Source organism: Mesoplodon bidens (assembly GCF_964165515.1).
Source record: "Mesoplodon bidens genome assembly, chromosome: 3".
Classification (NCBI taxonomy): domain Eukaryota; kingdom Metazoa; phylum Chordata; class Mammalia; order Artiodactyla; family Ziphiidae; genus Mesoplodon; species Mesoplodon bidens.
The window spans coordinates 169,216,376-169,504,733 of record NC_138178.1 but is presented as its reverse complement, the minus strand read 5'-3'; the positions used below and the strand labels follow the sequence as shown (position 1 = coordinate 169,504,733).

The 288,358-nt window shown below is 46.4% G+C and overlaps 2 protein-coding genes across 10 annotated transcripts; both read left to right on the top strand.

Annotated features, from left to right (window-relative positions):
- The first annotated feature begins 58,774 nt into the window (after window positions 1-58,774).
- Window positions 58,775-183,702, top strand: CLMN (calmin). Of its 2 annotated transcripts, XM_081227570.1 has the most exons (14): window positions 58,775-58,863; window positions 138,520-138,581; window positions 142,053-142,148; window positions 144,855-144,938; window positions 150,755-150,847; window positions 152,593-152,783; window positions 154,802-154,995; window positions 156,981-157,063; window positions 162,109-163,722; window positions 166,621-166,811; window positions 171,303-171,363; window positions 171,972-172,042; window positions 172,455-172,551; window positions 174,043-183,702. In XM_081227570.1, the coding sequence occupies exons 1-14, from the start codon at window positions 58,782-58,784 to the stop codon at window positions 174,223-174,225; spliced, it is 3,102 nt and encodes a 1,033-aa protein (XP_081083696.1). In that variant the 5' UTR covers window positions 58,775-58,781; the 3' UTR covers window positions 174,226-183,702. The 2 variants fall into 2 exon arrangements, with proteins under 2 accessions (XP_081083696.1, XP_081083695.1); XM_081227569.1 differs by lacking the exon at window positions 172,455-172,551.
- Window positions 183,703-210,829: 27,127 nt separating this feature from the next.
- Window positions 210,830-281,992, top strand: DICER1 (dicer 1, ribonuclease III). 8 transcript variants are annotated; one of them, XM_081229137.1, is made up of 29 exons: window positions 210,830-213,576; window positions 232,580-232,643; window positions 233,941-234,041; window positions 237,943-238,131; window positions 238,780-238,942; window positions 239,896-240,026; window positions 240,971-241,105; window positions 241,559-241,719; window positions 243,811-243,979; window positions 245,244-245,716; window positions 251,446-251,578; window positions 252,816-253,058; window positions 253,638-253,792; window positions 256,387-256,519; window positions 257,506-257,581; window positions 258,253-258,392; window positions 260,093-260,272; window positions 260,501-260,714; window positions 260,919-261,072; window positions 262,059-262,241; window positions 262,520-262,625; window positions 263,062-263,237; window positions 264,201-264,981; window positions 267,776-267,931; window positions 270,967-271,852; window positions 273,819-274,087; window positions 276,793-276,955; window positions 277,047-277,122; window positions 277,476-281,992. In XM_081229137.1, exons 4-29 carry the CDS (start codon window positions 237,988-237,990, stop codon window positions 277,639-277,641), a joined length of 5,766 nt encoding a protein of 1,921 aa, XP_081085263.1. In that variant the 5' UTR covers window positions 210,830-213,576; window positions 232,580-232,643; window positions 233,941-234,041; window positions 237,943-237,987; the 3' UTR covers window positions 277,642-281,992. The 8 variants fall into 8 exon arrangements, 7 of the variants coding, with proteins under 7 accessions (XP_081085263.1, XP_081085260.1, XP_081085259.1 ...); XM_081229134.1 differs by having other exon boundaries at window positions 210,830-213,737; XM_081229133.1 differs by having other exon boundaries at window positions 210,830-214,306.
- The last annotated feature ends 6,366 nt before the right edge of the window (window positions 281,993-288,358 follow it).

Here is a 288,358-nt window from a genome sequence, read left to right as displayed (position 1 = left end):
CTTGGGTCCACGGCCAGTGCCTCCCTAACTGAAGGCAGCTGTGCCCTCCCTCCAAGACTGGCTTCCCAATCCGCCCTGAAGAGAAGAAGCCTTTTACTGTCTTATCCTCACCTACGGTGCTTCCAGGTGATGAGAAGTGCCAGGTACCTGTCTACAGCCTTCTGACACCACCAATGGCCCCGAGGTTAAAACTCCCACCTCTTTGCTATGAAAGACCCTTCGAGAAAACAGCCCCCGCTGCCTGAGGTGAGAGACGCTGGTGGCACGGTTTCCTCCTGTCATGGGCTTCTCCTCATCGCTCCCCAAACAGCAAGTTTCCGGGAATACTGTGAACTGTTCTCTCCATCACTTAGAAACTTCTGCCTGGATTTTCCCTCTTCTCAGTTCAGGGGAGAAGAGAGGCAGCCACCTTGCACGACACCCATCTCTGCCCGACACAGGAGGGCTGCGTCTTGCCCACCTGGGATGTTTTTCCTGACCTGCCCATGAAATGGTTGTAGGCGACACATCATTTCTCAGGAAAGCTCTCTAGCGTTTAACACTCAACCCCTCCTCTGAGGACTATTTCTGGGGAACCTGCTATTTCAAGGGGCCTGTCTCCTGCATCTAAACACTTGAAAGACAGCAACAGAACCGTGAAACAAATTCCGTGGGAGTTTCTTCAGCTGAGTGGAAATTTGAAATGGTTTAGCCTTTGAGAGACGGGAAGTTGCCTTGGGGTGGCTGGGGTTTTGGGGGCAAGAAGATGACAAGACATAGAAATGGAAAGAAAGACAATGGCCAGGTCACGAATAGGGAGGTGACAAACAGAAACCAACAGCAGTAATAGAAGAGCTAATTCTTTCATTGTGCTCACCATATGTCAGGTTATGTGTATTAACTCAATCAATCCCCACAATGCCTCTGGGAGGCAGGCACTGGTACTATTCCCATTATACAGATCACAAAACTGAGGCTGGGGCTTCCCTGGTGGCGCAGTGGTTGGGAGTCCACCTGCCGATGCAGGGGACACGGGTTCGTGCCGTGGTCTGGGAAGATCCCACATGCCGTGGAGCGGCTGGGTCCATGAGCCATGGCCGCTGAGCCTGCGCGTCCGGAGCCTGTGCTCCGCAACGGGAGAGGCCACAACAGTGAGAGGCCCTCGTACCAAAAATAAAAAAAATAAAAAAAGTAGTAAAAAACTGAGGCTGCCTTGGTTCCTGCCCATTTCTAAGCTAGATCTTCTAGCCTTTTCTTATTTTTAAGGACCGTTCCTCCACCTGTACTCTATCCCTCCTCTATGTTGCCTTTTGGGGGAATGTTAGCCAGAATTGACTTCTGTCGTTTGCCACCAGAGGTCCTAACCAGTGTGGGGCAAGCTGAGGAGCTGCCACTTGTTCCAATAACTGGATCTGTGTTGACTCTGCAGCATCTGGGTCTGCCCCCCCGATCCCAAACCTGTTCAGTCTCCAGGTCCCCTGAGCCTCAACCAGGGACAATTTTGCCCCTCCCGGCCCTGGGAGCATTTGGCGATATCCGTCTAGAGACATTTTTAGTTGTCACAACTGGGGCCACTGTATGATGGACTATTATGGGCATCTAGTGCGTGGAGGGCAGGGATGCTGCTAAACACTCTGCCATGCACAGGACGGCGGCCCACAACAAAGAATGATCCAGCCTTGAACGTTAACAGTGCCAAGGGCGTGGAACTCTTCTCCTGCCTGACCCATCTCGGTCCCCAGTGGACAGTCATTAGACCCCTGAGAGCTCTTTTCCTGCCTCCACTCATGGCCACCTGCTCCCCGTCACCCTCATCGCACGCCATGGATCACGTGCATATCCTCTCACCACCCACAGTGGGTCCCCTCCCAGGCCACCTGCCCTCCTCCAGTGCCAGCCTTGCCGCACGGGCCTGACTGCTCCCAGGTCTTGGCAAGACCAGCTGCAGTCACCAGGCTCTGCCCAGACGCAAAAAAAGACCCCCCACCAGGAAGGGGTCTTCTCCCTCCAGGACACAGTGTCTGGTTCAAGACAGAGCGACCACCCACCCTGCACGCTGCTGCAGCCACTCGCTTCCCAGGCATCCAGGGGCCCAGTTCCCTGGAGTTCTGGTGCGGGGGCGAAGCCGGCAGGAGAATGAAAAGACTCGGTGACCCATGCCTAAAAATAAAAATATTATTCAGTTGTCATGTCTGACAGACAGAGCGCCTGACGCAGAAGGCAAACACCCATGGCAACGGGATAAACACACTGGAAACCTTTTCTCTCGGGGGAATTAGAATAGATCTCAGCTCGGCCTAATGGAGATGGAGCCCGAACTGGCCGCTCTACAGCTCTCTAGTTTCTGGGCTTGGGTGGGGTTACGGTGGGAACGGGGGAAGGAGAGGGCAATGGGCCCCCTCGGCTGGCCCCATTTGTTGGGGATTCCAGTGCTTTTGGGTGGAAAGCAGCTTCGGAAGTGGATTTCCATTAGAACAGGGAGGACCTGGAGGGTCAACACGGACACTCCATTCTCATCCCCATTAAAGATACCCTCTTCCCTTTTTCTTTCCTTTTTTTTTTTTTTTTTTTTGCGGTACGCGGGCCTCTCACTGTTGCGGCCTCTCCCGTTGCGGAGCACAGGCTCCGGACGCGCAGGCTCAGCGGCCATGGCTCACAGGCCCAGCCACTCCGCGGCATGTGGGATCTTCCCGGGCGGGGGCACGCACCCGTGTCCCCTGCATCGGCAGGCGGACTCTTAACCACTGCGCCATCAGGGAAGCCCCCCTCTTCCCTTTTATACTCATGGGAATGTTTGGGCCCTGGACTAGCCAGGCAGAGGTCCCCCTTTGTTCTCCCCAAATACTCTCCTGCCTTTAGGTCTTGCTTCTGCTCATTGCCTTGTCCAAAACATCCTTCTCTGCCATCTCTGCACAGTGGAATCTGACCCATTCTCTGGACCCAGTTAAAATGTCAGTTCCTCCAGGAAGGATTTCAAGATATTTTCCCTCTGCCAGCCCCACCACAACCATCTGCAGATGGCCGAGGCCTTTATCCATCCAGGCTTCCCAGGGCACCTTACAAATCTTTATACGGTGCCCGTTATCTCAGCGGGTGGAGCCAGGCCAGTGAGCTCAAATCACAACTCTGCTCCTAAGAAGCTGTGTGACCTGGGACATTTAGCCTCTCCATGGCTTAACTTCCTCACCTGGAAGATGGACCCATGCCTACCTGGTAGGGCTGCTGTGATTTTAAAATGGCAAAAGGTAAGGAATCACCTACACAGAGCAGCACCCTGAAAATGCCAGCTGTCATTCTGAGCACCTTCAGGCCGAAAGAGCATGTGCTCTGCGGTCAGACCTGGGTTTGAGGCTGGCTTCCCTACTCAGTGGGTTTTAGGAGTTAAATCATGCCACCCCCTAAAATACACGTTGAAGTCCTAACCCTCCGTACCTCAGAATGTGACCTTTGTTTGGAAATGGGGTTTTGGCAGATGTAGTTAGTTAAGACGCATTCACGATGCGGGAGGATGTGTTCTTAAGCCAGCGTGCCTGGTGTCTATAAGAAGACGATGTGAGAACACACAAGAAGACGGCCATTGATGATGGAGGCAGAGGTTGGAGTCGGGCATCTACAAGCTGAGGGACGCCAAGGGATGCTGGAAACTCCCAGAAGCTTGGAGAGAGGCAGAGAACGGATTCTGCCTCACGGCCCTCTGCAGAAACCAGCCCTGCCAACATGCTGATTTTGAACTTCTGGCCTTCTGAACTCTACGAGAATATATTTCTGTTCTTTTAATCCACCCCCACGTGTGGTACTCTGTGACGGCAGCCCCAGGACACTAAGACAACGGCAGTCACCTCCCAGCCTTGTTCCCTCTGCTATACGCAGGGCCCTTTAGGTGTGAAAGCTCTGGGCGTCTAGTAGGTGCTGAATTAATATTTACGGAATCTGGACTCCACCACCTTCAGAAAAAGGAAAACAGAGGTGGGGAGATGTGTGTGTTCCCAGCCCAGACTAAAGGGAGGCCATGTGGACCCCAAGTGAGAAATCCAATCAGCAATGTCTGCTATTGCACTTCTCCGTGTATTTATACTCTGGCACCTTTCATGGCGATACCAGAACACTCACCGGACAATAAGATAGATAAAGAACCTGCCAGATAAAGTACAGCTAGACTAGAAAGATGAGGAGGGGGAATAAATACCTCTGAAAACCCAGGAGTCCTGCCAACCTCCACCCACAGAAGAGGTGGCGAGGAGGTCAGCTGCTATTTTTATTCGCCCAGCATCCCTTCCCACGTCTTCTTTTTTTGAAAATTTATTTATTTAATTTATTTATTTTTGGCTGCATTGGGTCTTCCTTGCTGCACGCAGGCTTTCTCTAGTTGTGGTGAGCAGGGGCTACTCTTTGTTGCGGTGCACGGGCTTCTCATTGTGGTGGCTTCTCTTGTTGTGGAGCACGGGCTCTAGGCGCACAGGCTTCAGTAGTTGTGGCACGTGGGCTCAGTAGTTGTGGCTTGCGGACTCTAGAGTGCAGGCTCAGTAGTTGTGGCGCACGGGCTTAATTGCTCCGTGGCATGTGGGACCTTCCCAGACCAGGCCTCGAACTCACGTCCCCTGCATTGGCAGGTGGATTCTTAATCACTGAGTCACCAGGGAAGCCCCCTCCCACCCCACGTCTTCTTAGAATAGGATCATCCTTCTTTGAACTGCTCTGTCCTCCAGGCATGTGATTCTAGTACAGCTGCCAACCAGCTCCTGGTGGGCACGTGACCCAGGCCTGGGCAATCTGTGCCTCCCATCTCTCTGGCCCTCCTGGGGTAATGCTACAAGAAATGCAGGAGACCCAGTTTGACCAGTCCCCAGCTGGGATTCTCCATACAAAGGCTGGGAGGGAAAAGGCCTCCTTTCCCTCGAGATGGCCGATGGCCGAGCTGGGATGCCTCCCACCCGGAGCTTTCTGCAGCCACGACCCGTTCCTCCTACTGGGCGGAGCAGCTCACCTGGAGCGGACAAACTAGGTTCCATACGAGGAGAAGCACACAGGTGTGCGTGTGTGTGTGCGCATGTGTGTGTCCCAAAGAGAGAGACAGAGGGAAATGGAGGCCCGATGAAGGGACATTATTTTAGCCCCTAGGCCAGCCCCGTTCATGGACTCTGTCACACAAGCCAATACGTCTTCATCTTTCCTTTAAGCCGTTTGAGCTGACGTTCTGCCGTCCAGCGTGACAAAGTCCTGCTCAACCCAGTGGGGCTGGTAGACAGGAAGGATGTCCATCAGGGAGGTCTCTAGGCCCAGGGCACCCCCGGAGGTCTAAGGAAGAAGGGTTGGGTGCCCCAGGGGGGCTGCGGGGTTGGGCTTGCCCGGGGGCGTTTGGTGTAAATCTCAGGAAGGGGAGCTTTTCAAAAAACGCCTGCTGGTCAACTAGTGAGGCCTCCCACTCTACCGTCCTTCCCAGAGCCGCCGCCTCCCCTCCCCTGCCGGGCTTTTGCCCGCACTGCCATCTTAGGTACCGTGGAGCAGAGATGCTGGCTGATTTGCTTTCTGGGGACAGATCCAGAGCACAGAGGGGGAGATTGGCCCCAGAATAGAAGAGGGAGGTCTCTTCTGCTAAGGCAGGTGAGTGGGCAGGTGGGGGTCAAGGGACCACGGCTAGACGAGACGTGGGCTGTAGATGTGCAGAGGCCCGGGCGGGATGGAGTGGGAAAGGGATCGTAGCTTAGCAGACGTGAGGAAGAGCAGAAAGGTGGGACTTGGGGCCCTGTGTCCCCAGCCCCCCAGGCGCATGCCCTCTCCTCCCTCAGGCCTCTGCCCCACTGTCCCCTTGTCCTAGCAGCCTTTCCGCCACCCCTTCTCAAGTAGCACCCCACCCTCACACAGCAGACCCCCGACGTGCTGGGGTTTTCTTTTTTTTTTTTTTCTTTTTTTTTGCGGTACGCGGGCCTCTCACTGCTGTGGCCTCTCCCGTTGCGGAGCACAGGCTCCGGACGCGCAGGCTCAGCGGCCATGGCTCACGGGCCCAGCTGCTCCGCGGCATGTGGGATCTCCCCAGACTGGGGCACGAACCCACGTCCCCTGCATCGGCAGGTGGACTCTCAATCACTGCGCCACCAGGGAAGCCCTGGGGTTTTCTTTATTGCTCCCGTCACCCCCTGCCCTACAGGTTCGTCTGATGCTACTTGTATCTTCCCGCTACACTGTAAGCCCCCCGGGAAGACAGGGACTTGGTTCTATTCGGTGGTGATAGCTCAGAGCCTTGCACAGTGCCTGTCATGGGACGGGCCTCCAGGATTTGTTCTTGGCAAGGCTGGCGGGAGGTGGCACGGGGCCTCGTAGGCCACAGGGAGCGGCCTGGGCGGATTCCACACGCCAGGCCTGAGCCAGTTCAGGGGTTTGACAAGGTCCCCATGGCTGCTGTTGGGGAGGGAGAGTTGGAGGGGCAAGATGGGAAACAGCGGGGGTGGAGGGGGGCCCTGTTAGGAGGTTATTCCCACAACCCAAGTGAGAGAGGAGCGGGCTGAGTTCGGACTCTGAAGGCACAGGGCCAGACTCGCAGTCTGGCTGGAGGGGACACTGGCGCTCCTGGCACACACTCTCCTACCTCCTGGCACACACTCTCTTCCCTCCTGGCACACACACCGGCCCAGGGCAGGGCCGGACTTACTGTGGGAGAGGCACAGGATGGAGACACAGAGCCTGGCTCTGAAACGCCCAGGCCTGGGGATAGAGGCGGGTGGAGGCAGAGAAGGGAAACTGAGTCCTGCTCCCCGGTGCTTTAAAAGCAGCAGATTGCCCTCTGCCTTTTGCTACAGGGCAATCCATGCTTGCTGCCAGGTCAAGACTCTTTCTTGTGCCTCCCCAGCCTTCAATCTGTTCAATCATATGAAAACTGGGGGATGGCTCAGACTCCTAAAAGCAGCAGATGACCTGCTGTGAGATGTTCCCTTCCCCCAGCGCTTTCACATACAACTGGGACTGAACGTGAGGCTTCCACTACCCCTGCCTACCTCTTTTCTATGTGGGAGCCATGGACACAAGAAGAACTGGCCCGGTCCTATCTTGACTCCGTTTGATCTTGCACAACCCCTTGGGGCTCCCAGTCCCTCACCTGTGATCCCCCTTGGGGTTGCTGTAAAGACAAACTGAAGCCCTGGGCCAGGTCCAGAGAAAGTGACCAGTACATGTTAGTTTACCCTTCCCCCTCGGCCTGCTTTTAAAAGCTGGGACTGTCTTGGCTCAGGAGAATGCAGCCTGGTCCCCAGTCCAGGGATGGAGCTGAATGATGCTGGGTGAATTGAATTGACTCAGGACACAAACCACCCAGAGAACACAATTTGATAAATTGATCCTATTTTGGAGGCTTCTGCTTCCCTAATTGTAGGGAAACCAAAGATATTACACTTTGATGACCCTCTTCTCTTCCCCAAGAGTTGTAAATCCTGCCAGCAAGTGCTCAGATAATAAATGTTTTCTTTGTGAAGTTTTAGCCTTCCCTTGAACAATAAAGGTGACCCTTTGGCCTCACTTATCACATTTCATGATAGAGTCAGGCCTCACTGATGGGCCAGTTTGGAGATCATAGAAACATCTGTTCGAAAGCAGAAGATGATACCCCCTCATCACAAGGGCTTCAAACGGGAGAGTTCCATGCAATAGAAAATCCCCACTTCACTTCCACCACCGATAAAACTTCCTTAGAAACTCCAATCTGATTTGGGCCCCAAAGGAGAAAATTAAAACCAGAAACTGAGACATGAGTACCATATTCTGTTCTGTTGGTTTGGGTTTTGTATGTGCATTTTAGAAGAAAGCAATGCAAATATCCTCCTGTTAGGATTCTACTTTCAGCAAGGTTAAACTCATGAGTCATTATTCCCAATAGCAAACATGTGAGTTTAGAGGCTAGGAAATATTTTACAGAGGTGCATAAAGTTTTAATTTTATGAATAGGAGGACAGTGCTCACTTGAACAGACACCATCTGTCTTGTTTGTCCCTGGATTCCCCAGCCCCCAGAACAAGGCTTGCCCACAGTAGAGGCTCACCCAGTATTTGCCCACTAAATGAATTAAGCCACAATCATAAATATCATAACCAGGTTGGCCACCATTTTAGACTCACAGTGCACTTCGCTTGCTATGTCCATGGAAAGCCCTAAACAATTCAAGTCCAGTACGTCTGGGCTTCAGAACAGACATTCACCCAAAGGAAAGTACTTGGAGTTGTTCATTTCCTATGAGAGCCCAAGTCAAACTCTGGCTCTCCCATATCTAGGCTAAACTTGCTCCCTACTGTGGGTTAGTTGTCTTTTCATTTTTCATATGAGGAACATCACACACACAGGGAAGCCGCTGCCTTCAGTTTGTTCTTTGTCAGCTACATGTAGGCATCTCACCTTCAGAAATACTCTATGAAATTCCTTGGAAAAGTTCAAAGTAAGGGATCTGTTCATTTCTAGTTGTGTATGAGAAAAAGCACAGGATTGGGATCTGCACTGAGAAGAAATTGCTAGAAGGGGAATCAAAACAGTAATATTGGAACAATCAGAGTGATGGAAAGAGAAAGACAGATAAACGTTGGGGGAGGAAAGTCAGAAAATTCAGACAGATGGATACCACATTTTTTTAAAATTAATTTATTTTTTTTGGCTGTGTTGGGTCTTCGTTGCTGCACGTGGGCTTTCTCTAGTTGCAGTGAGCAGGGGCTACTCTTTGTTGTGGTGCGCAGGCTCCTCATTGAAGTGGCTTCTCTTGTTGTGGAGCAGGGGCTCTAGGCGCATGGGCTTCAGTAGTAGTGGCACACGGGCTCAGTAGTTGTGGCTCGCAGGCTTAGTTGCTCCGCGGCATGTGGGATCTTCCCAGACCAGGGCCCGAACCCGTGTCCCCTAGCATTGGCAGGTGGATTCTTAACCACTGAGCCACCAGGGAAGCCCTGATACCACATTTTTAAATATTACATGAAAACAACAGAAGAAGAAGGTCTGCAAATTGAGAAGAGTTATCTGAACCATAGCCCCTTGAAAAAGTTCATGGAAACTAAATTAACATTAAAATGAGGAATCAAAAATTATCTTGGAAAATCCTATACCAAGTTAATATAAGAAGAAAGAATAAGGAGAACAATATACCTACAAACAATGAAGCATACAAGAAAGACATGCTCAGAAAAGAGGTCAAAACTGAAACCTACTATTATTTTTAAAAATAAAGGTCATTAATAATATGATACAAGACAAAAAATATATATAAATTATATTTCAAAAACCAAAAAGAAAAAAAAGAGACAGAACTCAAGAATTGGAAATAGAAGGAAAAACCATTTTAGAAATGAAGACAAAAATGGAAGAAACCACAGCAAACAACATAACAGAACGTGCCTTAAGAGAAATAGAAGATAAAATGCAGATAAATTTTTAAAATATGAAAAAGAAGAAAGAGGCAAAGAAAATTTGATAGGAGGTGAAATACTGGAAATAGGCAAAGAAAATACAGTATATGGATAATGGGACACCCTACAAAAGAAAACCAAAGCAAGAAAATAGAAGAAATACTAAAAACTATAATTCAAGACCACTTTCCTGAGAAAAAAAAGATTGAAAGCTTCATACTGAAAGAGCACACTGTGTACCTAAGAACATTGACCAAGAACAACCAACACCAAGACACAGTCTATTAACACTTTAAGGGGCTTCCCTGGTGGTGCAGTGGTTGAGATTCCTTCCTAAGAAATCTGCTAGAGAATGAGCTCAGATGACCAAAATAATAGAGAGACAACAGCAGATGGACAGTGGTGAGCCTTAAATACATACTTATTTGTAGATGTATTGGCCATATGTTCTCCATGCGTACAATGAAGATACAGTAAAACAACAACAAAACAATGGGAAGAGAAAAGGGAAGCATATGTAGAAAGATTTTCAACTGTTTTCAATAATCGTAATTGGTGGTGGTTGCATGAATATTATTATCATGACTATTGAGTGTATGACATAATGCAGATGAGTAATAATGGGATATTTTTATTCTAACATCCCCTGTGTCCTTGATAAGTAAGGTGTTCATTTTGGAAGGAAGAAGATAGGGATATGATAGAAAAGTTCAGTCGAGTAAAACAAAACAAATCCCTGTAGTCCTGATTTGATTTGGAAACATCAATGTGAACTGAAGGGGCCTTTTTTGCATATTATAGATATTCTAGCTCTGCCCACTGAAAAGGTCAAGAAGCAGTACCCATCTCCACATGCAAGCATTAACTCAGATATATCGTAGCCCTAAATGTAAGAGCTAAAAGCATGAAACTCCTAAAAAAAAAACACAGAAGAATATATTTCTGACCTTGGGGCAAGAAAAGATTTCTTAGGATACAGTATAAAAAGTGTTGACCATCAAAGAAAAAAAAAACTGATCAGATTTTACTAAGTTTAAATCTTCTGCTTTTAAAAAGACACTCCTGGGGCACGTTGGTTAAGGGAAATTTCTGGGCCACATTCTCAATTTAGCTGTGAACCTGAAACTGCTCTAAAAAATAAAGTCTATTTAAAAAATCTTTTCAGACAAAGAGGGGGCCAAAGCCATGCATAATTTTCTATAAAAACTTTATTGTTACAATTTTTTGTTAAAACTGTAGTGACATTTGAAGTGCTGACAGAAAGAGTTGATGGGAACCATCAGTTAATGAGATGTTTGTGGTCCCTCTAGTGAGGGGCCCCATCTCACTGAAGAGATGTTTGCTTTCAACCAAGGTAGGTTTTATAATATTTTGGCTCACAAAAATGGTACAAGGATATAGTGTTTTTCCTAAAGTTGTCTAGCTAACATAGTCTCTCCTACCACTCACACTGTCAGCTACTCTCCTATTTATTTTATTTACTATTTGGAAGTTCAGAATAATTTTTGTGCCTAAAATTAACAACTTTCACCCTCATAGTTATTGGAGCACATTTATACAATAATACACGTTTTTTACTTCAGCTGACTGATAGAATTTCAACATATAAACACAAAAGAGATTCTCACACCAAGAAATCTTGTTTATATTTCGAGATGGATGTTCAGTGATGAATAAATCTGAATGTCATGCTTTGTTCATATCACTGCTGCTGTTATGATGATTAGATGCGATGCTACCACATGATTGTTGGCCACACACAAGTTCAGCGATGCCAGAAATGATACTGAAGTTGGCATCAACTATTTGACTTTCCAAAGGCCAAGCCAAAGCTGAAGACAAATATCATATTTTGGCCACTACCGAAAGGCTGAAGGTGAACCTGGGTGCATCTCTAACTTATTTTTGTCTACACCATTTGTGGTTAAGAAGCATATATTTCTTATATGATTTTGAACAAATATTTCTCTTGAAATCACACATTAAAAAACTAGCAATCCTCCACTCCCCTGGAAAAAAAAAAAGTATCGGTAAGAACATTGGATTGAATCTCTAAATAGTTTCCATCCTTTCTGAAGAGTGAAAGGAAAAAAAAAACCCACACACCATTTATGTGCACCAAAACCAAGTGAATTTTATGGTATGTAAATTATACCTCAATAAAGCTGTTAAAAACTTTAAAACATGCTCAATATTCTGTAATAACCTATATGGGTAAAGAATCTGAAAAAGAATGAATATATCTATAACTGAATCACTTTGTTGTACATCTGAAACTAACACAATGTTATAAATCAACTATACGCCAATAAAATTTAATAAATTTAAAAACAAAAGGCAAAAAAAAAAAAAAAGAAAATAGAGCTTTTAAAAAACATTTATTTATTTATTTATTGGCTGTGCTGGGTCTTCATTGCTGCACCGGGCTTTGTCTAGTTGAGGTGAGCGGGGGCTACTCTTCGTTGCGATGCGCGGGCTTCTCATTGAGGTGGCTTCTCTTGTTGCGCAGCATGGGCTCTAGGCATGCGGGCTTCAGTAGTTGTGGGTCGTGGGCTCTAGAGTGCAGGCTCAGTAGTTGTGGCACTCGGGCTTAGTTGCTCTGTGGCATGTGAGATCTTCCCAGACCAGGGATCGAATCCGTGTCCCCTGCGTTGGCAGGCGGATTCTTAACCACTGCGCCACCAGGGAAGCCGTTTTTCTCTTAATTGTAAAACAACAACGACAATGAAGACTCCATGAAAGAATTGAAAAGGCAAAGCACAGACTGGGAGAAAATATTTGCAATCCATCCACCTGATAAAGGACTTGTATCCACAAAATATAGAGGACTCTTACAACATAAAGAAACAAACAACCTAATTTTAAAAACAGGCAAAAGATTTGAGCAGCCATTTCACAAAAGAAGATACGAGGGCTTCCCTGGTGGCGCAGTGGTTGAGAGTCCGCCTGCCGATGCAGGGGACACGGGTTCGTGCCCCGGTCCGGGAAGATCCCACATGCAGCGGAGAGGCTGGGCCCGTGAGCCATGGCCACTGAGCCTGTGCGTCCGGAGCCTGTGCTCCACAATGGGAGAGGCCACAACAGTGAGAGGCCCGAGTACCGCAAAAAAAAAAAAAAGAAGAAGATACGAATGTACAGTAGAGATGAGATACCACTACATGTCCAAGAGAGCAGCTAAAATTTTAAATTCTGAAAACACCAAGGGCTGGAGATGACAAGGAGGAACCGGAATGCCCATGGGGGGCTGGGAGTGTAAAATTGACCAACCCCTTTGGAAATCAGTTTGGGAATTTCTCGTAAAGTTAAACATAAACCTACCATATGTCTCATCAGTTCTACTCCTAGGTATTTACCCAAGAGAAACGAAACATGACTTCATAAAGTCCTCTACAATAGAATACACCTCGGTGGTAAAAAGGAAAGGACACTTGTGAGAGAAGAGGGCACTCTATATGCTTCCACGCACATGAGCCTGCAATGTAGGCAAAACTATTCGAGAGAGATCGAAATCGATCAGAAGTTGCCTGGCTGGGGTGGGTGTGAACGTTTGACTGAGGTAGGGTAGAGGGGAATTTTCTAGGATGATGGAACTATTCTCCGTCATGAGTGGGGTCATGATCACTCAGGTACCTACTTTGTCAAAACTCGTCAAACTGTATATTTGATTGCATGAAAAGGATATTTCAGTAAAATTGATTTAAAGTAACAAAGTAAAGGCAAAGGAAGGATTGGGAGTTTGGGATTAGCAAATGCAAACTATTATATACAGGATAGATGAACAACAAGGTCCTACTGTATAGCACAGGGGACTATAGTCAATATCTTGAAGACTTGATAGGAGGTGAAATACTGGAAATCATTATGGTGATAAACCATAATGGAAAAGAATATGAGAAAGAATATATATGTGTATAACTGAGTCACTTTGCTGTACAGCAGAAATGAACATAACACTGTAAATCAACTATGTCAATAAAATTTAAAAAAACAAAGTAAAAAGATAGTCATATTCATATAAATATTGGGGTTTTGGGAAATGCCAATTAATCATACCTCTTTTCTCTTTTTTTTTTTTTTTTGCGGTATGCGGGCCTCTCACTGTTGTGGCCTCTCCCGTTGCGGAGCACAGGCCCCGGACGCGCAGGCTCAGTGGCCGTGGCTCACGGGCCTAGCCGCTCCGCGGCATGTGGGATCTTCCCGGACTGGGGCACGAACCCGTGTCCCCTGCATCGGCAGGCGGACTCTCAACCACTGCGCCACCAGGGAAGCCCTACCTCTTTTCTCTTTGTGTTCAGAAACAATTGAGAAATAGATCCAGGAACCAGACAGACGGAGTTTTTTTAAAAACCAGGTTTATTACTGAAATGGCCAGATTAAAGAAGGCAGCTAAGCCACGTGACCACAGCTGGGGTTCCCTAATCCCCTGCCTAAACTGGCAAAGCAGGTACACTCGAATCATACCATACATCCATCACACCCCAGCACTGGGCACAGAGGGATGGGGTCTTAATTTGGAATCTCTGATGGCAGACCTTGAGACCCAGACTTAGGTCAAGGCAGTTTACTTGGGGGGTGGTCCAGGGAAGCAGGGATGAGGAGACGGTGGGGAAAGTGAGGCAGGATGGAGGAGGGGCCTAAACAAGGGAGCCCTGTCCCGGTGGCTGCTATAGGTGTGCGGGCCCAGTTCCAGGGGCCCCTCTGAGAGGCATCTGTACGTAACACCCCACAGAACTCTGCCTGAAGGAAGCAAAGCTGGAACTTTTACCCGCCGGCTCCCCGCCCCCGACATGGGACCCTCGTGGCCACTGAATTGGCAGTGCAGCTCTAGGCTTTCAGAAGGCAGAGTGGTTTGGGCTGGGATGGCTGATATTTGCAGAGCAAGGGGGGCAAAGCTGGCTCTCGCCATCAGACTGGGAACTCCTCAAAGGGCAGAGACCCCGAGCTAATCTCTTAGTGTCCCCTGCCATCTTGCTGGGCACAAAGCAGGCACTCAGTGTCCACTGCATAGTAAGTGCTCAATAGATATAGGAGGGAGGGAGGGAAAAGCTGTGTCCCTATGAGAGGCTGAACCTGGAGAAACTTCACAGCCTCAGGGCGACACCAAGTGTCACACAGGGCTGGTGAGTGATGTTGGGGGGGGGGGTCACTCACCCTCCAGAAGTGCGAGGGTCCTCAGCCTAAGAGGGGACTCCTGTCCAAGAGGGAGAGTGTCCTGTAGTGTCCAGGGGTGTCCTGGAGAGACCTGATGTCGACAGATCCAAGGGCCCAGTGTGGAACCAAGAAGGTCCAGGGTGAGGCTGGTTCTGAGGGATCAGAAACAGGTCATAGGGAGGAACACGGAGACGTGAGGACTAGGAGACCTGGGACTTTGTTCTGAGCAGTGTGAGCAGAGGCCCTAGGGTCAGTGAGATCACGGGGGACTGAGGGAATGCAGAGGTCGATGAGCAGAGGCCGTTGGTGTCCCACCCATCATTCAGTCCCCCTGGGAAGACATATCCTGCCCCCCGTGGTCTCCTGCATCTCTGGCCTGACCACCTTCTCCAGCAGCTGGAGTAACCCTGGGGTAGATACACAGGGGTCCACAAATGAGGGGCAGGATGGCTGGAAAAACACCCCAGCTTCCTGCACCTTGCTGGGACGGTTCTGAGGGGCACTCCAAATAGCATCTTAGAGGGTCTCCAACAGGATTGACCTCTTATTGTCTAAAACAAGAACCACTCAGTAACTCACATTTTGGGGGCTTTCCTCCTGTCCCCATCCCCTCACGTGCTTCCTAGAACCATCTCCCAATACGCCACTTATACCCAAGCCTCAGATGCCACCTCTCAGGGAACCCAAACCACAAGTGAGTGAGTGATGAAAGCAAAGGACAGCCAGGATGAGCTGCAACTCTGGGGTGGGCGGGTACAATTCACCACCCTGGGCACTGGACGGACCGCTGAGCCTCCCCACTCTCACACTCAGCTGAGATGCTGCCCCCTCACCTCGGTCAAGTATGAAAAATAAAGTTCTGGGCTTCCTTGGTGGCGCAGTGGTTGAGGGTCCGCCTGCCGATGCAGGGGACACGGGTTCATGCCCCGGTCTGGGAAGATCCCACATGCTGCGGAGCGGCTGGGCCCGTGGGCCATGGCCGCTGGGCCTGCGCGTCCAGAGCCTGTGCTCCGCAACGGGAGAGGCCACAGCAGTGAGAGGCCCGCGTACGGCAAAAAAAAATAATAAATAAATAAATAAATAATAAAGTTCTACCTGATGACTTCCTCCTTGTTGTTAACTGTATTAGTTTGCTGGGGCAGCTTAAACAACAGAAATGTATTTTCCTCACGGCTCCGGAGGCTGGAGGCCCAAGACCAAGGTGTCGGCAGGGTTGGTTTCCTCTGAGGCCTCTCACCTGGGCTTGCAGACAGCCGTCTTCCCCCTGTGTGTTCACATGGTCTCTCCGTGTGTGTCTGTGTCCTAATCTCCTCTCCTTATAAGGGCACCTGCCAGACTAGATTAGGGTACATCCTTATTACCCCATTTTAACTCCATCACCTCTTTAAAGGCCCTATCTCCAAATACAGTCATGTCGTGAGGTCCTGGCGGATGGGATTTCAACATATGAATTTAGGGGAGTGCAGTCTGGTCCCTAATACCAACTTTGAATCTGTTATGAAGAGTGGGCTGGTTGTTCATTTGGTTTGGGGCTTCACCAGATGGAGAAAGGCCCACATGGGAGCCTCTGGGAAGGGCAGGCTCTCCCACAGCACTTCCTTCACTCCGCTGCTCTGAGCTGAGAGTGACCTGAGCTCACAGTGGGTTTTTTTTTTTTTTTTTTTGTGGTACGCGGGCTTCTCACTGTTGTGGCCTCTCCGTTGCGGAGCACAGGCTCCGGACGCGCAGGCTCAGCGGCCATGGCTCACGGGCCCAGCCGCTCTGCGGCATGTGGGATCTTCCCGGACCGGGGCACGAACCCGTGTCCCCTGCATCAGCAGGCGGACTCTCAACCACTGCGCCACCAGGGAAGCCCCACAGTGGGGTTTTAAAGTTTAAATCCCCTTTGCAGAACATTAATCCTGCCCACCTCTTTTTCCTATTTGGGATCCCAAAGGGCTTGACAGTCACTGAGATCCGGCCATTCAATCTCCTCACAGGCGAGCTTGGGTTCCCAAGGTGTAGATGGTTTGGAGGGGCTTTTATTTGTGTTTTAACGTGTTCAAACTCCAGAGCATTTCCCCGGAGCACTGGAGGGGCCTGAGCTCTTTCTGTTCCACCTGCCCTTGTCCCTGGGCTGTGGGGAGGGGGTCATCCCGCACCACTTCATCCCCCTGCAGCCACAAAAGGCCCAACACGAGGTGGGGATCAAAACAGGCCTGGCCCAGCACTGCCAAGTCAAACACAGAGTAAACAGGGTGTGAGCCCAGCAGAGAAGCCCGATTCCCCTGGAAATCGCTGCTCCCCTGCGTGTCTGGAAGGCCGACTCCCATAAAGTGGCTCAGGAAGGCCCGAAGGACCCTCATGGCCCTCGTCTTGATGGAGATGCCAATAAAAATCTCAGAACATCCAGTCTGCAGGCCCCGAGGCTTGGCCCTGGGGCCATAAACCAGGATATGAGCAGCTGGGGAGCTGGGAGGGAAGAGGCCTATCCTGAGAAGGCCCACCAGCCAGCCGCCCACAGGCCAGAAAGTAATGGAGACACCGTTAGGGAAAGAGGCCAAGGTCACCGAGCAGGAGGGGAAGCCGCCTGCCCTGCCCAGGCCCCGCTCCAAAACCAGGCCAGAGCCGTAAAATCCAGGGGAGCTTCAGGAAGGAGTAAAGACCGCTCAGCAACTGCAGGTTCTTGGAGAAACTTGGGAGGAACTGGCCTCAGGAAGCAGCCAGAGACCCCGTGGTTGTAAACTCAACTCTGAGGACACCCTGGGGACCCAAATGCGCTCAGCGACAGAGGGGGATGAAATGTGTGTGTGTGTGTGTGTGCGCACGTGCACATCTGAATCCAGGGGCACTGGACCTACCAGTCCTATGTGTATGTGAGCACATATTTGTGTACACAGACTGGGTGTTTTTGTGTGCAGAGTCACAAGCACAAATGTGTGTACAAATTTATGTGTACGTAGCATTACCAGAGTTAGCAAGTAAATATATAGAATGCCCACTTACACTTGAAATTTAGACAGTAAATGAAGACTTTTGTGGTATAAGTATTCCCAAGTGTTGCACGGGACATGCTTAGACTAAAATTATTCATTGTTTACCTGCAATTCAAATATAAGTAGGTGTCCTGTATTTTATCTGGCAGCCCTACATGTCCATGAGTGTTCAAATTTAGGGTAGCACAAGACATTTGAGACTACGGAAGGGGGTCTTTGGTAATGAGGCCAAAAATATACATTATATTACATTATATTATACTATATTATATTATATTATATTATATTATATTATGCTAAGTTATGCAATGTTATGTTGTTATATTACATTATTAGCATGATTGTCCTCAAAAGTTCTCCTAACAGGCAGTTGGTTACACTCTGTAAGAGGAAGATTGTTTGCCTTGTATGGTGCAGCTGTAACCTAATACATTTAACTTGCAAATTAATCTACAGGGCCTTGCAGAGAGAGAAGTAACACATGTAAATGGCATGTTTGTGTTTCCTGCAATTCCACCCAGTGAACCGGGCCTCGCATAAGTGAGTTCTGGGTGGGAGACATAAATCTGGGCTCCCTCCACCATCTCAGCCCTGCCACCCCTCCTGGTGGGAGTGCTGGTCATCCTGGGGTCCTCTAGGGTTTAGATACATCCACTTTTCTGCCCTATGACGCTGAAATGTAAGCCAGCTCCTTTATTCTCAGCTTACCACGGATATAGACATTTGTTTGAAGGGAAATGGGGAAAAGCTGATTTGTACCCTCTGGAGTCCAGAGAAACCAAACGTCTAATTCAAAGACTTTTTTTTCCCCTTTGAAAATGGTCTCAGCTGGCAAGCTCCCAATCACTGAACGTTATCCCCAGATAATGTATTTAGTGCCATGGCTACACCCCTGCAAACATTTCCTGAGCCCTTCCGTAGCCTGGTCCTGGGTGTGGGTATGAACGGTGGGCTTCATACCCACACCCAGGACTGGGCGCGCGGGAGAAGGTTGAGGCTTCACCTGGCGGTGGGTGTCAACCCAGACTGGCCCTACGAATCTAGTTGAGGGGTCGCACACTGGCAGCCTCCGGACCAAGTCTGGCTGGTCAGCAGCTCACAGTAGTTTTTAGATGTTTGAATTTGAATGCTCGTAGGCAGGGCACGTGCCCTCCTGATTTTCATCCCATGCCCTCTACTCCCTAAGATCTTAGGATCAGCGGATTCTCTTACATAGGTTACCTGCCTGCTCCTACTCAAGACTGACTCCCTGGAGAGGGCACTGGGTCCCAGAGAGACGGGGGCCCACAGCAAGGTCAAGGCTGGGATCTGGCTCTCCTGACTCCCAGGCCAGGGCGGGACTCTGTTTCCCTCTCCACTCCGCAGCCCCTGGGCTATGCAGGAGTGAGTCCCACTGGCTCAGGGGTGCACAGGTGGGACACGATCCACTGGGCCGTGTCACCTTGAGAAGCCTCCCCAGCAGGTAAAGACCTGGGATGACACTACCCTAGGCTCCGATTAGGTGGAAATCAAAGAATTATCCAGCTGTTTATAGATCTTTACCTAGTTCCTTCACTTAAATTCACTGCTAGGAATTTTTGCTTTGCAAAACAAACTTCTTTTTTGGTATATAGGGATCTCATGAGAGGTCATTGTTAAATTTTAGGAATTTTGAGATTGTTGATACAATCTCAAAATACAATAAAAATTAAGTTTATAAGCTTATAATTATATTAAAATATTGGTAACAGATACTCAAAACATCATTTTCTGATTATTTCACTACATTTTACTATGCTCTTGGGGTTAGTTTATTGTAGGTATATGGTGGTGATATTATGTAATCGTGTGCTACTCACATCACTTCCAACTTCAGGTTCAATCAAGTCACTCACGTTCTGAGCTTGAGATCATCACTGTAGGAGCATTTACACCATGGAAATCAGTAAGTGCTAAAAATGAGAGTTTGAATTATTGCTTTATTCATGGTCTAGACTGAAGAAAGTGGTGGAGAGAATGTTAATAATATTGTTACAAGGTGATTTTCCAAAAAAAATGAAATCATGACTCTCCTCTAGATATAAAATAAATACAAGTGAAATATTTTACCTAACTCATTAATTAGTGAAGAAATAGTAAGAAGTTACTATTACTGGTTCACATGAAGATTTGTATTACAGTGATATATTTTCTACCTAACAAAATTTATTTGCATAGCCATGGACATAAAACATTTGCATTACTCTCCATTTTCTACAGGTTAATGTATCTGCCGAGTCGTAAAATACAAAGACAAACAAAGGCACGTACCTCTGTATGATGAGACAATCTCTGGAGGGTCCAGAGTTCCATTAAAAGAATATCCAGGGCTTCCCTGGTGGCGCAGTGGTTGAGAGTCCGCCTGCCGATGCAGGGGACACAGGTTCGTGCCCTGGTCCGGGAAGATCCCACAGGCTGCGGAGCAGCTGGGCCCGTGAGCCATGGCTGCTGAGCCTGCGCGTCCGGAGCCTGTGCTCCGCAACGGGAGAGGCCACAGCAGTGAGAGGCCCGCGTACCAAAAAAAAAAAAAAAAAAAAAAAGAATATCCAGTAATCTCTTTTACCCATTTTAAAATCCCCCACAGTTTTTCCTGAGAAGGTTAAAAGTGCATTTCATCTGTGGCTGTTACACTGTGAACAGCACAAAACAACTGACAAAATGCCTTTCTGGAATTCGAAAACTATTATCCATTTCCGCAAAGGAGAGGCTTACATCATTGATTAATGAGTTAAGTTCTGACACGGCCTTGTTGTTTTATTTTTATTTATTTATTTATTTATTTATTTAGCGGTACGCGGGCCTCTCACTGCTGTGGCCTCTCCCGTTGCGGAGCACAGGCTCCGGACGCGCAGGCTCAGCGGCCATGACTCACGGGCTCAGCCGCTCCGCGGCAAGTGGGATCTTCCCAGACCGGGGCACGAACCCGTGTCCCTTGCATCGGCAGGCAGACTCTCAACCACTGCGCCACCAGGGAAGGGAAGCCCTCGTTGTTTTATTCTTGTTTTACTAATTAAGGAAAATGAAAATATCAACCAACATTCATGTCGGAACTATAATACTTCATCAGTGATGTGAGCCACTTCTTCGCTGAACTGGATAACACTCAAACATTTACTTGCGATCTGTTTCGTCAAATTATGATTGAAATGTAACCATAGATTGGTTACAGATACAAAAGTTCAGCCAACATTAAAAAAAATATTCTGTGGGAATCCAGTGGATATACAGAATTTACAATAAGGGTTATTATATACTTTCTTAATTGTAAATTGTGTGCTACACATCCTTTGTATCAGTAAAATGTAAAATAAACTTATATATATATAAATGTATGCATACTTTTTTTTTCCTAGACAGCCAGTTGTTAAAAATTTACCAGCACGCCATTGTTGGAGGTCATCCAGACGTCCATCTAGATCATAGGGTTTTAATTTATGTAAGTAAGAATATTTTATAACAGGAAGTAGTGCATACACACACACACACACACACACACAAACAATCACACCTAAAACAGCCTATTCTATTCTATTCCATTCCATTCTTTAAAATATCTACCATTTTATCATGACCTATTACTGATTTCAGGAAGATCCCAACCTGCAGTTTGAAAAATTCTTACTAAACTCACCTTTAGCCCCACCCCCTCCCAATCCTCTTCTTGTTCGCGCATCACACTCACTCCTATTTGAATTTTAAGACCCAGCTCAGGGGGGAGTTCCCTGGTGGCGCAGTGGTTAAGAATCCGCCTGCCAATGCAGGGGACACGGGTTTGAGCCCTGGTCCAGGAAGATCCCACATGTCACGGAGCAACTAAGCCCATGCACCACAACAACTGCGCTCTAGAGCCCGCGAGCCACAACTACTGAGCCCGCCACAACTTCTGTAAGCCCACGTGCCCAGAGCCTGTGCTCTGCAACAAGAGAAGCCACCGCAATGAGAAGCTTGCGCACCGCAATGAAGAGGAGCCCCCGCTGGCCACAACTAGAGAAAGCCCGTGCGCAGCAACAAAGACCCAACACAGCCAAAAATAAAAGACCCAGCTCCAATGGCTTCTTCCCCACCACTATTCAGCCTGACCTTGAAGAGATTAGTTCTGTCCCCACAGGGTTCCATCATTTTCTACACAGCTCACTATCACAGTATTTCTCACACTGCTGCAATTTTATGGTAACCTGTGTCTGGCCCTCCCGACTTCAGCTACACAAAGATGGGAATGCTCTGCTACTCACCTTTGTAGTTTCAGCACTTGGCCCAGATGAGGAACCTAAAAAGTGTCTGTAAGATGAATGAACCATTGAATGAGTGAAAATGACAGTGCACTGACTCTGATGGAAAGACAGTCTTCAGTCATGTGATCACTTGTGATCAGCCCGACAGAAACTTGTGGAAACCAGCCAGAATTATCACCCCCATTTTACTAGACAAAAAAACTGAGGCGCCAAGGAGGAGGAGAGTGACTCAGAGGGGCAAATACAGGCAGCCTCATCCTTTGGCTATCCTGTCAGCAGAAAAGGAAGGGGAAACAGTGGTTATGATTATTTTGCAGAAGAAACCAGCAAATTCCTTCCACGCTGGCTGAAACAGGAAATAAAGCGGACTGCTGATTGGTAGCTGTTGGAAATAAAGACACATCACTTGGATCTCTAGAAATTAGTAGGGTCAAAAGACAAACAAACAAAATAACCAAACATACACGCATTTAGTTTCTTAGGTGATGGTACCAATAAATCAGATGCTAATCCGAATCACATCTATTATTTTAGCTTTGAATTATCCTGATAAAAAATTCCATCCAACAACTTTCCACACTGTTGATTAAGCTGACATGGCTCTGGTTTTGGTGTGAACTGTGTTAGCTATGGTTACTTGCATTTTATTTTTAATTGCATTTAATTGCACTTGCATTTTATTTAATTATTAATAAAATGCTATTACTTACTGAGGATCAACTATTATATGTCAACTCTATAGTGTCTGGTAAATCTCACATCAACTATATGAGATAGTTACTATCGTTATGTCCATTTTACAGAGAGGAGACTGGATCCAAAGAGGTCCTTCAGCCAGAAACTCGAAAGCTGGGATTTGAGCTCAGCATTCCAAAACCAGGGTTTCTTCCAGAACACAAATGCCTAGAGCAACCACACGTGTGCTGAACTTAGCAGTAAATATTAAAGGGGTGTGTAGGAACGAGGCTGCACTGTCTGCTCCACCTGACGTGTGTACAGAGGTCAAGGGGAGGTACAGGCACAAAGGGAGCTCCAGGTGACGTTCTAAGTAGCCATCCTGACCTGTGGCCTGGCTGGTGACTATGACCGTGACCCTCTGCTCACTGTCTGCTCACTGTGATCACAGATGGTTGGGGTCAAGGGCAGCCTATCCCACGGCGGGGTGGGGGGGTGTGACGGGAAAAGCACAGGCTTTGAAGGCAAACAGAGCTGGGTCTGAATCCTGACTTTATTATATATTCACCAACGCAGTCTTCGAGCTGGGACTACCTCTCCCTAAACCACAGAATCCTTGTTATAAAGTGTGGGTACATAAGACCTTCCTGGCAGATATACTCTGAGATTAAATGAGATGGGATGGGGTGGGGCATGTGGGCGATGCTAGTTCCCTTCTGAGCCCCAGCCCCGAGGAGGGCATAAGCACACGACTGCAGCCCTCCTCCCTGAGACAGGGGACCGACTGCACAGAGGTTGTCACAGGTGTGCGGGGACGGGGGACCAGTGCTGTCACCTGCCCCACGCTGCGGGATTGTTACCCATCCTCATGGCCCAGGAGGGAACGGATGGTTATTTCCCTTTTCATAGGAAGGAGGAAGCTGAGCCTGCAGCTGCGGGATGGAGCACAGCACCTTCTCCTCTGACGACTCCAAACCCCAGGCCTTCCTGGACACTTGGCATGAACTTGCCACTTCTGTGTATAAACCAGGCTGCTATTAACTAAATATTTTCCTTTAAGTCTACTTCGCGACTTTACTAAAATTCACCTTCGGAGGAAACTTTACTGCTGTGAAAAGACTGCAGCCCTAACAAAGTATCGGATGACAAGGAGCCTAAGTTTATTAGATTCCAGCCTGACGAGCCATCACCTGCCCATGGCTCTGAACTTGGGCCTGCCCACTCCCAGAGGGAGATAAGTGAAGGTCAAAGAAGTGTTCAGGACAGAGCATCACCCAGCAGAGACTCTCTCCTTGACTTAACCAGAAGTTTGAAAGCAAACTCCAAAGGGAAAAATTATTTCGTGTTGTGGTCTGGTGTTACTTAAAGCGACAGTTCCTGTGCCACCAAAATCACCTCTGGGCTTCCAGAGTCAGCCCAGTCTTTGGGAACCACTAACAGACAGGTTCATATTTAAGACCTGGGATGTTGAGTGGCCTGCCCAGTGGCACACAGCTGGAGGGCAGAGAAGCAGCATTTGTGGCTGGCCTCTGATGCTAAGCCCAGCTAACCCTGATGCCCACAGGGTCTGGAAATGCTCAGAGAAAGATGCAGAGGGCTTCGATTGCTCAGGAATTCTGTTTCCAGATGTGGCCGATACAAATTTTCTCCCACGGATCATCCCGGAAGTGGGGAGATCCGGAGCCCTGTTGGTTTAGCAGTGACCATCTCCTACAACGGAGATGCTTCATCCCTCATGGCTGCTAATTTAGACCAGGGTTTCTCAACCTCAGCACTACTGGCATTTGAGACCAGATAATTCTTTGTCGTTGGGAGGCTGTCCTGTGCATTGTAGGATGTTTAACAGCATCCTGGCCTTTACCCACCAGATGACCTCTACCCATCCATCCAATTGTGACAACAATAAATGCCTCCCGGTGGGGCAAACACTCCCCACCCCTTTTGAGAATACTGCTTTTGATTGAATGAATATAGTTTTGAGTTCCTGGGGGAAATTCTACTATTAGTGAGGTTTTTAAAAACTTTTAAGAAAAAAGATGAGAAATTTTCATGTAATATTTATCATTCTTACCACCTGAAAGTAATCTGCCTAAAGACTGATAAGCACAGGGTGGGGGAAGGAGTCATTTATTATTTATGTCACTTGAGGCAAACTAAAAGTTAAGAGAATGGACCAGAGGCAGAAAAGAGGGGGAGGGGAAATAAGGAGGGAGGGAGGGAAAGAAAGGAGCGGACAGTTATGGAACATCCACTGTGTGCCGGAGGCTGGACGCACCTGGTCTCCTTTAATTGTCGTGAAAATCTGCAGGGGAAGGATGAGGAAGGGAGACTGGAAAGGTGGAGCAGGCGAGGGCCAGAGCTGGGATCCTCTGGTGCTGGGAAACCCATGCTCGCTGCCCCGAGTGGCGTGGCGAGAAGAGGAAAGTGTCAGTCCCAGGACTTGCAGGGGGGGCTTGGAGTCTGGCTAGTCCAAGCTCCCCAAGCTCAGAGCCGTGATGGGACGTCCTGGCAGCCATCAGCTGATGTGACTAGAACTGAGTTTGTCATCAAGAGAGCAGAGAGGTCCAGTTAGTGAATGCTCTATGCCTCCCTGAAGCTTCGCACACCCCATGAGACAGACACTCTCCTTACTCCGTTAAGGGAAGAGGAAGTCATCACGTACACTGAGCTGGTCACAGCGCCGGGAGGGGGCAAAGCAGGCTGCAACCCACGTGGTCCATCTCTGTCCTCTGCTCCAGGCTGTGGCTCAACCAGATACTCCTTCCCTGCAATTATGCACAGATGGGGATGGACCTGGAATGAGGGCATCTGAAACCACTGGAGCCCTCATCTCTCCCCATCTCCTTCCAACTTAGCAACTCACTGATGGATCGCAGACAGAAGCTGATGTCTGATGGAGCAGCCCTTTGGACCTGGAAAACCATAGACCACATGCAAGTCACTCCTCGGATCGGGAGAGCCCATAGTGTTTCTAGCCATGTTGGGTGATAAAGTCTGGCTGCCAGAGTGAGGACTACATTTGCTTGTTTCATTAAACAGCAGGAGAGGAGTCAAGGCTGCTTCCTGACTGGCCGTCCTAACATCAGAGCAAGCGCACCGGGAGTCCCATTACTGCCCTCGCCTTCTGTGGAAATGCCCAGGGGACTAGAGAAGGTCACCATTTCTAGTGAAATTCGACCTGGGTGGACACTTGCCCTTCTCAAGGCTTCTCTGAGTGCTGGATGCCTAGGCTCAGGTCTGCTCCATGACAAAATTATTAAATATTGGCTGAAAGGGACTTGAAGAAGGACGAACACTACCCCTTTTTGTGATGGAAGAGCTTCTCAGCAGACGAGCCTGTGCCCAGACCCCTGCCCGGTGCCCGTGGAGGCCATTGCTCTGCCTACTACATAGAGCCAATGGGTCAGATGATAACAGATTCCTCTACTTTTGTTCTCAAGAGGAGAGATGCTGGCATTAAGTTAGAGAACCGGGTTGAACCAAGAAAGGCAGTCCTTGGCGGGATGTGGCTCCTCCGGCCGAGACAAAAGGATTCACCTGGGAAAGGGGCCAGCTCAGGAAGATCTTTGTGAGCATCTCCTTGGCTGGAAGGATCTGCCAAGCCAGCCAGTGGAGGTGCCAGCCAGGCCCGGGTCACTCCTGCAGGGACACCAGCCATGCCAAGGTGGCTGGGCGCCCCCTCCAACTCTGCAGACTTTCCAGGAGGGGGCACTGTGGCCTCCACACTGGCGGAGCTCAAACACCTGCCTCTGTGTGGGCTCTGCCCGTGCACTCCCCAGGGGTGGGGCCCTGTCTCCAGCCCTGCAGCGGCTCAGGGAGCTGGTACTTGCAGGCTGCCCAAGCCAGGCCTCCCTAGCAGCCCTGCATCCTTAGGGATGATAACAGTAATCATCATTACAGTGGCTGTTTACTGAGCACCTATTGTGTGCCAGGCACTTTAACTGTGTTACTTCACCAAAACTTCACAGGAAGCCTCTGGGTTAGGTATAATTATGCCCATTTTACAAATGCGAAAGGTGAGGCTCAGAGGCCACACAGTACAATGAGCATCAGAGCTGGGGTTCTGTATCTCAGGTCCCGGCTCCTTCCACTGACCCGCACAGCCTCATATCCTGTCATTCCAGCTGGGCTGCCTCTCCCCTAGGATCCAGGGTTTCCTTGGCTGGCTGGCCCAGCCTTCAACAGCACCCCCAAATAGAGTCATGTAGATTCTGGGCCCTACTGGGGAGAGGCCAGGTTCTAAGTGGCAGCATGACCTTGGCAAGTCATGCCCCATCTCTGACGGAGCTTCAAATCCCCCATCTGCAAAAATCATCTCCAAGGATTGTCGGGAGGCCAGGGAGATGAGGTCTGGAAGCACAGAGGAAGGACTTTAACTTAGCCTGAAGAATCCAGGTGGCTTCCTGGAGGTGGTGATGCCTCACCTTGGACCTCAGGACCCACTAGGGTCTGGCCTGGAGAAGTCACTTGGTGAATGCCTGCAGAATTTGGTTCTTGTGTGAATGCTTATTGAGTGTTTCCAATCTGAAGATGAGGTCCCTGTGATCATGCCCCCTGCAGTCCCCAGCAGAGCCTTGGGTACAGGTAGGCACTGCCTTCTCCTCACCTGCTCTGATAGGCGGAGGAGAGAACATCATCTCCTGCTCCGGGAAACATATGGCAATGTCTGGGCACATTTTTCATTGTACTACTGGCATCTAGTGGGTAGAAGCCAGGGATTCTGCTCAACATCCTACAATGCACAGGACAGCACCCACCACAAAGAACGACCTGGTCTTTGTACTTGAACTAAGATGTCCATCTCGCTGAGTGTGAGAAGCCCATGCTAGTCCAGCTCTTCTGCCTCCTAATAGTTTACTGATGAGGAAACTGAAGCTCAGAGGGGGAGATGCCTGACCTAGCTATGTTGAGGCCCACATGTGTCACAGTTCTGAGAGTCCCTGTGTGAGTCCCCATATAACCTGGGCAACGAAGCCATGACCAGGAGCCCATGTTCCCGGCTCTGTGTGCAGGCTGGGCATGTGTTATCTCATTTAATCCTCACAAGCAGCTTGTGAAGTAGGTACTAATATAAACCAAGCACAGAGAGGTTAGACAACCAGCCCAGGGTCACACAGCTATAGCAAACAGAGCAGGGAGTTGAATCTAGGACTTTGGATTCAAAGCCCACATTCTCTGCATTACCTGGCATGCCTCAGGCAGAGCTCCCATCAGAAACACAGCAGCCTTGTTTTCTAAAACAAGGGAAAGTATCCTTCCGAGATCTTCATCACCATTGCTTTTAGGGTCATAATCATTGCGCTCCTGTAGTTTGGGGACGTTCCAGTCCTTCTTAGGATCAGCCGCCCTCATTTGGCCTTGGCCAAGCGCTCTGGCGTCTCTGAGCCTCAATTTCCCCACCTTAAAACAGACTCCAAGGCCAGTGCCTGCAGGACCGCTCTAAGAAATGAGATCACATGTGCGTGGTCCCGCCCCCAGCCGAGGACCAACCCGGTCTGTCCCCTCTTCCCAGCCCTCCTTGGTAGCGGCAGTTCTGGTTCTGGTTCTGGGGTGCGCGGGTGGGTTTTATCCACCGCCAGGGTGAGGGAGTCCTTGCATATTTGTGTGGGCGGCTGAGTAGCTGCCCCGCGTTTGCTCCTGAACAAAGAATCCTCATAGCTCTACGCTCTCCACCCACCTCCAGGGTGCTCGGAGCCGGCTCAATGGAGCGCCTGTGGCCCTGCGAGCGCGCATTGTGCATTGTCCGAGGCTAGACGCAGCCGCTGTGGGTCCGCGATCAAGGTCGTGCCAGGGGCGCGCGTTTGTCTCAGGCCCTGGGCCGTGGGGACTTCCACAAAGAAAGCCTTCCCGGGCCCCTCGCCAGCCCTAATTAAGGCACCCATCGCTGGCTGACGGCTCTCAAACAGAGAGGGCAACCCTGCCCAGCGCAGGCAAAACCCCACATTCCTTAACGGAGCCCTGAACTGAAATGACCCAGGAACCCAAGGCGGAAGGAACCCCCGCCGAGGCCAAATGTTTGCTTTTCACCGAACCGGAACAGCACTTGAGAGCTTTCCAAAGTCATTCACTCTGAAGGTTTGTGCATTTGTTTATCCGTCGAATAAATACTGGCCACTGTCCTGTGGCTCAGACCCAGTTCAAGGCATGGGGGCTACCTAAGCAGGGAGTAAGACGTGACGTCTGCGTCGTTATCACAGCAGTGTAAACAGATATGATGATATATTGCAAGACACGGCGGCCACGTCCACACTCTTAAGTGCAAGGGCAGCGCCTGGTTCGGTGTGTTCAGTGGAGAAAGGCAGGTGGAGGAAGCTTGGAGAAAAGGAGAGAGGGTGGGAGGCGGGCACCCTAATAGGGTGTGACCAAGTGCTAGAGGAACGCAAGGGGGAGGCCTGCTCACTTTCCTGGCAGTCTCAATCTGAAGCAAACGCGAATTTCATCTCCTTGAACTGCAGGTAAGTACATAATATGAGAACGATAGGAGACGCTGTTGAGTTTTCAAAGGTCCAGAAGGTGTCCTGAGCAGAGTGCCTGGTGGTTCATTAGTTCATCCGTTAATGCATCCGTCATTCTTTCATTCAACCAGCATTTATGGAGTACCCTAAGCCAAAATCTGTTGAGTCTGAACCCCAAGCCCTTCCAGTTTCCATAGCAATGCAAGAGCAACTCCTAGGGAAGCAATTCAGGCCTTGAGGCTCAAAGATCTGGGTTCAAATCTCACAGTAAGTGACTGGAATAAGAAATTTATTTGAGCTTGTTTCCTCACTTGTAATGCTACCTGCCTTACGACAATATCGGCAGAGTGAAGTATAGAAAGAGCATGGATTTATTTATTTATTTTAAACACTTATTTATTTATGGCTTCGTTGGGTCTTTGTTGCTTGCTGCGCCTGGGCTTTCTCTAGTTGAGGTGAGCAGGGGCTACTCTTCAGTGTGGTCCGTGGGCTTCTCATTGCGGTGGCTTCTCTTGTTGCAGAGCACGGGCTCTAGGCTCGCGGACTCCAGAGCGCAGGCTCAGTAGTTGTGGCGCACGGGCTTAGTTGCTATGCAGCATGTGGGATCTTCCCAGACCAGGGCTCGAACCTGTGTCCCCTGCATTGGCAGGCGGATTCTTAACCACTGCACCACCAGGGAAGTCCCCAAGAGTATGGATTTAAAACTTTGAAGTTTGGCCTGACACTGTTACCAAGCTTTATGATGATGCCAGGAGACTCTGAGGACTGGTATTTCCAAAGTGATTAGTCACATCTGTCATCTGGGAGAGACTCGAGATCAAACACCAAGCATCCACCACCTATTTGGGTCATGTCAGTGGCCCAGGGAATGTTCTAGGAGGACTGCCTGGTGTGACAGATCTTATTTTCCAAAGGTAGTCACAACAGTATCTCCCATTCCACATGCTTTGCTATAGTGTGACTTTTCCACTCTCCCATCAGGACGTGGAGTTTAGTTCCCCTCTCTCTGAATCTGGCCTGGCCTTTCTGACTTGCTTGACCCATAGAATGTGTCTGGGATCTAGAGCTAAGTCATAAGAAACCATGCAACATCCACTGGGGTCTCTTGGATTGATCTGGGAGTGACCTCTCTCAGGACCCAGCCACCACACTGTAAGAAGTCCCCGCATGGAGAGCCCATTTTGGGGTGCCCTCACTGCTCTCCCAGTTGACAGCCAGCATGTCATCATGCTGTGTAAGCTATCTTGGACATCTGCAAGGTAAAGTCTGCAGAGAATTCCAACCCCAGCCAAATTCTGATATGCAAACAACATGAAAGACCCTAAGCAAGAACCAACCAGCTGAGCCCAGTCAAATCATGAGAGATGCATCAATATTTTAAGTCACAGGGCTTCCCTGGTGGTGCAGTGGTTGCGAGTCTGCCTGCCAATGCAGGGGACACGGGTTCATGCCCCGGTCCGGGAGGATCCCACATGCGGGGCGGCTGGGCCCGTGAGCCATAGCCACTGAGCCTTGGCGTCCGGAGCCTGTGCTCCGCAGCGGGAGAGGCCGCGGCAGTGAGAGGCCCACATACCGCAAAAAAAAGAAAAAAAAATTTTTTTAAGTCACAAACTGTGGATGGTCTGTTATGTACAGCAATGGATAACCAGAACCCCTGGGAGTAGCTTTCAGGGCTCTTTGGTTAAAGAGAACTAAGGGTGAGAAATCAATCTGGGCTCCCAGAGCCTCCAATATGACCACGAGCAGAGTACCCTGAACCCAAATCATTTGTTTACTTGTCCCTCTCACTAGACTGTGAGCTCCTGGAGGGCAGGGAGGATGTTAGGATTCTGGGGTTGCTAACAACAGAGAAAAACACTGGTTTACTTATGTAAAAACAAGTTGATCAGGAGAATTTGGGAGAGCTTGAAGGATCCCAATAAAAATCTAAAACTGGATTCAGAAAGGAGTGAGGGAGCTCTAGGCTGCAGGGACATACGGAGAGTCTTTTTTTTTTTTGCGGTACGCGGGCCTCTCACTGCTGTGGCCTCTCCCATTGCGGAGCACAGGCTCCGGACGTGCAGGCTCAGCGCCCATGGCTCACAGGCCCAGCCACTCCGCGGCATGTGGGATCTTCCCGGACCGGGGCACGAATCCGTGTCCCCTGCATCGGCAGGCGGACTCTCAACCACTGCGCCACCAGGGAAGCCCTTGGAGAGTCTTTTTAGGTGCCAAGACCATAAATAAACAATAGCCCTTTGTTAGCTTCATGTCACTCTGCTCCATATGCACATTCCAGGAGAAAACTCTTGGGTCCCAGAAGGACAGTCCCACCTGGATGACAGCCCCACCAAGGCTGTATCCACTAGCTGGGTCTGTTCCCCAAACAAAAGAATGGGGCGTGGGTACTGAGCAGGCAAAGCTGGGTCGCCTCATTCACCTTAGCTATCCCAGTACCTGGCTTGATGACTGGCACATATAGGTGCTCAAGGAATATTTGTTTGATGAGTGAACAAACAGTTGAATGAATAAACGTGCATGAGTGAATGAATTAATGAAAAAATAAATGAGTGGACGCCTGGATGTGAATGGGCAGTGTGCTGGCCTTTGAAGACACCTGCCATATATTACAGCAGGCTTTTCTCTTCTCAGGAGAGTTTCCAAGCCTGGATTCTAGAATGTATAGAATTTTAATCCCTTTATCCTCTCAGTTTAAGAACATTATACACTTTGAAAAGAGTCTGTGATAATTCCTGAAACCACTCCAGGAGCAGCAACTCCCTAGCCCTGCTCAATTTTAAATTAAGTTTTCAGGGGAAGGGCAGTGAAGCAGACAGAGGTGAGGAAGAGTCAGCTCTGAGGCCAGAAGCTGGGAAGTCTGATGTTTCTTTTGTAGAATCAACCAGCTATTTAGCAGAAGGCAGCTGCATGATGCTTGGTCTGCTGGAGGCCATACTTCACTGAAGGCAGGCGGATCATCCACACCTCTGCCCCAGAGCTGCCCATAAAGGATGTCAGATGGTGCCTCTGCCTTTACACGGTCTCCTGAGAGTAAATGGATGGACTTCATTAACCCGTAAACAAGATACCGCCAGTTCTGTTCTTTGGTACACTCCCAGACACTCATCCTGAGTGTGTAATACAAAGTGGACATACAAGAGAAGTGTTTGCAATATTAAACAGAATCTCTGATGCCTTCCTAATTTGTTAGAGCATATACAATGGAAGAAAAATTAAGAAGCAAATTGGCTCAGTATGTATTAACACTTAGAAACATCCTAATTTGTTATCTAGAGGTACCTTAAGCTGACAGCTGTTCTCCACGCAGGAGGAAAAGAAAAGGGGGAGGGAAAGTCATTCGTAGTGAGCACCTACCATGTGCCAGAAGCTGTGCGGGGCACTTTCATCCCTACAGTAATCTGGAGATTCATGTCAGCCCCATTCTACAGGAAATTGAGTCCACAGAGGTAAGGTACATTACCAAGGTCATGAAACTGCCAGGTGGCAGAGTCAGGACTTTTACCTAGATCAAGTCAGACTCTGTGGCCTGTCTCCATTTCATTACATCACACTGCCTCCAAGGAGTAAGCAAAAGAAGCTTTTTAGCTGGAACTCAGCTTATTCATAAGGGACCTTATTGTAGATGTGGCTCGGGGGCTTAGTTGCTCTGCAGCATGTGGGATCTTCCTGGACCAGGGCTCGAACCCGTGTCCCCTGCATTGGCAGGCAGATTCTTAACCACTATGTCACCAGGGAAGTCCCAATTGTGGTGATTTTTTATGGTTGTTCCATATGTCAAATTTCATCAAAGTTTATACTTTAAATATGTGTAATTTACTGTATGTCAATTTTACATCAGTAAAACTGTAAATTACTGAATGTCAATTATACATCAGTAAATTATTGGATGGGCTTAAAGCCAATTGGATACAGCAGAAGAAATGATCAGTGAACATAAAGAAAACATATTGTTTCTACTGAAGAAAAAATAGAAATTGTCGAAACTGAGAAACTGATATTGAAAAATAATGAAGAGAGCCTAAATGATCAGCAGGACAGATCCAGCAGGTTAACAAATGTTCAACTAGAGTCTCATAAGAGGAGAGAGATAAGGCGTCAGAAGAAAAACACAGGAAGAGATGATCGCCACATTTTTTCCTTTTCAAATTTGCAACAAACTAGAGATCCAAAAAAGGTCAACAAACCTCAAGCAGGAAAAATATGAATAAATCCACATCATAGACAAATGTCTGAAAACCAAAGATAAAGAGCATATAGAATAAAAAGCATGTAGAATAAAAAAAGGATACATTCAGCACAGGGAAACAGCAACAGGAGTGATGGGTATGTTCTCAATAGAACATGGGAAGATAGAAGACAATGGAATTACAGCTTTAAAAGTGCTGAAAGAAAACAACTACCAACCTAGAATTCTATATCCAGTAAGAACTTTCTTCAAAAATACAGGGAAATAAAGACATTTTCTGATAAACAAACACTGAGAGAATTTTGTACCAGTAGATTCACACTACAAGAAATGTTACATGAAATTCCTCAGGTTACAGAGAACTGACACAGATGGAAATACAGATCTAAAGGAAGAAAAAAGCATACTGAGAATGTTAAATATGTGAGTAAACATAAATGACTATCCTTAAAAAAGATTTCTTTAAAATATGATTACATTTAAAGCAAAAAATATTTAAATGTACTGTAGGGTTTATAACTTATGTAGAAGTAAAATGGTTGAAAGAAAAGCACAGAAGGACAAGAAAATAAATGAATTTATGCCATTGTAGTTCTTGCATTTTACATGAAGTGGTAAAATATTAATTCAAGGGGCTTCCCTAGTGGCGCAGCGGTTGAGAGTCCGCCTGCTGATGCAGGGGACGCGGGTTCGTGCCCCAGTCTGGGAAGATCCCACATGCCGCGGAGCGGCTGGGCCCGTGAGCCATGGCCGCTGAGCCTGCACGTCCAGAGCCTGTGCTCCGCAATGGGAGAGGCCACAACAGTGAGGGTCCCGCGTACCGAAAAAAAAAAATTAATTCAAGGTAAACTGTGATAAGTTCAGGGTACATATGATAATACCTAAAGTAACCACTAAAAAATAATATAAATCCTAAAGTGTAAATTAGAGGGGAAAAAATGGAACGCTAAAAAGTACTCTATTAGCCCAAAAGAAAGACTGAAAGGAGCAATAAAGAAACAAAGAGGGGACTTCCCTGGTGGCGCAGTGGTTGAGAGTCCACCTGCTGATGCAGGGGACACGGGTTCGTGCCCCGGTCCGGGAAGATCCCACATGCCCGGAGCGGCTGGGCCCGTGAGTCATGGCCACGGGACCTGCGCGTCCGGAGCCTGTGCCCCGCAACGGGAGAGGCCACAACAGTGAGAGGCCTGCGTACCACAAAAAAAAAAAAAAAAGAAAGAAAAGAAACAGAGGAAAAGAGACAAAAAAGAAAACAAATAGAAAATGAAGGCTTACACCCAACCATATCAATAATTACTTTACATATAAAATAAACACTCCAATTAAAAGACAGCAGCTGTCAGATTGGATTAAAGAGTAAAAACAATAAAAAATTAAAGCAAGACCCAACTCCATGCTGTTGACAAGATAGAACTTGCAATATAATGAAGAAAACAGATCTGAAAGTCTAATGACAGAAAAAGTACATAACATGAAAACATTAAGCACATAAAAGCTAGTGTGAATACAATAGCAGACAGAGTCAAGTTTAAGATGTATTGCCAGAGAAAAAGAGGAACATCTCATGTTAAAACCATCAATTCATAAAAAAATCATAACAACCTTCAATGTATATGTATGGATAATAGAGCTTCAAAACAAGTGAAGAAAAAATTCAAAGAATAAAAGGGAGAAGTAGGCAAAGCCACAATCATAGTTGGAGGTTTTAACAATTATTTTACCAGTAACTCATAGAACCAAGGCCAGGACTAGGGAAAGGCAAGTGAGACATTCACCTTTGGTGCAAAATTTAAGGGGCACCAAGAAACTCTGTAATCAAGGTAAATGGTATTTTAAGGCAATATTTTAAAAAATCCACAAGGAACGAAGCATCAAAATTTTAAATAATGACAACATCAGTGTTCCTGATTTTTCCTTTTGCCTCGGGCTACAATATGGCTCAGAAAAGCACCATCATTGATTCTTCTTTAATATTTTTATATTTTCCTCTTTCCATGAGTCAGAAGAAGTCACAAAGGGAATTAGAAAATATTTCAAACTGGAGGATAATGAGATATATCATAGTAAGATCGGAGGGATGCAGCTAAAACACTTAGAGGAAAATGTACATCTATAAATGCTTATATTATAAAAAGAATAAAGTTTTAAAGTCCATGATCTATGCTTTCAGATTAACAGTCTAGGGTAGGGGGAAAAGAGAAAATTAAACTTTAGCTAACAGAAATTTAATTCTAAAAATGAGTCAAAACCAATGAAATAGACAGCAAACAAACAATAGCAGAAGTCAACAAGGTCAAAAGTTATTTCCTTGAAAAATTAATAAAACATATAAATCCCCAGCTAGATTGATAAAGAAAATAGTGAGAGGAAGAAACCAACACAATTTATCAATATCAAGAATGAAAAAGGGAGCATTGCTACAGATGCTATAAACATTAAATGGATAATAATGAATAACGTTATGCCAATGAGTTGGACAGCTTAGATGAAATGGATAATTACTCAAAAAGTGAAACTATTAAAACTGATCTAGAAGAAATAGAAAAGCTGAAATTATTTGGTCCTGATGTTGCGTGCAGCTCCCTTTCCCTCTGGCTACGGGCTTCGGATAACTTCTCCAGACTCTGTAAGTATATCTTGCATCTCAGGGTTCCCTGGCATTCAGCCCCTCCTCTGGGGGATATAGTAAGTAAATGTTGTTATTGATCGTATTTTATTTTATAGCTCTATCTCATCTATATTTATTCCCTCACTAATTCAGCAAAAGTCTACTGAGCATCTACTGTCAGGCACTGTGCTGGGTATTGGAGATACAATAGCTAATTGCATTAATTAGTGGTGAATTGAATTTGATCATTTGTTCATTCTTATCAAAGAGTGGGCCTTGGATCCTTGGTGAGGGATGTAGCCCATCATTATGATATTGTTTCTACAGAGAAATCAGATTCGGTGGATGTTATTTCAAGGCAGTATCTTTGCACTGGAGATGAAGTTTATTATAAACTTGAGGGTTGTCTGTATTCTATTGAAGCAGTAGAGACACATGTGCTATGATTTAGAAAGCTTTTTAACCAAAAAGACTTACAAGATGGTCAAGGTTTTAAAGGAACTGTCAGTTATCTGGGAAATAAATGTCTGTGGAGGCTGACTCTCCAACAAGATGCTTCTGGATTGCCAGCGCCACGTGCTCCACCTGCTGGGGTGGTGTCCCGTGCATCACAGGTGTGATGCTGCAAAAGTGGGGGGCAGAAGCGGGAGCCGGGACCGAAGGGGAGCAGACCTGAAATCCCAGCTCTGCTACTCACCAGCTGCCTGTGTCTGAACGAGGCGTTTCCCACTCAACCGCCCTGCGCAGGGCGCTGGAGGATTGGAGGAGAGCACGCAGGTCTCAGCGCGGGCACAAAGGCACCTTAGCAGATCTGCCCTGAGTGTGGCTTCTGCTGACCCAGCCACCTTCCCTCACCTGGCCCCTGGGAACCAGAACAGCTAGCCAGGAGGGTCCCAAGAACACCTCCCTACTGTGCTCTGGTCCTACACCCACACCTGCTGCAGCACCCATTCACGCAGACTCTAGAACCACCGTAAACTATTAAGAGGAGAGGGAGGTACTCGTAGGTTTAGAACAATATCCACATCTTTACCTGAACGTGCACTTCACCACTTGTAAAGCCCTACCCCTTGTCTCATTTGATCTTCATAACCACCTCCTAAGACCCCAGGGTGAGAATCGCATGCCCATTTCACAGAAGGGAAAATCGTTTGTCAGAGGGAAGTAGTGACTTGCCCAAGAACCCACAGTCATGGCCATAGCTGGGACTCCAGACCTGCCCGCATCTTTGTCCTCCAAGCCTTTGGGCTGCACCAGATTCCGATGTTCCCCTCTGGTTGGGAGGCTGATGTGCAAAATTGCTGTAGATGCTGTAGGCTTAGCTGGGCTTAGCTGTGTGTGTGCCATATAATGGTCACTTGTAAATATCCCTGGAGCCAGGTGGGGTGAGTAAAATGTTAAACAAATAAGGACTATCTTTAGAATCTATAGGTCGTTTCCTGGAGTTCTGGCCAAGCAGGTCCGATGGAGGGACGGGGTTACCCCTTCTGCTGTAAAGGAACTCAAAGCAGCAGCCCTTGGGGGTGGTGAGCTTCCTCTCCAAACCTGTGTAAACATCTGAAAGCTGTCCTAAGGCCAGAGCAGTGTTTCTCAGGGTGACACAGCTGGAAGGAAACTTGTTCTAGGAGGAGGCGGTACTGATGAGAAGGGGGTGCTGAGCAGCTGCCCTAGGCTGAAGATTTCCCACTGTGTGCCATCTCCCCAGCTCCTGCCTCTGTCCCCCAGACCATGCAGATGACAAAAGCACCCAGTCTCCATTTCCCAGGGGCTTCCGTTTCTAGACGCCTTGTTAGTTTCCCCCTGTATCTCTAAGGCTGCTGAACATGTGGTTGTTTGGCTTTTTCTCTGCGCCTACATGAAATTGGCTTCTTTATGCTTCTTTTCAGAAGCAGAAATCTGAGGCTCTTCCTGCAATCTCTCTTCTCTCCAGCCCCACTCCAGGGTAAATTTCCAATATTTTGCATCTGCTGAATTCCTCCTGGCACCTCCATCCCAAGTGCAGGGTCTGTGTACCCAGACCCACCCCAGGAATGTTGCACTGCCGTGGGTCTCACCCAGTGGGAGCCCCAAAGCCAGCTTTGTGGGGGCCTTAACTATCTCCACCTCCAGTCTCCACCAGCCTCTTCTCTCCCAAGCCGCTCCACATCAGTCCAGGAGGAAAACAGCCTGCTTGTCATGGGAACAGCTTTAATACAAGTATCTCATCTCCTCCATTCTCAGGAAGACCCATCAGTTTGTTCTATGTTGAAGTTCTGGAGCTGCCATAAGCCCCCTACCACCTCCAATCTATCCTCTCAACACCCTTGTGCCTCAGTTTCCTCATGTGTAAAATAATAAGAATAATAGGTCCCACCTCCTCTCACTGCTGGAAGGCCTGTAACTGTGCCATGACCTGGCAGAGCTTGAAGGTGTAATCATTAAGCCACTCCATCACCCCTTCTACAGCCTCGTCCAAACCTACTCTTGGGGGCTTGTTCCTGCCGCTGGATGAAATCTTGGGCAGTCCTTGTGGCTTATCTGCTCACTCCTGGATAATACCACTACTGAAAACAATCTGAGGGTCACAGTGGTCTCCTGGTCTCATTTTGGTAAATATTATGTTCATTCAATATAATAAGCAAAACTTTTAACTTCCTTCAAAGTTAAAGCTTCTCCCTGCTTTGGCTAGGGCCTGATGCAGCCAACGAACGGCTGGCAGCACTGTGGTCCCTGGGGGACGCTTCTGCATCCTTTGTCCCATTATCGACACAAGTACAGTTGAACTGTCCCCTCCTCTGTCGCCAAAGCCACTTCAAGCAGCCTCTTAAAGCCCTTGAGCTTTCATAAGGTCGAGTCAGACACCAGCCCACTGTGTCTCTGAAGCTGTCAAAGACACGTCAGGCTCTCTGAGATCTCCTCACAGCCCCTCCTGACTAGCCTTAGATGGGAGGAAAGCACCACCCACTTCTCCTGATTGGAGGAGGGGTTAGGAGTGTGGAGGTGGGAGGGGGCTTCAGGTACAGGGACTTCTTCATTGAAGAGCCCCTCCAATTTCCTGGCTTTTCCTTTCTGTTCTGGGGTGGATGAGCGTACAGAGGTCACAAAATCAGTTGTCGGCCCGCTCCTTGGCAAGCTCCACCTAGGTGGTCTGGAATCCCCTTTAGAATGTGGGAGTCTATTCCTTGGAATCATCATTTCAGGGCCTTGATAAAAACAGAGAATAAAATAGTTCCACGTAAACACTACAGGATATAATGGTTTCTCCATTTAAAAGGGCCTAGTGCACAGCAACCACGCAACAAGCGCTGCTATTCAGCTAAGTGAATCAATGTTAGCCAGGGCTATTATTATTACTAATAATTACTATCATGACCTGGCCAGGCTCAGCTCTTGCAAAGTTTCTCTCTGCTTCTCTCCGTTTATGGTTGAAGCTTTCCAAATGCCTTGCAGTTTCTTGCCTTTGCCTGTGCTGTTTCATCTCCCCTGGATGCCTTCTCATCCCACTCCCAGTCTGGAGAATTAATGCCTTCCTTCTAGCCCTTGTCAACCCATGGCCACAGTGGCAGACTGTTCAACCTCTCCAGATGAAGCTGACCCCTCTCTTATTCTGATGCTCCCTGCAGCATCTAATCTGCCTTTATCCTGGCACTAATCCCACCCATTGCATGGCCTTCACCTGATGTCATGCCCCCCACATGTACACACACACACACACACACACACACACACACACTCACACAGAGGATTTTGAACCATGGCTTACGCATTAACATAACTCTAGTGGGCCTGTACTTAGCAAGGGTGCTTGATGAGTGAATGTAGAATGGATACATCAAAGAGTCAAAACACCAATCCATCCATCCATCAATCAATGTGCTAGGAGAAGAAGTGAAATTTTCCTCAAAGAATTTTGCCCTAAGTTACCACCCCTGCTGAGCATTTGAATGAGGACTTGGTGGCTAAACAAGGCTTGGGGATTTTCTCTGCATAAAACTGTATCTAGATTTCACTACCCCATTCACCCAGAAATATAGACTGGTGAGTGGGAGCAAGGGGGTGGTTCCTCTCAGGTCTTCACAGCAAAGCATCCAAGCACCCTGAGTCTGGCAAATCCCAAGGTTTCGAGACTATTACAGTCAGTGCTTTGAGTTGTGATGGTCCCTCCTTCACTTTTCACTGGGGTCACCATTCTTGTGATTCAAGAGGTGTGAAGGACCTATTCCCTGTAGAGTACTAGTAACCGTGATTATGAGCTCTGCATCTGACACTGATCCTTGACCGTTTGACAAGGAAATTCACTTACCTAGTCTCACTTTTAGTCAAGTCTTTAGAACTTCCAATTTTCCAAATCCACTGGTCAGTTTTCACCCTCATCTTCCTGGCAGTATTTAACATGGTTGATCCCTATTTCCTCCATCTTGAAACACTTTCTCAGACACCACACTTTCATGGGTTTTCCTCCCGCTTAGCTGGCTTCTAATTCCAGATTCTGTCCTCCTCTGGTCTTTCCTTTCTTTTCCCTTCCCTTCCCTCCCCACCCCTCCCCTCTCCTCTCTTCTCTCTTTTCCTCTCCTCTTCCTACATCCACACCCTTAGTGACCTTGTCCATTCTCAAGGCATTAAATATCTTTTTACACTGATGACCCTAAAATATTTATCTCCAGCCCTGCCCTCTCTTCTGAGCTTCACAAAGCCAACTGCTTATTTGATATCTCCCCGCCTTGGATATCTCAGACTTTAGACTCTTGATTCGCACTTCTCATCTAACCACATTAAGGTCTCCCAGCCTTGTTCATCTCAGTAAATGACAGCATTGTTCATCCAGGCCAATAACCTCACATCGCCAGTCTTACCTTTTTTTCTCCCCCTTATACCCACATTGGCAAATTCTGTTGTCGATGTCTTTAAAATATTTCTGGCATCTGACTACTTGTCTCCTCCCTGCTCCTGTCCTGGTCCATGTCACTGTGATCTCTTGCCTGGATTGTTTCAAGAGTCTCCTAACTGGCCCCCTTGCTGTCCACTATGTCCCATTTGTTCTCCACACAGAGCCAAAATGATCTTTCAAAACAATAAATAATATCATGCCACTCCTTTGTTTACAACTCTCAGGTGATGTCCTCACCAATGCAATAAAGCAAGAAAAATATTAAGATTGTAAAAGAAGAAGCAAAACCATCATGATAGAGTCTGGTCATGAGAAACCTCAAGCTGCATTTTGTTGTCATTTAGTTGCAGTCTCCTCTGATCTGAAATGGGTTCTCATTCTTTTCTATCTTTTATGTCCTCAACGATTCTGTGGGATGACCCTCAACCTGGGCCCACCTGATGTGTTTATTGATAGGATATATTGTGTGTTCAGCTTTAGTAGAAACCATCAAAAAGTTTTCCAAAGTGGTTGCATTTAATATGCCTTCCCACCAACAGTTTACTGCACATCCTCATAAACACTTGGTATTTTCTGTTTTGTTTAATTTTAGTCATTCAGGTGGATGTGTAGTGGAATTTCAGATAGTCTGAATTGACATTTCCCTGATGACTAATGATGTTGAACATATTTTCATGTGCTTATTGGCCACTTGGAAGCACTCTTTTGTGAAGATCCTATCCAAGAATTTTACTCATTTTAAAAATAGGTTTGTCTGTCATTGATTTGTATGAGTTCATTAAACGTTTTCAATATGAGTCTTTAAATGTTGAAACTAATACAATAAAGTTTCTAGAAGAAAACATAGAATATCTTCATGATCTTTGTGTAGGCAAAAATTTATTTAAATTGTTTAAGCAAAGACTTCTTTAAATTAATATAAGAAGTACTAACCATGAAGGAAAAGACTGATAACTTGAATTCATTAAAATCAAGAACTTCTGTTCACTGGAAGATATTTTTGAGAGTATAAAGGCAAGCCATAAAATGGGAGAAGATACTTGTAATAGGTATATCTAATAATGACATTTTTTGGGCCATATCTACTAAAGTTGACCATACAAATATACTATGAACTCATACGACATATTCCTGGATACATACCTAACAGAAATGCTTACATACGTGCATCAAGAAACATGAACAAAAACATTGTTAGCAGGATTATTCCTAATAGCTCCAAACTGGAAACTACCCAAATGACTAGCAACAATAGAATGGATAAATAAATTAAGGTATAGTTATATAATAGAAAAATATATAGTGATGGGGGAATAAAGGACCTAATTACTATATATATGAATGTGGATAAATCTCATAGACAAGGTTGGTCAAAAGAAGATAGGCACAAAGAAATATGTACTGTATATTTCCATTTATATAAAGTTTAAAAATAGGCAAAACTACCTTTCATTTGTAAAAACTTACCAGTGATGTGTTTTCTTTCTTTTTTTAAAATTTTTATTTATTTTTGGCTGCCTTGGGTCTTTGTTGCTACATGCAGGCTTTCTCTAGTTGAGGCGAGCGGGGGCTACTCTTCATTGTGGTGCACGGGCTTCTTATTGTGGTGGCTTCTCTTGTTGCAGAGCACAGGCTCTAGGCATGTGAGCTTCACTAGTTGTGGCACTTGGGCTTAGTAGTTGTGGCGCACGGGCTTAGTTGCTCCGTGGAATGTGGGATCTCCCCGGACCAGGGCTCAAACTCGTGTCCCCTGCATTGGCAGGTGGATTCCCAACCACTGCGCCACCAGGGAAGTCCCGACTGATGTGTTTTCTTAACATTTGTATAATTCATAGTATGTGATATACCTTGATTAAAATTAAAAGAAAGACAAACAGCCCTCTAGTGGCTTCCCATCTTACTCAGAAGTCCAAATTCTTACCAAGGCTGTATATGATTGGCCCTGCCCAGGTCACCGACCTTAAATTCTACCTCTCTCCACCTCATTTACTCCACTCTAGCTACACTGACCTTGTGGCTGATACTCAAACACGCAAAACTATTTCTCACTTGTGGCAAATAGCATCAGTGTTCCCAATTCTTCACTTTCTCTCTATTCATGCCCTTTGGATGCGACTTTGCAGTTGCTTCCACTAGAGTTAAAGTGTATTTAGTATATTTCTCTGCCCCATTAATGTTAACCCTGACCATGTGATGTGCTTTGATCAATATAATATGGGTAGAAGCCACAGTGTGCCAGTTCCAAAGCTAGACTCTATGAGAACTCATCTCTTTCTGCTCATCCTATTGCTCTCCTGCCGCCAACTTAAGAACATGCCCTCCTTAGCCTGCTGATCCAAAGAGGATGAGAGACACAGATATGTACCTTAGAGCCAAGCCCAGCTGAGGCCGCCCTGGATCAGCCACCTACTAGTGGATCTGCAGAGGCATCATCAAGAATCAATAATTGTTGTCTTAAGCCACTGAGTTGGGGGGTGTGTTTGTTATGCAGCATCACTGTAGCGATAGCTGACTAATACAGCACCTCAGGGTCATTACCTTCTGCCAGAAAAGTTTGTTCCCCAAATACTCACATGGTTCACATCCTTATTCTTGTCTCTGTTCAAATGCACTTCTGCAGAGGGGCCTTCCCTGCCTATTCTACCTAAAATAGTCCCATTCTTTCCCCTCTTTCCTCTCCAACCTCTTGCCCTGCTTTGTATTTCTTCCTAGCACTTATTGCTACCCAATATTTTATTAACTACTTATGTATTTGTTCATTCAGCCTTCCATAAAAGAATGTAAGCTCCGCGAGGGCAGGGTCTTCATCCCATTCATTACTGTATCCCCAGTACCTGGAACAGTGTCTGGCACTTACTAGGAACTCCATAAATATGTGTTGACTGAGCAAAGGAATCTGTGTCCTTTCCCTTATGCTCACCCACAGTGTTTCTAGCACCTGAAGAAACTGACCCAAATGCCACATTCTTTCCTCTGCTTACCAAAGTAGGGCTGGCACAGAAATGCAAAGTGACCAGCCATTAGGTTAGTGGAAGGAAAAAAACTGAAGCAAAACATCTGCAAAATTCACAAGCTGTCACACCAGCCCCTGGGAAAACTCTTCCATCATGATAGTGATTGGGTGTGAGCTAGTGGGTGCCCAGGGAGCCCAATTTCTCAGTCCATCCTTCCCAGAGCCCTTTTTCTGCAAGAGAACATGCCCCAGGCAGGAAACTGCAACCCATCAGGGCAGCGCTGTGCATTTGCCAAACACCACCCACATGCCTGATATTTCCAGAGTCCAACCACAGGCCATAAAGGGGATTGAGTGCCAACTATGTGTCTGCCCCTGTGCTAGGTTCTTTGTGAGCTTTATGACACCATCTTCCCAAGACCTTGCCGGGTAAATATCATCACCATTACTACTTACCAAGGAAACCACAGCCAGGTTGGTTAAAGAGCTAGTCCAAGAAAATGGGCAGAGCAAGGATTTGAACCCCAATCTGGCCAAGGCCAAAGCCCATGGGGTTTCCACCACATTACCCAGTCCTTCTGCACAAAGAGGGCGGGGTGAACGCTCTCTCAGCTGGTGAACTTCAGGGCCAGCATCTGAGCCCCCAGAGTTTTAGAGTCAGCACTTTGATATTCTCACTGCTTGTTCCTGGGTCTGGAATTTGATTTTGTGGAAGCATCACCTTGACCCTGACTTGCTCACTCTGAATTATTTTTGAGGTCTTAGGTAGATACACAGACAATTCTCACTTGTAGCTTCAGATCCCAGCCTTCTCTTGAAATGCTTAAGTAAAGGTCAGGGAGTGGCACCTACATAGCACCTATAAACAAACACAGGTGCAGACATAGTTATAAAGATGGAAAAAAAGAAAGGAGGAAGTGGCCCTAGAACTATTTAGAAGGAACTGACATAGAAGGAAGGCAGAGAATAAAAATTACCTAGGCTTCTCTGCACAGCAGTTTGCAGAGTTATGTATACAGAAGTCTGTGGCAAGAAAAATGCAAAAAGTTTCTCATCAAATAACTTTCCCAAGTGCAGTGCAAAGATCTCTTGGTGTATGTCCAGCAACACCTCAGCCCGGAGGGCAGCAGTGGGTGATGAGGGGTTGGTGTGTCGGGGGAAGCAGGACAAACTCACTAGAACAGGCAGTTGAGGTCAGTGCTCACCGGCCTGGGAGGTGAGAAGCGGTGGGTCCTGAATCAGCCCTGAAAGTAGGAAATCCGCATGTGACCTCTTTGTGGCTCTGCAAGCCTCTCAGTTTGGTGACGCAGCGCAGTGGCTAAGAGCTGGTGCAGGTATTTACTATTGCATGTAAATAATAATAATCCTTGTGCTGGTCTCAAAGAGCCTTTCCATTTGCATATTGTTCGTTATTTGTCTACCCCAGTGGAATATAGGCTCCATGATGGTGGAGAGTGAGGATGTTGAGTCCTGGGCTGCGTGCTGAGAACCTGCCCAGGGCTGGCACACAGCAGGAGTGCAGGAAAGGCTTGTGGGTGTGAACATGTGTACACTCAGGGGCTGGGTCAGACTCTGATGGAATCAACCCTCAGTGGACACTGGCCAGCATGCAGCCCCGAGGGCTCTGCTATCTGCCAGTCGTAAACTCCTGACAGCATCATCAAAAGATTCAAGGTTCAAGGCCAATGACATCTCATCCTGGAAGCTTTCCCATCCACACTAGTCAGAATGAATCCCCCTGCCCTGTGCGTCCAAGGCTCATGCCGTGGCCTTTATCACTCCACTGATGGTGGCACTCCCTTTTCACAGATGCTAGGCGCTGTGTCAGTGACCTTCACGAATCTTCCCCTGGCGGAGTGAGAAGCCACAGGACGGTTGGAGCAGAAAAGCATCGACATCTGGATGAAGTCTTAACAGGATCCGTCCAGCTGCTGGGCTGAGCCTAGTCTGCAGTGGGCGAGCAAGGACAGACACAAGGAGACCAGTCCAGAAGCAACTGCAATAATCTCAGTGCGAGAGGATGGAGGCATGGAAGGCGGGGAGAAATGGCTGGATGGTGGAATTTTATTTATTTTATTTTTATTTTTTAGTAAAACTGACAGGGTGTCCTAGGCACAGAGAGAGAACCCAAATACTGAGATCCGGAAGACGGTTGGGGGAGCCAGTTTTGGAGGAAAAACAAGAAAGTCAGTTTGGGACATGTTGAATTTGAGATGTCTGTTAGACATCAAGAAGAGATATCAGGTAGGCAGTTGGATCTATGAGGCATAAATGTGGGCGTCGTTGGGGTAGAGTTGATATATTAAAGCCAGGAGCCTGTATAAGATCACCAAGAAGTGAGTGTGATGGAAAAAAGAAAACCAAGGAACTGATCCCAGGGCTTGACTACACTAAGCTGAGCCTGGCTTTGTACTAGCAGCTGTGGGAGGGCACGATTTGAATGAGACCCAATTTCTGACCTCAGTGAGCTCACAGCCTGGTAGGGAAGATGGAGCTTGCATCTCACCCACAGATACAAGGAGCTGTGCAATGTGGAAAGAACTCTGGCCCCCAGCCAGGCAAACCTGGACCGGACCCTCTCCGCCCACCATTCCCTCTCGCCTCCCCACCCACCGGGCCTTGGCTTTTTCCTGCTCTATGATGATCTCAGAGCCTCAGGCTCCTCCTCTATAAACTAGGGATAATTATACGTCCTGTCAGAGAAGATGTGGAGAGATTTAAAGAAAGGAGAGGTGCTTTGCACAAAGAGGTACTCAGCGCCCCGTGCTTTTTATGATTTGCTGGCACGTTGCCCTCCCCCGGACCCTCAGCTCTGGAGCCCCATCTTAGCACATGGCATCAGTTGAGTTTCCAGAGGGCCCGGTCCCCAGGTATGGGCCCCGGGACTCCCCGTGCCCACCACCCAGCCTTCCTCCATGGCTGCCGCTGCCTCCTGTGGGCTGGGGACGTCTGGAGGCAAGGTCAAGGCCACGCTGCCCCTTGGAGTAACTGAAGATGGCAACGATATTTCGTGTCTCACGGAGACTGGTAGAGATCAAAGACAGCATGAAGGAGCTGCTGTGACAGGCAGGAATTCCCCGGCAAATGCCACCAATTACCCCAAATTGGCTGCAGTTACAGCTATTACCATTAAGGGCTGCCTGGCTTCCCCCAAACTGCTGCGGAAGCGCATTTCTGACAGCGCGTGTAAGAGCATCCCGGCAGGGCTCGGGGGAGGCCTAAGAGAATCCCAAGGTGTCCACCTACCACACTTCAGGCTTCAGCACGGATTGCTGACCCAGAGACAAGCAAAGGGAATCTGGAAATGTTCTCTGGATAAATAGGAAGCGGATGTCCTGGAAAAATATGTGGGGAGAGAAGCTGAGTTCTAGTGCCCAGCAAGGAAAATAACCGTGGGCTCTGGACTCTGTCTCCAACGGGTCCTGACCAGAGGGCACGGCTGTAAATGTTGTGCCAGAGGAAGGCCTCGCTTCAGGCATGAGAACAAAGCAAAGGGGACCTTGATAGGTTACAGGAGCCTGAACAAAGGCATAGGGCCCTGCTGGTGTCTGATGCCACCTCACTGCCTTCTGGTCCTGGCAGTGGCTTTGGGGAGAAGGTCCTGGAGAAGATAGGCAGCCAGAGAGTGAACCCTAGAGCAGCATGGGGTGTGTGTCAGAATTCCAGCAGGTACCAGGGACAAGGGAATGGTACAGGAGCAAATAACTCCTTCAAGGCTAGACACGGTGGAAAAACTGTCATCTTTCTAGACATGAAACATCATGGATCTGATCTCTGCCTCTAACACCTATGAGCTGTGTGACCTTAAGCAAGTTACCTAACCTCTCTGAGCCTCTGATTCCACATGTGAAAAGTGAGCAAAATAATACTGAAAACAGAGTCATACAAGATGGCACTATAATATGAATCATGAAATTATTATTGCTGCTAATAAAAGGTCCAAGTCTAAGTGCTGCTTGGTGATCTGAGCAGTATCCTCACTGTCTATAAGAAACACATAGGGCTTCCCTGGTGGCGCAGTGGTTGAGAGTCCGCCTGCCGATGCAGGGGACACGGGTTCGTGCCCCGGTCCGGGAAGATCCCACATGCCACGGAGCGGCTGGGCCCGTGAGCCATGGCCACTGGGCCTGTGCTTCCGGAGCCTGTGCTCTGCAATGGGAGAGGCCACAACAGTGAGAGGCCTGCGTACTGCAAAAAAAAAAAACAAAAAACACACACATAGACTGCTGTTTCTTGTGCTATCAATCAGCTGGTCAAAGAGGATCGAATGCATCATCCTGAGAGTAAAAAATGAAATGGCTTTGGCTTAGGATGCTTTGGGCTGCAAGTAACAAGATGCCTACTTGACAGTGGCTTAAACAATGAAGATAATTATCTCAGTCCGCAGCTGAGGGGGTTGGTTTAACAGCTCAACAAATCGGGAATCCAGTTCCTTTCTATCCTCAGTCTCTGCCATCTCCAATGTGCTGTCTCAGCCAGTGCCAGTTATGTAGTTTTGTAGCCCAGTGCAATGGAAATGCAGGGCCCCTTATTTAAAAGGCAGGAAAAAAAGTACTGTAAAGTATACCACAATATAAAACATTTTCCTTTCTTTCATAGTCTCTTTCTTGACCTGTCTTGGTGCCTTTTTTTTTTTTTTTTTGCGGTACGTGGACCTCTCACTGCTGTGGCCTCTCCCATCTTGGAGCACAGGCTCCAGACGCGCAGACTCAGCGGCCATGGCTCACGGGCCCAGCCGCTCTGCAGCATGTGGGATCTTCCCAGACCGGGGCACAAACCCGCATCCCCTGCATTGGCAGGCGGACTCTCAAACACTGCGCCACCAGGGAAGCCCATGTCTTGGTGTTTTTATTTGCTATTTAATGCTGTGCTTCCTCATGAGGGCCCAAGTGTGACTGGGGTCCTGCCCTGCAGCTGGACACACTGACTGCCAGGGTCCTCTCCCCCAACCATAAACTGACATTTGGTGACCAGCTGGGACGTGAAGCAGCAGGAGGTGGGGAGCAGGCAGCCATGAATCCCCCTGGGAAGGCAGTGGGAATGGGGAAACCAAGGCTCCAAGCCTCCAGCACGTGCTCCATTGTCCCATCAGACTTCACTTACAAAACACAAACTCAAAGATAAAATTATTCAGAATTTTAGGACGGCAACCAGAGCATGAAACCCCAAGCTTGGGGCTCTTCCAAGTGACTGCACTGACCACACACCCTCGAAGCCAGCCCTGGCCTGGGCTCTGCCCCTAGCATCTTCACCTGAAGACACCCACAGGTAGGAAGAAAAGGGGCTTTCCCCACAGCCTCTCACTTTTTTAGGGGAAATAAGTATTTCCCTGAGGCCCCCTAGAGGCCAATGAGATGAAAGGGAGACTTCTGTCATCTCATTGGCCAAACCAGCTCATGTGGCCACTCATAGCCACAAAGGAGTCTGGGAAAGGGAGTACCTAGGATTTCCAGCTACTGGAAGAGGAGGTGGGCAGGGAAGAAAAAGGCTGGCAGCAGCTGCTGTGTAGACAATCAACAGTGTAGGCCACAGGCGGGTATGGGAATTGTTCTTCAAAGCCAGCTCCTGTGACCTAGATCCGCTTCTGGCTGGTGGGTCATCGGCTGTGAGGAGCTCAGGTCCACTGGCCAAAGGAAGGGGCACAGGGCACTGAATGGAGGCCAAGCGAACACCACGTGTCTCGTTCCCGAACACAATGCATCGTTCTCACCCCAAAGTACGGGGCAGATGGTGTGAGTCTCACTTTCTGCTGATTCGAAAGCTGAGACTCACAGCCTCAAGTAAATTGTCCTGTGTCACATGGTAAGTGAATTACGTGTAAGGGTGAGAACGTGAACAGGAATTTCTCTGATTCCAAAGCCTCTGTCACAGCCCGTGGCTGGTCCAGGACATGCCACGGGTGAGAAAGTTCAGGTGACTTGCCTGAAGGGTGGGGGCCAGGGCAGGACTCCAAACCAGGAAGGGTGTGAGGGAATGTTCTTCAGAATGCTAGAGCTTAGTCAATATCGCCCCATTGTTAAGTAAAATGAGGAAACCTGTCTCAGGAAAGTCTCCACTTTTTTTTTTTTTTTTTTGTGGTACGCAGGCCTCTCACTGTTGTGGCCTCTCCCGTTGTGGAGCACAGGCTCCGGACGCGCAGGTTCAGTGGCCATGGCCCAGCCGCTCCGCGGCATGTGGGATCCTCCCGGAACGGGGTATGAACCCATGTCCCCTGCATCGGCAGGCGGACTCTCAACCACTGCGCCACCAGGGAAGCCCAGGTCTCCACTTTTGCTTTCAAAAATTTGTGATGAGCTGAGGACTTGAATAGCAAAGTACTTTTCTGACAGGAGCAGTAAATATGTTCCATGAAAAGCTGACAAAAGAAAGTGTGGTGACGGGAGCTTCCGGGCTTCCCGAGTCTGCTTCCACTGGATGCCTTCAAAGCTCTGTTCCAGCACATTGACCTCCATGACAGCTCCATGACAGTGAGGTCATGTGTGTTCCCATTACCACCCTTTGCTGATGCCATCCTCACCCACCACTCACAGAAGGGTCTCCCCAAGGCCAGCCATGTGGCATGGTGGGAAGAGCACTGGCCTAGCAGCCTGGCAACGTGGGTCCTTGTCTTGACTCTGCTACTAAGCCACTGAGTGACCCTAAGGACTCGCTTCCTGTGTCAGCCAGCGTCTGGGGGATGCAAGCAACAGAAACCCATCTGGCTACCTTAGGCAAAAAAGGGCAGAACCGAGTGGGTTTCAGAATTAAAAGGAAAGTGAAGGACCAGACTGTGAAGGCAGGATAAGGTTGCCCAGGGTGGAGATGGGGCTCGATGGGACTCCAAGCAGCAGGAGCCAACAAGAGGGTCTCCTTTGCAGGCTACCTCACCCTCCTCTCTGGGCTGTTTCAGCCTCAGCCATTTTCAGTTTTTGAGATAGAAACTCCAGGGATGGAGAGAGAGAGCCTCTGACGGGCTGAGCTAGACCAGGGCAGGACTTTGGCCAAAGGACCTTGGCCAGATGGACCTTGGCCAGAGGATGTGGGTCCCTTCATTGATAATCCCACCAGCCAGCACGTCATGGGGAAGAGGCAGTTCCTCCCAGAGAAGTCAGGGCTCTACTATCAGAAGGAGTGGGAAGCGATATTGGTCAGAAAAAATCAACTCACGTCTACTACACTCCCCCTCTGGAGTCTCCGTTTCCTCATCTGTACAATGGAGACAATGATACCCCTCTAACTGGAAGGTGGTGCTGATTCAGAGTAGCTGTGCATGGGACTTCCCTGGTGGCCCAGTGGTTAAGCCTCTGCATTTCCAATGCAGGGGGCATGCGTTCGATCCCATGTAGGGTCCTACATGCCACGAGCATGGCTAAAAAAATTTAAATGAATTTAAAATTTAAAAACAAACAAACAAACAGAGTAGCTGTGTGTGCCCTGCACAGGGTAAACAGCCCACAGGGCGTCGCAAGATACTGTGACCATCCCTCATGCGGATGACAGCTGGATGGCTGTTCATCTGGGACTAGATAAGGGCTAGGTGTTCATGGCTGCTTGTTTGAGTCCAGAAGGTATTTCCTTCCAGGAAGAAAGAGGTGAGCCATATGGATATTCATTCTCACACAATCCTCACGGCCAGCCTATTTTCCAGATGGGACCCAAGTCGCAGAGAGCCTAAATAGCTCACTAGTGGTGGTCACTGCTGGATCCAACTCAGGTCTGCTTGGCTCCACAGTGGTGACGGCAGTCACAGCTCAGGGGCTGTGCTGCACGTCCCAGGTGAGCAGCCTGACTCACTGGCACCAACGGGGCCACCGCATCCCTCCAGGAGGACCTCGTGTGGAATTCCTCAGTGAGGCTCCCTGGGCCCTACAGATGGTTCTTCTCATCCTCTGAAAGAGTATTATGTGGATTCACTTGAAGTCGTTTTTGGGGGGGTGAGCAAGTTCCCAGGTGCTGGCACGCGGCCTCTCCCTCACTCTTCCTGAGAGGGATGAAGCTTTAATTTTTGATTTTCTTAAAAAATAATGGTTCTGGGCTACCCTGGTGGCACAGTGGTTGAGGGTCCGCCTGCCGATGCAGGGGACATGGGTTCGTACCCCGGTCCGGGAAGATCCCACAGGCCGCGGAGCGGCTGGGCCCGTGAGCCATGGCCGCTGAGCCTGCATGTCCAGAGCCTGTGCTCTGCAATGGGAGAGGCCACAACAGTGAGAGGACCATGCACCGCAAAAAAACAGAAAAACAAAAAACCACCACCACCAACAAAAAAAAACAGCGATGCCCTTTCTCCCACAATCCACAGTTTTGGGGTTGATGGGGCTCTGCTGGGAGGTTCTCACTTGGGGTCTCTCCTGCGCTTACAGTCAGATGGTAGCCAGGGCTGGAGTCATCCTAGAGCACAACGGGGCTGAAGATGAGCTTCTCTTCGGCGGCTTTTGACTCCCGTGCCTGGTGCCTGGTCCCTGATGGCTGGAGCAGCTGGGGGCTGGTGAGGCCTCTTTCTTTCTCTCTCTCTCCTCCTCGCTGCCCCATGACTAGCTTGGCTTCCTCACAGCATGGCAGTTTCATATTAAATGGCAGCTGGCTCCCCCCCAGGGCAAGAATTCTTTTTTTTTTTTTTAATATTTATTTGGCTGTGCAGCGTGCGGGATCTTTAGTTGAGGCATGAGGGCTCTTAGTTGTGGCATGTGGGATCTGGTTCCCTGACCAGAGATCGAACCTGGGACCCTTACATTGGGAGCGTGGAGTCTTAACCGCTGGACCACCAAGGAAGTGCCCAGAGTAAGTGTTCTAAGAGGCCAGGACAGGAGCTGCAAGGTTTCTTATGACCCAGCCTAGGATGTTCCAGAACACCACTTCCACCATATTGTCTTGGGCAAGCAAGTCCATCCTAGGTTTCAGGACTTATATTACTGGTTTAGATAAAGGCTTTTGCCCTTACTCCCTAAGAATTGACCTGTTAAAATCCATTTCAACAGCATAAAACGTACATAGTTTTCCAGCAGAACCACACTGAGGGTTCTTTACAACGAAATGTTGCCATTTGAGATGCTCAGGGGTCAGAAGTAGAAATGCCTCCCAGCATATCACACAAACACAAGAAACCTCCCTACAGAAGGCAATGGACACAGTTTTTCTGTTCCTGACCTAGTAGGAAAAGCTCGCCGCCCCCCCTCACCACCACCAGCATGGTCTTGTTTACCTAAGGCTGAACTCATTCCCCAGTGAATCTCCAACGTGAATTGCTCTACTTAGTAACCTGGGCCAGTTCAAAAGAGTCTACAGCTGCAGCCATGGAGGAGAAAAATCAGACTTGGTTTCTGCACTACATCTGGGGTCAAGTCCTTTCTCTGCTAACCTACGACCTGTGTGACTTTGGGGACGTTACTGAATTTTTTTTTGTCCTTTGTTTCCTCATCAATAAAACCAGGATGATAATTGTACCTCCTTCAGAGGGTTGTTGAGAGGATTAAATGAGATAATGCAAGGCACTTTGTACAATCCTTGGCCAAGAGTGAATTTGCAGTGAAGGTTAGCTGCATAGCAGACAAGTGATGCGCGATAAATTTGTTGAAACTGATTTGCCTGTGCAGGGACTGTCGGCTCCAGAGGAGCGGGTCCAGGGATTTTTATTGGCACTAAGTTTTGGCTTTTAAACCACCTTTCCTGGAATGATCATCAACGAAGTTTTCTTTTGTTTCCAAAATGTTAAATTCTATGTATTTCCCCAAGGCTGTTGCAAGCATCTTATATTCTCCCGCACAGCATCCTGTTTCTCCCCACATCTTCACATGGCCAACATCTCACACTCTGTGGGGAAAAAAGTTTTTATCATTTGCTTTACTGCAAAAATGTACACTCCTTAAATAGTGTTCTAATGCCTGCAAAAAAAAAAAAAATTAGCAGAGCGGTCTCCAGGGAAGCATCCTTTGACTATTCAAACCTGGAAGAAATGAAGGGTTTTATTTGTGGAAATTGGGACATCCGGTGCTGTATACTTAGGGAAGCAAGATTTTTTTTTAAACCATCCATCAACACCTCCACACACCAAAAAGTAATAAAATCCCAGAGAATACATTAATATTTTACATTATGGGTAATCTCCCAAATTCAGGGGCAGTTTTTCTTCTGAGTGCAGTTCATTTTATGCCATAGAAATTATCTGAATCTTACTGAAGCGTCTTTTCTCTATATTTGATCTCACAGCAATTTTGCCAGGTAGCAACTCTGGGCCCCATTTTACAGATAAAACCCCTAAAGGCCCAGAGAGGTTAAAAACTTGCCCAAGGTCCCACAGCATGAGCCTCTACTGTCTGCCCACTGTCCACTACACCACACGTCCTCCCTCCTTTTGCTTGGACCCGAATTCCTTCTGTTTCTCAGCATCTCTCTCTACTACCAGCCTTGGCATCATTTCCCGCAGTATTCCTGGAAGTGGGTAGCAATCAATGGGGAAATTTTAGCAGGAAAAAACGAGCAGATGGACAGACACTTGGCATTCCTAAGGCGTAGAGGAGACCCTGACTCTTGAGGAGCCCAGGGCTCAAAGAGTTTTTAGAGTTACGGTTTGGTGAAGTTAAATACAATTTATTTATTCATACATGCAACTAAGTTTTATTGAGCACCTACTATGTGCCCAGCATGGTACTGGGCTCTGGTAAGACACTGACGAATTAGGCAGCCCTGTTTGCACAGCATTCTTGAGAAATCTGCAGTAAAATGGGCTTAAGAGGCATGAACAAGTACAAGAACAGGTGCCACAAAATCCCTTAGCCAGCCACCAGGTACTGCCAGTTCCACTCTCTGAATATCCTGAGAATCCATCTCCACAGCAGCTGCTCTGGTGTGGACTACCACCGTCTGGCACCTGTGCCACTGAGACCAACAGGGTCTCCCGAGCTCTGATCCCTTCCCACACTGCAACTCAAGGGACAATGTGACCCGCTTTCATCCTGCAAAGGCTCCTCTCTGCCCTTACAACAAAGTCCAAACTCCTGTGCTGGGACATCTCCTCACAGGCAGATTCTCAGTCTTGTCCTCTGTTGGATCCTCATGCAGGGCCAGGCCACAGGTGGGCATTCAACCAATGTTTGTTAAATGAATAAATGAGGCGGGATGGGGGGCGGGAGGATGGTCTTTACCTTACAATGCAGCCTCATGACATCATAATGCAGATACCCTGCCCAGAAGATGATCTTGGTCTATTTGAAGGATGATTATTGGTTTATCTAGCTAGGATGCATCACAACCTCTTAACTGGACTTAATATGAAACTCCTAACAGTTTCCCTGTGCTGATGAGTGCTATGACTTTAACGGAGCTATGATTTTTACAATGTTATATAAACATGACGGTGTTTGGGGCAGTGACGGCTAAGGACAAAGTCTGGTCTTGCCTTACTCTGTGATTTTGGACAGGTTACTAAGCAGTTTTAAGCCTTACTCTGATTTTGGACAGGTTACTAAGCAGTTTTAAGCCTTACTCTGTGATTTTGGACAGGTTACTAAGCAGTTTTAAGCCTTACTCTGATTTTGGACAGGTTACTAAGCAGTTTTAAGCCTCATCTAAAAATGATCCCTGCCTGGATGGCCTAACGAGGTCACTGTGAAGACCAGATTCGCTCTGGTTGAGAAAGGACTGTCCAAACCCTAAAGGGCTGTGCACACAAACGGGGCCATGACAGTGACCAGAGAAAACAGCTTCCCACTATAGGATGTCCCCATCACACTCCTCCCCTGGAAGTGGTTGGGAGGGTCCACCAGGGTTATCTTTGTTGTTTGTCTTCTTTCCCAGTGGGGTTGTGGGTGTGGTGATGTAAACCATCTGTCCAGATGATCTGCGTGAAGTCATCAGTCTCCACTTGCAGAGACAGGAAGATCACTGCGCCAGATGTTGCAAAGTCCTTACGTGGGCAGGGATGTTGGGTTTGATGATCTCTGAGGTTCAGACCAGGGATTCTCCGCAATTCTTTTCCTTTCCCTTGGCAGGAGTCAGTTTTAAACCATGACAAGGATTCTAGCAGAATTGGGCAATTTCTAGAAAATCTGTTTCTGGAAACTCCCGGGAAGCCAAGCCTGCAGGCAGACTACTTTTCCTTCTCCAAAATAAAAGTGCAAAAGAAAAGTAGTACTGTTAATTCATGCAAGAGGGCAAATAACCGAATCCCCCTTGCAAGTCACACGGCCCTCTCTCCCAGCCAGAACTCCAGACCCGGGAGGGAGGCTGCCCAGGCCTGAGGAAGGAAGGGACATTTCACAGTGTGGTACTTGCCCGGTGCCCGGCAGCATGGGTTTTGCCCATTACCAATATGCAAACATTTTTTGATCGCCTCCCCAGAAGTTTGCTTGGGCCCAGGACATGGAGGAGGGGGTCAACTGTTCGTCATTTGGTCCCGGCTTTCTGAGTTCAGGTCAATAATTAGTCATTTATTCATCCATTCACTCAATATTGAGACCTGTCTCTGTGCCAGGCACTGGGCTAAGTGCTCAACTAGAGAAATTAAGAGACACAGCTCTTGGTCTCAAGTAGTTCACAGTTAATGGGAGGGCGGTAACCATCAAGTAAACATATTATACCGGAGTAATCCAGATAAAGGTAAAGGGCAGGGAACAGGAAAGGGAAAGGGCATTTCAGAGGCAGCGGACTGAGTAGAAGCCTGGAGGTGACCGGGTGTGGCCATGACCTGCAGTACTTGATCAAAAAGTGTAAAACCAGGATTGACGGACAAAGAGGTGGCACAGGGACCAGTTGGGGAGGACCAGAGTCCAAAGACACTGAAGGGTAGAGGGGTGATATTGACACATTGGTTCAATGACTATTCAAGTACCTTGTAGAGGCCAGCCTCATGCTCAGGGCTGACGCAGGCTCCCATCCCACTTTAAAAACCACCTAAAATTCTTTCCATTTTGATGCAAAGAAAGACGTTCTTTGGGCTGGTGCTCCAACATCCGGTACACAGTTGGTGCTCCATCCATGGTGACCGTGGCCCCTCCCTGCCAGGGGGTTGTTGCCACCTATGCCATGTTCCCCAAAGATGCAGCATTTCATTCACAGGAACAAACATCGTTGTACGATGAAAAATGGCCCATCCCTGCAGCTAACATCCACGCCGCTTGTTTAAAACCTTCTATTCCCTGAGATCTTAATGTCAAGGAAGGCTGATTCTCTTGGCTCTTTACTTGGAAAAGAAAATGACTTTCCTTCCAACTTCAGCCCATAACAATTATGCGAAATAAATTGAAGTGTAAAAACAGGAGATGGCTAGCCGATGGGGCACAATTAGGTAAGGTTTGGCTTCTAGTACCCTACTCTGCAGACACAGAAGCAGACCCTGCCCCCTGGAGTGTGAAATGACCATGCACTTTTAAATCAAATCAGGGAGAAGGTAGCACCAGCCTCAGCCTGGGGGCATGTGTTTGGACACCCGTGGGTCTCCATTGGCAACACGGGGCCTCCACTGTGCTCCCAGACCCGCAGGTGAGGTGAGCTGGGGCAGGCTGGGAACTCCTGCAAAGGGCCTCCAGAGGTTAAAAGAGAACTTATTGGTTTTCTGTCTGATTGTAAAAATATGTGCTCATGGCGGGAAACTTGGCAAATGGAGAACAAGGAGAAAGAAAAAAGCAAGCTAGAGCTCCGCACCCTGACAGCAGATTCCCGTTCGCCCTCTGGATCAACGCCCCCCCACGGGAGAGGCAGTGCCCGCGGGCAGCCACGTCCCTGGCTGTGCCATGGGGGTGTCTCCACGGACCCCCTGCCCAAACTCCTGTCACAGTGATGGTCCCCTTCATCCTTCAGGCTCAGCTCCAAGGTCCCCATCCCAATGACTTATCCCAAGAGGATTGTTTTCTTGAACTCACTTCTGTTTGCAGTTGTCTGGTTTCTTTGTTGGCAGTCCGCTGTTCCCAGGAATTTGCCTAAGGTAAGACATCTTCCGCTTAGGGCCCTGCCTCAAAGGCACAGGGTCTGTCTATCAGCGGGGGCTCCCTAGTTACTTGTTAATTAGGAAGTAGGCTATCTGGGTTTCTAGTACTTCAGTACCATAAATACGGCAACGATGAGCACGGCCCATATATATAAATGCTCACTGAGCCCTGCCCGTTTTTTCTCTCCTGGAATATCTCATATATAAGCCATTCTCTCCTCTCTCTTTCTGCGTGTGTGTGTCGGTATTTGTTTTCTGGAGAGGGTCAGAGTACTGAGCTGGGGGCTGGGACCTCAAGTCCCTAGCTCATTCTTCAGCCGTCGGCAAATTCCAGAACTGCAAAGTCTCCTTTTTTCCGTGTTTTAAAAACCAATAAAGAACTCTGCCTAAGGTATGAGTTGTGAGCACCAAATAAGATAAGATCCTGGAACTCTCAAGACTCAAAAGAAACAGTGAAGAAACACACACACACCCCACCGGAAAGGCCCATACTCATTTTTCACTTTCAGTAAAGCCCCAGAGAGGGTCACTTGGAGATTCAGGGGCCCTGGACTCCATGGGGTACCCTAGCTCCCAGGGTGTCGGCTGCTTCTCCCTCCTCCCCAGAATCTGGGGTCATCTCTGGACTGGATCCCCTGGGAAAAGGTTCCCAATATCCAGACCCAGGAAAGAAGTCTTTCTCTCCTCGAGTCCCCAATCTGGAGACAAACGAGCGAACCCCCCAACATCATCTCCACACTCGCTGGCCCCCTACCCAGCCCCTCCCGATGACGGTAGGTGTCCTTGGGGCGATGGGCACGGCTTGGGGGACCCCCCTCCGCAGGGGGCTGCCTCCCCCAATTTTGCGGGGGCAGAGGACCTGGGGTAGAAGAGTGTGGGTGTCAGGTTCCTATCTGGGACCCGGCTGGGGTGGGGGAGGCGCTGGGAGTAAGGGTGGGAGGGAGTGGGCCCCCCTGGGTACCGGGACCCGAGGGCTCACCCCGGGTTGCGTCACCCGGCCCACCGCCCACTGAGACATCACAATCAGAGGGCCGGGACCCCGCGCCTCATTACCAACCCGTCTGCAACCAAACAATCCAAGCAACAAACACCCCGGAAAAAAAAAAAAAGAAGAAAGAAACCAGCCGGAGTCCAGCCTCCCTCCCCGCCCCTCCCCCTCGCACCCCGGGGCCCCCGCCCCCGGATGCGGGAGTGAGCGCGAGCCAGGCGCCCCGCTCCCGTCCGCTGCCCGCCGCCCGCCCGCGGCGGGGGCGGCTCGTCCGCGCGCCCGCCCCGCCCGCGCCCCGCCCGCGCCCGCGCTCCTCCAGCTCCGCGGCGCCCTCGCCGGGTGCGTGCCTCTTGCACGCCCGCCCGCCCGGCTCTCCGCGCCCGCCGCCCGCGCCCGGCCCCGGCGCCCCGGCCCTGCTGCCCGCGCTTCATGGCTGCGCACGAATGGGACTGGTTCCAGCGCGAGGAGCTCATCGGACAGATCAGCGACATCCGAGTCCAGAACCTGCAAGGTAACGCGCCCAGCTTCCCAGAGAGGGTCGCGGAGCGGGGGAGCCCGGGAGCCCCGGGAGCGGCTCCCCCCCCCCCCCACCGAGGAAGCTCAGACCGGCGCCGCCCCCTGCCCCGTCCTGACCCGGTACTGTCACTTACGGAGGGGAAGGGGGTCGAGACACCCTCCCCCAAACCCCGGCATTGCCTCCCCGGCCAAATGAACAGTGGCCCAGGGGGTGGGGAGGCACACGTGTGTGTGTGTGTGTGTGTCGGGGGGAAGCATCCCATTTGCTTGCGGGGGGCGGGGGCGTCACGATTCCCCCCCCCCCCAGCGGCGGCTGCGAGTTTGGAGAAGTTTGTACTTGGGCCTTGGGGGCGGCGGTCCAGGTCAGGGAGGGGAGGAGAAAGTGAGATGGCGTGTGTGCGTGCGTGTGTGTGTGTGTGTGTTCGTGCGTGTGTGTGTGTGTGTTCGTGCGTGTGTGTGCGTGTGTGTGCGTGTGTGTGTGCGCGCGCGCGGCCCAGGTCAGGGAGGGGAGGAGAAAGTGAGATTGCGTGTGTGTGTGTGTGTGTGTGTGTGTGTGTGTCTGAGTTCACACAGTTCCTAAGTACCTCCGGGGCTAGGGGAACTGAATGGGGTGCGGCGCCTCGGGGTGGACGGGGGAGAAGGAGGTCAGAGGCGCGGGTCGGTGGGATCAGGCGGCCTCTTTGTTCGGGGAGCTGCCCCTCCCCCGGCCCGGGGGTCACCCTGCCAGGGGTGGGAGGCGGGGGTAAGGGCGAGAGGCCGGCCCGCCGGCGCGCGACGCTGGGACCTGTGTCTGCCTTGGGACAAGGTGAAAGAGACGCTTGGGAGCCGGCAGGTCTGACAAGGGCTGGTGGAGGCGGGGGGGTCTCCCGCCACAGACGACGTGAATTTATCTTCCAGAGGAGTTTGTTCATTGTGGAAACTTAGCACAAACATATTTAAAGGAAAAAAGTCACCAACTATCACCCCATAACCCATGCACACACACACACACACCCCACACACGAAGAAAGCCGCTTTTCATGGAGGTGTACTTCCAGCCTCTTTCTTTTCATATGTGGACTTTGCAGAACTGGACAGAGTTCCACCTTCCGCCTCTCTTCACCCACACAGACCTGGACAGGGAAGTTTAGCAGCTTCCTCTACGGGCTTGGGTTTCTAGAGATTGCAAGGTCAGGGGGCGGCTCAGAGAGAGCTGGGAGGCCTCGACAGAGAGGGGGTGGGGCCGTGGGTCCCCCCTCTCATCCCAAGCAGGTGCCCTGCCTTTACTGCTGGAGGGCAGAGAGCCCTAGCGGTCAGGGTGCAGTCTTGCGGGGTGACTAGGCAGTCAAGTTTAAACATTACACCTGACAAAATGTTTCCTGGGAGCCCACATGGCCTGCTCCACCCCTAGGTTGGGCAAGGACAGTGCAGGCAGAGGTGACCTGCCGTGGGGAGGAGGGGAACCTAGTGCACTGGACACTGGAAACTTGAGTTTGCTCTGGGCTCCCCTGATTTTTTCTTCAGTGATTTGTGTAAAGTAAGGAGGATTGAGCTGGAGATGCTGAAAATGATCTTTTTCGCTAAGCCTCACGTCTGGGTCCTGTTGCCTGAGAACTGACATCCTATTTTGGGGGTGGGTGTTAGTATCTTTTGCTGAGATGGCATCTGGTTTGGGCTGTCAGGTTGTGTGTGTGTGTTTGTGTCTTAGGCAATCAGTGGGTGTTTATTAAGCACATACGAACCAATTCTTGGTGCAACAACTTCCTGCACTCCTCAACTCTCGGTAAAAAGGAGATCGACTTTTGTGAAGGGATGTTCAACAATATGAGCAGCTAGTTACACCTGGAACAGTGAGAGAAGGCTTCACTCAATGGGGACAGTTTGAAATGGGTCTTGAGGGTTGGGTAGGAGTTCACTGAGTGGGCTCCTCTCCCTCAGCTCCCAGTGAACTGTCCTCACTTTTAGGCAATTGCCAATTGCAATTTGAGCATCAATGGGCTTTGCCATTTAAAAAAATAAACTTTTAACTTTATGTATATTAATGATTATGTACATGTATCTAAAATATGCATTAATCTCAAGTACAAGCCTAACACATTTTTATGTATGGATACACCTGTTTAACCACTGCCTAGATCAAGATGTAGAAGTTTTCTAGCACCCTGGATGGATGCTTTGTCTCCCTTCCCACTCCCCTCCTCCAACAAAGCAGCTACTACTTTTATCTTTATTGCTGTAGTTTTGCCTCTAGAACTTCTTATAAAATTGAATAGCACAGTATATATACTCTTTTGAAATGGCCTTTTTTTTTTTTTTTTTTGCGGTACGCGGGCCTCTCACTGTTGTGGCCTCTCCCACTGCGGAGCACAGGCTCCGGATGCGCAGGCTCAGCGGCCGTGGCTCACGGGCCCAGCCACTCCGCGGTATGTGGGATCCTCCCGGACCGGGGCACGAACCCGCGTCCCCTGCATCGGCAGGCGGACTCCCAACCACTGCGAAACGGCCCGTTTTTGCTCCACATTATGTTGGTGCGATTCATCCACTTTCTTGCTTGTATCAGTAGTTCCTTTTTTAAGAGAGTTTTTATAAAACTACTGAGGCAGTTTTACATATTGTAAAATTCAACCTGCTTTAAGTTTATAATTCAATGCTTTTTAGTAACTCTGCAGGGTTGTGCAAACATCCCGACAATGCCGTTGGGGAACACTTTCATTACCTGCTCACGGCCCCTAGTGCCCAGCCTCTGTGTCAGTCTCGCTCCCAGCCCTAGATCCAGGCTGTCCATAGTTCCTTGTTTTCGCTGAGGACTCTTCCATCATATGGATGTACCACAGTTTGTTGATCTGTTCTTCGGTGAGGGGCGTTTGGGTTGTTTGCAGCTGGGGGCTGTCCTCAGTGGATGGAGCTGTCAGTCCTGGCAGGCGCTGTGGAGTTGCTGCCCAGCGTCGCTGAGGAGAGGCTGGGAGAGGCAGTGGGCCAGGAATCTGTCTTGTCTCTCTCCATCTTTCCCTTGGCATCCCCGTCTCTTAAGGATGCTAAACAACCATTTTCTCTCCTTGTCTCTGTGGTGCTCAGGAAGTCCAGCCAAAGGGCTGGGTCCAGAAGGCGGCCCTCGCCATGCTTAGAACGTCTGCCTAAACCAGCTGGTGGGTGTTGGCCGGCCCTGGACGTGTCTGGGTGACATATAGGCCATGGGCGGGGGCCTTGTTCATCTGAACTCGGCATGGGTGGTAGTCAGGAGTCCAGGCAGAAGGGTTGTTTTTCAAACTCTGTGCTTCTTTTGTGAGCACAGGTAGAAGCAGTTGTCGTGGTGATGGGACGCTGGGTACAGGGGAATTTCACAAATCTGCCATCATAGGGACTGAGGCGGATCCCCAGCCTCCATCAGGCTTTTGTCTATGGCCCTGTGGACTTGTGGAATCCATGCAAAATATGACTGTGATGTCACCAGACCATCCCCCAGGTCGGGGGGAGCAGGGCAGAAAGTGTGGCCTCTCCCAGGAGGGCTGTGACAACTCTCTGTACCTGACACATGGGCACGTGAAGTCCTCTTGATGTGCTCACTTCGATGGCTCAGAAAAGCGTCTGTAAATGAAGGACTCCCTGGCAGGGAGCATGGATGTCCATCTGGGCGAAGCTGCCTGTGCCACTCTCACAGGGTCCTTCGCAAGGAAACGGGGGCGGCCCAGCTGTTGACCTTTTCAGAAGGGAGAACGTGGAATTGCAGGATGTGGGCAGCTGCCACCTGGTGGCCCCCACTTCCTTGGAGCCTCATGGGGTAGAGCTGAGGTTGGAGGCGGCCCTTCAGGTCTGTGCCTCAGTTCTCAGCCGGGCTGTGGGCAGCAGGGGCTCCGGTGCCTTTCCGATGACAAGGCTGCCTGGCTGCCCCCTCTCCCTCTTTGACTTGGCCTGAGGGTCCAGCTGAATGCTCCACCAGTTCCGGGGTCCCCTGCCTCTTGGTCCAAGGCAGGTGTCAGGCCAGTGTTTGGAAGATGCTCCCGTTTCTGTAGGGAGCCTCCACCCGCCCCCCACCAACGATCCATAGTCCTATTCTGCTGAGTTTAGCAAACATGTGCCAAGCATCTAGCATCGTGCAGACACCAGGGAATGCAGAGTTGGTTCTTGTCCCTGCCTTGAAGGAGCATGAAGGCATCACGGCACCCGGCCAGACCGGGGTTGGAATTTTCTGCTTCTGGCAGCACACACGTCCGTTCAGTTCGGGACCGTCTCCTGTTGCTCTGGTGCCGGTTGGGTCTGATGCTGTGAACTTTGACCTCATTGTTCCGGAGCGACTTGGCCAGAGTTGGAGGTGGGCGGAGTTAGATTAGGCTGGGCAGACGTGAGGCTTTCCCACTGCATCTCTGGGGCAGCCAGCTAGGTAGGGGTGTCCAGCACTGCCAGCTGAGCCCCGCCGGCTGGAGCTCCCTGAGCAGCAGCCCTTCCCCTCTGCCTTAGTGTCTCCCTCAGTCAGAATTTCTTGGGAAGCAGTACCACCCAGGGTTAGCAAACAGAAACTGTGACTCAGGGCACTTGGAACTGACTGCCAAACAGAGGTAGTAATAGTTAACCCGACTTCCAGCAGCCTGTGTGCCAGGCACGGCGCAAACTGCTGTGTTTTAATGCTTCTGCAAGCCTTTAAGGCTATGTCAGAAGTGGAGAGGTAGAATGACTTGCCCAGGGTCGTGGGCTTGTAAGTGGAGCTGGGCTTTGAACCTGGGTCAGACTAAGGCGCACTTCCCATCGCACTGGCTCTGTAAATCCCGGGCAAAGGCTGCAAGGGTGAAGGAGCTGGTAGCCTCAGGGCTGGGAGCTGGGAGGGCCTCTCAGAGTGGGGGCCTTGGAACCAGACCTTGAGGGCAGAGCAGAAACTTGACTGCATGAGTTCTGTGCTGCACAGCCCGGCAGGCAGGAAAGTGGCTGGGATCTCCTGAAGGCAGGCTTAGGGGCGGGACTGTGCCTGCGTGCTCAAGATGGGCCCTTGCTTGCCTTATTACCCACTTCCTCCTTTCCTTCCACCGGCCCAGGCCCTCCTCACTCCTGCCCAGTCTCCGCAATGACCTCTTGATGGCTCCGGGCCTTGTGTCACCTCCTTCAAGCCACCCACCACCCAACCACCAACACATGTCCCTGCTAATGCCTTCAGCGGGTCTCCAGGGCCAACCTGTGGGCCCAGGGCAGCTCCTGTCCACCCCAGGACTGACAGCATCGTTGTCCACAAATGCCGGGATGTAAGAAAGGTCAGGCTGCACTGGTTTACTGGGTCAAGTCCAGGCCCCTTTGCCTGACGGGTGAGGCCCTCTGGGGTCTGGTTCGAGATGCCACACCAGCCTCCCCTCCCACTCCCCGCACCCGGTACCCTCCCCTCCCATTCCTTAGGTTCTTATCTCCAAGCCTCTAGACCTCCTGTGCAGACAGCCATGGGATTAGGGATGTCGCCTGGTCAGAGTTATCCAAGACCCACAGGAGCCAAGGAGCCGAGAGGGGACCTTTCCTGCTTCTGTCTCCCTCAGCTCTTGGAGGGCACAGCAAGCTGCTGGAGGTTTCTGTATAAAAACCAAAGAATACGGTATTCGTCTTCCTCTTTCTGACTTACTTCACTCTGTATGACAGACTCTAGGTCCATCCACCTCACTACAAATAGCTCAATTTCGTTTCTTTTTATGGCTGAGTAATATTCCATTGTATATATGTGCCACATCTTCTTTATCCATTCATCCGATGATGGACACTTAGTTTGTTTCCATCTCCTGGCTATTGTAAATAGAGCTGCAATGAACATTTTGGTACATGACCCTTTTTGAATTATGGTTTTCTCACCAAACGTAAAATAGATAGCTAGTGGGAAGCAGCCGCATAGCACAGGGAGATCAGATCAGTGCTTTGTGACCACCTAGAGGGGTGGGATAGGGAGGGTGGGAGGGAGGGAGACGCAAGAGGGAGGAGATATGGGGATATATGTCTAACTGATTCACTTTGTTATAAAGCAGAAACTAACACACCACTGTAAAGCAATTATACTCCAATAAAGATGTTAAAAAAAAAAAAAAAGAAGATCAAAATCAGAGGTTTCACCATCCTTCAAGAACTTGCTGCCCGTTAGGGCCCAGCCCTGGGGCTGTGTGCTTGGTTCTAAAGGATGAGTCATCATGTAGGACGTTGCTTTCGGCCCCCCAGCTGGAGTCAAGTCACTGGCTTTGAGTTAACTCTGGATTTTGCCCACAAAGGGCTGTGTTCCAGCCCTGGCTGCATCCCTCCCTCCGGGTGTGGATTCCTCTCGAGCAGCCTTTCCAGGTGGAGCATTTGAGCAGCTGGGGAAGACACAGTCAGGACAGGGCCGCTGAAGGCCTGGGTCTGGGTCCTGGCTTTGCTGCTCACTTGTTGTGGGATCCTGGGAAATCTCTTCGCCTCCCTGTGCCTCAGTTTTCACATCTGCAGAAGGAGAGAGCTGGACTCTCAGGGGCTCACATGCCCCCCCCCACCGAAGGGGGTGTAAGGAGGGAGGGACCTGGACAGAGATGCCCCCGTGACGCCATCGTCTTCCCAGCCCCTGGAACACGTGGGTGGGTGGCCGTTGTGCAGCCCTGGGCACCGCTGAGCACAGCTGGCTGCATTCCTGAATTCTTCTCACTGCCAGGTGCAGGAGACTCACTCCCACCACGGGTTCCGTGTAGAAAGGGTCGCAGTTCATGAGCTCTGTTGTTAAAGTACATGTGGGTAAATGATGTACCTTCTTGGTTTATGCTTGGCTGATGAATTATGTGTTTCTATGAAGAGCCCAGGAAAGGCCTGGGACACCTACTCTGAACTAGCTGGGCAGAGTTGAAGGTGCCCTCAGGGAGGTTTAGGGACCTGCCCATGGTCCTGGCAAACTGGGCGGAGGGGGGCACGTCCTGCACATGCACATTTGTACTGAGGAACGTTCGAGACCAGGTAAAACAGAAGCCCGTCGCCGAAAGGGTTTGTCAGCCGTGAGAGGGAAGCTGTCCATCCAGAGGGCAGACCCCGGAAGAGGTTTCTCCCTGAATCCCTCGTTAGTGGCCACGGTCGTGGTTGACCTTGACTCCATCAGAGCAGTCCCGCGGGGTGAGGTGAGGCTTCTGAGCAGATCCAGTGCTCTGGGGAAACAGCCCTTTGCCCAAGATGCCAAGATTACATTAACCGCCCTCTCGGACCCGGGGAGCACTGTGGCATTTAATTTTTGCCTGGAACAGCTGAGGCACTGGCAAAGTCCTGCCCCACAAGCCAGAGGTCACGCCTGCTCCGCTTCAGAGGGGAAGAGAGAAAAAGAAAGTAATTCTCTTTTTAGTGGTTGAACCATTAAAAGTAAACTCCCGGTTCCCATAGCAACCTTTTCTTATTTCCCCCACCCCCTCCCTGCACCTCTTATTTTTAAAAACAGTGGTGGATTGTGTCAGCCACAGAAGGAATTAGCGGCGGCATCAAACATCACAAGTGTGGCTTTAAAGAGTCTTTCACAGTTCTTTCCCCTCACTAGTCTGTCTGCTTTGCTTTCATTAATTTTTTTTTCCTATCAGAGCAGGGATTGGTGAACTACGGTCTGAAGGCTAGATCCAACCGGCTACCTGTTTTGGGGAATAAAGTTTTATTGGAACACAGCCATGCCCATTTGATTGCATATTATCCAGGGCTGCTTTTTGCACTTACAATGGCAATTGAGTAGTTGTGACAGAGGAGATCCACAAAACCAAAAATATTTACTCTCTGGCCCATTTGGAATGTGGGAATCCAGAGAGCTTCCTGTGGGGTGGCAGGGACCTTGTATTCTAGACCCAGACTCGGGGCACCTGACACGTAGGAGATGTTTGTGAATGGCTGCTGCATGTGTAACAGCCCAGCCTTCTTTGCAGAGGGCTGATGCATGCCTGCAGTGGGTTCTGCACCCGCTTTAGAAATGGACTTCCCCACTGGAAGGCTGGCCATTTGTTCAAATAATAGTTATTGAGTCCTCCCGGAAATGCTGGGAGCTGGGATGAAGGGATGGATGGGACACTCTGGGAGTCCCTAGTACCCAGAGGACACGGGCATCATGAGGCTAAGATGAGCATTTTAGGACTGAGGATGCCAAGGTGTGTGCTGCCAGGAATATGGGGGGAGGGGAGGCATGGTCCAGCCTTAAGGGTGGTGGCCTGGAAAAATCTGTAATCCCAAAGGCAGGCAGTGTGGAACCAGGGGGTAGGGGAGTATGGTAGGGGTTTGGGAGGGGCCTCTCTGGTGAGATTGCAGCCAGGGTTGGGGGTGCCAGTGCAGGGGAGTGGGTCCCAGAGGACCCATGCAGCTGCATTCCCCTTGACCTTCCTGAGCACCGGGATCCACTGCTTCTTGGAGGTGATGGTCCAAAGCTCCGAGGACCACGAAAAGCCAGGGAGGATTTGGGGAATTTTGCAGAATCCCTGGAGTCATTCTGGTGTCAACCACCTCCTGCAGAACTGGGGGGTCTAACTGGAAGACACTGGGGATCCGATGACGTCATGCCCCACTCCTGCTTCCCCCTCCTGGGGGGCCCTCCAAGTAGGCAGGAGCCTTTGCAATATTTATATCCCTTTTCAACTATTTTTAATCTTCTACGGTATGACATACTTAAAAAGCAGCAGCGTTCCGTGGCCTTCTCGCTGCGAACTGGGGCGAGGTGGGGAGAGGGCACAGAGATGGCCCGACAGTTTGGTGGTGAAATAAGTTAGCCCTCGGATGGGGTCCTCCGCCGGCCCCTCCCTCACCTCCCGCGTCCTCAAGCGCCTCTCTCACCTACACCTTTCCTTTCTTGCCTGCTTTTGCGAACATTCTCCTTGTCAGTTGCTAGGACCACTGTTTTCCTGCTTCCGGCTTCCCGGGTCCCACTTCAGCCCTGAGATCCGGTCTCTCCCTCGCCAAGTCCCTCCTCTACCAAGACTCCTCTTTGCCCTCAGGCAGAAACCCTGCTGTGTGTTCTGGGCACCCTCACTTCTGCCCTTTCTGGCATCAACCAGCTGCACCCGGAAATCATCCTGTTTATCCCACAAACCACTCCTTTCTCGTCCCTGTACCTTTGTCTGCATGGCTCCTTCTGCAGAGAATGACCGTGGCTGCACCTACGGCAGCCTCCCTATACCCCGCCTTGGGGGAATTCACAGCCACCTCCCCTGGACTTCCTGCCGCCCAGCCCTGAGTAGGTCCCTAGAGGCGTGCCTGCATTTTTGTCCCACCAGCCCCCAGCACGCAGTAGGTCGCCAGAACTGTTTGCCAAACTCCTGTCGGCTGAACTATGGTCCACATCCTAATCCCCGGAACCTGGGAATGTGTTACCTTCCTAGGTAAAAGGGACTTTGCAGATGTGATTAAGTACAGGATCTTGAGAGGATCCCAGGTTATCCAGGTGGGTCCCATTAATCACAAGCATCCTTATAAGAGGGAGGCAAGAGGGTCAGAGAGGAGATATGTTGATGGAAGCAGAGGTCATAGTGATGCCATTGCTGGAAGGAGCCATGAGCCATGGAGTGCAGGCAGCCTCTAGGAGCTGGAAAAGAGAAGGAAATGGATTATTTTCCTAGGGCCTCAAGGAACACAGTTCCGCTGATAATTTTGATGGTAGCCTGTCAAACCCATTGTGGACCCCTTACCTCCAGAACTGTAAGATAATACATTGGTGTTGCTTTAAACCTCTAAGAATGTGGTAATTGGCGAGAGCAGCAACAGGAAACTGATACATGAATGAATCACAAGTGGCTTATCAAGCCTTCTCCTTTTTCCTGGAAGAGACACATCTGGGGGACATTTGCACACCTGGAATACCCTTTAGGTTCTGTGGGAGTGTGATGGACACCCAGGGTGGTGGCGCTGAGCTGAGTCTGAGCCAGGAGTGCAGAGACCTGGGCTCTGGTCACAGGGTTGGCGCTGCTTGGTTGTGGAACCTGGGAAGGCTGCCTGACCAAGGGCAGCAGGCAGGACCTGAGCGGACAAGAGAGGGAGTCTGCTTGGGCTACAGAGACTGTCTGCCCAGAGGTCCAAATGCAGCAGTGCTGTGATCCGAGATACACACCGGGCTGTGCATAACCAGGGGACGACGTCATGGGCTGGCCCTGTGGCCTGTGTCCTGGGGCCCTGGCGGTGTGGATGGTGCAGCAGGAAGCGGGTAATGACACAGCAGCCTCCAGGTACACACCCTGTTGTTTGGACCCTGGGCTTCAATGTGCTCTGGCACCAATAACATCTCTGTTCTAATCCTTGTGTTGTTTTAGAGTTGAGATACACGAACTCTGGAAACGCTGATAACTCTGAGTGAGTCAAGTCTGGAATATTTAGGATAAACATTCTTCTATTTCATGTGAAATATCAAAGTCTATTTGGAAAACAAGAGAGCATCATTAGAGGATTGGCTTATATGCAGTTCCTGATTTTTTTCTACATTACATCAAGCATTAAACGTACAATTATGAGGATCTTAAATTCCCAGAGAATGGGAGGAAAACCCTAATCGTGCCTCACTGTTTAAGTGTGGCTGAATGACGTCATGCTGCACTTCTGTTGTTTCATTTATTTTCTTGAACTTCCCCTCTCTGCTAGGTTGAAGGTCACCCCATAACCTTCACCTCTCTGCTTCCATCGGCTCCATGGTATTGTTTATGAAACCAATAGTGATCATTGATAATGACACTTCCATTTTTTCTCTTTCTACTTATTTTTATAAAGCAAGGATGAATTGCAATCAGATGTTCCAGTAACTCCCCAATCATGTGGTACAATGAAGACGGCAGTGTAGCTAAAAGGCTCCCCTGTGCTGTAGCTAGGCCCCTTCCTTGTCAGGGTGATTTAGCCAAGACGCAACTTGAGTGACTAAAGAGAATTTGGGGCATTGCTGTTGTAAAATGTATAATATAGAGTACAGGTTCTATAAAAATCAGTCAAGTTGGGGGTTGTCTTAATTGGTTATAGGGCATTGATGTGGTGATTATGGGGAGTCTGGGGGATGGGGGTTGACCCCTTGCTGGGTCCTGCACTGCATCTTCCAAATAACCCCTGTGGTGGGCATTATTATCTATCTGCCCAGAAACTAAGGCTGAGCAAGGGTGTCATGAATGCCAAGCTACTGAGCTAGTAAGCCGTAGAACCAGGAATCAGAACCAAGTCTGGGAAGAGGGAGTACGTTGTGGGGAGGGGACGTTAAGAGAGGAGACTGATGGGATGTGGCCTTGGGGGAGGGGAGAGACTTAATGAGCCCTGGCTCAAGGCCCCGCTGGCTGTGGACGGGCACTTGATTTGGAACCCAGGAAGAAAGCTGGGCCAGGCTAAAGGCTGTTTGGCAAGCAGTCAGCCAGCCTTGGGTATTGCTTCTTATCAGAGTGGGCTCAGTGACTCTGCTGTTTATAGTCACCTATGTACCACACTCCTCACACTGTGACAAAGTAAAGTCTAAATTCCTAACTGATGATTCCTGACTAGTGATTCCCAGGGGCAGATCTGAGAATTGCGGGGACAAGGGTCCCCTTTTCAGAGGTTGAGAAGACAAAATCCTTGTAACCTTGAATTATGGCAGAAGTGACTGGAGGCAGCCATGGGAAACCAGCCTGCCATCCTCATCCTGGGCCGTACTATGGCCGTGGCAAATTATAAAGCACAGTCATCCCCATGACATCATTTTAATTCTCCTGGAACGCTCTGAGGCTGGTGTCATAGCCCCACTCTACAGATGCAGACACTGAGGCCCAGCGGAGTTCAACCACTTTGCTCTGTCCCGCAGCTAGTGAGCAGCAGTCTGAGGTTTTCTTTCACACTCTGGTGTCTGGGACTTACCCTGGACCTGCATACCCACCAGCACTTGCTGAGGCTGGTCTGTGCCAGGTTATTCACTTTCCCTTCATGTACACAAGGGACTGTGTGTGTGGAGCTCTCCCTTGGAGAACCAGTCTGGCCTTTGAGCCTGACTCTGATCGAAAACAAAACGAAACATGATACCTTCCAAATCAAAGCTGAGGGCCTTGGACCTGGGTGGCAGTGTGTTGGCAGGCCTGGGTGATAGCCTGTTGAGTTCCCAGAAGTGTTGTGGGCAAGAGCTAAGTAGTGGCATGTGATGACTCACTTGTGGGGCAGTGGGGGGATGAGGTGCCATGATGCCACAGGACCAATGATGGGCTGGCAGAGGGGGAGGCCAGGAACCAGACAAGTGTTACCCTTGATAGACTGTGACCACCCAGGGTGGGCACTGCTGCACTTGGATTTGCTATTAGTGGTGGCTTGTTGACTGTTGGTTTGCCCTGGTAGACCAGAAGGCTCATTGGATCGGTCCCTGGGGCCTGTCCACCACTGTGTCCCAGGGCCTAGCCTCCTGTCACAGGCTCAGTGTGTGCTCAGTTCATATTGGTTGAATATATGAATGGAGACTCACAAAGAAAGTGTAGATTCTGGGATCTAGCAGAACTGGGGTTTAAGTTTTAGCGTCTTTTAGTGTTGCCTAGCTGTAGGTAGTCTGAGCCTGACAATATCTTTTTGGTGAAGAGGGGGATAAACCCAACTTCTCTTAGTTGTGAGAGCATTCGGTGATGTCATATGTCTTCATCAATGTCAGTTTCCCTCTCCCTAGCCTTTTCCAAGTCGTATGAGACTCTACTTCTCCATGGTTTATATGAAAAACAGTGGTTCCCCCTTGTTGCCCCTTTTCCCAGAGGCAATCGCTTGCAAATTATTTTAGTGCAGCAGTCCGCAGCCTTTTTGGTACCAGGGACTGGTTTCGTGGAAGACAATTTTTCCACGGACCAGGGCAGGGGGAAGGTTGGGGGGGGATATGGTTCTGGCGGTACTTCAAGCGATGGGGAGCGGCTGTAAATACAGATGAAGCTTCGCTCACTTGCCTACCGCTCACCTCCTGCTGTGCAGCCCGGTTCCTAACAGGCTGCAGACCAGCACCGGTCTGTGGCACCGGTCTGTCTGTTGGGGACCCCTGTTTTAGCAGATGATTTTGGTATTTTCTTCCATGTCTGTATATAACATGCACGTATTCCTTTGTCTTGAGTTTTTGGTTCTGGGTTCCTATTTCCTGCTATGGAAGGTAAGGCTGTAGGTCTCCTTTTTACCTCTTTTAACTTCAGCTCTTTCCTGTTCTCCCAACTTCCTGATATATTGTCATCATAATTTTGGTAAGATCAGTAATTGGGGTTTACACTGTTCCCACTAGACCAGTGAGATTCAGAGCTTCGTCGTGGAGGAAATTATGATCACCTCTCCTGCTGTACTTTCTGGTTTCCTTGGAGTTAAAAACTGTCTACTGTTGTTGGCATATGTGCTTAAATTCTTCCTCAAGTTAGTGTTAGTGTTCTGGATAGCCCCTCACGTTGTTTGGATGCATCAGGTAAATTCTCTCCATTTCCTCTTCCTGAGCACTTCAGGATCCTCTGACCTGTCTCCAGTCTGGACTCACTGTCCCCCACACCTGGGACCTGGCTGTTACCTGGGCCGTCTGTCACCATCACCTGTGGTTCCCTTCTCTCCTGGGTCAGATCTGCCATTTCCTGTCTGCCTCGTATGGCTTCATCCCTTGAATACAGGAGCACATCCTTCCTGAGAAGGTGTGCCTAGGGGGTGAATTTTCTGAGAACTTGCACGTGGAAAAGTCAGCTTATTCTCCACTAATTCTTTTTCTTTAAATATTTATTTATTTATTTATTTTGGTTGTGCCGGGTCTTAGTTGCAGCTCGTGGGCTCCTTAGTTGTAGCACATGAACTCTTAGTTGCGGCATGCATGTGGGATCTAGTTCCTTGACCAGGGATTGGACCCAGGCCCCCTGCATTGGGAGCATGGAGTCTTAACCACTAATTGTTGATTGCTAGATTAGCTAGGCATCAAATTCAAGGTTGGAAATCATTTTCCTTCCAAGTATTGAAAGCCTTGCTCCACTGCCTTCTGGATTCCAGGGTTGCTGTTGAGAAGTGTGAAGGCATTTTTGACCCTTTGTGTGGCCTGTTTTGTTCTCTCTGGAAGCTTATAGAATCCTCTTTTTGTCCCCAGTGCCCTGAGACATCAGGGTGACCAGCCTTGGTGCTGGCCTCTTTTCATCTGTCATGCTGAGCTCTTCTCAGTGAGACTCTTCCAGCTGGAACTATGTCTTTCGGTTCTGGGAAATTTTCTTGGATTTTTCCATCATGGTTTCTGCTCCTTGGTTTTCTCTAATCTTCTAGAACTCCTTGTATTTGGATATTGGTCCTCCTGGACTAATCCTCCGATTTTCTTATCTTTTTCTATTTTCCATCCCTTTTGCTTTTTTGCTCTACTTTCTGGGAGATTGCATCAATTTTATACTCCATATTTTAATCTACCACATTTTTAATTTGCAAGAGCTCTCTTATTCTTTCTTTTTGAATTTTATTTTATGTTTTTAATATAGCGGGTTCTTATTAGTTATCTATTTTATAGATATTAGTGTCTACATGTCAATCCCAATCTCCCAGTTCATCCCACCACCCCCCTCCACCCCCCACGAAGAACTCTTTCTTATTCTTAAGAGAAGTCCACAATCTTGTCTTCCACACCGACAATAGTAATGATGGACAGTGGTGGCCAGGGTGATGCTTTGAAAGGCAGTGGTTGAGAGCACTGAGCCACATGGCCTGCTTTGAATCTCGCCTCTGCCACTTCCTTGCTTTGTGACTTCGGGCGAGTTATTTAATCTCATTATTCTTCAAACACCTCGTCTTCAAAATGTGAACAGTACTAATGTCTGCCTCAGGAGCTGCAATGATTACAGGAGTGACTACAGGGGAAGGGTTGAGAGCTGCCCATGCACACTGGATGTGCTGAAATGTGTGTGTTCCTTTTGCTTCTCCCTCTGTTTACTGCGTTTGTTTGGTCTGGAGCTTTCAGGTTAGAAACTTCTTTCTTTAGCTGGCTGACTCGTTCACAGTCCTTGGTTGGCTACTCATATTTAAGAGTTGGGAACTAAAAAGTATCCTGCAGGCTCTGAGCACAGGGGGCAGGACTCCTTGACTAGAGCTCCTCTGATGGGTGCCCTGTGGGTTGTATCACAGGGAACCCCGATGTCACTATTTTTAAGTCTTTCCTCCTGGGTGGGCAGACTCCCCACGGAAGGGTCTTACAGTCTCCTGTCTGGAGGGTGAAGGTCGAGCTGCTGGGGGTAAGGGCTGGGGGTCTGGGAGCTGAAAGAAGGAAGAGGGCTTAGGACAGGGAGGTCCTCTGCATCCAATATGTGTAAAATCACTTAATCTGCCTGTTTTGAGTACAATTCACACTGAGACCTTCTGCTTCACCCTCTTCAGGGGATAAACTTCCAGCCTTGTGCCCGATGGAGGAGGGACAGTCCCCCAGCTAGGAGACCTGTGGGAAGGGATACCAGGACCTGTCTGGTTCTCTCCTCTAAGCCTCTTTTTGCGTTCCTCCATCCCAGCCGCGTTTCTAGAGACACCTGTCATCACTCTTCCCTGAGCCTTTGGGATATCCGCGTTGTATGTTGGGTTGGTCATTGTCCTTTCTCGCTGCCACTTGGATATAGATTTCTTGAGTTGGGTAAATCAGGTATCAGAGGCTGGTCTTCTCTCCACCCTGCAGAATTTGTCCCTGTGTCCCCTTCTGTCCTTTGCCATCCTGGAAGGTTTCTATTCTATATACACAATACATCCAACAGACAAGATCCCTTTACTCTAGGTTTTAGTGGAGCTTCCAGATGGACTGGAGTTAGAGCCCGTGTTCTGTGTGTCCTCTTCTCTGAGAAGTCACTCCCTCACCTTCCCAAGTGTCTCGGGACAGCCGCGGAGGAAGCTGGCAGGCGGGTGCTGCGTTCACCTTAGCCTTGAAGATTCCAAGTGTGAAGATGCTTGCTTGGCGATGTTCCCTTCCCTTTTGACTGTTTTCCAGAGCCTGCTGCTGAATACTTGTTACCAGGAGACCTCGGGAAACTAGCAGGAGGGCTTCAGTCACCTGATGGCTGTTTTCCCAGCCACACACTATGGTTACCTGGGGCTGGGGACCCAAGGCCTGGGGCTCAGGGATCTGGGTGGGTGGAAGGACTTCCTCCCATGAACTTGCCACTGAGCTTCCCCCAGGCCTCAACACCCTCATCAGTGGGCTAAAAGCTCCTCTCAGCTTGACAAGGTGGGGTTTTAATCAGAACCCTGGTGCTAACCTTTACGCGCTTGTTTTTGCTGTTCTCGTTTTAAAGCTGCAGCCTCTGCTGCCCATGGGTTGCCTTGGCGCCTCGGGAGACAAAAACCAAACCACTTAAGGGAACAGGTTGTTTGGTTTCTACATTATTTGATGTTGGAACCCTTCCTGCTTTTATAAAACCTTCCCAAGCCCAAAGCCACAGGCTACCTGTGGGAGAATTGGCTGGGACCAAGCTTTGAAAGTTAAGCCATTCTTCATGGCAAGATTAAAGATTATCCAGCCTGAGCCTCCATCAGACACTGCCAGGCTGACTTGACTTGATAGTCTAGATTTTTTTTTTTTGCGGTACATGGGCCTCTCACTGTTGTGGCCTCTCCCATTGCGGAGCACAGGCTCCGGACGCGCAGGCTCAGCGGCCATGGCTCACGGGCCCAGCCGCTCCGCGGCATGTGGGATCTTCCCGGACCGGGGCACGAACCTGTGTCCCCTGCATCGGCAGGCGGACTCTCAACCACTGCGCCACCAGGGAAGCCCCGATAGTCTAGATTTTTGAGTGGGTTGGATTACCCGGGAGGAGGAGCACAGGAGAAACACCCTTTGAATAGTACAGTAAGGACCGAATCAATACGTGACCCTCCAGGACCCCTGAAACGATGCCTCTTTATCCCGCAGCCCTTATCGAGTAAACACAGTTGATCAATAAGAACAAAACCAGAGAAAGAAGAGCCTGCTTGGTCTACAGCAGAATGAGGTGTTGGAAACCAGGGGTGAACTTGAATTTCAGCTCCTTCACTTTGTAGCTGTGGAACGTTAGCCAAATTATGTGTCCCTGCGGAGTTTTGATCTCTTCCACCTGTAATGTGACTTCAATCACAGGAATGCCCTCCCGGGGTTGTTTGGAGGATTCAGTGAAACTGTGATTGCTGAGTGCCTGATACTAATCAGGACCTTTTGAATAAATGTTTCTTTTTTTTAATTTAAAGTAAAAGAGGAATTGTGTTGGTATGGTGGTCGATGTTTGGGTAGGGGCTCAACTGAATGGCGTGAATGAATCCATCACTTAGTCAATATATTGAGGTCAGATTTGGTGTCTATACTCAGGGGTCACGTCCTGGAGACCACAGGGCAGTAGTGGACAAGCGCTAAGTAAGTCGTCTAGTTGGAGGCCTGGAGTCCCTTGGAGATGGGCGAGATGATGGGGGCCGAGCCATCCAGCAAGGTGCCGGCCGTGTAGCAGGACCTTGTGTTGGGTGGAGATTGAGGATGGTTAGGTGGAGGTTGACAGGGCTGGCTCTCCAGGTGAGGGAAGAGGTTGGTACAAGCCAAGGTGCAGAGGCAGGAATGTGCTGGAGTCTTCCGAAGGTGACTGGGCCAGCCTGGGTGGGTGGGAAAAGGGCCCAGAGGGGACGGTGTTAGTGGATTCTCATTACGAATGGAGTGCCCTTTTGGACTCATTGTTCTCTGCTGCCATTTCACCCTGGGGGCGTGGCCTGGGCTGGCCTCTGGCCAGTATTCCACAGTGTGTAGGTATTGGGGGGATGCTATTGGGTTTTGGAGCAGATGGTCCTCCTTGGGTGGGATGTTCCACGTGTTACAGGAGATTTGGCATCCTTGGTTGAGCCCACAAAAATGCCAATCACGTGGGCTTCCCTGGTGGCGCAGTGGTTGAGAGTCCGCCTGCCGATGCAGGGGACATGGGTTTGTGCCCCGGTCCGGGAAGATCCCACATGCCGCGGAGCGGCTGGGCCCGTGAGCCATGGCTGCTGGGCCTGCGCGTCCGGAGCCTGTGCTCCACAACGGGAGAGGCCCGCGTATCGGAAAAAAAAAAAAAAAAAAAGCCAGTCACATGACGATCAAAATCTCCTTCCACTTGGGAGAGTGGTGCCACCCATCTGAGTGCTAACAGGGCACCATGTATGCAGATGAAAGGGGGAAGCTGTGCTTTTCCAAAGAGCCGTCTCCACTCTCGTACACAGAGGAGCTATGGTAACCGTGTGTGCCCCTCACTCAAAAGAGTCTTTGATAGGAACCTCCAGCTTTGAGGCTCTTGGAAAATCAACGGTTGATGTAATAGTTGTTCTGTGAATTGTGTCCATTATAACCAAATCCTCGCCAGTTCTTGGAAGAGTCCAGCAAAGTGACGCAACAATGCCTGACCCTTTGGACTATTCCGTGGAAAATTACTCAATGCGTTAGGTGCAGATGCTGCAACGTTTATTTGTTTTCCAAAATACTGCCTCTTTTCTCTCCAAGTCAAACCAACCAGAGCCCTTCTGGTTCTTGAGTGAATGAACTTCACACAACGGCCACTTGCAGCAGATGTTTGTTGAGTGCCTGCTTGGTGCCAGGTGCTCTTCCAGGCTCCAGGGAGATACAGCCCTCGTCTCTGGTCCATGGCAGGGTATCAGTCCCCACAGTCCCGCCAGGATATAAGGATGACTGTGATGGCGGACCATCGTGAGAGCATCCAACAAGGAAACCCTGCAGCAGGTGCCATGAAGGGCTTTCAGACAAGGTGGCATTTTAAGTTGAAAAGAGAAGGATAAATGGGAACTAGCCAGATGGAAGGGGGAGAGGGACGTTCCGTGCAGAGGCGACAACTCACCCAGAGGCTGAGGTGGGCAAGAGCGTGGCTCATGGACACGGCTCTACTGACGGGAGGGGCCAGGGGTGGGCTTGGGGGTTCTATTCAGTCTGGAGCACCTCGTGTGTGGAACCCTTGAGCCCCACCCTGGGTGAAGATGTCTTTGGAGTTGGAGGTAGAGCTTCTGGATTTTTCCCATTCAACGAAGCAATAGATCGGGGCGCTGGGCCATTATCACAGGGACCAAAAAGGCTATGATTCGCTTTCTTTTTTTTTTTTGGCTGCACTGCGTGGCATGTGGGATCTTAATTCCCTGACCAGGGATTGAACCCATGCCCCCTGCTTTGGAAGCACGAAGTCTTAAACCACTGGACCACCAGGGAAGTTCATCACTTGCTTTCAAATAGGCTGAGTTCTGAGGAGGGGCTCCCCACCGCTAATAGAACATGGGTTAGCTCTGACACTGGTTCCCAGAGTTGGGATGCCTCGGGTGCAGCAGGCACTGTGGTACTGGTACCCCGTGGGTATGTCCTCTCCTTTCGCCACGCCCATCTCTCTCATTTCCTCTTCCTGCCCTGACCCCGTCCAGGCAGATCTGCCTCTGAGACAGACTGCTCCCTTCAAGCTTCATTTTTCTGGGTTGGGGATGATGAAAATGCAGATGATGAAGGCAATATATTCACCACCTGTATCACTGTCATGTCTCCATGTTGAATACCGACTGTGTGCCAAGAACTCTGTTGGGTGTTTTATATTTAATTCTCACTGTAACTGTATGAGGAGGGGAATCGAGGCTCAGAGAGGTCAAGTACAAGGTTCATGGTCACACAGCTGGTGAGCGGCCAGGTCGGAATTTGGCTTTGGGTATTTCTTGCTCCAAAACCTGTTGTTCTTTCTGCTAAGCCACCCTCATCCCCCAGTTGAGTCAGCCACTGTGATTAACAAGCACATGGCTCTGGCCTCATTCAGTTACCTCTTTGGACCTCAGTATCCGCAGTGTAAACTGAGGGGTGAGCTGCCCGCTGCGGTAGCCACCAGTCACCTGTGCCCATCGAGGCTGTGTCTAGTCCAGATTGAGATGTGCTGTGAGGGTAAAATGTAGAAGAAAATTGGAAAAACTTACAAAATTGAAAGACTTTTGGAAAAAGAATGTAAAACATGAATAGTTTGAAACTATTTTGCTTTAATGTTGAAATGAAAATACTCTGGATGTAGTAGGTTAAATAAAGTATATTATTAAAATGAATTTTGCCTGTTTCGTTGGACCTTCTACAACATGGCTACTAAAAAATGTAACATCACACGTGTGACCGGCATTGTATTTCGACTCAGCAGGGCTAGGTATGGCTATGATTTCTGAGAGCCTTTTAATGCTTCAATGTGCAGACTTCGGGGCTTGCATCTCTCTTCTTCCTGTGCAGTGTCTTTAAGCCCCAAGCCCCCTTTGACTTCCTTGCCCTATGGTTGACTCTCTAGGGGGGCTTTTATCCTGTCTCCTCCCTGACTTCTGACTCCATCGCAGGAAAGAAACTCACCTGCTCCAGCTTCACCCGCTGCCCTGGACCAGTTGTTTCACCTTTCTGAGTCTCAAGTGCCTCAACTTTCAACCGGAGGTGAATCTTGCCCTCCTCACAGGGTTGTTCTGATAAGGATGTTGGTAAAGCCCCACGCTAGCAGGAGCTCTACACACACCCACCCCCTACTCAACATTCTGTAGCCGATGTTTGTCACCCTCCCAACAGATTCCAGTTGCGGTTGTCATCGTCCCTGCCGTGGATGGTGTCCATTTCATTTCTCTAGCAAATGTGTTGGTGATGGGATGCCGCAGAGTCAAATGAGCCACCCGCCCCTGCTGATCTGCTGGTCCCGAGTTGGGGGTGGTGGTGAGGCTGCCCTGCCCTGTGCCCTGGAGACCAGGATGTGCGTTGGAGTCTAGATTTGACTTTGCACCTGGTGCAGGGAACTCAGAGGCTTCTGAGCAAATGGATCAAGTACGTACCTGGAATCCTCTCTCCGCTGGCCGTAGATCCCACGCTGGTCCATCTCTTTGGGCTTCAGGGGCCTCAGATCTAGAAGCTCTGGGTTTGAAGAGTTAAAATGGTCATGAGGGTGCCAGTGGGGCAGTTCTGGTGAGCAGGGGTGATGAGGGGGCAGGTATAGGACAGAAGGCTGTGCTGTCTGAAACAGAGCCCTCACGTGCCTCAAAAGCCATGGGCTCCAGGGCGAGACCCCTGACCTCCCAGGCCCTGTTCCCCAAGGTACTTAGAGGAAACCAAGTCCTGCCTTATTAATAATGTATGCGAAGCCCTTGGCATTGTACAGCAGTGCGTATCCGCTGGGTTAATCATCTGTGGCAATTGCTGTTTTTGTTTTCACAGGGTTATAAAAGTCAGACAATCACATTTTAGGGCCACCACCCTAACACAACTGCCGCTGTTAGTTTTGTGTGGTCCCTTCTGGTCTTTTTCATATGAGTTTGTATTTTTCACACTTGTATCCCTTACCCGTTTGAGTCCTGCTTTTTCCTTTTCCCTGTGGCACCTGATCCAGCGCCTTCTTCCGTGCTGTTGGTGGCCTCCCTGGCACCCCGAGCTGGCGCCCCTAACCCCTCTGCCCTCAGCATCATATCTCAGCTCTTGTCCTTTCCTTGTCACTCTGCTGTGACTTGTCTGCTCCTCCATCAGACGCGAGCCCTTTGCAGGAGGGTCTGGTCTGAGCCACCTCCATGGGCTGGTTCAGCAGTGCCCATAGAATGGACACACTGCGTCCCACTGAGCACCCGGGCCGGACTATTCTTAACCAGCTCCCTCCTGGGAGGTGTGAGGTTGCTCTCCAAACAGAGTTGCCTTCTTGAGCATCTGACTCTGTACAGCTGTCTCCACTTTGGGGTGATGTATTCTCAGGAGAGGGTCCCTGAATAACGATGACCAGGTCAAACATCGTGTGGCTCTGGATCAACATTCACGGTGAATTTTAATCTTGGGACCGCCTCTGCCCTTCTTTTTGGGAGTGGGGTTCTGGATCCCCCAGACTCCCTTTCACTCGGCACTTAAGCAGAAAAATGAACTGTTAAGCCGGCTCTGATGGGAGAGGGTCAAGTGAAGAATACAAATGAAGCAGAACAGTCCAACCAAAGCTCGAGTGGACCCAGCTGGCACGGGTCACGGGGAGCCGATGGACGGCCGTCCTGGGAGAGCCAGGCATGCAAGCCGGGGAGTCCTCCAGGGCAGTGTGAGCCTTCAGAGCCACACAGGGCAGCTCCCTGAGAAAGGGGACTGTATGGGCAGGTGCGGCTGTGGTGAGGGGACAGGAGGAGGGGACACCCCAGCCAAGTGTCAGGAGCCGGGGGTGGGATGGAGAGCACGGAGCTCAGAGCCCGACGGCCTGGGCTGAGTCCTGGCTCTGCCTCTGAGCTTGTTTCCTCATGCATAAAATGGTGCCGCTGTAAGGAGTGAGACCTGGCATCCAGCTGGTAACTCCACCAGTGGAGGAGGTTACTGTTACTGAGAACAATTCCCCTCTAGGCTCCTGGAGGGAGGGAGTCGGCTTCGTGCCTCGTGGAGCAGAGGTTCTCAAACTAGGTCAGTGGATCTCAACTCGGGGTGATTTGACCCCCAGGGGACGTTTGGCAACGTCTGGGGACATTTCTGGTCGCAGTTGCAAGGATGCTCTTGGCACGTAGTAGGTGGAGTTCAGGGATGCTGCTGAATGTCCCACAATGCACAGGGCAGCACTCACCACAGAGAACGAGCGACGCAGCCCAGAGCGTCCACACGGCCCTGCCTTTGACGCCCGGGCATCCTCTGGAGGCCTTGTTGAACCACCGCTGGGCTCCACCCCCGGGAGGTCTGGGGTGGGGCCGAGCATTTGCATATCCAGCAGGTCCCCAGGTGCTGCTGGTCCCTTGAGACGGATCCATGAGCCAAGCGTACCGCCACCGCCTAGACTCCTAGCTGACGCTCTTTTGGGAGCTCACGGTGTGCCAGACGCGGCGTAAAGGGATCACCTGCATTTCACGGCCGTCCCCTAAGAGAGCTGCTTTTATCAGCGCCCCTATTTTCCAGATGAAGAAACTGAGGCTCGGGCTTCCCTGGTGTCGCAGTGGTTGAGAGTCCGCCTGCCGATGCAGGGGACATGGGTTCGTGCTCCGCTCCGGGAAGATCCCACATGCCGCGGAGCGGCTGGGCCCGTGAGCCATGGCCGCTGAGCCTGCGCGTCCGGAGCCTGTGCTCCGCAACGGGAGAGGCCACAACAGTGAGAGGCCGGCGTACCGCAAAAAAAAAAAAAAAAAAAAAGAAAAAAAGAAACTGAGGCTCAAAGAATAGGATTCCCACTAAGTATCTGGACACATCACCCCCGGACGGGGGGCTGAGCTCTCCTCTGGAAGGGCCCGGCCTCAGCCCAGCGACAGCCTTCTGGCCCTGCAGCTGCCAAGAGGTGAGATCACCCGCCCCTTTGTCTCTTCCCAGAGTTCTGATTATCAGCCTCACAGAGGGAGGAAGGGGAGGGTCCCTGGGCTTTGGTCCCAGGCTCCAGAGGAGAAGGAGGAGGGGGGCCAGGAGGGCCCAGGAGAAGCCTGCAGGGCGCCAGCTCTGGGGACCTCTGGTCTCCCGTCCAGGCGGCTGGGCAGGACCTCAGGGCTCAGACGGGGGCGTCGCTTGGCCTGGCCCCTGCCCAGGTGCTCCCGGGGGCTCCCCCCGGCCTGGGGCCCCTTCACCCCCCTTTGTGTGGTGGGCTTTGGTGCCGGCAGCTGAAGCCTGACGGGCCCTCGGAGGACAGGAGACACTGGTGTGTGGACGGCAGTGCCGGTCTCGGGCAGCAGCGCCCCTCAAGCCAGGGTTTCAATCTTGCCTCCTCCTGTGACTTTGCCCAAGCGACTGTGTCGTGGGAAATGGGGGGAAGTTCTCCTACCTCCCGCAGGACTGGAGTGCAGATTAATTAATGCCCACCATCTCTGTAACCCAGACCCGACGCCCAGCAGGCCCTCCAGAATCAGCAGCTACTGGTCCTAAGCTGATGGGAGGCCCTGGCACCCAGACCAGCCTCCTGGCCTCAGTCTCCTCACCTGAGATGGGGGTTTGAAATGGCTGGCCTGCCTTCCTCACAGAGCGGTGGGAAGGTCTGACGAAGCCTGGATGAGAAATGCCCCTCCCTCTATACCCCACCTGTCTACCTTTGCCACTCACCACCTCCAGGCAGCCTTCCTTGATTTCCACCCCCACCCTGCTTCCAGTGCCCCAGTGCTTAGCCCTCTGTCCTCGAGTGGGTGTTGACAGCCCTCCCCTCCGCGTTGTGAGTCCTCATGGGGCCGGGGCCCTGCTGTGGTCCTCCTGTGTCCCCAGTGCCTGGTGCAGAATGAGTGCTCAACAAACATTGCAATGAAGGCATGGAATGGCAGGATGAGGGACCCGGTGCCTGAGGACCTGGTGCTTCTTGCTCCTACTTTCAGAGCATCTCCCTTCTGATGTGGATCCCAGTGGGGGCTGGGCACTGAGGAACCCAGAAAGTTCTCTGTGGGCTCTGGGTTTCCCCAGCGGCTCCCTCCTGACTTGGATGAGCCTCCTTGGGTTGGGAGAGGGACTGGCGGAGCCACAGGGTGGACCCTGGGCAGCCTCATCGCCGCACCCTGACCTGTTGGCTCCCAAACCATTAGTGCTCCGAGGACAGGATTTTGTCTTGTTCATTCACTGATGCTTGCCGAATGTTTGGAACAGTGTCCAGTACATAGAGGACACTTGAAAAACAGTTTCATGAATGAATCCTGGCAAGTGCTGGAAGTGGCTTTCTGTGGCGCATAGAAATACCTGGAACCTGATGGTAACGTAGGAGCTTTTTTTTTTCTTTTTTCTTAAAGTTATTTATTTATTTAAATTGTTTTGGCTTCGTTGGGTCTTCGTTGCTGCACGCAGGCTTTCTCTAGTTGCGGCAAGCAGGGGCTGCTCTTCGTTGCGGTGCGCGGACTTCTCACTGCGGTGGCTTCTCTTGTTGCGAAGCACGGGCTCTAGGCGCACGGGCTTCAGTAGTTGTGGCTTGCAGGCTTAGTTGCTCCGCAGCCTGTGGGATCTTCCCGGACCAGGGCTCAAACCCACTTCCCCTGCATTGGCAGGCGGATTCTTAACCACTGCGCCACCAGGGAAGCCCCATAGGAGCTTTTAAAATACGTTTCCTTCCAAAGATACCTTGGAGTCAGGAAAAGCCGTGTGGAATCCCATACTGGCCACTCTGGCTGTGTGACCTGAGCAGGTTATGGCTCATCTCTGAGCTCTCTCTGCTCTGCCGTAAAGTGAGGATGAAATACCCAAATCCCAGGGGGTTAGGTCGGCTATGCTTGTTGTCATGCAGCCATCTCATTTTATGTTTGCTTCTGCCAACTTGGCCGCCCCTTCTTTGTGGGTATAGATGTGCGTTTGTGAGCAAGAGCGTATGCTCCCCTGTTATGGGTCCTCCTGGGTTACCCTGGGGCCGGTGTTTCAGCCCGAGACTTCCGTAGCCTGGGTGGAGAGCTTCTTCCTCCCTCCTACAGATTGTGTGTTTGGGGGAGGTGACACTGACAAGTGGGGGAGTCGCATTCCTGTCACCAAGGTCACCATCTCTTTGCACGACTGACCCCTTCCTCCCCCCGGGGTCCCCGGGCTGGTGACTCTGTGGTCCCTTGAACAGTCTCTGTCTTCTTGTTCCAGTTTGTCTCCAGGGGTGGCAGACGGGACAAGAGAAGGCTGTGGTGGCCAAAAGGGAAGCCTTTCTCAGGCAGTGGGGGGTGACCTGGGACGGGCAAGCTGAGTCTAGCAGCTCACCCTCAGGGAGATCTTTCCGTCCATAACAAGAGAGAACACAGGCTCCCCGTTGTGCTTTGTGGTTAACTGGGGCACAAAACTTGTCAGGAGTTGGAGGTGGAGCGGGGAGTGGGAGAGGAGGAGGGCTGCAGGCAGGAACTGGTGGGGAATTGGGTGCGGTGGGGTGGCCAGGTGGGCTGGGGCTGGGTGGTGACTGACCCTGCAATTGGAAGGATTGTCTAGAATGCTGTGCCTTGACAATGGTCCTCTCTCTGCAAGGGCTGGCCAGGCCTTGGAGCAGCTGAAATGTTCCTACCCTGTCGGTGGGAATGCAAAATGGCATGGCCGCTTCGGCAAGGTTTGGTAGTTTCTTATCCAGTGAAACATACACTGCGATTCCACCCAACAGTTCCCCTCCTTGGTATTTACCCAGAGTAATGGAAACCTGTCCACACACCCAGCTATATGGGAATATATGTGGCCGCTTTATATCGTGTGCACGGACACGATGCGCATGCCCTTCAGGCAGTGAATGGATGCAGGCGATGGTACCTCCAGACAGTGGAATGCTGCTCAGCCATGAGAAAGAAAGAGCTTCTGGTATACGTAACATGCCTGGATCTCCAAAACACGCTAAGTGAAGGAAAAAAGATTCTAATGGCTCTACATATGATTCCATGTAAATGACATTCTGGAAAAGGCAAAATAATCAGAATTTTAAAATGGCCTTGTGTTTATCAGGGGCCAAGAATTGGGGGAAGAGGTTTGGCTACCATGGGGCATGGAGGAACTTTTGGGGGGTGATAGAATATTCTGTATCTTGAATGAGGGGCTTCCATGATTTTATTCACATTTATTTATTCACAATGTTGTATATGAGAAAGAGTGAATTTTACTATATGTAAATTATACTTCAATAAATCTGACTTTCAAAAGAGACAAAGAGGGCCTCCCTGGTGGCGCAGTGGTTGAGAGTCCGCCTGCGGATGCAGGGGATACGGGTTCGTGCCCCGGTCTGGGAGGATCCCATGTGCAGCGGAGCGGCTGGGCCCGTGAGCCATGGCCGCTGGGCCTGCGCGTCCGGAGCCTGTGCTCCGCAACGGGAGAGGCCACAACAGTGAGAGGCCCGCATACCGCAAAAAGAAAAAAAAAAAAAAAAAAAAAAAAGAGACAAAGAAAGTGAGAGGGATGCCACAGACAAGCTGAGAATCTCTGTATCGCAGTTGTTTTCATAATGCTGGTGTGTCCATTTATACAGGATGGCACACAAGTGGCCTTTTTTGGTCCTGTGACCGCTGACGTAAGTAAGCACTTTCTAGACTGATCTTTGAAATTTCTTCCTCATAAAAACCACAGGACCCCACTGAGCCCTGGGCATAGATTTACCTTGTAAGTGAGACTTTGAAGACTTCTTTCAAGCCTAGTAAAGTGAGACCCGCAGGGAGGGCCACAGGTAGGAGTCTGACAGCCACCCTTCCACTCCAGGTCCCACAGGCACCAAGCCCAGAGCTCTTCCTAGGAGCACACTAGCTGGCCTGCCTTTGCTTTCTTTGCCTCTGAGAGAGACCTGGGGGTGATGCTGGATCTGTCTCGATTAGGTTTGGCTGCGAGTTACTGAAAGACCCAAATAACAGTGTTATGAACAGATATGCGTTTCTGCGCAGGCAGCCCAAAGCTGGTAGGCCACTGTCCACCACAAAACTCTGAGGGACCCAGGCTCCCTCGAGCTCATCGCGCTGTCATCTTCCAGTGTAGCTCTGACTTCACAGCCCAAGATGGCTGCTAGAGCTCCAGCCATTGCATTAGTGTTTCAGGCAGCAGGATGGAGGAAGGGACAATGAAGAAGGGTCAAGGGGTGAACTCTAGCTCTCTGTTCGTGGAAGTTTCAAGAAACCGCCCCTTGGTGTTTCTGCTTTCATCTCATTGGCCAGCATGTGGTCACATGGTTGTAATTAACTGCATGGGAGGCTGGGAAATAGAGTCCATGGTGCCCACCTAAAAACAGGGGGTCTATTTTTATGGAAAAAAGAGGGAAGGGATATTTGAGGTGAGGGGCAACCAGTAGTCTTTACTGTAACTCTCAGTTTCACCGTGTCTTTGCTGTGGGGCCTTGGACCAGTCTCTAACCTCTTGAGGTCTTACCTTTCTCATCTGTAAAATAAGCACAATAACTCCTTCCTCACTTGCTGGTTTTGGAAATGAAACAAGATAATGTATATAAAATTCCTGGGGCACAGTTTCCCCATGGTAACCATTTTTATTATTCCCACTGTGTTTTCTGTAAATGGTCTCTGGTTATTAACATCTGGGCTAAGCAGGCACAGCGGAGAACACCATAAAGAGGGGACACACTTTGCAGATACCCAGGATCCAGTTATCTGACCAGATTTACTCAGCAATTGACTCTGATAGGCCCTGGGGACCAGGCTACTATACACTGGTATCACCGCTAACTTACTCTGTGGCAGGCACTGTGTGCATGCGACAATGCTCTTACCATCCCTGTTGGGCGGAGGGGGTGAGGCCTGAAGCACTGAGAGGCTTAGGGACGTGTCTAAAGTCACATGGCCAGTGCGAGGCGGGGGGATTTGAGCCGGGCAGTGTGGAGCAGGGTCCGGGTTCTCTCGGTGTGTCGTGGGTACCCATGGCTTTGTGCAGGGACAGACTGTGCATCAGGGCAGGACGGCAGGGCAGGGGGTCAGGCGCGTTACACGGGGCCATGGGAACCCCAAGATCAATGCCCCCTTGAAAGAAAAGTAACCGGGTAGAGAGATGGTGTAGGCGGAGGGTGGAGGGCACGCCAGGCACGGGGAGGAGGTGGCGATGATGAAGCGAGCGGGGTGCGCCATCGGCAGTGGGCTAGAAGAGGTCAGGGCGATTTACTCCATTTCCGGTTGAAATGCTGGTCTTCAGAATAATTACTGCATGGGGGGAGGGGCGTGTCATCGACAATGCGGGTACCGAGTGATGTGAATCCCAGCCCCGCCACTTGCCGGCTGTGTGACCCCTCTGAGCTTCTGATTTGTTTCCCGCCCCCTGTATCGTGGGCCCTACACCAAGCCTGGTTGAGAGGAGTGGGAGTTTCCACTCAGGAGGCACCTGGCACCTCTTGCCAGTGGCCTGTTCTCCCCTGGACTGTCCTGTCCGTGGCCCTCACCGGCTCTGTGGCCTCCTCTGCACCCGGCTGGGGGTCTGCTCTGCAGATGAGCCCCCTTGCATGTCAGGGTCCACAGTGCCCTCTTCCTTGGGTCCAGAGCCAGACCCTTGTCCTGCCTTTAAACAGGCCCCCTGCGCCCAGGGGGTCAGCCAGGTCCTCAAGGTGGGAGAGGGGCCCAAGCCCCCCTCACTGCTACATCATTGGCAGTCACATTGCCATCAGTGCCTTTTCTCTGCAATTCCCTCACTCAGAGAACGAGGAGGATAATTTTGCTGCATTTAAAAGCCCCAGGATGGGGGCTTCCCTGGTGGTGCAGTGGTTAAGAATCTGCCTGCCAGAGCAGGGGACACAGGTGGTTTGAGCCCTGGTCCGGCAAGATCCCACATGCCGCGGAGCAACTAAGCCCGTGCACCACAACTACTGAGCCTGCGCTCTAGAACCCACGAGCCACAACTACCAAGCCTGCCTGCCACAACTACTGAAGCCCGTGCACCTAGAGCTCATGCTCTGCAACAAGAGAAGCCACCACAGTAAGAAGCCCACAACAAAGAGTAGCCTCCGCTCGCCGCAACTAGAGAAAGCCCACACGCAGCAAACGAAGACCCAATGCAGACAAAAATAAATAAATAAATTAATTTTTTTAAAAAAGCCCCAGGATGGACCTCAGGCTGCTGACAGAGTTCCTCTCCGTGTGCTAGACCAGTGGTTGTTTGATAATTTCCTCTTTTCACTTACGTGTGTTCCCCAGTTTCTCTACAAACAATATGTTGAGTTTTTACTAATAAGAAAAGCAAAGGTTTTGAAGAATGAGCTTCCAACATTTTGCCTGGTGCGTGGGAGGCATTCTTCCGGGCCCCGCCCCCAGTCCTGCCTTCCCACAGACACATCCACCCCACTAGATCATCTGTCTCCATTTTAACCCACCACTGTAGATGAAAATGGAATGTATTAAAACTCATGAATAATTCACATTACAAAAGGAGTATCGGCTTTACAACGTCTGCTTCCAGAGTTCATTGTCTGACAAAGGCTGCCTAGAAAACCTAAAATGTTAGCCAGCCAGAGAGTGGAGCTACCCATTCTGTGCAGTTGTTGGCAGGTCATTCTCTCCTGGGCCTGTTTCTTCACCCAAAAAAAATACAGGGTTAGATTTGGCTGCCTGTTCTGATCGATGGTTTATGCCTGTCTAGGTAAGGAGAGGGGCCAAGTCTGGGCTTGGTGGAATGGCGTGCTGGGTTTGATTAGCAATGTCTGCTGTGACGCTAGTTGGGAGTATTTAACACGAGTGAATGATTTACTGTCCCAGGACTAGATTATCTCAGAAATCTCTCTCCTTTTTTTTTTTTTTTTTTTTTTTTTTTTTTGCCACTCTGTGCAGCATGCATGATCTTAACCACTGAACCGCCAGGGAATTCCCATCTCAGAAATCTCTTTGACAGACTGTGTATCTATGAGCCGTACCCAGGGCCAGCCACATAATTGGTGGAGCCCAGTGCAAAACAAAAATTGGGCTCTGGCTGAGAGTGGGGACAACCGTCTCCTGCCCAGGAGCTTGCTGCCCCAGGCCGTCAGACAGGAGTTCCCTCTAGCCCAGGATGGGGCCGGGGCGATGCTTCCACATGGCTGCGGGCCACTCCTGTGCCCACAGATTCCCAGGTCCCCAGCGTCCCAGCCACAGACCTATAATGCCTCTCCCCCTATTCTCTCTCTGCTCTTGGGCCCAATGCCATCTTGTCTTTGGCACCCACCCCCCTGCCTGTAAACCCTCCTCCATTGGCCCCCTGGTGACTGTTCTGGAACCATCAACTTTGGCGGCTCCATGAGGAAGCTGGCCTCAGTGCCTGTGACCTACAGGAGGCCGGAGCCAGGCTTTCAAAACTGCTGCCTGCCGGGAGCGGGGGCGGAGGGAGGGGAAGCCTGCCAAGACTTGGCTGTCAGGTGGGCCTCACTTGCCCGCTACTCTCCCTCCCTCCCAGCACCTCTTGATTGGGCATCTACTATGTGCCAGACACGGTTCTAGGTGCTGCGAACACAAGGTGGTCCAGACAGACTAGATCCCACTCCTCTGGAGCTTCACATCCTCGTGGGGGAGATAAACTGTAAACAAGCGCACAAATAATCAAAATCTGGATGTTAGAAGTGCCTGGAGGAAAATTAAGATGGCTTTAGGGAAGGAGGGGGTGGGGGGAGGGGAATGTGGAAGCCAAAATATTGGACCCCAAAGAAGTCCACATTCTAACCCCTGGAACCTGCAAATATGTGCCTTTCCATGACAAAAAGGCCATTGCAGCTGTGACTAAGAGATTATCCTGGATTATCTGGGTGGGTCCAGCATAATCACACGGGTCTCTCTAAGTGAAAGAGAGAGGTGAGAGGTCAGAGTCAGAGTGATGCAGCTTGAGAAGGGCTTGACCAGCTGTTCCTGCCTTTGAAGCGGGAAGAAGACCACAAGCCAAGGAACATGTGTGGCCTTTAAAAGCTGGAAAAGGAAAATGGGTTTTCCCCTAGAACCTCCAGAAAGAATAGGGCCTTGATTTGGGCTCAGGGAGTCTCATTTCAGACTTTTGACCTCTAGCACTATGAGATAAATTTCTGTTGTTTTATGTCACCACGTTTGTGTTGATTTGTTACAGCAGCCAGGGAAGACTCATACAGGAAGCTCTTTGTGGTCAGGGGAAGCCTCTGAGGAGATGAGCAATGAGCAGTAGCAGCTATGCAAAGATTTGAGTAAAAACTACTTTGGGCCTAGGAAACAGCGAGTGCAAAGGTCCTGGGGTAGGAGTCGTTTGTGGGTCGCTCTTCTGTCATGGCCAGCTGTCACATGAAGTGACCTGGTCCTTTGACCAACATGAGAACTCTGACCTTTGCCCCACTAGGCCTCTGTCTTTGCTCATGTTTTTCCCTCTGCCCTGCATACTCTTTCAGCCAGCGCATTCCTCCGCATCCGAAGAGGCCCAACCCAATGTCTTCTGAGAAGCCCCTCCTGACACCACCCCTGTACAGACTAACAGTTTCCCCCTTTTCAGTCCTCGGCTCTCATCATCCTTATTCTGTTGCATCAGTCACTTGTTCATACATCTGCTGGGCCATTCCCCAGGAGGAAAAGCTGTGTCTTTTTCTCCTATCTTTAGCTCTTGGTACAATGCCTGGTATGCAGGAGGTGAAACATTTGTTGAGTACCTGAGAGCTCTGACCTGTGAACTGCTTTTTCTGAAGCCTCCTGCTTACCCTCTCCAGCTACCAACCTCTTGGATCAGCCTGAACTCACCAGCTTGTGGGCGTAGCAGCCTGAACACATTTTCCCCAGAGACAGTGTCCTCCACCCTGTAATCAGGACAAAAAATGCCTTGAGCTTATCACGGGGCCTTATCAGCCAGGAGCCCAGCAGGAAGCTCACAGGGGAGAGTCTGCAGGGTTTGGTGAAGGGCTGTTTACAGGGGTGGGGCGGGAGAAGGGCCCCAGCAAGGGAGGCGCAGCCCTCGGGGACTCACGGCAGAGGTGGGGAGCTGTTACAGGCAAGGAGAAGGGTGGAACTGTGGGAACCCCCCAAAGCCATAGCCTGGAGAGGGGTCCCCGGCGGGAGCTGCGGGCCGAGGTGGGTGAATGCAGCCCTGGCTGAAACAACAACTGGGGAGGCCAGCATGAGAGCAGGGGGATGAATCATCGGGCCCCTCTCCACCCCCATGTGGTCCTGCCAGCATCTCCCAGTGGTCAAACCCAGCAGGTGGCCAGAGGACAGGGGTGCCCAGAAGCTGCAGGCTGGGGAGGGGTCAGCCTCCCAGATGGGGCATGAATTGGAGGGAGGGGTTAGGCAAATGGAAACTAAACAGCACAGGAACGTGCAGCCTAATGTTCAACCCAGCACTTTAAAATAAGCATCCTTTTCTGCATGTTATTATAGAGCAAGGGTAACTTGCCCAAGATCGAGCTTCTGGGAAGGAACAGGCGAGGGAGGGAGCAGCAATGTGGGTGCAGGTCTGTCTCCCGGGTCTTTCTGCTCGACCTGACCCTTCCACCCAGTTGCCAATGGGCTTGGGTCCCTGAGCACCTACTGTGTGCAAGGTGCCTGCCAGACAAGCACCCCAGCCCACCTCCTTCCAGAGGCGTCCTGGGGTTCAGTCTCCTAGAGCCTAGCTTTCTTCATCCTTGCAACAATCACACTTTGTGATTCTGCGGTTGGGTGTGTTTTCTTGCTACCCCAAGGCAAGCAGGGACCAGGCACCTTGCTCAGCACTGTTGCCGCATCCAGTGCCTGACGCATAATAGATGCTCAGTAAATATGCATGCATCCTACCCATTCATTGCAGGTCCTTCAGCAGGCAGGCTGACCCTGCTGTCCGGGCTGCTTGGGGTGTAGTGGGAGGGTGTTGCCTGGGGCAGTGGGGCAGCTCTTCAGGGCCAGACTTCTCGCCGCACCCTCCTCCTCCCTCCCCTCCTCCTCAGCATCCCATTGGTCTGTTCTTAGTGGGGATGTGGGCAGCCCACACCCACCCCCAGCCAGGCGTGGGACTGGCACCCTCCCTGCTGGCAATGAACAAGCTTTGGCTGCAGCATTAGGTGAGAGACTAGTGGAAGGGATTTTTTTCCTCTTCCTTTCTTTATGCTTCCGCCTTCCTTACCACTTGGAACCCCAGGGCTGATTTCTGAGGAGATCAGGTTTGTCTGATAGCCCCGAGGAGGGAGGGAAGGAGCCTGGGCCCCATTCTCAGCCTTGCAGGGACAGCTCAGCCTGGGGATGTGTTGTTGCCACGGATTTCTTTTCTCATTTCACAAAGCAGTGAGGGCTTCCTGGGGGCAGTGCACCAGCATGGCTCTGCCCTTCCCCACTGGCACGGATGCAGAGCCAGTTCAGAACTGTTCCTGGGCATGGTCCAGAGGGAACAGTGAAGACCAGAGCCTGGCAAACTTCCCAGGAGAGTTTCAAAAATATATATGTTCATTTGATTTGATTTAAAAATAAATTAGAGAAAGCTTTGAAAATAGGGGGGGGGGAGAAAGAAAAGTACCTTCACGCCCATTCACTCAGATATAATTATTGTCATTTGTATCTTTTTTTTCATTTTTAATAATTTCCTAAATATATTTTTATTGGTTCTCACGGCCATAAAAGGCTCCGTGCAAAATTGCTTTCTGCTCTGCGTCACTCACCGACTTCCTTTTCCTGGGACTTGGTTGCCTCCATCTGATGATGTCTGATGGCTGGTTGGGTGAGCTGGGATTGAATTCGCCATGGCCTTGGAGAGGCACAGACTCCGGGCCTCCTGTCCCCACTGCATCCTGTGCTCTCACAGGCCTGGCCTCTCCGAGCCTTATCTTGCCCTCCCAAGCTGGTCTGTGCTAATCCTTGGTAATTTTTCTCCTGCTCCCAGCAAACCCTGGCTCCCGGGAAAGCTGGTGTTTTTAGCAAGGTGGGAGGCGGGGCAGCCTGGGAACCTGGAGAGCAGGTGAAGCCAGCGGGCCCCCTCGGCCCCCTGAGTGGGCAGAAGGGAAAAGCTGTTCTCAGGCTTCTGACCTGAAGCTACTTAAAGTCAAGGGCATCATCTCCTGGGAAGGAAAATCAGTGTGTAAGACAGTAAGGCTTTTTCCCATAGCAAGCGGGGCAGGGAGTCCTGGGAGGGCAGGTCTCTCATTACTGGTCTTGGTTTGTGTTGTTGTTGTTATTTAAACCATTCTAGGGGAGGTTATGGCATCTCTGGAGGCTTTTAAAAATAGCACAGTTTCTGGTTTTAAAAGTAGCACATGTCCACTGTATAAAATTTGGAAATTATCCAAAATATAAAGAAGAAAATAAAAATCATCTCAAATGGCACCCCCCAGAAATGACGACAATTAATATTTCCTTACATTTGCTTCTCAGGCTTTTTTCCCTGTAAATGTGTTGATGGTTTGAGCATAAATGGTTTAACGCACAGTCACTTGGACCTGCATTCTGGTCCCAATGTCACCGCTTACAAGCCGAGTAATAATTGAACTAAAGACTTCTCTCCATGTCTCAATCCCTTTCTCTGTGAAATAGGCCTAAAGTCGGACCTCCCTCACGGGCTTGCAGTGAGGCTAAATGACATGTTGAGCCCCAGCACAGCGCCAGGCACACAGTAAGCGTTCAATAGATGCTTGTCGTCGCCGTTAGCAGTTTTGGTCAATCGTATACACAATTTTGGACTCTGCTCTTTTTCATTTTGTATTAAGATCTCAGAATTTCCCTGTGTCTTAAAAGCTGAATAAACATCATTTCAGTGGCTGGTGAGAGTTCTCCCTATGACTTATTTAGCCACTGTTTACCATTCAGGTCTTCTCCAGCTTTTCACTGTTTTTGATACATCCCACTGTGGTGGAGTTCCTTGCCCATTCATTCATTCTCCGGGTTTCTGATGATCTTTAGGACAGATACGGCCGTGCAAACATACTGGGGTCACAGGCTACAGGAATGTCTGTCTGTGGCTAACGCAAGACCACGTTACTTTTCAGGCGGGTGATACCGCTTTACATTCCCTGGACGGCTTTGCTAGGACCGGTCTCCCTCCCCTCAGCAGCATTCTGTGGGGTTTGATGTTTATTTGCACAAGTAACCATCCCCAGCAATGCCTGTAACCAGGAGCCTCTGTGGATGAGAGGCAGACACTCTGGCCAGTAACATTTCCAGGGAGGATGCAGGTGTCCGGTTTTTGTTTTTTCTCTGGCATTGGCAGTATGCAACCCCAGTTATTAGCTCCGAGAAGGCGAGAAGGGCAGGAGCTGAGGGAACAAGATGATGCCGATTGGCGTGGACAGGAGGAGGCATCTGTTTACAGAGCCACCGCTAGGCAGCTGGACTCTCATTTCACGTGGCCGCAACAGGTGGTTTCCTGGATGGCGAGCCAAGTCCCAGGCAGTCAGGAGGCTCCACGCCTCCCGCTCAGTGAGTGGATGGTGTCATCAGTGACCAGGGACATGGAGGCAGCCCCAGTCCTGCTCCAGCCACAGCTGAAGCCTTTTCCGAGGTGGTTTCTTTTAAAATTGTTCCTCTTCTTTTGGGTTGGAGCCTAGCACATAGCTAAGAGGCTATTAATAATAATGAGAGCTACAGCGAATATTTCAGAGAGCTCCACTCTTTCCAAGCATGTTTTCCTGTGATCTCCCCTGCAACCATCTGGGATGCATGCCCCTAGTAATCCTAGTTTCTGGGCATCATTATCCCTGGACTGCTGAGACTTACTGGTCCTGTACCAAACACCACCCCCTGCCCCCCACCCCCCGCCAATGAGCTCTTGGAATCTGAGCAATACAGACAAAACAAAACAAATATAAACTAAAATGACACCCATTTTACAGATGAGGCTCAGAGAGGTTAGCTTGTGCACGCTCACCCAGCTGAGGAGGGGCAGAGTCAGCATCTTACCAGGGTCTGTTTGTCTCCAAGATCTGTGCTTCTAACCTCCACTGTATACTCCCTTCACACAGCTGGTGTGACTGGGGCACCCACGGCCGTTCCACTGGGTGGGGCTGGGAAATTCTGAGAATAGCAAAGCTGATCTGACCTTCAGTACCTCACAGCATCTTAAGGAGGTGTGTGAGTTTCCTATGGCCGCTGTAACAGATTACCACACACTTCGTGGTTGCAAAGAACACAACTTTATTATCTTACACTTCTGGAGGTCAGAAGTCTGATGAGGTCTCACTGCCCAGGGACCAGCAGGGCTGCATTCCTTCTGGAGGCTCCAGGAGAAAATGTGTTTCCTTACCTTTCCTAGCTTCTAGAGGCCACCTGTGTTTCCTGGCTCTCAGCCCCTTCCTCCACCCTCAACGCCAGCAGTGTCTAATCTTCTGTCTCTGACTCCGCTTCCATTAATGGCTTTCTCTTCTGTCTTCTGGGTCACATCTCCCTCTGCCCCCTTCTGATAAAGATTTGTGATGACATTGGGCCCATCCAGAGAATCCAGGAGAGTCTCCCCACCCCAGACCCCTGCATCAGAGACTCTGGGTGCGGGGCCGGGCAGTCTGTGTGATTTGGATGCGCGCTCGGGGTTGACAACCCCTGCACTCTGGGGATGGGGGCACACACAGACCCTTCTCTCCCTCTCTGAGTCCCTGAAAAATACACATCCGGCTGCTGCCTCCTGATGCAGCTGGCTCCCCAGAGATGCCGGGGTCCCAGACCTGTGCTGAGGAGGACAGGCAGGTTGAGGCCGGCCCCACACACCTGGCCCTCTGTTTGTGTGATGCACTGGGCTTCGGTGGAGACTGACCACAGGGCTGGGCTAGGAGGTCACAGAGACACTGCCTATCAGACAGAGGGTTTGTGGGCAGAGAGGGCTGGCGTGGGCGGGCAGGTTTTTGTTTATTTGTATAGATGCAGACATGATGCTCAAATCCACAGGATTATCCTGGTTTGCCAAGTCAGCCCATCAGAATTGCCTCTCACTCTTTCTGCAGATTCACAGGAGAGGAGTGTCCAAGGGGAGGTTCAAGGAGCCGGCTTAGGCGGGTACTGGGATTCTGGGAAGGGTGATGGGAGCAAAGTGCAGCAACCCTGGGGGAACGTGACCTGGGAGGCAGCTTAAGCTATAGCCACTGGCCCTTTTTTGCTAGTTGCTCACGCTTTCTCCCAAATTATAGATGTGCCTTTTACGTTGCGTGTCTGTCTATCTGCAAAACCTCGTGCAGACTTTCTGTGGGTTCACATGGCAAGCGGAGGGTGATGAGTGAAACCTCAGTGATCCCAAGTGATCTGCCGTGAGGTCTGGGCCTTTGAACTTGCTGTTCCCTCTGCCTGGGGGAAAGGAGTCCCCCGTCTTCAGACGCTTCATCTTCACATGTTTAACTCCTGGGTATTTTATTGTATTATTATTTTTTACTTGAAAATATAGTGTTTTTATTTTGGAGGATAACTTTTTTTTTTTTAACCAAAGTGCATAAAATTAACCATTTTAAAGTGTACAGTTCGGTGGCATTTAGTACATTTACAGTGTTGTCCAACCATCACTGCTATCTAGTTTCAAAATATCTTCATCACCCTAAAAGGAGACCCTACACCCATTAGCAGTTAATCCCCACCCTCACCCCCAACTCCTGGCAACCACTAATCTGCTTTCCGTCTCTATGGATTTGCCTATTCTGGATATTTCATGTAAGTGGAATCATACAATATGTGGCCTTTTGTGTCTGGCTTCTTTCATTTTGCGTAATGTTGTCTGGGTTCATCCCTGCTGGACTGTGTATCAGTGCTTCATTTGTTCTTACGGATGAGTGATATTCTACAGTATGGATATTACATCCCCCCTGCCCAATCTCACTATAGTGAGATTCTCCCATCTCACTATCTGGGACTTACTATTTTAAAGTAAATTTCAGGCATGGTGCCATTTTATCCATAAACATTTTAGTATGTTTCTTTAAAAGATAAGGACCCTTTAAAAAAGCATGGCCACTTTATCACGGTCACACCTAAAACAATTCATGATAATTCCTTAATATCCTCAAGGAGCCAGAGGAAGCAGTTTTTCAGCCTGGCATTTGGCACCCAAGTTTACCTCATCTCCTCTCCTCCTCCTCCCCCAAACCGAAGATCTCACAATCGACTTTATCATGTGGTTCTACGTGGATCAGTTGTCAGTGGCTGCCTGAGGGCTCAGTGCAGAAGTATTCTGAGGTCAAGTCTGGGATTGGTGGGAAAGTGCAGGGGTTGATTAGTGATGCCTGCCATGGGCACCAGTGGAGGGTGTGGTAGCACCATGGACCCTTTACTTTAGCACATATTTTAGAGTCTCTCTGCCTTTATTCCAGGAATCCAGGCACCTGTACATGCTCCCTGACATTCCACCCACCCAAGATCTTGCCCTGTTTAATACCCAGCTCAAAGTCCACTCTTCTGAAACCTTCCCAGGTCCTCCAGTCATAATTAATCTTTACCTCTGTTGGACTTTATGGGTCCGGTCCTGTGTCTCCAGAGGAAGAAGCCATCTTCTACAATTTACTCAGTCTCCCTAGCACTGTATCAACAGCACAAAAAAAGCTAGAGTATTACCCAGAAGCCTCAGCATTCAGACGTGGGCCCTGCCTTCCTGGCGCAGATTCATATTCTCTCTCTCTCTCTCTCTCACACTCTCTCTCTCTCACACACACACACACACACTCACACACACACACTTGAATTTTCATTTTTTCATTTCCTGGGGAGAATTCGATGACCTAAAGGAATGATTCTAATGGATATAATTTCAGGCACCAGCTAAGGATAGGTGGTTTAGGGTTTAATTTTTCATCCTATTCAAAACCAAACTCTGAAAGCTGTGGCATCATGCAACAGAAAACAGCCCTGGAGCTGAAGCCCCAAGAATTGCTCCCGCCCCGGCTCTGCTCTGTGACCTTGGGTGGGTTGCCCCCCATCCCCTGGTCCTCTGTGTCTCCCTGTGCACAAATGGGCGTAGGCTCCATGATCAGTGATCCCCCTGCCGGTCCTGCGTCTGATGGCCCTCCACTCCGCCTCTGACAAAGAAGGGGCTAGTCCTGCTGACGTGAGGGCTTTAAGCAAAAGAAGCAGGGAGGTGGTTAGAAGTAGCCCGTCTTCCCTGTCAGCACCCTGTTCTGGCCTTTTATATGCCTGGCTGCCCCTGACCAGGAGGAACGTAAAAACTTCCAGGACTGAGGCAGGAAATGCCCTGGAAATCAGGTCCCTTGACTCTGCCCCAGACCCCCAGGAGCCACTTCAGTGCCTGCCTGCCCCTGCATACTGGACTCAGCTGCCCATTTAAGCCGGCCCCACCCCATTCCCCACTGCCTCAGGGTCAACTCTGAACAAATCATTGGGTCTTTCCTCAGATCTGACCCTTCCCAACCCCCAGCCCCCAGCTCCAGCTCTCGTCCAAGCCCCCATCACATGTGCCTGGACTGATACAGCTTCCTAACTGGCTTCTTGACCTGTACTTGCTTCCCGCCCCAGCCTCCTCTCCATAGGCTGACAGAGTGGTGTTCTGACAAATAAAGTCTGATTTGGCCATTCCCTGTGGTTCTGTAGAAGTCCAAACCTTAGTGCAAGAAAAACGTTGAAGATCTGGCACTTGGCTTCTGCCCATCCTCTGCCCCTGCAAGACCAAACTGCTCATGCTTTTCTCACATACTGTTCCCTGCACATTCTTTTCTCCAGCAGCTGTGCCTGGTGAACTCTTATTCATCCTTCAGAGCCCAATTCACATAGTCTCATCTCATGCAGCTGATGCTCTGAAGAAAATGACTACCCATGACCAGGGACACGCAACCAAGTCCAGAGGGTGTGTCCCACAGAGGATAAGGGTGGAGCAGTTCTCTGGCAAATTGGGTGATGGAGGAGCACATGCCTACCCACTTCCCTCTCTCCCTTCATCTGCCAGTGTTGGAGTAGCCCATCTCTGTGCAAGGAAACAGCGTGTTGTCACAAACGGTCATCGGGGGTTGGAAGTCCGAATTTCTAACAGTTGCTTCCAAATGTCCATACGTGGATAGAAAGATTTCCGCTAAGAATGACTTTGAATGGGTCCATCTTAATTTCAAGCCAAGATATGCTGTCATAGTAGATTAAAAGAAATCTCTGGAGTATTTCCCAGTGATGGACTTCGTTCTGGTTCTGCATAGTAGATTACTTGTGTGTGAGCATGAAGTACCTGCCACCTATTTCCCCTGGCCTGATGGAGCACCTCTGAGCAGAGAGACCACTTCGCATTTTCAAGACCAAGGGATTCGTGCATCCAGAGGTCTCCTGAGGCAGGCAGTTTCAGACTGACCCAGAATACTGCCCGGGAAAGCGCTTATGTATCCTTTTAAAGCTTAGCCCCACGAGGCATCACCTCCTCTGGGAACCTTCCTTGATTTCCCCCAGTCAAGGGGATGAGGAGCTTACCTCTTCTGGAGATGGTCACTTGGGCTTATTCGCTTTTAGACCATGAGCTCCTGGAGGGCAGGGAGGATGTGTTTTCATCTTGTTATTTCTTGTGTCTAACACAGTGCTGGGCACAGAGTTAGTGCTCAGGGTTTGTTGAATGAATAAATAATCACTCGTTGATTGATCCGTCTGGATTTGGGGGAATCCCTGACCCCCACCTGATTCTCTGTGCTTTGCCCTCACCTTCCCATTTCATTTTTTCACTTCCTGTTTCTCTTCTGCTCTTGACCAGCCTAACTAATCTCTAATCACTGCCCGGAATTGCTGTACCAAGGTGACAGCCACTTTGTATTTGAAACATCAGAAGGAAAGTTAGCGAGCTTACCAAGATTTCCATCAAAAGGAGTTTGGGTCATCAAGAGATATGCTTTGGTTTTCTAGAGCCTGCGTGACTTGGAATAGCTCTGTCCTGATGACCTGCCTAGACGCTGTTCTTTGAAATGATTCAAAGAGGTCACAGGTGGGACATGAACTTGCACCTAAGACTTTGGCTCCCGACTTGCTCGCATCCCCAGAATGTAAATTATTCAGAAGTCTGATGTCTAAGCTTGATTCTTCTTCTTTGGCCTGGCCTAGGTCCCCACCTGTAGGATACTCTTGGTGGCCCGGGACTGGGGGAAAGGGGCACTTTGCAAAGGCTTCTTGGCACTAACTCCATTTTATTCTGAGAGCACGTTGAGGAGGCCTGTCCCAAATGCTAGCCTCTGGTTAAGGCCTTGGTCAGTGGGGAAGATAGTGAAGGGTCCCAGCAGCAGGGGCCTCGGCAGTGTGACAGGCCCCTCCCTCCTTATGTCCCTGTATCCATGACACCAGGAAGTACCAGTTCAGGACCCTGAGATAGATTCCCTCACGCACTTTTCTGCCTGTCAGGAGGGGATGATGAAATTGATTCCCCCAAAGCTATTTCCTAGAGCTACTGTATATTTCAATCCCTATTAATTTAAAAAAAGTGATTATAGAATATTGCAAGCATTCACCAAAGTAGAAAGAATAAGATGGTGAACCTTTCTCCCTCTGCAGCTTTAGCAGTGATCGAGCTGCTCGTGTGTCACCTGTGACCCCAGGCCGCCTCTCCCACCTGCCCTGGTTGTTTTGAAGCAAATCGCAGACCTCAGATAATTTTGTCCACAGATATTTTAGTAGAGAACTCTAAAAGAGACTCAGAAATTCTTGGAGGGTTTAGATGGATCAGTGCCGCTCCTGCCCCACCAGCCAGCCCGGCCCCAGCGTGAGCTCCCCGGCCTCTGCTACACTACTTCCCCTCAGCTTCCATCTGCCCTTCCACCTCCTCGAACAAGCGTCTTTTTTTTTTTGTGGTACGCGGGCCTCTCACTGTTGTGGTCTCTCCCATTGCGGAGCGTAGGCTCCGGACACGCAGGCTCAGCGGCCATGGCCCACGGGCCCAGCCGCTCCGCGGCATGTGGGATCTTCCCAGACCGGGGCACGAACCCGCGTCCCCTGCATCGGCAGGCGGACTCTCAACCACTGCGCCACCAGCGAAGCCCCACAAGCGTGTTCTTATTCCTGCCTTATTATTGCCTTTCTGTGGGATGTTTGCATTCTAAACATCCCACAGGTGTCTGTGGTACTGAACTTGACACAGGGATATAGAGTGAATCTCACCGAAAAGATACGTACAACGTGCCTGACCTCTTTCAGAATCCATGCTCACCTGTGTTGTGCATGTGCATGTGATCATATAAATCTGCCACCCCATTTCCCTCAAGTCTCTACTCAAATGTCACCTTTTCAGTAAAACTTCCTTTGCCAGGGTTTCTTGACCTCAGCCCTAGAGACATGGTGGGACGGATAATTCTATGTCAGGAGGGGCTGTGCTGTGCATTGGAGGATATTTCACAGCCTCCCTGGTCTCGGCCCGCCAGATGCCGGTAGCACCCTCTCCCCAGTTGTGACAATCAAAAACGTGACTAAGAATTGCCAAATGTCCCCTGCGGGCAAAATCATGCCAGAATGAGTACTATTGGTTTAAATTTTAATCGGGAGAAATAAAACACCGCTTTTCATCCATTCGCCCCTCCACCCGCAATCTCCACCCCCCGCTTTCATGTTTCATTTTTCTCTTTGGCCCTTATGCCCAGCTAACAGACTAGACATTTTACATATTTATCCTGTTGATCGTCAGCCTCTCCATATCAGACTTCCAAGTGTCAAGCATCTGGGACTTTTATCTGCAACATTTGCAAGATACCCTCCTATGCTGTTTCCCCAGGGCCTAGACCACTGTCTGACCCATAGGAGTGATCAGTAATTGTTTGCTGAATGAACAAGTGATCGTTTTATAACAATACTGCGAGACACACACAGGAGGAAGAAGGCAGTCAGGGGCTCCCCCACAAAGAGCCACAGGTTTGGAGACATCCTTCCAAGGCAGCGTGCTGGGACCAGCTCCCTGGGGCTCAGGACACGCTTCCCTCCCAACCAGTGGCCAGGGCCATGTGCCCAGGTGTCCAGGAGCCTGACAGGAAATGATGTCTGCCCACTGCTGCTGGGCAGAGACAAAGGCAGCTTCCTAGGGGATATGTTTACTGATCACATTATGGCATGATGACAGCTAATCACGGGTCCATGACTGCCAAGCATGGGCAGGGGTGGCAATTAAAATACCGACTGACTTCATAGTCCTGGATGTCTTGAGAAATTTGAAAGGTGTGGTTAGTGCAGTGTGGGTCTGATGGGGGGAAAAGAAAGAAAACAGGCGTTTCCAAGCAGAGCAATGGGGAAAAAAGACCAGAGGAGGGAGAGAGGGCTATGGGTATGCAGATTTGAGAGCTGAGCATTTCCAAGAGGAAACAAGCTGGAGCAAAAAAACAGGGGGGCAGGGCTTTCCTGGTGGCGCAGTGGTTGAGAGTCCGCCTGCCGATGCAGGGGATGGGGGTTCGTGCCCCGGTCCAGGAGGATCCCACACATGGTGGAGAGGCTGGGCCCGTGAGCCATGGCCGCTGAGCCTGCGCGTCTGGAGCCTGTGCTCCGCAAAGGGAGAGGCCATAGCAGTGAGAAGCCCGCGTACCGCAAAAAAACAAAAACAAAAACAAAAAAAAAAACGGGGGCAGAGGGACTTCCCTAGTGGTCCAGTGGTTAAGACACTGCACTCCCAATGCAGGGGGTGCGGGTTCAATCCCTGGTTGGAGAACTAAGATCCCGCATGCTGCATGGCATGACCAAAAAATTTAAAAAATTAAAAAAATCAAACGGGGCAGGGACTGCACGGCAAATGCGGGGAAGAAAAGTTGTAATAATTGGGGAATAGAAGGATTGCAGTAAAGGGTGGAGTGAAACTGATCAGTAAGCCAGAGCCCTAGTCATGAACCCAAGAAGATAACAAGGTAAAACTCTTCCTTATCTTTCTCTGCCATAAACGTGCCTAGAGAAAAGGAAGTAAATCAGCTCTCAAACCATGTGGGTAAAGAATCTGTTCTCTATTTATCAACTGAAGTGGGTAAAGCGTTCAAAATTGGACAGCAGAGGGCTTCCCTGGTGGCGCAGTGGTTGAGAGTCCGCCTGCCGATGCAGGGAACACGGGTTCATGCCCCGGTCCGGGAAGATCCCACGTGCCGCGGAGCGGCTGGGCCCGTGAGCCATGGCTGCTGGGCCTGCGCGTCCGGAGCCTGTGCTCCACAACAGGAGAGGCCACAACAGTTGAGAGGCCCGCCTACCACAAAAAAACAAAAAAACCCCACAAAATTGGACAGCTGAACTGAGTTCAGAGTGAGATTCTGAGTGCAGGCTTGGCCGGATGGAAGATGATTCTGTAGGAGGCCTTTGAGAGGGTTCTGAGGATGGCATGCGATCATTTTCCTGTTGGGCCAGTTCTGACAAACAGAAATTTGTAGCTGTAAGTACTGTTATTGACTAAGGTGTGTAGTCAGAGTGGAGACCAGGTGGGTGAGGGCAGAGGCGGTACTTATGGAACCGCAGGTTAAGTGCCCACTCCCACTTACCTGCCCTGCCCCAGGCTAAGATAGTCAAGGTTATTAAATTCCCTAGACGTAGCAGTGAGTGTATGGATGCACTAAGTGTATGATTGTTACTGATCCGTCCCAAACACCACTGAGCCTTTTGGGGCCCTTCCTGAACACGCTCGTTGTGTTGGGAGTATTATTTATTTAGGGGTGAGCCAACCTCAGTTGGGGTGCCAGGCCCAATCAGATGGCAGAGCTGGCCACGTGCAGCTCCCAGTTATAAGTGAACTAGACTGTCATAAGCACTGCCACCTTCTCCTCCTTGCTGATGAGCACCAGGCCCAGATGAGACACACGGAACCCTCCTGAGCAGGGGTAAGGGATGACTTCTCCCAGATGTGTGACCTCTGATGGGATGGGGTGGGGGGGATTCACTGGTACAGATCACCCCAGAAATGTCCTCAGAACAGATGCCCACACCATCCTCCCTACACCTCTCAGCCTTCCTGACATCCTTGGTGGCTTTTCACCTGCTGTCCCTCTTTCTGGAACCTTCTCCCACCATTCTGCCAGCCTCTGCAGGGCCCAGTCCTTTAGAGTCTGCCGATTGGAGGGTGGGATATTATATGTGCATTTGTTTATAAAGCGCTAAAATATTTCTGGAAGAAATCACAGAAACCGCAACTAAATCACTTGCTTTGGGGGAGGGAAATTGGCTGGAGAGAAAGGGATGGGAGACTTCACTTTTATTATTTCATAATTCAATTTTATTATACTTTTTGAATTTTGAACCAGGAGAGGGTTTATTCGAACGTACATTGTGAGGGAGGCTTTTCACAACCTCGGCCCCCATATTTTCCCTTCGGAGCACTAATGAGCAGCTTACAATTATTTTATGGATTCGTTTGATGTGGCCTTTCTTCTCTCCTCTAGAACTTCAACTCCACGCAGCCAGGGCCCAGGTCAGCCTAGTTGTTTGGTATCTGGTACAGGCCTGGACACACAGCCTGACTTGATGGTTGGATAAATTAAGAAGGAATGAACTAACTCAGGACATGTGGCTGGTGTACTGTGGTACTGAACTTGAATCTATAGCCACCAAACTACCCACTTTAAATGCTGCTCCGGATGTCAAGGAGCTCACGGTTGTCCCTTGAGTTTACTGCTGAAATGCCTGAGATGCCGGGCCCCCCAGTACAGGGTCTGGCACCTAGTAGGTGTGCAGGAGAGATCTGTTGAGTGTGTAAATGGATAACTTCATCTCCCCTCATTCTGAAGCGTTTTGGAGTCTCCCTCACCCATTCTGTTCCCAGGCCCCACTGAGCCTTGGGCGTTGTCTGTTGCAGCAGTGAGCATGACTCTTATACCCCCTCATCCTCTCTTCCTACAGTGCCCTCCCCGGCCCTCCCCTCCGCAGCCAGCAGCCTCCCAGCAAACTCCTCCTCTATCTCAGCCTCCCCTCTTCTTCACCGCCTGCTCTACCCCCTGCTCAGCCTTTCTCTCTTTATTTTTCTACTGGTGGACTGAGTACCTCCCTCTACCCAAGGACAATCCCTGATTTAACATTTTGACATTTTTCTTTCCACACTTTTCTCCATGCACCTATTTATATTTAGAAGAAGACAGGAGTTTAAAAAAATTTTTATTGGAGTCTAGTTGATTTACAATGTTATGTTAGTTTCAGGTGTACAGCAAAGTGAATCCGTTATACATATGCATATATCCACTCTTTTTTAGATTCTTTTCCCATATAGGTCATTACAGAGTATTGAGAAGAGTTCCCTGTGCTGTACAATAGGTCCTTATCATTTATTTATTTATTTAATTTAATTTAATTTAATTTTTTTTTTTTGCGGTACGCGGGCCTCTCACTGTTGTGGCCTCTCCCGTTGTGGAGCACAGGCTCCGGACGCGCAGGCTCAGCAGCCATGGCCCACGGGCCCAGCCACTCCGCGGCACGTGGGATCTTCCCGGACCGGGGCACGAACCCGTGTCCCCTGTATTGGCAGGCGGACTCTCAACCACTGCGCCACCAGGGAAGTCCTAGTTATTTATTTTTTATATAGTAGTGTGAATATGTCAATCCCAGTCTCCCAATTGATCCCTCCCTCCCCCTTTCCCCCTTGGTAACCATAAGTTTGTTTTCTACATCTGTGACTCTATTTCTGTTTTGTAAATAAGTTCATTTGTACTGTTTTATTTAGATTCCACATATAAGCAGTATCATATTATATTTGTCTTTCTCTGACTTACTTCACTCAGTATGACAATCTCTAGGTCCATCCATGGCATTATTTCATTCTTCTTATGGCTGAGTAATATTCCATTGTATATATGTACCACATCTTCTTTATCCATTCCTCTGTCCATCACATTTAGGTTGCTCCCATGTCCTGGCTATTGTAAATAGTGCTGCAGTGAACGTTGGGGTGCATGTATCTTTTTGAATTACATTTTCTCTGTATGTGTACACCCAGGAGTGGGATTGCAGGATGATATAGTAGGTCTATTTTTAGTTTTTTAAGGAACCTCCATACTGTTCTCCATAGTGGCTGTATCAATTTACATTCCCACCAACAGTGTAGGAAGGTTCCCTTTTCTCTACACCCTCTCCAGCACTTATTGTATGTCGACTTTTTGATGCCTGGTGTGAGGTGATACCTCTTTATAGTTTTGATTTGCATTTCTCTAATAATTAGTGACACTGAGCATCTTTTTATGTGCTTTTTGGCCATCTGTATGTCTTCTTTGGAGAAATGTCTATTTAGATCTCCCATCCATTTTTTGATTGGGTTGTATGTGTTTTTCATATTAAGCTGCATGAGCTGTTTGTATATTTTGGAGATTAATCTTTTGTCAGTCTCTTTGGTTGCAGATATTTTTTTCCCATTCTGTGACTTTTTGTTTTGTTTATGGTTTCCTTTGCTGTGCAAAAGCTTTTAAGTTTAATTAGGTCCCATTTGTTTATTTTTGTTTTTATTTTCATTACTCTAGGAGGTGGATCAAAAAAGATCTTTCTGTGATTTATGTCAGAGAGTGGTCTTCCTGTGTTTTCCTCTAAGAGTTTTATAGTATCCAGCCTTACATTTGGGCCTTTAATCCATTTTGAGTTTATTTTTGTGTATGGTATTAGGCAGTGTTCTAATTTCATTCTTTTACATGTAGCTGTATAGTTTTCCCAGCATGACTTATTGAAGGGACTGTCTTTTCTCCATTGTATGTTTTTGCCTCCTTTGTCGTAGATTACTTGACCATAGGTATGTGGGTTTATCTCTGGGCTTTCTGTCCTGTTCCATTGATCTATATTTCTGTTTTTGTGCCAGTACCATATTGTCTTGATTACTGTAGCTTTGTAGTATAGTCTGAAGTCAGGGAGCCTGGTTCCTCCAGCTCCATTTTTCTTTCTCAAGATTGCTTTGGCTATTCAGGGTAAAAGAAGACAGGATTAACGCCCATCAACAAGAGAGCAGATAAACAAATTGTGCACTAGTCACACAATGGAATAACATGGTACACAGAAATAATAATAATACTAAAAGATCAGACTATTGACACACGCAATAATATGGATGAATATTGAACATTAACAGAACAAAAGAAGACAGACACAAAAAAAACTCAATATCTTTGACATCATCTTTGTGCTTCTCAGGGATATGATTCTGCAGACAGGCCAGGAGAGCGTGGCTGCTGTTCTGGGATCAAATTGTTGAGAATATTTTGGTTCATCAGGAACAACTTATAAAATTGAGCCAGGTTCATCAACATTAAAAACTTCTATTCTGGGCTTCCCTGGTGGCGCAGTGGTTGAGAGTCCGCCTGCCGATGCAGGGGACACGGGTTCGTGCCCCGGTCTGGGAGGATCCCACGTGCCATGGAGCGGCTGGGCCCATGAGCCATGGCCGCTGGGCCTGCGCGTCTGGAGCCTGTGCTTCGCAGCTGGAGGGGCCGCAGCGGTGAGAGGCCCGCGTACAGCACACACACACAAAAAAACTTCTATTCTTCAAAGGAAAGTGAAAAAACAACCCACAGAATGGGAAAAAATATTTGCCAGTCATATATCTGGTAAGGAACTTGCATCCAGAATGTATAAAGAACTCTTATGCCTCAATAGTAAAAAGACAAACAACCCAGTTTAAAAATCAGCAAAAGGGCTTCCCTGGTGGTGCAGTGGTTGGGAATCTGCCTGCCAATGCAGGGGACACGGGTTCGAGCCCTGGTCTGGGAGGATCCCACATGCCACGGAGCAACTGGGCCCGTGAGCCACAACTACTGAGCCTGCGCATCTGAAGCCTGTGCTCCGCAACAAGAGAGGCTGCGATAGTGAGAGGCCAGCGCACTGCGATGAAGAGTGGCCCCTGCTCACCGCAACTACAGAAAGCCCTCACACAGAAACGAAGACCCAACACAGCAAAGATAAATAAATAAATAAAATTAAAAAAAAAAAAATCAGCAAAAGATTGGAATAGACATTTCTCCAAAGAGGATATACAAATGGCCGAAAAGCACACGAAAAGATGCTCAGCATCATTAGGGAAATGAAATAGAAACCACAGTGAAATACCACGTCACACCCACTAGATGGCTAAAACCAAAAGGACAGACAATAACAAGTGTTGACAAGAATTTGGAGAAATTAGAACCTTCATACACTGCTGTTGGGAATGTAAAATGGTGCAGCTGCTTTAGAAAACAGTTTGGCAGTCACTCAAAATTTCGAACAGTTACTATAGAATCTAGCAACTCCACTCATAGGTGCATACCCAAGAGAAATGAAAACATACATCCACACAAAAACTTGTACGTGGATGTTCATAGCAGCATCGCAGAATTATTCAAAAACTGAATGTCCAAATGTCCATCCACATGAAATGGATAAATGAAATGTTGTGTATCTGTACTATGGAATATTATTCAACCGTAAAAAAGGAGTGAAGCACTGATTCATGCTATAACATGGATGAACCTCAAAAACATTATACTAAATGAAAGAAGCAAGTCACAAAAAGCCACATATTATATGACTCCATTTATATGAAATGTCCCAAATTAAGGGAGGCAGAAAGTATATTAAAGTTTGCCTGGGGCAGGGAGGGGCATGAGGAATGGGGAATGACTGCTAATGGGTATAGTATTTCTTTTGAGGAAAGTGACCTGAAATTGGATTGTGGTGACGTTTCCACAACTCTGCATGTATACTAAAAACCACAGACCTGTACTTTAAATAAGTATATAGTTTGTAAATTATACCTCGAAAAAATGAGTGAGGCATTTGGCAAATATAAGGGGGAATTAATTATTTTTCTTTGAATTACCTGGAAAACGCTGAATGAGGTGATGATGATGGGGAGATAGTCAACAAAGACAGCATTAACTGGACCACGGTTTGGCCAAGATGTGGCACGTTGTAGGGGGAGGGTCCCCACCGACAGCCTGAATCCTGGGCTTGTCCCTCCTTGCTGGCTGTTTGACCCTGGCCAAGTCATCCCACTCCTTGGATTTTGTTTTCTTCTTCATAAAATGGAAACCAGTGTTAGGGGAATTCCAGCTAATCTAACAGATAAGCCCATACATCACAGTGGTTTCACGTAGCAGAAGTTAATTTCTTACTCATGCCAAGTCATACTGCCCTCCAGCTGGTAGATGGGATGGGAGAGAGAGGGCGGATGACCAGGCCGGGAGTGACACACATCCTTTCACCGCATCCATTGGCCAGAACTCTGTCACATGACCCCAGCTAGATACAGGGGCCAGGAGATGCAGTCGCCTCCCAGGAATGTCTCCACACTGTGAAAGGGGAGCCTGAACTTTGGTAGGCAGGCAGCTGGGCTGGGGGATGCAGGAGGGGAGTCTGGGAGTCAAGAGGCCACATCATTGTCCAGTGGGACCATGAGTACAAGCCCTGTGGTGAGTTGAAAGGCACCATATGAACACAAAGTGCTGTAACCTTTATCACGAGTCACGATCTGGGATGAAGTCCTTTCAGTTCTGCCAGGGTCAGGCCATCTGACCACTTTCAGGAGATCTGCCAATCAGAGGGGAAGCATGTTTTTACAGGAACACCTATGAACTCCCAAATCAAAAGACCGTCGCATTGCTTGCTTCCTCCACGTCGTTCAGGTCTGAAGCCGAGGACGATGTGACCGTCCCACAAGGCTCTGCTGTCTCAGACGCTGACGGAGGCTTCTCTCCTGGCCTAGGCGTGAGTTGGGTTTCACCAGGAGATGGCTCACAGCTGCGAAGAGGATTGTGCTGTGGGGCTGTTGCTATAGAGAAAATCTGATTATATTCAAACTCAAGTTCATTCAACCAGAATATTCTTTTTCCTCAAGGCTGGAGAATGTCACAGGGAGGCCCTCCCTCCCTCCGCCTACTTCAGGCTACTGGAAGGCCAATGTTTAAGAGGGCCGTGTCTGAGCATGAAAAGAATGCCTTGTTCCTTCTGATCCCAGCCAGCTGCTCGAAATATGATTCACTGGAAATGAAAATGAGAAATTGATATGGTTGGAGCAATGGCAAACGGTTGCAGCCAGGAGGTGTGATTCACAGGTAGTGACTTTCTCCACTTTTCTACACTCACGCATGCCACAGTGCAGCCCTGTGTGTATTAGGGTTCTTCAGAGAAACAGAACCAACAGGATGTGTTTACGTATATAGATTTATTTTAAGGAATTGGCTCATGTGATCATGGAGGCTGGCAAGTCCAAAATCTCCATCAGGCTGGAGACCCACAGAAGAGTCGCAGTTCAAGTCCAAAGGCCATCTGTGGCAGAATCCCTTCTAACTTGGGGGAGCTCAGTTTTTGTTCTGGTCCAGGCCTTCAACTGATTGGATGAGGCCCACCCATGGTACGGAGGGCATTCTGCTTTCCTCAAAGTCTCCTGATTTAAATGTTGATCTCATTCAAAAAGAACCTTCACAGAAATATCCATAATGATATGTGACTACATATCTGGGCGCATAGCCCAGTCAAGTTGACCCATAAAGTTAACCATCACACCGGGTTTATTACAAACATGCTCACAGAAGTGGTGGGCTGGCCTGCAAAGTGCATGGACGCCAGGAAGCTTGGGTGTGAATCTTCCCTCCTGAATTTTCTAGGGAGGTAACTGTAACCTCTCCGAGCCTCTGTGGTCTTGTAAAAATGCTGGCCATTTATTGAGCCCCTTCTCTGAACAAGGAGAGTGGATTCGTGATTCTCCCCAGGTTTAAAGACAGGGCATTTAGGGGACTGGCCCAGGGTTGGGTTATACAGCTGCTTGGTGAGGAGTGGAACCTGGAATCCAGGTCTGACCCCCACGCCTGGCTGGTGCTCAGTCAGTAACAGATTTTTCTTCAAAAGGCCCCTTCAGGGATGGTGGTGGTCAGTCTGGACTCGGAGAGTCTAAGGCCATAATGATGACGGTGACAACCTTCTTACTGGTGTTTGCTGTGCCAGCCATTTGTCTACGCTCTTCCCAGACACTCATTCAGTCCTCACGACAACCCCAGGAGGTGGGAGTGGCGATGATCCCCAGCTTTACGTCCTGCCACCCAGAGGACCAGCCATATGGCCTGCGGCACGTTCCCTGACTCCCTAAGCCCAACTTCCTCAGCCAGAAAATGGTGAGAAAATCTGGAAAATAGCCCCAGCTTGAATTTAGTAAGATTGGATAAGATAGTATCTCTAAAGTACGTGTAGCAGAGTGCCTGCCTGGCACACAGCAAGCACTCAAGAAACAGTTTTCTTTTGCTTAATTTATTTATTTTAATTTATTTATTTTTGGCTGCGTTGGGTCTTTGTTGCTGCGCGCGGGCTTTCTCTAGTTGCGGCGAGCAGGGGCTACTCTTCGTTGTGGTGCACAGGCTTCTCATTGCAGTGGTTTCTCTTGTTGCGGCGCACAGGCTCTAGGCGCACGGGCTTCAGTAGTTGTGGCTCACGGGCTCTAGAGCGCAGGCTCAGTAGTTGTGGCACACGGGCTTAGTTGCTCTGCGGCATGTGGGATCTGCCCGGACCAGGGCTCGAACCCGTGTCCCCTGCGTTGGCAGGCGGATATTTAACCACTGTGCCACCAGGGAAGCCCCAAGAAACAGTTTTCTATTTTTATTAGGCATTTAATAAATGCCAAGTGGATATCTCTTGGCTGATTCTCTGCTTGCTCTAGATCATTTTTCAGGTCGTAGCTTGCTGAGCTGTTCTCCAGTCACTGAAACGTATTTGTCTTTTGTGGAGGGAGATAGGGTTGCTCTTCTGGTAAGCAGAACAGCTGCGGAAAGGCTAAATATTCAGTAGCCAGGCTAAAAACTGGGTTAACAATAGGGCAGATACAGGGCCCTGAGAAAATGTCAACTTGAAGAGAGTCACCAGAGCCAGCTCTGAGATTGGCTTTAATGCTCTTGAACAGGTGATGACACTTGATTGCTGATGCCCTGCGCGAGGTGGGGAGACACGTGGAGAGTTCAGATTGATTTCCCGGGACATTTGGGAATGCAGGCGGGGATGCTGGCTGAGTCTCAGCCCCTGTCATCCAGGCTTTTGATGCTGACTCTCCTGGGCCCTGAGCCGAGCTGCTGCTCGGAGGAGGAATTCCTAGGAAAGGCATCTGGAGAAGGAGCTACTTGCAGGTTGTCAGGATTCATTCCTTATCAGAACGAAGTTGACGGGTGCTTTAGGAGGCCTGGGAGTGAGAGGACGGTGATGGCTTCCAGGTTCTCGCTGTGGATGGGCAATGGGCTGTGGAGATCCCCGTGTTACCTGGGGGGACGGGGGAGCCAGCACACCTGCAGGCAGCCTAGGGTGGGCAGGGGCGGAAGAGCCACCTGCCCAACAGCAGTTACGTGCTTTGCTGGGCCCCCTGCAGAGGCACAGGTCTCAAGACCCTGGTGACTCTCAAACTGGAGAGTGCAAGGGGAAGCTGTTAATTACATTCCATGCACATTGTCCACGGATTCCGTGTTTGCACTTCGCCTACTTGCTAACTTTATTTGTAGCCCCCAAATCAATACTCGTGGTGCTTTCTCGGTCATTTGCAGACACGCACAGAGTGGCCAAAAATTTGAGTATGTAACACACGTGTTCCAGCTGAGATGGAACAAAGCATCAGTCTGTCTTCCTGTTTCAGTTCTCATGCTATCAACAAGTGTCCCTTCGAGGTCTAGTTAGTGCCACATTTTTAGCATTTTTGTGCTTTTCGATGGTGATCTCATTGTTTAAAATGCCCCCCACACATCGTGCTAAAATTCAAGAAGGCTGTGATGTACCTTAAAGAGAAAATACACGCATTAGATAAGCTTTGTTCAGGCATGAGTTATAGCACTATTGGCGCTGAGTCCCATTTCTTTCTTTTATTTTTTTATTTTTTTATTTTTTTGCGGTACGCAGGCCTCTCACTGTTGTGGCCTCTCCCGTTGTGGAGCACAGGCTCTGGACGTGCAGGCCCAGCGGCCATGGCTCACGGGCCCAGCCACTCCGCAGAATGTGGGATCTTCCCGGACCGGGGCACGAACCCACATCTCCTGCATCGGCAGGCGGACTCTCAACCACTGCGCCACCAGGGAAGCCCCCATTGTTTTTTTTTAATGATAGAAATAAATGTTTAATTACATTTAAAAGGCATAGCTGTGTATAAGAGCAAGCTATACATCTCCAAGGACAATGTATTAACATGAAACACAATGAACATAAAAAGAACAGTGACTGACTGCTAACTTTGTGTGCTTCCTAGACTCTTGGAAAAGGTGGCCTGGAGGTTTTTCTTTTTTTAGTTTCTGCTTTATAACAAAGTGAATCAGTCATACATATACATCTGTTCCCACGTCCCTTCCCTCTTGCGTCTCCCTCCCTCCCACCCTCCCTATCCCACCCCTCCAGGCGGTCACAAAGCACCGAGCTGATCTCCCTGTGCTATGCGGCTGGGAAGCCCCCATTTTTTAAAAAAAATATTTATTTATTTATTATTTATTTTTGGCTGCACTGGGTATTCATCATTGTGCACGGGCTTTCTCTAGTTGCAATGAGCGAGGGCTACCCTTCGTTGTGGTGCACGGGCTTCTCATTGCAGTGGCCTCTCTTTGTTGCCGAGCATGGGCTCTAGGCACACAGGCTTCAGTAGTTGTGGCACATGGGCTCAGCAGTTGTGGCTCGCTGGCTCTAGAGCCCAGGCTCAGTAGTTGTGGCACACGGGCTTAGTTGCTCTGCAGCATGTGGGATCTTCTCAGACCAGGGCTTGAACCCAGTGTCCCCTGCATTGGCAGATGGATTCCCAACCACTGCGCCACCAGGGAAGCCCCCTGAGTCCAATGTTAAGGAGTCAACAGTATATATTAAGTAAGGTGTCTTTAGACAGAAACACACATAAAACAAGGTATGTATTGATTGGTTGACAAAAATGTGGCCAGAGGTTCTCAGGAACCCAAACCCGTGTTTCCCCAAGCAGTAATTCAGTACTTGCTAATTCAGTGTTCGTGGTGACTTTCTAGAATGTGACTACTGTGAATAATGAGAATCAACTGTATTACCTTTGGTCAATAGGAATAAACTGGGTCATATAGGCACTTAAGACCTAATGCAAAGCCATGGCTTCCAGGAAGCCTCCTCTGGTTTCTCCAGCCTCTGAAGATCTTTCTCCTACCCTGTCTCACCCACAGTATGTATTATTTACCACTGATTTGACACGTGACATTGACTGCAAGATATTAGTCATTTTTCCCACACATTTATCTTACAGAATGACCATGGCACGAGCTTCTTGAAAGCCGGGAATGCGTCTGTTATAATTCTTTGGGCACTGCTCATAGTAGAGTGTGTTTGGGTCTTTTCTGCAGATATTTGATTCATTAATTTGATTTGCATGTTGGATTCATCCTTTTAATGAGCAAATAAATGCAAGATTGAAGGAAGGAAGAAAGGAAGGAAGGAAGGAAGGAAGGAAGGAAGGATGTGCTTACTGAATGCCAGGCACCCACGGGAGGCAGTAATGATGAGAAAGTCACAAGACAAAGAATCCCGGGCGCTGCAGTTGTGGGGGACAGAGAGGAGGTGCCTCCCCATCCTAAGATGGGGAGGGTGGGCATCAGAGGAATTTCATGAGTAGGTGGAGAAAGGCAGGAAGGGTGTTCCATGCAGCGTGAACAGCATGTGCAAAGGCCCAGAGGCACGGTGGGCAGGTGTGTTAGGGAGCTACAAGACGTGAAGCAGCCAGGGGAGAGTGGGCGTGAGGAGAGGGGAGGACAGGCAGGTGGGCCGGGCCCCCGCGGCCTTGCATCTGCACGCTGAGGAGTCCTGAGTTAGGAAGGGCCTTTGAGGGGTTAAGCACTCAGGGGTTTGTGGTTAGACATGATGCTCTGGTCCTTAAATAGCTCAGCAGCACATGCACATAATTCAGAACAGGTATCCACCCTGTGTTGGCTGGTGGGGTCATAGGACTAAGGTGTCCCAGGGGCGCAGGGAGCTCACGCCCAGGAAGGGGAGACACAGACAAGTCAACTTTCCCAGCCCCACCGGCTGGGTGTAAAAACAGGATCCCCAAGCAGGTCAAGATCGTGTTTTTCTGTCCTGCTCCCAGCAGCTCTGTGGGAACCGCGGCCCGGCCCTGCCCTCTCGCTTCCTCCCAGATGGTTCTTGAAACCCCAGGAGGGTCTGGGCAGAGGTGGGGGTGGGGCGTCCTCCTGTGTCCTGTGAAGGACCCTCTCTGGCACCCGCCGGGCTGGTCCATGCTACCCTTCCTCCCTGCTCTGAGGTCAGGCCTGGGGTGGGGGCAGCTGGTGGACGGCCAGGGCCCAGCCAGCGCCCAGCCAGCATCCGAGCTCTCCGCTTTGTCCTGTGTCACAGCCACACATGGTCACCTCCCTCCATCCTGCCCTCGGGGGGCGCTGTCCAGCTCCCACTCCTTTCCCAGCCCTGGTGGGCCAGCCGCTCATGCCTCCAGGTCCAGGAGCAATCTCACAGACACACACACTCACAGACACACACCACAGACATACACCACACAGACACACAGATACACCACACAGACACACACACCACAGACACACACACCACACAGACGCACACACAACACAGACACACACACACACCACAGACATACAGCACACAGACACACACACCACACAGACAGACACACCACAGGCACACACACACCACAGACACACAGGCACACACACACACCAGACACACAGATACACAGACACACACACACCACACAGACACACACATCACACAGACACACACCACAGACACACACACACCACACACACACCCCCACATATAAGTACACACTATATACAAACATCCACATACATCACATACCCTACACTACCTTTACACAGCCAACATACCACACACACTACTCACACACATGCACATGCACACCACATGTACTACACACAGCAGACACACAAAAATACCCACACATGGCCTAGCCCCTCCAAACACACCACACATGTGCTATACACACCATACACACACACAAATATGTATATTTACACATATATATATACAAACACACACACATCATGCACACGCACACCACCTCCCCCACACCACATGCTACACACACACCCTACACAAATACACACGCTATACACAAACATCCATACACATCACCTACCCCCCATACACCTGTATGCACAGCACACGTACCACACACACTACATACTCCTACACACCCCATACACGTACACCACACACCCCTTACACACATCTTTCGCCCATACACACACACCCTTACACCACACACAGATACACACATGCTGCACATACACCACACAGCCCTTACACACACACCCCTACACCACACACAGATGTACACGTAGCAGACCCACACGCACGCACACACACACACGAGGTGCTGTGCTGCCTGTGGCCACAGGGCCGGCCCCCTGTGCTCCTGTCTCCTCAGACGTGTTGCCTCCCAGCGCTGTGTTTTTCGTCTCTTGGAGCCTTTATTACAGGCCCCTGGGCCTGAGGCTCCCCGCCAGCGCTTGTTAGCATCAGGCACGCCACACGGGGTGGGCACCTGTCCCCCGCCGGACGTGAGCTCACCCCGTCCTCCACACTGGGCTCTTTGGGGGCGTCCAGTGAACCACTCACACTTCATTCCCTCTTCTCTGGGGATGAGCCCACACCTGGAAGCTTCTTCGTCCCAGTACATAGAGACCTGGCTGGCTTTTCCCACCAGCCCTTCGGCTTAGAGCGGTCTGTCCAGGAAAGATGGAAATGTGTCACCTCCCGTCAGAACATTGTTGTCCAGGAAACAGCAGGCTTCCTTGAAGGACTGGCAAAGGACTGAGAAACTTCTGCAGCTCTGGGGACAGTGTGGCTGTTAGAACAGAAGGAACAGCTACCATTGCAGGCGCACCCGTGACGCGGCTGCCATGTGTGCCTGCGTTTTCCTTATCACCACACGCCCTGCACCCTGGGGCCACAAGTGTTGCTTTCGTAATTGCACAGGTGGGTTTGTTAGTGCTGCGTAACAGAGTACCACAGGCTGGTGCTCTAAGACCAGAAATGTATTTTCCTACAGTTCTGGGGGCCAGAAGTCCAAGATCAAGGTGCCCTCAGCGTTGGTTCCTTCTGAGATCCAGGAAGGAGGGCTCTGTTCCAGGCCCTGCTCCTTGCGTTGTAGACCGCCGTCTTCTCCCTGGGTCTTCACGTGGTCTTCCCCTGAGTGTGTGTAAGGACACCAGTCCTATTGGATTAGGACCCACCCTAATGACCTCATTTTAACTTAATTATCTCTGTAAAGACCCCATCTCTAAATACAGTCAGCTCTGATATCCTGAGGGGTTAGGGATTCGACATACGAATTTCTGAGGGGACACAATTCAGCCCATCACAGAGAAGTTAAGCAAATTACCCTGGACCACACAGCCGGCTGGTGGAGCTAAGAGAGAAACCAACATCTGCCAGCGGCAAAGGCCATGCAGGGCCAGAGCAGAACCCAACAGCAGTCTTCTTGGAGAGGGCTGTCTCCCTGGCTCCGTGGGGACTGCTGGGGGGGAGGGGACTTGGTGAGAAAGGATGGAGCAGAACAGAACCTTTCCATCCCTGCTGATGCCTTTATGTCCTCAACTCCAGAGATGCCCTACATTCCAACCAGAAGGACCCATAGGGTCAGGCATGGAGACCGTTGCTTCTGTTGCACATCCCCAACAAATTCTAGTTCTGAAACTCCAGCAAGCGCCCAAGCCTCGTTTCTTCATTGGTGAGATGGTGATAATAACACCTGCTTCTTAGGACTCCTGGTAGCAAGTGACAGAAACCTGACTGGAACTAATCTAAGCGCAAAAGGGAAGGAATCTGCTTTTAGATTTCAAGAAAGAGGAGCCAGAGAAGCCACTGGCAGGGTCGGGGTGAGGCTGAGCCCCAGGAGTAAAGGAATCCGGGACTCAAACATCACCAGTTTTTTGCTCCTCTCTGCACTTTGACTAAGTCTCTCTTATGCCCTAGACTAGCTTTCTCCACCAAGTGGGAAATGTGGTCTCCATGAGCCCCCAAGTTTAAATATCGTGGCTTCAGTCACGGGAGGGACATCTCCGATGTTCTCTGTAGTCCCAAGTCCAAAGCTCCCAGGGAAGTAGCTCATTGGCTCCACTGGGCTCCTGTGGCCTTTAAGTCAATCTAACTGTGACCAGGGAGGGGCAGGGTCCTGAGACGTGGCAGGGTCCGAACACAGTAGCTGCAAACCCCTTATAACCCTGTGGCAGGGGCGGGGGAGCAAGTGGGCAGTCTCCCAAAGACAGAGTTTGAACACACCATCGTTGAGAAAATTAAACAAGATGGTGGTGAGCGCTCTTAGCTGGCTGCCTGACGCTAGTTAGCTCCCTTCTACTCCGCCCACCCATGAGGTAATGCCAGTTAACTGGAAGAGATTAATTTGGATTAATGAGGTGCAGTTCACATATTGTAAACACTTAAGCACAGAGTTACTCTATTAGCAAAACATTTTCAGTGGCTCCTGCTGGGTCTTTATCAATGGATAGACACCTTATTTACAGTTGGCATCCCTCACGTCCAAGAGAATGACTTGGAATCTACTACGTGTGGAAGATAAAGAGGGAAGAGAGAATCAAAACAGTAACAAATAGCTCCTCGTCTAGACGCAGCTGGCAGCAGGTCCTCGACAGTTGTTTCACTGGATGAACGAAGTATAAATCATCTGTTTCACTCTGGCCTCTGCCTTGGTTTACTTCTCAAAGCTAGTTCGCAAATACTGCAGCCGGGATGAAAGATCACACCTTCTAATTCAAGGAATCCATAGGAATAATGGCCTCATTGTATGTTTGGTCCAAAGGAACCGCTTGGGTGGTATTCAAGGCTCTCTCACCGAGTGTCCCCCCGCACCCCCGTTTTTGCCCCACTTCTCCCTGCCAGGGAGCTGGGGGCTGACAGGTCTCAGAACCTACAGCCTTCTCTGTCCCCCTGCAGGGAATGCCCCCCCCCTCACCTCCCTCTCTGCTGACTTTGGACCTTCAAGTTCCTGCTCCAACTCCACCCCACACGGGAAGTTCCTGAGCGGGAGTTCCATCCACCACAATAGCCCTTCTCCGAGCATTGAGTTTCCCTGTACCTGTGTGCCCAGCAGGGTGCTGACCGGGCCCACGTATTCAGCAGTTTTTCTCTCCTGCCAACACAGACACACACTATGCGTCCAGTGCATTGCTCAGTTTCATTTTTAAATGAATAAAGGAAGGAACGTCTAGCCAGGAGCCACCTGGTCATTTCAACGTCTTGAGTGAACATTTAAGAGATGGTTGGGAAGAGAGGTGTTGGGGCCTCACTGGGTACCCAGCCAGTGCGCAGGGCAGATGCCCTCCCAGGGGCACGGCAGGTGGGGGTTACTCTAGGCGGCTGGCCTTTCCCAGGAAGCAACGAGCTCATAAATCATTTTCTAAGTGTTAAGCCCGGCAATTCTCTGTTGAATCACAAAGCGACTGACTGGTTGCGGTTTCTTCAGGCAAGATTCACTGTCTCTCACACCAGGAGAGAGTTCCTTCACACTAAACACTCATGAGCCTCATCAGATTGTGCTCTTTTTGTCAGTCGAATTGGGTTTAAAAGGATGTAGGGAGCTCCATGAAGTCCTTCCTGATCTGGCAACTCACAACCTGGAAAGGTAGGCGCTGTGCGTCCCATTTTACAGATGTGGAAACTGAGGTGCCCATGAGATTGCATCTGAAACACACTCCACTTAGTTGTTTTCAGTTTGGGTGGTTGGGGGTCCCAGTGGACATGAAACTCAGGAGGGTTGGTGTCGGGGAAGTTGTCTGGAATTCACCCTCATTTCTGACACTAACTGCAAAGTTCAAGGGGTTCCCCAAACCACCCTCAGGTTTGATAATGCATTAGAAAGGCACAGAGCTCACTGAAAGCGATTCTACTCACATTACCCTCCTGGCACTGATGTATGACAGTACACACAGGCATCCCCCACTAGGGAAGCTCGTGTGAGCTTCAGTCCCCAGGGTTTTTACTGGGCCTTCGTTAAGTAGGCATGATCGATCAATCGATTGATTGATTGATTGGTGGCCCACGTGGGTGTACTCAGTCTCCAGGCCCACTGGTACTTTGTGACCCACAGCCCCCATCCCAGGTCACACTGTCGGTCTCTCTGACGTGGTCAGCCCCTGCCCTAAACGAGGACACTCCTGCTAGATGGCGTAGGTCACCTCCCAGAAGCCAAGGGCAAAGGCTAGTCCTCTCTTTGGCCAAAGTCAGATTCTGTGCTACTCAGAAGTGCTGGCAGGAACCAGCTTTGACTGGCCTGATGGCTGTACATGTGCTCACCCTATCCCAGGGCTGGGGCTTCCCATCTGCTGTTACTGCCGTGTGTCAAGTTCTAAGCATTCTGTAAACACCTGCCCTCACTGCATCCTCATGCCAACCCCACGGTGCTTTAGACTGTCCCCCCACTTTGCAGATGGGGACAGTGAGGGGACGCCCTTTGCCCAGCAGTGTAGAGCCGGCACGTGGTGGAATCAGAATGCCTTGGGCCTTTACTGTTGCTGCGTTCATTTTTAAACTTTTTAAAAACACGAGTAAGTTGCCGCCCGACTTCAGATGGCCTGCTCAGCACCCCTCCGGTGCTCCTTTGGTAATTTCCAACTCCTTGGAGAAGGAAGGACCACCCTGAGTGCAGTGGTCTTGGGGCCAGACTCAGCCAGAGCTGGGAGGAAGAGACACAAAGCCATAAAGCAGCCGGGAGGGAAGTTATTTTTCAATCAAGTTGGGCTTTGCCTGCTAATCCTTCCCTCTGCAGGGGCCGAGGGCAGAAAACTCTTCTGTGCGTGAAGACTCCAAGGTCTGGCCCCGGCCCTTGGACCTGAGTTTAGAACCTGGCCTTCAGCTTTGAGAATAAGCAAAAGTAAAGGAATGTCTCAGAAAACCACCAGGCCCGGAAGAGTTCCAACTGCTCCTTATGAAAGAAGCGATTGAAGGGAGGGAGGAGGGGGCCCCTCACCAACAAAGACCCAACAATTCTCTCTGTGACACCGCTCGCTCTAGAATTTAGAGCACATTTGCTTAAGACATTTAGAATTCCTTTTTTTTTCCTCCTGTCTGATCCTGAACACAAAATTCCCTCACCTCTCTGAGCCTCAGTTTCCTCATCTGTAAAATGGAGATATTAATACCCACCTCACAAGTGCCCAGCACAGAGCCCAGAACTCAATAAATATAGGGTCCTAGTTTTCACAGTTGAGGGTAAGAGAGGATCTTTGTGATTTTAGTGCCAGGATGTCAAGTCCTTGTTCTGTAATAAATGAGTTCTATTTATAAAATTGAAGACATTCTGGATCAGACACCTAAAGAACAAATGTATTTAAAAGAGTGCAAAGACCACTTGACTGGGAGATGAGTCTCTTTTACTACATCTCTGATTTTATAGGGTCAGTCAGTGAGAATACAGGATTCACTTTTACGGCCAGAGTGATTGGACCCCATCCACAAAACAAACATCAGTGGGCAGAGGCACCAAGGTTTTCCAGAACACAAGATGGCGGGTGGTGGTTTTATCATCATCACCTGAGAACTAAGAAGATGGACATTGTCTTTGGCCCTTCAGTGCTCTCCCACTCTCCCCCCACCCCCACGTGGGATCGCTGTGTGTAATCGCCAAATGCATATACCACATGGGAAATAAAAAGGGCCTCAGGAAACCTAGAGGTTAGAGAGGGTGATGTTTGGTTCCAGGTGGTCCCTGGAACAGATTTCCTGTATTGTCGTTAAGAAGCAGCCCTCTCCTAATACCCTTTCAAGATCTCATAGTCTTTGCCACCTTTTCGAACACCTTTCCAACCTCCCTGCTGCTCCTCCAGCCCACCCCGACACACGCAAACATTGGCTATCATCTCTGAGGATTTTGTCCCATGCCCCCCGCCATGTTGTTCAGAGGCCCCAAGGCATATACAGTATTCCTGAACCTTTGCTTATGCCTTAATGTACTGCAGTCATTCGTTCTTTGCACCCTGCAGTGAGAGACAGGCTTCCTGGCTTCGCGAGGTGACCTCCAATAGCGTTAATCTGCAGGGTTTTAGAACCTGGATGACACATCCCTAGCTCTTCACAAGTTGGAAGTGTTTCTCATTTCTCACTCGGATTCAGCAGCCACCATTTACTGAAGTTAGATGATTTTTTGAACAGAACATAGATGTTAGGGGGAAACATAAAGGAGAGAGAAGACATCATGGAAAACCTGGTGCCTATAACGTGGCCCCTGAGCCATCCTATCTTGAATCATTTTCCTCTGGCTTCATGAGCGAATGAACGTGAAAGAGTTTTGCTATAGAAATGTAAGGACCCGGGCCTCCCTGGTGGCGCAGTGGTTGAGAGTCCGCCTGCCAATGCAGGGGATACGGGTTCGTGCCCCGGTCTGGGAGGATCCCATATGCCGCGGAGCGGCTGGGCCCGTGAGCCATGGCTGCTGAGCCTGCGCGTCCGGAGCCTGTGCTCCGCAACGGGAGGGGCCACAACAGTGAGAGGCCCGCATACCGCAAAAAAAAAAAAAAAAAAAAAAGAAATGTAAGGACCCACAGGTGCTTATGCATAAATGTGCTTATTACTGAAGTATTAACAGCACCCCCAAACTTGGAACTAGCCTAACTATCCAACAATAGGGATATAGTTGAGTAAGCTTTGAAGAGTTTACGTTGGGTTTATCACGTCATACAAGAGGATGTGTATTGTGTCAGTTAAGATTGTGTTGAGCTGCAAGTAACAAAAACCCAACTTACAGTGACTTCATCAAATAGGATTTATTTATCTGCAGCCTGGAGATAAGCAGCTTGGGGCCAGTTCTGGGGCCCAGTAGCGCCATCATGGAGCCAGCTGCTTCTATTCACTGCTCAGTCATTCCTAGCAGTGACTGTTATGTTTTCTAGCTTCATAGTTTCGTGACTGGAAGCCAGAGGATTAAAGGCAAAGTAAACCTCAGCCTTTTCTGCTCCCTTTTACAGGGCACTCCTGGAAACCCCACCCCTAACTTTCTCTTCCACTTCATTGGCCAAGCTTTGTCACATGACTCCCCCGGACTGCGAGGGAGGCTGGGAAGTGATCATTTTTAAACTAGGCAGATTGCTGGCTCAAAATCAGCATTCCATTAGTTGAGAAGAAGGGAAGGACGAATGTTGGGGCGGCAACCAGTGGTTGCTACAGGCCACTCCATTAGCTACCCACCATCCATACATAACCTTTTTCCATCTCAGAAATCATATGAATGTTCCATATCAGAACATTCCCAAGGAAAAGCCAGAAAATTTCACTCTGAGCCAGGACTCAAAATCCAGGACCATGAAGAGCTCTGCCAGTTGCCTATCAGGTTTGAAAGTGTCCGTCTGGGGGCTTCCCTGGTGGTGCAGTGGTTGAGAGTCCGCCTGCCGATGCAGGGGACGCGGGTTCGTGCCCGGGTCCGGGAGGATCCCACGTGCCGTGGAGCGGCTGGGCCCGTGAGCCATGGCTGCTGAGCCTGTGCTCTGCAATGGGAGAGGCCACAACAGTGAGAGGCCCGCGTACCGGAAAAAAAAAAAAAAAAAGAGAGTGTCTGTCTGGTTCCTTGTACCTATAAACTAAAAGATAAGTAATTTGCCTCCTCTCCCAACACAGCCAAGACACAGCGATGGAGCAGGGGCAAGATTGATGACAGTAATAATAATAATGACAATAATAATAATAACTATTACTACTACCCTTCAGGAAAGGTGAGAAAAGGTATTGAGTGGCAAACAACAGTGCCCACCCCGCGGAATACCATATGGCATGTATAATATGGTCGAAATTATGTTCAAACAAGCAAGCGAAAATGAAAAACATGTAGAGGAAGAATGGAAGGAAATAAGCTTGCCTTGGAATAATTGAATCCATGTGACTTTTTTTCTTTCCGTTGTATTTTCTGATTTTTGTGTGTGTTTTAGGTATCTATTAATTTTACAAACAGAAAATTCTTCTGTCAGATCTGGCATTTGGAAACATTTCCCCCAGTGGTATTAAGGATAAAAGATGAAAAAAGACTGCACGATGCACAGGGTTGGGTACACAGCAAATTTTTTAAAGTAAAGCTTAAAATTTCTATCACATGTATGCACATCATTTAAAAAATTAAATATACAGACAAGCTTGTAATAAAAATTGTAGTCTCCTTCCCTAGCTGTCTGCACTTTCAGGCCCGCTTCTACCGGGAAGCCCTTTTATAGGTTTTAGACTTTTGAAGATAGGGCTCTTCCTGGGTAGAAGTTGTGGTTTAGTGTGGGAGAACTGACGAAATATATGAAATCGCTAATAGCACAGCCTCGGAAAGTAGGCATCCCTCTGCAGAGGGACCCGCCAAGGTGGCACACAGCATGGCAGGAGGTGGTAGTGACCTAAATTGGAAGGACTTAGAATAGTTCTGCTAATGAGCTCCGCCCTGGTTTACTGCGAAGTCTGGGAGTGGTGGTGGCGTCCGGTGTCCCAGTCAGGGTTGAGGTCGGGAGGCAGTGTGCCCAGCAGGCTGGGTTTGACACAGGCTCTGGGGCCAGGCCTGGGTATGAAACCCGGCTCTGTTACTGACCACATGGGTGGCCAAACTCGTCCCTGCCTCGGTTAGCGCATCTGTAAAATGGGAATCAGGAATGTTCAAGTTAAGGACTGTTTGTTGTTGTTGTTTTTAACATTTATTGATGTATTTAAATTCCCTATTTCTTCTTGCCCTGATTTTGGCATTTTATAATTTGCTAAGGATTTATTTTAGTTATGTTTTTGAACTTCCAGAATACAATTATTTTATCTTCATAACAATGTGTTTGGATCCAAATAAGGGCCATACATTGCAATCCGAGGGTGTCCCTTGAGCCTTTCTTAATCTATCGGTGTCCCTTTGTCTCTCTTTGAATTTGCAGTTTGCTTGTTGAAGAAATTAATGGGGATGCTTTTAACTGCAACCAACAGAAACTCACAAGAGCGTGATTAAGCTAAAAAGCTGCCTTTGCTCTAAGAAAAGTACAGGGATCCCACTGAATCCAAAGGCCAGGGTGTGTGTAGCAGGGCCTCGAGAATAAGCCAGAACAGAGCTCTCCTTTGTACGCTTTCTCCCTCTCCGTCTCTCCCACCCCATCTCACATCTCTGTGTCTCTCTTTCTTTCTGATTGATCTGTTTGCTCTCCAGTCTGGGTGGCAGCAAATGGCTCCTGTGCCGCTTGCTCCATTCAAGGGACCAGTCAGATGGAGGCTGGAATCAGACCCAGTCTGATTCCCAAGAAGGAGCTCAGGCCTAACCCTGATCCAGTGGCCGTGTCGTTGACTTTCAGGGTCCCACTGCCTTTACCACCTGGATCAACGACGAGGGAGGGGCATCCCCATACCAGGGGGTGCCCTGCAGGGAACTCAGGCATGCACACCACCATGACAGTACCCATCCCTTAGGGTCACGGATCAGAGAAAAGAGATGAGCCATGTGTAGCACAGGGCACACAGTGAGCCCCCAAAATGTGGCAGCTTTAGCAACAAAAAACAGACACCAAAGACTCTTAGGAATCATGAAGATTAGTTCACGCACAGTGGTGTCACGTGGCACGGTGCCCCTTTTCTTCCCGAGGGGCAGCTAGACGCAGTATCTCAATTGGCTGTTCATTTAAGCCAAGTGCTGAGATGCCTAACCTGGGCCAGGTAGTGGTCTTTTTGCAGTCAGCCTTGTTCTCTTGATACCTGAACCTGGGAGAAATCCAGATCCAACTCTCACTGATAGAGCCATGGTGATTTGTTCCACCAGAGACAGATGGTCGTAAGCCCCTCAGGCCAGAGCACCAAAGAGTTGGTCCCCATACTGATTCCTGGGTATCTTCATCTGGGCTTTCTTGGTTCAGTCCTATAGATGCCACCTGAGACTTAGCTCTCTGGAACAGCCTGAGCAATACTGTAAAAAGGGAGAAGACCTAGTTTGTGTTCTTAGAGCCACACCCGGTGAGGTCAGATGGACAGATTGGAGGTCAGGGTAGCTGCTGGGAAGTGAGTCATCCAGGCTGTATCAGGATGAGCATGGTGGTTTTGGAGGCCAGATGCAATGAGCGCTGTGGTAGGTGGGCTTTCCATTGATTGACTGATTGATTCAACAAGGATCTCTACTTATACACCAGGCATGGGTGGGGTGGAGGAGGGTAACAACCATGTACAAGACACTCTGTTTACTGATGGATTTACTCATTCACATGTCTGTGCATTCATTTATTATACTCTACTTTCTTGAACAAAACCATTTAAGGTAGTTTACCTGATCCATAAAATAAAGTTTTAAAGTTTATAAACAAAAGAATCTGTATCAGATTCAGTTGGCCCTCAATATCTGTGGATTCTGCGTCCGTGGATTCAGATAACAAATATTCCAAAAAACATTTCCAGAAAGTTTCAAAAAGCAAAACTTGAATTTGCCACGGGGACAACTATTTACGTAGCACTTACATTGTATTAGGTCTCATAAGTAATTTAGAGATGATTTAAAGTATATGGGAGGATGTGTGTAGATTATATGCAAATACTGCAGTGTTTTATATAAGGGACTTGAGCATCCACGGATTTTGTTATCCATGGGGGTCCTGGAATCAATCCCCTGCAGATAACAAGGTATGACTGTAATATTTTTGTAAAAACTGAGGTCCAGGGGAAAGTTAGTATCCAGATATGCAGGCCACAGTTCCGCTCATTTGTTCAACTTGGCCTTCAAGTTTAATGAAGAATTTCCTGATGGCAAAGTGAAAAAGGAAATTGAACTGGTTATGAGATTCCTCCAAAGAGGAATATTTGCAGTGGACCCTGTCCCTTTGTATAAGAAACCTGTTCAAGAATCTGTTAGTGATACGGTTATGTCCCATCTTTTTGTGAATTAGTGTGTTTCCATCTCCTACATAAATATACGGACTCATTTTCAAGTAAAAATTCACCCCTAACCAACCTGTTACAAGAACTAGTTTTCATAGCATATCTGGTTGGAGGAATTACAGTAGTTATCAGGAGAGGTAGCAAAACCTTCTTCCAGCTCACCAGATTTTCCAACAGCCTAAAAAAAACATTTACCAGGGCTTTCTAGCCAGAATCTCAGAGTATCTGTGTGTTTTTAGTTTTCCTCTAAAACGTTAAGATTTGAAGAGCTGGAAATGTTTTGTATCCCATCCCACTGTTGGTCAGCTCTGATGGCCTAGCTTCCTGATATCAAACTGAAACGTGTCATCCTCTAGCTCCTAACTTGTACCCACTGCGCTTTCCCCTTTTCCATAAGACAAGCTTTGAGATCATGGAAGCCTGATTTTGGAGAGGTACTGAGTGCCTCATCCTGGGACGCATTCAAGTAGCCCCTGGACGACTGCCTCGACGGCAGTGTTGGATGAGAAGCTACCCTAAGTATTTAATGGCCTCTCCAGACAGAACACTGAACTGCCGAGTGCTCTGATGGGCAGAATAATTCTGGGTTCCTTGCGGTGCTAAGAAAATGGGTGAGGGAGATTACTCTCCTTGGACAAGGTTTAATCTGCTAAGAAATTTTGCCTCCGGGTAGCTCTGTTTGATTTTTTTTTTAAGCCTGTTTCCATTTAAACTTTACAAAAGAAGAAGGAAAAAAAATAATGATTGTGTGGGGTTGTTTTCCTTCTCCATGTTTGCTCCCTTGGATTCTTCAGACAAAGTGGATATTTAGCAGGGAATGAGGAGGGAGAGGCTAGGTGATAGGACTTGGCTTGAAAAAGGCCGGCTGCTGAAGAAGGAAAATAAGGACAAGAATCACTTAAAAGTCTGGTTGCCCAAATGTGATTTTTCTTCCAGTTTTGGTGACGGGAGGAGAAAATCCAGGTGGATTTCTCTGACTTGCAGGGACCAAATACTCAGTTTTTCTGCTGCTCTTATTTCCCATATACCTTCTGCCCCACCCACCCCACCACTGCTGTTTGCTTTTCTTATAACAGTAAACAGAATGCAAACAACCCCCTGCTCCTGAAGCCCCCAAACTGACTTTTAAAAGTTGGGCTGTGGGGCTTCTCTGGTGGCGCAGTGGTTGGGAGTCCGCCTGCCGATGCAGGGGACACGGGTTCGTGCCCCGGTCTGGGAAGATCCCACATGCCGCGGAGCGGCTGGGCCCGTGAGCCGTGGCCACTGAGCCTGCGCGTCCAGAGCCTGTGCTCCACAATGGGAGGGGCCACAACAGTGAGAGGCCCGCGTACCGCAAAAAAAAGTTGGGCCATGAAGGGTATGGCCACCAGCAAAGTCTAGAATGGCTGATTAAATCAGGCAATGGGGCTTGTGAAGTCTAGAGCAGGGCTTGGCAAGCTGCGGCCCACCACCTGTTCTTACAAATAAATGGAACACACCGTGCTCGTTTGGGTATGCCTTGGCTGCTTTCTACCACCACTGCAGAGTGGACTAGTTGCCAGAGACCATACGGCCTGCAAAGTCTAAAACATTTACTATCTGGCCCTTGACAAAAAAAATTTGCCAACTCCTGGCTGAGAGCAGTGGTTCTCAGCCCTGGCTCAGTGTCAGGGTCACCTGGGGAGCTTGAAAAATGCAGATGCCTGGGCCCCGCCCTCAGGGATTCAGATTCAATTAGTCTGGAATGGAGCCCAGGCATCTCTGATTTTTTTTTTAAAGATTCCCCAGGTGACTGTGAGGGTTGAGCATCACAGGTCTAGTCTCAGTGGGTTTTGTAGGATTACCGAACTGGAATTTGCCATTCTACAGGGTTCTACCCAGTGGCAGTGGTCTGCCCTTGACCTCAGTGTGAGTGCAGTCCTTGAGGTCTGAACCATTATGGCTGTGGCGTAAGGGAGACCTTGCAATGACAACATTCCTCCAGTGACCCTGGGAACTAAAGGTCCCTGAAGAAGGTTGAAGGTGACCCACATTACCTTCAGGTGTGTGTGTGTGTGTGTGTGTGTGTACACTCAGGCATGCACACACACGTGGGCATGCACAAGTGTGTGCATTTGGATGGTTTGTGTATATAGATAACCTTTGTCTGTTTTCAAACATACGCATTTCAAAAAGGAGCCCATGGTGTATGAAGCATTTGTATTTGTCCCATTGGCAGTCTCTGGGCTCTCAGGCTAATAATTAACAGGAAATTTGGGGACACTTCCAGCTTCAGGAGAATTTGACACCTCTTGCCTTTCCCCATCATAATTTCCAGTGTTACCTCTCCTGCTCAGGGCAGGAATTTCTGTTCACGCTGGTGTCACTGTTCGTTGGCAGTTTAAAGTTGTAAATGGGAATTTCAGGGTTTGTCTGTCCCCCCAGCATTTAAGGCAAATATTAACCACCTCGAGTTACGCTATCTTGGTCTCCCACGTGGCTCCCAGGGCCTTCGGCCCCTCCCAGCAGCTGTCCCCTCCCGCCTGCTCTCCAGGACACAGTGCTGTGTCTACTGCTTAGAATGGCCAACTCATCCCAGTTTGCCTGAGACTTTCCCAGTTTTAGCACTGGAGGTCCTGTGTCCTGGGATCCCCCTCAATCCAGGGCAAACCAGGGCAGTTGATCACCCTAATTCTAGAGAATCTCACAGCTGATTGGCCTTTGCATGTACATAAAAACATTGGCATCTGAAGGGTGAGTGTGGGGCTTTATTAAAAATGCAAATCAAGGTCATGTGTATGCAGCTGAGCGTTTTAATCTCCTTTTTAAAAAAGAGCTGAACCCAGGAAGTCAAGCTAATTCTTATTAGGCCTGTTTAAGCTCTGTTCGGGGACAAAACACCAGGTCAGCCTGTATTCTGCCGCGCTAACCTGGGTGTTAAACCGATTCTTTGCGAAGGTTCTTCAATAAGATGTTTGCTTTGAAGGGTTCCACCAGCCCAGCAAGGTGCCGTGGAGAGGGTATTGGCTCACCAGGCTAGACTCTTCCCTCGGCTGTGCAGCCAAGCACCTGAGCAGGTCACTTCCCCTCTCTGAGACTGAGTTTCCCCATCTGCACCAGAAGCACCATCGCTCACCTGTTGAGGTTGCCGTGAGGATTCAGTGGCGGAGCATTTCTCCCTGTGCCTGGAAGAGGCTACAGAAATGTTGACTTTTCCCTTCTCCCCTTCCTCTCTTGCGTAGGGGAGGCTGGTTCTCGCTTAAGGCAGGTATAAGCCTGGTTGGCCAGCTGCTATAATAACAATCCCCAAAGGACTCTGGCTTAACTCAGTGAAGGTGTATTTCTCACTCACTCAACAGTCCCACAGTGGTATTCCTCATGGGGTGGTACTACTGGGCGATCCTTGTCCCAGGGGGGATTTGGGAGTCCAGACTCCTTCCCTGCTATGGCTCGGTCCTCCTCTACATCCTTGGCACAAGGCAGGAAGCACTGGCCTGGCCTTGTTTGAAAGTGGCATGCTTGCACCTTCCCGCGTACCATTGGCTGGAACGCAGCCATGAGGCCTCCACCACCTGCAAGGGAGGCTGGGAAATGTAGTTTGGCTCTGTGCCCATGAGAAAAAGGGAAAAGGGTTTGCAAACACATGGGAGTCTCTGTCACAGGAAGTGTGGCTGCCTAATTCAGTGGCTGTGAGGACCCAGTGGAGACATCCCCCATGAATGAATGTCTCTCTGTATTTCCAAAGCAGGATTCTACAAGAAAGTTGTGATCAGTTTTACCCAGAAAAGGGGTCTGGCTTCAGATGAGCTTGACTAAGACCAAGAGAAACACGTCTTTATTGCAGGACTTATCAGAGCCTTAAAAATACCCATCATAAATATCCATGAGAGGAAACAGAGGATGCACTATTTCCCAGCTTTACTGGGTTCCTCTTTTGGAAGACCTCTTAGAACTAGCCCTCTGCAGAATGTGGTTTGGAAAACACTGTTTTAGAAGTTACTCAAGTTAGTATTCAGAAGCCAGGGTACTTTCCTGAAAATACTGGTATTAGAAAAAAGAAAATCATCGAAATCTGTGGTCCACAAGGGAGAGTTCAGTCCCCCAGGAATCACGGTCTCCACAGGGTGGGAAGAGAGTATGTTTCTATCTTGTTTCCCTTCCTTCCTTCCTTCCCTCCTCCCCTCCCTCTCTCCATCCTTCCTTGTGGGACCTGGCAAAGGAAGCCCATGCGGACGGGGTCCACATTCTTCTTTTCCATGGTTGAGTGTAAGCATCAACCCATTTGCTTCCTGGATGGGTGTGCGAATGATCTGTCCGACGCCACTTAACTCTCCATCTCCGTTTCAACTGGATGCGTCCGGGCAGTCTGCCTGACTTGGTCATGTCACCCGGTCTGCCCATCTGGGTGGATGTTAAAATCCTTTTTCCCAACCTGGGTTTTCATGGCTGGCTGGCTGGCGTCATCTCTCATAAATCAAGGTGGACCGAGGTTGAGCCCTGAGGTTAGACAGGATCCCTCACAGAAAAAACTCGAGCGGGTTTATTTTTTTATGTTAGTCACAGGTACCCGCCCTGAATATATATACATATAGCTTAAAAGTTAATTTGGTGTGTAATTGGGACTAGCTCTTTGGAGCCCTGGGTTATGTGTTAGAGAGCAGCTAAGAAGCAGGGGCATGGCGGGGCAGGACGTGGTATGTTAATTGGTGGCCTCTGGGACCTGTGAGAGAATTGGATTTAAGTCCCCAGTTCGAATGAGCTTGGCAGTTTTATTGGAGTCTCCCCAGGTGCATACTGGGGAGACCACCGGTTTGCACCGGCTGGAGCCCGGACTCACTCTTGGTCCTGAGGCCCATCGGCGCGTCCCCAGCCCCACAAGGGACAAAGGAGAGAAGGCCGCAGAGGAGCTAGAAAGGGGGTGAGAGGGCCCTGCCAGCTCTGCCTGCCACTTCCCTGCACACCGATTGGTAGGAGTTGCATGCTCCTTGGCCTGTGGTCCCAAGGAGGGTTTTGCATTTTATTACCAAAGTCTCAATAAAAGGGACTTGGGTCAGAGCAAACATTGGGGGAGGAAAAACAAAGGAAATTAAATGCAAAATCACCGCTGGTGCAAACCACTGGGAGGCCTTGGCTTTTAATACCACCAGAGCCGATGGCGGGAAGTAGCCCCCCGGAGTTGGAACCGAAGGCTGCTGGCCTGGTATTCCTGAAGCCTGGCTCCACTCCTGCTGAAAAAGAAATTGCCGTTTAATTTGTTTCTGAGTTTTATTTCTCAAATGAACCAGCATGGGGCCATGTAATGAGGTTGTGTTTCTGGGAGGTGTTGAAAGATGGGGAAAGGAGTGAAACCACGAGGCAGGGGACCCGGCCTCTGTGGGGGGCGGCCGCGGGCTCCTGGGGGTCCAGCAGTGCCGAGGGCTGGGCGGGGACAGGCATGCAGGCCCCCCCCCAAGGGCTAGCTTCTTTGTGTGCTGTCCGTGGGGCGGCGGGGGCCCTTGATCCTGGGTTAAAGATCCCCAGCTGATGGAAGGAGCTGGCACAGCTGAAGCGAGCCAAGGGGGACCCTTAGAATGAGTAGGGGTCTGAGCCATGGAGAAAAAGAAGGATATTTGGGAAGAAGGATAGTGGCTTCCCAGCCAGTGGAGGAAGTCAACTCAGACCCAGAACGGGAAAGTGTATGTGTGTCTCAGGACGTCGCTTGTATAAGGTGGGGCAAGAGGTTTCTGGACCAGGATGCTATCGGAGGAACCCCTTGAGACTGTCATCATCGGGGGCTGTGGCTTCCCCTGGAGCTGAGGTGGCCCTCTGTACAGACCCGGGCTTCTGGTGAACAAGGCCTGGGGTGCAGGAGCCAACGCGTGCCAGGGTCCTGCCCTCACACAAAACAGGAGTAAAGCTTGAAAAATACGGGGCCTCCTGCCACCCTGCCTCCTGGATAGAGAGGGCTGAGTGGGGGACGTCAGTGACCTTTCCACTGGGGACAGGGAGGGCCCACCAAGCTGTCACCAGGGTAGCCACGCCCCATCCTACAGAAAGCTGTCAGTAGGGCCCACGTATGGGTCCCTGAAATGCTGTGAATTGTGAGAAGAAACAAGTCTGTTTACTGAGGTCCTCTATGTGTCCGACACACATACACACACACACACACAGACACACAGAGGCATCATCGTCTCATTTGGTAGCGGAAGGTGTTGTCTCTATTACACAGAAAAGAAACTCAACTTCAGAAAAGTTCAGCAGCTTGTCAGAGGTTAGCGATAACAGCTACAGCTGCGTTTGTTCAGCACATGCGCTGTGCCCAGCTCTGGGCGAGGGCTTTGAGCTCCTGGAGGTGAGGCCACAGCTTGCCCCAGCCGCCTCCCTTCCACCCGGGCAGTGCCCCTGCGGCTGGAAACAGGTGCCCCCAGCTGCCGCATCTGGATGGACGTCAAAGGATAAGCCTCCCCTGCGGGATTCTGCTGTGCAGTCCTCCTAGGCAAGCTCTGATTCATCTCTCGGGAGTATCAGAGCAGCTGCATGAATTTAGTGACGTAAAGCATTATCAGGAAAAGCATTTTTGACAAAGCAGGAAAGGAATTTTTGTTGCCAGCGCCAATGAGCAATACTGTAGCCAACCCGGGAGCCCTATCCGTGTCTCCATCTCAGGGTGAGGGGTGGCACTGTGAGCCTGGCTTCAGAGCGCCAGCCCTTTCTCCTCCGCCAGGTGACGTCCCATTGCCATCTCTACTCTGCCCGAAGATGACCAAGGAATGGTGCCACTTGTCTCTTCCCAGGAAGACCTAGGTTCTTCAACTGTGTACTATCATAACCCCCGAGCTGGTTCAATTCAGATTCCCAGGCCCTGGTCCCAGAGAGTGTGACCCAGTAGGTCTTGGCTGGGGTCGAGGAATTAGCATTTTAACTGTCACCCCAGAAGCCCAGAAACTCTTGATATTAGAGATCCGTGGGCAATGCTTTGACGAATACTGAGTCTTTAGGTGATCACGTCGCAGTTGTGTACATGAGCACCCACGTGCATTAACTCTGAGCCTGTGTGTGTGCGCGTGTGTGTGTGAACCCATGTGTGTGTGTGTGTGCGCATGTGCGTGTAGTTCTAGGAGGATGGTCATTAAAATAGCAATACTGGTGATCTCTGGGTGTAATGATTTCACGAGGTTTGAGATATATTTCTCTATGCTTTTCTTTCTTCCTTTCTTCCTTCCTTCCTTCCTTCCTTCCTTCCTTCCTTTCTTTCTTTCCCCCCTCCATGCAGCTTGCAGGATCTTAGTTTACCAGCCAGTGATCAAACCTGGGTCTCCAGCAGTGAAAGTACCAAGTCCTAACCACTGGACTGCCAGGGAATTCCCTCTCTATGCTTTTCTATTATGATGAGCATATTATTTTCATCGACAGATAAAGCCATCAAGGCTGTCCCATGGGCGGGGAAGAGCAGACTATTATAGAGGAAATATTATATAGGAAGTAGGTTTGAGGGAAATGTGGACCTACGGAAAGACAGCCACAAATGTAAATGAGTCTTTTTTTTTTCTTTCTTTTTTTTGCGGTACGTGGGCCTCTCACTGTTGTGGCCTCTCCCGTTGCGGAGCACAGGCTCCGGACGCGCAGGCTTAGCGGCCATGGCTCACGGGCCCAGCCGCTCCGCGGCATGTGGGATCTTCCTGGACCAGGGCACGAACCTGTGTCCCCTGCATCGGCAGGCGGACTCTCAACCACTGCACCACCAGGGAAGCCCCTAAATGAGTCTATTTTAACTCCCAGAGCTAGTATCCCTTTTTCTGTGGCTTCCAACCCCTGAGCCTGCCATTGAGAAGGAAGGAATGTCACACCTCCTGTTTTCAAATTGCCTGTTCTAGGCAAAGCCGGGGCCAAAGTCATGCCTTGGAATTTGGGATGGTGGAGTTGAGCCAGAAGGCTGGGCCGCCCCTTCTGTGCGTCTCTGGAGTCCCGGGCCTGACAGCCCCTCCCCGTCTCCACCCGACCTGGTGCTCGAGCATCCTGGCCGGCCAGGCAGAGCTGGGATGGTGATTTTACAGCGCTGTTATTACTCCGTTGTTGCCCAGTAAACCCACACCAGGCCCCACAAACACTCCTCAAGAAGGCCAGACCCTTCCTGAGAAATGGTTTCCTACACCTTTACAACGTGATAGGTGCCGTGGACAAAAGGGGCCGTTGGGTTTATGGAAACGATATAAAGTTTATAGAGTCTTGGCAGGGCCAGAAGTAGAAAAGGCCTGTGGGATGGGGGTGGGTATTTGGAGATGCAGAAGGCCCGGAAAGGGCAGCCGACCTTTGTGTGGAGACACCAGATAAAATACCCCAAGGGCATGCGGTGTGCCATGGGGCTGGGAGAAAGGTGGCCCTTCTGGAACAGCTGTTGGGAATGCCTTTCTGACGGATCCCTTTTGATCTTCACAGCATTCCTGTGGGGAAGGCATGGTTATCCCCATCCTGCAGAGGGGAGACTGAGGCAAAGGTATTTTGAAAGTTCTGACTTTCACCAAGGTCAGCTAATGGTCTAATGGTGTGTGACTCTCAGGTGGGCCTTCTGGGGCAGGCTAAATTCTCGCATTCTCTCTCCTGTGTATTGAGCGGCATGTCCTAGTTTCAGGAACAGAAAATATGGTCTCCGTACCCTATTTCTGTTTGGGACTCATCTGCTATTTGTGACCTAGTCTCACAGTCCCCTGGTGTCTTCGGTCATCACCTTGCCCTCCTATGGCTCCACTGTGCTCTTGAAGCTGATTTGTGCCCGGATTCACCCACTGGCCTTGGCTGGAATGGAAGTGAAGCCACCCAGAGGTTGGCTGTGGATCAGGGCAGGGCTAAAATGCTGTCTTTGCCTTTCAGGATCCCTCCGTGTCCCAATTCTATGGGGGGGATCATCTTAGGGCCCCCAGAGGAGTCCCCCGTGGAGTCTGAAATCACCTCCTCCCATCCCATCAGCTCTTGAAATTTCTAATTCATTTCTCCTTGTTTATGTGCCTTGCGGCATCCGTGTTTTCTCTCTCCTACTTGGCTGTGAATTCTTGGAGTGCAAGATTCCATGAATGCTTAATTCTTCATCTCTGATTTTGCCCACAGGGTTGGGCATAGTTCCCAGCAAGTAGTAATCATTGAGTAAGTATCAGCTGGGAGGCCGGCTGAATGGATGGATGGATGGATGGATGGATGGATGGGTGGATGGATGGATGGATGGTTGGATGGATGGATGGATGGATGGATGGATGGATGGATGGACTAATGAGTGGGTGGATGGATAGATGGATGGATGGATGGATGGATGGACGGACGGACGGACTAATGAGTGGGTGGATGGATGGATGGTTGGATGGACTAACGGGTGGGTGGATGGGTGAGTGGATGGACAGATAGATGGCTCAGTGGGCAGATAGATGAGGCATATGTAGACTAACAGACACCCACTTCCTCATTTACACCCACTTCCTCATTTGCACCCTTCTGCACAGTTAAACTAACAGCCTACGCCTGGTTCTCTTAGGCTTTCACTGAATGCACTTCTGTTTCAGGAGACAGATTTCGCTCTCTCTGAAGCCATATGGAGAAACCAGCCTGAGTGCTTGCACGTGTGTGTAAATACTTTACAATCCCCATAAACTTGTTTAAAGACAGGTGGGGGTGAAGATATAAACTGGGGCAGCCTTTTGGGAGGGCAGTCTGGAAGCAGCTATTAAATTTTCAAATGTGCCCACTACTAAGACCCAGCAGTTCCGCTTATCGTCGTCAGGCCTAAGAACTATAGTCACACGTTTGTGCACAGAGACTCACATGCCAGGTTGCCTGTGCCAGGGTGCTGGCTACTGCACTGCTCCGCATAGTAAAAAACCAGAAATGGCCCATGCCCATCAACAGTGGGACAGACACTAAACTATGGGAAGACCCACACTATGGAAAAAGCTGCAGAGGCAGAAAGGTCTCTCCCATCTTCTGGGAAGTTCTGGAACTCTGTAACTCATGGCCCTCAGCACATGCCCCCCTCCTGGCTTCACTTCCATCAGCTTCTTTTCCTTCCTCCCTCCTCCCGCCTCCCACGAGAAACAGTTCACTAGAATGAGCTCTTTCATCCTTATGCCTGCTAGTCAGTGACCTTCCCTGACGGAAAAAGAGGAAAACGAGAGAGAAGCAGTTATGTGCATAATTACTGTCTGCTGGCTCTTCAATTAAAAAGATTGAAAGGCACAATATTAAAATTTGATTTATGGGCACCACTATCTACCTAATAATGAGGCTGGGAGGAAAAAAAGAACCACAGTTGCTAGAGAAAACCATAGCCTTTTTTTCCCCGCCAAGAGATAAATTGCCTCTCGTTTTCTTATTGCTAAAGAAATATGAAATGGTTTTAAGCATATGTGATATGTTCTTCCAATATGTTGAAATCCAGAACTTAGTAATTTAGGAGTCCTCTGGCTCCAACATTTCCAGGAAGCTTCCTGAGAGGCGTAGCGTCTTGAGCTGCAGGGGCTGCTACTATGGTCTCCGGGGCGCCCAGACCCAGGCACTGGCACCACCGCCTATCACGGAAACTCCCTCCGGGTCCCCAGGCGCCAAGCCAGCTGATGCCACAGAGCCCAGGAGTGAATGGGGAAAGCACAGACTCTAGTTCCAAGTCCTAATTTTGTGGCGTATTAGCTCTTTGATCCTCAGTTTCCTCATCTGTAACATAGGAACAATACCCTTACTAATTGCGTGACGCTGGGCAAGTGCCCCAGTTTTCCCATCTTGAAGGTCCCTCCCTGCGAGGGTTGTAGGAAGGATTAAATCAGTGAATGCATGTAAAGTGCTTAGATGGGTACCTGCCACATAGCGGGTGTTCGGTAAATATTTTTAAAATCATTATCGTTACTACTGCAGATGCCTTTGTCGTAATTTTTGGAAGAGATGGAATTCAAACCCAAGCCTTCCCTTTCCAGGGAGCTGGCGGATGAGGGGCAAACAGACAGATGCTCAGGTCTGTCTCTCTCCAACTGATGTCCGGGGCAAGTCAGGGTACCTCTCTGTGCCCCATTTTGTTCATCTATAAAATACTAGTTTCTGCTTCGCAGGTGGTATTGTCAGGCTTAAAGATTATTGGAAACAAAGTGTCCAGGACACAGTTAGTGCTGGGTAGATAGATGGCAATGACTCTTGAAAAGGAAAGACCTTTCCTCCTAAGAAACCTGTTTGGGAAATTCTGTCCTGTGGGAGAAGGGGTCTGTGTCTGGTTGGTGTCTTCCCTGCTTTCTGGGGCTCTGCAAAACTCTCCCCTCCTGGGGGGCCCAAAGTATTCCCTGGCTCTAAAAATAATTGCTACAAAGAAAAAAAAAATGAGCAGCTATTGTGCCAGGAACCCTGTTGAGCTTGACCTCCAGGATCGCAGGTCAGTCTTATGGCAGCCTGGAAGTGGGCTGTCACTCATGTATCTTCATGGGGAAGATCAGATATGGGGATAGGCGACTGGCCCAAGGACACGAAGCTGGGAGGTGACCAGGCTAAGAGTCCAAGCCAGGACTGTCAAATTCTCTCCACCACCCTTTCCCGAGCCCCCTCCCAATCCCTAATCACTGACCTCCCCTCCTTCCCTCCATCCCAGCTTCCCTGACCCATCACTACCGCCAGGCAGGCGTGTGGCACCATCACCTCGTGCTTTAAATTTGTATCTTCCCACCAGTGCTTCTTATGCTGTAGAGTCAAATGCCCAAATGCTCACGTTAGCTCGTGCCTAAGATTTTGTTCTGTGTGTCTGAATTCGTGGGTCTTTAATCTATTGAAGATGCTCAGGGTTGGGCTGGAGAAAATGGATTCTAGGTGCTCCCCAGCCCCTTGCCAGCCTCCTTCTGGGAAGGTCTCCATGGGACCTCCGGGGCTCCCCATCCTACAGAGATTCCATAGACCCTCCCCTTGGGAAGAGGAGGGTGGGATTTTGCATGTATTTCTTTGCACCCAGCTAATGGCACTTCTTTGTTTTCAGTGGAGAGGGAGAATGTGCAGAAGCGGACTTTTACCCGATGGATAAATCTCCATCTGGAGAAGGTAAGCAGGGCACTCGGCTTGTTTTTAAGCGATGGATTCCTCCATAACTGAGTGCACAGTTCAGCAGAGCGGGGGTGAGGGTACTTTGTGTTTCTGTTGTGTTGTTGTTTTTCGTTCATTCATTTAAACATCTGTTGAGTGCATTCTCATTGCCAAGCGTCGGGCTCAGTGCTGGGAACATGAAGGTGAGTAAGACATGGGGTTCTGACCTCCTGGGGTTATCAGTCTAGCTGGGGAAGGAGAGGGTCCATCTTTAAATAGGGATCGCTGAGCAAAAGTTAGGAAACATTCAAACATGGGGCTGAGGCGATCTCGACTGCTAGTCTGGGGTGGTCAGGGAGGCTCTCGTGAAGACCCATTTATAGGTATTTGGGTTGACTGAAGCAAAAATTCCTCGCACTTTTTAACCAAGCCAGATTCCCTGGCTCATCACGTGATGCTGCTATTGGTCAGCAATATTATCTGCTTGTTTGGGTGCATCCAGCACACATCTCCTTTAATCCTCAAGACAACCCTCCTACCCCGCACCCCCCATCCTGTTACGAACGAGGAAACAGAAGCCTGGAGACATTGAATCGCTTCTCTGCAATCCCACGACCGAGAAGAAAGCTCTTCCTGTGGCTTCTCCTGCCTATTCCGCTTCGTGACACCTCTTCTCCCCTTTTTCTTGTTTTGCTAACATACTCTGGCCAAGCAACATTGAAGCGCATTTTGTCTGCCGGCTTCTCAGGCACACAAACCCTAAAACAAAAGCAGCTGAACCAGACACAAGGATGAGCATCAGAGAAGGGGCGGGATGTGAAATAGATAAATAAACAGCTCGGAGGAGGAGAAATCTGAACCCTCCTCCACCACTAGGTTAGCCCCCCGCCACCCCCCCACACCCCCACCCTGACCCCCACCCCACCCCACCCCCGACAGAGAACATTCTAAACTGCCCGGGGCTGGGGGAGGAGAGATTATTTTTCTTATTATAAGAAAGCTGGTTTATCAGGATTCATTTTACTCACTTCACGTCTTCTTAAATTCTACTATCTGGTTCTCCAAATAGACCCAGCCGGTAGTCTCATGTCTTTCAAAGCTGGTGGTATTCAAGTATCCTACTTCAGTGAGTTTAATACCTATATTTTCTTCTCTCCTCTCCCCTTAGAAGGCACAGGAGTAATATTAATGGCCCTTAGAGTTAACCCCAAAGAAAGGTTCTTAGAGGAAATCACTGAAATGATTAGAAAGCAGAGAAAATAAATGTGGTTTTTTAGGAAGTGGAGCTCTTGACCAAAATTTTAATTCATGTAGCATAAACTTTAGGCCTATAATATTTCCCGAGCAGACGCTTGACCACCCACACTTCTATTCCCCACCTGTAGAACGGGTTCCGCTCTGCCCAGGAGGCTCCTGAACTCTTCAGGGCAAAGTCTCTCTATGTCAGGGATGAAGCGTTATAAATCAGTTGCCAGCTGTTTTGACTATTGGTGCATTTTCGGCAGTGCTCACACAGTGAAGTGTTATTTTTAGAAAAAAAGGAAAACCGTTCCCAAAATCTGAGTTCACTGAACTCCTAAATTAATGCCTGATGTGTATCAGGGTAGCTGGAAATTCCTCCTGGCAGACGGAGTTTAGTGTATTTCTTTCTTTCTTTCTTTTAATTAAAAAATAAATACAGAAAAGTACAGAGGGTAATAGAGCAAATACCCTCGCACTCACTCACCACCACCCCCAAACGAACTTCTGTTGGCATTGATTGCATCCAGAATTTTCTCTGTGGCCATGCTTCTGCTTCCTTTTTCGGGGCAGGTGGGTAGCACCCACTCTACAGATAAATCAGATAGCACCTAAAACTGATTCGTAATAAACAGGGCAAAATTCACAGCCCTGTTTCCAACCTTGAGACTTTCAAGAACAACTTTTCATGTAAAGGAAACCCAGGAACTCCTTGGGGAAGTGGGCTTAACTGCAATTTGAAGGCTGTCAGAAATATTTACGGGGTCTCTGGCTTCTGGAAAAATTCCTTAATTTACCCAAGGAGTTAGATCATGAAGAAACCCCTGGCGGTGCTGTTTACTCGGCCATACCAATCTCATGAAGCCCATGGAACGTCTGGGGCCCTGAGGAGTGTTTTCACTGGAGTGGGTTCAATTTCTCCTCCTGCCATCTTGCAGATGGATGCCGGCCAAGGCCCCGCTCGCTGCTGCTGGGCTGAGGCTCTTACAGACACTGTCAATGGAAATTATTCTCCAGGTTCAGCTCAAAAGCAAGGTTTGGCCACGGTCGGGGCTGCTAACTGGAAATTTTGTGAGTTCATCTATCAGGGGCTGTTTTGTTCAGGTCTTGCGTTTCTGCCCTGCGTTAACAGGAATAACATTTCCGTAAGAGTCTTGGTAACCTGATACCGTCATGCTCTGTGTGGAATGTTCCTGCAGGGCAGTGGGGAGTTTGCAAAGAAAATAGTTTGCCTTTGCGTTCAAAGTCGCTGTTGCCCTTGAAGCAAAGCCCTTTTCTGTGCACCTGTGGGTGGAATTGCCCGGTATTTTGACTAACTGGGAGTCAGGGGGCTCGTATAAGAGGTAAGGAAATGCCACCTCCCGAATAAAAAAAGAAAACATGGACCCTCCAAGGCTTTCACGGGGAGGAGGACTTCCTGGAGAGGAGGCCTTCCCGGAGGAAAGGGTGCCTGGGCCACAGCTCCAAGATTTCCCTGGCTCTCTGATGGGTGACAGCCACCATTCCTGTCCCCCAATTAATCCGGTCTCCTGTGGGAACACGCCCCTTCGTTGTCCCCAAGAGCAGTAAGTGTTCTAATGCTTCCAAATGCCCCAATACCAGAAAGTCAATAGAATTTATGCCGGAGGGTTAATTCAAAATGCAGGTTCCTGGACCCTGTCCCCCAAGATTCAATAAATCCTAACCATCCTGCGTTAAAGGAGTTTTTATCAAGCTTGTTTAGTCAACAGAAACCTTTCTTTAAGTAAAGTCTTCCTGGAACCCTAAATAGCGGCCAGTAAGAGCTATCGAAGGGAGTGCCGTGAATCAGCCTCCTCTGGGACCCCCCCTGCCCCCACAGGGCTCCGTGAAGTGCCCTGCTGAAGCTCTGTTCTGGGAAGCACAGTTAGGAAATCCCTGAGCTGGGACATCTGCCCAACAAGTTCCAGCTGGCCCCGCGGACCCCAGGCCACACCCAGCCAAACTCTTGGTGGACACAACACAGGTCCCTCAGACCTCCCCAGGGCAGAGAGGAAAGCAGGGGCTTCTGACTTTTTCCACCCAGAGCCTCCTCCATAGCTCCCCAGCGCACCCACTGCCCACGGGCCACCTCCAGGGAGAGGGGATCGCTACCTCCTTGGATGGGCCCTGCTGCCTGTAAGCACATCTGGATGTCCGGAAGTTTTATCTCCAGTGAAACCTGCAGTTCTGAAATTGTTTTGTGGCTTACACAGATCACTAATCGGCTACTTTTTTCCCCCTCTTCCACAGTGCAACCCACCTCTAGAAGTTAAAGATTTATTCGTTGATATACAAGATGGCAAAATCCTAATGGCTTTGTTAGAAGTCCTGTCTGGGCGAAATCTGGTACGTATGCTCCAGAAGGGTTAGGAAGAAGTAAAAATGCAAAGGAAAACATTGCCGAAGGGTTCTTTTCTGTACAGATCTATGTGTATGTACATACATACCTGGCCATCCATAAATCCTATGACGGGAAACCTGGGAGGGTGACATTCCTTTCTCGGTGACTAAGACTGATACATACAGTCATGTGCAACTAAGCAAATATACTTTAGCAAGTAAATAAATAAATGTCCCATGTTTTCTGTGAGTCCAGAGCTAAGGATCATGACTGAATCATGACAGTTTAGCTGGCCAGCCATGAAATCACCTAGAATGAGAGCTAAGAGTCAGGAAGATGGAGAAGAAAGGCATCTTATCAGCCAAAATCTATAATCCACCCGAGGCTAAAACTAGATACACAGAATTCTAGAAGCTTCTTGTGAGTACGACCAAAATTGAATTGAACCAGCTGATCTTGGGGTTCCTTCCACTTTGGATCTTCACCAGAGCTCTCCATGTTGCCTGTATCTGCTGTATATAGGTCGGTCCTCTCTCCCCAATTCACAGAGCAGGGTTTAACAGCTTCCACACTGTTGGCATTTCAGCTGGGGTAGTTCTTTGTCATGGGGGCACTGACCTGGGCATTGCAGGATGTGTAACAGCAAGCATCCTTGGGTCTCTATCCACTGGATGCCAGTAGTACCCCCAGGTTTGACAACCAAAAATGTCCCCAGGCACTGCCAGAGGTTCCTTGAGGGGGCACAATGATCTGGTTCCGGAATACCAGTGGTGTCAATTTTGAGAAACCAGCTCTAGAGTCCAGTGTTTGATTTGGCTCAAGTGACCCAGTGTGGCTGATACAAAAGTGCCGTGATGGGGTATAGCTCAGCCCACGTGGACCTCTCTGGATTTGTTCTTTTTTTTTTTTTTTAAATAAATTTATTTATTTTATTTTTGGCTGCATTGGGTCTTCGTTGCTGCGTGGTGCGCAGGCTTTTCATTGCGGTGCCTTCTCTTTCTGCGGAGCACGGGCTCAGTTGCTCCGCGACATGTGGCATCTTCCCGGACCAGGACCTGAACCGTGTCCCCTGCATTGGCAGACAGATTCTTAACCACTGCGCCACCAGGGAAGCCCATCTGGATTTGTTCTTAACTGTAGCTTTAAAGTCAAGAGCCCCTACTTCTGTTCTCAGATCTAATGTGGCTGGAGTCTTATCACACCCCTTCCTTGCCTTTGCTTTCCCAATAGCCTCCCCACCCCGCCGCAAGGGGGCTGTGCAAAGTGATACTGTGAATTCTAATGAAGGGCAAAGCCACTGCAGTAAAAGGAGTACAGTAAGTCCCCTACATATGAATGAGTTCCATTCCGAGAGCGTGTAAGTCCAATTTGTTCATAAGTCCCACAAAGTTAGCCTAGGTACCCGTCTAACACAATCGGCTATATACCACTGCTTTTAGGCTTGCTTCCGGACATCCTGGGCTTGAAATAAAGATATTGTACTACTGTACTCTATGCAGTACTGTACAGTAAAGTACACAAAAGCACAACCACTTGTAGAGGATGCACGCACGTGGCAATACACCAGACATGTGAACTAACTTACGTGATTGGACGTGCAGATGCACATTCGCATCTTTGAAAGCTCACAACTTGAAGGTTCGTGTGCGGGGGACTTGCTGTATTTGGTTTCTTTGCACATCTCACAATGGGCTGGCAGCATAGTCTCTAATAGGCTTCCTGAAAAAGCGCCTTCTAGCCCCTCATTCTGTGTTCCCAGCAGCCCAGGCTCCCACTTTGCTGCCAGGGCACTGGTCAGGAGCTACCATGTCCTTGCGGGGCCTCTGTTGGGAGTCTTTGAACCTGGAGCCCAGCCAAGAACATCCAAGACCTCACCCATTAGCTTGCCTGGCAGTTCACACCATGTGGAAGTGATACCCACTGGCTTGCCTTATAGTGTAAAGCCACCCACCTGGAGGAGTGGGGACGGACTTCAGTTTCAGGATGAGTTTCCTCTGCTGGTGCCCCTAGTGGGTAGGACTAGCATTGTCAGAGTTTTTGCTTCTGCAGACACCTTTCTCTCTGTCTCTGTCTCTGTCTCTGTCTCTCTATGTTTCTCTGTGTCTCTCTGTGTCTGTCTCTTTCTCTGTCTCTCTGTGTTTCTGTCTCCGTCTGTCTGTCTGTCTCTGTCTGTCTGTCTGTCTCTCTCTCTGACCTGGGATAAATGTCCACAAAGCTCTTGGCCAGAAAACAGAAACATCTGCAGCCGCCAGGGAGGGCTTACCGGATGATTTAGCAGCTGTGGGTGACCCTCCCGGCTGACGCTTTCTGCCCTGACGAAAAGCATCAGTGCAGTGAGAAGAACATGTCACCGACAGTCTCTGGAGGAGGGAGGAGTATCAAAAGCCAGGAGCTGGGTCAGGGAGAAAAATTGGACAAATCTGTTCCTTGTTTAACCCCTGGATTCCCCTCCTTCACCAACTGGAGTGAGTTTGGTCCCAAGAACCATAAATAAGGTGACCGTCGGGGGCCCCTGAGGGTACGGTTGTGTATCCTGGGGCCCCGTGCCCAGGTTTGGATGGGGGCCGTGTGGGCTCTGCTATGAGCCCCAACCTTCTCTTGAGACTAATGTGAAAAAGGTAAAGAAAAAGACAAGCACGTCCAACGGCACCGCTGGGGACTGAGTGCCTGTCTTGGCTTAACTGCTTGTGTTGTTCTGGTTTGTGTTACAGCTGCACGAATACAAATCCTCGTCCCATCGTATTTTTCGGTTGAACAACATAGCAAAAGCACTTAAGTTCTTGGAAGATAGCAATGTAAGTATTTGAAACACATCTTGTTAACACAGACTCCCCTGTGACAAAAAGGACATAATTTGAAGTTTAATGCCGGTCAGAAGAGATGCGGGCAAAAGGGACCCTGCTGAGATGGTCGAATGAAACTAAGTTGAAATGTAACAGAACTCACGCAGCTAATCCATCAGCGAGAGATACAGTCCCTGACCCCCTGCCCGCCCCTCCATCTCTATCAGGTTCTCAGATGTTCAGAATTTAGTTGACATTTTCTTTTTCATTTTGGGGGATAAGAGCATGTCAGCGTGAAAAACTTTTTCTTAGAACTCAGAATATGGGAGAAGCAAGGAGGAAAAGGGGGCTAAATGAGCCGGGGGAAAATTACATAATTCTGTCCCCTTTGATATAACTTTCTCGACTTAAATTAGCCTTTTCTGTGTTTTGAACTCTGCTTCACGTCCTTCAAAACTGGGAAGGAATGGCCTTAGAGGGATGAAATTTCCAAAGTTCCCCTTTCATTAAGTTTCACCAATTAAGGACCACGTGGGTCCCTGCATTGGGAGGGGGAGGGGCCGTGCAGTGGTGCTGGCACTTAGCAGCCCTGGGTTTCATCCCAGCCCTGATTCCCCAGTCTTCCGAGTCATTCTGTGACCCCTTAGCACCCTTTCAACACATTCCTTTTCTGCTTAAACCAGCCCCGATCAGATCCTGTTGTTTACCATCAGGAACCCCAAACAAATTGCACTTTGTGATGATGTTCTGCTGTACATGCCGATGCGTCGGACAAGCTGAGGGGTTTTTACTGCACTGTCGCCCTGCCTCCAGCACAGCCCCTGGAAGGAGCTCTCAGTGTCACTCATTCAGATTCTAAGGCCTGGGCTGATAAGCCTGGATCCCCACCCATGTCCTGGCTGCCAAGGGCAGAGAAAAGCACCTTTGGCTTTTGAAGAGGGAGGTGTACTCTGCCTCCCATACTGTGGGGAAAGCCCCAGACCTAGGAGGGAGTTCAGGTGGTGACGGCCAAAAAGCATAGCTCTGGTCATAGCAGCATCATTCATAATAGCCAAAAGGCAGGAGCAACCCAGATGCCCATCCATGGACAAAGGGATGCACAAAATGTGGTCTATCCATGCAATGGAATATTATTCTGCCATGAAAAGGAATGAAGTGCTGATACAAGCCACAGTGTGGATGAACCTTGAAAACATTATGAAAGATGCCAGACAAAAAGGACCACTTCTATGAATCGATTCCTATGAAACGTCCAGCAGGGAAATCTCTCGAGTCAAAAAAGAGATGGGTGTTTGCTCAGGGTTGAGAGAGGTTGGGGGATTAGACAAGTGACAGTTAAAGGGTATAGGATTTTTTGTTTTTTTCTTTGTGGTACGCGGGCCTCTCACCGCTGTGGCCTCTCCCGCTGCGGAGCACAGGCTCCGGACGCGCAGGCTCAGCGGCCATGGCTCACGGGCCCAGCCGCTCCGCGGCATATGGGATCCTCCCAGACCGGGGCACGAACCCGTATCCCCTGCACCGGCAGGCGGACACTCTACCACTGCGCCACCAGGGAGGCCCAGGATTTCTTTTTGAGGTGATGAAAATGCTCTAAAATTATGGTGATGCCAAAAAACCATGGAATTGCATATTTTATTTTTTTATTTTTTTATTTTTTATTTTATTATTATTTTTTAATGTGGTACGCGGGCCTCTCACTGTTGTGGCCTCTCCCATTGCGGAGCACAGGCTCCGGACGCGCAGGCTCAGCGGCCATGGCTCACGGGCCCAGCCGCTCCGTGGCATGTGGGATCCCCCCGGACCAGGGCACAAACCTGTGTCCCCTGCACTGGCAGGCAGACTTTCAACCACTGCACCACCAGGGAAGCCCTGGAATTGCATATTTTAAATGGGTGAATTGGATGGGATGTGAATTGTATCTGTCAATAAAGCTGCTTTTAAAAAAGCACATCCCGTTTCGTGAAAACGCTGGCCTCTCTGCAGAGTCAGTTTTGCCATCCGCCTCGGTGCTGACGGCACGTTCAGGGCACCGCTGCCACGGCTTCCGCTCCTGGAAAATGATGTAGACGCCTTGAGCCTCCATTTCCACATCTGTTACACAGAGGTGATGAAAGCCAAACCTACTCCAGAGAGTTGTTGAGGATGGACTGTGCCCGTCCAGGTGGGGTTTAGCCAGGTGCGGGCACAGGGCACAGGGCGAGGGCCGCGTTCGTTAGCTGTGGCTCCTGCTACCTCTCCCCAGCTCCACAGCTCCACTGTCTGCTCCTGGAAGGGAGCGTTAGGTGTGGCCCTTCTGGGCAGTGTCCACCCCTGAATTCCGAAGAGCGTTGTTCTTATGATAACGTGGGGGCTCGGGACCACTGCCCGGGATGCTCACTGTTCTTCCTTCCAGCTTGTGAACCCCTAAGTAATTTCCTGCTCTGCCAGCTGCCATGTGCCGATGGGTCTGTACTGTAGGCAGAACTCTCCCCCTGCATGTACAAAGTGTCTTCTGTGGGCCCAGGGCTGTGCTCAGCCTTGGGGACATAAAGCTGCATTAGGAGCACATCTCCGCTTCAAGGAGCTTAGAGCCTCTCAGAAGAGGCCTCACGCAGACAGCAGGCTGCTCATCAGTGCAGGGGCCCAGGGAGGAGCAGTGATCCTGCAGAAGCGAAAAAACAAACAGCCTGGGAGCCTGCTGGGGGGTGTTGCAGGGAGGACTAGCCCATGCTCAGGGGTGGCAGGCCTGGCCTTCTGTAATCCATCCCTAAATGTTTCCCCAACTGCAGTAGCTGCCTTATGGTACAAAAGAAAGAACAGTAAAGCTCCCTTCTCCTTTATTTTTTATTTAAAAATCTGGAAATATGCCAAATGTGGTTGTGTTATGTCAGCTCTTTGCCCCATTGGCTCCCGTGGCCGGCAGGTGAGACAGGTGAATGGCCCCATGGGGAGGGGAGCACCCGTGAGTGAGGCAGGTGGAAACTGGCATTTTGGTTGCAGTCTCTTTCCCATTGCCAGAATCCACAGAGCGCTCCTGGGCCCTTGTGGCCCCATCCTGTCCCACTGACCCAGCTGGAGGGAGGACGGGCCACAGTGGCTCTCCTGAGCCAAACAAGTGCCCAGAACTGGGTGATCGATGCCAAGCGGGTGCTGGAGGGGCAGCGGTCAGGTCCCACTTGCCCCAGGATTCAGGTGCTGTTAGTGTGGCCAGCCTCTGTCCCTCCCTCTCTCCCCCGAAACTATGAGGCTCAGAGCATGGTGTTCACTCCTGTGTCAGAGACCCGCTGCCCCACAGGACCAGCTCTGTGACCTCCGGCAGGTCATTCAACCTCTCTGAGCCTCAACTTCCTCATCTGTGCAATGGGTATAGTATGACTAACCCATGAAAACCACTGGGCAGAAGTCAGCACTCCCCGGGGAGGGCATTACCGTGATGACCATTATCACTGCCCCACGATGGATGTGCCGGCCAGAGGGGGAGAAGGAATATTCCCAGAAGCCACTTGGTCCCTTTATTGTCAGTGTGGTGAAAACAACCAAGTTAGCGGGAAGAGGAGGAGGAGGACATTGTCCCTGAAGCTTCTGACTGATGTCTGGCTGCTACATCGTCTGTTTGCCAGGGAGAACCAAGCAGTGGCTGGGCACTCGAGACAAGGTCTTCGGGAATATCCATAATCCCCGCCTTCCCTCAGCCAGGCTCCCCAGTCCCTGTGGCCAGGAGAGCGCTTTATTCTCCAAAGGTGATGGCTGCTCCCCGCCCCCGCTTCCCTCCCTGTCCCAAGAGGGTGCACCATCCTAGTCCCCACATCCCTACAAGGAAGCTCTGTGATTTCTCACTTTGGGACACTTTTCATGAACCTCAGCTCAGAGGCCATGCTGGGCTTCCTCCAGGGGTTAGCAAAGGCCAGGACTGTCACCTTGACTAAGTGCTTTGATGTGACTCCCCCGCGCTGGGATATGATCATTGAGCCACAAAAACGGAGGGAGCTGCCGGAGCAGAGGTCCAGGGTACACGATCAGCCACAGACCGCAGGTGATTCATCCCATGGGACGTGTGGCCGTGATGAATATGGACGAACTACTGGGCCTGAATTTGATTGGCTTTGTTGTTCACAATATTGACAACTTCCTTCAGCCTCTAACCCGCCAGTGATGAGCTGTGCTCCCTGGATTATTCTCTGGGCATCAACCTGCAAAACACACCTGAGCCAGGGACTCAGGATTCTCACCTGTGATTAGGAAAGCCCAGGCCCTACTGATGGGTGCGGTCAGAAACCCCTGATGAACTGGTAGGATCAGAGACCCATCTTTTTTTAAAGCCCCAAAGGAAAGAGAGAAAGACGTATTTGTGTGAGACGCTCTCTTTGTGTTTTCTTTCCCGAGTCTCCTGAGCAGAATTTTATGAATCAAACTTGGATTTGAAAGTTTACCTTGGGACTTCCCTGGTGGCGCAGTGGTTAAGAATCTGCCTGCCAATGCAGCGGACACGGGTTCGAGCCCTGGTCCGGGAAGATCCCACATGCCGCGGAGCAACTAAGCCCGTGTGCCACAACTACTGAGCCTGTGCTCAAGAGCCCGCGAGCCACAACTACTGAGCCCATGCTTCACAACTACTGAAGCCCGTGTGCCTAAAGCCCATGCTCCGCAACAAGAGAAGCCACCGCAATGAAGAGAAGCCCGTGTACAGCAACGAAGGGTAGCCCCGCTCGCGGCAACTAGAGGAAAACTGCGTAGCAACGAAGACCCAACGCAGCCAAAAAAAGAAAAGAAAAAGTTTACCTTGATTTATTTGATTTCTCCTCTCCTCCCCCTGAAGAATGGAAAGGGTGGTAAAGAATGAAGAGGCGGAAAATGTGACACAGATGGATGTGGCCTGCAGTCTTCAATATTTACTCTCTGGCTCTTTACAGAAGTTTGCAGACCCCTGATCTACATACTCAGGTTTTGTTTGCAGAGTAAAATGATGACTTAGGGCGGTGGTCCTCAAACCCAAGCGTGTAGCAGAGTCACCTGGAGCTCCAGTTAAAATGCAGATCATGGCCCCTCCCAGAGTTTCTGATTCAGTTGGTCTGGGGGAGAATTTGCGTTTCTAAGGAGTTCCCAGGTGACAAGGCTGATGCTGCTGGTCCAGGAACCACACTTTGAAAACCAGTGCCTCAGGCATTCACCAAGGGCAATCCTCTGCAGTCAGAACATAGTTAAATAAATAACGTAATCTCTTAAGGGTTTCTCAAATATGCCCATTTGAACCAGTCAGTAGGGTATTTTGTTACGGAATGTTGCAGAAAGATGCAGAAACGCTGGGTAGCAGCCTTATCCCCACGCACTATTTCTAATGAGTAATGGATAATTGCCTTAGCTGTCCGTGTTCCTTGATCGCTGATGTCAGTGCTGTGTTTATCCAAAGACGTGTTATAAATCTGGAGGTTTGGTGGTGTTAGTGTAGTACACAGACCGCCCCTGGGCATTTACCATCTGTTCTTGGAAAAGGATGACTTTCTTACTAGGTGTGTGTCCTGGGCACGTTACATTGACTGCTCTGGAATTTCTTTACCGGAAATATAGAGATAATAGAAGAATCTGTGATGTGGGGTTGTGAGGATGAGCTGGGAGGATGCACACTTGTAAGGAGCTTAGAATAGTGTCTGCGCGTGTGAAGTACTATGCACGTGTTTATTAGACACACTTACATACACTTTTGCATGTTGGGGTCCCTGAGAGGTGGCCTGGGGCAGCACCGAACAGCACAGGTGAGAAAGAGAAACAGGCCCACGACGACAGCATCAGAAAATAACACGTTGCATCCTGTTTGGACTCTCTTGTTAAGCTTATAAATTGCTTCTCTCCAGGTAAAACTGGTTAGCATCGACGCGGCAGAAATAGCAGATGGCAACCCCTCTTTGGTCCTTGGGCTGATCTGGAACATCATCCTCTTCTTCCAGGTAAAGTCATTTCTTTCCTGTAACACACGGTAATGATCTCCAGCAGCACAAGAGTGGAGCTGGATGGAGGGAGACAGTGAGATTTCGTTTCTAACAGATTTCGACGTTTCTGTTTCCTGGGAAAGAACTGGAAGAACCTGGTTGCTAAAGGTTTTGAATTCCTGTGATTCTAAAAGTGACGTGAGCTCTCTTCTCCTCTTGGTACTTGAAGAGTTAACTATTTACTTCGAAAAGTAATTTTGTTCTAAAGTGTCCCAAGAGCTGGGGAATCCTTCCAACCAAAAATTGAACTTGGTACAGTTACTTTCCTAAAATGACTTGTATTCATCCGATACGGTTAAAGAGCCTGTCCAAAGATAGCTCTAGGAAGAGGTGTGTGTGACAGGAAAGACCTTGCTTTTCCATCCTGAGCACCCTCAGCCTCCATCTGGAAATGCAGATTTTATAGAGCAAGGGCAGGGTCTGTGGCTGGAGTATGAAGGGGATATTTCAAATTGTGCTCAGGTTCTTTTTCCTGAGTAGGAGGGAGTGAGCTGATGTTTTATCTTCTAAAATCCCCCTCTTTTGAAATAGAAAATCGTGGCTCGTTGCTTAATGGGTCTCCCAAGCATAAAAATGATCTTCACAGAGGCTCATGCTTACATTTCAGAGAAGAATGAGCTCAAACAAGGCTTGGAGACAATAGCCTTGAACTTACAAAACCAAAGGCTCCCTCTGAGCTTCAGTTTCCACATCTGTGAAATGGTAGCAGTGCTCCAAATATGTGGTGAGCATCAAGAGATGCTACGTGGGAAAGCCCTCTGTCAATTGTACAGTGTCATATACAGGCTTCGGTTACTGATGTTCGTTCTTCAACTCCCTGATAGACTGGAAACGTCCTGAAATGTGTAAAAAGTCCTTAACTCCACTCTGGATCGTCATTCATTTATTTGGTAAATGTTTAGTGAGTTTCTCCCATGTGCCAGGCTCTGAGCATACAAAGTCTTGCTCTCATGACTTTCTGGTGTCTCAGACAAGTCAGTCCCATATTATAGAATTCTGTGGTGCAGGCCATGGTCAGCATATGAGCAGAGTGTTGTAAAAGCTCCAAGCTGGGGCAACTATCTCAGAGGGGGAAGGGGGGAGGGGAACACTTCCTGGATAAAGTGACACCAGAGCAGGGTTTTAAAGAATGAGGAGTTTGCTAGACAAGTGCCTCTCAGACTTTATTGTGCAAACCAATCACCTGGTATGGGGGTGGTATTGAAATGCAGAGTCTGATTTCGTAGGTTTGGGGCGGGGCCTGGGGTTCTGCATTTCTCACAGGCACCCCGTGGTAAGAGCACATTTTGAGTAGCCAGGAGTTCAGTGTTGGAAGGGAGGGACATCCAGGCAGCAGGACCTGGGTGAGCACAGGCGGTGGGGCTTGAAACAGCATGATGCACTCTGGGAGCGACGGCCATGGAAGGACGGGGTAGGGGTAGGTGGAGTCAGGTCAGGAAGACCTCATCTGCAGCCTCTGGCCAGAGCTAAAGAGACTCCAGGAAGACATGATTTTCCCTGCAAAGCATCATTGCACGCACCACAGGCCACAAGAAACAGCCAGGCCATCATGAGTACTGCCCTGACCCCTGACACACGACCCTCAGGAAGGGGTTTCTCCCGATCTGGAGAACCAGTTCTGCACAGCTGGTCCCTCCAGCCGGGGTCCCCGAGGGACCGTGCTGGGTCTGCCTCCGGGGTCTGAAACGCCGTTTTCCTTCCAGATTAAAGAACTCACCGGCAACCTCAGCAGAAATTCTCCATCTTCCAGCCTGTCACCCGGCTCGGGGGGCACAGACTCAGACTCCTCCTTCCCACCCACGCCCACCGCAGAGAGGAGTGCGGTGATATCGGTGAAAGACCAGAGGAAGGCCATCAGGACACTGTTGACATGGGTGCAGAGGAAAACAAGGAAGTAAGCCGCACGCCCTGTTCCCCAGCACCCCGTGCTGCCAGGCAGGGGGAGGAGGGCTAAGAAAAAGGGCATCACCGTTTACTCAGTTATGTGCCCGGAGCTTCACACAGACCCTCAGAAAAGGGATTCTGTCAGTTTCTGTTTCTGCCACAAAACTGTACTCACCCCATGTTTGGTTTGCAGAAAGCTGATGATAGAATTTGAATAGAAATCCCAGGGGCCTTCAGCACATTAAATCCCAATGTGGGGATGGCCCTTGGATCCTAATAACATGGACACATTTATTATTAAGCTTCTGGGTATCTTTCAGAGTCTGTACCTACTTAAAAACGAGTAACGATAAAGGCTGCAACCTATCAGAGTCAGGTCTGGCCCTTCCAAAACTGAGACAGGTGAACTGGAACCAAGTTCCTGGCCTTCTGTTTAACCCCTTCCAGACTGGGGAGACCCTGGTGAATCTCTTACCTTTCTAAGCTGCATCTGTTAAGATGGTGACTTACCATTCACCCCCTTATGGGAGAGTTAGGGTTAAATGAAATAAACTCTGTGAAAGCACCTTGCAGAGTACCAGCACTGAGTAAGTGCTCAGCAGTGGATCCTGGCTCCCCAGTGTATGGAAATAAAAGATGGCAGGAAAAAATAAAAGATGAGAGAGAAGTTGGATCTTTGGGGTTTTGATTAAGGGGTTAAGCGTGATAGAGTTGATTAATGTGAGCAACCAGTAAATGGTATTTTAAAATAAATCAACCAAAAGTGAACTCATTGACAGGAGTTAGGGTGGCTATAAAGAGAGGAAGGGCCTTTGCGGGGAGTAGAACAGTCTGTATCGCCATTATGGCACTGGTCACAGGAATGGGTGCTTGTGACAAAATGTCACGGCACTTACACCATCCCCGTGACACTGAAGCCAATGAAATCCTAATTCGGTCTTGGTTTTAATAGCCCTGTACCCACGTCGATGTCCTGGTTCTGATAACACATGTAGGATGCTGCCGTAGGAAGCTGGGTGAAGGGTCTACAGGGGCCCTTTGTACTACTGTTGCAATTTCTTATGAATCTCAAATGATTTCTAAATAACAGGATTTTTTTTTTTTTTTTTTTTTTTTTGCGGTACGTGGGCCTCTCACTGTTGTGGCCTCTCCCATTGCGGAGCACAGGCTCCAGATGCACAGGCTCAGCAGCCGTGGCTCACGGGCCTAGCCGCTCCATGGCACGTGGGATCTTCCCAGACCGGGGCACGAACCCGTGTCCCCTGCATCGGCAGGTGGACTCTCAACCACTACGCCACCAGGGAAGCCCCAGGATTTTTTTTTTAAAGAGAGTTCAGGGATCACAGTTGAGAGATTGACAGGGGCGGATATGGTCTCAAAGGATGGAGTCCAAAGGAAATTAGTGCCTGGCAGGATTATCTATCTTTGTCACTTTTAATGTTATGATTTTATTTATATTAATCATGACATTAGCTATCCGTTAGCGAGTGGCTTTCATGTGCCATCTGCATTGCACATTAGATTGTCCACGTGACATGGCCGTTTTGGGGGATTCAACCTAATGCTTGCCCATGACAGCTGCCCTGTTTTATAAATGAGTTTGAGGCTTAGAAGGTATGTGACTCAAGGCCACAACACTGGAAGCACAGTGGGGCAGCCGAGTGTGAACTTGGGTCTTTCTGGCTCCATTTTTTTACACAACACATCTATGTTTGCTGCATTTTGAACATTACTGATAAAAGGAACAGTGTATAAAATGACTCCTTTATATATATGTGTGTATAAATATGTATATATCTGGGAATTGGGAAACACAAGGTTCTATTATGTCTCCTCGTGTGATGTACACCTTCCTATCCTGTTTGTCTGGAAATGGAAATACCGATGGTTCAGTGCAGCTATCCTGATCCTCAGGGCCTGGGGCCTCTTGGCCTCCCCAGGTCAGCAGCTCCCAGCCCCGCTCGGAGGCCAGCGAGGCATCCCCAAGTCTGCTTACTGACCTGCACTGAGGCTGCTGCTTTTCCTCAGGTATGGCGTGGCAGTGCAGGACTTTGCAGGCAGCTGGAGAAGTGGGCTGGCTTTCCTGGCAGTGATCAAGGCCATCGACCCCAGCCTGGTCGACATGAAGCTGGCGCTAGAAGACTCCATGCGGGAAAATCTGGAGAAGGCTTTCAGCATCGCTCACGACGCCCTTCACATCCCCAGGCTCCTGGAGCCAGAAGGTAGATGTGGTTCTCTCTCTCTTTCTCTTTCTTCGTAATAATGTTTTTTTTTTTTTTTTTTAAGTATGTAACACCTGCCGTCCAATCTGGAGAATACAGAAACATCTAATGAAGTCATTTTTATATCTCCTGTATTCCTGCCACTGAGATCATTTTCCCAGTATTTTTCCTTACATCTAATTACAATTTTTTTACCTAATTGGGATCATTCAGTGTATGTACGGTTTTGTATCCTACTTTTTTTAAACCTAACGTTATAATTGTGACATAAGTATGCTGATAGGAGGTCTTCAGGTCTTCATTACATATTTTTATTGGCCACATAATGGTCCATTTAGTGGGTGCACCAAAATTTACTTAGCTCTTTACTACTGGTGGACATCGAGGTTGTTTCAGAATAGTCATGTTTATATATAACGCTGCAGTGAACATCTTATTGGTTAAAGCTCGGTGTGCATCTCAGATTATTTCCTCCAGGACCAGGTCCCAACAGCAGAATGAATGATACAGCTAGAAAGTACTCACCTTTTTAGGGCACTTGGTTATCTCTGTCAAATCGCCTTCCATGTGGATTAGGCTAACTTAGGACTCCCTCTGGCAGTGTGTGAGGGTCCCAGCTCAACAGACTCGCTGATGGGGCAGGCAATGAGCTGGCTGCTGGCAGGGAGGGACTAAGACAGTAGGGAACAGAATCTTGGGTACAAGGAGAGCTGGAGTCTTCATTCCACCTTCTCTGCTCATCAGCCACTTGTGAGGCTTCACTCAAATCATTCCCCTTCTCTGGGCCTAGATTTCCTGAAGTGTACAATAAAGAGAAGAAACCTCCCTGGTCTGTGGGATCCTGCACGATCAAGCATCCCAAGATCCCATGTAAAAACCGTGTGTTCTTGTTGGTGAGAATGTAAATTGGTGCAGCTCTTACGGAAAACTGTGTGGAGGTTCCTCAAAAAATTAAAAATAGACAATCATGTGATCCAGCAAACCCTCTACTGAATATATATCCAAAGGAAATGAAATGTAAAAAAAACAAACAAAAATAAACCAACCACCTCAGGAAGTCCCTGGCAGTCTAGTGGTTAAGACTCAGTGCTTTCACTGCTGTGGGCCTGAGTTTGATCCCTGGTCAGGGAACTAAGATCCCACAAGGCGCACTGCATGACCAAAAACCCCCCCAAAACAAAAAAGCCCCCCCCAAACCCCCAGAACAAACAAACAAAAAACAAAAACAAAGGAAACGAAATTGCAATCTTGGAGAAATATCTGCACACCAGTGTTCACTGCAGCATTATTCACAATAGGCAAAGCATAGTAACAACTGACGTGTCCATCAGTGGATGAAGAGATAAAGAAAATGCTGTGTGTATGTACAATGGAATACTATTTAGCCACGAAAAAGAAAGAAATCCTGCCATTTACCACAACACAAATTAACCTGGAGGACATTATGCTGAGTGAAGTAAGCCAGGCACAGAAAGACAAATACTACATGATCTCACTTATACGTGGAATCTAAAAAAGCCAAACTCATAGAACCAGAGAGTATAAGGGTGGTTACCAGGGGCTGGGGATTGGGGGTGGGGTGGGAAAAGTAGGGAAATGTACAAACTTTCAGTTATAAGATGAATAAGTTCTGGGGAGTCTAACATACAGTATGGTGACTATAGCTAATAATACTGTATTGTGTACTAGAAATTTGCTAAGAGAGTAGATCTTAAGATTTCTCAGCACACCAAAAAAACCCAAAAAACAAAAAAGGTAACTCTGTGAGGTGATGGATGTGTGAATTAACTTGATTGTGGGAATTATTTCACAATGTATATGTATGTCAAACCATCATGTTGTACACCTTAAATATATACAATTTTCATTTGTCAATTGTACCTCAATAAAGCTGGAAAACAATTTTTTAATTAAAAATGTTTTAAATAAATAAAATAAAAACCGTGTTTTACGTGTCCTTCTAACTCCTGTTTCTCTCTTAACAGACATCATGGTTGACACGCCAGACGAGCAGTCCATCGTGACTTACGTGGCTCAGTTTCTAGAACATTTCCCGGAGTTGGAAGCCGTATGTCTGTTTTCCTTACCTATAATTCAGAAACCATACATTTCCATCAGCTGGCCATCACATGAAGCTTGGGGTTCAGGCTGTGTTGTTCTGTGTGACAGCCATAAGGGTCAAAACTCGATCTCAAGCGCCTTGAGCGTTGCTTTGCCACTTATTCATTTCAAAATCATAGATAACGTGTATGACATTTAAAAGCAGAGTGGGAAGTTAGGCACACCTCTTACAAACCTCTTCCCATCCCAAACTTTATTAAGATTAGAAGAGATGCCCACTTGTAATATGAATCAGCTACTTGATTTTCTAGATGTCAGATGGAACATTTTAGCAATCTACCAGATTTGATCAGAATGTGAAAAATTCTCATAGACAATGACCATTCAAAAGCATGCCTTTTTATTTTCAGAATCTGAGTATACTTGGTGACAGATTTTTTGGAGCAGAATCAGACCTTTTTTTTTTTTTGCGGTACGTGGGCCTCTCACTGCTGTGGCCTCTCCCGTTGCGGAGCACAGGCTCCGGACGCGCAGGCTCAGTGGCCGTGGCTCACGGGCCCAGTCGCTCCGTGGCATGTAGGATCTTCCCGGACCGGGGCACGAACCCGTGTCCCCTGCATCGGCAGGCAGACTCTCAACCACTGTGCCACCAGGGAAGCCCCAGAATCAGACCTTTTAAAAGTTGTCATGGCTCTGTTGAACCTCCAGCCAACCCGTGCATAAGCCCAAGATGATAATAACACTGATCACAAGGATAACAACAGTCCTTTATTGAATTTACTGGAAATCTGCCAAACACCTACTGCTGGCGCAGGGGAACTTAGCAATAAACAAGATGGATGAGGTCCCTGACCTTTTGTAGCTTTGTTCTAATAGAGAAAACAGTTGACAAGTCAGCAAACACATCATCATTTCAGGTAACGTTAGACGTACTAGACAAAAAAGAAAAAAGCATCAAGAGCTAATACTTGCAGGGAGAATGGGCTGCTCTTGTAGCTGGAGGCTTGTCAGGTAACCATCCCTTGTGTCTCTGGGCTGACTGCCACCTCTGCAATTCCACTTGACTTGGTATCATTATTTTCATTTTGTAGAAGAGAAAACAGATACTCTAAGAGGCTTAAAGAGCTCTCCAGGGTTGCCCAGCTACCAAGTGCAGAGCTGGGGTTTGATCCCACTTCTCTGCGGTTGCAAAGTTCAGGCTTTTAGATTCCTTACAACATATGCTGAAACTGAGACCCCATTTGGTATAGCTCAGAAGAGCCAGACTGGGTCTTCCCCAGGATGTGGCTTTCATTCCAGTCCCTACCTATGTGTGTGTTTCCCATCTGTTTCTGGCCCACAGATCACTTTCCAGGGTGCTTTAGAAGCAGGCATTCCACGGGCTGGAATGTCCGTTCTTCCACTTGAAGCTGTGTGACCTTGAGCTGCTTACTTAACCTCTCTGATACATGTCCGTATGAGATGCCATCTGTAAAATGGAAAGATGACTCACATTTCAGAGTTACGTGAAGAATAAATAGATACATAAAGTACTTACTCCTGTGCGTGGCACAGCAGTTGATGCCCAGAAAATGGTGGTGATGTTATTTTGTACTTGAATCTTCATAGACCATTACTAAATTCTGAAATACTAGGCACCAGGGCTTTTATTAGCCCTGAGCTCTTAAGCTGTAGGCAGAGTTTAAAATTAACTAAAATTTATGATATTTGTGTGAGTCAGGGTCACGGCCAGGATTCAGTAGATCTGACCCTTGGATCTCCCCAGTGCTGGGGTCAGAGACTAGGGCTGGGGCAAGAGAGGTTGAACAAGATATGATACCTGGTATAGGTCATCCTGACTCATGGAACACAGTGCATCACCACAGAACAGTCCATTTACATCCCCAGGGGAATACAGATGAGCCATCCCAGCTAATCTAGACTCCCATTAAACTGCTGTTTTTTTTAAGCTTAACAATTCAGCTGAGTTTAGTACATTTCAGTAAACATTCATTAAGCCCTGACCGCGTACCAGACACTGTGCCTGGCTTTATGGCCCGACGTACGGTTTCTTTGGGTAAACATACCATATGCACTTGCAAAGAATGTGTCTTGTGCAGTGAAAGCTTTGACAGTCTTTAAATATCAATTAGGTTGAGTTGGGTAATATGCTGTTCTAATATCCTAGGGACATACTGACTTTTTTTTTGCTTTTCCTATCCATGAGTGTGAGGGAGAAACGTTGAAACTCTCTGACTCATGATTGTGGATTTGTTGCGCTTCTCAGTTCTGTCAGCTTTTGCTTTATGTGTGTGGAAGCCCTGCCACACATGACACACATGTAGCACTGTTGTCTCTTCCTGACGACATCATCAGTTTATGTCTATTTGTATTTTAGTTTGTCTTGGAGTGTCCTTGGTCTGACAGGAATATAGCCATACCAACTTTCTTATGATTAGTGTTTGTGTGATACATCTTTTACCATCTTTCTCCTTTCAGAGTACGCTTATGTTTAAAGCACATCTCTTGCAAATAGTATAGAGTTGGGTCTTGTTTTTTATCCATTCTGACAAGAATTAGTGTGTCATTTTATTCGTGTCTTTTTTTACCATTTACTTCACGTAGTCTACCATCTTGCTTGTTGTTTTCTATTGGTCCTATCTGTTCTATGCTCCCCCGTCCTTCCTTTCTAACTGTTTTTCTGATTATTCAATTACTTTTTTTTTTTTTTTTTTATGGTACACGCGCCTCTCACTGTTGTGGCCTCTCCCATTGCGGGGCACAGGCTCCGGACGCGCAGGCTCAGCGGCCGTGGCTCACAGGCCCAGCCACTCCGCGGCATGTGGAATCCCCCCAGACCAGGGCACGAACCTGTGTCCCTTGCATTGGCAGGCAGACTCTCAACCACTGCGCCACCAGGGAAGCCCTCAATTACTTTTTTGGTTTCCATTTTATCTCCTCTGTTGGCTTTAAAACAACATCTCCTTGTTTTATCTTTTTAGTAGTTTTCCTAGGGGTTATAATATTCATCTTGAACATAACTCAGTCTACTTTGGATTACTATAATACAACATTAAATAAAACGCATATTTATATATTTGTATATATGCAACTATTTCATTCCACTCACCTCTTCTCCATTCCTTTGTGCTGTTATTGCCTGACTTTCTTCTGCATATGTATTATTTGTGCTTTAAACAGGAGACTTTTTAAGAAAACTTTTAAAATAGTCTTTTATATTGGCCATACATTTACCATTTCAGGTACTTTTCATTCCCCCCTTCAGCTCCAGGCTTTCATCTGTGATCCTTTCCTTCAGCCTGAAGAAAAACCTTTGTACTTCTTATAGTATAGGTTAAGCAGTTATTGTAGACTCTTTATTTACTAGTTCTAACCCCAGGTTATCTCTGGGTCTACTTCTAATGACTATTGTTTCTGCTGATTATGGGTCTCTTCTCTTGCTTATTTGTGTCTTAAATTTTTTTTATTTTATGCCAAACCTGGTGTACAAAAGAGCAGTACAGTTGAGGTAGATGACATTTTCCCCCCAGAGAATAGAGCCCTTTCCCAAACAAGGACCTAAAATGAGGAGCTGATCATTTTGACCTTCTCAAGAGTTGATAAGGGTTCTGTTGCAGTTTTATTTAATTTCAGCCCTCCAGTTTCAAGTAATTGTATAATGAGGTCAATCCACTCTCCCTACCAGTGCATTGGGAGCCAAGCTCTGCAGTACCACCAAGATTGCTCTCTGCTTTTCAGCCCTGCTCTCAGCTGCTGCATCTTTTTGTTTCTAACTGAAGTGTAGTTGATTTACAATGTTATGTTAGTTTCTGGCGTACAGCAAAGTGATCCAGTTACATACATATATTCTTTTTCATATTCTTTGCCATTATGGATTATTACAAGATATTGAATATAGTTCCTTGTGCTATATAATAAGTCCTTGTTGGTTATCTATTTTATATATAGTAGTGTGTATATATTTACCTCAAACTCCTAATTTATCCCTCCCTTGCCTTTCCCCTTTGGTAACCATAAGTTTGTTTTCTATGTCAGTGGGTCTGTTTCTGTTTTGTAAATAAGTTCATTTGTATCATATTTTAGATTCCATGTATAAATGATATCATATGATATTTGTCTTTGTCTGTCTGCCTTATTTAACTTCGTACGATAATCTCTATGTCCATCCATGTTGCTGTCAGTGGCGTTATTTCATTCTTTTTTATGGCTGAGTAATATTCCAGTGTGTGTGTGTGTGTGTGCGTGTGTGTGTGTGTGTGTAAATATATACACCACATCTTCTTTATCCATTCTTCTTTTGGTGGACACTTAGGTTGCTTCCATGTCTTAGCTATTGTGAATAATTCAGCTGCATCTTACTTAGCAAAAGTCCCTGTGTGGGAGAATTAGTATATGAAGAGAACTAGTTTTGTGTTTGGGCCCCTTCTAGATTCAATCTCTCATGCCAGCCCACACAATCAATAAATATTTAGCTGATCTTTCCTTATCTCGGATGAGTTCGCTCTCCTGTCCATACCCAGACCAGGCAGTGGCCCACAGGTATGAAGTCACGGACAATCTCTGCTCACTTAGGAAGGGCTCATCCTTCTCCAGAGTTCAGTTCATTGATATGTCTTTGCAGCCATAGCTTTAAAAAAACACATTCGGGGCTTCCCTGGTGGTGTAGTGGTTGAGAGTCCGCCTGCCGATGCAGGGGACATGGGCTCGTGCCCCGGTCCGGGAAGATCCCACATGCCGCAGAGTGGCTGGGCCCGTGAGCCATGGCCACTGAGCCTGCACGTCCGGAGCCTGTGCTCCGCAACAGGAGAGGCCACAGCAGTGAGAGGCCCGTGTACCACAAAAACAACAACAACAACAAAACACATTCTTTTTAACTTTGGTGTTCTCACATTTCAGCAGGAGCAATAGTCATTTGCCAGTCTACATCTGCATCAGAACACTTCCATTCCTTCTGAAGTGCTTTTTCCACTTCGGTGTTTGTGTTTTGAGAGGGGACGTTACGTGACACTTAGACGCTCTGCTGATTTCACGTTGCCCTGTATTTCTTGGCAGGAGGATTTTGCGGATTCCGACAAAGAAGCCCCTATTGAAGCCACCTTCGTTCGCATCAGAGAAACCCCTTCTGAACAAGAGAGCACCGTCTTCCTTCTGACTGAGAACGGGGAGCGTGCCTATACTGTCAACCACGAAACGAGCCACCCGCCACCCTCCAAAGTCTTCGTCTGTGACAAGCCTGAGGGTGTGAAGGAGCCCTGCGTTACCAGCCGGGAGCTGGCAGACAGCTGCTCTGAGTCCATGCACCAGATCATTGACCAGGTTCTCCAAGGGGTCCCAGGGCAGATCAACAGCACCAGTGAGCTGGCTCCGGAATCTTCCATCTTATCATCCAGAAAGGACAGCCAGAGGTCCACCTCTCTGCCAATCAAGAAAACTGTGCACTTTGAGGCTGACACCTACGGGGATGCCTCCTGCAGTAGGGACCCTTTCTACAGTCCAGACCTTTGCTTCGAAGGAAGCCCAAGAGAGACCAGGGAGTCGTCCAAGCAGGACGGACAGGTCTTGGCAGCTGAGGTTGCTGAGGAAACACTGAAACAGGAGGCCCCAGAGATCCTGGAAGCAGCTTCCAGTGAGGCCCCCAGCGACGTGTCTTCAGTGGATGGTAAGGTCAGTCATCCTCCGACTCCCCAGACCTCTCCCTCCTGGAATGGGGCGTCGGAGAGGGCAGCTAGCCCAGGGGAAGAGGGCCGTTCCCCCTCAACGCTGGGAGAGGATACCATTGTGGCCGATTCCATGGAGATCAAGGTTAAGCTGCTGACTGTAGAAGCTATGGATAAGGAAGACTCTTTTGAAGGCATACCATTAAAAGCCTCGAAATTTAACAGCGACCTCGTAGATTTTCCCTCCACCAGCCAGGCTTTCCACGAGGTTCCTTCGCCTCATGAGAAAAAACCTGCCAAGGAGGAGGTGTCAGAGGATAGTGCTGAGAAGTTGCGTAAAAGGAGAGGTAAATCTGCCCACAGGAAGACAGATTTGGATGAGCCCCCTGTGAAGCCCAACCAGCAGGAACCTCACAAGGACCCTGGACCAGAAGACCAAGGCTATTCTTTGGCCCCTGAGGAGGCACCGGTGGATAAAAAGCCAGAAAAGGCCAAGCACGAGTCCCCCTGGCGCCGTCGGGGTGAGGAGGAAGGGGAAGCCGAGGGCCCACGGGGCCTTCGGGGAGAATTGCCTTCCAATCCACCAAGCAGCAGCAGCAGCTTGGAGACCCTCTACAGCTCCAGCGAAGAAGGCCTGGATTTCAAGCCGTCTCCACCGCTCTCCAGGATCTCCATCATCCCCCATGACCTTTTCTACTACCCGCATTATGAGGTTCCCCTGGCTGAGGTTTTGGAGGCTTATGCAGAAGGCATGGAGGATTTGAAAAACGAAGAAGTGGACCTCGAAGAGCCAGAGGGGTATCTGCCGGACCTGGGGGCTGGGGAGGATGAGGCCGGGGGTGCCGAGGCCTCCCAGAGCAGCTGCAGCTTCCCCGGGCTGGGCAAGGACCACCCCCAGGCCAGCATCGCGGAGGATGCCAGACCAGCCTCGGAACCCAGGCCCACATCCCCGCAGGAGGACCACCAGCCAAGGGAGGACGCAGAGAGTGTCCCCGTGCAGGACCACCAGGTACTTGACTGCGGGTTCGGGAACGCTGAGTGGGGAATTCTGTGCTTCTCCTAAGCTCGGCTTCTTCCTCCATAAAATAGAGAAAGGCAGCTTCCCTCACCGGCATCCCAGGTCCAGAATTTAAGGAGACACTCACTCAGGCTCAGGCAAGGTCAGGGTTAGCACCCAAGAGGAGCACTTGTCAATTTTGCTCCCTGGGTGCCTCGCTGGCCTCCCCCTAGTCTGGGCCCTGCACACAGGCTGCCAAGGAGATCAGATGAGGTCGTGCTTGAGGTGCTTGAGGGTCCAGCATAGTAGGAGCAGCAATCATTTTAAGTAGTAATCGCAGCTCTACCTAGCATGCACTTAGTGGACTTTACCCCCAACTCCGCGGCAGCCTGGGAAAACCAAGCCAGACCTCACACTGGACTCCAGCCTTGATTTTTAAAGGCCTTTTGCCTGTTGAGCACTGTTGTTTGGCTCCTGTGGTTAGAAGTGGGCTGTGTACACAGGGCAAGGCGGACGCGCACTTCTGAGCCGGAGCAGCTGGGCACGTGCTCTTCTGCCACCTCGTGTCTCCACGTCCTCTGGCCCAGCAGCTTCAGAGGGGCCCCCCAGAGTGAGCAGTGAGAGGGTGTGGGGAACCCTGACTGCATGTCCCTCTGGGTGCCCCTCCCCGCCCTCCCCTCCGGACAAGCCCACCTCCTCCCTGCCTCCCAGCCTGCCTCTGGGCTTTGCTGGAGCTGGTCCCCCATCTGGACGCCCTTCCCCACACTTGGCTTGGCGAGCGCTTACTCATCTTCAAAGCCCAGTGCCAACAGCACCCCCTCCCGGGAGGCCGCCCAGCCCCTCTCCAGGCAGAGCGGTCACTCTTCCATTTATAGTGATGACATTCTCGATGGTTCTCTAGTGGACTGCTGCTGCTTTCGTGGGTTGTGGTTTTCTCTCCTGGGAGAGAGTGAGCATTTGTGTATTAATCTCTGGGCTCCAGAGGCCAGCCTGACAGGAAACAAGGTGCATTGCATGACAGTTTGGGGTATCAGGTGAGGGCAGGTAAATTAAACCCTGAGGTGCTGGGAAGCCAGGACAGGACCCAGCGGAGGCCCAAAGGTGCTCAGAGGAGTGAGAAAGCCTTGCCCTGGGGAGGCTGCAGGAGAAGGGGAACGTGAGTAGCCTTAAAAGGCGTTTAGGATTTAGATGGGCCATAAGTGGTAGCATCGTTTAGGGGTTTGCCAGCTCCAGGCGGTGGGGAGTAGCTGCCCGAGCACTGGGGGCCGCAGAGTCCTCTGGCACTAACAGTCTAGAAGCCACGTGTGGCCGGACTTATCCTTTGGTGCCGAGCACCCATTCTCTGTCCGTTTTCGGCTGCAGAAGAGGGCTGGGTGGCTCCATAGGTGCAGGAGGCCTGCCTGCCACCTTCCCCTTCCGCCCAGGGGCAAGGAACCTAGTCCTGTCCCCTGCCCCTCGCCCTCGGTCTGCTGTCTGTCAGAGCAGGCTTGTCCTGTGGGAGACCCGAAGATCCGGCGGGGTGAGAAATGCCCCTCAGTGACATCAGGTCTCGGGGTCCCCAGGTTGGGGGATGACAACAGCAACTGGGGTGATTCTCTGGATTATTACAGGCCAAAAATTCTTTTAGAACAAAAGAAAGGGGACTGGAGTTGCCCTGAGTTGCCTTTCTGCCCCTCTGTGCGACTTAGAATGGCTAATGAGAGCCTGAGTTCCCCTCCCCCAGTGATGGAGTGTGGCCTGTGGGCACGCAGATTAGGCGTCCGACGAGCAGGTGCCCACTGCTCCCAAGCACACCTTGCCATTGGCTCCCGAGTGTAGCCCTAGTCTTGATCCCTGTGAGTGAGCAGGGGCGGGGGAGGGGAAGGGGTGCAGCCCAGGAGGACTTGCCTCCTGACCGAGAGGATGACAGGGGGTGGAGAATTTCTCTGATACCTGGCCCTTCTTTAAAAAGAAAAGAGAAAACTGTCTTCTAAATGGACTAGAAAATGGCAAGTTCTACTTCTAGTCTTTAAGAAAATGAGTCCTCTCCTCATTTCACCTTTCCGAAAAGGTAGCATTTGCTCCTTGATGATGGAGGAGCAACTGGCCTTTCAGATTGCTGAGGGCGGTTTTAATTTCTGCAGGGAGCTTTGTTCTCCTGGGCTGCACGGCCGGCCACTCTGATCCTCTTGTTGGGACACCTGTTGAGCAGGTTTTTCCAGCCCCTGTGAGAATGCTTGAGAGGTGCTTCCAGCAATTCTCACGCTTCTCCGTTTCACGTGGGAGCATCGCTGGTGGGTTTCAGAGTGCCTGGTGGGGGGGTGGAGGTCAAAGATCTTCCTTATCATATAAATGCTACAAAGGTGGCACTACCATACACCTTCGGCCAAAAGCACAGTGAAGCTTCATCTCTCCAAACACAGGAGCCACCTTCACACCCCTTGGCCCACCTGGCCTCTAAGATTTGTTCCTCTGTTTAAGTGGATGATGGTTGTGTGAAAGATCCAACCACTGTCCACTGTGAGGGACGTCCTTTATAGGAAGCACTGTGGTATAGTGGGAAGAGGCTGATAATCCTTATACCCATTTGACAGACAAGGAAACCAAGGATCAGAGAGATAGTCAGTTGCTCAAGGTCAGATAGCTGACTTAGCCAGGATTTGAAACCAGGTCTTACTGACTGTAAAACCCATGCTGTTTTCGATCAATTAGTCTGGAGCATTTGGAACTCTGCCCGGGGAGCAACAGTTCGGGTGGGCTCCATGGTGGGCTGTGCTGGAAGGAACCCATGGAAGAGGCAGGATTGGAAGGGGCGCCCTAGCTGGCCCTCGGAGTCAAGGTGGAGCAGGGCGCTGCCGGGTGGTGTCACGCACTCAACATCTCAGCATAAAATTCTGACTTGTGTTTGGTTGTCATATCCTTCGGTCCCAGGAATTTCCAAACTCGGAAAACTTAGCAAACCCATTAGAAGAAAAGGTAATGGAAGAACCGATCAGCAGTAAAAAAAAGGAAAAAAGAAAACACGTGGACCACGTAGAAAGTTCAATATTTTTAGCACCCGGAACTGTTCGCTCCTCAGATGACCTGGAAGAAGACACCTGTGACCACAATGTCCTTTCCAGGTATTTGATTAACAACTTCTCACCCCAGAGCCTGAGCTGGGAAGCTACTCTCTGAACTCATCCCATTTCCGGTTTCTGATTGGATGGGGGACGCAGGGGTGGGGCTGGACAGCAAGGGAAACAGATTCAGGCAAAGTCCTCTTTCTTCACACCTGGGCTCCCCCACTGACCTCCCCCAAACAATATCAGACCTGCCCGTAATCAGCAAAACCAGAAGCCCCTGAACTTTGCCTTCTCTCCTCGCTCCAAGGAGCTTTGGGTGGAAACTGGCAGTGAGCAGAGAGGTGGCTGAACCGTACGTAGGGGTCGAGTATGAAAAGTAATAGCCTTGGAGACTCTGCCGGCCGTCTGTGGCCCCTGATAACCTCCGGTCAGGCTAGGTAGAGACCAAACTTAGCCGTTTATAAGCATCTTACAGGATCAGTAGGGAGGCACTGCATATGCGTGGAGGGGACCATGTATCACTGTCGCATGGAAGCTGGACTTTAATATGACCGCTTCACCCACGAGTTTGGGTCCAAGGCAGTTAGGGTGGTCGATTCACCACAGGGGAGGAGTGGGCAGGGAGGATACTGAGCTCTGAGTGCCAGGAAGCGTGTAGCACACATCTGCTCTGTCACTCTGAGGCCACTGGATGGTCCGGATTTGTCCCGGGGAAAATAGGTAGCTGCTGAATGTCAGAAGACCCTGGTCTCTCCCCATTATCCCTCATCATCACAAAGATCACCATTTACAAGCCCTTATGTATCGGGCATTTCCCATACATGTGTTCGTCAATTCTCGTGGGCACCCCGATAGGCAGGTAGGTGGGATTGTGCATCGCTGGGAAGCTTGGAGGGTACCTCCCAGCTTAGGAGATGGAACAGCTGGGGTCTTGGACCCAGACCTGTCAGGTGCCATGGTCCACGTTCCTTCTGTGACCCCGCGTTGGCTGTGCTGGGTGAGCCATGCTGGATGCAAAGGGAAATTATTGAGATAAGCCCTGGGGGAGTGAGTGGGGGAAGCGCATACAGGGAGAGCCGGAGGAGAGGCCGGCCGGTGCCCTGCTTCCCACCTGCCCTCCTCTTGTCTCCCGTGCTGAGCTGTGGGGGACAAAGGGAGGGCAGACGGGAGCCCGGGGGAGCAGGCTCAAGGCACCACGGAAGGCTGCTGCTACCTTAGCCCGTGACTCCCAGAGTCCTCCTCCCTGCCCTTGGCTGTGACTAGCCGGCAGACGTCTATGTCTCACGTGCAGCTGGACCCGACCCCGCCCTAAGTGCAGATGAGCGCTTCCAGGCAAGTGGTCCAGGGCTGTCATCTACTCAACCACAACTCAGGAGGGGCCACTGGTCATTTGCCAGCCTGCCCCGCTTCTCCCTAAGCAGTCTTTGAGCGGTCACTATGTGGTGGGGACATGGGGACTTCGGAAGAGGTCCGCCATGGCTCCGCCCTCCAGGGTCTCCCAGCTGGAGGGAGAGGAGACGTGCTCCGTCTATCCTGCTGGGACTGGGTGGGCACCTTAGGTGTAAGAGGCAAGTGAGGTTTCCCGGTGAGACCTCAGAGGCAGGCGGAGAGGGTCAGGGCAGCCTAGGCGCTGAGACGTCATTGGAATTCCGCCTTGAGGGCTGAGTGGGATTTGGGTTTGGGAGAGGGAAACAGGGGACTTTCCAAGTGGAAGAAACAGCCTGAGGAACAGCTGGCACATAGCAGGCACCTCAGGTAATATTTGTTGAATGCGAGGGGGCACGGGAGGAGAGACCAGAGGGGCATGGTGGGGCAAAGCAAGTGAATGCACGGGAGGAGAGACCAGAGGGGCATGGTGGGGCAAAGCAAGTGAATTGGGTGCGTGCTGCTTCGGAAGGACCAGCAAAACCTGCCCTGGTGAAGATGGAACCGTGGGGGAGGGATGTGGAAACGTAAACCGATATTTCGGTGTCTGTGGGCGTGAGGCCTGGCTGACCTTTCAGTGCAAAGGTTTTACTCTGATCTCCCAGTTCCTCCATCCCATCTCACGTCAGGCAAAGCTGTAGCTATTATGAAGCATTTTCGCCGAGGTAGAAGCTACACGCCAAAAGTAATCGGACAGCATAGAGGGGCGCTCATGCCCACGAATGAACGCGCACCCCGGCGCCCGTCCTGTGCTCACGGCCGTCTCACCTGCCCTCCCCGTTTTACACTCGAGAGAACTGAGTTCAGAGAGGTCATTGCCTGGCCGAGACTATGGAATGAGAGAGCCCCGACATCTCTCTTCCCAGGGAAGGCACAGGATGTTTTCCTGGCTGTCAGTCACCCCCTTGGCTTCCCGTTGGTCTCAGCAGAAAGGCCGCTGGTCCAGAGCCTGCAGGACCCCACCCCTCGTGGCCTGTCCCCCAGCCTCATCTCCATCCACCCTCGGTCACCCTCTCCCCCATCCCTAGCACACTAAGCACCCTGGCCTTAGTTGAGGTCCTGGAATGCCCCCCAACATAAGTTCCTTCATCCTTGAGGACCCTCTGTCCCCTGCCTGCTCCCTTGGGTCTCAGCTCCACTACCACTTCCTCCAAGCAGCCTTCTTGGATTCTTCCAGGCTATTTTTGATTCCCCTTTCTGTATTCTCATAGCCTCTGTTCTTTTTCTCCACAGCATTGATCAAAGCAATAATTTCTATAATCATTTATGGAAGGATGTATTTATCACCTGCTCTTCCCCTAGACGGTGAGCCAGCTCCCTGGAGGCAGGGAGGGCACACCAGCGTATCCCAGCATTTAGCTCGGCACCTGCCTTATAGTCGGCATCCAAAGAACAAAAGTTATTCGCGGGGGATGATGAGTGAATGGCTGCTCGCAGTCCACGGCAGGCTCCTGGAGGAGTGGGTCCTCAGCATCTAGCTCGGGGCCCCGCACACAGTAGCCTCCTGATCATGCTTTGCTGAAAGAATGAAGTTCGGGATGCAAACATGAATACGTCTCATAGTGATTTGACTATAACACAAAAACCACCTTCAAGAAAGCATACTGAAAAAAAAGGGGGAGAGGGAAAAATGAGATCCACCCCCCGCCCAGGGATGAGCTTTTTTACTAGAAAACATTACAAATATGTGGTCTGGGGGGGAGTGGAGAGTGGTCCTGTGTTTCCAGGACCACTTGTTGAGTTGACTCTTATGGGCACTGTTGGGTTCCAGGCACCAGTGTCTTTTTTTTTTTTTTTTTTTTTGCGGTACGCGGGCCTCTCACTGTTGTGGCCTCTCCCGTTGCGGAGCACAGGCTCTGGACGCGCAGGCCCAGCGGCCATGGCTCAGGGGCCCAGCTGCTCCGTGGCATGTGGGATCTTCCCGGACCGGGGCACGAACCCGAACCCATGTCCCCTGCATCGGCAGGCAGACTCTCAACCACTGCACCACCAGGGAAGCCCTATTTTTTTCTTTGTAGGTGCATTTTGTTTCATTTCTGTGCTGTGATACCAGCCAGGAAAAACTAGCACAGGCTTTGGATTGAGGAAAAGGACTGAAGTTTCCCTAGGCCTAGCCCCGCCCCTGGCATGTAGTAGGTGCTCAAAACCTGCTAGCTGGAAACGTGCCCCAGGAAAGGGAAGAGCTTGGGGATGTTTGGAGGACAGCCATGGGCGGGAACAACAAGGCTGCCAATCATGGGAATAAACTCGTGAGTCAGGTGCCTCTTTCCCAGACCCCATAATGCCACATAGTAGGTCTGCCTTGAGGAAACTAACATGACTGTCTCTGTATCAGGCCCATCCACATGCAACACCTCTTTCTCCTGTGGAGCAATAGGGCAGGGCCACTTTGACCTGCAGTAGGCTAGTATCCCCGCCAGCTCCATGAAGTAGGTAGGGTGGGAATGATGATCCATTTCACAGATAAGGAAAACTGATCAGAGATGTAAATATTTGACCAAGGTTGCCAGTTAATCATCCAGGAGCCCGGATGACAGCCCAGGCCTCTGGTTGGGTATCTTTTTGCCTTAGCCCTGAGTGAGCCAGCTTTATTGGAAGATCAGAGGAACACATCAGCCTCAAAGATATAGTCAGAAATTCAGCCTTCTCGTGTATGAAAGGAAAAGAGGTGGTCAGCCCAAGAGCTAGGCAGTCAGCAGCCTGTGCACAGCAGGGAACACTGCAAAGGGAGTCCAGGGCCCAGGTCTCAGCCCAGGTCTGACTTTAGCTTGCAGAGGACATCTGGTGAGTTCCAAGACTATGGGATACTTAGAAAAAGAGATCCCTTCCTGCCCCCAAATCCTATGATTTTTAAGAATATGTGGTCTGCTTTCTATTTGAAATTCTTTCTCACTGTTTTTTTTCTTTTTTTTTCTTGTTAACGAGGGCTCAGTGTGTCCCTTTCACATCATCCTGCTGTTTGTAAACACGCTCCACCCCGAGTGGGTCTACTGGATACCATGTCTCATTTCCATCACTAGGTCAGAAATCAGAGCTTGCCTAACTCCACATGTGGCAGCCTCAGGATGGGGGCAGCAAGAAGTTCTTGGTGGCACCAATTCAAAACGTGTGTTTATTTTGCAGGACAAGTCACAGTGACTCCAGCATTTACGTTCAACAACATGCTAATAGGTCTTCGGAATCGGTTAGTATGTGAATTTCTTCTTCTTTCATCCGGCCCCTGCTAATCAATTCCTTTCCATCCCTCCTCCTCCCCAGCCCAGAGCTTTGAAATTACTGACTTGCAACAGCTATGCTTTGGGATAGAAGACAAGCAAATTGAAACCTTGTCACTAAGCATAGTCCGATCAGATGTCCAGTTTGGGCAATAGGGGATGTAAATAAAGTGATGATTTTAAAGCCCAAAGGCATCTTTGTCATAACAAACGCATCTAAGACCCCACCCCTGCACACACGTCCAGAAAGATCACGTTCAAAGACAGAGGTGCCCCATAAGCAGAGGGTTCACTTTGTCTTCGCAACCTCTTAGCTGTGGATGTGTTGGGACCCAAAGCCCTGGGATCCACAGCTTGCCCTGATTCAGGTTGTTATGGAGGAGGGGACCCTTCCGTCCCCCAGTGGGAATAACGTAGAACACTGCATAGTCATTTTACTTTGGAACTTGATGTTCGCAAGATTGAGAAAATCATGGCATGCTCGACTCTGTATGTTTAAAATCATTTCATTTTCTGTTTCAGAGATTTCATCTTTACTAACTGGGTTGCGGGGTTTTGTTTATAAATTTCACTGTAGGATCGTTTTAGCTGTGTTCAGCTGAGGAACGCACCAGATCAGGATGACAGAAGAAACCGAACGTTAACCAGGTAGGTGGCAGTGGTCCAAGCTTGGTGGGGCTTAAAAGGATATTTTTTCTTTAATTACGCAGCCTACCTTCTGGGGGTGGCTATTCTCCAACAAGGCTGTGTTGGATAACAGTATTAATAGTCTGGACTCATGCAAGAAAATACTCGTTCTGGAAAAAATGAACGGAAATTGAATATGAGTGGGAGGGGAAATTAGATATGAGTTCATGTTGATGGGCAGGGCATGGTTCAGAAAATGACTCGGTTTAAAGACAGGTCTGGGTCATGAGCCTGTGGCTGTATTTAGATGACACAGTGGTATAAGCCGGCCCTCCGAGGCAGATACAGGCAGAAGAGGTAGGGACGGGATACTGTGTGTGTTCTAAACGCAGTAGCCCCTGACAACTGTGTTCATTCTGTGTCACCACTGCAGGTACAATACTCAGAAGCTCACTGAGCTGATTTCACAGTTTTGTGGCATCAGAACAGACATGAAGAGGGAATGCAAACATGCCAGGATGTCTATGAAAGTATTTCTTACTGTTGGAGAACAAAATGACCTAGACTAAGAGTGTCGAATTGCTGGAACACGGCCCGTTTAGAACATAGGCAGGCAGAGAAATCTAAAACTCTGACAACTCTGAGATGCCCCTATCTCTGTTAAAGTTATTGAATCACTTAATTTAATTGAGTTTTTAAAAATATTTGCCACGGATCTGAATTGGCTTGGAAGGACTTAGATGATTGGCATGGAGAGACCTTGTCTGAAAATTGCCCAACACCCAGGAGTGTAATCTTTACAAGTCCACCTGTCTGGCTACTAAAAAAAGAGGCAAGATTTGTTTCCCTCCCCTGCCATAAAATGGCAATATTAATTCACGTTTTCCACCAGGTTTGACATCCTCATAGGAAAATAGTACTTTTAGCTTTTATGAGATGGAGTCTTTGAAAATTGAACCTGCAAGGTTGAGAAGTACAGTCGTGTTTTCCATGCTTTTGAGCATTTATTACCCTTGCAATAAAAATATACAGTTTAAAATTTCTCTAAAAACAGTTTTAAGGAGGAGAAAGAAATTCTGTCCGTTGTCTGTTATCTGTGTGGGAATCGCTCAGTTTCCAGACCAGGGCAAAGGTTTAATCCCTTCTTGGCCTGGCCTTTCATTGTATCAGGAGATGGTCTAGGGAGGAGGAGGTAGTTTTCGCTTCTCATAATCTCCATCACCCTGATGACCCTGAGAAGCCCCAAATGACCCTGAGAAGCTTACACTCTAGGTTCTACAAATGCATCTGCAAGCAGAGGCCCCCAAGCCCAACTGCAATCAGATTATGGCTTCTGACCCTTTCCTGTCACCACCACACAGTCCCCTTCTGGGCTTTCTCCACCAGGCAAAACTAAAATGTCACTTTAGCACTACCTTCTGTTAAAATAAGAGAAGAAAGATACATCTGACCAAAATCTGGTAACCTGGTAATTATTTGCAAGGTTAGATTCCAAAAACAAAAACAAAAACTTGGTGGTACAGAGGTGTGTCTTTTTGTTGCTGATGGCTGTTTTTAAATGATCAGGGAACCTCCGATTCTTTCTTCAGATTCCTTAGGAAGTCTCCTCTGTTCCTAGGGAAGAACAAAGAGGCATCAGCTTCTAACTCTGCGTTAAGGGCACTGCGGTGTAAGGGAAAGCATCCTGGACTGGGTGTAGACCTGGTCCAGGTCCCAGCTGTATCACAAGGTCATTGTATGGCCTTGAGCAAGCCCCCTCCCACCCCCTCTCCATGAGGCTCAGTATGCCCATCTGCAGAATGGGGCTAACAGTGCCTCCCTCTTGGCGCTGTGAAGATGAACTGAGTGGGGTTGAAAGCTCAAAGCACCCTGGGACCCAGCCCCCTCCGCCTGGGTCTGCACCTCACTGGGAAGCCCTCAGCTCTCCAGCTGGGCAGTGAGGCTGGCGTACAGGGAGGGAGGGGGCTCCACTGGGCTGGGGACCCACTTGCGACTGCCTTGGTGTGTCTCCCCTCCTGCAGGAAGGCCAACAACTTGGAAGAAGCCGGGCTGCAAGAGATCCACAGCCCACAGAGCGACTCGCTGATGCAGTTCGTCCAGCAGCCAGACACGATGTCCTTTATCTTCCTCTGGCTCCTGGTTTACTGCCTGCTACTCTTCCCCCAGCTGGACCTCAGCGGACTCTGATGCGTGCGTCTGCATAATAAAACGACAGGATCCTGGCCAGGGGTGGGCAGTCTCCTTACTTCCTTTTATTGCCTGTTCTGGATGGGGCACTTCTGCAGGTGGTGGAGGACCTCCGAGGAAACTTAAGACTCCCTCTCTCCACTTTTCTTTTTCACGTTTCCTTTTTCTCCTGTAAGTCCTAAGCACGCTTTTCTCTTTGGCTGTGGACTCAACACTCAGGTGTGTGGCCAGATCCTTGGGTGGGTTTGTTTGCGTGCCTTGCTCTGTCAGCTATTAAGCCTTGTTACTAGTACTCATGACTGGGTCTTAGCTCGCCCCACGTGCTGGTTTTTAAGGTCCCAGATGGACCTGAGTTTTTCGCCTTCTGATGAGAAATAGGGTGGATGCCTCAGGGAGACCCCCACTGGGAAGAAAACTGCTCTACTTTCCTCTGAGAGGGGAGTCTGAGGGAAGGTGCTGGGGGTCCACGCACCTGTTGTGGTCTGGTGATTGGTCGTTTTCTCTGGGCGGGTATCAGAGCAGCACAAAGCTGCCGGGTCCAGCAAAGGGCATTCGTGAACGGCAAAGTTCCAGGAAAGTGAAGGCTAGGTCGTGAGCTGCAGTGCACACTTGTTCACCCTCGTTTTCTTTTTTGTGGGGGGCATGCATTTTAATTTTGCTTTTGCATCGATTGAACTGAGGTAAAGCTGTGATTTGCAAACCTTTCCCACCTATGGAATCCTCCTTTCAAGTGGATTCTCAGGGGCCAGTCTAATTGATACCTGAAAAGCACAGGGTGCTTTTGGCTGACACAGGGCAAGGCCTGGGATCCCTCTCGCTTTGCCTGGGCAGCTCCCAGCTTCCACCTGTGCCTCCTGAGGCATCTGTGCTGGTACCCAAGGCCCCGTGGGGGCACTGTCAAAAAAAAACCCCGAAAGTCCCGAGGAGGAATGCAGAGGTGGCCTGGCTGAGAATGAGCTCTGACTGATGTTAGAGCAGGAAGTGGTCCAGCACGTTCCTGCTCCGAGAGGGCTTTTGTGCACACCTGCCTCACAGTGCGAGTCTCAGCACAGGCATCTTTCGTGGTCAGTTAGGATGGGTTTCTTGAAAAGGAAAAGGGTTTCTGGAAAGCACCCCGAGAAGTAACCAGAACAGGCAGGTGGTGAGAGGACAGCGGCATCCACCTGCCCTTCCATCTTCCTTCTGCCCTGGGCTCCCTCCGCTTCCTGCTTCCTGTCAAGATGCAGGCCATGCGTCCCTATGTATTACTTCCTCCTCCCATTGTCCTCCCCCTCAGAAAGCGTGTCTGTGGTGAGACTTATAAAACCACAGCCTATTAGGTCAGGAGGGGCACTCAGACAGCATCTCCTCTGCTGAGCCCAGAGAGGCGGAGCTGGTTGACCAAGGTCACACCGCCAACCAGGAGCGGACTTGCAAGTGTACCCAGGCCCCCTGATGCCCCATCCAGAGCTGTCCCCTCTTTTAGGGAACTTCCATTGGGCCCATGAATGTCCTGAAAAAAAATAATAATAAAATGAAGAGATAAGAATGTCCTCATTTAAACAAAACCAAAATTTTTAGGTCAACCACTGACCTTTGTTTTTTCTCGTGTTTTTCCCATGAGGAAGCTTTGTTCGCTTTCAGGCTCATTGGATGTTCCTTCTGGAATACCCTCGAGAGCTCTAACAGCTTGTCAGCTGACACACCAGCTTTGTTGGTACTCCAGGAATCACGCTTCTCTCTCAGCAAGGCAGGGATTTGCTTATTTCAAGCAGAGGGTCTCAAGTTTACAGAATTCCAGAATGGCCAAAAGAATTGACGTAGCGCATTTGAGTCGATGACAGCCAAAGCCTGGCCTCTAACCCGCTCTGGCTATAGGCTGCTTTCTCTCCACGAACGAATCTAAGCCTTCCCAGCTGAAAGCTGTTGGGGGTTTGGAGCGATTCCATCTCGAAGGCCTAGTGTCCCATGGAAAGTGAGCTAATTAGTGACCTCCCTGGCATCACTGAAAGCTGAAAGGTACAGATCATAACGATTATGTGTGTGATATTTTATAACCCTGGACACCATGCAGTCCTCACCTAAATTAGATGCTTGAAAAGCCAGGGAAGAGCTGACCCAAACATTAATCATTTCATTTTACGGGTCTAGACCTTGTTCAGAAAAGTCTCTGCAGGTTTCTTCTCTCACCCATTACAAAGCGTCATGTTGTTTAAAACCATCCACTGGCAAGATGCCTGAAAGTCATTTGGTTCAGGGTGGCAGCAAACTGATTTTTTTTTTTTAAAGAAAAAAAAATCTCACTTGATTACAGGCGTGTGTGAAAGAAGTCAGGTATAGAAGGTGGGTGAGAAGCCTGAAGGACAAACCACTCCATGGCTTCTATTTAAGAATTTATGTTTAATTCTTATCAAGTAATACATGTTCATAGTTTAAAAAGAAACAAATACTATAAGACTTTTAACGAAAACGAGCAATGCCCTGTGGGTTGCCTTCTAGAAGGAACACTTTCACCTCTTTAGCTGTTTCTTCTAATATTTACCTTCGCATTTCTACATAACATGCTTATTCTTCTTTTATTTTTAAAATTAATCTAGAAACATCTACTGGCTTGCTACCGTGGTAGAGAAGGATCTTGCTCTTACCCATACTGTGCTTTGTTTTTCCAGTATAGTTGGATGTGTTATTTGGTACATCTCTCTTCACTGTGGGCATATGAGGACTGTTAACTCGTGAGCCAAGTAGTGTACTATAGTTACACGTCCTTTCTCGTCACATTTTTTCTCCCTCCTTGATGATGGATGATTGATGATGATGATGATTTTGGTGTGGCACGTTCCTTCGTAACTTTCTTAGAAAAGAACGTGGGAAGTAAATATTATTGTAAATATTTTGAGATTTTGTATAACTTAAAATATCCTTTTTCTGCCCTTACCCAGGTGTAGCTGGATATAGAATTGTGGGTGGAAAATAATACCCTCCCACCCACCCACCCCCATCGTGGTTGTTGAGATTCCTGATGCCATTCCGATTCCCAGGCCTTTAGCTGTGACTTGGGTTTCTCCACCCTCCCGGGAAACATGTAAGATCCCTTCACTCTTAGTGTTCTGAACTGTCCCGATGGTGTTGTACCCTTGATGGTGTACCTCGTGCTGGGTTCTCATGAGAAACTTCTTAAATTTTCTTGTAATTGTTCACATTCTTTCTTTCTGTACCACCTGCTGTTCCAATGTTGGACTTCCCAGGCTAGACCTCTAATATTTTTTTATCTTTTCTATTTCTCATCTCTTAATTTTTTTTGATCTGCTTTCAAAGGTAGTTATTTAGCTTTATCTTCTCAATATACCTGATGAATGTTTTATTCATTTTTAATTTCCAAAACGTTTTATAGTGTCCTGTTCTTGTTTCATGGGTGCAGAACTTATTTCTCTGTGGATGTTCACGATAGTGGGGTTTGGGGGAAGTTCTTTTCTGCTCTCTGTTTTGCCTTTATTTCCTCTAAGTTCTCTTTCTCTTAGTCGCACTCTCTGTCTTTCACATTACAAGTTTTCTTCAGATATCTAGTGATCCTGTGGATCGGTTCATGTGTAAGAATGATACATCACAAAATGGATAGGAAGTTCTGTGTGTCAACTGGTGGATTTTTCTGTAGGGTCCCCAGGTGGGCGCCTGGACTCTTCATGGGAGGATCACACATATCAATATTTTGCAGGTCTTTTCTCATTGTGTTTCTTTAGAGATATTTCCACTTCTCTCCTGCCTGAGATAAAGGCACATAACGCTGAGGTGCTACTAGCCTATGCAGGGCCCTCATGCAGTTTCAAAAAGGGCATTCCCTCTGAGTGGATGGATGACTTAGAAATAGGTGCCCCTCTGAGCAGAAGCCACCCGTGGGCACTTGGCCAAACTGGCAGGAGGCATCTTTTGCCTCTTTCTCCAGGGAAAGGCTTGAGGAACAGAGTAAGGGCTAGATTTTAACTCGCCAATTGCCCCCTCAGCCAGGCACCTTTGTGCCGTGCACGGACTGGAGGGCCGTGCCCAGAGATGCCGGCACACACCTGAGCGCCCGCATCCTGGCTCTGAGCAGGCATCTCGTCACAGTCGGCGTGTGGACTCACTGAATCGCTCCCGCTTCGCTGTGCCTGGCGTCCCTGGGTTAGAGCTCCTCCGCTTCCCCCCGAGGAGCAGGCTGCTGACGCCGCTGGGAGCTGGTGCCTCCCCTCTGCACAGGCAGTGCGTGGTGTTGCGATTCCTCGGCCCTGCTCCCGTCTCCCTCATCTCTGCCCCCGCCGTACGTGGGTTGGCATCTCGCGCCTGCTGCCACCTGCTCTTCATCCCCTTGTCTTTTGATTCCATCACTTCCAGTGCTTTGCTCTTATTTCCCTGGGGTTTCAGCGGGGAAGACACCATCTTGAGTCGCAGGCTCCACGTTTGCTGTCTCCCTGCTTGTTAGGTGGCTCGCTGCTCTGTGGGCGCGCTTGTGAACGTGCCCGGAGTCCTGCTGAGCCACGGTCTGCGAGTGCCTTCGTGTAATGCTGGGCCAAGTGAGGAGGGGCGGGAGGGCACCTGGAGCTCCCCTGGATGCCCCAGCACAGGTAGGACTCTCCTTCCTTCCCTCCTTTCCACCTCCTGCCCCGACGAACCCATCCTAGAGCTCCCGTTCCCCGCCACACTCCCGCTTCTCGGAGTCATGCACCTTCTAGGTTTTCTTTGCCACCGTCACTTCACTGGGAAACAGGTCGTCCGCACTGGTGTCGGCCAGCGAACAAACTGGCTGCTCCCTCTCTTGGCTGGCCGTTTGGAACTTGGTGAGCGATTCCTCCTGGTCAAGCCTGGCCTCTGTAGGGAGTGGGGCTCCCACCAGCACTGGGAACCAGGGAGTACCCCACTCTGTGCCCCCCTAGAAGCCACCCTGGGCACAGGCTGCTTCTCCCTTTCTGGGGTTCAGCTCTCTCTCCCCGTCCCCATGCAGGGCGAGCCTGCTCTTTGTGAGGGTCGAACTCACAGAAGGCAGGAGATTTGGAGGCTGCCTGCCTGTGTAGTCGATCTTCCTAAATTATAGGTTATTTGATAGCCTTAGGGACCACGGAAGGGTCTAGTGCCTCATTTAAGACATGAGAAAACTGATGATCAGGAAGGAGAGATGACTAGTCACACTGCTGGTTAGTGCCCTCGGGAGGGACGTCTGGATGCCAAGTTTTCTACAGAACTCCAGCCTCTAGCCACTGCAGCTACACTGCACCTCCCTCGTCACCAAGGACTCAGAACATCACAGAGCTGATCTCTCAGGCACAAGCCAGAGTAAACAAGGAAAGAATGTATCTCTGAATATCAGAATTCACGGCGGTTTCTTTGTTAAGGATTGTTCTCTTTCCGTGGTCGTGTCATTGGAAAGTGCACACTCTTTCATGCAAGCTCGGGTTTTCTTAACTCTCCAGGAGGCCCACTGCTGTTTGGAGCCGTGGCCTCTCTTTCCTTTTGGCTTGGAGACCTTCCCAGCCATTTCTGTTCACGTCCTCAAGTCCCCGAGGTGGTCTATGTGGGAGTTTCAGATCCACGTGGTTCCTCAGAACCTTCCCAGTGATACTCTGGCCGGGAAACAAGAGCCCACGAAACCCTCCGGGTCCACATGTGTTATTTCTCTTGCCCTGACATTGCATCATCTCTGCTGAAACCGCCTTTGGGGAGAGACTGAACGTCTTGGGGCTGCAGCTGCTGTCTGGAGTCCCCACTGAATAGCAGGCTCTTCCTCCGGCCCGTCCAGCTGCTCTCAGGATGAAGGCCTTGGCCTGGGCTGAGCAGCTGAAGGCTGAGAGCTGGCGTGAGTGATCACTCGCTTATTCGCTGGAAATAGCGGCGGAGTTCGCCGTAACGGTTAGCCAGTGTCAGGGAGCCAAGAAATGAGACACGGGTTCTTTGCTGGATGTTGAGTCCTGTAGATCTTTTCGGCTCTTCCTCTTGTCAGGCACCTTGTTGAGGAACAATAGTCAGTGCAGGGAAGTGAGCCCAGTACCCGTGAAGTGTGGACTCTGCATGCATTGCGCCCAGAATCTTCCATTCCCGTCTCATGCAGACCCCGTGGCTTCAGGCGCCAGGTGAGCCCTGGCCCTCCTTGCTCGGACGTGTGACAGTACCACAGTGACCTGCAAGCCTTCAAAGTCCTCCACCCCCGTGGGCGCGACCAGCTTGGGAAGGGGCAAAGGCCTGGAGGCTCTGAGCCCCTACTTCCCAGGGTCAGCAGAGGTCATCAGAGTTCCGGGGCCCCTCTGAGCTTTCTGGAATTGCCGGACCCCTCAGCGGCGGGAAGACCGACTTAGGTGCCTATAATTCGTTCTGAAAACCTTGATGAAACCCCAGCCCTGGGCTGTAGCACCAAGAAGCCAGAAAAATATCCTCGTTTATGGGAAGAAGACAGCCGGTATTTTACGCTGTTTGACCACATGGTTTTAAATACACACACCACTCAATAATCCACCGCCCTGCTCCCACTGCTAACTTCAAAATCCCTGACACTTAGATGTCAAGGGCAGCTTTCATCTAGCAGGAATCTCTTTAACTGAAACTCCCCCCACCCCTTTCTTTTTATCATTCCCTTCTCCCTTCTCCAGGAGGTTTTATGGAAAAGGGGAAGAGGGCAGGTTCAGGAATCAGCCAGATCTAAGTTCAAGTCCCAGCTGTGTCTCCAGATATCTGGATGACTGGGCAAATTACCTCTCTGAGCATCTTCTGTGCAGAATCGACACTCAGTACATATTTGCTGAGTGAATAATAGCTCCCTTGTGAGCTTGTTACAATGTCGTAAAATGCTCAGTAGCTCCGTGTCTGCGTGTCCCTCCTCGCCAAGCTTTGACTAGACCTTTCAGTTCATTCAGTTTACCATCACTTCTTCTAGCCTCTCTCCAACCCGCCTCCGTCTTGCCAGCTGCTCTCTCAAACCTAGCTCATGCCTTTTACAAGAGGAAGCCGAAGCCAGCGTGTACCCACGAACTCACTGGACCCTTAACAACCATCCCGGGAGGTGGTTCTTTCAGAGAGGAAGCTAAAACACAAGAAGGAAAGATAACAAGGTCATAGAGCTGGCAAGTGGCAGGACCGTGATCATGGACTCTTCCTTCCAGACGTTGAGTTCCACCCTAGACTTTGCTGCTTGTCACGCCTTTATGTGATTCTGATTGTTGGTGACTTTGGCCTAGTTGGCAAGTGTGGGTGGAAATCTCAGAGTTGGGCGGGTTTAGCAGTCGCATTGCACCCCTCACCTGGCGTTCTTCTCCTTCCCAAGTTTCTGCATACTTTGACCCCCACCCCATTATCAACACTGCTTAAATATCTCCTTCATCCTCATTTGGTAAAAATGACGAATATTGTCCATCAACTATACTTCAATTAAAAATAAATTAAAAATTTTTTAAATGACTGAAAAATTTTAAAAAACTTTAAATGACTGGAAAATTTTTAAAAATTTTAAATGACCCCAAGTTCAGGTTTTAACCTAAGGTTGCAAATTGACAACCAAAAGGACTGCGTCTAAAGGGCCTTTAGCAGCCTAACCTCAGTGTCTAACATCCCAGATTGAATGCCTTTAATTAATGCCCCCAGGTAGTCACTCTTCACTTCTTCTCACACATGCTTTTCAGAGTAGAAGTGAGGCTTCCTCCTTCAAAAAGCAAATCTCACTGTGCTGGGCAGAGCACAAGTAAAATAGGGATGAGACCATGGATGACTTGGAGGAAGTTGGAACTGGTTGGCCTGTGAGATAGGAATCATTATTTTTCCTTTGTTTTGAATTGACAAGTTGTGGTTTTTGCATTGTTGCAGAAAGGAATGGAAAAATGTCTCTTAATAGGTTTGTTTTCCATTTGCAAAAGTTCAGACTTCTTTTAGACCCACCGGAAGCCAGTAATAGCCTATTCTCTGTAAGACTTTGCTATGAGGACAGCCACAACATGCCTGTATTCCTAAATGTCACGCAAGGATTGAAGCACTTTTTAAAAGGAAACTCTGGGGACTTCCCTGACTGTCCAGTGGTTAAGACTCCGCCTTCCAATGCAGGCGGCGCGGGTTCGATCCCTGGTCGGGGAACTAAGATCCCACATGCTGCACAGTATGGCCAAAAATTTAAAAAAAAAAAAGAAACTGAAAGTGTCTGTAACCTAGAGAGTTGACATTATTCCAAAGTAGGATAGCACTGGCCTGGTCATCAGGACCCCAGGTCCTAGCTCCGGCCCACCTGCTGTGACACCTTGAATAATTCATTTACCTCTCTGGGTGGAAAGGTGGGAGACCTCTTTTTAAAAGTCTTTCCTAGGTTTAAAAATCCAAAGGTTAGCAAATTAGGTTTGTTTGTTTTTTAATCTCAGTAAGTGGCCTGTTTGCTTAGAATAAATGCACCTCTGCATTTGTAAGTGAATTCCAAAGCTTAGAGCATGGCTTCCGGCTTTAGTATCTGAGAAAGGTGCCTTTGGAAAGGGTTTGGTAAAATAAAAGGTAGTCTGTTGAAGGTGTGAGGTGAATGTTTGGAGTAGAATGTGGGAGATCTGCTTCCTAGGACTCCCAGACCTAAACTGGTCTCCTTAAATTAAGTCAGCATCCGAGGCAGTTTTCTTGGATTCTTTGAAATTCACAAGTTCAGCTGCAGGCATATATAGATGTAAACAACTGGACCTTTCTCTCCTTCCCATCTTTTTCCCCGTCCCCTCGTAGACTCGAAATAGATAGGCACAGAAGTTCCACTCAAATCAGAGGCTGCTTGCATTCTAGCACTGGATCCCTGAAGCCAAAGACTGGCATGTTTGTATAGAATGTCCCTGGGGTGGGAGTGGGACTGGGGTAAGGGGTGCCGTGAAGCAGAGACCCTGTCTCCTTGAAATTGCACCCTGAGTTAGCTACCTGCATCACTTGCGTTGGCGTTGGTAGCATGAGCCAAAGACAAAGAGTAAAAGAGGAAGGACGGTTGTTCCCTACCGTACACGGTCAGGACCAATTATTAATCCTGGAAGCAGGAGTTTGTTCAAAATGTATTGTATTGGTTGATGATAGGTATTTATTTTTTCAAGGTCTGTAATACGTTTAACAGATTTAATGCTACAGTTTCTTGTAATGTCATGGCAGGACTTAATTGATAATGTCTGAATATTTTTACTGAGAGCTCTAAGAGAACTATTGAAAAAAAAGCAAAATGTTATTTTGTAGTACAAGAATTATTTTGTCTATTTAGAACATACATAGCTGTAGCTTTGTAAAAAAGGTATCTTTGTAAAAAAATTGTATGCACATGCACTCTTATTTATTGACTATTGTAAATGAAGATATAAATGACTATTTGCATAATTTATACCTGTGGGAAATTAACTGGAGTATTTGTTATTTGACGGTTTTCTATTAAGGACTATTAGGCTTGGTGCTATGATGAATGGTCTTGTAAAATTACATGTAACCTTAAGAAAAATTTTGAGTATAAATTTCATGAATTGACCAGCTCATTGATAATTCTTATTTCCATGTATGTTCACGCCTTTGCCAACCAGAAGTGATTCTGTCTTTCCTTTGTTCCAACCAAGAGTACTATTGCCAGGTAAAAGTGACACCAATTGGCTGTAGAATTGTAGAGACTGTAGGGAATCTACCCTTTTTAACTATTAACTTGTCTTGAGCCTTTGCAGGTGAGCCTCCAAGAAGGAACAGTAATGGTAGTGGTGGTGGCTCTATGGCTGTGGAGTTACGCTGCCTGCTTGGGTTTGAATCCTGGGTCTGTCTCTTACCGGCTGTGTGATTTGTAACAAGTTACTATAGTAGCCTGGGTCTTCCAGAAAACAGAGCTTGAGTCAAACGTTATGTGCTTATGCATCAGTGCCAGGGGGATGGGGGCACGGGTGCAATCCCAGGGCAGCAAGAGTGAGGCAAGGAAGGAGGGAAAGCAAATCAAAAGTGGCGCAACAGGTATTTATCGTGTACCTACTAGGCATCAGGCAGGCACTGTTCTGGTTGCTGAGAATAGAGTACTAAACGAAACCAAAGTCCTTGTACTCGGAGAGCTTACATTCTAGTGGTGGAGAGAGACATAAACAAAATAGGTAACATATACAGTATGTCAGATACCTATCAATAAGTGCTGTAAGAATGATCAGGACAGGAGCACCAGTTTGGGGGTGGATGGGGAGGTGATATAGTGTTAATAATCAAGAGAGCCCTCTTTGAGAGGGAGACATTTGACTAAAAGCTTGAAGGAGATGCCAGGACAAGTCACTTGAATAACTGGAGAAGAGCTGTCTAAGCGAAGGGAGGAGCAGGTGCAAAGGCACTGTGGTGGGATCATGGCTGGTGTTTTTAGGGGACGCCAAAGAGCCTGGCGTGGCTAAAGTACAGTGAGTGAGAGGGGAGAGAAGTAGGTGAGGACTTTACTGGGGCAGTTCAGGTAGGGCTGTGTTAGATGTTATAAGGACTTTGGCCTTCACCCTGAGTGAGCTGGATCCCCTGGAGGGTTTTGAGCACATGTTGACTTACATTTTAGCAGGCTCACCCTGGCTGCCATGATGAGAATAGACTGGGGAACAAAGGCAGGGCACGGAGGCCAGCTAGGAGGCCATTGCAACAGTGCAGGGGAGAGATGACGATGGTACAGACCAAGGTGGGAACCGTGGTGGTGATGAGTAGTGATTAAATTTGGATATATCGATACTACGAGAGCAGACCCTCTGGATTTGCTAATGGATTGGGTGTGGGGTGTGACAGAAAGGGTCAAGAAAGGCTCCAAAGTTTGGCTTGAGCAGCAGGAAGGGTGGAGGTGCTCTGGGCTGAGATGGGGGAGACATGGGAGGAAGAGGTTTCGAATCTGAACTTGCCACGCTAAATTGAGATCACTGGTAGGTGTCTCCTTTCGCAAGTGTACACGGTCCTACAGTGTGGGGAATGCCCCGGGGGTGACTGATTACCTGCCAACCCCAGGATGGCCCAGCCCCGATGGCCCCTAGCTGCTCTGCTGCTATGTCACACTTGAGGCTTGGGAATCCCTGATGGGTTTTGGAAGCCCAGGTCCCCGGTGTACCAGGAGGCCATCCCCGAGGAGCCCCCAGACTGGGTGCTCTTTCACTGCCCCCAGCTCTGCACCCCACCCCAAGGCGGGCCTTCCCTCCTCTCCCCCTGCTGTCTTTAATCTTTCGAACGCAGATGCCAGAAGACCTGTCATAAACCTCCCTTGACATGTGCAGAAGCTGGTCCGTGCTTGAATGGAGAAGGTGTAGGGTGAAAACACATCAAACTATCTGATCATAGTAAAAAGGGGGCGGGAGGGTAACATGATAGGAAGAGAGACCCTGCACTTGGATCGCTGAAGCCTGTAACCAGCTGTGCATAATCATGTTTGAACTTGGGGGCTTGAGTCTTAATTTGGACCGGGTGGCGATACTACAGAAGGCTCAAATGAAGATGGGGTGATATTTTAATTTCCATTAGTTGTCTTAACACGTAGGATTAGTTTTAGCTGCCTCTGACAGAAAACGCACAAAAGCAGTGGCTTAAACCCAATGGAAGTTTTACTCCTGCCTCCCTGAGAGAGAGGCCATCGATCCAGGTTGGCTGGACAGCTTCTCGTCCTTCCCGCGGCCCCCAGTGTTCTTCCAGCTGCGGCCTCCCTAGAGCACCATCTTTGTCCTCGTGGTCCAAGATGCCGTCTGTCCATCCAGACCACACATCCGTGTCCTGTGCTGTGGAATGGAAGGAGAGGCAGAAGTGGGCCACCCCGCCTGTAAGACTTCCCAGAAGAACCACACATCGGCTTTCATCCCATTGCCTGAGCTGAGTTCCTGGTCACAGCTGCCAGAGAGGCAGGAAGTGGGTCCTTTGACCAAACACTCTGCTCAGTGAATTGCTAACAGGAAGAGGGCTGTAGGACAACTAGCAGCTTTGGTGACACTTGGCTCAGTCCTGCCTGTCAGGTTGGGCCAGATGTGGGCAGTTTCTTCCTTACACAGTCTAGTATGGAAGGCCTTCTGAGTCCACGGGGCTAGGTGTCAGCGGTAAAGACAGGAATGTGAGCAAGTCCATCCGTGGAAGGAGCTCTCTGTGGAGCCGGAGAGGAAAGTGATGCCTATGGAGGGTGGCTACTGTTTCTTCCTTTTTCTTTTTTTTTTAAATAATAAGCATGAACATTTAATTGCATTGGAAAACATGGAGAAAAATCACACAACTGGATAGATGGTATCACTAAACAATCATGATGAGCATTGCCCAATGGGCACTGCTACCATTTCTGGAGTGCTCTCCCAGATGCTGGACTAGAAGCTCACTGCACGATCATGAATCTTTCAAAACATCCCGTGGGGTGGTGGCCAGATCCCGCCCACGAGAAGGGGCGGGAAAAAAATGAAGGTGGGGGAAAGGGGGGCAGGAAAAATGAGGGTGGGAAAAATGATTTCATTCACATGCTGCCCAGCTGAGTTAGAACAAGAACATGGGGCCACCAGACTTTTCCCATCACGTCAGCCTGCCTTCTGGGCCCCCCCAGAAATGGCCCCCGAGAGAACGTGAACTGAGGCACAGGATCCACGGCCGCTCGGAGACAGGGCCCACAGAGGCCCCGAGGGAGAGAGCAGGGCCAGTTCCGGTCTGAGGCCCACATCCTGCCCTGGGGCGGAAAACTGGACAGGGGAGCTTCCCTGGCCACCCTGTGTCAGGGTCAGCTCTCCTAGGGACCCCAGGTAAGTCTCAGCGTTCCCAGGCCTCAGTTCCTTCAAATGTGAAATAGCAATAACAGCCCCAAGGCAAGGCCTGAAATGAGATACTGTCTGTGAAAATACCCAAGAAATAACCCAAAGACAAATGTTCATGATATTAGAATAACATCCTTCTTTCTTTCTCCCTTAAACAACAGAGTCCTAAAGTTCCAATTATTTTTGTCTTATAACTCAACCCCCTCCTACCCAATATTCATCACTGGCAGACTCCTGTGCCACTGCCATAATCCTCGAAATGTCCTGACAGCTTCAGTGTTCTAGCTCGACAGCAGCATTTCTACCCTACAGTTCTCTCTGGCCCTGGGCGGCGATGTCCCAGCTACTGAGATGTGGCATGAAGAGGCAGAATTACTTCACGTAGAGAAGCTCCAGCACTGCCGACAGTTTGAGAGTCCTTGTGTTAAGTCAGCCCGACTGGGTTATATTGGCCGGTCTGTAGTGACCACAAAAAGAAACTAAAGGCTGAGTGTCATCTTTCATCTTGTAAGTTGATTGTCTGTTTGGGGCCGGGGGTGGGTACAGAGCTTTCAAATCACATAGGTGCCATTTTATGTGAAATTACTCGCTAAGAAATACCAACATGAGCTCAGTCCCTGGAGACCCTGGAGGGTCCCAGATGACACCCCTTGCAGGAATGTGCACCCAAAGATGGAGCCTGGTGAGCACCGTGGACTGGAGCCCTGCCCATCTGAGCACAGAGTTCCCTAAAATCAAAATCTAGGCCTTCCCAAGCTATCTGGTAAAGGACATTTTTAAAATGTATTTATTTCCAGTCTATCATAGACCAACTTTTGTAAAATACAATACAAATTAAATAGCCCCAAAATGATATTAAAAAATGACATAAAGAACACAAGTCCTAATTTTTTATTGTTAGATTCAATAGACAAAAAAGTATCCTGTTGCATCCCTGGAAGATGAATTTACCTCGTAGAGGCCCAGGTGCCTGCAGGAAGCCAGAGACAACCCCCATGAGTAGCACTGCCTGAAACCACCTGCACCCGCTACCTTCTAAAGGGAAATTATCATCTTTGTTTTTGTCTCAATGCAAGCACAATAGTTTTTCATGAATAGTCACTACTTATCTAAACTTCTAGGTCACAGCTAGTCAGCTAGCTCTTTTCTTTTCTAATAATTTTCAGTTTGCTTGCAAAGAGTACAAGGCACTTGAAGACATGTGGTCTAATTCTGTTTTGATGGTATCCCTCTAAGTTTCATAAAGGCCTGTGGTATTTCTTATGTGACTGATGGTATAGCTGGACTGAGAAAGGTCATTTGATTTGATGAGGAGGAGGGACGAGGGGCAGTCCCGCTGCAGCACCCACCCGAGGTAGCCGACACCACACAAGCCCATCCCCACCGGGGCTGCCCAAGTGCCCTGGGAAGTGGCTGATGAAGGAGTCATAGGAGTTTTGTCCCAACCAGCCTGGACCGGTCCAGCCATGAGCCTCCCTCACCGAACACAGCTCTGGCAAGTAGGCCGGCCCGCCACTAGAAGCATTACACCCTGCCAGGGCGAGGCACTGTCTAGGGCCTGCGGCTACCAGAGATGTAGGAGATTTTGTCCGACTGTCACCCCGCAGACACAGGTGAATGCCTGGCTTCAGTAAACCTGCAGCCTCCAGGGTCATCAAGGCACCAGGCAGGACTGAACCAAACCAGACTTCTGCCCACCTTTTAAACACTCAGGGAGGCCTGGACACAAACTGGGGAGGGGTTCAAATCCCGAAATGGCCTTCTATGTACATCATGTGAAATAGTAGCTGGTGTTGCACTCCAGGGGCCAATGAGACCTGTAACCAGAGATGGACACCCCATTACATAGATGCTATGGGAAAATGTTTAGTTTTTCTAAATCTATCAAAAAGTAGTAGCTTTCACTTTTACCAACTGTGTTTTAAGTGGGACAAAAGTCTAGGCTGCCCTCCCCTTCTCTAGCACATTCTATAACTCATGTTTCAAAGTCATTATTAAGAACTAATTCATGGACTTCCCTGGTGGCGCAGTGGTTGAGAATCCACCTGCCAATGCAGGGGACATGGGTTCCAGCCCTGGTCCGGGAAGATCCCACTTGCCGTGGAGCAACCAAGCCCGTGCGCCTCAACTACTGAGCCTGTGCTCTAGAACCTGCGAGCCACAACTACTGAGCCCACGTGCCACAACTACTGAAGCCCGCGTGCCTAGAACCCCTGCTCTGCAACAAGAGAAGCCACCGCAATGAGAAGCCTGCGCACCGCAACAAGGAGTAGCCCCCCGCTCGCCGCAACTAGAGAAAGCTGGCATGCAGCAACGAAGACCCAATGCAGCCAAAAATAAATAAAGTAATTAATTAAAAGAAAAAAACCTAATTCATCCCTGGGTCTATGGCCCTGGTAGATGTGGTCTCCACATCATTTAGGGACTAAATTCAGATGCATGTTACTGAAATCTGGCTATGATGCTTGCACCACACAGGGTTAATTTCTGACACAGGACATTGAAGCAGTTGGTCCTGAGGTGCAGTGGCTCCATGATGTCATCAAGGGCTCAGGTTTCTTCCGTCTTCTATTCTGCCATCGTAACATGTGGCTTCCCCATCATGGTCTCTCCTGGTCACAGGATGGCCTCTGCAGCCCCAACCTCACATCTCTGTGCCAAGAAAGTAAAAGGAAACTACAAGCAGAAAAGAAAACAGGCCCCACAGACTCTCATGTAAAACCCATTAGCTGACACTGTGAAATATGGCCAGCCCTGGGCTGCAAGGGAGGTTGGGAAATGTAGTTCTGTAGCTAGGAATTTTGCTGCCCCGTGAGAGGGAAAAATCTGTTAATAAAGAAAGGAAGAACAAATCCTGGGGAGCAGCTGATCCTGTCTGCTCCAGCCTCCTCTTGTCCATCTTGGGAAATGGATTTAGCTCATTATTTTCCCAATGGAACAACTGATATTAATGACCACTAATTAAGTATCTATTATAAGCCAGAAAGGTTGTCAGACACTTCATGTTCATGTTCTCCTTCAACCTTCACAGTAATAACCCCGAAGGTAGATTATTATCCTCCCCATTTTATAGATGAAGAAATACATGGAGACTGAGAAATATCAAGTGCCTCGTCCAAGGTGGCACACAGGCAACTGATGACAATATCTAAATTTTAACCCTGATGTCTCTGTCCCTAAAATCTAACTTTCCACTGTAGCTGAACATACATCTTGGTGATTGCCTCAGAGGAAGGGCTGGGGCTGAGAGATTTCCATGCTGAAGACTATTCTTCAAAATTCAGCATCTTTTGTATCCTGGCTATGTACTTTGCTGCCTGTCTCATGGGTTAACTCACTGATGTAAACAATCTGGTTCGCAGACTCAGATGGCCATCTGCTTTATTTTGGTTTCCACAGATATTTTTGTAGCAAAACTCCTGTAAACACAAGTGCTTGAAAGTTCACTTGTCTCTTGGAGTCCAGTGGAACCTGAGTCTTAAGGAGATTGATCAGTGAGAAGTCTTAGTTCCAAGCAAAAGAAATTTATTCTGGATGATTAAGCAGAAAGAAGTAAATTAAGGTGATAGGGGTGGAGTAGGAATAATGCTGGGGAGGAGCTGGGGAGGGTGTTGTTTGTTTATTCCGTTTCTATAATTAGCCATAAATTCCTCCAAAATAAACTAAATAAGTAAATAAAAGGATATGGGCTTGTGCATAGAATTGTTGGGAGGGGTAGAGAGCCAGGTTTGAGGCTAAAGCTTGGAGAACAATACCCAATTTGATGAGAAAACCTCTGCAGGGGTCCTGCCCCACTGAGCCCTCAGGAAAGGCACCAGCCCCTACCCCCCGCTGCCCATTCAACATGAGGAGCTCAACCTTGGAGCTCAACCCACCATGGTTGCCTCCCCCAAAGCCAGATGCCCTCATCACCACCACACCAGCAGCAATACAAGAGCCTGTTTTCTCACTTTGCCCACTTCCGAATCAGTTTTACATGGGAGTGTCCATGCCGTACGCTAGCTTCAATTCTCATAAGAGTTCTCATTCTTATATTGGGAGCAGGACTCCATAGGCAGGAATTTCTCTAGGTGTAGAAAGACCATTCAAAAGATGGGGGACGGGTAACACGAGGGATCCTTGCAGTGATAGAAATGTTCTGTATCTTGACTGTATCAATATTAGTATTCGGGTTGTGATATTGTACCATAGTTGTGCAAGATGCTACCATTGGGAGAAACTGAGCTAAGGGTACGGAGGAGCTCTCTGTATTACATCTTACAACTCCGTGTGAACCTACAATTATCTGAAAATAAAAGTTTAACTGTAAATGGCATTAAGAGAATGAAAAGACAGGCCACGGACTGGAAGAAAATATGTGAAAAACATTTCTGTTAAAGGAGTTGTATCCAAAATATACAAAGAACTCTTAAAACTCAATAAGAAAACAAACAACTCAATTGAAACTGAGAAAAAGATCTGAATAGACACCCACCAGTGAAGATATACAGGTAGTAAATAAGCATATGAAAAGATGCTCAACATCGTATGTCATTAGGGAACTGCAAATTAAAACAACATGAGATACCACTACATACCTATTAGAATGGCTGAGATCCAGAACACTGACATCACCAAATGCTGGCAAGGCTATGGAGCAACAGGAACTCTCATTTGTTGCTGGTGGGAATGCAAAATGGTACAGCCACTTTGGAAGACACGGTGGCAGTTTCTTACAAAATTAAACATAGTCTTACCATAAGTCCAAAAATCATGCTCCTTGGTACTTACCCAAGTGAGTTGAAAACTTAGGTCCACAAAAAAACCTGTACATGAATGTTTATAGCAGCTTTATTCATAATTGCCAAAACTTGGAAGCAACCAAGATATCCTTCAAGAGGTGAATGGATGAAGAAACTGTGGTACATCCAGACAGTGAAATATTATTCAGCAATATGAAGAAATGAGCAGGAATTCCCTGGTGGTCCAGTGGATGCTTTCACTGGACATGCTTTCACTGCCGAGGGCCCGGGTTCAATCCCTGGTCGAGGAACTAAGATCCCACAAGCCATGGGTCCCCCCCCAAAAAAAAGAGCTTTGAAGAAATGAGTTACAAAGTCATGAAAATGTAGGGAGGATTCTTAAATGCATGTTGCAAAGTTAAAGAATCCAGAATGAAAAGGCTACATACTGTATGATTCCAACTACATGACATTCTGAAAAAGGCAAAACTATGGAGACAGTAAAAAGACCAATAGTTGCCAAGGTTCACAGGGAAGGGTAGGAGGGGTGAATAGGGGAAACACAGAGGATTTTTAGGGCAGTGAAAGTATTCTGTACAATGCTCTAAGGGTGAATATCTGACATTATACATTTGTCAAGATGCATTGAACTATACAACACAAAGAGTGAACCTAATGTAAACTGTGGTTCACCAATTGTAGCAAATGGATGCAAGATGTCAATAATAGGGGAAACTGGAAGGGGAAGTAGAGTGTATGGGAACCTCTGTACTTTCTCCTCAAGTTTTCCCGAACCCAAGAACTGCTCTACAAAATAAAGTTTACTAACTTTTTAAAAAATTAATTAAAAAAAAAAGATGAGGAACAGCCATGACTATAACAGGGAGTTACTACAGAATTACCTAGAGGGGTTAGAGGGGTGCAGCATTTAGAGGATTAGAGGATCCGAACAATCAAGTCACCTGAGAGAGAGAATGAATTGTAAATAAATACGCGGGTGGAAAGGGCAACCGAAGAAAGGTAACTTGCAAGTGCTCCTTTAAGCATGTTACATTTATAAAATGTAAATAAAGGTATTATTTTACACTTGCTAAATTAGCATACAATTTCAAATGTGCCCTGGTGTTCACCAAGCTGTGAGGAATGTGACAGGTTAATAATCCCTAACCAGTGGCAGTTAGGTAGGTACTGAAGAAACACTTCTGCTTGTAAGTGTGGTGAGCAAGAGCCACACAGATGTTCATGCCCTTGGACCAGAAAATTCTAGAGGTTTATTCTAAAGAATGTTCCCTGAGGACCTAATTCAACAGAAGTTATCAACTTATTGTGGGATATTATACTCAGGAAAAATGGCCTTGTCTCTCTAATAAATTGATGACATTTTAAAAAGCAGGTGTTGGGGGCTTCATGGTGGCGCAGTGGTTGGGGGTCCACCTGCCGATGCAGGGGACACGGGTTCGTGCCCCGGTCCGGGGGGATCCCGCGTGCCGCGGAGCTGCAGGGCCCGTGAGCCGTGGCCGCTGAGCCTGCGCGTCCGGAGCCTGTGCTCCGCAACGGGAGAGGCCACACCAGCGAGAGGCCCGCGTACCGCAAAAAAAAAAAAAAAAAAAAAGCAGGTGTTGGGGAGATGTTACAGCATAAAGGAGACTTATAACAACAAAATGCAGTGTATGGACTTTGTCTGGACTCTGATTTGAACGGACAACTATAAAAAGTCTGGTGGGGTTTTTTTGTTTGTTCGTTTTTGGTATCTGGGGTAACTTTAATATGGGCTGGAAATTAGATGATATTAACAAATTATTAATATTGTAATGTATAAAAATGGCAGATGATTATGTTTTAAAAATCATACCAGAGGGCTTCCCTGGTGGCTCAGTGGTTGAGAGTCCGCCTGCCGATGCAGGGGACACGGGTTCGTGCCCCAGTCTGGGAAGATCCCACGTGCCGTGGAGCGGCTGGGCCCGTGAGCCATGGCCACTGAGCCTGCGCGTCTGGAGCCTGTGCTCCGCAACAGGAGAGGCCACGGCAGTGAGAGGCCCGCGTACCGCAAAAAAAAAAAGATCATACCAGAGAGGCATTGTGAAGTATTTACGGGTAAGATGTCATGCTAAAGATAATCCAGCTTTTATGTACATGCACAGTTGGCCTCTGTATCTGCAGATTCAACCAACTGCAGATTGAGACTGAATTCCATCTGCAGTTGGTTGTATCCACAGATGCAGAATCCATGGATACAAAGGACCACTGAACTATGCTATTTTATACAAGGGACTTGAGCATCTGTGAAGTTTTGTATCCATGGGAATCCTGGAACCAATCCCCAGTAGATACCACGGGACTGTATTTTACCACAATTGTTTTTTAAATCCAGAAAAAAAAAACTGTAGGGTGTGGGTAAGTGAGCAGGATGAAGCAAGGTTGGCTAACAGTTCAAGATTTATGATGGGTACCTTGAAATTCATTATACATCTTCTATATGCTTGAAATTTTCCATAATAAAAAGTTTTAAAACATCCTATTGTGGCATACTACTAGCAGTACCTTACTATCTGTTGTAGGTATTTAGCTCAGCACCTCGCCTCTTAGTAAAGACAATTTCCCAGCCTTCCTTGCAGCTACGTTCAGCCTTTCCTGTTATCAACATCCTACACCAGAGAGGTACGTTTGTTACAACTGATGACACATCATGATCACCCAAAGTCCATAGTTTACATTAGGGTTTATCTCTGGCTTTCAATAATGTCTATTACTTGTTCCAAATGCTTTTAATCAGAGTTTTTAGGGAAAGCCTTCAATAACATTTTCTAACAATTTATAGCTAACAAGGATAAACAGGGCAAGTGAGTCCCATGGCTTTTAACTTATTTAAGCAAAAAGAACTGATCAGTAACTGCCAAAATGTTAATAATTTCACATGATATATAAAGTACAGAGTAGATCACAGTGGAAATATATAGCTCCATCTACTGTAAATACTTTGAATTGGATATCTCTGGGTTTTGTACTTTATGGATCTTAGTTTGCTTTCATGATGAATTTAATTTAGGAGTTTTATAAGTGATTTCATGCTCTGAGCATTTTGCAAGACTCTGAGAGATATAAACATAATTAACACGAGGATGCTGCCCTCAGGAGCTCTGAACCGTTGAACAGTTTTAAGGCAGCCTCTAGCCTAGGCTGACGTTTGGTGATCTGCCAATCCTGTGTTGCCCAAGAAGGGCTGAGGTTTGAAGATATAAAAGGAATTACTCTGCTTTCCCTAAAGCCACAGTCATTGGGATAGGATGATACTAAATGACCCTCAAGAGGGGCAAGGACTTTTGGAAAGTGTTGGAGAGGTGAGAGGGAAATGGAAATCTAGGGGTGAGGGTAAGGCGAGGCCATGGTGTTCTCAGTTACCCTCGGCTGACCAGCATTTCAGGGTAACCAAAGGACATGATCAGAGGTGATGGTTCCACTCCGGGCCAGGTCACCATACCCTGTAATAAGTGCTAGAATAAAAGTATATGCAAGGTGCCTTGAAAGGAGAGAGAAGGAAGGCTTCATTCTGCCGCAGGAAGTAGGGGCTGGAGCAGAGAGGCATCAGGTCTCAGAATGGGGTGACCTCAGGAGGCTTTGTAAGGGCACAGGAAGAGAGGAAGGGCACTTCAGGCCAGAGGTACAGCATGAAGTACTGCACAGAGGTGTGAAATGTCATCATGCGTTTAGGAAAACAGGCTAGGCTGCTTGGCTGAAGCTTAGTAAGATGGTGGGGCAAGAAGATACATAAGCAGGGACCAGCTTCCGCAGGACCTTGAACTCCAGGGTGATAAGTTTGGAAACACTGAGGAGCACTGAGAACTTCGCAGCAGGGTAGAGACGAGAACAGTCATCTGGAAGCAAAGCGGAGGTCGATTGTAGCGGGTTAAGACTAGAGATCAGAGAGACGGGTTGGGAAGCTATTATAGCGAGTTCAGAAGAGAAATAGAGGATCAGAACCAAGGCAGTGACAGTATAAAGAGGACAAAACAGACTCTCAGAAGGCGTTCAAATTCACCTCTGCAGTGGATGGCACTAGGCCACTACTGGACTTGGGTGACATCTTAAACAGGACAGGATGTTCAGAGAAGGGGTGATCAGGCATCTGATTATGATCCACCTGTTGGCACAGTAAATGGCACCTAAAAAGTGTTCTAGCCATGTAATCTATTATTATTACCGCTATTATTATTATTCTTACTTATCTCAAAAACTAAGGCATCTTTTGTTGATTTTTTCAGATACTCATTTTCATAGATACTTTGTAGGAAAGTTATATAATTGGCTTTCTTTATATTAAGCAAAATACAATCACCAGAATCACAGAGATCACTAGAAAACCTGTTTTATTGCGTACAAGATCATTAAACCTTAAATCAGAGCCTTGGTAACTTCGTCTATTCAATGTTGCCCCATAAAGCAACTGCAAAGCATTCGGGTAATACTACACCTAGTTTACCTTCATCTCCTGCCCTCACACTGGACTGACAGCTTCCCAAAGTCAGACACTAGGACTTATTTGCCATTGTGTCCCCAGTCTTTAGGGGAATATTAGAATATGGCCAGTGCTCCAAAGACTTTTGTTGAAGAATGAATGAATAAATAAATGGATGGATGGATGGATGGGTGGTTGGATGGATGGATGGAACAATAAAAAAATTAAATCCTTGAAAAAAATCCCTTCTTTTGGATTAAGTATAACGTGTGTCATACTTGAAATTGGTCAAATGATTCAGCCGAGGGATGACTGGAATGAATCCTTGCCAGACACACTGGAACCCACAGTGAACAAGGGCCAGTCAGCTGCCCACCCAGGAGCAGCTGAAGTAAAGCCACCTGCATCCCCCATCTCCAGAGCAGTTTTCTCAGCTAGCAAGATTCATCAAAGAGGGCAGGTTTTAGCCCAAATAATTTAGATTCAGTTTCTAATATTGTTCAGATTTTTCTGCAGACTTCACAGAATTTTTGTATTGGGATACTGATACCTCTACCAGAATAAAACCCCAAATGCCAGTGATCCAAACAGGGTACAAGGTTATGTTTATCACTGAAGTTTAGACTCAACGGTGGCTCCAAGATACTGGGATTCCAAGTTCTTCCATCTTGAAGCTCTGTCATCTTCAACATGCAGCATCTATCATCTTGTCTAAAACAACAGATCTAGTTCCCTACCACTGTATGCCCCACCCTATTCTAGTCCCAAAAAAGGGAGAAAAGAGGAGGTCATACCTAAAGGTTTGACCCAGAAGTTGCACACATTATTTCTGTTCACATCTCGTTAACCAAAACTTGGTCACATGGCCACAACTAGCTACCAGGGATGCTGGGAAATGAAGCATTTAGTTGGCTATCCATAGGCCTCCCTAAAACTTCTATCATTCTAGAGCAGGGGTTGTTAGCCTTTCTTATGCCATAGACCCCTTTGTCAGTCTGATGAAACTGCTTCACAGAATTCTCAAACAAAAATTTTACTTAAAAAACGTTTAAAATAGTTGCATTAAAAATAATTGTGAAAATAGTTGCAACCGTGCTTCTTATTATTGCATTGATAACAAATATGGCAGCAGGTTTAATCACTACTATAACTTCAAAGCCATGATGAGCATAAACAAAACTTCAAGGTATCTGCAATCGTAATATGATATAAAAATATCTGTGATTCCTGCTGGTGACAAAGTCACAGGCGGTATTAATCCTACTGTGGCCATCACCTATGTTCATAACTGAAGGAAATGCTAAATTTCAGTTAGAGGGTAGTCAAAACAAAGATGTGATTTTTTTTCTCAGCCTGGTGCATGGGCACCCTGAATTCTACTCAAAGGATTTTTGGGGTCTGTGAACCTAGTTTAAGGACCCTCACTAATAGAACAAGAGAATGGAGACTGGGTGGCATTAACAGAGTGCGCCACAAGCCCCATTTCAGTACATGCCCGGGCTCTGTGATCAGTACTCTCTGTATTAATGAGGGTTCAGTGAGGAGACAGAAACCACAGAGGAATTTGAAAGAGAAATTTTAAAAAAACTGTTTTTTTTTTAGTTTTGTAAATTTATTTACCTGTTTATTTATTTGGGGCTGCGTTGGGTTTTCATTGCTGAGTGCGGGCTTTCTCTAGCTTCGGTGAATGGGGGCTACTCTTCGTTGTGGTGCGCTGCCTTCTCGTTGCGGTGGCTTCTCTTGTTGCAGAGCACGGACTCTAGGCATGCAGGCTTCAGTACTTGTGACACGCGGGCTCAGAAGTTGTGACTCACGGGCTCTAGAGCACAGGCTCAGTAGTTGAGGCTCGCGGGTTCTAGAGCATGGGCTCAGTAGTCGTGGCACACAGGTTCAGTTGCTCTGCAACATGTGGGATCTTCCTGGACCAGGGATCGAAACTGCGTCCCCTGCATTGGCAGGTGAACTCTTAACCACTGCACTACCAGGGAAGTCCCTGAAAGGGAAATTTTAATATAAAGAATTATTAACTATAACAGGGATTGTTGTCACGAGGGATTGACTATTAAGAAGAGAACGCTAAAGGATAGAGGAAATGCAGGTATAAAAAGGGGTGAGAGCTGATATCTGGAAATTGTCAGAGGGCAGGCAGGCTTACTGGATGTCAGAGTAGCTGCTGTGGTGTCATGCTGGCAGAACTTGCTGGAAATCCATCTTTTAGGTGCTTGGGAAAGCTGTTCTTGGAGAGGTACCTCACGGAGGCACTATGAAGCCACCAGTGGAAGGTGCTGGGTGCTAGGTGCTAGGTACTGCTGACCACTGTGTCCTTCAGAAGCCAGACTCTGGGGAAGCTACTTACACTGTGAAGGAAACCAGAACGTGTCTCCCCAAAATATGCCACTTTGGCATATGGATTATTTTGAATTACAAGCATTCAAGAAACGGCAAGTATAAGGACACTCTGATCCTCCTTTTTTCTTCATAAAAGCAGGAGATAAAACTCCTATGTGGGGCTTCCCTGGTGGCGCAGTGGTTGAGAGTCCGCCTGCCGATGCAGGGGACACGGGTTCGTGCCCCGGTCCGGGAGGATCCCACATGCCACGGAGTGGCTGGGCCCGTCAGCCATGGCCGCTGAGCCTGCGCGTCCAGAGCCTGTGCTCCGCAATGGGAGAGGCCACAACAGTGAGAGGCCGGCGTACCACACACACACACAAAACCTCCTATGTGAAAGGTACCCTCCCTGGATGAGGAGGAAAGAAGACATTCTTATCAGCGCAGAGGTAGCACCAGAGGAATCTGCAAATGAACATCAGTCCATTCATTTCCTCCCATGTATTTACCCTCCCACCTTCCAAGTTTGCCTTCCTTGGGAGCCTGAAACTGCTTTCCTTTGTCCTGTCATTTCTCTACAAATTTATTATTTTTTATTGAAGCTGCCATATCTTTGGAATTCTAAATCACCACTTTGAGTTACTTTTGGTTTAGGTTTCTGCCACGTGATGTGTGCTGCATGTTTTAACAAACTATTTGTTTTCTCTTGTTAATCTGCCTTTTAGTACAGGGGTCTCAGCCAAGAACTCGGAATGTAGAAAGAAAACTATTTTTCCTCCCCTACAGCTGCAAGGCTGGGCACTGGGAGAGCTGGGAGCTGGGGGACCTGCTGCTTTGCTGTAACTGGTAATGCTCTAAGCTGGATGGCTTGTCAATAGTCCTTGTTTGATCACCAATTTGAAAATTTGCTCCATATTCCAGCCTTGTTTGCCCCCCATCTATGGTTCTGGGCTTCCGCCCAAGTTCTTGGTTTGTCTCCTGGTTCTCTAAGCAAAGGTTCAAAAACAGCCCTGGGGGCTTCCCTGGTGGCGCAGTGGTTGAGAGTCCGCCTGCCGATGCAGGGGACGCGGGTTTGTGCCCTGGTCCGGGAAGATCCCACATGCCGCGGAGCGGCTGGGCCTGTGAGCCATGGCCACTGAGCCTGCGCGTCCAGAGCCTGTGCTCCGCAGTGGGAGAGGCCACAACAGTGAGAGGCCCACGTACCGCAAAAACAAAAAACAAAAAACAAAACCAAAAAAAACCAGCCCTGGATCCTGCCAAATAGAACTTGGATACTTTGCTCAGCCTTTTCTATCTCATTCCTTGGAGCCCCATACTATTATCTAAGTATCCTCACTTACCAGTTGGAATCTAATCACAAACTAGAAAATTATGTGAAGTCGTGATGCTGTCTGAGAATCTTATCTGCCACTGGGCCCCATGCAACAGAGTTAAGTCCTTTTGGACCAAGCCCAGACCTGTCAACATCTTTTGCATCCTGGGAACCTTGCTGACTCTAGTTTACAGGTGCCCTACTCTCACAAACCCCGACCCCCATCCAGTTCCTACTCTCTGCCTTTTCTCGTTGGTCCACTGCTGAGACCCATGATGACTTGCCATTAAGGGCATCAGATGGCCAACAGCAAAGGTGGGAAGATCTAAGACTACCCTTAGGGAATGCAGAGGAGTTTCTACTGTTGTGGTTTTTTATGAGATGTCTAGAAATACCTCCACCTAAAATATCCTTTCTTTCTGCTGTTCCCCTGGGTCATCTTTCCTCCACCCCAAACACACACCTATAGCCCAGAGGCTCTCTCAATACTGTAAATACTATCATTTGTGATTTTCCCTTTTGGAGTGAAAATCATTGTGATTCCAGAAATCTCTTTCAGAATACTAATACATAACCCTGAGAGGGGCAATAACCCATCATTATCTATTAAAACTTTGCAGTGTCCTATTTCCTTCTTGCTTTCAATGAGCTGTCTGCAAATGGGGCCCTGAGGAGATAAATCACAGAACCCACAAGTGTGTGTTGACTATACACCCAGCTTGCCTAGGACAGTGCCAGTTTACAAGTATTGTTCTGATGTTATGTTTAATAGTGTCCTATTTCACTATTGCCCAGGTTTTGACAATAAATTAAATAGTCACCTTAACGAAGTGGGATGAGTCAGGAGCATGTGTTTTTATTTCGGGAAGGGAAATCTGGAGGAAGGATTGAATTTACCAAGGAGCAGTGTGAAGTATTGGGAAAAGGTCGTTGGAAAGGAAAAAATGCCATAAAGAGTGTGGAAGACAACTTTGTCCACTTTAGAATTTGTCCTTACGAATCTCCCAGTGTCTCCCGTGTGTCAGTGAACCTGGAAACATCATGGATTGGCTTTGGGAGAGCATAGCCTAGGGATAAAAAGTCTAGTGACTCAGCCCTTGAAGTCAGTCTTGGGTTTAAATCCCAAGTCCACTACTAACTGGTGTCTGACTATGTCCTTAGTTACCAAATCTTCTATTGATAATCTGTGTCCTTGTCTATGAGCCAATTTATCTGCAAAATTGGGATAACAATAACAGCCACTCTTAAAGCAGCACTGAAAGTCAAATAAATTAATGCATGTAAGGTATTCAGCCTAAGGCTTGGGGCATAGCCATCACTTGATTTCATCAGCTGATACCACAGCAGTGGGTATCTCTGGGGTGGTTTGTCCACCTGTCATTCTCTGAAAATCTCCTATCTCACTGTGGTAGGCTGAATAATGACCTCCAAAGATGAAATTCAAGTCTGAATCCCTGGAACCTATGAATGTTACCTTAGGTGGCAAAAGGCACTTTGCCGATGAGGTCAAGTTAAGGATCCTGAGATGGACAGATTATCCTGGATTATCTGGGTCAATGCTGAAGGTAATTATAAGTGTCCTTACAAGAGGGAGGCAGAAAGAGATTTGACTACAGAAGAGGGGAAGGCTATGTAATGTTGGCAGCAGAATGATGCACTTTGAAGATAAATGAAGGGGCCATGAACCAAAGAATACAGGTGGCCACTAGAAGTGGAAAAAGGCAAGGAGATGGATTCTCCCCTCGGGGGTTCCAGCAGGAACCAGCCCTGCCAACACATTGGCTTTAGTCCAATGAAACTGATTTCAGACTTCCGACCTCCAGACTTGTAAAAGAATACATTTCTGCTGTTTGAAGCCACTGAATTTGCAGTAACCTGTTACAGCAGCAATAGGAAACTAAGACACCCACCCATAGTGGGAGACTCGACAGCCTTGGTTCTTTCACTTGGTCTAAGAGTGGACATGTGACTTAGGCTGGGCCAATCAGATTCTTTCTCCCAGGTTTGTGGAATTTTGAGCTGCGACTTGTGGGTGTTAAGTCACATACGTGGCAGAATGCCAGAGAGATGGTGTGCCAACTTCTGTGGCCAAGGTTCTCATACCTGTCCTGCTTCCTGCCCTCCCCCCAGATTATTCAGCAATCCTTCGGATACAACAGGGATATATTGGGGGATTTAACAGTATCCTTCCAACAAAATCCCTTTGTCAATTAAGGTGGCAAGTTTTGGTTTTTATTAGTTGCCACCTCCCAAATTTGATTGATACAGACAAGCTGTAATGAACAATCAACTAAGAAAACAGCGTGTCTGCAACAAATCACTGGGCTGCAGCCTTTCTGGCAGCACCAGTTCAGGCTTCTGTGGCTTTAAAGCTGACAGCAATGGTTCCTGCCAGAAGATGCTCTGCAGCACATCTGAGCTGCAATGCCATTCCCAAAGCAAAACTCCTAGCAATGCTGGGCTGCTGAGGAAATAGCTCACCTTGGCCTGGCACAGTCAAAGGGGGCCTGGCGCAGCTCATTTTGGGGGGAGGCCTCAAGGAAATGTCAATTTGAGTCAAGATGCACATTCTTGAGATGCTACTGGATTTTTGCTGAGAGACTGTGGGTGGGAAATTGGAGAAACATTTCCACTGCTCAGTCGCCAAACCTCACAGGAAAGACAAGATGTGGAGAGTTTCACCACCCTAAAAACTCACGGTCCCACAGAGCACGCGGTGGAGCTCTTCCAAGTGGGTCTACTTCAGGAAGGAAGCCTGAAGCTGAAACCTGGGGCTTCACGAGAGGCGGCCACGGATGAAGCCTGTGGAAATGCGTTTGTTTCTGCTTCCAGTCTAGTCTATATTCTTTGGTATCTGTTCCAAAGCCGGTTCAGTGATGGTCACTTCAAAAGGACAGATGTCTTTGCCTTCAGGATTCATTCGTTCAGCAGGATTTTACTGAGCTGTTGCTTTGTGCCTGGAATGGTGCAACATGTGCATGAGGCACAAAGAAGAATGTGACACATTTCCTGCTCCCAAGGGGCTGCCAGCTCAGGCGGGGAGACACAGCGGGAAGGGAGGGGTGAGTGCCACTCACGCAAAGACTTGAATTCTCTTCTCTCTCTCTCCCTCCTCGCTCCCCGACTGTCTTTCTTTCTTTTTACTTTTGCTGTGTGTGGACTTCGGAGATACAGGGATGAGTAAGACACACGCACCACTATTTGTGTCCTTGAGGAGCTCAGCTTAGCGGGCAAGTGGGCTGGGGGACCAAGGAGGAAGCATGAACTCGCTTTGGGGGAGAGGAGTCAGGGAAGTGACGTGAGGAGGTGACAATCAAGCAGAGTTTTGAAGAACAAGGAGCTCTGCAGACAGAGACAAGGGGAGGTTTTCCAGCAAGTACCTAGAGAATAACTCCGTTAATAAGTCAAAACACAGGGACCCAAACACCCTGCCTTTGGAAAGGAGAGTGTTTTCCCAGCAGCACGAAGAGGTCAGTGTTGCTGGAACCTAGGCAACAAGGAGATCAGGGGGCAGGATGGGAGGCCAGAAACCCAGATCAAAGCTGGGTCATGGGGGGCTTGAGTGCCATGGTCAAAAATTTGGATGGGGGCTTCCCTGGTGGTGCAGTGGTTGAGAGTCTGCCTACCGATACAGGGGACACAGGTTCGTGCCCCGGTCCAGGAGGATCCCACATGCCGCGGAGCGGCTGGGCCCGTGAGCCATGGCCGCTGAGCCTGCGCGTCCGGAGCCTGTGCTCCGCAACGGGAGAGGCCACAACAGTGAGAGGCCCGCGTACCGCAAAAAAAAAAAAAAAAAAAAAAAAAAAAAAGTTTGGATGGGGTGCAACTGAAGAGTTTGAGCAGTGGGACGAGCCAATCAGATCTCTGTGTCAGAAAAAAACTGGTCTAGAAGCAATGTGGTATATGACATAGAGAGAGGTGCCCCTAGATCTGAAAAGAAATGAGTTTTTAGGTGCCAGAGGTTCCAGGGAATTCACACCTAATAGCCTCTTTTTTTCCTCTGAATTATTAAGTAAGAGAGAAGGTTATAATAGGACACTGAACAAGCAAAGGAGGTGGCTGACACCAGTGTTCAGGTCGGGATGGCATTCCGGGGGTAAGTTATGTGCATCCTGAGACCTTATTGATGGCAGAAGCATTGTATAGTGTTATGGGCTGGGCTGTGTCTCCACAAAATTCGTATGTTGAAGCCCTAGCCCTCAGTATTTCAGAACGTGACTGTATTGAAGATAGGGCCTTTAAGGAGGTGACTAATGTAAAATGGGTAAATAATGGTGGGCCCTAATTCAATGAGTGCTGTCATCACAAGAAGAGGAAATTAGACATACAGAAAGAGACACCGAGGGTGCGGTACACGGAGGAAAGACCATGCGAAGGCACAGGGAGAAGGTGACCACCTCCAAGCCAAGGAGAGAGGCCTCAGAAGAAACAAAACCTCCTAATATCTTGATCTCAGACTTCCAGCCTCCAAAACTTTGGGAAATAAGTTTCTGTTGTTTAAGCCTCCCAGTCTGTAGTATTTTGTTATGGCAGCCCTAGCAAGCTAATACATACAGGATGTCAAAATTCTCCCAGATACTGGATGTACATAGGAGAGTCTTAATCTGTTTGGAGTACTATAACAAAATATCACAGGCTCGTAGGAATGACAGAAATGTATTCCTCACAGTTCTGGAGGCTGGAAATCCAAAATCATGGTGTTAGCATGGCCAGTTTCTGGTGAAAGCCCTCTTCTAGGTTGTAGACTGCTGATTTCTTGCTGTGTCCTCACATGATAGAAGGTGAAAGCAAGCTCTCTGTGGCTCCTTTTATTAGGGCACTCATCTCATTCATGAGGGCTCCACCCTCATGACCTAGTCACCTGTATAGGCCCACCTTCTAAAACCCATCAACTTGGGATTTCAACATATAAATTTTGGGGGACACAAACATTCAGATCACAGCAGGGAACTACCCTGGTAGTATTTTTATTCTGATTTGCTTGGCTCATGTCACACAGGGAGGATGTAAGAGAATTGCATGGAAGAAAATCTGTGAGGATGAGAACTAAGAGGAAAAACCATAATAAATTTAATTTGTCTAAGAAAATAGTTTGGTGAGGGGTAGTGAAGAGAGAAAGAATGATAAACTTATGTAAAATCCATTTTAAAGTCTGTAGTTTGGTTTAACCACATTAAAAAAATCTGGGCAAACTTGATTTTGTAATTCTTAGCTCCCTTAGAAAATCGTTTATCCGAAGTACTAACACTGCATGAATGTTGCTTACTAAGTAAAATGCAATATAAATTAAGATTACGTGTTTTCCAAATGAAAAAGAGCTGATGCTAAGGTAGAGGAAAATTGTTTTATTCCAGTTGGTGGGAAAAGTCAATCAAATGCTGTGACACTGATGTGAGTACCACGTGGCTGTAATTTTTCTGTTGTTTTATTTTCCCCTGTAGGAGTGAAAAGATACCGAAACTCTGTAGGAGAGCTATTCAAGGTACTGGGAAAAGCAGAAAGTAGTTTTAGATAACTTCCTGGTAAAAGATTGCATACTCTGAAGGTCACGGTTCTTTAGTTCTAAATTAAACAAGCCTCAGGGACCCAGTACTGATGTGAGGGCAAAAGACATCATTGAAGTAAAAGTCAACTTGAAAAAGGAGATGCCAAGAAATACTGAGTTAATTTCACTTAAGTCTAAAGAGAGGCATGATATAATTATGATCTGGGGCAATGAAAAAGATATTGAATGTGCCCCAACTGGTATATTTTTTTCCTACATTTTATTCTAACTGAAGATGCTATTTCAGTAGATTAAGTTTCATGTTTAGCTGTTCTAAGTATTCTGTGAAAAACAAAGCAAAATAACAACAAAATTTTAATCCTGTGACAAAGACTGCTAATCTTAATCACAGTTAGCAAGGCTTTTTGGTCAGGTGGAAAAGCTCTACTGCCTGGCAGTGTTCTAATTGCACCTTCAACTTTCTAGAAAATAGAGCCTTGCTGGTCTTGAAACCACAACTATAAAAAAGGAGAGTAAAACACTTATATTTTTACCTCCCAAATATGTCTAATTCAGCTACATCTCTCTCCCATTAAGCCTAACCTCATCAAAGCCACCACACCTTCCACACTATTGCAAACAAACACTTCAGTTTTGCTCTTCTCTATTTTCTACACTGGTTGAATGAAGTTAACTTTTTCAAATGTATCACATCATTGATGATCACATCACCTTTGGCTTAAGAACTTTTCTATGGTTTCTATGAAACAGTAAATCTTTAACATGATACACATGTCCCTTTGTGTTCTGGTGCCATTTTCCTATCTCTCATCTCTTGCTCTCTGTTTGGGTCAATACTGGACTTTTCAATTCCTTGAATGAGCCATAACTCCTTGTTTTGGGGGTTTGGGCATCCTGTTCCTTCTACCTGGACCGCTTCCTATCCTTTACCTGGCTACTAGTACTTCAGTTCCCTGGAGCCCTTTTGTAGTCAAACCTCTCCTCCTCACCTTTTGCCCCCAGCAACCACAGATGTGATTTCTTTCCCTATAGTTTTGCCTTTTCCAGAATGTCATATAAATGGAATTCTATAGGATGTAACCTTGTGTGTCTGGCTTCTTTCACTTGGCATAATACTTTTGTGATTCAACAGCGTCCTTGCCTATATCAATAGCTCGTGCCTTTTTTTTACTGCTGCATAGTCTTTCGTTCTCTGGATGAACCACAATCTGTTTCTCTATTTGCCAACTGATAGACATTTGGGTTGTTTCCAGTTTTCAGCTATTGTGAATAAGGTTGCAATAACATTCACATACAGGTCTTTACGTGGACATTTGTTTTTATTTTTTAAGGTAAACATCTAGGAGTGAGATTGCTAGGTTATATGAAAAGTATATATTTAAATTTATAAGAAATGGCCAAACTGTCTTCCAAAGGGGTTATTTGCATTCCCATCAGCAATGTATGCGAGTTCTAACTGTTCTATATTCTGGTCAGTCTTTTTAGCCATAAGGTTAGTTTTTTTAGCCATTCTGGTAGGTATGCGATGTAGTTTTAACTTACATTTTTCTAATGACTAATGATGTTGAGGAAGTTTTTATGTTTTTGCTATTTGTATATTTTCACAGATAATGCTTCTGTTCAAATATTTTGCCCATTTTTTTTAGTTGGGTTGTCTTTTTTATTATTGAGTTGTAAGAATTCTTTATGTAGTCTGGATACAAATAATTTATCAGGTACACACTTCAGAATTATCTTCCCCAGTCTGTGCTTGCCTCTCATTTTCTTAGCAGCATCTTCCAAAGAGCAGAAGTTTAAAATTTTGAGAAGTCTAATTTATCAATTTAAAAACTTTTCTGGTTTACAGTTTTTTCGTATCAAAGGAACCTTTGTCTAACCCAAGGTTACAAAGATTTTCTCCCATGGTTTGTTCTAGAAGTCTTACCCTTTTAGGCTTTACATTTAAGCCAATGATCCATTTGAGTTCCTCCTCCTCCTCTTTATCTTCTCGAATCCCCCTACTCTTCCCTCTCCTTCTTCTTTGTCTTTAAATGTCTAATTGTCCCAGCACAATTTGTTGAAAAGACTATCCTTTCTCCATTGAGTTGCCTTGCCATCTTTGAGAAAAATCGATTGACTATATATGTATGGGTCTTTTTTGTGTGTGTGTGTGTGATGTTCTGTTATTTTCCATTGATCCAGATGTTTGTCCTTACATCAGTACCATACTATCTTGATTACCGCAGCTTCATAGTAAGTCTTGGAATCAGGTAGTTGCATCTTCCAACTTGTCACCTTGTCAACTTCTACCCGCAAAAAGCCTGATGGGATTTTGATTGGAATCTATAGATCAATTTGGGTAGAACTGACATTTTCATAATACTGAGTCCATGAACATGGTATCTCTAATGATTTAGGCCTTCATTATTTTCTCTCATCAATGTTTTGTATTTTTCAATGTAAAACTTGTGCATGTTTTGTTAGGTTGATCCCCAAATACTTCATGTGTTTGATCACTGTGATATTTTAAAATTTCAATTTCCAATTCTTTACTGATGCCATATAGAAATACAAGTGATTTTTGCATATTAACCTTGTATCCAGTGATCTTGGTGAACTCATGTATTAGGTCTAGAAGGTCTTTTGCAAATTATTTAGAACTTTCTACCATTTTCCTTGCTTTTACTTTTCACTTTTTATTTGAAAATAATTCCAAACATAAAAGATGCAAAAAATTTGTGATGTTTAATTTTATGTGTCAACTAGACTGGCCTAAGGGATGCCTGGAGAGCTGATAAAACAATATTTCTGGGTGTGTCTGTGAGGGTGTTTCTGGAAGAGATTAGCACTTGAATCATTAGACTCAGTAAAGAGACCCCCTCACCCTTACCAATGTGCGTAGACATTATCCAATCTGTTGGGGGCCCAGATGGAACAAAAAGGCAAAGGAAAGGCAAATTCCCTCCCTTTTCTTGAGCTGGGACGCCTACCTTCTCCTGCCCTAGGCACTGGAGCTCCTAGTTCTTGGGCCTTTGGACTCTGGGACTTACACAAACAGCCCCCTGGTTCTCAGGGCCTTTGGACTCAGGCTGAATTATACCCCTAGTTTTGTTGGTTCTCCAGCTTCAGACAGCAGACTGTGGGAGTTTTCCATCTCCATAACTGCATTATGGAGCCAGTTCCTAGAATAAATCTCCTCTTGTGTCTATCTATCTATCTATCTGTCAATCGATCAATTGATCTATCCATCTATCCATCCATCCATCCTTCTATTATTCTATATCCTATTGGTTCTGTTTCTCTGGGGAACCTTGACTAATACATAAGAACAAAGAACTCTCATATGCCCTTCACCCAGAGACTCCATTCACCTTTCACCGGTGATGCCAATAATATCTTTCAGTGCAAAAAGTGCCAAACCAGGATGACACTTTGTACTTGTCATGTATCTTCAGTTTCCTTCATTCTGAAACTGCTTTTTAGTCCTTTTTAGACCTTCATAATCTAAAATTTTTGAAGATTATAGGCCAGTCATTTTGTAAACTATCTCTCAATTTGGGTTTGATGTTTCCTATTAAGATTCAAGATATGCATTTTTGGCAGAAATACTGCAGAAGTTATGCTATAGTACCAGCTGTCGATTTGTCCCATCCCTTGTGGCATTAATGCTCAGAGACAAATCTGGATGTCTCTGGAGACTCGTTTCCTTCCCTCTTTTCATAGCAGAGGTGAGAGCTGGCTGAGCTGCACTGAGCAGGGCTGTGGGGAGACAAGACATTGGGCTGGGTAGGCAAAGCTGTTCCTAGGACCCTCTGAGCAGACCTTTGCCCTTGGTATGCTTATTGCACTGGACATGTGGTTTCCCTTGATGTATTCCTTGCTAGAGAAACTAGGAATTCCCTCACCCCAGTTAGGTTAACATATAAATATTCATGCAGTGTGGGTGTGGGGCACGCTTTCTGTCTTGGGCTCTGGCTCTGTCTGTCCATCTGGCTGCTGGCTAAGGCAGGCCTTGTCCTGCTATAACTGTGGCCTGGAAACTTGACCATGGTACACACACAACAGCTATGCCTGGACTATGCTGTGTCATAAGGAAAGTTCAGGGGATTGTGTGCATCCTGCCACTTGTCTGCATGTAAGTTTCCCTCAATAAGCCCCATGTTATAGCTGCACCACATGGCACTAGTGGCGTGTGTGTCTGCGACTCCTTGTATGCCAGTTAACTTTGAACACTTGAGTAAGGTGGTGTCTGCTAGATTCTCTTTTGTAAAGTTCTCATTTTTAAAATAAGAATTTTAGGGCTTCCCTGGTGGCGCAGTGGTTGAGAATCTGCCTGCCAATGCAGGGGACACGGGTTCAAGCCCTGATCTGGGAGGATCCCACATGCCGCAGAGCAACTGGGCCCGTGGGCCACAACAGCTGAGCCTGCGCATCTGGAGCCTGTGCTCCGCAACAAGAGAGGCCGTGACAGTGGGAGGCCCGTGCACTGTGATGAAGAGTGGCCCCCACTTGCCACAACTGGAGAAAGCCCTCGCACAGAAACGAAGACCCAACACAGCCAAAAATAAATAAATAAATAAATAAATAAATAAAAAAAATAAATAAATAAAATAACATAAGAATTTTATGGGGAGATGCTTTGAACCTATGTAAATATCTCATTCTTTGTTCAACTTTTACCCACTAAATTTAGCAAACACTGATACTTCTTGTCTGATGATTGCCAAATGATGATCTTCTAATTCCATTATTCCTGCTAAATTTATTAGTTGTGATCTACTTTAAGCAAGAGTTATCTTTTCCCCCTATTTGGTTATTCATTTAAAAAACATCAGTGTGGACTCACAGCTTCTATTTTATTCCATGGGATAGAATCTCTTACTATCATAATTAATTTTGATGCTAAAATTGTCCCATATTTGGCCATTGGGAGCCCCTTCAAGCTGACTGCTTTGCCCTTTTGAAATTCTCCATCATTCCTTGAGCATTTTCATACTTTCTAGCACAATAAGGTGTTCCAGGCTTATTTATATATGATGCTTTCACATGTATATTTATTTTTATATCTATATATATTGAAAACTTTGAATTCACATCAATACTTCCAATTCTGATCCAATCACTCAAGCCTTCTTGCTGTTCCCCTTTCTGCATTTTAACCCCCTTCTCCAAAAGTGAGAAATCTGCCTCGCCTTATTCTTAACACAGTTTTTCTTTGTGAAGTCTCCCTGTACATGATAAGTCACCTGACTTTGCAGGACCGACTCCCAGTGTGGGCTCTGATGCCCACACTGAGCTGACTTCCTAGCTGAATATGGGGGTGCCTATATTCTCCTATGTAGATAGAAGAGTAGAGAGAACCAGTCACTAGAGAGGGATGCACAGATGAGACAGGCAGACAGAAAATAATCACAGAAGAAGGACACAGAGAGCACCTTCTGGGTTCCTGGAAGCTTTCCAACTTCTGGTTCTAGCCTTTTGCTAAGGTGTAGCTGTATGCCTGCTCGCAGCTTTTGTGAGAAGCTCCTACATCCTTATGATACATTTTTCCCTTTTGGTTAAGCTACTTCAGGTTGGTTTCTATTACATGCAAATAGAGTCTTAAACAAAGGTATATTTATATCCTGGCTTGTTCTACAAAAAATAAAACAAATTGTGGAAATAATCAGGGAACAGGGAAAATAAAAAATTAGCCCACAGAAAACGCATACCACATGGTACTGTACTGTTGCTTAACATGCGCTGAAATATTAGCTCTAAGATTTCTTGTGATCCAAACAAAGTGTGAAACACCATCCCTCACAAGGTTTTACGTCTACAGATTTAAAACAAACCAGCAACTGGAGCATGAATAGATAGACCACTGGAAGAAAACACAGAATCTAGAAGTGAACTCTTCAACAAATGGCCAATAAACAGCAAACTATGTAGCCATCTGGAAAAAGAAAAATTGGATTCATACCTCACACCATATACTGAATCAGGTCCAAGAGGATCAATGTTTAATTGCAAAAGACTGGAAGTCACAATGTCCTTCAATAGAGAACTGGTTAAATAAACTATGGGCATATCCCTGCCATTAAATGTTAAGGGGACTGAAAAAAATAGTGAGGAGTTCTGTATAAATTGCTATAGACATATATTCTTTTTTTTTTTTTTTTTTTTTTTTGTGGTACGCGGGCTTCTCGCTGTTGTGGCCTCTCCTGTTGCGGAGCACAGGCTCCGGACGCGCAGGCTCAGCGGCCATGGCTCACGGGCCCAGCTGCTTCGCGGCATGTGGGATCTTCCCGGACCGGGGTACGAACCCATGTCCCCTGCATCGGCAGGCGGATTCTCAACCACTGCGCCACCAGGGAAGCCCTAGACATATATTCTTGATATACTAAGTTTAAAAAAAAAAGCAAGGTATAGTAAATGTGTATGGCATACTACCACTTTTGTAAATGAGGAACATCTTGGCTTGTACTTCATAAAAAAATTCTCTAGAACGAGCAAGAAACAGTGGTTACCTGTTTGGAGGATGGGGACAGGTGTGGGGAGAATTCTTTTTACTGTATACCTTTTTATGCTAATTAATGAACCATACATATGTACTTCTCTTTTTAAAAATTCAAAAAATGGTTGAAAATCAGACAAACCTGCTGATGGAGAAGCTCAGCTAGTCTTGACAGATTGAGAGGACTGTAGGAGGGGATGGAAATTTTACCTGTCCACAAATTTCCACTGTAGTGAACCCCAGTGCGTATTCCCTAAGATGCCATCCTTCTCATAAATGATTATCTCCAAAAAGGCTTTATTTCTATTACTGGGGGCGTCTTCTGCCTACAGTGCAATATAAGTGCTGTATATACATAAGAAAAGTTATTTTTGTGGAGGTCCGCCAAGTGCATTCTGACTACTTCCTAAGTTTGCCCATGAACATTCTGGTTATGCGAAACGTCTTGCCAATTCACAGTAAACATATGACCAAAATGTGAGCGTTGTAGTGACTGAATATACCAGCCCTGAAGCCGGACCGCCTGGGTTCAAATCTCAGTTGTTCACTTATTAGCAGCTTACTTGCTGGAGGTTATGAATTGTCTTCATCTGTTAAAATGGGGGGCAATCACAGCATCTACTCCCAGGGTCCACATACCAATCAAAGCTTAGAAGAGCCTGTCCACCAGCAATATATACGAGCCACGAAAGACATTAAACACTTTCCAGTATTTACATTGAAAAAACCCACCAATTTGTAACCCGATACGTCAAAAATAGTATCACTTCAAAACATCATCAATATAATGAATATTAGTGACATGATTTACATGCTTTTGTGGTGAAGAACACATACATCTGATTTCCAGCTAACGTATCTCGATTAGGACTAGCCATATTTGAAGTGCTCAATAGCCACATGGAACTGGTGGCTGCTGTATGGACCAGCGCCGCCCTACACACGTCTAGCACGTAGTACGTGCTAAGGGCTAACTCTTAGCAGAACCATGGTTGCTGTTACCATTCCTTGTCTGAATCTATCAGGTGAGTCATCCGGAAGACAGGCCTACATTTGGGGATAAATTAATAGAATTTTCTTTTAGCCAGTCACTTACGGGATCTCTGTATTTTAATTCACAGCTGCAAGATGCAATACACGGTTCGGACCTCTGCAAATGAACAATTTACAAAAATGGGGCCGCTGCCCCCATCTCATTTTCTGGTTATCCCTGTTCCGGGGTGGGGCTGGGGGGGGCGTTGGGATGAGTTGTCTCCCCAGATGCGGAGGGCCCTGGACCACTAACGCAGGGGAAAAGCAGGCGAGGGGGACGGTCCTTTAAAAAAGGTGCGGGGGCGGCGAAAGGAAATCCGAGCCCTGAGCACAACAATTACGACCATGGGGAAGGGCCTCGTTTAGGGGGCCGTGGGTGCCAGAAGGGGCAACAATGCAGGCGGACGAATTCCGAGAGCCAGCAGATTCTGCCGACTCAAGCGAGCGTCCGCAACCCCGGCGCGCGGGCCCGGGATAGTGGCGAAGGTGCCGAGCGGCGGGCAGTGGAACGTCCGGGTACCGTCCCGTGCTCCGGGCCGCAAACACCGCCTGTGCCTCCGCCGCTCGCGTCCACTGTCTCCCGGCTCCTGAGTGGCTGGGGCGCCGGGATTAACCTTTCACCGCCGCGCTCTGTCCAATCACAGGCTCGCTCTCATGCCGGCGCGGGGCGAGTGGAGCGTGGGGGCGCGGAGGGGGCGGTGCGGGCGCCGGTGGGATTCTCCAAGCCGTTGTGCGCCGTTGCCGCAGGCCGTGCGCGGGCTGCGGGCGAGCAGGGCGCTGCGCAGTCTCCGCAAGCGCCGGCGGGAGGGGTCGCGGCGGAGGCGCGGCGCAGCGCGGCGCAGGCTGCTTCAGGCCCAGGTGAATGGAGTAACCTGACAGCGGGGACGAGGCGACGGCGAGCGGGAGGAAATGGCGGCGGCGGTGGCGGCGCCGGGCGGCACCGGGAGGCCTGGGCTGTGACGCGCGCGCCGGAGCGGGGTCCGATGGTTCTCGAAGGCCCGCGGCGCCCCGTGCTGCAGGTGAGGCGGGATCCCGCGGAGCCGCTTTGTGTCCGGGGCGGGGAGCGGCCCCGCCTGGCCCCGCGCCTGCCTGGGCTCTGAGGCCCGCGTGGGCGCCCGGCCCGGGGCCTGCGGTGGCGAGACTCGCGCGGGTAGATGGCGCGGCCTCGCCTGGTCCCGGGCGGCGCGGCCTGCGGGCCGGGCGTCCACGCCGCCGGGCTTTGCGCCTCCCCGACCCCAGCGCCCATCCTGATTCGGTGCTTCCCAGGGACTTTGTGCGGTCGCCCTGGCACCGGACGGGGACGCGGGCGCCTCAGCTCCCGGAGTGGAGCGGGTCCTCGCAGCTCGCTCCCGGCCCGCGGAGAGCGGGGGTTTGACAGGTCCGGTTACGCACACGACGGTGGTACGGAGTCAGCCGCCGCGTCTGGGGAGCATCCTCGGGAGCCTGCTTGGTGGCGGTGGCCGCGCTGGGCCTCCTGGGTGGACACCTTCGAGGGGGCGGGAGAAAAGGAAGCCGGGCCGTCCGCGCTGGCAGGAAAGCGCGAGACTTCGGGGCGCGCCCGGCGAGGATTGTTCGTGTTTATTGGCAGGTGACCAGATCTGGGTCCCCAGGGACGGGTGGCCGAGGCCATCTTTAAGCCCCTCCTCTCCGGTGTTTTTGTGCCAGCACGCCTGGACTCTGCAAAGGAGGCTTTCTTGAGGGTTTTCAGTCTTTGGGGAAATCAGTGTATGTTTTAAGTTGGCACGGCAGATTTTTTGTAGATTTTCCAGAAAAGCTGAGCTGCCCCATGGCTTTGCCCGCAGTACAGAACTAACAGACCACTTAATGTGTCTTTAATGGCCTGAAGACTTGCCAAGACAGAGATGAGTGGGGCTCCTTGCTGTAGAGTGTTTAGTCAGTGCTTTTGTGAAGAAAGTCATGCTTACGGGGACACGTTACTTAACCCAGATGATAAGTTTATTGTTGTGACTATCACGGTTTAAAAAATATTCATCTGATTAAAGAATATTACTTTGAAGTCTTTGCTTCTTGACGTGCTTTGGTCTTTGACTTTTCTGAATCTTCACAATTCTGATTTTCAGTTGTCTTCGTGTTGCTTCTTTTTCAAATGCAGCACACTCAGTGAATGGAAAAGGGTACAAATTAGGAGTCACTCGGAAAATACTTTTTAAAAATGTGCTTCAATAAAAGGTTAACTCCATTGCAAATACAGTGTCCTAAACATTAAATTTTTGAAATAAAAATACCCATCTTAACCCAGAGCTCCAATAATTTATTAGAGGGTGGATGATGGCACAAGATGCTGAATGAGGCTGCTAGTGAATAGTAATTTTAGTATTAATATCTTTGGGAACTAGGTTGCCGTAATCAGTTTATTTTGCAAAGTGCCGTCTTTAAAGCTAGCTAGTAGCTATCTGTGGCATATGTATATTATATGTAATATATGCTGTATATACTTACATATATAATTATTTCAAAATTTTTTTTTAGGACATAGTTTATAGAACTTTAAAGATTAGAAACACTACAAAGATTGCTTTTAATATGATCTTTATGAACATTTAAATGGCAGTGTTGGTTAATGGACTTACTCGAGGCATCAAAATGCTGTTTTAAGAAAAGATGTGCACGTTTAATTTGGGGAGAAAAGACCTTCTGTTCCTGTAGTTATTTCAATAAGGGCTTGTTTTACTTTTTATGCCGTCATCTCACGATTAAAGGTTAAGTTCTGTCTACCGTATTATATCTGTGGTGCTGTGTATGTGTTGTAAAGTGAGGTGGTTTTGTCATTGCTGAATTTTATTGTCTTGATTTAGAAGACGTTTTATTTTGATGTGGCTCATGATTCTTATTTGATAGTGATTTTGTGGTAGTAGATAGTGGGTAGTACTTTCAGTGTAGTGCTGCCTTCAAAGAAGGATGACTTTTATGGCACTGAGAGATTTATTCCCTGCCAGTGTCTGATGTGTGAGATGCTTGTTTCGTTTGAGAAAATAGGTATTTCATCAACATTCTCTCCCTTGTGACCCTAACATCCTGTGGTCATTACTTGTGGCAAAGGAGAGAAGGGAAAACATTTATTCATAAGAAGTTCCTCCTTACTGTGTGCCAAGATGTTTCAGGTGCTTTTCTATGTGTTCTTATTTAATCCTCACTGTGACCCTGAGACAGACTTGGTATTGTCTTATTTTACATGCAAGGAAGCTAAGACTCAGAGAGTTATGAATCTAGAAGTGGCAGAGCCAGGATTGAATCGTGGTTTGATTTAAAAATCTTTGCGTGTGGGCTGTCTTCCTTACGTTGCGTTGCTGTTCCAAGTGGATTTTAGGGGAAAAACCTGCGTAACTTGCAGGTAAGTTTTTAGTTAATACTCGTTTAATGAATGGAACTCTGTCTTAAATGTTCAGGTGACCTTTGGTTATCTGAATAATTAAGATTTTTGACCTTTTTTGTGGTAAAATATAACAAAATGTACCACTTTAACCATTTTTACGTGTACAGTTTTGTGGCACTAATTAACGTTCACCTTGTTTGCCTACCATCACCACCGTCCATCCACCTCCAGAACTTTTTCGTCTTTCTCAACTGAAACTCTGTACCCATTAAACACTAACTCCCCATTCCACCCTCCTCCCAGGCCCAGGCAGCCACCATTCTGTTTTCTGTCTCTATGAATCTGCTGCTCTTGGAACCTAATTGAAGCAGAATCATACAACATTTGTCCTTTTCTGACTGGCTTGTTTCACTTAGCATAGCATCTTCCAGATCCATTCATGTTGTAGCATGTGTCAGACTATCCTTCCTTTTTAAGGCTGAATACTGTTTCATTCTGTATGTCCATTAATCCCTTGATGGACACTTGGGTTGCTTGTACTTTTTTGGCCTTGTGAGTGATGTTGCTATGAACATAGGTATACAAATACTTGCTTGAGCCCCAGCTTCCGCTGCTTTTGGGTCTACCCAGAAGTGGTCGGATTGTTTCTAGATCATCAGAACACTAGACTCAGAACTTACTGCAGTATGAGTTTTCTCAGGGTTTTTCCAGGTGGTTATACTTCCCTACAGATAGGAACTTTTTGTTAATAGAAGACTTTAATCTTCTTGAGGCCCAGGATTTACTTGCTTTTATGATCTCGGTTCCTACCAGTGTTGGGCAAGTAACTGAATTCATTCAGTTGATCCATCATGGAGCTATGTTCTGCTCTGTTGGATGCCAGAGGAAGGTACTGGTCAGGTCCCTGTTTAACTTGTGTAAATAGTAAGTTGGAGCCCAGTGATTTATCCTTGTGCTCTGCATTTTGGACATTCCAGAGCTCAGCTCATTCTCAAAGCCCGATGGATGTATATGTTTTATTATTTGTCTCCTTGGAGAAAGGATTTGAGATGGTCTTATGATAGATGTTTGAGAGGACAGTGAAAATAGTGGTGAAGGTTGAGGGGTAGAGAGTGGAGAGAATTAGATGAGAAGCTCAGCGCAAGGATGATTAGCGTCTGCATGTCACTAAAGTTTTTTTTTTTTTTTTAAATATTTTATTAGTCAAAGCAAAAGAGGAAACAGGACTAATTATAGTTGGTATTGATTAATGAAAGGAAGTATAGCAGTTAATCAGGAAAAGCAGACTTTTCTCTTGTATGATGAATAAGCATTTGAATTCTTATGTAAAATGACATTAACAATATATGGAGAAAACGTTTTACATTTTATAAATGGTGGAGAAATACTTTCCACATGCCATTTTAGAGCAACTGCATAAAGGCCTCCGGCATAATGGAAAAGCTTTAGTAATGTAGGTATACATGTTGTGGTGATTTGATGCATTAGTGTAGTTAGTTTCTCTTTCACACGATGTCCATCATGTATCAGTTGTCTCAGTCAGGCTTTTGACAGATGCTGAGGAATCATCCATTCCCAATGTACTCTTTTCTGGATAGTATAGGCAGTCAGGATTTTCCAGATTCTCTCTGCCAGTCTTTAGGAATTGTGTGTTGGTCTAAAAAGTAGGATTGCTTATATAGTGGTATAGCCTTATTTTTGAGGTCCAGCTGATGAAACTGAAATTTTCAGTCATGTAAGAAGGCCTTTGTTAAAATAAATTTTGAGTACAAAATGGCTTTCCTATTTTCCTAGAATTGTCAGTGAATTGTTGGTTCTCCTGTAATGTGCAAATTTGCTATACATTTTAAGTAGGTGGCTAAGAAGATGCCACAGGAAAACATTGTCTGAGGCTGTCAATAAGACTTACTAGAAATAAGACACGAAAGACTTGAATTTTGGCCTTACTGTTTGGATTTTTGAAGCTCGTAGTGACACTAAATGTGCTGTGTTAAGGTTTATGGAATGGTAAGGACAGTAAGGGTAGAATAGAACAGTGCTGGCATAAAGAGGGTGCTCATATTTGTTGAGTGAATACATTATTTTTATATTAGTTTTTAAAGGACTTAGAAGCTAACAGTTTTGTGGAAAATGATACTGCTTGTATATTAAGGCTTTTAGAAAGATCATTACTATTCTGATTTTGGACAAATCATGCTGCCTCATTCTTCATTAGTGAGGACTTATTATGTACATAGAGACATTGTGGATGGAGAGAAGAATTTCATAGAAGAAAATTGCTATGAAATTGGGAGTTTTCCTGGTATTGTAGGCTTTCTCATTGCTGAAGCTGGCTAACCCTGATAGCTGTTGTGGTTCTTTTTCAGGTGACAGCTCAATGTGTGCAATAAAGTAAGAATTTAGAAAACACATTTGGAAATTCTTTTTTGATTAGAATATGTCAGCAAACCAGTTCAGAATTTTAAAAATAATGTGCTTAAAGAACTCAGATAATGAGAGAAGGATCTCAGTTTAAGAACTGATCTTTGACATGATGTAGAAAGGTTCTTTGATTAAGGAGTTAGATCCGTAACCCTGTTTGAAGGGAAAGAGAAAGGCCGTAGACTTTGAGATATTTTGAGATTTTTTTTTGAGGGCGAATTTAACATGCTGAGCCCAGAGCTTCGTGTGGCCTCTCCTCTCGCCCATCCAGCTACACTGCCATGACTCGTGGGTAGCTCTGATTAGTGGTATTTTAAGCTTTTTCCATTTTGCAGAATTAAATATTCGTATTTTATCAAACCATTATAAGGATGTTTCAGAGCAAGTCTTTGGTGTCAGAGAGACCAGGGTTCAAATTCTGATTCCTCCAGTTTATAGCTGAGGAGCACAGGGTGTCTGGCAGCCTTTCTGAGTCAGCTCCCTCATCTGAAATCCACTCATAATAATAGTACCTACTTCTTGAGGTTGTGAGGAAAAAATGAGTTTCTTAAACTCTTAACCCAGTTCTATCACATAACCACCATTTCATAAAATTTAGCTGATGTTATTTTGCTTCACATATGTACATTAGAGGAAATTTTGCTCTGTTCTTAATATGATTTGATGATATTGTGATTTCCCCCAGAATTATGAATATTGAGATGTTACGCTTAGCTTTATAATGGAAGATAAAAAAGAAAAGAGGGTTTGAGTGCAATATTTCACAGACAAGTATTCTATATGAGGATTGTCTGTATTGGGTCAAATAGTTCAGCTACCTTAGTTGGGTCTCTGTAATAGTGACCAAGCATAATAGTGCCTTAAGTATTGCTAAATTTCCCTATATAACTATCATTCTTCTATTATGTATGAATAAATGCATCATCCTTGAATATATATATATATATATATATATATATATATATATATATATTTTTTTTTTTTTTCGGTACGTGGGCCTCTCACTGTTGTGGCCTCCCCCGTTGCGGAGCACAGGCTCCGGATGCGCAGGCGCAGCGGCCATGGCTCACGGGCCCAGCCACTCTGCGGCATGTGGGATCTTCCTAGACCGGGGCACGAACCCGTGTCCCCTGCATCGGCAGGCGGACTCTCAACCACTGCGCCACCAGGGAAGCCCTTGAATCTATATTTTGAAGCAGCATAAACTTTTTATATATATATCATATGTACTTGATATAGTCCAGTGATTCTTATTCTTTGGAGACTTCTGATTTGACAAAAGATATGAATCTTATCCCCAGAAAAATGTGCATGTGCATATTTAGAATTTTATATACAGTTATAGGAGGGGCAGGGACCCCCGCTGAACTCATCCGTACACGCTGATGTAGGCTATGTGAACACAAAAAAAGACAAATAATAGGTTAACCAAGGATACAAACATTTCAGATAATTGAGGCAGACATGATTAGTGGAATGAATGAACAATGTAAAATAACGAGTGGTTAGGAAACCTGTGTTCTAGTTTGGCTTTGCTTCTAAATAACTAGATATGTTAAGGGCAGGTCACCCTGGCCTTTCTAGACTTAGTTTTGGTTTTCTCACTTTTAAAATGAGAACATTTGTAAGGCTCCGGGGTATCTTGTAGTCGGTAATCTTTGAAACATCTGTATAATTCAGGGACTTCTCCATTTCAAGCTGAATCTAAACGACATGTGAGACTTGGAAAAGAGAGGCTGCATTTACTGAGCACTGAGGTTTGTATGTAGTGACGATAAGAACGTAGGTGATGGAATTGTGAGCTGTTCTGAGCAGGAAAGGTAAGGTGAAAACCATGGGAAGTAAGGCTTGGAAAGTAGGTCAAGTCGGATTGTGCCTTGAAAGGACGGCCAAATCTTTCAGAGACAGTTGAGTCTTTTCATCTTTTATCTCTGCATCTAGTACAGCTTAGTGAATGATTGTGAATGAATGAGAGTCTGATAGGAGCTGTTTAAACTCTTGATCTGATCAATACGATGAAGAGCAAGTAACCCACTGAGAGGCCTCTGGTACTATTAAAGAGGAAAAAAGTGTTTGATAGGCATCTTCGTATTTTAATTTTAAAAGCGTATTATATTTTGTACGGGACTTCCCTGGCGTTTCAGTGGTTAAGATTATGCGTTCCAGTGCAGGGGGTGCGAGTTCCATCCCTGGTCGGGGAGCTGAGATCCCACATGCCCCGCGTCCAAAAAGGCCAAAACATAAAACAGAAGCAATATTGTAACAAATTCAATAAAGACTTTAAAAGTGGTCCACATTAAAAAAAAAAAAATCTTAAAAAAAAAAAAAAGCTTGTTATATTTTGTATATAACACTACCGGGATTACCTACCTTTTCCAAGGGTCTTGCATATTGTATAGCTAAACATTAAAAAGAAAAAAACCCCTAATTTTAAAATCTTTATATGTACCTGTTACATATAATAAACTCAAGTAATTTATTTATCTTAGACCAAACATAATTTTGGTGTTCAGAGGAAAATGCAGAATTTTGTTGATTAAAAACATACGAACAAATAATAGAACAACCTAAATTAGGCATTTAAATGTAGTGTGTAAATTCTACTGGAGTTAAGGCAAGCTATAATTTCCAAATGCTATTAGTGCTTAAAAAGAGTAATTCTTTATTGCTTACATAATACATGGACTTTAGTTTCCAACCCTTCTTCAATAAAATATGTGAAATGAAGCATTGTCAAAGGGTGCTTTCTTTTGGGGATAATTTATAAAAAAAAGTTTTTGTTGACATATGACAGAATTCTGAAGGAGAATATTTATTGTTATTATTTAAAATCAGTCTTTGTACATCTCTAGCTTTTCTGTTGCGAAACATTAGGAGAATTCCGGGAAGTTTTTTTACATATGAATTGGGTCCATATTTGGCCAGGAGTAGGGAAATAAATAATTTTCCTAAGGCTTCTTTAGCATGCACACGCTTATACATGTGCATATGCACGCATGCACCCACGCATGTACACATGCAAAACTTATACATGTATGAAATCTGTCTTGCCTCAGCAGCAAATGCTCTGGCAAAATGCTTACCTGTATTGTCTATATTGAGTGAAGAAAAAGTTACATGGTACATTGTAGTTTCTATAATATTAATTTATCTAGTTTATTTCACTATGTCTGCCCCCTTTATAATAACCTGTCTTAAGGTAGCACTTAATTCATTTCACTAGAGAAGGAAGTCATTATGTAGTTTGTGTGTCAAGCAGTAAATCACGTTTAGTCTTCAGCTAAATGTGATAAAGGTGCCGGAAAAAATGGTGAGATATATAGTCTGTTACTGTGTATTTATTGAGCACCTAGACTAGAAAGGCCAAGAGAAATATCCATACTCAGGGCTGATTTCAGTTGCTAAGTCTTTATAATTAAAGCAGTATTTACTTATATGTGTTTATGCAGATTCAGTTAAAAGTAAAATATTCAGTGGGCATCTGTTCATCTTAAAATGGGTACATTCTTTTCCACCCCGCTGAGGAGATCAAAAGGAACATATCCAGATACATATTTTGACGGGCAGATCAGTGTAAATAGACACTTCCTTTGAGACCATAGTGTTTTGTATACTGTGGAAATAAAAATAGGAATCAGACAAAATTTTAAGCAGAATTCTACCTCTCCCATTCATTAGCCACATGGCCTTGGGCAAGTTATTTCAAATCCCTTTAAAATGGAGATGTAACTTGTCTTAGTGTTGCTTTGTGGATTAAACCAGATAATAGAATATAAGTGCTCAATGAAGGTAAATTTCCTCCCTTTCCTTCTTTACTCTGGGAGCTTTTGATGTTTCATACTTGCCATGGTATATGAAGAATTTTTACACATTGTATTAAGGGTTGTTTACTTCTTTTATTTTATTTTTTATTCATTTTTAATTTTTTTAATTAAAAAAAATTTTTTTTTGCGGTACCTGGGCCTCTTAACCGCCGTGGCCTCTCCCGTTGCGGAGCACAGGCTCCGGACGCACAGGCTCAGCGGCCATGGCTCACGGGCCCAGCCGCTCCGCGGCATGTGGGATCCTCCCAGACCGGGGCAGGAACCTGTGCCCCTGCATCGGCAGGCGGACTCTCAACCACTGCACCACTAGGGAAGCCCCTGTTTACTTCTCTTTTAAAATAAACTTTAAGTGAAATCAGTTTCAGTTGATATACAGGAAAGTACATATATCGCAGGGGCACACAGTGAACATACCGGTAACGAGTGCCCAGATCAAGGAACAGGTATGACCTGTGTTTTATAAGGTCTTCTCAATGCCCCCTCCCAGGCACTTCCCTCTCCCCCCTCCAGCCCCCACCAAAAAGAGTAAACACCATTCTGACTTAATTATTTTTCCTTATTTTTAATTTTATATAGTGAAATTATATGGTAAGGTTTTGTGTGGTTTTTTTCCCTTAATATTTTAAGTGTGTGAGATTTATTCTGTGTTGCATCATTGAGTTATAGCACTTAGTTATGTGATATGTCAGCATTTACTTATCTGTTATATTGTTGATGGAGATTTGGCTTGTTTTCAGCTTTGGCTGTTACGAATAGTGCAGTTCTGAACATCCTCGTGCATGTCTTTTGGAGAATATTTGTACATATTTCAGTTGGGCATACACTTAGGAATGGAGTTACTGGGGGGCACGTGTATATTCCGCCATAGCAGATACTTCCAGGGCACAGTGCTGCCAGTAGTGTGCGAAAGTTCTCTAAGCTCCACGTTCTCCCCATCATTTAATGCCGTCTCTCTTCATTTCAGCTCTTCTGATGGGTGTGTGGTAGTAGCTCTTGGTGGTTTAATTTGTATTACTCTAATTGCTGATGAAGTTTATTGACCATTTTGGCATCCTGTGCTTTAAAGACCTTTGCCTGCTCTCTATTTGCTTGTCTGCCTTTTTCTTATTGCTTTGTAGCAGTTGATTATATATCTCCTGTTCTGGCTTGGCTTTTCACTCTCTTAATCAGTTCACTTTGTAAATGGAAGTTCTTAATTTTAATGTAGTCCAGCTTGTTAATTTCTTTCCTTATAATAAATTTTTGCTTCCCCCAAGAACAGGAAAGTATTCTTCTATTTTTTTCTAATAACTTTATTGTTTTACTTTATACATTTAGATATCCAGCTGGCATTGATTTTGTGTATGATGTGAGGCAGGAGTCAAGATACACTTTTTCCACCTAGATACATAATTAGCCTAGCTTTTATTTGAAAAGACCATCTTTTTTCCCTACTGTGCTACAGTATTGTTTTTGCCATTAATTAAGTAACGTTATGGGTGTGGGTCTGTTTTTACATTCTGTTCTGTTGCATTGTCTGTTCTTGTGCCAGTACCCATGCTGTTTTAATAAACTGATTGATTTTTGAATATTAGGCCATCCTTGCATTCCTGTGATAAACCACAGCTGTTCACGATGCATTATCCTTTGTATATATTTCTGAATTCAATTTGTTAATATTATATTTAGTGTTTTTACATTTTTTGTTTGAGAGACAGGTCTGTAATTTTACTTTCCTGTAATGTACTCAGGTTTTGGTGTCACGTTTATGCTGGTCTCATGTAAAGAGTTGGGAAGTATTCCTTCTTATTTCTGTCCTCCTGAAGAGTTTGTCTTTGAGATTGGGGTTATTCTTTAAATGTTTTGAAGAATTTACTAGTGAAGACATCTGGGCTTGGAGTATTTCATAATCAGTTTTTTTTTTTTTTTTGTGGTACGTGGGCCTCTCACTGTTGTGGCCTCTCCCGTTGCGGAGCACAGGCTCCCGACGTGCAGGCCCAGCGGCCATGGCTCACGGGCCCAGCCGCTCCGTGGCATGTGGGATCTTCCCGGACCAGGGTACGAACCCATGTCCCCTGCATCGCAGGTGGACTCTCAACCACTGCACCACCAGGGAAGCCCCATAATCAGTTTTCAATTCAATTTATTTAAAAGCTATAGGCTTCTTCACGTTTTCTCTTTCTTAGATGTTAATTTTGGTAAATTGTATTTTTCAAGAAATTTGTCCATATCATCCAAAGTATTCTCCAGAATAAGATATAATTGATATTAGAACATAACCAGGGCTCCCCTGGTGGCGCAGTGGTTGAGAGTCCACCTGCCGATGCAGGGGACACGGGTTTGTGCCCCGGTCCGGGAAGATCCCACATGCCGCGGAGCGGCTGGGCCCGTGAGCCATGGCCGCTGAGCCTGTGCGTCTGGAGCCTGTGCTCCGCAATGGGAGAGGCCACAACAGTGAGAGGCCCGTGTATCGCAAAAAAACACAGCAAAAAAACATAACCAGATAAAACTTTGCTCTATGTGGAAAAAATTACAACTTTTAAAGAGAGTCATTTAATGATTTAATATAAAAAAATACTCTTTGTTGTGGTGTATGGAAGAATAGAAGTGTTTAATATCACTGAAATTAGGTTTTTTATGTCCTTAGAATTTAGACACAAGTATGATTTATATGGACAAATTTAGTTCCCTGAAAACTAACAGAGTTAGTTTCATGAAAATGATATTCAAAAGCTATCGGTATGTGACATCTGTAATTAGATTGGAAGCTAAATTTTTAATCTTTGGCCAAAGTTCACTCTGGATAAATTTGACTAATGAATTATAATTTAACATATTTTTTGTTGTTCTTGGAAGGATTGTTTCTCAGTGATAGTAAATAAAAACAAGTAGTTAAGGTATGAAACAGTAGTATTTTAAAAACTTTCCGGGAGGTGGGGGGCAGTAAATATTCAAATGGCCTCTACCTAAGAGTTGCCTATTAGTGGTGAGAATTGTCTGCCTTTCTTCGTGTATTCAGATAGATCCTACTTGTGCCTGGTACTCGGATTGGTTCTGGACATATGGATTATATATATTACATTACTGTCTTTTAACTGATATTGTTAACTTTGTGAAAATGTGACACTGGAGCTGAGACTTGAAGATTGAGGAGCGGATGGCCAGGGGATGGTGTGTGCAAAGGCTCTGAGGTAGGAAAGAGCTTGGTGGAGGGCCTAAGGCCCTGTGACTCGTGGGAGACGGAGGAGTTACCCAGCCCCAGTCAGGGAGAGGGAGAGGCAGGGTCACACATAGTAAGGATTTTAGATTTTATCCTAAGTGCAAAGGGAATTCATTGAAGGTTTTGAGCTGTCTTGCTGTCCTGGTTTGATTCATCACATTTCTTGTACCCTGAGTCACCTGGAGCTTTACGCTCCATGAGTACTCTACTTTTGATTTTAATCCCTTTGTTTTTTTTCTGGGACTGATGCTTGTTGGTAGTCCTTGGCAAGAGGTTGAGTTTGGCAAATGACAGCTACTTCTTCTGCTCTTACTGTTGGATACTGTGGCTCAGTCACATTGTCTGTTTGCCATTCAGACAGTTTACTTGCTGAGTAGGTCCCTTAGAGGTGCCAGACTTTATCTTTGCAACCATGCGTAAGCAGATACATATGGGGTATCCTCGTGGCTTTGCTAATGTTCAAACAACGTAGGATTAAAAGCACTAGGATACGGTATCCTTGCAGGATACGGTAGCCGCCAGTTTTGTCCTTTGGTCCAATGTGGGTACTTGCCTGTTTTTTTAAAGAGGACTGTAAAAATTCTGAAAGGTGGGACCAGTTATAGTTTTGGTTCTTGCTCTTCTTCCCATTCTCAGTAGTCCCAAAATTTGTGAACCATGTAGCATACTCTTAGTTGACCCTCAAGGAGAGGCTCTGAGAGTCTTTTTGAGCATGGTTCCCGCAGTCTCTCACCTCTTCTCCCCAGTATGTGCAATTCCTTTTTCCACAACAAACATCTTACCTATTTTTTTTTTAGTGATTTGCATAGTTGACTTAACGCTAGAGTTAAATGTGTGTGTTGTGGGTTACGTAGGGGGGAAAGAGGAGCCAAGGGGCTGCCATCTGTGTAGGTGCCATTGTAGAAATGAGGTCATTTGCCCGCGGTCTTAGAGCTAACGGGCTCATTCACCACTCTGACTTTGGAGCCTACTTCCTTTCCTCTCTTATATGGATTCTTTCTATAATATATGTATATTGGGTTTAACTGTAACATAATTGAGTGAAATAAGGGTTGTTACCTTAGGAGACTGCATTTATTTTGATGCTGCTTTCCTTTCTTGAAGCATCTCTGGAATTCCTGTAAGAACGGTTGTGTGAGGGGGTGTTTTTTTAATTGTATTTAGCAGTAGCAGATCTTCATCTTTCTTTCTAGATTAATTGAATTTTTGGAATTTTTGGAGAAGTTCCTTTGATCTCCAAGTGGAAATTACTGTAGGCAGTCAGGTATAGTGAATTGGAGCTAGAGATGGGGTGACCAACCATCTTGGTTCTTCCGTGGTTGGACTAGGTGGGTGGGTGGTTCCTGGGACAAGGGATTTCAGTGCACCAACAGGGACAGCTCCAGCCAAACCTGTATTCGCAGAGGCAGTGATTGTAACCAGGAAAAGGAATGTCCCCTGTAAAGGGAAGAGTAAAGTTCAGGAGTCTCTTACTTTGTTGTGTTCAGATGTTCTTGTCTATGGGCCTTGATAGAGAGTCATTCTCAGGCTGAGATTAAGTAGGTGACAACCCTTGGTGTATGCTGAGACTAAAAAGGCCCACAGGACGAGATTCTAATCCCTTTAGAGCTGTGTATAAGGCCCTTTATGGCCTCGACCCTGCTTATCTTACCACTTTCATGGTCTTGCTGTTCTCCTGTGGGACAGGGCGCTGCAGCACCCAGCTTGTAATTCCCTCAACGCGACTTGGCTGGTTTCTGTTTAAATGCTGCTTCACATGCTGTCTCCTTGTCCCCATGATGTCCTTTATTATCTTCTCCCTAACTAGTGCTGTTACCACACATTCTTCAAAACTGAACTCAAGTGCTCACATTCTCCAGAATACAAGTTGGCATGAGGGATGTCTTGCTTAAATAAATACATGTTGAATGAATGAGCAACTAATTTAAGGGGCAGGAGGTGCAATGAGAGATTTTTTTTTTTTTTTTTTTTTTTGTGGTATGCGGGCCTCTCACTGTTGTGGCCTCTCCTGTTGCGGAGCACAGGCTCCGGATGCGCAGGCCCAGCGGCCATGGCTCACGGGCCCAGCCGCTCCGCGGCATGTGGGATCTTCCCGGACTGGGGCACGAACCCATGTTTCCTGCATCGGCAAGCAGACTCTCAACCACTGCGCCACCAGGGAAGCCCTACAATGAGAGATTTTTAAGTGGGGAAAACCACTTCAAATCTCACTTTTTGTACCTCTCATCAGTGGAGGCTGTGATACACTCGTGGAGTTCCAGGGAAGGCAGAGAGCGTGAGTGGTTGCACGTGGCTGTGGTGTAGGCTCTGCCGCTCACCTGGAACTTTGATATGTTTGCTTCCTGACTCAACACTGACTAAGCGTCCATCCGTAATCATACGTTCCTTAGGCTCATTTTGTCTCAGAACTGACCTCTCTTTAGTCGTGAAATGTTCACATTGTAGCATCTTAAAGCAGCTGGACATAGAGAATTGTGGGCCCTTTTCCCTCATGGATGCTCTTATGTGTTGTAAAAGGTAGAATTGAGTAACATTCTTGTTGAACAATATTTTTGAGTAAAGTACAGAAACTTGGAATCAAACATTAACCTTAAAACTCACCTTGAAAGCTAGTGATGTATTAAATATTTACCTTTCTGAAAACAAAATTGCAAAGTAAGGGTCATTATAGGTAACTTGAAGGGCAGGGGTGGGTATCTGTGCCATTTTGATGCGTTGGAATGTTGTCTTTTTAAGAAGTATTCCAAGTAAGTGGGCCATTGGCTGGCAGCCTAGAGTTACTTTCTATATGGAGACTTTGGTGGATGGAATTTGTTAAAATGGTATTTGACCTGTATTCAACTTCAATTTTGGACAAATCTCATTTTAGGCATAATTACATTGAAATGTAAATATAATATGTTTATGTTACAGATTTTAGAGAAATGCAGAAATTTGTTTGGTTCATAGAGTAGTGCAGGAAAAGAAGGCTGGTGAACTTGTGGTTTAAGTTATAGAAATTGGGGTAAATTTTACCACATTCAGTGGCTTAAGAAGGGAGTTTTTTTCCTCCAATACTTAAGACAGAGTCATATATCTTTATTGTCTTCATCCTCAGTTTAAGAGTGTGTTTAATTCTGAAAGTAATAAAGTGTTCAAATTGTAGGGGATTTTAAAATGCAGAAGAAAAGTTTTAAGGAGAAAGAAATTACTTATGGTAGTAATCCCAGCCTCAATTTTGGGTGGAATTTTCTCTCCCTCCATTCCTCCCTTCCTCCCTTTCTTCTTTTCTTTAGTTTTTAACTTGAGGACACAATCAGATCTTCCTGTAAATAAAAGTTTTTTCATTGAATCCCATAACATAAGCATTTTTGTTTATTATAAACTGTCATCATTTTAATAGCTCAGTTGAACTGTAGTTCATATAAAGTGAGCCATCCATGGTTTACCAAACCATTCCCTCACTCATTGTTAGACATTTAGAGTTTTTTGGGGAGGTGGGAGGGACATTTTTTGCTATTATAAATGGTAATGCTGAAGGGTGCATGTCTGAATGTAGTTTGTGTTAATGTTGTAAGCTAGATTTATATGCAAGGGTTTCTAATTAATAATGACAGATATGACAAAAGTGAAAATGGAAATATTTCTCTTGTGCTGTGTATTTAACTACCTAAGACTAAAAATTCCAGTGTTTAAATTCTTGGAATTATTATCCCTTTTCTCTTTGGTCTGTCACTCTTTGGTTTGACCTTAGTCTTTTCATAATCTATATTCACCAAATAATAGTTGATAAATCCTTGAAATATTTATTTTATGTACAATGGGTATTTTGGATATTTCCCATCTTTTTGTTTTCTCTTTTCTTACACTTTATATTTTCAAAACTTGTCTGATGATGATGATGATGATGATGATGATGACGACGACGGTTACTTGTCCAGCTGTGTACCATTTCATTGCCTAAGAAATAGTTCAGTCATGTTTGCAGTGATGCCTGGGGAGCCAAACAGAAGTAGCACGTAGTATTTTTTGGTTTTTGCTTTTAAAGAGGACTAGTGGACACAAAGGTGTTTAATTTTATTTTACATTGTATACCATGTTTTGTGATTTAAATTTGTTTGATTTTCATTGTACTGTAAATTCATAATGACTAGGTAGTTTGGAGTTTGTGGTTTTTCAGGTTCATCTGATTAAAAATACTGTATAAAAAATCTTGTATAGTACTTTAACTTTGTATGAGAATAATTTTTTTATATTGAATCTTAGGACGGATACAACATTTTAGTTCTTTAAGGAGTTCCTTAAAGTCTTAAGAATTGTATGACAACAGTGGTTGTAGATAGAGATGGTAGTGTGGTTTCTTTAAAACTGTCGTTTACTGAACATTTTCTGTGCAAGCACTTTTGCTCTACCAAGGTTAATATGCGTTTAATTACTCAATCCTCATAATAGGTGCTCTATTTGATAGGCAAGGAAACAACCTTAGAGAGAAGTAGTAGAGTCTGATAAACCTTGGTCTTCCTGACACTAGGCTCGGCTAGCATTCAGATTATTTTAAATGAAAGCTACTTAAAAAGAAAGAAAGAGAAAGAAAAGACTGCTTTCTACATCCCCAGTGGCCTTACCCAGTGTCCCTCCCACATCAGAGGGCCTCGGTGAGGAGGGAATGACTAACTATATTCCAAAGTATTCAGAGGTCAGAGCATCGGCCTGACTTAGGAATTAACTTAAAACAGCCGCCTCTCTTTCTCCGCTAACTTTAATTTAGAAAAGGGAGGTTGTTGGGAGTTATTTGTAAATACCTTGGATCCTTCTCGTGTGCAGATTCCTTTTTAGGAACAAGAGGAGGTGTTGCGCACTTAAGTTCTATCTTCATTTTTAAAACCGCTCTCTCCAGTGCAGTTGAACCGTATATTTTAGGATTTCTTTACTGTTTTAAGTTTCAAGAAGTGGATTTTGTTATTTGGCGCGAATACTTTTTGAGAATTGGACTTTTTTTTTAAGCTAATGTTGGGGAAATATACTTAAAAACGAAATCTCCTCCCAACCCAGAAAATCTCTCCAAAAAAGTAGAAGGGAAGGAAGAATTTCTATTGAGTAAGCATTAAACTAGAATGTGATGTGTATCTCAGGCTATCCACTAAAGAGATTGCAAAGACAGAAATCTTATTCTTTTGTATAGCTAAGTGGTTACAACACTTTACACCCATGTTTTCAAGATAAAATTGCCAATTTTCTCGTATCTTTATGACTGGTGGTAGGTTTTGCAATTTGGAGTCAGTTGCCAAATTAGGCCGTCCTAGGAAACTGGGAGATTGGGCATTATCTTTCTTGGTGATGACATATCTTAAGGAAACATTCCTGAGAAGTGAGACTGGCTAAAGGCTTTCTTGGCTTTTACAAAGATTCAAGTACAGCACAAAAGGACTGAAAAAGAAGTTCTGGAAAAAAAAAGAAGGGGAAGGAGTCCCTTTCCTTTATTTTCAAGTGGGAGAATTGAACCGCTTATTTTTAATTTGCCCTTACGTCAGCAACCTGCATTATAAACCTGTTATAAATTTATATCCATAGCCAAGGATGCTCTTAGCATTTAGGCTTTGGTTGGAGTTAAAATTAACGTCTTGGATCTCCATAACGTATTTGTTTCTGTATTAGAGACTAGAAGCTCTTCAGACGTTTTTTAGTTTTATCTGTTAGCTTCCAGGAGTATTTTTGACACTGTTTTAATGTCACAATATTGACGTTGTGTGAGTGTGTTCTTTTGTTCACCATGGAACTTCACGGTAGTCGCGCATTTTGGGCCTCATGAGTAGGAATGAAATCTGGACAGTAATATTTGTATCAGAATCTGTGACACATAATAAAATGAATGAGTTGGAAGTTTTCTGTTACCAATTTTGAAAATATGCACCAGGAAGCTCTAGATGCCTTTAGACTTCAGACTTCCTAGGAGGGTTAGCTGTCTGTTGTTACAAGCCTTTGTCTGAAAGAGTACAGCCATATATGGGATCTAGATGCTAATTAGGTTAAGTTTGTTGGCTTATACTAGAACTTGACTGAGCATCTGGTATGTGGCATGTCTTTTTCAGAGTTATCTTAAAGGGACCTATCAAACATGAGTTTTCATGTATGTAATTTAAATCGTAGTCATCAATTAAAATTAGAAAGCTTGACCTATTGGCTCCGTAGTATGAACATAAGTTGTCATTGTACTTGGCATGTTAACTTTCTAATTTATCTCTATACAGAATTGTCTAGGGAAGTAAGTTGGATAACTCAACAATAATTTTGTAACAGTGGAGTTGCATTAAATTTTAAAGCATTATCAGCTTATTATTTTGGCTACGGTGTTTCTAGAAAAGAGGTGAATATGAAATGGAAAGATGTCGAGCGTGACACATCAGGCCAAGTTGGTGTATTGCATTTGCATCATACTAGGTGGCAGTACAGAACGGAATTAAAAGTCAAAGCATGAGGTAGTTTTTGAAAACACGAACTTACTCATTAGGAGAGTAAGGGGTTATAAGTTCATGTAAAGCATGATACTGACTTACTGTAGTCTTTTAGTATTTTTTTGTGTGTGTGTGTGTGTTACGCGGGTCTCTCACCGTTGTGGCCTGTTGCGGAGCACAGGCTCTGGACACGCAGGCTCAGCGGCCATGGCTCATGGGCCCAGCCGCTCCGCGGCATGTGGGATCTTCCCGGACCAGGGCACGAACCCGTGTCCCCTGCATCGGCAGGCGGACTCTCAACCACTGTGCCACCAGGGGAGCCCTCTTTTAGTATTTTTAAAGCCAGATTTTACTGGGGGGAAAATGTAATTTACTTCCAGGAATTCTCCTTATATCTAATTGGATTGTACTAACAACTCTTAAAAATTCCCAATTGTAATAGAACATAATAAATACTGATTTTTAAAGGGCAGCCCTTTCATACATATACTGTTTTCTTGATTCCCAATAGATAAATACAAAAATTGTTTTTATCAGAGATCTTATACTGATAAGATAAATATCAGAAAAGTTTGTCAAGTAGGAAATTTCTTAAAGTTGTTTTTAAAAAATGAGTTGTATGTTCTAAAATATTCTCTCTGATTGCTTTTAGGTTACCTAGGTTATGAATTAATACAGACTTGGAAACTGAAAGAACTTAGAATCAGCATTTTGAGGTAAATATGTACATACTAAAGTAGTGTTAAGGGTTTCCCCATTCTGCTTTGTTAACTTATTAGCAAAACCAATTTGTGTATGAAATGAGAACGTTTAACCTCCACGCACGCACTATAGACTAGACTAGACACAAATAAGTGAAAAGAAACCACTGCCAGTTTGTTTTTCCTGAGCTTGTGGTAGTAGAGGCATTGTGGTTAAGGAGCATAAATGATATCCGGTATCAAATCTAAAAAAAGCAACATTTGTTGATTAAATCAAGCTTTTCATGTCAGTACTTTACGCTTCCTTATTTTCTTTTAAATAAATAAATTAATTTATTTATTTTTGGCTGTGTTGGGTCTTCATTTCTGTGCGAGGGCTTTCTCTAGTTGTGGCAAGCGGGGGCCACTCTTCATCGCGGTGCGCGGGCCTCTCACTGTCACGGCCTCTCTTGTTGTGGAGCACAGGCTCCAGACGCGCAGGCTCAGTAGTTGTGGCTCACAGGCCTAGTTGCTCCGCGGCATGTGGGATCTTCCCAGACCAGGGCTCGAACCCGTGTCCCCTGCATTAGCAGGCAGATTCTCAACCACTGCCCCACCAGGGAAGCCCTACGCTTCCTTATTTTTTGACTTATAATTTTGATTTTGATTTATAATCTCTTAGGATTATTTAGGACCACCCTTAAATTTAAATTTCTCCACAGTATTGACATTGTTGAACTGTGTTCTTAAATTTTTATTCATAAATGAACTTTGTAAAAGAGTTTATCATTAGATTAAATTGTTCTTTGAGTTTGTATTTTTAATTTCCTTTGAGAAATTGAAATTGCTGATAGATTTCATACTTGTAGTGAAAACTTACTGCCAGGTGATTTGGATTACTCAGCCAAGTACCTCTTCTGGTGATCTTCTTTACTTCTTTTATATATATGAATTTAGGAAATAACACATCTCTATCCTTTTATTTATTTATTTTTTCCATTTCCCTAATCACTATCTTTAGAATTTATGTATTTTGTTTGATTTCCTTGTATTCATTTTTAAATCTTTCCTCTAACTTTTCTCAAGACAGCCCACGTCCCACCCCAGTCTCTGGGAATTAGGCATGCTATTGTTATAGCTCATTCTCTTGTTCTTTGTTTTAGAATAAGACTTAGTATCCTAAAATAACCCAGATGTCTTTTGTTTAAATTTTAATACAAAGTAATGGCCTTTTATTCAGCTTTTCATATCCATAAGGCTTTCTTGTAGATGCATTTATATTTAGTTTAAGTACAGGAGTCTTAAACTTGGCTATTTTTGCATTTATTTTTAGAGCAGAAGCTTGGGTATGCTGTGATTTTCCAATAACCTGCTATCACAATGTCAAAATGCAGTTCAGACAACAGCAACACAGAGATCTCAAACATTAAGACGGTAAATCTGGGCTTTATCGTATGTGGAAAGAGGAAGAGAGTTTTTATTCATGTGTTTTATTACTAAGTTATTTCTAAATGAATCATACGAAAGCTATGAAACAACCTCACAGCTTTCATGAGTGTTAATTGACCAGAAATTTGAAATCTGAGATCGGAAAATAGTCACGTGGATTACTCTGTTGGCTCTGCTGAAGCAGTTGACCGTAGTCAGTTAATCTGTGAAACTATAGAACTTTCACTTACCAGCAGGGATTCAGAGCTTTTCATTAAGACCAAGTTAAGGAAAAAAACAAATCTATTTAAACACGCCAAAGAAAGTAAAAATTGGCAAAATTATAGGTTTTTCAGTTTTCACATTATTGGATTACTTGTTGAGTTTTTTAATGTTGGATTTGCTTTCTTCAAATAGATAGTGTATCACTCTGGCCAGTCACTGTGTACTAAATGAATGAAAATTAATTTAAATATTGTGACCTTCTGGAAATGCAACGGGGAGGGTTCAATTGTCGTCCTCCATTTCCCTGCAAATTCTCTCTCTTGTATCCACCCTTCAGGGTGAGTAGGAGTGGAGTGGGTATGGATTTCCAAACCAAATACTGTAGAAATAACTTTTGAACTATGATTCTGTTCTGTATGGTATTGTGTGGACATTCATGAATCTCTGATTCAGTTCATCAGATATTTATTTAAATGTACATGTGGTACATTATACCAGGTAACTTAAGAGCTGCAAAGAGTGAGACACACATCTTGTTCTCGTGGAGCATGTTTGCCAGTGTGCCAGTAAAAGAATAAGTCGTGTTATGTATTTGTCTCTGTGAATATATGCAATGTGATATAAGTTATAAAAGGCAAATAGAAACTGTTTGAAGGTTTTTATGTCACGCACATGGACAATATTTGCATTTTACGAACCTGTATTTTTTGTTTGCCATGTCTGGGGTGTGATTTGGTTCGGTAGGCGGTAGAAATATGTGTGAGACATACAGCTCTTATAGTCAAGGAGATCCTAGTCTAATGGGTCATATTTATTTATTTACTTTTTAAAACTCTTTATTTGGAAGTAATTTCAAACTGACAGAAAATAAGATTAGGACAAAGAATATGTGCTTTACCTCTTTTGCCCCATTTGCTTTATCAGTTGCACCCATTCTCTCTCTGTATATCTACGTGTAGTTTCTTCTCCTGAACCATTTGAGAATAAGTTGCGTACGTCTTGACCCTTTTACTCCTAAATGTTTCACTCTATATTTGTCAAGAATAAGGATGCTCCCCTGCATAGTCATGGTGCGGTCATCAACTCAGTGAATGTAGCACTGCTGTATCTACAGCCTTATCAGTGGACTCTGTAATGGTCTTTATGGCATTGCTCTCAGGAAAGGATCCAGTCTGAGGTCAGTTACTGCGTTTAGTTATCATGCCTCTAGAGTCTTCTTTAATCGGGAACATTTTCATAGTTTTTCTTTGTACTGATACTGATAATTTTTGAAGAATATAGTTCCCCCTTAAGAAAATGGAACAACAACAAAAAAGGAACATTCTTCTATTTTTTAGACTATTCTACAAACAGACTTTATTTTTAAACTACTTTATATAGTCTATAATAAATTTTTAAACATTTAAATATTTATAAATAGACTTTTTTAGGCTATTTTTTAGACTGTTCTAAAGATAGAACATTCATTTATTTTTTAGACTATTTTCTGGCACTGTCATTATTATTAATGTTGTCTACGTGAAAAGAAATGATGACCGTGATAAGGAGGAGGGTTCCTGCTGTACATGGTTTCTGGAGGTGGAAGAAGTGTGTTTGGGGATTTACACTGCTGCCCTCTTTTCTTTCTCCTTTTAAAATTTCCATCCACCACCAGGATTTACGCTTCTTTCCTGATCCCTTGCACCATGTCTTTGTTTGGTCTTGGGTTAACATTTGGATTGGGTGAAAAGTGAGGTGTCAGGCTTAACAGTGATAAATCATCCTCCCAGTAAGCAGCCTGGAGTAATGAAGGAGAAGTACAGTTGTCCTTCAGTACCCACGGGAGTTGGTGCCAGGTCCCCTGCAGATGCCAGAATCCATGGATGCTCACGTCCCTTGCATAGTACAGTTGGCTCTCCGTATCTTTGGATTCATCCAACCAAGGGTAGATTCGACCTGCCGGTGTGGGACCCGCGGATGAGGAGGACCGTAGAGATATCCCAAGAATGGTAGGCAGGTGGGAAGTGCCTGCAAATCTCTTGGGCCTTCAGCGTGACCTGCTGGATCTTAGGAATTTAGGTAAAATAGCCTTCCGCTTCAGGTTCTCTGCAGCGGTGTGAAGAAGCTTGAATGATCAACCTGAGGGTGTTTATCCGGTGGGCCTGTAGAATTGAGAGAAGTGAATGCTGAGTGTAAAAGGGGTAAAAGGAAAGGCTGTTGGGACTTTGATTCAGTAGAGAGTGAGCACATTAGTTCTCATGAAAGACATAGTTCTGCCTCACCCAGGCAAAACAATGACCTGATCGTTGTTCATAACGTACTCTGGAATGCTGCGCTTGCCATCTTCCTCTGAGAGGGATAATGAGAACGGTTGTGCTGTCTGGTCCACGGGCACGCCTGCCTTGCTGAGGTCCTTCTCCCTGCAGCCATTTGCCCCTTTACCATTTACTTGAGATCCTACTTGTATTACCAGGATGTTGAAAATTCTTGTCAACTGAATTGAGCTCTGAAATCAGAATTTGGTATTATACCTATGCGTAAAAGAGACTCTACTCTGGAGACTTCTTGTTGGATTAGCTGCAACAATTTAAGTCACTGTGTTGTACAATGACTATAAATTTAACAGGTCAAGAGATTCAGAGTTTTTGTTGTTAAGGAACAAAGAGTGGGGATTCTTTCTTTCCAGTGTCATAGAGTAATAATAACAATGAACACTGCAAAGCAGTACAAGGGAGAAAATTCCCTTCTCCAAGGCAGGTAAATTCTGCTGATGATGGACTTTCACGTAGAGATTTGAAACCCTCTCTCTGCAGGTTAGGAATTTTAAAAAGGCTGAATTATTATTTTCTCATTTTACATAATCATTTTTATCTTTGGGGAAGAATATATGCGATATAGAAGAGTCCTTAGATACCATGAAATAACTTTTATTTCACAGAATGGTGTTGCCTTGTTTTAATTTATCTAGGATATGAATAATTGTAAAGATACATATGTAAATGGTTGAGCAGCTGTGCAGTTGTGATAGGTTGTCAATTGAGAAGAATGACCTTCTGTGTTTATGGGCCTTGACAAAATGACCAGATGTTGGCAGGCATTTGAATCCTTCCTGTGTGCAGGCACAGGGCGAAGTGCCTTCCATACAGTTTTCTCATTATTTTATCAATAGTAGCATCATAGAATTTACAAAGAATGTTTGAAATATATTTACGTATGTATTTACATGTTTTGTATATATATACATGTATTTTAAAGGACATCAATACTGTACGTATTTTCTCTTAAAGGTATATTATGGACACAGTTCTGTGTCAGTAAATACAGGTCTGTCTTATCTTATGGATGTATAGTATTCTATTTTAAGACTAGACCATAATTTACTTAGCTAATTTTTGATTAATTCATTTTAAGGTTATTTCTTGTTCTTAAGTAATAATGCAGCAATAAATATTCATGTGTTCACCTCTTTGTGCAGCTGCCTAATTCTTTTAGACAGGTTTCTAGGTGTAGAATTGCTGGGTTGGCGAGTACAGAATGCTTGACTTTTAAAACGATCCTCTTAGATCACGAAAAAGCTAAAACAATTATGAAGAGTTTGAAAAGGCCCCTAGGAATGATATTCTGATGTTCCTCTTGTTTCTGTGCTTTCTTTTGTTTTTAACCCTGCATGGTTGTGTAATGGTATTCTTTTTCCCTTTTGTAGTAAGCTGTGCTAGAACAAAAATGCAATGAAAGAAACACTGGATGAATGAAAAGCCCTGCTTTGCAACCCCTCAGCATGGCAGGCCTGCAGCTCATGACCCCTGCTTCCTCACCAATGGGTCCTTTCTTTGGACTGCCATGGCAACAAGAAGCAATTCATGATAACATTTATACGCCAAGAAAATATCAGGTACTAATGAGAACACTAATACTGGAGCATTTTCACTAAAATGGAATAAATTAGCATATAGTTGACACAACTTATATAAAACTCCTTTACCTTTTCAAGCTTTCCTCTTCTGATTAATTTTCTCATTCCAGATACTTTTTTTTTTCTTAATAGTCCTTTTCTTTTCTAACATCTGCTGGGTAATTGATTTGATAGTTTTATTGGTGAAATTTCTTTTTCTCTTTTTTTTTTTCCCCTGTGAAAACCTCACTGTTCCTTAGTATCTATTTGGGTGTGTCTGTCCTCATGATCTGGGTAGAAATTGAGATTGGTTTGAACAACCTTGGACTGGCAGAAGAACCGTGGTTATAGTCATTTCAGTTCTTATTATTCTAGAGACGTTTTCTGTCCCTGTGAAAATAATTCTTAAAGCAATCGTAAGTGCCATTTCAACACATTTACACAGCACAGCTATGTGTAACCGGTATTGTAATGCCTCTGATGATTATTCTCATATAAAGATGTAGAACGTATGCTTTTGGAAGGGGCAGATTTGTTGGAGGAAGATTTTAGAAAACTGAAATTTTCTGAATTAAAACAAATCCCATTTCCTAAATTCTGTCCTTAGATAAGAAGTGTATAATCTGGTTTTTCCCACTGTATTTCTAGGTTGAACTGCTTGAAGCAGCTCTGGATCATAATACCATAGTCTGTTTAAACACTGGCTCAGGGAAGACGTTCATTGCAGTACTACTCACTAAAGAGCTCTCCTACCAGATCAGGGGAGACTTCAACAGAAATGGCAAAAGGACGGTGTTCTTGGTCAACTCGGGTAATAAAAAATTATGTTATCAAATGGTGTGGAGGAAAACTGGATGAGATTTTAGGGTTAAGCAGATTTGTTCTGTGGGTATTAAACTCTTGAAAGTATAGAGAGGTTGATGAATAATGTGTTTGTTGAAGCAGAAATATCATTCTGTCTTATTTCTTAACTTTACAGTATTTCTCTTAAATGTTAGTCGTCTTACTTCATAGGTGTTAAACTTCAGTTTTTTTCTAAAACGTACTTGCATTTAATTCTGATTCTGCATCTCTTCTGAAGGATTACTTTCAGAATATAATCTGATCTGAGTAGTTATTTTTGTTTTTGATGTTTTAACTTCACAAAGTGTATCAAAAGGTGCTTGATTATGAAATAGGTAACTTTGATTTATGATCTTGCTACACCAGTTGTAGAAAGAAAGTTAGATATTCAGTAAGAGTTTAAAGTACTGGTTTTTATGTGTTTGGGATTAGATATTAAACTAAAAAGTACAAAATGTGAACATAAACTGCTCAGGTACTAATATAACCACGTCACTCCTCTTCTTTTTTTTTAGATTGTCTCAGCATGTGATGTTCTCATGTGCTTTAAATACATATTAGTCTGTCTTATTTCTTGGTGATACAATCTGATTTTATTGAAGAAAACAGGAAGGGTGGACCTGGAGTAGTTGCCATTCCAACCTAGAAATTATATTCTTAGATTGGGGAAAAACACCTTTAAAGAAGGAAGGTGGTATAGGGCTCTCTGAAGTGAATGACAGAGGGTGGGGTGGTGAGTCTAATAAGTGTGTTTTGGAGATAACTGTGAAAATATGATTTTAAATTGGCTATCTAAAAAATTGGTGGTTCGGTGTAATATATAATAATAAGGATTTCCTTAACTGTTTAACTGTTAGTAGTCCAGAGAGCCATTTAGGGAAGAGTTCTCGTATTCACACGGCATATTATATTTGTAATCAGCAAACCAGGTTGCTCAACAAGTGTCAGCTGTCAGAACTCACTCAGATCTCAAGGTTGGGGAGTACTCAAACCTGGAAGTAAGTGCATCTTGGACAAAAGAGAAATGGAACCAAGAGTTTACTAAGCACCAGGTAAGACTTGTAGAGAATTTTCACTTAGTAAATCTGTACAGGTCCTTGGTTTATAAGATGATCTGTATATATGTTTTGGTTGTCCTTATTAGGTTTGAAAACTCTACTTTTCTGTACTTTGTCAGCCTAGAAGCTAGCCCTCATGCATTTTCTTACTATATTATCTCATCCTAAAGCCAAATAAATTACTGACATGTATTGCTCTTATTTGATAGAAAAGAAACAGCTTTTACAGTATGATTTACTTGCTTGAAAAACACAAATTCCTATGACCTATTTCCGTCTTGCAGATAACTTGCTTTCAGAAAGTTTACTCTTGAGTTAAATGTCTTGAAACTGGAGACATTTCTTGGTTGAGATCTTAGCGTCTTTGATGGAAGACTTCCTCTTAGACGTTTCTATGTAGCCAGCTTGTGTTGAGGGCCTTTCGTGTGTTGGATCTGAAGTGGTTAAGAGATGCTTCCTAACTAACCTCAAGCAGTCCCCAGTTTGCTAGTATGTCTTACATATTGGGTTAAGCCCTCATTAATAAAGCACTTAAAATCCACAGAATGATAAGTCCCTATCTTCTTCCAGAAAACCTTGTCAGTTTGATGGGGAAAAACTGTGCGAATTGTTTTGTGACCTGATAAAACTGATAGGTCTTATCAGTCAAAATTATGGCTGTAGGAACCTAAAAACCTGAAGTAGATTTAGTAGATTTATCATAAAAACATGGTCTCCATTATCAAAGTTTTTTTTCTTGTCTCTTTCCATGTTTTCCTAATTTTACACCTTGGTTCTCAAGTACGAGCTTCCATACGTTGAGGATTTGGGTTTTAATTTTTACTGATGAGTTTCTTAATCTTCACATAAAATACAGTGGTTCCATAATCTGATTTCATAGAAGTGTGTCCAGGCAGGTGAATGGCATGTGTTGTATACTGATAGCAGTTTTATTTTAGGTTCTTGTTATGACTTGCTATGTCGCCTTGAATGTTTTGAAAAATGGTTACTTATCACTATCAGACATTAACCTTTTGGTGTTCGATGAGTGTCATCTTGCAATCCTAGACCACCCCTACCGAGAAATTATGAAGGTAAGTTTTTAGATTTTATCAGTCTTAATAATGCAGGTCGAATTACTGAGTATAAGCAATGTTTTTATAGATCAAAAGCAGTATTAGTTACCAGTTTTGGGAACTTGGTTCCAGTGGAGGAATGAATGAATGAATATTAAATTAATGTTCATTTAAATCCATAACCTATAATATTAAACTGTAATACATGTATAACAGGTTCTAAATCTATAATAAAAATTTAAACAAATCAATAAATTATATGATCTATCGTAAGTGAATTACATAATCCATCATAGCATATTTAAATGTTCCTTTTTGATAAACTGATCTTTTAAACAAGCTACAGTAATTCTGTAAGTGATGCTCTTAGTATTTGTTAGGTCTTCTTGACATGTTTTGTTAGGATGCAGTCTCTTTGGTTAGGGCCTTGCAAAATGAATTCCTTACTGTCAGTATCTTTTGTTATGTTAGCTCTGTGAAAATTGTCCATCATGTCCTCGTATTTTGGGACTAACGGCTTCCATTTTAAATGGGAAATGTGATCCAGAGGAATTGGAAGAAAAGATTCAGAAACTGGAGAAAATTCTTAAGAGTAATGCTGAAACTGCCACTGACTTGGTGGTCTTGGACAGGTATGCACTTAGTATTGACTTGGCTTTAATGAGACCTGTTCTGACAGTGTTAGGCCCTCAGTCTCAGTGCCTTGCAGATAGACTCTAAGAGAACAAATGGCTCTTAAAAGGAGAGAGCAAGACTAAGAATTCCTCATCAGGACGGTCATCTTCGAATGCAGGAATCTGACGTCATGTCCACAGAGAGTAACGGAGGAGTTTCTGCCTTAAGAGGAAATGTCGCAGGAGCGCGGGCCCATCCTATCTGCTGGTGTTGACGAGGACTGGGAACTCAGGAAATCGGCGTCCTTTTCTGTCAGCGTGGACACTTCGTTGTTCTGACCCACGTGTCCCACATGATGCTTTGAAAGAGCATTTATTTCTTTACAGGATTCAATATTTTACAACCTGCTTTAAAATAATAGGAAACCCCCTGTAGTTTTTTTTTTTTTTTTTTCCGGTACTCAGGTCTCTCAGTGTTGTGGCCTCTCCCGTTGCGGAGCACAGGCTCCGGACGCTCAGGCCCAGCGGCCATGGCTCACGGGCCCAGCCGCTCCGTGGCATGTGGGTTCTTCCCGGACCGGGGCACGAACCCGTGTCCCCTGCATCCGCAAGCGGACTCTCAACCACTGCGCCACCAGGGAAGCCCCACCCTCTAGTTTTGAAAGTGGGTATGAATTTCTGAGAAGATGTTTTTATGACTTTGAGGTTTGTCTCTTTTCGAAGGGGTTGCTATTTCGAGTTTCATTAAAACGTGCAGACACAAACAGCCTTTTTGATCTAAGTTGGTGGAAGTGAGCGTATATAAATGAGGTTTTAAAATAAATATAACTAATTTAATACATATTAAAATACCCTTATTAGATATAGCCTTTAACAAGGTTAAAGATTACCAAGTGGTGGTTCTTAGAACAGTTAGAATAGAGATGACTTATTTCTCAGGTTATGAAGTTAAATCACACATGGGTTTTGAGTACTGGCGCCACTGATTGTAAGCCATGTGACTTCAAGTGAGTCATTTATTGTTCCTGAGCCTGTAAAATGGCATTAGTGGTTTCAAGGGATTCTTTGATGATCAGTTACATTGACATGGAAAACACCTTGCGGTGTACCTGTCATTTAGTAGGATTTTGGAGAGAGTTCTCTTTGTGGAGTGAGGTGAAAAGGTGACTTGTAGATTCATGAAACTTACGAATCCAAATGTAAGGTGAAATACAAATCTCATGGCCTTAAGGACATGCTGTTTCTGATTTTCCTGAGCTAAGACAGTCTATGATGTAGAAGTGAAAGGCTGTACTTTTGTTTTTATCTGACCTGAATTAGATTGGTAGGCCTGTACTACTTGAACTCTTTAGGAGAAGCAGTGGTATTAGAGTGTTTGGGTAAAACTGGTAAGTAATCTATTGAGTCTGGCATTACCTAATTCTCAAAATGTGACTCTTAAAAATTCTCTTTGCGAATGATGAAAACTGTAGTATTTAAATATGTCTTTATTGTATTTCTTTTCCTTAATTAATTATTACATGTGCTTTTAGGATTTTGTGTGTTGTTCTGGTTGTCGTATTATGAAAGTCATGAAAGATCCAAGGAATGATATTGTAATTGACTGAAATTTGGGGGAGCTTTCCTTATGAAGATACGTTAAAAACACATTAAAAGTAAAATTGACATTTGCAAATGCTAAACGTTTTCAAATAGGATGGAAATGGATAAATTTAATGATAACACTTCCTCCCTATGATCTTCTCCCCTCCCCCTTCCCTATTTCTGCCTCTGAGAAATAATCATTATTGAGTTTCTTGACTATTTTGACTAACATTGTTTCTCACTCTGGATGATGCCTAAGGGGGCAAAAGATGAAAGGCTAAACCTAAAAAACAAAATGAAAAACCTGGGATAACAATGCAGTAACAAAATTCATATTGAGACCTAACAGGCAAACATAGTACGGATAGAAGGAGTACCACTTTAGGAACGCTTGTTGTGAGCCTGCTTGTTATTCCAAATGAAAAGAGGAAGTTTCTTTTTTGGTTTAGATATATAATGGATCGTAATGCTGTAGTGAATTTATTGTGTATTGTGTATTGACAACTTTTGTTTCTGATATTAAAGATATACTTCTCAGCCATGTGAGATTGTGGTAGACTGTGGACCATTTACTGACAGAAGTGGGCTTTATGAAAGACTGCTGATGGAATTAGAAGAAGCACTTAATTTTATCAATGACTGTAACATATCTGTACATTCAAAAGAAAGAGATTCTACTTTAATTTCTAAACAGGTAAGCATATACAAAGTAAGTATGGGGAGTATAATAAAAGGCTTCTATTTATTTTTAATGTTGAAATGAATATTCTTCTAATGAGGCTGTTTTATATACGTTTTAGTTTAAGGCCTTGCCTTCTTATCTCTGGACATTTTTCATTGAATGTATCGCATTGGGTTGAGTTTACTATTACCCGACAGACATCTATATTATTAAATATAGACCTCCCTGGTTTAAGGAGATGTCATGATTATTTAAGTATAAGAAATGAGTCCAGTTTTTTTTTTTTCTTGGTCAGATGAATTAGTTCCTGATCAAACCCCTGGGCTGAATGAATTCTGCTCTTTCTTTGTATGTAATTGGATATGAGCTCGGCATCCCTGAATAGTGCAGCTTTGAGAAGCAATTCCTTAGGACGGTGCTCTTCAAAGCGTGGGCCCTAGATGAGCAGCTTCCCTCTGGAACTTTTTAGACACGCAGATGACAGGCCCCACCCTTGACCTGCTGAGTTTGAAGCTCTGTGGGTGGGGTCCAGCTGTCTGAGATTTGACAAGCCCTTCAGTTATCCCGATGCCATTAAAACTTGAGAACCATTGTCCCAGGACTTTGCAGCCAGTTGTGAAAGTTAGCACTGTATTGAATCTAAGTCTTAATTCTCTCCTGCTGATTTTTTTCTGGAGCAGCAGTGCCCAGCCTCTGCTCAACACTTGTCTTCTCATTAAGTCCATGTTCAACCCAGTGTGTCTTTTACTTGCCTGCTAGCTTTAATATGGATTTACATTCTGCTCTGAGCTAGGCTTGTAAGATGTGGCACTCTGGGCATAGATAAAGTTCAAGGAAAATTGTTTTGCTTTTCTTTGATACCTAAAATAAAATTACATACTCTGTTGCATTTGCATATACATATATATGTATATTCTGCTACATAGTTCTTTGCATATTTACCTGGAAGTAAATGACTCAGTTGTACTTCTAACTAATGACAGTTCTAAAATTGCTTTATTAACTGTATACAATTGCACCTTTTAATTTCTCTTATTGGATTATTTTCGCTGGGGAAAACAAAAGGATGGTTCTGGGCATATATATGAAAAAGTAGAGCTTGAAAAGACCACTGGCCCTTCCCCCTAACCTTGGGGAATTAACCTCAGTGTTTATATTAGACGGGTAAGTTTATTTTGAAGGGCAGACTAAAGATAACTTAAATCCCAGTTAACCTCCATATGAAAATAACTGCATGATTATTGTTTAGCATTTGGGCCTTTACATTGTTTTGTAGATACTCTCAGACTGTCGTGCGGTATTGGTAGTTCTGGGACCCTGGTGTGCAGATAAAGTAGCTGGAATGATGGTAAGAGAACTACAGAAGTACATCAAACACGAACAAGAGGAGCTGCACAGGAAATTTCTATTGTTTACAGACACTTTCCTAAGGAAAATCCATGCACTATGTGAAGAGCACTTCTCACCTGCCTCACTTGACCTGAAATTTGTAACTCCTAAAGTAATAAAACTGCTCGAAATCTTACGCAAATATAAACCGTATGAACGACAGCAGTTTGAAAGCGTTGAGTGGTATAACAACAGGAATCAGGATAACTATGTTTCCTGGAGTGATTCTGAGGAGGAGGAGGAGGACGAAGAAGTGGAAGAGAAAGAGAAGCCAGAGACAAATTTTCCTTCTCCCTTCACCAATATTTTGTGTGGAATTATTTTTGTGGAAAGAAGATATACAGCAGTTGTCTTAAACAGGTAAATCTCTAAGATTAACATTTTTTCCATAGTAGAACAGGCAGCTTTTTGTTTTGTGAAGCGATATGTTGTAATAGCTGTAAGAGCTACCAGAAGGCTTATGTAAGTGTCCTGTACTTGGCACCATCATCGTAACTCATGTGTTGCGCTCTACTGGGATCGACAGGATGTTTATATATACAATAGCTTTCCCCAAAGGCTAGATTTGATATGACTGAGGTTGTTTCCCCTAAAGGATGCTAATAATCTTTTCTAATCCATTAAAACAGAGTGCAAGTGTAGAAAAATTGTTACATTACAGTAAAGCATTCCTTGTTTTATATTAATTGTTAGATTCAGTGAGATATTTATTCACCTGTGACTATGACGTGTTAGGCATTGTGTTGAGCATTTCACACCGAGCCTTCTCCTTCAGGTAATCTTAAAGATAAATTTTATCAGGGTGTTACTGTGGCTAATTTTTCTGTGTTAGCTTTTTTCCTTACCAGATGTCGATTCAAGTTGGCACGTTTGCAGTGAAAAGTTTTTAACAACTGGATTTGAAATTTGGATTGGTTCATAGACTACATATTAAAATTTTCTGAATCAGAAGAAAATAAAAATGTTAGGGAGGAATTCAGAGGATATTGGCAAAGGTGACAGCGAATGCCAATTAGGTAGTGAATTCCCACCCTACCCCCTTCTTCGATAGAAGTGTATTTTTCCTGAATATAGACCCAGCCAGCCAAGGAGCTACACTTCAGATTTGTGTCAAATGGTCACTTAATGTATGGTTCTTTTGACTTGTGGATGGGTGCTCTCCTATTTATAAGGGCCAAAAAGGGTCCTTATTTTGCACTTCAATCTCCTTTTCTCCAAGATCCATTAATTGGCCCGAGTTGATCCCTGAGAGCCTTTTCTGCAAGTATTGATCTCTGAGGAGAAATTAAGCTTTGTTTCCTGAGGTAATTTGGGATTTTTTTTTTTTTTTCAAACTGCTTCTGACTGTTTGGGGGCCTTGAGAACTTACTTGAGTAACGAGAAATTGGACTCTGGGGTAGTCGTCTGGCGGTTTTCAGTCTGGTGATTTTCATAGTCATTGGGCCTGATCCTTATGATGAATATGAAGTAAAATAACTTTAGGTAGTGAATTACATTGGAATCAGAAGTTTAAGGTTGGAAAGGGACTTCACTGACTATCTAATCCAACCCACTTACTTTTATAAAAAAGAGAAAGGCCTCAGGAGGAAAAGTGATTTGCTCTGAGTTAAATTGCCAGTCAGTGGCAGAGACAACTCTAGAATCCTGATATTCTACCTCCCAGTTTTCAGTTCTTTGTATAATCATAATGCCCTTGGGTATGACAGAACACTAAAAACCAGTGCTTTCCAGTGGGAAGGCTGCCAGGAGACAGTCCAGGGAGTACGTATCTGTTCGGGTTGTTTCTTAGAATGGGGGAAAGGCATTTTGGGGGTCAGAAAAGTTTAGTGTTGGCACAGTTGTAAGCCGAGTTATAGACATACTCCCTGCACCCATACAGGATGGTTTAAGAATTAAATAAATTTTCTGGGGCTTGGGGAGAAGTCGGGGTTCATTTTCTTCCTCTCCCCGCTTTTCTGCATGCATTTTTAAGTGTAGAGATGTACCCGCTTTCACTGCAGGAATATTAGCCTGAAAAGGTTTATCAGAAGTCAGTGTTACTTCCTGTTGACTTTGAGGGTCAGATTAGTTGTGATCAACTTTCATAAAATGTGGCTGGAATTCAGTGTTGGATGATGAATCAGGAGCGGTTTGAGGCTTGGCTTTATGGGCAGCTAATTAAATATACAATAGAGGTCTTGTCCCAGTAAGCTTTTTAATAAGCTTAGAAAAACTTCCTGAAATCCAGATTCTTTCCTTCCATCAGTTTAATGGGAGGAAAAACCCGTCTTCAGTGAACAGTTTCATGGGAGTACAAGCTATTGTAATACACAGGCAGTTTTCTACTCTCCTAATTAAAAAAATAAATCACAGCTACTTCTATATATATAATGTAGTATGTGTACAGTCTTCTGTTTATAGTTTTTCTTTTGCCTTTTGTGTTTAGGGCTTTATCATTTATGATTTACCTTTATATATTTTTTAAAATTTCAGAACAGTCCATGAGGGAAGAAGGTAGATGTTTTTACTATATCATAGATGAGGAAAATAACACTCAGTTTGTGACCTCCTAAAATGGTGAAGTATCAAGTGGCAGAAGGTGGTTTCCACTCTCCAAGTCTAGAGCTCTTTTCACTGTGTAATTTACTAGTATTGTGTGACTTTCACCAGTTTTTCCATGTCCTCTTTTAAAATATATATATATATTTATTTATTTATTTAGGCTGCACTGGGTCTTAGCTGCAGTACGTGGGATCTTTGTTGCGGCATGCAGGATCTTTAGCTGCGGCATGCATGTGGGATCTAGTTCCCTGACCAGGGATTGAAGCCAGGCCCCTGCATTGGGAGCGCAGAGTCTTACCCACTGGACCACCAGGGAAATCCCTGTTAATGTCCTCTTTTTAATCCAGGGTGTACCAGAGTTCATTTAGTTGTTATATTTCCCTAATTTCCTTTGGTCTGTTAACAGCGTCTTCTTCGTTCCTTGTTTTTGATGACTTTGATACTCTTGAGGAGTACTGGTCAGGTGGTTTGTAGAAAGCCTCTCAGTTTGAATTTGTCTGATGTTTTTCTCAGGATTACACTGGGTTTTAGGATTTGGAAGAATACTACAGACGGGAAGTGCCCTTCTGGTCACTTCGTCTCAGAGGGATCCATGGTATTAACACGGAACATCACTGGTGATGTTAAACTTCATGTGATTTTGATTGCGTTTGCCAGTTTTCTCCACTGCAAAGTTATTGTTTTTCTCTTTTCTTACTTAATTCTTTGGAAGCAAGTCACCAAATCTAGTTTATCCTGGGGAGGGAGAGATTCAACTTCATTCCTGGAGAGGGGCTTATATATGTATGTTACAGAAATTCTTCTGTAGGAAAGTGTGTCTCTTTTATCCTATTTATCTGTTTATCTTTGTCGAATCATGTTCTTTTATCATTACGAACTCGTGTTTGTTTATTTTATACTTCGGTTATAATCTGATGCTAGTTTTTTTTTTTTTTTTTGTACAAGTTGTTCCACCCTGGGCCACTGGGGGCTGTTTGAGGTCCGCTCCTGTGTCCCTTTGACATGCCCTCATCCTTTTGTTTTTTGAACACTTCCGTACTTTCTGGCACTACAAGATGTTCCAGGCTCATCTTGTATTTTTCTTGCGTAGGATCAGCCATTTCTCCAAGGAGCCCTGGTTCCTTTTATTTCTACTCACTTTATAGGTGTATGTTTTGTGCAAGTTATTTAACTTTTTAAAGTCTCAGCATCTTCATCTATAAAATAGTAATAATACCTCCCTCTCTTACTGGGTTGTTAATAAGAGACGCTGTATATAAAAATGGCAGTCTTACCACCTGACATTGTACTTGGGGAGGCTGTATGCACACACATGCACTGTGACTTGTGGGTCTGTGCCAGCTGCGTTGAGTAAGATACAGAGATTGAGGGTAAGCGTAAACTCTTAGTTTTAAGAGTAAGTTAGGTCTGCTGAATCTAATACAGTTATATTCATAAACTCTTAGTTTTTTATGTCTGCTGAATGTTATACAATTGGCCATTGAATTTTGATGCTTTTAAAGTTACATTTTCTTAGTAGTTAATTTTTGTGGAATTTTACAAAAATTTTGGTTTCAGGTGAGTTTGAAATTAGGAAAAAAATAACCAGTTCTTTGCTATAGATTGTTTGAGAAGCTCTGTGCACTAGAGAACAGCATTCTTTATCAAACAGCTTGCTTGTGGAACAACTCACATAAACTCAGTATAAAATTAAAAGAAACAAATAAGACTCTGTCCCAGCAATTCTGTGGTGCTGTGAAATCTCTAGGCAGTGTGTGTTACTCAGTAACAAGCTCCCTGACAACAGTAGACCTTGTTTTGTTTCTCTGGAAGCCCATAACTTTGCAGGGATTCCTTAAATTTATCTGATAGAGAAATTTTTCTCTTTAAACATTATCAGCATAGGTATATAGAATTCAACTATTGCTTACAAGAGATTTTTTTTTTTTTATTAATGTGCACATTGTTTCTTCTCTTCCTGGCAGTACTGGTGAGAGTCTCATTAAGGAGAAATAAATTTACTTGTAGTGCTTCTGTTTCTCAGCTAGTGAAGTCTACCAGATTTATTTTTTTAGTCAAATTAAAATACATTGTTTACCTAATTAGGAGTAACTTGAAATGCATTTTTTTAAACCCCTTTTATGTTCAAATTGATGCTAATTTACGTAAACTAAAATTTGGAAGTATATATTATTTCTAAGATAATTAATTTCATATTTTAGATTTTGGGGCATGCTGTTTGCATGAAGCACTGTTTTCTGTTACTGATATCATAAGTTTATAATAACTAAATGAATCTTGGAACATATTAAAGAAGTTTCTGATTTTGAACTTTTTAAGTACTTAAACTGTAGAGCAGACTCTCAAACTAACCTAGACACACAAGTGTTTTACTGATTTGGAGGCAGGAAGATATTCTAGATGGCCCTTCAAGGTTTCTTCCAGGGCTTTGATATTAGCCTGTTTCATGTACTTATTGGGGGAAAAAAAAAAAAAGAATGGTTTGACTTAAAAATGCAATTTTCTATTAGGAATTTATACTATGTTGTATGACTTCAGAAGAACCATATGGAATCGCTTAGGTCAGGTGTGGAACCATTTATCCTGTGTGCTGAGTTTTTGAATGTGGATATTTCCAAAATAGCTGTAATGGCAACACTAACTGTTAACCTTCTGCACCCATGTAATGTGAGCCCGTCCTGTAGCTCTTTTCCGTTTCTTAGTGGAGGGCCCGTCTGAGGGGACAAGCTTTCTGGGTTAATACAGAGGTGCAGGCAGAAAGGGGGATGAGCTCGGGAGCATGTGCTCTCTCCTGACAGGATGGGGTGGGAACTCTCTTGGCCTTGCAGTGCCGAAGCTCAGTGGCCTTTTATGCAGAACTGTGGTCAGCGGCCTGCCCAGGGACATGAGCGTTGGGAGTGGAGGTGCTTAGCGGTGGATGGAGGCATCCCTTTCCCTAGAGCCGTGCTTCCAGTGGTACAGGGTGCTGGGGAAAAACTAAAAGAAATAGCGCACTTCTTTTCATGCACAGCTGGAACTCTCTTTCTACATGCAGAGGAGAATGAAGTATTCCTTTGGGGTATTTGGTACTTTGCGTAAGTTTGGCCATGGAGACAAGGGCATGACCATTGCTGCAAGTTGTGTGGGTGCTTAGGGAAGTGTGTTGAGAAAGAGTATGTGTGGTTTTTTCATTATAAGACTTGGACTAAAGCCAAAATACATGAGGAATCCATGTTTCTCTTTGCCTAGTTCTGTCCCCTCCTGGGCCACATTTCTATGAAGGTCATCACTGCCAAATTAGAAAGTTTGAGGGACTGTGACCATTTCATTCATCAGTGTAAATCAGCCCTGTATTTGGTGTTATAAGTATTTGGTCCACAGATCGACGCAGAGAAGAGCGGCAGTGATTTCTTTTTAAGCTAGTTGAAAAAAAAAAATACCAAGACTGTTTTGTTAGGTATGTTGGCAAAAGGATATGTATTTCCATTTTAAGGGAGACCTTACAAACAAAAGTTTAAATTTTTTTCCCTCAGCAGTGCTTAACTTCCAAATGTATATAATTTTCTTAGATTGATAAAGGAAGCTGGCAAACAAGATCCAGAGCTGGCTTACATCAGCAGCAATTTTATAACTGGACATGGCATTGGAAAGAATCAGCCTCGTAACAAACAGATGGAAGCAGAATTTAGAAAACAGGAAGAGGTAACCTAAGTTCAAATAATTGTACAGTAACAGTTTTCAGAACATATACAAACTTTGCCCATAGAAACTTCCTTTCTTTATAGTTCCTCTGCATTTTTTTGGTAATATAGAGTACTCGTTCATATAGAAACTAGCCGTCTCCTTTGCGGTAGCTGTATAGTGATTCATACGTTGAGAATCTATCTGGAAAATCAGTTCTGTGTCTTAATTGCCATCACCCATTTTGTTTTCCTTTATTGGGCTGATGGCACACAACTGCATTTTATAGAAAAAGAAAGCTTGTGTAAACTTAACTCCTGTTGACTCCATACGACTCTGAAGCAACAAACTGAAATTTTTTCCTAGAAAGTGTTTTGTTTTCTACTTAAAGTCCTGCCTTGGTTGAATCCTTTAAAAATAACAATATATTTTAAAGATTTTGGCCTAATTTTTTTCATGCTTTTTAAGATTTTGATATAGGAAATAGCATTGTAAAGATGCTAAAACTTAATATAGTGTTCCAGCTTGCAAATAAAAACTTTTTATTTAAAATTTGTTATTTAACTTAAAAGTAGCAGAATAATTCACGTTGAAGTCATTTCTATGTGATAGCTCTGATAATATTCCAAGTTTGGGGAGTCTAATAGCCAGAGTCTGACAGATCAGTTTAAAACCTTCGTATTTAAAACTTTCGTATTTAACTTATTGTGGATTGGGAAATGATGTTACCTTAAATCTAGGATGAAAAAACTTTTCACTTAAAAAAAAAATCATTTCTGATCCCTTAAATGTGTCCCAAGATGCCAGAAAATAAGTAATGCTTTGCTTGTAATTTTTAATTCCAAGTGATTTAGGGATTTTAGTGAAAGAGTTTTGACATCTTTGGAGGGATGTTGGCACAAACTCACAGCCATAAGATCCCATTACGGAGGCTCAGAATAGCAACAGGACTCCAGAAGTGGATTCGTTTGGTCACTTTGGTTATTAAAGAAACCAGCGCCTTCATCTTGAAGGCTGTGATTTGTCCGTGGGTGCTTCTGTGAGATAGAAAGGCACTTTGTTTTTCAAGTCACGTTCAGTTGAAAATGTCACGTGTTCATGCGTCTCGAGTTTTGTGTGATGTTGTCATCCTCTTTATCCTGGCCTGGACTAAGCGTGCTCAGAGTATTGTCAGAAATGACAGTTGTCCCTTAATTTTACTACATTGTTTTCTTTGGAAAATTTCTTAGAATTGCTATCCTTGGTGGATTTTTTTCAGGTACTTAGGAAATTTCGAGCACATGAAACCAACCTGCTTATTGCAACAAGTATTGTGGAGGAGGGTGTTGACATACCGAAATGCAACTTGGTGGTTCGTTTTGATCTGCCCACAGAGTATCGATCCTATGTTCAATCTAAGGGAAGAGCAAGGGCACCGATCTCTAATTATGTAATGTTAGCAGATACAGACAAAATAAGAAGTTTTGAAGAGGACCTGAAAACATACAAAGCTATTGAAAAGGTAAGATTCATGTGTTACCTTTAAGTTGTTTTTATGTGTTTAGAAATAGTTTTTTCTTCAGAGAATAGTCTCAACAGAGCTGTGCAGTGTGTACACTATTAGAAAGTTGAGGGTAATTACACAGAGCCAGCAGTATTTTACAGTAAAATAGCAGTGAAAATGGTCATATGGATTATTGGGGAAGAAGACCTGGAAAGTGTACTGTTCATGTGGACAGTGTAGTAACAGTTGATTGTTTGAGATGCACAGTGATTTGAGAGTGATGACATAGCCCCTATACTCATGAAAGACTGGGGATCGTGTGTGTGTGTGTGTGTGTGTGTGTGCGCGCGTGCGTGTAGAGGTAGGTAAGTACAGTACCTTTTAAGCCTTGTTACCTGTATGGGGAACTTCTCCACACGATTGGAGCTGGAAAGGATTAATTAGGAGAAATTTTCAGCAGCAGGCAACTGTGGAGTATTGAAGTGTATTTAGGAGAGATGTTTCATGTCAAGAGAGCTTTTTCTGTAGGTACAGAAGCAGACAACTAATGGCAGAAAAAGCATTTGTTCTCATAAATTCTGTTTTTAAAATGTTCAGATCTTGAGAAACAAATGTTCCAAGTCAGTTGATACCGGTGAGACTGACAGTGAGCCTGTTGTGGATGATGATGATGTTTTCCCACCATATGTGTTGAGGCCCGATGATGGTGGTCCACGAGTCACAATCAACACGGCCATTGGACACATCAATAGGTATGGCATCAAATCATTTGCATGGAAAGCCTGTGAGAATTGCTAGATTTAAGTCTAAACCTATAAGTATTGTGTCGTTTACTTTTTGCAAACAATCACCAGTCTTTCTACTTAGGGCCTGTGATACTTTGATGAGAGAAGGAAAAGAAGTTGCTTTTTTTTGTTCATTGTTCTTTTTTGTCAGAAGGCAAAACCAGTGTTGCATAGTAATAAATGTTTAATTCTCATTGGCAAGGCTGACATAATGAAGGCATCTGTATTTTAATTAGATTGAAATTAATTTTGCAACACTCACTCTTCTTTTATAAATCTTGAAACTTGTTTTGTGTCATGAATGTTGGTGGATATTGAATTTTCCATTAGCAGTAATGGAAGATTATGATAAATTAACCTTTTTTTTTTTTTTTTTTTTGAGTATGTTCTGTTTTACTTTGTCCTGAGTTGGTGATAACATTTCCAAGAACTAAGAAAAGCAGATACCTAGCTGGATTATGTAGCAGGATAAATTTTGTGCAGAGGCAAAATAAAGGAGCAGAAAACATAAGATTTTCTTTTTAACTTTTTATTTTGAAACAATTTTAGACTTTAAAATATTGCAAGAGTACTACAGAGAACTCACATATACCCTTCACCCAGAGAGACCCATTCAAGTTTCACGAGAATGTTCTTGGAGTGAAAGGGTCCAGTCCAGGATCGTGGGTTGTACCCATTTTCCTCATCTCTCTGGTCTCCTTCAACCTGGAACCATTCTTCAGTCTTTCCTTGACTTTAATGACCTTGAAACTTCGGAAGATGACAGGCCAGTCATTTCTCAATTTGGGTTTATTTGATATTTTCTCATGATTAGACCCAGGTTATGTGTTTTCGGCCAGCATATCATGGAAGTGATGCTGCGTTCCTTTCATTCTCTCTAACGGGGTCACTCAGTGTTTATTTGTCCTCTTACTATGGTGGTGACTTTGATCACTTACGTAAGGTCTGCCCGCTTTCTCTACTGTAAAGTTGCCTTTTTCCCCTTTATAATTAGTGACTATTACATGGGGAGATATTTTGAGATTATATGAAATTTATTCCTCTTCCCAGTTTCACCCATCAGTGTCAGTACTCAATTGATATTTCTTGCCTGAATTGATTATTTCTGTGATGTCTGCAAAATGGTGGTTTTCCGATTGCATTATTCTTTCTGTATTTATTGTCATTTTACTGTGAGGAAGAGCTTTCTCTTCTCTCCGTTTATTTGTTCCTTTTATTTTTTTATCCAATGTGAATTAATGGGCTCCTGTTTTATTCAGTCATTTATAGTCTTCTACTATCATTTATTTTGTTGTTAAAATTGTGTAAAATTTGGCTGGTGGGGGCGCCTTCATTCTAGCTTCTATGTCTTTTTAGCATGTCACTATTATTCTTTGAACATTTCTGTATTTTATGGCACACTAAGATGTTCTAGACTCATAATTTCCCTGCCCCAGCCTAGATATTGGCTATTTCTCCGAAAGGTCCTGGTTCCTTTTAGTGGAGAATGAGTCGTGTTTAGAAACCAAGATCTGCGCACTCGGTGTGTTCACTGCCTCGGGAGTATTACTGCTACCAGGCTGTTTAGTAGATGGAGCTAGAAAATGTTTATACCTATTCACATACACGTTTATATAAACATTTGTATAAATACACGTTTGTAGTTATTTCTGTACCTGACTACCTGTCTGCTGTTAACTCCATTTTTTAGTATGACACCAGAGGGTTTATTCTAGCTTCCCTTTTTTCCATCTTTGTTCCTGGCTTTTTTAATAGTGAGGAATCGAATTCCCATTGTCCTCAAAATAATTACTTGACTGTTCAGTCTCCCTATATGTAGCAGTCTGCAGGGCTGCCGCCATGTTTAGGTGCCCTCATTGCACAGGTCCGGACCTTGCAGGGTTGCTGCCCATTCCGCTGCCCTCCTTGCATGTGTCCTGGCCCCCACTGGGTTGGCTTCCTGTCCCAGCACCCTCCTGACTTGGGCCCCAGCTCCCTCGAGGCTGGCTTCTTGCCCTGCTTGCAGTGCTCTCCTTGTGCTGCCGCTGGGTGGTCGTCTTGTTCTGCTGCCCTCCTTTGTGTGAACACTGGGCCCGCTTCTGATGCCTTCCTTGCATAGACCCCAGTAGTTGGGGGCAAATGTAAGATCATTAAGGAACAAACACTGGCAGTTTATTCCCTTAACGGATTCTGAACAATACTTTCTGCACAGTCCAGACATAGCACTAGACGTATATGGCTATTTATATCCAAATTTCAATTTCAGTGAAAATTAAATAAAGTAAAAAATGTAGTTCTTTAGCTGCCCTTGCCACATTGCACGTGCTCAGTGGCCTCCCTGTCAGACAGCACAGATACAGAAAGAACATCATTGCAGAACGTTCCATTATGTATATAAATGTACTGTTCCATCTTATTGAAAGTTTGAAGCAGTGAAGCTCAGACTCCACATATAAATACCAATCCAGTAGAGGGGAAGAGGGGCATAAAAAAACCAAACTTTAGAATGTGAATATCAGTAAAAATTTTTTCCTCTGTTTCTCAGTTGTAGACTCAGCATCAGAATTTCTTTTTCTTCACAGATACTGTGCTAGATTACCAAGTGATCCGTTTACTCACCTGGCTCCTAAATGTAGAACCCGAGAGTTGCCTGATGGTACATTTTATTCAACTCTTTATCTGCCAATTAACTCACCTCTTCGAGCCTCCATTGTTGTAAGTTTAGAAAAAGAAATGATTGTGCCTTAAAATATGTGATTAATGGATTTGTTTTCAGCTTCTCTAAGGCTATTCAAGTTACAGGTAAATTTGGCTTTAAATCTACTTTAAAAAGTAAATTTGTAAATCTCTTTTGTAGTCAACTATATGTTCAAATCTTCAATAGACTATATAATTTGTAGACTCCCAGAATTAGATTAGATGACCTCTGAAGTTTCGTTTAAGATCTTACTACTATAAACATTTCTGGCAGAATCATTGAGCTGTGGCTTAGATACTTACAGTGACACAGAATTCATTAAATGCAGCTGGGTTGCTCTAGTTATTTTGTTGTTGACTTGAAAATCAGCCTTTGTGTAACTGCTATCCTTAGTCTCAATACTGATATATTAAATTCTTACTAAAATTTAAATTCATCAAACTTGTAAAATCTTAGTTATAACTATGTAGGTTTTACTGGGCAGGCTTTTTAAAAAATAATTAATTAATTAATTAATTTTGGGCTGCGTTGGGTCTTCGTCGCTGCGCACAGACTTTCTCTAGTTGCTGCGAGTGGGGGCTTCTCTTGTTGCAGAGCACGGGCTCTAGGCGCATGGGCTTCAGTAGTTGTGGCACGCGGGCTCGGAAGTTGTGGCTCGCAGGCTGTAGAGCACAGGCTCAGTAGTTGTGGTGCACGGGCTTAGTTGCTCCGCAGCATGCGGGATCTTCCTGGCCCAGGGCTCGAACCCGTGTCCCCTGCATTGGCAGGCGGATTCTTAACTGCTGCGCCACGTGGGAAGCCCTGGGCAGGATTTTTAAAGATGGCTCTTCAAATTATGGAGATTAGGATTTTTTAAAACTTGCTGACGTTTTTCAGAATGAAACTTTGTTCTGGTAAATTTCAACTTTAAAGATTTCGGGGTAGAGGTTTCATATATGTTTTACGCACTAATGATAATACAGCTTCTTGCATATATAATGGGCACCTTTTTTGTTACTTTCAGGGTCCCCCAATGAGCTGTATACGATTGGCTGAAAGAGTCGTAGCTCTCATTTGCTGTGAAAAACTGCACAAAATTGGTAAGAGTGTTGGAAAGGCACATGTAAATAAAAATAAAGTTAAAAACACTGTAAAACAAAAGCACATCAAGGGCTTTATAGGTGCCTAAGGATTTTGCGGGCTGTGAACTTGTTGCTCTTGGTGTGCTTTGGTGAAGATAGATGTAAGTGTGATGTAACTGAAGATCCTGTGTAAGATGGAGGAGCTCTGTTTTCCACAGCTTAACAGCTACAATTTATTTGCTCCCATTTCCTGACCTCTTTTCAGTATAGAAATACATAAAAAGGTCTTCTAGTAACTGTTGAATCATGAACTTTGTGTTTTGTGTTTTAATGTATCGGTCTCAAATTAGTCTCTGTTAGTGTACAAATTAAAACTTTTTTTTTAATGGGAAGACTCGTTTTCCAGTGGCATTTGTAAAGGGATGACGTGTGCTATTTTTCTGTTCATGTTTTTATTTTTTAATCTTAGAACAGAATTTATAATCCTGATCGTACTGAATATACAAATGTCAAAATAGACTTTGCTTTAAGTATCACATCTGATAACTTTCGTATTTTTAAAAGCACAGATGCTTTAGTTTTCATGACTTTTCCAGTTGCTTCCTAACATAGTGCTGTTCTGGATTATTCACTGATGAGTTAGAGAGGCAAAATCAGGATTGTTTGTTAATTCTCTTTAAATTTCTTAGGCGAACTGGATGACCATTTGATGCCAGTTGGGAAAGAGACTGTTAAATACGAAGAAGAGCTTGATTTACATGATGAAGAAGAGACCAGTGTTCCAGGAAGACCAGGCTCCACAAAACGAAGACAGTGCTACCCAAAAGCAGTTAGTATTGGTTAGAACTGAGCAAAAATCTACCCTTTCTGACTTTATTTCTTGCTGTATCAAGTCCAGATTCCTTTGCTTGGCTTCCCAAAACCCTTGTAATTTTGCTCCCTCTGGATCTCAGCTCATTTCCCTCCCTCGTTCACAGCTTCTCTCAGATCAGCCCCTTTGCTGCCATGTGTACACTGTGTACTCGTTCTCATTTCAGACATTGCTTTTGTTTTTCTTCTCAAAACGATTCCTGGACTCATCTATCAGATTCTATCCAGAGTGCATTAATTTCATTTAAAGAGACGTTCTTTGTTTCATTCACTTTAGTGTCAGTGTTCTTGCTTTACCTTATGTTTGGAGCTAAAACAGAGAGGGTGTGTATGATAAAACAGGCAAGTGCCCATCCAGATGAGGGGCACACCAGCAGGTGCAAGCAAGGTGCAAGGATGTGGCTTGACTGGAGTTAAAATTAGTTTTTTCAATGTATTGTGTCTAGCTGGATCTGTGGCGTAGTTCTAGCTGTAACCATACTGGGCTGAAGTACTTATTTAAAAAACATTTGTCAATATTTTTACCTTATAAAAACCCCAAACAGAAGCAAAAATTTGCTGTGTACTTTAATCTTGGCCTAAATGTATGATTTTTTTTTTGTTTTATTTTTGCAGTTTTATTGAGTTTTTACTTTTTTAAAAAAGTTTGCGCCCAGCTAAGCATTTTCAAGATTCAAAATCATGTCAGTTTTTCAAAACTCATGAATTAAGTTATCCGATTTTCTGAAATGCTTATTTCCTCATATCCCATTTTCCTGCTCTAACATTTATCCTAGATTACTGGACTAGTTTCATATGACATCATATGTTATCACCAATAAGTGTTTTGAGAAGCATAGTACTGCTTTGCATCCTGTTTAATTAATAGGTGCATTCTGTATTATCTGATATTCTATTAACTATAACTATCCCATAGCCAGCATTTCTGTACCTTTTAACTGTGGACATAATTTTTTATGTTATTGAGCCTCAGAAACTGCAAGACTATTGGGTGAGGTTGTATGATTGTTGAAAGTTTAGAAGCAATCTTAGTTTAAGTCATGGTTTACTCCTTCAATGATATGGCCATTAAAAAATGATGCTGATTTGTATTGACCCTGAAAGATGTTCTCATTGTAGGAACTGGACATAAAAATCAGGTTATGATACAGCCTTTGTTTTGTGATTCCATTTGTAATGAAAAATATGTATGTGTATATATTTATATACATTTATTCTGGAATGTATACATTTATTCCAGAAAAAGTCTGGAAGATGATACAGTATATCACAGTGTTAATAAAGGTTATCTTTGAGTTTCAGGATTACATGGGATTTTAAAAATTTGGCTACCTTTATTTTCTGGTATTCTACAAGTGAGTAAAGACTAAGAAACCCAAGAAAGAAAAGAGTTTGTTCTCTAGTCAAAAGAAATAGATCAAATGCACAGTACTGTGTTGAAAGACCCTGCAGTGTTTGATGGTTTTATATGCTTTTGCAGACCCAGAAGTGCCGACTCTCCAGTGAGGTTAAGAAATTAGGTCTCCTGCCTTGGATATTTTCTCAGTTTTCTCTCATCAGCTTTTAGTAAAGCCAGGAATAAATTTGTTACCTTGCCAACATCTGGAAAAGAGGTTAATACACTTGAACTTGATGCTTAATTTTTCTTTCCAATCCCAGATTCCAGAATGTTTGAGGGATAGCTACCCCAAGCCCGATCAGCCTTGTTACTTGTATGTGATAGGAATGGTTCTAACGACACCTTTACCTGATGAACTCAACTTTAGAAGGCGGAAGCTTTATCCCCCTGAGGATACCACAAGATGCTTTGGAATACTGACAGCCAAACCCATACCTCAGGTAGACGTTTCATAATAACTGTTTATGTTGAACTGTCTTGTTCTTTTTTTAAAAAGGAAAAGCTACTTTAACTATCTTCTGTTACCTCAGAATGTTTAATATTTTAAAATTAAGGTACCTCTTCTGTTCCCCTGATACAAAACACCATTCCTTTTCTGAAGTTAAATGTTTGTAATGGACTGAAACATCTGCTAACCTTGGGGCTGCGTTCTTTTTCTTTTTGTTAAGATTCCGCACTTTCCTGTGTACACACGCTCTGGAGAGGTTACCATATCTATTGAGTTGAAGAAGTCCGGTTTCACGTTATCTCTACAAATGCTTGAGTTGATTACAAGACTTCACCAGTATATATTCTCACATATTCTTCGGCTTGAAAAACCTGCACTAGAATTTAAACCCACAGACGCTGACTCAGCATACTGTGTTCTACCTCTTAACGTTGGTAAGAAGGACCCAGACTCTAAAATGTTTCTGTAAACTAGCTCAAAAGTGAAACTATTGCTTAACAATGAGCTCATTGTATATACTACAGAAATATCTTTGGTAACTCTGCATTAGACACATGTAATGAATGTATAGCTTGAGTAAAGATCTTAACCTGTATTATTGTCTTTTAACAAGCTAAAGGGTCTTTTTCTTTCCTAAGTTAATGACTCCAGCACTTTGGACATTGACTTTAAATTCATGGAAGATATTGAGAAATCTGAAGCTCGCATAGGCATTCCCAGTACAAAGTATTCAAAAGAAACTCCCTTTGTTTTTAAATTAGAAGATTACCAAGATGCAGTTATCATTCCAAGGTAAGATTTTAAGTGGAAGGCTAAGTGGTGGTGATACTTCGTTTCAGAAGATTCCCTTGTTCATATGGGGAATGTAAGTGACCTGTGACTTTGGCATTGACGTTACTAACAGAAAATATAGGTATCTCTTCATGGTGGACCTGTTCTCTCCAGTTGACTTACTTAAAAAACAAAACCCAAAACACTGTTGATGAAGGGATTTTCCTTTGTGAAGGTCAGAGCATCTGGATGATGTTGATAGGCTTTCTTCTTAAAACCTCCATCCTTTTAATCCCCAAAGTCTTAAAGAATTTGGGTGTAAGTAATAGTTTATTAGAATTGTTAAAAGGCATAGTGTTATTAAGTTCAGTGAAAACAGTAAATTACTATGCTTTGTTTCTTATTTTGTAAAAATTTAGGGGATGGAGTTTTTAAGCAATAAAATTAAACATTGCACTTTTTAAAGAATTAAAGTCCTGGCTGCAATTCAGTCTTTGGTTTTTGTTTTTGTTTTCTTTTTTCTTTGTGTACTTCAAAGCCATATTTTAAATGTTAGCTAACACCAACCTGTCAATATCATAAATGGCACAGTAATACATTTTATGTGGCAAGTGTCTTTCATGTTTAGCGTTAGTAATATACAAAGTATTTACTTGGTTGTTTAGATATTGAAAGTTTTCTATACTATTTATACCGATGAAATTAAGAGATATTTAAAGGTGCCATTTAGCTTTCATGTGTTATCAAAGTATAGATATTTAGAACAAGGACAGTAGTAAAATAGGGGAAAAGGGGGAGTCAGTTTTTACTTGATCTAAATATAGTTCTTCTTGTCTTAAATCCACTTGAAATGTATTATTTAGAATTGAAGTTTCATTAATGTTATTTATTTTTAACCTTTTTGAACTCTTTAAAATCAAATAATTTGCATTTCCGTATTAAAAGCAGTTGTGTTTTGAGAATAGTTGATTTAAATCAGAAAGTCACTGATTGTTTTTCCTTTTTAGATATCGCAATTTTGATCAGCCTCATCGATTTTATGTAGCTGATGTGTACACTGATCTTACCCCCCTGAGTAAATTTCCTTCCCCTGAATATGAAACTTTTGCAGAATATTATAAAACAAAGTATAACCTTGACCTGACCAATCTCAACCAGCCGCTGCTGGATGTGGACCACACATCTTCAAGGTAAAGGAGCTCTAGAAGTGACATTTTGATTTGACTTGTGGCATTATTTCCAGAGGTCAGTAGGCAGATGTGGAGGTTCACAGTCCACACAGCCCACCTGTATGTGGGCTCTGAACTCAGGAGGTCCTTTGCACACAGAGTTGCCTAGAGTGTGGCACAGCGGTATGCAGTTTAAATGAGCTCTTCAGGTGACTTGTACTCACACAGAAGTTTTAGAGCCACTTTGTGGGTGTACTTGTTTTTGTCTGTTTGATAAAATTATTTTGAAATTTTTATAGACTGAATCTTTTGACACCTCGCCATTTGAATCAGAAGGGGAAAGCTCTTCCTCTAAGCAGTGCTGAAAAGAGGAAAGCCAAATGGGAAAGTCTGCAGAATAAACAGGTAGTGAGTTAATTGTTACTAGCATAACTTAATGTTTTGAAAGATAAGTTTGAATTTTATTTTATCAAGTGCATTGAGTGATTTGTGAGGTTTTTGGAAGTTGCCCAACCCTTAGGTTTTGTTTAGCTTTAATTAATATGATGTATTGACTTCCATTTGAATGTCTTTTTGGTAAGTGTCAGAGGTTTGGCTTTCATACTTGATCCACTGATAGCAATTATATCATGAAATCATCCATGTAAATCCTAGGATAAATCCCATTTTCCTTAAAGGATTATTTTAAAAAATATTTTTAAGATTTTTTGCTCGTGTTTATGATTTTTGTCTTTCTTCATTAGTGAAATTGGTCTTAAGTTTTATTTTTTCTTCTCTTGTGTGCTTGCTTTCTATTTGTCTATCCACAATTTATATTTATCCCATTTTTGCTTACTCAAAGATACTGGTTCCAGAACTCTGTGCTATACATCCAATTCCAGCATCACTGTGGAGAAAAGCGGTTTGTCTCCCCAGCATACTTTATCGCCTTCACTGCCTTTTGACCGCAGAGGAGCTAAGAGCGCAGACAGCCGGCGACGCTGGTGTGGGAGTGAGGTCACTGCCCGCGGATTTTAGGTACGCCTGTGCTGTGGGCCAGGAAGAGCTCGGCTCGTGAGGTCCTGCTGGCAGAGGAGCGGAATTGAGTTCACATTTTAATTGTATGTAGAATAATTTTTAAAAGATTAGAAAGAAAACATGGATGCCTATCTGATACGTGAAATAAATGCATCGTTTGACTCATAAGTGAAAATCTATACATTGGGTCTATGAGTCTAAAGTTCTTGGGAAGTTACAGCCAGAGAGGAGAGCCTGAGGTCAAAAACAGTCATTCCCCCTTCAGAGATGGCAGTTAAAGTGAAAATGAAAACCATTGTTTGCCACTGCTGACATTTTAAGACGCTTCCTTTTTTACAAAATCAAATGTACATGAAAGAGCAATTGCCTCTGTGTGGCCTTTGTCTTCGTTATTTTCTTCTCACCTGTCAGTCTCTGCATTCTAAAGAAATTAGCCAGTTGGCAAGACCAAGATGGTTCAGGAAATGGGGAACTTTATAATAGCAATGATCACGCCTACATTTATTGAGTACTTACTACAGCGTCAGACACTGGCTTAAATGCTGTAGCTCATGTCAGATGATTTCATTGTTAGGATCCTGTGGCGTAAGAGGTGTTAGTTCCTCTTCCAGGTGTGGCAGCTGAGGTACAGAGACGTGAAGTAAGTTGTCCCAGGTTACCCAGCTAGTTACCTGGCTGGCCTCGGGTCCCAGCCCTCGCAGTCGGTGGCTCTAGGTCCCGTAGGCTGGCCCCAGGCTTCATGAGCTAAGCCCCACACTGTGCAGAGACCCATGTCCCACTTGATGGTTTACACTGTGCAGAGTTCCAGGTGTGTTGGTTTCTGCCTTGGAAACTTATTTATCTTCTAAGGTAGGAATATATTTATAGGGATCTTCATTTATTTAACTTTTACTCAAATTGCTCTTGCTCTCAGCCTAGCCTTTTTGAAGGATCTGATGAAAAGTTATAAAAATGTCTTTGCAGATACCCCAACTTAGACTTCGGGTGGAAAAAATCTATTGACAGCAAGTCTTTCATCTCAGTTGCTAACTCCTCTTCGGCTGAAAATGAGAATCACTGTAAGCACAGCACAATTGTCGTCCCTGAAAAAGCTGCACATCTAGGTGCTACTAGAACCTCCTGTCTAGAAAATCATGACCAAATGTCTGTGAACTGCAGAACGTTGTTCGAGTCACCTGCTAAGCTCCAAATTGAAGTTTCAACAGATCTTACAGCAGTTAATGGTCTTTCTTACAATAAAAATCTTGCCAACGGCAGTTACGATTTAGCTAACAGAGACTTTTGCCAAGGAAACCATCTGAATTACTACAAGCAGGAAATACCTGTACAACCAACTACCTCATATCCCATTCAGAATTTATACAATTATGAGAACCAGCCCAAGCCCAGCGATGAATGTACTCTACTGAGTAATAAATACCTTGATGGAAATGCTAACAAATCTACCTCAGATGGAAGTCCCGCGATGGCCGCCGTGCCTGGTACTACAGAGACTGGTAAGGCGCTCACGGACAGGACGGCTTCTGAGCAGAGCCCTTCTCCCGGGTACTCCTCGAGAACGCTTGGCCCAAACCCTGGACTTATTCTTCAGGCTTTGACCCTGTCAAATGCTAGTGATGGATTTAACCTGGAGCGGCTCGAAATGCTTGGCGACTCCTTTCTAAAGCATGCCATCACCACGTATCTCTTTTGCACTTACCCTGATGCTCACGAGGGCCGCCTTTCCTATATGAGAAGCAAAAAGGTAAGAAAGCGTCCTTTGATTTTGAGCAGTTACACTATTCAGCGTGTATAAAAGTGGTTTCAAGCATCGGATAGATTTCAGAGGATGAGGAAAGTGTTGCTGCAGGGATCGCCACACCCGACAGGGCAGCTGGAGCCTCCTCTGTACCCGCGTGGGAGTGACACTAAATTTAGTGTGGAATTAAGATTGAGGGAAGAAAAGTAACGAAGATAAATATTTAAATGATGATAAAAGAGGTGTCAAGGCGCCATGCACCTGCTTGACAAGTAACACACAAAACTGCTAAGCGCTCAGAAGGAAGGAGTATCACTTGTGATCAGGGGGGGCGTTAACAGAAGAGGTGCGTTTGTAGTGTGTAAACAGGGAACATATGGCAGAGCGTGTCAGGACTCGGTGAATAAACTGTGGAAAAAGTGTGGAAAGATCCGAGAAAAGACTTAAAAAGGCGGGTGGGCTGAAGCTGTATTATGGAGGATCTTCAGTGCCAGGCTAAAGAGTCGGCACTGTTTTGAATGAGGTGCATGTTGAGGGTACTCCTTGTGTAAGGGACTATTAACATTAATAAAGCGGTAGTTTTAAGTGGTCAGGCTGAAAGCAGAATGCGGCGAGTTGAGAAGCAAAACCTAACCAAGCTGAGTGATCATTTGGGCCTTTGAAGAAGCCTAAGCTTAAGCAGAAAATGAGACAGATGTAGAGTCTGGCAGCAAGGAAAGCACTGAGGGGAGTGAGATTTCAGAGGCAATAAGAATTTTAGCTGACGCTTACAAGTACTTACTCCAGCCAGACACTACCCTCGTCACCTTACATATATTAATTACCTGATTTAATTCTGTATACTTCTATTTGTTTTATTTTTTTTTTGTAATTGTGTATACTTTAATCATCCCCATTTTATAGCCGAGGATACTGAGGCAGGAGAGATTACCTTGTTCAAGTTAACGTGGCAAGTGCGTGGCACGGCCTAGACAGTCTGGCTCTAGAGACCTCACTCTTGACCCTTACACTGACCTCCCTCTGAAGTTTCCTGCAGCACTAGGCACTGCACTGGGTGTTCCAGTCTTCCCAGCGTGCCCCTCAGCGGTAGATGACGTGCCCCCGTTTTGCAGTTGAGAAAACTCTTGCCTAGGGAGTTTCGTTGGCTCGTGCAGGTCATCCGGCTAGTCTGGGATGGTCAGGAGCGTGACTGAGGCCGGAGCCCGTAGCCTTGCCCACTCTCCTCTGCCGCCTCCCGGTAGAGAGGGTGACGCGGTACTAACGACCATAGCAGCCGGGGCGATGACGGGGCTGGTGCCGAGGAAGACAGACGTGTAGGAGTCAGAGTTGGGCTTAGAGTTTTTAGACCTCATGGACTAGGAAGTGGAATGTTCGGGTCATTAAGACTTTAGGACTTAGATGCAGTCTGAGGAAACAGTCTTCGTACGAGTGATAATTGAGAACAAATGAGCTATCCCAGGGGTGGTTGCAGGAGGAAAGGATCAGAGGCTGAGAATGAGCGTAAAGCAACAGCACACTCTTAGGGAAGAAAGAAATTATTTTCCTTTTTGAAAGTTCATCCATCGCCTGCTCAGAAAGCTCTGACCCCTTACATGCTGCAGAAATCACCGTCCCTCCCGCAGCATGGTGGTGAAGGCCCTTTCAGGGCGCCCCCGCCCCCAAGGGTCCCGGCCGGGCTGCCGCCCCCGCTGTGCTTCGCGGGACCCGTGCACACACCCGCTGTCGTTCCTTCCCCGCCGCTCGCCCCGTTTCTGCGGGCTGAGCTCTGCCTGCCCCACCTTGTGCCTCACGTGGGCCCTTACTGAGCTCTTCTTCCCTTTCCACCCGGCGGACCACTTCTGCTGACTTCGAATGTGATTTCTGTCCCTTTCACGCCCCTGTCGCACTTTACCCTCTTGTTGGCATCTGTGATGCTGTGTTCCCATGGTGTGGAAAGGGAAGCCAGCGTGTGCGTAAGCCGTGCAGGCGGCGTGGGAAAGGGCTTCGGCCCAGAGTGAGCGTCATGGGGGGCTCCCGGCCCAGCCTGCAGGCTCCAGGGACCGCTCCTCTCCCTCGCTGCCCACCAGCGCCTCTCCGACGTGGGTGCTTGTTCAGGGGTATTGAGTTACGTGGAAAAAGGGCTCATGAAGTACTTAAACAAAAAGGAACCCAGTTTTTAGAAAATGAAAATGAGATTGACCGTTCTAGACCTTGGTTTCCAAGTAAAAACGAGATAGAAATATGGATTTGAGTAAATTAAGGAGGAGATGGAGGCCTTAGGAGAAACAGACTAGAGGGTAGACAGTAAAGCTGTCTTATTGATGACAGTAAACATGGAGCTTTTCTTTATTGCCTTTTGCTCTATTTTAAAATGGTTGAACAAAATATCTTGAAATGCCATCCAAAACTAAGGAATAATATTTGAGAAAGCATTGCAGTCGAAATGGTATTTATAGCTTAGGTTCCAGGAACAGAAAATTATTTTAGCTCCGTTCAGTGCCAATTTTCACTTTATAGCTAGAGTTCATGGTATTTCCTCCTTTTATTTCATTGAGAATATTGTGACATCTTGGACTTATGTGGAATTGCATTCTTTTCTATTTTGATAGTCCCAATTAACAGTTTGAATTTTATATCATCAGATTAAATGAGAATTTAATATTTCCTATCATGAAGAGGTAGAGAAACTATATAGTCTGAATAATTGAGGACCAGTTATGGAATATGAAGAATATTTAGCTAAAAATTATGTTAATGCCTTATATGAATTTCAGCAATGACTGTCTATGGATAAGTATCTTATAAATTTTTTCTGCTAAAGGTCAGCAACTGTAATCTGTATCGACTTGGAAAAAAGAAGGGGCTGCCCAGCCGCATGGTGGTGTCAATATTTGATCCCCCTGTGAATTGGCTTCCTCCTGGTTATGTAGTAAATCAAGACAAAAGTAACACAGAGAAATGGGAAAAAGATGAAATAGTAAGTTTTTGGTAACTGGATGGATTTATTTTTTGGTGAGGGGCAGAGTCTTGTTCTATTAATTTTTTGTTTCTTTTCCCTGGTGTGTTTATAGTAGAGTAGAAATTCAATATATTGAATTAATTCCTTTAAACAGACGTCTTTTCATTGAAGTTAGAACAGTGTTGTAATTTTGATAGAGAACAATTTCTGTGATCTTCCTTTTCCAAAGGCAAAAGAGTATCTGATGCTGTGACTCAAAAAAAAAAAAAAAAAAAGCAAAGCTCTGTAACATTTCACTTTAATATTACATATTACGATTTCTTGTAGATCTTTAGCTCTGTTCAGTGAAATGACTTTTCAGTGACCTATGATCTCCAATCTGTATGTGAAATAATTTCAGTAAAATCTTGCTTTTGCAGCTCAGGGCTTTCTCAGGACTATTTCTCCTCTTGTGACCTTAAAAAAAAATACATAAAGGTAGTTTTCTGGAAATAGTTTAAAATCTTGCCAATGACTTTAAGTCTCCAAACGTTAGCTGCAGCTGCTTCATTTTGTCCTGTCTCGAAGGCCACCAGAGGGCACCTCGGAGGGCCTTGCGAGCCAGAGAGCTGTGGAAGCAGTCTGTCCAGTGTGGTTGGCTGGGAGGCCATCTCGCAGGCAGTTTCATTTTTCAGGCATTTATTTTGCATTAATGATAAACTGGCTCGTTGTTACTTCATTTCCAGGTAGCATGCTCTGTGACTCTGTTTTGATTTTTACTTATTCATTGAGTATATTTTTAACTCGTGCAGTATTCGACTTACTACAGAAATTGAACTTATCTGGAAAAGCATAAAGAGAATATTTTAATGCAAGTTGGGTTAGAAAAATTATATGTTATTAATTTAGAAATAGAACCTTAGAGGAAGATGTGTAAGATTTTGAGAACTTTAGAGAAAATACTGCATTTCTTTGGAAAACATTCCAGTAACACATATCCTGCCTTATAAATCCTGTTTCATAGTATCATTGGTTCTTTAAAAAAAAAAAAATTTAGCATAGAGGTGATGTTAGCGTGTCCTTTTAATTAAAAAAATTTTTTTTATTTTAAGATACAATATAAAGTTCTTATTTTCCTTAACATTTCAAATGACCTGGCACTTTGGTTCTTAGAATACATTAAATACTGTTTATATTTTCATTTAATAATTTCTACTTCTTGAAATGGACCATTATATGATATTGGAAAGCATATGCTGGATCCATTCCTGTTCTACCTGCCTTGCTCCTCAGCAAATAGGTTTTGCCTCGCTCCTCAGCAAATAGGTTTAAGTGAAAGCTTTACACACAAACACCGAAGGTGGGAATAACGCAGGTGGAAAGTGAACTTGAACTGTAAGAGGAGTTTCATGCTGGTGGTTTTTTTTTTTTCTTTGTTTGTGTTTGTCTTTTTTGTTTTTTTTTTTTTTTTGAGAGCTTGAAGTGCTCTTGGAAACCATTTAGTGAGGTAGACTCCCACTATTTTGCAGATAAAAAAACCCTGAAACCCAAAGGCATTAATGAACTTTGCCCAAGATCACACAGCTTATTTGTTGATAAAACCCAGCCCTTGTTGTGTGTTTTGCCAGTGTCTGGTTATGATAACATCTTACTAAAGATATATAAGGATTTTTTAAAATTAAAAATATTTAGTTTTTATTATTATTTTTTTTAGTTGCAATTTGGCCTTTTTTTCTTAAGGACCAAATAGTCAAAAACATCTCATGTTACCTTGGGAAAGTGTAATTTTTATTAGGTAATAGTCCTTACAGGTGTCCACCGTTCTAGGTTTTTTTTTTTTTTTTTTTTGGTTTTCTTCCTTACTCTTGAAAAAAATTTGTAAACCTTTTAATTAAAATATACAGACAGATAGTTGTAGATATATGGATGGCGTGGCTCATTGCACTTATTTCTTTTCAAAGAAATGCACTGTTTGTATCTCTTTTGAGTCTGGCTTAAAATGAGAATATTTGCAGTATTTAAAAAAACGGTTGACAAAGTTTGAAAACCTTTTTATCAGAATACTCTGCAAAGTTGTCACTATCGAAATTGAAGCACACCCTCATTGAAGCACTCCCTCCCGCCTTTCCCCCCAAGTCAAGTCTTGTTTATTTATTTTTTTATTGAACAACAGAAATTTGGTATCTTTCTAGCATTGCAAAAAAGTTACATCATTACTGAATCCTGGCCCATTATTAAGGTTGTCATTCACAAATAAGCTTTTGCCAAAGAAATTGGAATTAGCAAAGATCTTCTGACAGAAATTGGATTGTTGTGTTTCATGTTAGTCTAAATTGTCTTCTATTTTTTGTCAGTTATGCTATAATCTGTTACCCTGATTACTCTAGCTCACCGAAAGGGAAAAGCATAATTTCTCAAATTCATAGCTCAGTTCACAGTGATCACTTTTAGTTTCCAAACAAAGTAGTTTAGTTTTGCATTGTAGCGAATGAGCTTTGAAGTGGAAATAGGGACCAAAACGTTATTATGAAACCCCACTGTACATTTTTAATGTTATAAAGAAAATAATTTTATCTGTTTACATATCATTCTCTTATTTAATTGCAAAGATAATGCTTTTTCTACATCTGGAATTTAATTTTATTAATTTGAAAATCTTTTACAAAACATTTTAAAACTTTGTCAGCCAACTTGAAGCTCTCAGTGATCAGCATATGAGAGCTTTCCTTGTGTCTCCTGCTACAGTTAGAATTCTTAGCTGAAGTTTTGCCTTGTGGAGCTTAATTTTAAACTTTATATCCATGTATAAAATCCTTGACTTAAAGCTTCATACTGGATAAAGGTCATTTTATAACTTAGAAAATGAACATTCAAAGAACGTGTTTTACTTTGTTTATATGATTAAATAACTTATTTTATGTTAATTGAAAACAAATGGCCATGATTTGAAAGTTGCCTTTTAGTATTTGTGGTTGTCATTTGAAATTATCCATAACCCTTGCTTTTATTGAGTCTCAAGCCCTTTTAAAAACAGCAGCTATGTCTCCCCGCCTTCCCCATTCTCCCTCTTTCAGACAAAAGACTGCATGTTGGCTAATGGCAAGCTGGACGATGACTTCGAAGAGGAGGAGGAGGAGGGGGGCCTGACGTGGGGGGCTCCCAAGGAGGACGCCGATGATGAGGAGGACTTCCTGGAGTACGACCAGGAGCACATCAAGTTCATAGATAGCATGTTGATGGGATCTGGAGCTTTTGTCAAGAAAATCTCGCTTTCTGCTTTTTCAGCCACTGATTCTGCCTATGAATGGAAAATGCCCAAAAAATCCTCCTTAGGTAGTATACCATTTTCATCAGATTTTGAGGATTTTGACTATAGCTCTTGGGATGCAATGTGCTATCTGGATCCTAGCAAAGCTGTTGAAGAGGATGACTTTGTGGTGGGGTTCTGGAATCCATCAGAAGAGAACTGTGGTGTTGACACAGGGAAACAGTCCATTTCTTACGACCTGCACACCGAGCAGTGCATTGCTGACAAAAGCATAGCCGACTGTGTGGAAGCCCTGCTGGGCTGCTATTTAACCAGCTGTGGCGAGAGGGCTGCTCAGCTTTTCCTCTGTTCGCTGGGGCTGAAGGTGCTCCCAGTAATTAAGAGGACTGATCGGGAAAAGGCCATGTGCCCGGCCAGGGAGAATTTCACCAGCCAACAAAAGAGCCTTTCAGGGAGCCGCGCTGCCACCTGTGGGGCCGGCCCCCGCCCCTCTGTGTTGAAGGACGTGGAGTATGGGTGTTTGGAGATTCCACCGAGGTGCATGTTTGATCACCCAGATGCAGATAGGACCCTGAGTCACCTCATCTCGGGGTTTGAAAATTTCGAAAAGAAAATCAACTACAGATTCAAGAATAAGGCTTACCTACTGCAGGCTTTTACACACGCCTCCTACCACTACAACACTATCACTGGTAAGATGAGCCCCGGACCAGAGCTCACTGCTCTGAAAAGGAGGCCTCGTGTTCGTGGAGTTGTTCTGTAGAATCATGTGAAAAGAATAATCTGTGCATGGACAGCCTTAGAGCTTAGTGTCCACGGTGGGGGGAGGAAGCACAGGAAAGGGAAAGGAGCCTTTCTTTTCGGGAGCGTGCACTGTTCCTTACCTTTGACAGCTGGGAGCGGAGCTGTCTCAGCTCCTCGTGTCTCTGTCATTTGATACGTAGCATAATTAGACAGGTTCGGGCCTTAGTATTTTGGTGTGTTTTTGCCATTTTGTGCTACCCCCTTGTCCTTCTGATACCCGGTCACTGCTGCTGTTGGTTCTTGAATAATTTATTCGTATATTCTGGATGCCTTTCCACATCTTTTTATTGTTCTTCCTGAACAAAAAGGCCCCTCCCGTTAAGGTCTTTTAAAATCTAAAGATGAACCGATTAAAAAGAAACTCCTTCACAGGAAGGTTGCATTGCTCTGACTCTGATGTCACCTTCTGCTTCGCGCTGTGCTCCGTGTTTTTTTCCCTCCTTTATTTAATAGGCTCCCAGTCCATTCGATTAGAAGGGAGAATAGGCGCCGAAGACCAAAATCGGCTTCAGGTTTCGAAACAGCTAAAGTCTGTATTTTTTTTTTTCTGTGTCAGAGTAATAAGCGCTTGAATTCAGAAAACCAAAGCCGAGTATAAAGTTTGTATAAGAAAAACAGTGTAGGTTAAGATGATCAGAAAAATGTAAAACCAAAAGTGAAAAATTATCTGACTCTGGACTAGAAAGACTGGTGAAACTAAAACCTGTTTTTCTTTGTGGAGAAGAAACGAGGCCTCCTTTTCTACCGCGCTCTACTGGCAGGAGCCCTGGGTTCTAGTCTGCCTCGGCCCCTGCTTCTGAGCTCATCGGCTGTGCGGCGGCAGCTCACTATCTCTGTTCCCGCCTCAGTTTCCACAGTTGAACGGCTTTTTTTTTTTAATTTTTATTGCTTTACGATGCTGTATTACTTTCTACTGTACAGCAAAATGAATCAGGTACACACACACACACACACACACACACACACACACGTATGTATCTCCCCTCCTTTTTGGATTTCCTTCCCGTTTAGGTCACCACAGTGCATTAAGCAGAGTTCCCTGTGCTGTGCTGTGCAGTGTGTTCTCACTAGTTGTCTATGTTTATAGCAGTATCAATAGTGTAGATGTGTCAGTCCCAATCTCCCAGTTCATCTCACCTGAACAGCTTCTTTGTAATCACTGTGAGAAGATAAGAGGTGTTGATCAGCGTCCATAACTTCTCACGTTTTGACGTCGATCATTTTTGCTTAAGGTCTTTGCTCCACGACTCTCCTTTCTCAGCCTCTTGGTTTGTGTCAAATTCAACATTTTTCATTCAAGTTGAGAGGAAAACTGTCTTGTACTAACTGGCATCTTGTGCAGCAAATGTAACCCAGGAGTGGCGAGGCGTGGTATCACTCCCACACTTCCCAGAGTGTGAGTGGACAGGGTGCAGGGCTGACAGCAGAGCGTGGGGAAGGGCCACGTGCAGGGTCTGGCGTTCGTTGCTAGGTGACGACGTGTGATGGAGCCTTTAGAGTGGTGCCCCAGCACCTGCCTGGCCAGCACAGTGCCGAAGGGAAAGGGTTCAGTGATGATGAGGTCACTTGGGAAATGCGTTTTTCTTAACGAGCATTAGTCTTTTGGCCACTTAAAGATTTTATGGCCCCAATTTCTATGTAAGAAATATGCTTAATTTGTCATTAGAATTTGATTTCCAGAGGCTTCCGTACGATGTCAAATAATTTTGTCACCGAAGAATATACATGAAAATGAATCGTAATAAAAGTCTTTTCAGTGTGTCTGGGGGATCAGTTCTTTATCTGAGTTATTATTTGAAGATTGTGTAAATGTTTGTGCCGGAGCTCAGGGCTTCACTTTGGATCTTCCCTCAGATTGTTACCAGCGCTTAGAATTCCTGGGAGATGCAATTTTGGACTACCTCATAACCAAGCACCTTTATGAAGACCCACGACAGCACTCCCCAGGGGTCCTGACTGACCTGCGCTCGGCTCTGGTCAACAACACCATCTTTGCATCGTTGGCTGTGAAGTATGACTACCACAAGTACTTTAAAGCAGTTTCTCCTGAGCTCTTCCACGTCATCGATGATTTTGTGCAGTTTCAGCTCGAGAAGAATGAAATGCAAGGGATGGATTCTGAGGTTAGTGCCATTTTAAGATATGTTGAAGTCAGTGTTTAAAATAAGCCTTCCGACTAGGGTTCTCGACATAGCTGTCTAGAGAGCCAGCCGGAGGCCAGGGTTGTGGTCCCCAGCACGCTCTGCGTTTTCCAGGGAAAACTGAATGGGTCGCAGTCTTCAGGGAGGCCTTTTCAACTTGACCACTCATACTGTGGTCATTCTGGCGACGAGAGAAAGCCAAGGGGCTTTCAGCTGCTTCACCACCCCCAGTCCTTGATTCGGGCTCCTGGCATTTAGGCTCGCCAGAGAGCTGCAGCCCTCCCCCTGCCCCCAGAGAAGCTTTAACCTCAGTGAAAGCTCGGCGTGGTTGGTTCTGTCTTTCTTTCTGTTTAAAATAGGTCAGAAGTATTTGCTGATATCTCAGGTAAGCATCACAAATGTATATTCTGCTTCTACTTGAAATGGGAAAAGCTCATTTAAAAACCAAACTTCTAAATTTTTAAGGACTGGAATTTGAGAGGTTTCTACTGTAAGTTCAGCCAAAGGTTCTTTGGTGATGGAGCTAATTCTAATGTGTTTGTGAACTATTTTGAAATTTTGTAGGAAAGGATTTTGCTGAGATCTTTCCAGTCTCCTCTAATCCTTCACTAACATCCATCCACATACCTGGGTACCCAGGAGAGCACTTTCATTTCTTCTTCTCCTCATTCTGATTCCTTTGTTCTTCTTTCTGTAGATCTCTTATAAGTCATGGAATTCATTCATAACTCTGGTAGCCATTTTAATTACTCTTTCTTTAATTTGTACCTTCCTGTTTTTTTTTTTTTTTTTTTTGCGGTACGCGGGCCTCTCCCTGCTGTGGCCTCTCTCGTTGCGGAGCACAGGCTCCGGATGCGCACGCCCAGCGGCCATGGCTCCCGGGCCCAGCCGCTCCGCGGCATGTGGGATCCTCCCGGACCGGGGCACGAACCCGAACCCGTGTCCCCTGCATCGGCAGGCGGACTCTCAACCACTGCGCTACCAGGGAAGCCCCGTTCCTGTTTTTTAATCGCACAAACCGTCGTTAGGGAGTAGTGCATTTCCTTGGCTTCCTGTGAGAGAAATGAAGAGCCTGGGTTTTGAGGTGTAGCCACAGGGCAGAAGGGTCAAGCCCGTTGAACGGGATGGAGGACGTGCTGAAGGGGGACCAGTAGGCAGTGCCCTTCCTCTCGCCTTTCAGCCTTGCACACTCTTCCAAGATCAGTGGTCTGAGTTGGAGCACAGCTAGCAGTGAGACCAGGAATTAGAACCATCTCAGATATATTCAATATTATTTCTAGTCTCATTCTGTAGAAATACTTAAGCTTAGAAGTTGAGGAATTAGCTAAACCTAAAGTTCTCTTTTGATGACAGTTGGACATACTGGCTTTGTTAGTTTTTGTTCATTCTTTTCCTTCCCTTCATTTATATAAACATATGTATAGAAGTCACAAAAACTGATAGGGAATGTCATGGTCTGGCTTCTCTAACTTACTGTCTGATCTTAAGAAAGTCTCTCCACCTCTCTGGGCCCCAGTTTCCTCATTTGTAAAAGGAGAGACTTAAACTTGATAAGTTTAAAAATTCCCATCCACAACAGTAACTACCTTATTTTTTCCAGTAGTCAGCATCTATTATATAGAACCTGGTGTGGCTAAACCATCCATTTAGAAATTACTATTGCCTCTTCTTTTTATTTCTCTTTCACAAGTAATGTGTGTGTATTTTAGAAAATACAGATAACTGAAATTAACATTTTGTGATGTTTTATTGCTAATGCACATAGACATGAAGTTATGTACAATATAAAATGAAATTATAGCATGCATAGTGTACCATACCCTATTCTTTTCACTTAATATATTGTGGGTGACTTTCCCCGATCGTTAATAATTGGGATTACAACTTTCAGTAGCTGCACGCTAACGAGTATATGGCTATAATGTAACGTGTTTAAACAGTCCTTCGCAACTGGATGGTTAAGGTATTTTTTGTTAGGGTTTGTAATCAACATGGATGCGGTAAATATACTTAAATATCCAGTTACCTCCTTAAGATGAATTCCTAGAGACGGAATTGCCACATCAAAGAATTATGAACTTTTAAAAGGCGTTTGATACATATGTGAGTTTTTATTCTGTTAATCTGAATACCTACTAGGTGTCCGGTTCTATGTCATAGTGGACATTTATTAAGTGGTTTAATAAAAGGGGAGCTTGGAGGAAAATATCTTCCAAATAGAATTTCCCTGTCAAAAAAGTGGCAGTTTACACTCCCCAAAGCAGTGTACACCCTTGCTTGCCCTGCACCGATGAGTATTCTGCTTGCTCCTTGCCAAGCCGCCAGGGGGTAGACCTGTTTCAGTGTGCAGTTCTATGATTATGAGTGAAATTTGAAAATTTTTTTCATCAATTTATTGACTATTTCCAGTTTGTGATAGGGTTGTTTTTGTTTTTATTTGGAAGTAATCTTTTCCTTTGTTGACTATAGAATACTAAATAGGGAAGGGCTTTTTTTTTTTTTTTTTAAGGCAAGGTAATGTTTGTGAAGAACCTATTAACAGTGTAATTGGCATGTCATAAGTGTTTGATGTTGTTACCCTTGTTAAAGATATAGTAAGAATCATATCCAAGAAAAGAAACACGTCTCTGTAGACTGCCTTTCAAAGCGGCCTTTTTGCTCACAAGTCACTTTTCTCCCTATAATAGCTTAGGAGATCTGAGGAGGATGAAGAGAAGGAAGAGGATATTGAAGTTCCAAAGGCCATGGGGGATATTTTCGAGTCGCTTGCTGGTGCCATTTACATGGATAGCGGGATGTCGCTGGAGATGGTTTGGCAGGTGTACTATCCTATGATGCGGCCGCTGATAGGTACAGTTGGCTCCCCTTCGAGAGAGGCAGAATCACAATTAAACACAACTTCAAGGGTATTAATCACATTAGTCTTTCATTTTGATTACAGAAAAATTTTCTGCAAATGTGCCCCGTTCCCCTGTGCGAGAATTGCTTGAAATGGAACCAGAAACCGCCAAATTTAGGTAAGCAAAAATATGCATGGAAAACAATTAACTTACTGAAAAACAAGGGGGAAGAGTTCTCGAAGATGCCATAAACTAATGATTTTGAAAACTGTTTACCCTGGGACATGCTCTTATGCAGTTGCTGTTTGTAGCCTGATTGACTTCTTTTTGTTGTGGAAAGTAACGCTGAGTTAGAGAAGGAGCGGCAGCCCTGTCTGTTGGTAGTATGCAGCAGTCATGACGCATGTTTCCTTCGCGTGGTGTCAGCTGGTATCGGGGACTCTCAGCCTGAGAGTACATAACTCGGCGCTGACTGACTATAATAATAAATACTTCTGACTTCTAATTCAAGCTGTTTGGCTTTGTTACAGCCCGGCTGAGAGAACTTACGATGGCAAGGTCAGAGTCACCGTGGAAGTAGTAGGAAAGGGGAAATTCAAAGGTGTTGGCCGAAGTTACAGGATTGCCAAATCTGCAGCGGCCAGAAGAGCCCTACGAAGCCTCAAAGCTAATCAACCTCAGGTTCCCAACAGCTGAAACCCCTTTTTAAAATTAAAAACAAAAAAACAAAAAAACAACAAAAAAAGCAGAATAAGGTGGAAAATATTTAAGTTGAAAAGGATGATTTAAAACTGATAGTGAGTGGAAGGAGTTGAAGGCAGACTTTAAAGTTTGTTTGATAACAGGATAGGTTACAGAATAAAACATTTAACATATGTATAAAAATTTTGGAACTAACTGTAGTTTTAGTTTTTTGCGCAAACACAATCTTGTCTTCTTTCCTCACTTCTGCTTTGTTTAAATCACAAGAGTGCTTTACTGATGACATTTAGCAAGTGTTCAAAGAAATTATTGACAGTTTTTGTTTTGTTTTGTTTCGTTTTAGTTTAATTCTGTCAGCTTTGCTTAGTGTTCGGAGGCCAAGGAGCTTAAACCTGGAATAGCCCCCAGGGTTCTGTTGAGAGCTCTTGACACCCGACGGTGTGTGTGGCAGTGCCAGTCCTGCATAGTTGATAAGCTGAGTAGAGCGATGCAGTTTGCGAGAGAAGTGTGCCAGTGTTGTCTTTCCTTTCCACATTATAGCGTGTAAGATGATGTTTCCTGGTCGCTGTTGCACTTAATAGCAAGGGACAGATTTTTAATTAACATTGGCTGACATGTTGGCAAATCACATTTTAGTTTTCTCATGCCATGTTGTCTTGCATAAAAGAGGTTCTTGCCTTAAGAGTAAAACCCTCATGGATATTCTTTCATTTCTGATCTTTTTGGAACAAACTGTTTTACATTCCCTTCATTGTGTTATTATGCATTAGACCTTGAGACAGCGTGATACTTACAACTCACTAGTATAGTTGTAACCTGACTTATGACGGGATTATATGAGAATTTCTGTCATATGTGTACTGAAGACATTTTCAAAACCAGAATAGGTCGTCTATGGAGTTTTAAAAATACCATCATAAAAATAATCGTTGGCTAAATACCCAATTTTACTGAAAACCTCCTGCTAGGTAGTTCCGCTGATGGAAATTGTTTGTGGCGAATAATTTTGCCCTGCAGGCTGTTGCTCTAACAAAATAAACTTTAGACATACCACACCTAAAGTATGCTGCAGATTTTATAATGGATTGGTTACTTATTTAAAGACGCAAAACAGGGCACCTTGCCCTTCGTCTTCTCACGTACATTTCTTACTGTACTTCTCGGAGTGTCGCGTGCGTACTTCACCTACCACAGCTGTGCTGTCAATGCCATGAAAGGTTAACGTTTGCGATAAACTGCCGTAATTTTGATGCATCTGTGATTTAGGCCATTAATTGAGATAAACTAGCTCATGGTTTCCATCTTTGGAAAAGGAAGACAAAAGGCATTTTTAGGCATTTGCCTAAGTTTCTTTAATTAGACTTGTAGGCACTCTTCATTTAAATACCTCAGTTCTTTTGCATGCATTTTCCCCCTGTTTGGTGCTACGTTTATGTATTATGCTTGAAATTTTAATTTTTTTTTTTTTTTTTGCACTGTAACTGTAATACCTCTTAATTTACCTTTTTAAAAGCTGTGGGTCAGTCTTGCACTCCCACCAACATACCAGTAGAGTTTTGCTGCAGTTTTTGCCCCATTAGTTATGCTTGAAGTCCAAGAAGCTGAGCGGAGGTGTCTAAATAATTTGTAGCACATCATTCGGAACGTGATGCCTCACGTAATGCTGCATTTATGTTGTAAATTGCAGTTGAATACTGTACTTCTTGCTTTATCTGCACCACCTACCCCCAGAGAAACACCGCTGTGCACGTGCACACAGAAAACAGTCAGCTCTGCTTCCTGAGGAGACCTGAGTGAAGGGGACATTAAGCTTCTCCAGTGTGATTTGTTGTCTCCAGTCTTAAACTTCAGTTGAGGTCTGAATTATTAAATGAGCTTGAGAGCAAATCAGTCTCGGTGGACATGTTTTTAAAATATTTAATTCTGATTTGGAACCGTAGATTTCTATTTGGTTCTTTTAAGAAACCTCCATGGAAGATCTCCTGGCGATTTAAAACCGAGCATTTGGTGGATTATGTAACTGTAAATGTATACAATTAGCAAGTAAGGCTGGATAAGAATTTCACTGGTGAGGGTGATTCGTCATAAAGTTGTATCACAGATCTCTTGATAATTAGAAACTACCTGATGCCAGGAGCCTAGGGCCTTGCATTGTGTCTAATGCACTAATCCCAGTGTTAAGGGATTCACTGGCCTCCTGGCACCAAAATCAGCTTGTTTCACAGTTACAATTCCCGTGGGGAGAAAAATGCCTCAGTATATTTTGTAACCTTAGGACGAGTATTTTTTTGTTAATACTAAGAAGTTCAGACTTGGATGAGATTAGGTCACACAGTCTCAGGGGTTCAGACTTCCTGCTACCATTCAAAATGTTTTATCAACAGCAAACTTTAGCTATTGCTTTTTAAATTTTTTTTGGTTGGAGGACAATAGCTGATTTTAATTGTGACTCACGCTTTGAAGCAATCTGTGATCCCCTGGTTACTAAGTTAAAAAATAAAAGCTACGAGTTAGACATATGAAATGGTTATGAACGCTTTTGTGCTGCTGATTTTTAATGCTGTAAACTTCCCCCTAGTTTCGTTTGTTGAAATGTTTCCCATCCGTTAATTAAGGAAAAAAATCACTCTTGTCGCTCCACGTTACCACCTTGTCTGTCATCCTTTTGTTCCTGTGATTGCCACGTGAGACTGAGTGTGATTTGGAAACCCCCCTGGTGTGGTTGTGCGGCCAGCACACGCGGGAAGGCCTGGGCAGGCGCATTTTGAAAAGCAGCTGCAGAAATTCCTTACGATGATTGTGTGGAAGTGAGTTGGCATGAACCTTCACTGTAAATGTTTTTTTTTTTTTTTATATAATACACTTTCAGCAGTCCTGACTATGCTGCGTTTTGTAATAGCTTTTCCCCCCTCTGTTCTGTTCATGTAGCACAGATGAGCATTGCACTTGGTACCATGCTTTACCTCATTTCAAGGAAAATATGCTTAACTGAGAGGAAAAAATGTGGTTTGGCCTCGCTGCTGTTTCGATTTACCGAATTTGAAAAAGATAATTATAATGCCTGCAATGTGTCATATACTTGCACAACTTAAATAGGTCATTTTTGTCTGTGGCATTTTTACTGTTTGTGAAAGTATGACGAAGATTTGTTAACTGAACTCTTAATTATGTTTTAAAGATGTTTGTTACTTTTTTTTTTTCTTTTCTCTTTTACATTATGTGAAGTGATTAAATTTAGATTGACCTCTAACACTCCTGTCATTATCTTTTAAAATACTAATATTGTTCCTCTCTTAATAATAGCTTGCCCTCAGAAAGATTCAAATTGCCGTGCCTAAATAGCAAGAGACTGGAGGCTACTTTGGTTCTGTTGGTTCAGTTCATAAATACAATTATTCACCCAGCGGTCGGCTCTTTTAGTCATTACCTGACATCAGCCTGTGTAACTGCAGAGTGCAGAGACTAATCGAGACCCAGACCTACCACAGTTCAGTCTTAAGGCCCAGTTGATTTAAAACTTTCTGTCTTCCTCTGTTAGGGTGTCTAATCCTTTTACACAAAATTTAAGCCACCAAACGGAGACCTTGATGTCTTCATTTCAACTGCATCTGAAGTTCTTTTAGTGCCCCGAACCAGTTTGTGTTAGCTGCGGAATTGAAACTCATGTCTTGTTTATTACCTATATGGTTATTTTAATTACATTTAAATAGGTATATTTTTTCAACCACTGATTACTTTTCAGGAACTTAATTATTTCCAAATAAATTTCTTTATTTTATATTGTACATGAGAAGTTTTTAAGATATGTTTAAGACCAAGAATATTGAAATGATTTTAAAAGTTGTTGGATTCGCCAGTAGCAATATCTAGGGAATTTGCATTGAGACTATTGTATTTTCCACTAGCAGTGAAAATGATCTTTTGAAGCTAACTTGTAAATATATTTTCATCGTTAATTGTTTTTTTCTCTAGTCCATTTTTATTTGGACATCACCCACAATTTAAATTTTATAGATGCACTCAGAATTCACTGCAGCAGCAGGTTACATAGCCAAAATGCAAAGGTGAACAGGAAGTGAAATTTCTGGCTTTTCTGCTGTAAATAGAGTGAAGGAAAATGACTAAAATCAAGTAAAACTAACACATATATAATTCGATTGACAGAAGAATATTTACCATCACATGCTGCAGCTGTTTTTAAGGAACATGATGTAATTCATTCATACAGTAATCATGCTGCAGAAATTTGCAGTCTGCACCTTATGGGTCACAATTACCTTTGGTCGTTTTTTTTTTTGTAATAATTGTAGCCAAGTAAATCTCCAATAAAGTTATGGTCAGTTCACTTTGTGTCCTTCTGCCTCTTTCTTTTCTTGTTTTGATTCAGGTCAAGTTTAAATAGTTGTAGCAGAAATGTCTTTAAAATGTTTTAATTCCATGGTCATCTGAAAATGCATACTTTAATATGATAAAATGTTGTTTACCAAGTTATGCTTCCCATCTACTACCGGTGGAGTCGTCTACTAACAATTGCCTTGTTCTTTTCTGATTTAAATAATACCAGTGTGTTTGCCTGAAATTCTGCCACACTGACTGATGTTTTCCAGCTCCTGGATTATCTGTGACACATTTGACACATTCCTTAAGTGAATTTGGTTATTCTGAAGTCAAGTGGACAGAATGTTCGGCTTCCAGGGTTTTAGGACACACTTCCAATGCAGTATTGGTTAAGAAAGAATTCCATTATTTCAAGCTTTGACCTAACCTTTCTGTAACTCAGTAAACCAAGCACTAAAAGGAATGCCTTTGCCGTAGGAACAAGAAGGTAAGTATAAGTTTCTTAGAATGAGAAAAAAAAATTCAGTTTTCCTTCATAAGAGTTTAAATTAATCTCTTCCTTTCCCCTCACTCTGACTTCTCTAAACTGAAGGAGAGAAAAGTATACGTATTTTAATCCTGAGGAATTTGGTTGAGTTCTACGTACTTGCGTTCGTTAGTGTTACTGCCCAGAATTCACTGCGTGGTTCAGGCCAAGCCTGAGAGCCACAGCCCTTTCCCGCCACCTCGCCCTCCGTTCCTGTGGCTGGAACAGGGAACACAGCCAGGCCAGGCCAGGCAGATCAGCTTGCAGGTTGTGATGTGCATGAGAAGAATCCAGATGGAAGTGAGCTTTTTTCTTTTTGTGGATCCGTAAGTGTATAATGTAGGTATTGGATGGAATGGTGGGTGCCGGTTGCAGCCCGCTTAGGCGTGGACTGAGTTGTGATCCCCGCAGAGACACCAGGAGCAAGGTAGTGCCCTCACGGTAGACGCGTGGCCAGGAGCATTCCCGACCTGTGTGCAAGGCAACGTGGGAACAACTCGTAGATCTTTTTTATTTCTCTTTTTTCTTTTTGTGGTAAATTATACATAAAACTCAACCACAGAGCCATTTTTAATTGTAGAGCTTAATGGCATTTAAGTACATGCACATTGTTCTGCAACCATCACCACCATCTAGTTCCAGAACTTTTCTTCATCCCAAACTGAAACCCTGTGCCTGTTAAACACTAACTCGCATCTGCTCCGTCCCCCAGTCCTGGTATCCACCATTCTGCTTTCTGTCTCTGAATTTGACTATTTTAGGTACTTACAGATAAGTGGAACCAGACAGTATTTGTCCTTTGGCGTCTGGCTTGTTTGTTAGGGTCCAGCCGTGTTGTAGCATGTGTCAGAATTTCCTTCCTCTTCAGGGCTGAGTAACATTTCGTTGTACATATGATATACATAGACCACATTTTGTTTATCCATTCATTTGCCGATGGGCGTTGGGTTGCTTTCACGCTTCCACCTTTTGGCTGTTGTGAATATTGCTGCCGTGAACATTGGTGAACATTTACCTGTTTGAATCCCTGCTTTCAGTTGTTTAGCGTAGGTATCCAGGAATGGAATTGCTAGATCACACGGTAAGTTCTGTTTGATTTCTTGAGGAGCTTCCGTACTGTTTGCCCAGCGTTGCACCATTTTACATTCTCGCCACCAGTGCACAAGGCTCCCAATTTCTTCACATCCTCACCAACTCTTTATTTTTATTTTTAAATAGCTATCCCAGTGGGTGTGAGCTGGTATCTTATTGTAGTTTTGTGCTTGTTGGCCATGTGTACATCTTTGTAGAAATATCTCTTCAAGTCCTTTGCCCATTTTTGAATTGGGTTGTTTTTTGTTGTTGGGTTTTAAGGAGTTCTTCATGTATTTTGGATATTAAACCTTTATCAAGTTCGTGATTTACAAATACATTTTTCCATTCTGTGGGTTGCCTTTTTACTCCCTCGAAAATTCTGTCTTGAAAAATTCTGAATTGCAAGACACGTTGGCTTCAAGGATTTCAGATAAGGGCTCCCGGACCTATAATAACTAAGATTCATTGAACACGTACGAGGTGCCTGGTCTGTCCTAAATGTTGTACGCATTTTATGCCATTTACTCCTCACCATGATTACAGAAATGGCAGCCTTTGGAGGGAAGTACAGCATAGTGCCTCACACTCACACTGAGAACTGGGGTCACGATGTCTGGCTTCCGGCACTCACTGTGCAACTTCAGGCAAGTTGTTAAGCCACCCTTAGCCCCACGTCCTTGCCTTTACAACGAGGGAGAGTCATTTGGCTTCAGTGAGGGTTCATGTAAAACGCTGGGCTCAGAGCCCCACACATCCTAAGCCCATAATGAACACTCATTGTTACTATAATCCCCATTTTACAGATGGGAAAAACGAGGCATAGAGAAGGGAAGTAACTTGTCTGAGGTCACAGCAAGTCAGGGCTGGCCCTTGAACACCCATCTACCTAAATCAAAATGAGCGTTTAACTGTCACTCAACAATTCCCTAATTTATGTGGCTCCTTTAAGATAAAGGTGAAATTAAAACATGTCAATGTGTGTGTTATGTGTGTCATAGATTTTTCACGTTGAGAAGAAAACCAGATGGTGACTCATAAGGAACATGGGCGGCAGTTGTGGGATTTGTTTCTTTGTTTTGTATGTAACCCTAGTAGCTCCTGAGGAGAAGATTCATGGTCTTTGTTAGAGAGCCTGAGCTAAAACCTACCATTACTCTGTTACCCAACTCACATTAGTCTGGAAAACTAGGGATGTGCCCAGCGGCTGTTTAAGGGCTGTGCATGAGGCCAGTGGTCTTGGTAAGAGAAGCCGTTGGTTCCCCGTTTTAAATAACACTCTTCCTGGTCCAACAAGAAATAAGCGTTTATTTTAACCTCTCTGCTTTTTTCCCTCCTGCTTTTGCATTCACTGTGTTTTGAAAAGAAAGGAAAGCCCTTTTACCTCAGTAAAGCCACTCCCGTTACGCTGTAAGGTGCCATTAGAACAGAACCAAAATGAGTGAGTGAAGTTGGGCTGCAGTCCAAAGTGTGTGTGCTTTGCGTGCACGTGTACACACACGTGCACACACACACAGCCTTGCAACAGAAGTGTGGCCCATGGTGGCGTTTATGCCGTGCAAGGTGAAGGGGATGTTCCCCGATCTTGGTGACCTCCTCCCAGTTTTCCGTGGTTGGGGGACCGGGTGTGGTGTGGTGGTTGGTGTGTGCACAGCCTCGAATCTATAACTAGGAAGTTATCAGGGGATGAAGCAGCACCAGAGTGCTATTGGTGTCTTGAAATTTTTTTCTAACACTTTTAGGGAGTAATTTTTGATGAGCCTCTTACTAGTGCTGAGTGTTCCTGGGTTTTTGTTCTGAACCTTGCCTCTCATTCGTAACACTTCCTACCCACCCCCACTTTCCTATCAGAGCCTGAATCTGCCTTTGAGATGGAGACTTGAGTAGATTCCAGGGATGCTCATAGATGTGATATGGCAAAAACAAGTTCCATGGTTCTCGCTAAGTTTGGGCATTTATGGGTTAAACATAGTTGAACAGGATTCTTTGCAGGGCTTCTCAGGTCCTTTATTATGCTGAAGTGCCTTGGGCCTGAGAGAGGGCTGCATTTCCCAAACTTATTAGACCACAGACACCTTCACAGTAGATCTTAGGTACCAGCATCCTGAGCAACACACTTGAAGACATGCCCTGCCAAGCACGCGGGCATTTGCTGAGCCATGTCTCTGACAGTGCCCACGAACCCAGCAGCCTGTGGTCGGTCAGCCAGTGGGCCCAAGGTCACACATGAAGGTGACATGCAGCCCTTGCGGCTGATGAACTGGAAGGGACCCTAAGGGTTTATTCACTGTGTCACTTTGGCTCCCCAGGCATAGGTGAGTCCAAGTCCTGTTGTCCCGGCTACACGTGACTTGCAGTTGACAGTCATGAAGTCATGCTCCTGTTGGATGTGTTTTCTGTTAAAACGAGTTTGGCTTGTGCAGGGGTTGGTCCCTGACAGTCCTAGAGCAGGACACACTTCAGGACCTTTGCCTCCTGCTGAGGGCTGCGCTTTCGCCATCTCAGGACAGTGGATGTTGTCTGCCCTATCATCCCAAGTCTGCAGCTTTCAGGGAGGCCTTACTATGTGCTGTTGACTCTGCCTAAAGCTCTCCTGGCCCTCTCCCCACCTTCTTTATTCATCCGGTGCGACCCTTCCTTGCACACAGAGCTGGGCCCCAGGCCTCCTGGGACATCTTCCCGTACCCAGCCCACCCTCAGCCCAGGTCCCCACCACAGCCCCATACCCTTCTCACAGCACATCTCACACCACTGCCCCACCTCTCCACACGTCTGCGAGCCTCTGGAATGAAAGGACCGTGTCCTAACCACCACCGTGTGTTCTGGGTCCCAGATGCCCCTGGACCACAGGAGAGCCTCAGTATGTGCTGACCTCAGCCCAGTGCCGTGTGACCTCTATCTGCAGGTGTTAATGATTCTTCAGGAGACGGAGAAAGGGCAGGGTCAGGAGAGGGTTGAGGGTGGAGGCAGCAGAGAAGAGACTGGGGGAGAATCCCCGCTTTGCACAATGTCTTCACCGAGGGGAACGGGACCTGGATCCTCCTGACTGTTGTGTCATAGTCTGGGGCGAAGAGTGGGTCTTCTGGTCCATCAGACACAGTTGGTTCATGCAGAGCTGAAAACCCAGTCGAGAAATGTCTGGAAGAGCATGTGCTTTTCCTGAAGATCTGGTTTGAATGGACACTGATCTTTTTTCCCCTTTTTGCTTTGACTACTCGGCAACTCAGAGCCAGATTTGCAGCAGGCCTACGGGTCACCTGTTCACTGAAAGATTTGTGGGCGCCGTCTGTGGGCGGCACTCTTCCAGGTGCTGAGGACAGAGCTGTGAGCGGCACGAAGGCCTCGTCCTCCTCACAGGCTCTCGCATCCCACGGCCAAACCAATGGGGAGTTGCTTTCTGGGAATAAAACCCTGTGTTTGTATTAGTTTCTCATTTCCCTTTGCCCTCAGCCCCCTAAGTCTCCATCCTATCCTGTTACAGCATCTCTACAGTCATTGTCACAGATTTTGGGAATATGACGGGCTGTAACAAGCACATCGATACGCCTTGGTCCAGGATACGCATGAAGCAGTTACTAAGCATTCGGCATGAAGCTGACCTAAATGAGTTGAGGTAGTTCTTGAGAAGGCCGGTAGCCCAGTAGAGTCACAGCTTTGAACTTTGTTCCGGCTTTGCTGTGACGTCCCAGTGGGCCAGCCTGTTAAATGGGTACAGCCGCAGCCCACACGCTGTTCTGTGAAGACAGGCAAGGCAACGGCCAGCCGTGCTCTCCCGGGACAGGGGGCGTCGTGCTCTCGGTGTTCCCCTTCTCCCAAGCCCAGGCTCAAATGTGGGCAGACACAGTGGGACACAAGTTGATTTTATGGGAAAGTGTGTTTGAGCTTTAAGTTCTCTTAAGAGCCGTAAGGCCACTTTGGGTTTTGTTTGGTGGTTAGTTATTTTTCCTTAGATGTACCTAGTTTGGAATAAAGGGCTGAATCAGTCCTCTTAACAAGCCAGAATTCCAGCTTGAGGCTGTGTTTATAAATAGAAAATCGAGGCTTTCCAGAACTAAAGCTCACTAAAACCAATTCTGTTGACAGAGGGGAGGTACTGTCAGCTAGTGGTCTGAGCATTTCTAGGCATCGGGAATTTCTGAGTCCCAGACACGCCCCCGGGGTGATCCAGCTTTAACCCTCCTGTACCAAGGATGCTGAAAGGAGCCAGTCAGCTGGTGCTCGGGAGCCTGCACTGTGGCCCAGTCACTAGCCTCCCAAGGCCTCTGCCTCCTCTCTATACAGTAAAGGATGCAACAGCTGATAAAGCCACAAAACTTGAACTTGTGAATGCAGAAGGAATAGATATGAGTCATGGCTGGTCAAGATCATGAATTCCTAGAAGCCAAGGCCATGTTCTTGTTCTTTCGCTCGACTCATCAGCTATGCAATCATCCGCGAATGTCGCTTCACCATCCACTACAGTCAAGCCCTGTCTGGGCCCCCGAAGTCCATGGGATTCAGTCAGTTAGGTCTCTTACATTCCAGTCGGGTGGGGGTGGGAGGGAAGACAGATCTGAAAGAAATCTGATAGTTTTGGAGAATAATTGCCTGGAAGACAGTGAAACAAGGTAGTCTAAGCGAGTGGCATGTGGAGAGGTGTGGCCAAGGTTGGATTACAATGGTAGATAACATTCATTGAGTGCTTACTGTTCTAAGCACTGTCCCTGTGGTTCATACAAGAGGAGGTTCGACCACCAGTTTACAGATGAGTAAGGATATGCGGAGATGCTGCTGATG

Bases quoted from the DNA above. Each gene is read 5' to 3' on its own strand.
- CLMN (XM_081227570.1), top strand. From the start codon at position 58,782: ATGGCTGCGCACGAATGGGACTGGTTCCAGCGCGAGGAGCTCATCGGA. The intron at 157,064-162,108 runs GTATGTCTGTTT...ATTTCTTGGCAG, and splicing joins ATTTCCCGGAGTTGGAAGCC to GAGGATTTTGCGGATTCCGA. The intron at 171,364-171,971 runs GTTAGTATGTGA...ATTTCACTGTAG, and splicing joins CTAATAGGTCTTCGGAATCG to GATCGTTTTAGCTGTGTTCA.
- DICER1 (XM_081229138.1), top strand. From the start codon at position 237,988: ATGAAAAGCCCTGCTTTGCAACCCCTCAGCATGGCAGGCCTGCAGCTC. The intron at 253,059-253,637 runs GTAAGATTCATG...TAAAATGTTCAG, and splicing joins CATACAAAGCTATTGAAAAG to ATCTTGAGAAACAAATGTTC. The intron at 276,956-277,046 runs GTACAGTTGGCT...TTTTGATTACAG, and splicing joins TATGATGCGGCCGCTGATAG to AAAAATTTTCTGCAAATGTG.